Source organism: Lagopus muta, chromosome 21 (genome assembly GCF_023343835.1).
Source record: "Lagopus muta isolate bLagMut1 chromosome 21, bLagMut1 primary, whole genome shotgun sequence".
Taxonomy (NCBI): domain Eukaryota; kingdom Metazoa; phylum Chordata; class Aves; order Galliformes; family Phasianidae; genus Lagopus; species Lagopus muta.
Window position 1 is genome coordinate 3,777,594 of NC_064453.1, and position 250,202 is coordinate 4,027,795.

Consider the following 250,202-nt stretch of genomic DNA (forward strand, 5'->3'; position numbering starts at 1 on the left):
GCTGCTGGATGTGATGATTTCTCATTCCTTAAATGGACGAATATCTTCCCCAGGAGTGAGTGTGTGTGTGTGTGTGTGTGTGTGTGTCTCTGCTGTTTAACGTTCACAAAGAACGTCACATTTAGCTAAAACAGGGCAAATTTGAAAGTGTTTAAAAGGACAGATTTGTATTAAGAGATGGCACTTTTCATTTCTCCAAGCCAAGAATCCTTGTGAAAAGAAAACACGACTGAACACGAGGATGTAATGAAAAAGTATTGTCCTGCCTGTGTACATTTTATATACATAGAAGGTTTTGAAAATAGAAAGTGCCTGGACAACAGCAGTTGGTGAAATGTGGAAAATATGTTGCTGAGGTATGTGCCTTGCAAAGTGACTTACGAGGTTTACAATACAACCATCTCTGAGGGTTCATTTTTTCCCCCTTTTCCTTCATGTTACCCGTGTTCAATCCATTTACCATTAAATTTCTGCAGAATAAAAGGTAGATTTCCTCATCTACCCTTTTCACTCTCTTAGCTTTTGCTTCTTACAGCCTTTACCAGCTGGATAGGTCATGTTTTTTCCTTTCCCCAACCAGATACAAGTCCCAGCAAATTCCCTCGTAGTCCACAGCTGAAAAAAAACCATCTCTGAGCCTCCTGATGGGGTCCTATGTACTCTGTTGAAGTGACCTAACCCTCCAGCATAGAATTTGGAAGAAACCAGACCTTCTTAGCAGCTGGTATTTTTGGGAGTCATGAGTGTCACTCCTCAGTCTCTCCTTTCTTGTCTCTCAGCAGCACAGCAGGAGTTTCAGGGCAAGTATTTTGGTCTTGATGAACCGTACTGACTGCTAACTTGTGATTATTATTATTATTATTGCTAAAAACAAGCTTCTTGTATGAGCTGCTGTGTGAAATGTTTAGCCCACCAGACAGTAGACACTGAGAGTGCCATCACGTTACCTGAAAGGTGACCAGGTAGTCAGCCCTTTTTCTGCACACACAACAAGGCAGCACAAGCAGTCACCCACCCTCTGCCTTACTCAAGGACTGTGTAACCAGCCTTGGTTTTGGCACAGAAAGAAAAGTAACAACATGGGTAGGTGGGTGCAGTGGGTTTACTGCATGGTTTCTATAGGTTTTTGGAACTGAGAAGAGAGTGAAGAGAACTAGCTTCTTCTGAACAGTGTCATTTGAGCACATAGCAGTGAAGCCCTTTGAGCCTGTGTTCTCCCCTAGGGGGGATAATGTCAGGCTGGCACTTTCCAGTAATTTGAGGATATAAACCCCCCCCTTTCAATAGCTGCAAGAGAACATGGGGAGCTCAAAACATGTGACAAAGTGGGAAAGGATTAAGTGAGACACGGCTCCTGATCCTCTTTGTCCAACCCTCCTCACCCCCAGCTGTAACCAGTTGGCCCTATGTGCACCTTTGTCAGAATCAAGAGTTCCTTTATTGCATTTTGATGCCCAGGGTGAAACCTAGCAGTGTGTGAGATCAGAAGGGATGGACAGCAGGGTCCCCCATGATCTTGCTGTTTGCTGCCCAACGTTTTACAGAATATTTTACTTGCAGTGTGCCTCAGTTTTCCCAGATGATGGCAAAATTACTATCTGCTGTGTCCTGGGATGTGACAAATAAAAGCTGCAGAGAAAGCAACTTCAGGAAGCAGATTTCACTCTAGGTCCTGCAGGTGACACAAACTGCCCTTATTGGCTGTGCCCTGTGGTGCAGTGATTGCAGCCCCCTACCCAGCTGCAGCCACTCTCTTTGGTTGCCTGTCTCCTATGGCCTGGACTGCACAGCTGTGGGTGATGAGCTGAACCACCCTCTGGGTTTAGAGGCAGACATTTTAGATGTGGTCTTTGTGTGGTGGAGCTGAGCTACTTCTAGCAGGTAAGTGGTTTTTGAACATTTTCTTTCTTGCTTTTGGCCTTGGTGGAGTGGGTGAATGGGGGAGAATGGGCTGCTTTTCCAGGGGTACCTCACTCTAGTGTGAGGTTTACTGCAAGGTGGCAGCAGGGCAGGAGGGAAAGCTGTGATGCTGCCTGGAGTAGGGCTGAGGGAAAAAACAGTCTGCTTAGCTGCTTGTTTGCAATGCTTGCTACAGAAATAGAGGCTGCTTTTGCCTTGGCTTTGGTAGGGCTGTGTGATACCTGAAGAAACCTGGGCTGGATAGCAAGGCCAGGTAGCTTTTTGTTGCAGCCCTGCTGTACTGAAGTCAAGATTTGGAAGGTCCTTCTGTGTGGTGGAGCCTCGTGTACAGCACCAATTGTATGTGGTGGTGACCCAGCATGCCAAAACCTGATACCAAGCTTGAGCTAAGTGCCTTCCAGTCTGGGCTTTGAGCTCTGCCCCACTGCAAGTGCACACCTTGTAAGGAGCTTGGCCTCCAGGAGCTGAGAACATAAATAAAGCAATGCTGGGAGGTGAAAAGGAGGAAATTATTTACCTGAGGGCACAGGAGAGAATGTCCAGCTTTCTTAATTTTCTCTTTCATCCTCACATCTCCCAGATCATTACGCTTCCTCAGGAGTCAGGCTCTGAAGGCACCTTTTGAGCTGCGTCCATCTGTTGTATTGATGGAAGTCTGGATCTTACCACTGCCTGTGCTGTCAGAAAAAAAAATAGTAAATAAAATAGTGGAAGTGTACCTAATTGAATTCATGGGGAGCAGGAAGGATACAGGGAGAGTCCAGGTCCTCCTCTTGCTGAGCACTGGAGGCTCTGAGCTGCACACTTGTGGATCCAGGGGCTGGCATGGTCTCTCCCAGCTCAGGGAAAAAAACAATCCCATCCTCAAAAGGGAGCAAGCACTAACCTAATAAAGGCACCAGCTGGACGAAAGGAAAACCGGCTCTTTGGAAAAAAAAAAAAAAACCCTTTCATTAGAAAAATAATATATTTCATCCTAATAAGGTAAAAATATTTGAAATGGGGCAGAAGTGAGCACTAGGCAGCATCTGTCAGGCCCTTTCTGGAAAGGGGAAGATTATTAAACTCAATTATAATTTATTTTTGTAAAGTGTCTTTCAGACTAAAAATCTCCCCAGATGCTTTGCAAGGACTGCTCAGGGGTTACTTGCAGCATGGAGCATCTCAGTGTGCCCCTCTTTTCTGCATCTACTAAAGGATTTAACCCTTCAGGTTTTTCTCTTCTGTTTTTGTGCGAGTTATGAGAGATCTTTTATGATGTGAGCTGCAAGAACATGCCCAAGGAGTGGAGGGGCAGTTGAGGTTGCACTGTTTTTCTGTTTTAGATTAAACACTTGCATTTCTCTAGGACAGTTCCTCCTGAGTGAGGAGGTGACTGGTTGGTTAGGATTGATTCAGAGCATCCAGGACTACGACTGGCTTCTTTGTTGCCTATTTTTCCCTTTGCCAGCCTGCTTGTCCATCTCTCAGTCACTTTATCTGCCTGGTGTGTCTGGTTTGTCAGCCCTCCTGCTGCTGGTTCCAGCCTGCTGCCATGCCTGCCTGTCTCCTCTTGCCCCATGCTTTTCCCCTTTGCTCTCTACACTTCAGACACAGACTGCTTCCAACTTTATCCATTCACTTTGATAAGCTAGCTAAGTAACTGACTTAATTAAAGTTGTGTGGATGTTCCTCCATCCCTCTGAACAAGTTTGCTTCATTTAAAGCATTTCAAACTGATGCGTGCATGCACAGAAGGCTGTGTGTTAAACTGCTGCCGTCCTCCAATGCAGATGCATGGTTTGGTGCTTCCTGCCCTGGTACAGCATGAACAGCAGGTTTCATCTCTGTGTGCCTGCCTGTCTGCTGCTATGGCTTCGTTTGTTCCTTGCTGTACGGTGATAGCAGCCCTTCCCAGCAGCAGACACAGGTTCAGGGTGAGATGGAGGCAGGCAGTGGGCACAGGACTGTGGGCGACAGAGGGGCTCAGGGCTGTTGGTACCAGGAGCACGAGACAGAACCCTGCCCTGTGGGAAGGGAAGAGGGCAGGCCGGGCTCCTTAGTCTGCCTGTCAGATAAATCTTGGTCTGTTTACTTAAATCCTCAGTGTTTCTTCATTTGTTTGTTTAAAAGTTTCCCTGCCAAAAAAGAGCAAAAGGAAGGAGGGAAGCTGCCTCCATGGGCCACCCCCTCAGCCAGGATGGGGCTGGGGCACTTTGGGGACAGGAGGAGCAGAGGTGGCAGAGCACGCTGCAGCCTGGGGACACAGCCCTGCTCCCATCTGCAGAGCACCCAGGTGAGGAGCCCAGCGAGCTCCACCTTGCCACCTTGCCTTATCCTCCCTCCTGTTGTTTTCTCTCCCCACAATAAGTGAGACAAAAGAGAAAGTAAACAAAAATCTTGCAAGGTCATGGAAAAACTCTGGAAGTGCATTGCATACCCACAGCTTATGACTGTACCGGGCACAATAAACATCAGCTCTGCAGGTCCTTCACGTGTTGGTGTGTGCTGTCACCCAGACTAGGGGCTTCCCTTGTCCCCTCTTGAGTACTATGCAAACCTGCAGAAAATAGGCATGTACAAGAATGCATACACATAGTCATGAGTGCTCTCACTCTTTCCCAATTTGTTCAAATTAAACTTAAGTTTATCACTGATTTGTAGAGAGAGAGACAGGAGTCTTTTATTTGTGCGTATGTGAAACTCCAAAGTTCTTGGTGATCTGCATGCTTTTTTGTTTGCGATGGGTACGAGCTGCTCGTTGACTTTCAGAGAGGTCTTAAAAGTTCATGTTCCAATTGAAATGAAATGAGATTTTACTGTCAAGTTGCAGCAGCTTCAGTCTTCAATGGAATGCAAGTGGGAAAGAGGGGGATCTGCTTAGCTTCTCTCCTTCCCCTTTCCTCCAGAGCTCCCTCTGTGAAAGGCCTTGCAGTGATCTTGCAGGATGGCACTGTGTGTTTGTAAAGCAGTGTGCCTGACTGCACCAGCCCAGAAGTGTGTGTGGAACTCAGCTGGGCTGTGAGCGGTCTGTGTGCACTGTGCAGCAGGGCTGTTGGTGCCAATGCTTACTTTATGGAAGGGTTTGTGCTTTGTATTTATAGAATCATAGAATGGCCTGGGTTGAAAAAGACCGTAATGATCGTCCAGTTCCAACCCCCCTGCTATGTGCAGGGTTGCCAGCCACCAGACCAGGCTGCCCGGAGCCACATCCAGCCTGGCCTCGAATGTGTTATTATGTCCAATGCAGACTCATAGCCAGGGACCCTGACTGCTGCTCATCTACGCTGAAATCCCATTCCATTCCAAATTTCATTCTCTAGAGGTATGGAGATGGGCTTATTTAACAGACCTATTTCCCCAGCAAGTCTCCTGTCCTTTCTTGAAGTCGGCATGCTGTGTGAAGCCGGTGCTGAGCCTCAGTCCTTGCAAGCTCTGAGTTATGCCCAGTATGTGTTGTGCGTCATAACAGCTGCCTTTCCTCTACCAGTAAGCGTCAGAACTCAGAATTTCCTTCTGCCTGGGTGTAGGAGGCATTGTGCTACCAGAGTAACCATCCTCCCAGCCAGGCCTGCTTTTCCACACTTGGTGCTCATCTGAGCAAGCTGTGAGGAGTTTCTGTGGCACTCGTGGCTCTGCACACCTGCTGGTGACTGCTGGGCATCCTGTGCTCACAGCTCCTGTGGGATGGCTGCCTGCTAAAGAGGAGCGCAGTCTGGAGCTGATGAGTTTGTAAGAAAGATTGCTGCAAATGGAGTGAGTGCCTGCTGCAGTATGGAAACCATTCCTTGTTGGTCTGGACAGAAGGAGAGGTGTAACCCGAAGTGCTGTTTTCCTAGTAACCCACATAAATATCCATGCTAGGCTCTGTAAGAAGTACTTAGACAAATTGTGATGATCATCTTTCAGAGCCACCAGGATGGCCATTACCCCTACTGCAGGCCAGCACTGATAGTCTGTTGCCTTTATTTCTGTCTGCATTGGCCCATGTGGCTCAGCAAGGACAGGTCTCTGTGCTAAGGCTGGTTTGTTTAATGACATCTGAAAAACAGGATGATGGGAAGCAGCAGCAGAACCATCTGGTCTCCCATTCTGTGTCCTAGAATACTTGGAATGCTTCTTTGTTTGAGGTAGTTGAACTTTTGCTGCCTGTTTTGGTTTTAAGTCTTATGAATCATATGGAAAGGGAAAGCAGGGCTCTATTTGGGCTGGGCTGGTGCTGAGGGATATTCCTGCTGAGGGTGCCTGTGCTGGTGGATGCTGCTTATTGCTTGCCATGTGCTGAAAAGCCAATGTCCTGTGCCTCTGTAAAACAGGCAGCGTAGTTTTGTGAATACATGTTAACTGTGGGGTTCTGTGCTCAAAAAATGCTGTTACAGGGATTGGCTTGATGTAATCAGTGTACAATAGCAGCAACAGTGCCCAATTGTTGTCCAGACCTTAAAGCAAGATGCCTTGCTGGGTGTCTGCTGCCCTCCCTCCCGGAGGCTCTGAGTGCAGTGGATGCAGAGCTGCAGCATCACCCATCGCGAGGCCTTGGAAGGGATGCAGTAGTGAGGCTTGGATTTGTTCAACTCGCTGCCTCTCCCTCGATTTTAGCCATTCTTTTATGAAGTGCAGTGAGAGTTCTGCAGAGAGCAGGCAAGTTCCAGCAGGAGCTTCCAAGCTGTAAGTCGTGTCATGTCCCCTCAGATAGACTGTGATGTAAAAATCCCCTGCGCTGTGGGCAGAGCTCCAGAGAGAGCAAACCTCTGCTCTGAGGTCGGATTAGGAGCATGTTCAGATAATGACATCTGAAAACAGGATGGCTGGGAGCTGCAGCAGAGCAACCAGGGGGCTTTGAAAGAGAGAGCAGTCTAATCCTCTCTGCTAATAAGGAGGCAGCTCCTGGCAGTGCATGGGGCTCAGCAGGCTCTGCTGTGCTGCTCCTGGGTTCTCTGACCGGTGGCAGAGGGCAGCAGGCTCAGACACCCAGCTGCTTTCATTGTGGGGAAGAGCAAAGCAGGAGGAGTTTGCTTTGCTTTCTTTGGGTAAAACGAGAACTTTGCCACTGCTCCTTGCCTCCTCAAAACAGCTTGTTCAGCTCCTTGTCAATTGGCACCTGCTGCCCGTGCCTATCTGCCTCATAGAGCAGGTGGGGAAAGCCTGTTTCCAGAGCTGGTGAGGAAGCGCCCAGGCCTGGCGTTTGTTCAGGTAGAACGGTGGGAACAAACTGCACTGAGCACCCAGGGTTTATCTTACCTGTTGTTCCTTTGCAGCTGGCACTCACGACTGCTGGCTCGGCTGCTCCAAGGCAGTGCTGTGGCAGTGTGGATGGAAGGACAAAATCTGCCCTGAAAAGGACAAAATCTGCCCTGAAAAGGACTTTCTCATCCTCAACGGCAGTCGCTTCTCTCTGCCAACACGTGGCACGTGCAAGGGACAGCAGCAGGAGGAAGCTACAGAGGGGCCAGGTAAGGAATGCTTCCTTTTAGATCTTGGATGTGTAGTGTACAGTTTTGTGTAGCCTTGTGAAGTTCCATCACGATATCTGGCTTCAGCATTGCATTTTGGTTCTTGTCAGTGAGATGACTGGTCCCACGCCTTCCATGCAGACAGGATGGCCCTTGATTCTCTTTTGATAGGGTGATAATCACACAGCTCTAAATTTAGAGGGCTTTGGATGCCACTGTAAGGTTTCCTGTGTGTGCCACAAGCATGGTGCTACCTTGGGTCCCAGTTTGCAGACTGAGGTGGGAAGGGAAAAGTCAGAACGCAAGCGGCTGCATCTCTAATTCACATCCCCCATCAGCAAATCACAGAGGCATAAGCATCGCCTATTTCCTGCTATGGGGAGAGTTTGAGGGAACTGGGATTGTTTGGTGTGGAGAAGAGAAGCCTCCAGGGAGACCTCATTGTGGCCTTCCAGTTCTTGAAGGGAGCGTAAAAACAGGAGGGGGAGTGAGGGTGGATAGTGATGGAAGAGGGGGGAATGGTTTTAAACTGAGACGGGGGAGGTTTAGGTTGGATATTAGGAGGAAGTTTTTCCCCCAGAGGGTGGTGAGGCACTGGAACAGGTTGCCCAAGGAGGCTGTGGATGCCCCATCCCTGCAGGCATTCAAGGCCAGGCTGGATGTGGCTCTGGGCAGCCTGGGCTGCTGGTTGGTGACCTGCACACAGCAGGGGGTTGGAACTGGATGATCATTGTGCTCCTTTTCAACCCAGGCCATTCTGTGATGCTGTGACTGATTGCCTCCATCACTGCCCTGGTGAACGTTTCAAATGGAACTGCAGCAAGGCTGCTTAAAAAGTTCGAGGCCAGAGTCCATAAAAAGAGAACTCTGTTCTTTTTGCACTTATCACTGCAGTGCTGGTGCTAAAAGTGGCTGTTAAGGGGGTGTGGGGGCATCACCAGGGCTGCTGTGCTTTAGAAGACCCGAACTGCTCTGAGATGTGTCAGCTGTCCAAAAAATAAAACACCTCCTCAGTCAAGAAGACAACTCCATCACTTGAAACTTTGGTTGTTTTTTTTTTCCAGTTTTTATTGAGTGAAAATGTCAAACCTTGCATCAGTCATGCAAAAAAAAAAAAAAAAAAAAAAAAAAAATCAAATAAATAAAACACATATATTAAATTTCTAATAGCACTAAATTCAAGTGGAAAAATATTCAGTTCTTAATAACGCAGGTGCTGAAGAGACCAGATTCAAGTAAATCAGAGCACACCGTCCTGTTTAGGGTGGTTTTTTTTTTTTCACTTTCTGCATTTTTGTCTCAAAACCTATATATATATCTATATATCTATATATATGTATATACATATAGATATATACACACACACATATATATGTGCATACATATTATTTTTATATTTATATATATACACATACATATTTATAAAACATTAAAAAGAGCATTGGTGGTTCAAGCATTTATTTCCCCCCTCCCCCACAGAAAGAAAAAAATAAAACAACAACAAAACAAAAAAAAATTACACATTTAAAATTCAAAATGAGCTAGCAATGGCTTATAGTCCTAGTGTGCAATATGGATATTACAAAAGGCTAGAATTCTCCCTCTTTGTCTTTTTTTGTCTTTTTTCTTTATAGTTTTATGAATTTTTTTTTTCTTTTTTTTTTTTTGCTACATTGGAAAAAAAGTTTTTCTTTTTTTTTTTTTTTTTTTTCTTTACAAAATTCCTTCCACGCAGACTTTAATCCAGTTGAGTTTGTGGCTAGAAAGAACCGTCTAGTCAATAGTTTTGATTTCGTTTTTTGCTCCTCAGCAGTGAATGGTAGCAGAATCAGGAGGGTCCATCCCAAGGATTATTTTGTTTGTTTTTCGTTTTGTTTTGGACAGAACAGTTCCATTTCCTCTCTCTTTCCCCCTCCTCACACAGTTTGCTCTCTCTCTGGTCATTCTGTGAGCACTTACAGCATCGTGGCAATGGTTCTGCCGATGCGATCGCATGAAGCGAAGAACCACCCCTCTGCAAAGGGCACCTCTGTGCTGCTGGGGCCTTTGTTCAGAAAAGCACTTAAGCGTGGGCTTCAATCTGCTCCAGCTCACAATGCTTAAGAGTTTTGCTGAATTAAAGCCTGAGCACGGCAGAAAAAGACGGGCTTAACTTTCTAGACTTGTTGCTGATGGATGCAGTGAGAGCTTTGCAGGTACAGGGCTGGGGGAAGGCAGGGCAGCACGCACCAGGCAGGGCCATGGGGCACAGGTCAGCCTCTTGGGAAAGGACCTGCATTCCCTGTGCCAGCTCCTGGAGGATGGGGAGAAAGGCCGAGACACTGGGGAGAAGTCAGGTGCCTGGAGGGGGAAGGTGGTGTGCATAGATAAACATGGGCCCCTCGGGCACACTGAGCCGCATGGAAGGAGGTGTGGAACAGCTCTGCAGCAGCACAGGGCCCAGCAAAGAGCTGCTGAGTGCAGCTTCCCCTCTCCTCTGTGCCTCGGCCTTCTCCTACTGCCTTGTGGTGGTTCAGTAGTGCAGCTTGGTGGGATGGGCTGGGGTAGAGGCACAGACGCTGCGTGTAGCAGCAGGCAAGGCTCCTCTGTCCCCAGTGGTACTGAGGCGCCCCAGGGAGTGCCTGCCTTGCTGCTTGAGCAGCCCTGCTGGCTGTGCTCAGAGGATGGGGTGTGAGGGCAGGGGCTCCACGCTGACCCCGCAGAAGTCAGTTATGTCCATTGGGTGCCAAGTGAAAACGTCTGGTGTGCAAGATGGGGCCTGTGCTACAGCTGAGGGGCCTCCTGCAGCCCATCACCATACGATGTGAGTGGCTGAATAGGGGAAAAAGGGACAATTACAGAACCTGCAGCAAATGCCATTAAAGCAAAGGTCTTTGCCCCATCTCACTTCTAGAAATTCCAGGTCTCTGTTCCCACACTCAGCCCCAGAAACGGGAGCTTCGTTACGTGTGCTAGAAAATACACAGCAGAGGGCAGGGGATATACCAAACAAAACAAAAACAAACAAAAGAATGAAACCCTGTAAAAATAAAAGCCACACAAAATAACTGATAGAGGAAAAGAACTCCAAAGTATTAAATAAACTACAAACTAGTAATAACAATATTTCATTTGTTTTCATTTGTTTCATCTCTACAAAATTCAAGTTAAAAATTCGGAATCGTGCAGCTCCGGTCAGTGCTAGGAGTGTGAAGTCAGCCTCAAACCACAGAGTTCAGGCCCCCCTCCCCTGCCACCCCCTACAAACAAACACTACATTGAAAAAAAAAAAAAAAAAAAAAGAAAAAAAAAATTGCACACAATTAACCGTATCTAAGGGCTTTAAGAAGGCAGGTGACCCCCCTCGTCCCCCTGGCATTGGTTGTTTCTCTTTTGTTCTATATATAGTAATAACCTTTACAGAAAAAAAAAATACTGTACAACTTCTTAATTTTTTTTTTGCCTTTCCTTTTGAAGCATCATGCGAACATTCTGTCCCCACATGTACACAGCCGTGCTGCTTGTTTATAAATCAGACCTGATCGACACCAGTTCCTAAGGGATATAATTAAAAAAAAAAAGCAATCTCAACTCCTTGAGGCCTTTATCTGCTCAGGGTAGAAACAAATTGTGGGGATCCCTTGGAGCTGAAGTGCTTGAGGAGGGGCTGCATGTAAGGAAAAAAAAACCAACCAGGCTTGAAGAGAAAAAGGGGCTCAGCTCAGACATGAGGAACCTTTCGCTAGGCTGGTGTACTTACAGACTGGCACTGAAAGAGCTATGACCAGAACGAGTCTGTACGGCTGGTCCTTCTGGAGCTGTGTGGATGCAGAGAAGCCCTCTTTCTCATACTCTGGTGAGGATTTGGGGTCAGACAGCTACAACCTCACCTGCCCGAGTCCTGGGCAGTCTCCTGTAGTGTGTGTTCCCAGCCTGGGCTAGGAAAAGAGAGCAGGGAGAAGATGAACCTGTGACCAGGGAAAGCCCAAGCTTCTGCAGGCGGCAGGTCCCAGCTTATTAATCCCATTTACTCATGCAATGCCTGAACTATCAGCCCTACTCAGGAAAATGTATCAGTATGGGCACAGAAACGCATCATTTTTTAGCTGGACTGCATCCTGGCCTCTGCTGGCATCTCCCCCCATCTGTCTGTGCTGTGTAGCTTGCGACAGCCTCACGTTTTGTGGCTGCAAGAACCAAGGCTAGGCAAATAGCTTTGTGGGTGCTGCAGAATGGTCCCCACCCAGTGCTGAGCAAAGAAGTGGGACATCCCACATGGGATCCTGAATGCCTGTCTGCCTTCTCCCTCTTCAGTGGTGCCTTCACCCTCTTCTGGAAGTCACCAGAGCTACATTTTAGTCCGTGCAGAAAGCCTTGCCCCTCTCCAGTGAAAGGCAGGGGAGGAGGGCCTGGGGCGGGGACATCATACCTGTCATCGTGGGACTGCGTGGGGCAGAGAGCAAGCAGTATTTTCAAGGCTGCGTTAACGGCTGGGATGCTCTGCTGCGAGCACAGTGCTCCTTGTGCTGCACCGTGGCACAGTGTGTCAGCTCACAACCTCCTGACTCTACCGAGTCCTCCTGAGATGGGGAAACTGAAGCACCACAAAAAAGCCTCACCCTCAACAGAGGGAAAGCACCTGGGGTTGGGATGAGATGGAACTGGATGGGAGTTGAAGCCCAGCCCTCCAGTGTGACAAACCCTTTAACTGCCCGCTGCGCCCTTCCCGAGTTACTTCAGCTCAATCCCTACAGGCGGAACAGCAGGGATGGGGAGAGGTGCCTTACAGCTGTAGACAGAGAAAGTTTTACAATATAAATAGCATTCAAAATTATCATCATTAATAGTAAAAAGGATCTGGAAGAACAGAGGAGTGTCCCATTCCCACCCCTGCTCATTCATTAATGCATCCTCATTTGCGTGACAATAAATACCCACTCCCACCCTCTGCTGTCTGATGCCATCCATTTAATGCTGGAGAAAGAAGAGAGAGAGAGGGAGAAAGGTGGGGGAGAGAGAGCACCCCTCGCCCCCCTCCTTCCCACTGGCTAAAACTGAGCTAGTTGTCTTTGTGACACCAATTCCTTGCATATTATATATGTGTGTGTGTGTGTACATTATATATATAGAAGAGACACACACACAAATATATATTTCTACAATTCATTACCTGTTGTTCCCACCCACCCCCCTCCAAGAAGTGGAGATTATTATTAATATCGTACAACTGAAAACATGGAAAAAAAAACAAACCCAGAAAGAAAAATGGGGGGACAGAACCCCACCCATAACAAAGGGTCCCCAGATGGGCGCAGGCCCCATGCACCTTTCAGGAGACAAGGAAAAGCAGCTGGTACCCTCGAGGTTCACGTCCATATAAAAGGGTACTTTTCTGCTGCATCCTGCCCCTGTGTTCTGTGATCTGCAGAATGAAGCAATGCAGCACCAGTCCCGCTGCGAACCTGTCTCTCTTACGGGGCCTGTGGAGTATAGGTTTCCTTCCTTCCTCTCTCTCGTGTGTGTGGCACGGAGTTTGTATTTCATTTGCCGTCCCAATCTTTGTTCTTGCCTCATGTGGGGTCCCCTAAGTAATTCTGTAAGATCAAAACCAAACCACTGCTGCTGTTGTCTCTAGGATTAAGGAGAAGCTGCTGGAGCAACTGTAGAGGCTAGGGCAGCAGCGGGAGCCGGAGCAGGAGCTGAGGCTGGAGGAAGGGCAGGAGCTGCCTCGTCCTGCGGCCTGGAAGCATCACCATGGTCTGTGGAAGAAGAAGCACCCTCCTCTGGTTCCCCATCATCTTTAGTGGCCAGGCCCTCAGGGTCAGGCAGCGATTCTTCAGAATCCGTGTTCAGGTCTTCCTCTTCGTCATCCTCCTCATCGTCGTCATCGTCATCCTCCTCTTCATCATCCTCTTCTTCTTCGTTCATCTCCTCCTCGTCATCCTCTTCATCCTCTTGGGAAGAGTCATCTTCATCCTCCACCTCACCAGAGCCTGACGCCGCTGCCCCCGGCTCCTGAGGGCCGGTCCCGGCTCTGCTGGGGGAGGGCCCTTCAGCGACTTCTGACTGCTTCTTGCTGAGGTCCAGGGAGTCATTGAGGCCCACACCAGCCGCGTTCTGCAGGAAGAAGAGGGAGCTGCTGTTGTTGTCAGTGCTGAGGTTGAGGGAACTGTCCAGGTTGATGGAAGAGTTCTGGATGTCGTACTCAAGAGCGGAGTGGGCGAGGCCTTCGGGGCCAGGAGAGATGGCAGGCAGCTCCCCTCGCTCCTGCTTCTCGTGCTTGCGCTTGTGCGAGTCCATCTGCGACATGCCCACCACCGTGTGTTTGCAGCCAGGGTAGGTGCAGTGGAAGTGGGAGCACTTGAGTTTGTACTTGCAGTCGGGCACCTCGCAGTCCACGCTCGAGCTGAACTGGCAGAAGCCGGCAGCGCTGATGACATCCTGCTTGCCGTGGTGCTTACGGTGGGCTGTCACCTTAGTGCTGTCAGTGCAGCGGAAGCCGCAGCGCAGACAGTGGAAGTGTGTGCTATTGCCAGAGAACTGACAGTCTGGGAAGTTGCAACTCAGTGAAGACTTGAAGCGCTTGAAATCATCCAATACCAGGTTGTCAACGCGGTCGTGGTGCTGGGCGTGCTTATACATGTGGGTACGGCCACAGAACTTGTAGCCACAATTCTCCCGCGTGCAGTGGTAGTGGGTAACCTTGAGAGAGAATTGGCAGCTGGAGTCCTTGCAGTCCTCGTAGAGGTCGTAGCGCCGAAATCCCTCCAGCATCATCCCTTCATCCAGCATCTTGCGTGAGGATGCAGTCTTGCGGCGCTTGCCAAACGGGGACATGTCCTCAATAATCCAGAAACGCTTTTTGGCCCCCGAGGCAGTTGGCATAGTGATGGTATTCCCTGAGGAGAAAAAGTGAAGAGTGCTATTGCTGACAGGTCTCTCCTCATCCCCTAACTGTCCTGGCAAGTTCTCTATTTGCACAGGCAACACCACAACAGTCCCCCCCAGCAGCTCATCTCCCGGCTCTCAGTAAGCCTCAGCTCTGGGGCTGCTGGCTGACTGGTGCTGCACATCACTTCCTTTCATTTTCAGCACATCCCCCCTCGCCTCCAATTGCCACTCTTGTATAACTTAATATTATCCAAATACCGCTGCTCCTTTTCTGTTTTGCAACTCTGAGAGTTTCTCCTGCTGCTCAGTTATCTCTAGTCTTGCTTTCCTCTTAAACTAAACTTTAATGCAGAGGAGTTGGCTTCTTTCAGTCCAAGGGCTGATGTGCTTTACAGCAGTTCATTGTGGTTCAAGTAGTAAATGAGTTTAAGTGTTTTAAAACCAGCAGATGTACACTGCTTTCCCCTACCCAGGCTCCTTGTGAGCAGGACACCGTAACACACTACAACTGCCAAGGGCAGGCAGGAAGTGGAGGAAGATCCCATGCGTGATTGAAAGTGCAAGGGGGGGAATTTATAGAAATAGGATGGACTTTGGCCAGGAGACTGCAACATCCCTCACTGTAATGAGCCTACATATTACGATGAGTGCACTTAGAAAGACAGATGGACAGATGTTCAATGGGGCCAATTCTCATCACCACTAGCCAGCGGACTCCAAGAGAAAATACCAGTTCTACAGCTTTCCCATGGGTCTCAAAAATCACATGATGCCCCTAGTAAATAAAGAGCCCTCATCCATCTTCCAGTTTCATTCACAGGGCCAGCACAACTGGCTAGTGCTCGTGTCCCCTAGGATCCAGATGACATCAAGGACTCGACCTCATTATATCTATTAACTTTTTTTTCTTCTCTGCTTACTATTTCCAGAATCAAAATCTCTAGGACCAACATGCAGCAGACGAGGTTGGAGGCAAGAAGAATTTCACACCAGGTGCAAAACTGTGAGTGTAATTGGAAATTATAGCTTGCAATTAAAACACACGTTTTTCCTTCTTTGCCCTCCACCTTCATGCTGAAATTGCCATCCTTTTAAAGAGAGGCACAATTTGAGACATGCAGTGCATGGAACCTGAGAATCCAGAGCAGCCCGTATCCTCATCCAGGAGACTGAGGCAACAGTCATTTGTTCAAATGCTGTGGGATCGTTTTCTCCCTGCTGACAAGCAGGTATAAAAGCAATGGATGCTATCTTTGCTATACCTGCCTTGCTAGCTCACAACTCTTTAGATGAAAAGGATTTGGACAATTATCCAAGGAAGCCTCCAAATGTTAAACATACACCATACTGAAAGGAGCAGGTCTACAGGCAGGGTAGCAGCAACCTGACCTCCCCATACAGTGGCATCCTGTTGTACACGGGCTATACAGGTTGCTGTGTGAGCAGAGAGCAAAAGATCTTTCACATCCATTCGTTTCGTGCACTTGTGCTCAAACTGCAAATAAGAGCACCAGTTTGGGGCATGCATGCTGAGATCACTGTGGTGGAACTGCACACGAAGTCTAGTTTAACCAGCTGCCAGTGAAAGAGTAGCTTTCTATCACTGCTTATTTTCTATTAGCAGTAGAGTCCATGACCAGATCATTCTGCATCCCTCCCTTGCAAATGTACTGTAAAGTCTTCTCTGCTCCTAGGCACACCTGGACAAATCCCTGCTATCCACATCAACTCCTTCCTCCCCCACCTACAAGAAATTACAGCCAAACCACCAAGAATGGATGCTATTCTTGTTTGCCTTCACATAGTACTGCAGGATGAGGCATTGTAAAGAGAAGACAGAATACCTGGGAAATAAAGAGAATTTGCAATCTGACTTGTTTAAAACTCGACGCATTTGCTCAGCTTTTACAACAGCCCAAACAGATGTGCTTAAAACTTCAGCTGAACCAATTTTGTTTTCCTCATACAGCAAAGTTTCAGAACAAGGGTATGAAAAAGAAGATAACCTGCTACACTCATCAGCCATTGGACAGCATTCAGTCCCTAAAGCTCAGCTGGAGATTATAAACCTCAGCAGATTTAATCCTGACCAAATCTCAACAGTAAGTGTATGCCATAAGCTTGTCTTTTCAACTAATAACAATGTAAACACTTCAAAAAACTATATGAAGATCAATAGGTAAAAACAAAAGAAACTTAAAAATATGTGATTAGAGGAAAGAACAGCACAAAGTAAGATATTGTAGGTAGCGTGCAAATCAGTTAAAAATACAGTTTAGCATGTATTTTGGTCACTGGAAAACACTGTTCTGGATGGGGTGGATGCTTCTCCAGCCAAATCCCATGACAAAAACCTCTGAACTTCCAAGCAGAGCTGGTCCTCCAGCCCTACTCCCCACCATTTGCCCCAGATTTGCATGTTACTACACATGCACACACTAAAGCTGGCAGGAAGAATGACTGGGACATTTATAGGCTGCCAGAATCCTCTTTAGTGTGAAACAAATATGCTCTTGATTAACTAGAAAAGAGCTGGGAGTTGGGAAAAGAAGCCAAAGCTGAGACACACCCTAAAAACCATTCCAGCCAGAATGAGAATCCCCAGCCTGAGCCACCTCTGATCTTAGTCACACATGGGAAACATGGCAGCCTGAAACTAAAGCTCTAAATGTATTGTGTGCAGCTGTAAGAGCAGCTGCAAACCGTGAGTGTGAGAAACAGCCTGAGATGCCTGATGATGTCATCAAAGTGACACTGACTGTACTTCCCTCTGTTACTTGTGCTGAGGAAAGCAGCCCTGAATTTTATGGTTTTATATGTGAACAGGAAGCAGTGAGGCTGAAAGGAGCTATAAAACTACTGGAGCTGGGTACCCTGTCAGACACTGACCTACCAAGATGTACACAACACCAGTAGGCACTGGCCTAGGGGGCCTTGAAGTTCTAATGCAGAGGTCCAAGTTCATTAATGCTACAAGAGCAAAGGTCTGCTTTGTGGCCATCCTGCTGTTATCAAGAGCTGAAAAGTGAATTTTTACACTATGGGTTATTGCTCGATTTCTCTCATAGTTTGGAGTTGGCTTGAAAATTCTCTCAGGTATCTGAATTTTGCACAGTGATCTGCTCTGCTTTTTGGCTGCCCTTCATAGCTGTGGTTACCATGTCAGCAGACAAAGGGAGCAGGCATGAAGGGCCCTTGGATAATGTTAAGTGAGACACAGAGTGACAAAGGCTTTTTTTTAACTGACTCAAAAGGTGCAGAGAAAAATGTGGGCAAGGTGAGCGGGGAAGGAGATGGGCAAAGGACACTAAGAGAGAAAGCAAAGTGTTACCTGCTGCATCCTGAACTAAGGGAACGTCACTTTTTACTGGAGTTGGAGTGGCAATGATGGGCGAAAACCCAGTGGTGCTGGCGGCAGGCATGACAATGCCTCTGCTGGATCCAAGAGTGGCACTGAGCAGAGAGTATGAGAGACAAGATGGAGAGAAAAGATAGGGGAGGGTGGGAATGGGAGACCTAAGCAGGGCTTGTGAGAAAGATGGAGGCAGAGGTGGAGGTTGAGGTTGAGGTGCATTGTGGGTAGCATCATCGGCAGCAGCAGTGGCAGTAGAAGGAACCAGGCAGCCTGGAGAACGTGGAGAGAGAAAAAAACAAGCAGAAAAAAAGGAAAACAAAAACAAGAAACAAACAAACAAAAAGAAAAAAAAAAGAAAAAAATAAAATGAGAACCCAAGAGCGGAAGCAGTATGATGAAAATGGAAAATACATTAACAAATGTATGAAACAGAACTGTAACAGAGAAGAAACAGAAGGTGAGGAACTGACAGCATCAGGAAGAGGAAGGTTGTCTCTGCAGAAGGTGAGGTGGCTTTAATGGCATGGAGGAGCAGCCAGAGGCTTTCAAGCAGAAATTCCTGCTTGTCTGGTCCTTGCACATTTCTGCGGTGCCAGCTCGTGCCAACTAACAACCACGAGCCCTGTCTCAGCTCTACCTCACTACCTGCATAGCAGTGAGGGGCCTTTTCCTAGGAAATGTGACTTGCTGGGATGGTGCTGGAGAGAGTGCCAGAAATCACTGTCCCACCAAAGCTCTCTGGAGGAGCTTTAATGCCATGGTGCATCCACTGTCACAACGCAGCAGTGCTCATCTGATGGTAACATATGGTTAAATGTGCTATTTTATAACCTTCATATATGTGCTATGGGAATGCAAAGCAGGAGAATGTTGGTGAGATTAAAGCAAACTGAGGGAGGCAGACTATCTAGAACACACCTCACCCTGGGAAGGACAGCTGAGAGATCCCTGAATCCACACTAGATGATAACAGAATTCGTAAGAGAAACTAGACTTCTGAAGAGATAACTACGTAACAACTACATGATAACTATGGGGCAGGAGGAGATGGCTGCTTGTTATCCTTGCAAGCAGGAAATAAGGGCAGAAACTTATTTCTAAAAAGAGGAGAATGATGGCAGTCTCCTCTGTGTAACACTTTGCAAAGTGGCACAATGGTTTTTGCACGAGAAAGGGAGCCCAGTGAGCTGCTGTTATGTGGTGCTTTCTGAAGACAGGGTAGTCTTTTTTCCCCTTCTGTATCTAATATTTGCTATTGTACAGCCTTTCTGTACCTCAACACTATTAAAAAAAAAGTCTGACTTCACACACTGCACAAAAAAAACCCAAAAGATAACTGGGGAAATGCCAGGGACAGAAAGAGCCCCACAATTCTTAATTATTATTATTATTTTTAAAGCAACTATACAACTGGATCCAGTCCAAAACATGGGATAAAAACCTCTGTCCAGGGGAAAAGCAAGATGCACTGTTAGTTCACAGACCCTTGAGGTGCACTTTGTGATGCATCTCTTGTCTCAATGATGGAGGGAGCTAAGTTACAAGACACTACCATGAAACAAACACCGTTTATAAGGTGCAGTTGTCCTTTATCCTCTCTTCATGAGTTAGTCTCCCAAGAGAGTAGGTAGCTGACTATCCATTTCACCCCACCTTACCTGCTGATGTACTTTCATTGCCCACTGGAGTGCTGGAGCAGCTGCGGTCCATATTGGAAGATTCAGAAGAGATCCCCCCAGGGCTACAGCCAGTGTAATCCATGTACTCATCTGTTTCAGTGTCCATCATGCTCGGGGGTCCCTGAAAGGAAGCTGGGGTTCCTGATGAGGCTGGGCTGGGTGCCATGCTGCCAACCTGGGGGAGATTTTCATTTCTTGGAGTGTGGCCAATAACCTGCAGCAAGAAAGCAGGATGGGGACTTTCACACCAAAAGCAAGATGCCAAGACCAAAACCATCTGTCGGCACGTTTATTTCTCTCTGCCACTGCTCATGAGGAATAAATGGAACATGTTCATGAGTGAAACCCATGGCACTGTGGCTAGCAGCATGCATCTTCCTTCACTGGGAGCTCAGAGCATTAAACTTGGCACGTGTATCCTGGTATGTGAATTGTGATGCGCTCAGAGGCTGGGAGTGTTAATCTTGGCAATGATATCCTGGTGCACGGATTCTGATGCATTCAGAAACAGGAGGTGTTGATCTTGGCATTGCTGTCTTACGGTGGTAGGTCCTGCTGCATTTAGGGACTGGGAGTACGACTACTGGCCCTAGTGCCTGCCTGCTGAGACATGCAATGGGATCACAGGCAGAAACCAGTGACCTGAGTGTGTGCTGCTGTGCTCATACAGCTGCTGTGACCTGGTCACCACTGGATAGTTGCACCTGGACAGGTAACCAGAAGCAATGCATAACCAAATTTATCAGTAAGTGCCTACTAAGCCCTAAGGAATAGAGAAAACTGGAGTTAGGATATAAAAATACAGAATGGCAGTGGCAATACAGCATGTAGCTTTGCTATACACAATTTCAGCAGCAGCAGCTAGTGGAATTAACCAATTAACTTAGTGACAGGGAAGAACAACTAAAAGGGACCTCTCATCCCCATGTTGTGGAACGAAAGGGGGTTCCCATCTTGCTTTCACAGGTGGCACCTTTTGCTTTACACATACCAGACAATGTCCTAAGGGGTAGACCAGTCACAGGGGTTTAAATAAAGCTTGCTTGTTTCATCTCTTAAGTCTGGGGGCGTTAAAGCAGGGATAAGAGGAGCAAAGAGGAGGTTGCAGGACTGCTGCCATTCTGAGCAGGTGGTCAATGCTGCAATTTGAGTTTATTTGTGCAACAGACAAACCAGTTGCTGTCAGCTGTGTTAGGAAATAAAAGTGACTGCACTGCCCTGCGTAACTCCCAGTCAGCAGAGAAATGTTGAGACTGGTATTCCTCCCAGCTGAGGTAGAAGCAGCAAATAATTCTTTATGTGCAACAGGAAATGTTTGCTTTAACCAGTGTGTTCAATTCTTCCACATCCTAAGCACTTCAATTTTAATAAGCCAATTGGTGTATACTGAAGAGAGCAGGGAAGGAGTGCAAGTTGTAAATATGAATATTTCAGTGTTATCCTTTGAAATGTTTCTCTGTAGTACTCACAAGGAAAGGCTGTTTAGATTAAGTAATGCTTTGATGTCTACGCTTTATCATCTCTCCTTATATTACAGAAGTCAAAACAGCCAAAGCTAGCTTAGGTGAACTCATGCTTCCCAGGTGTGCTCCTCAGTACAGACACGTATCCTTAAGACTTTAGCTATGGGTGCCTTGGAATTAATGCAGTTCTGCAGCAGGTAATCAATAGTTCTATCACTACAGTCAGACCTACAATGTAAAAAAAAACAAAAAACAAGACCAGTGACTCACCTGAGTAGGAACACGATCAAAATTCTTCCCCAGCATCCTTCTCATGTGCTTTCTGGCATGGGATGTCATTTGGTGCTTCAGCAGGAAGGAGAACTGGCAGCCTTCTCGAATACAGTGGAAGTGGCTGTTCACCTGGTTGTATTTGCAACCTGCAGACACAGAGCCTACATATGTAGTACATGAAAGGTACCAAGAAAAAGACAGACCATAAGGAAGATGGTCTGGAGCCAGGACAAGACTGCTGTTACAGGGATTTCTGTTGGATTGAGATTATCAGTGGCCATGGGCTCTTCAGGAGCAGTCATGAATGAAAATAGCAGGTTTCTTGTTTTTTGTTTTCCTTTTTGCCTGCTCAGCAACTGAAAAAGAGGGTTACACTTAAGAAGGGGACCAGCAGCAGACCAGTCCCATCCCTCTTTGTTTTGTTATAAAGTAACCATTATGTTTAGTAGTGTCCAATACTCCCCAGTCTTAGCCAGTGCATTTTCTTTTCCAAAGGGAACAAAACCAAGACATTTGACTGTATTGTCACATTTACAGTTGAAAATATATGCTCACAAGTAGATTTGAAAGGAAAAGTTCTTTTTCTCCCTTTAACTATGCTCTCTGAACAGGGGAACAGTCTCTTAGAAGCACCAGCTCCTGGACAGGACAGCGTACACTGCCTGGTCAGACAGAAAAGCTAGGAAGTGTTTACTGCCACTCCAAATGAGCAGTGTAATAGGGGCGGCCACTAAACAATTTATAGAGCTGTGGTACACCACACTGCACAGAATCATAGAATACCCCAAGTTGGAAAGGACCCATAACACATTCTGCTCCTTGCAGAAACTGCCATGTATGCTGGGAGTTTGTGTATCTTGTTAACAGACTGTCCTGAATAGCTGCATTCTGCAGCAGACAAATAATGGCTTATTGCTCTGTTTTTACTGCAACATCAACAGTCGGGCTGTGCCTGCTCTCCATCATCCCCTGTACATCACCTTATGCACACACAGGCACAGAGCCCCAGCTGTATTCTTCTGTCTACACCCACTGCCTTTACTTACATCCCTATATACAGTTTTCACTCTCTCTGTACGTATACACAAATACACCTATACTTACATACACAAAAACATATAATATTAATCTATTGATCTAATATGCGTGTGTTCACCAACTTTCAGAGCCCCTCAAGCAGGCCAGTGCTTCTGCACCTGCTGTATGCATACTTAACCTACAACAGAGAGCTGCACAGCAAAACAGACATGCGTTTACATGCTGGTATGCTCATCTACACCCACACAAACACATCCACCTACCCCATCCAGCACGCTCCCTGTCTCTACGTAGGCCAAAGCAGAGAGCTGGCTAAACATACACTTCACACACGGCAAGCCCAAGCTATAGGCACTTGTACATCCCAGTGGATGCGTGTACCCCTCCGACCCCAAAATAAACACTGCTGACACAGGCACAGCCCATAGCCATCTCGCTGCCAAGCAGCTCCTGAATCACCCAGCCCATCTTTAGCTCACAGACAGCGTTTTATGTGCAAGCCAAGTTGGTGTTTGTTTAGGTATTCCACTCCCCCACAGCCCCACCTCGTTTGTCCTCCCCATCACGTCCCGTTCTTCAGGATGAAGAACAAACAGCGCTGGTGGGATTGAAACGGTATCAGCAAAGGGCAGGTGAAGGCTCGCCCGTTGCCAAGGCAGCCGTGTAGGCTGGGTGTCATGTATCACTGTCCTGCTTTGTCTAACCCCTTCTATCACCTGAAACGCCTAAAGTTGAGTAAATAACAGCAACTGCTGAATCCAGTGACATGTGTAAATGAGACCTAGGTGAGTACTGGCTCTGGAGAGTGTTGACACTCATTACCCCAGTTACCACAAACAAGTTGCCATTTGGGTACAAATTCCTGCTGTTTGGTTCTGCTTACTGTGGCTGTTACCCTGCAATGCTCAAGAACGAACAACATCGGGCAGGAGGAATGGACAAGAAGGTCAGACGTGTTATTCCAAACCCCACTATGATTCAGCCTTAAGCCAGGACCAATAGGAAGATTGGCTTTGTGATAACAGTAAGGCAAAAGGCAACGGAGCGAGTCCTGGGAGGTGAGGATGGAGCTGAGCTGCAGCTTTCCCTAGGGACTGCCTCCAGCACAGAGCGCTGCGCTTCAGCTCGAGGACACCTCCCTGGGAACATGTTCTGCTTTCTGTTGCTGCACGTTTGTTTTACCAGCTTTACACTAGAGGCTCTTAGATTTAATAACTGCTATAGTGCTGCTAATAGTGTTGGCAAATGGGCAAGCCATGGTGTGAGGCTGTGTGCACGGCAGGGTTTCCTTTGGCTGCGTGCTGGTGCAGGGCTGCCATGAAGGCACAGCGCTCGCTCTGCTGCTCACAGACAGCTGTGCAGAACAGGGTCAGGAGAAAGGAGCAGTTTACTGCATGCCCTTCTCTGTACTTCTGTCTCAGGTTATTTACCCTTTGGCTTTCAGGATGCAGCCCTGGCAACAGCAACAGAAAAACAAAAGTCATCTGAAGCTGCGTGGAGTCAGGCACAGCCACAGCCAGAGGTCGATACAGCAGGACTCTGCATGAGAGTCTCATCAGAACAGACATTTCCCATATGCTGCTTTTACTCCTAAGAGCATCCTTCAACTCTGCCCAAGACAAGCAGTAGGTCCAAAGACTGCAAAGTCTCCCCCCAAAGAACAAGAAAAATAAGTATTTTTAAATGGCCTTTAAAATCAAAAGGAAGAACAAAGGGGAACCTGTATCTCCAAACAAGTGTGTGTGTATGTACATAAAATCCTCTGTACTACAGCTCCTAGTCATATAAGATCTTTGATCTATTTGAGAAAATAGGAATCCTCATGCCTCAACACAGGGAGATCAGGAACTGATTTCTGGTTGATCTGTTTCTCGTTTAGTAATTTAATTAGTCTAACTCATATGCTTTAACTCATTCCATTCTTATCCTGGGCGTAGGAAAGACGTGCAAAGGGTGAGGGAGCAAGAAGACAACTCACCTAATCTGCCACATTCTTCTCGCTTGGTGAAATACTTGAAGCCATTGGCTGCCCTCCTCTCCGCCTTCTCATGTTTCTTCACGTGCCAGGGCAGCTTGGTGGTGATGTTAGTCACAAAGTAGCAGCCAGGACGCAGGCAGTGGTAATGCCCTCGCATCCTGAATTCACAGTGCTGGAAGAGAGCAAGTAGGTGGGTTACTTAAAGCACACATGAAACAAATGCACTCTCGTTTGCCTGCTGCTAATGCTGTCCCTCTGAGAGAAGAGAGGTGTGAGCTGATACTCTGGATTACGTCCACTTTATTTTCCATGAGCCACAAGGCAAACTTGTGCCCTGCCATGTATTCTGCACTGCACTGTTCTACCCTGAAATATCCCAAACCCCAGCCAAGATTCCATCACTTCTCTTAACTTGCGGGTTTCCCCAGTAGACAGAGAGTTTCACTTCATATCATCCTGCAGCTCTGAGCTCATCTGAGCTACCCTGCCCACCCAAGTCACACATAAAAAGCAGTGGGATTTCTTGTTCAATGGAAACCCGACAGTAGATCAGGTAATTAAGATCCTTCTTCCACGGATCTGTCATCAGACCAGGAATGAAACCCTTGGCCTCAGTTCCTGTTGCACTGCCTACTTGTTCCTGCACACATCCTCAGGATGGGACACTCTGAATCACTCTTACCTGGTTTGGACAGAGACACTGCAGAGAATAGTAAGCAAACTGGTCTCGCACATTCACCAAATTATTGTTGGGGTTGATGTGGTCCAGGCAGTGGGATTCTGCTTTGCCAGAGGTTTTGCACACATACTTGCAGTTCCCAAAGAGACAGTGGAAGTGGAATTTATTGGCATACTTGCAGTCCGTTGCCAGGCAGGGATCACTGGAATACAGCCAAAACCCAATCATCACCTTCACTCATTTCACACATTTGTTTCTTTGCCAACATTTAATTCAAGGGGAGCCCAGCTGAAGTCTCTGTTCCAAACATGGCCTACAGATTTCCCATAGCCTCCTTTCTCTTTAATAAAATTGATGCTGGCAATACTACTGCAACTCTAACAAGTCTGTGCACTTTCTTAATTAAGATTATTAAAATACAGCAATGCATGGTGGGATCTGTAGTTTCTGAGGGCCACGATTCTAATTCAAAGCTTTCTTTCAAGATCCAATCCTCAGTGGTAATTCAGACACCTTGTAATCACACTGGTAAATGCCAGGTCTTGCCCCAGTTAGACAAAATCTGCAGCAGTCTCGTTAAACACCGAAGTGATTTTGGCTCCTGACTCCCCCTGCTTTTGAGCTGTGCACACAGAGGTCAGATAGGAGGTAGCTGAACACTGATCTCTTGGATGCTGAGCACTGTATCCAATGTTACTTACTCAGGGACATGAAAAATAATTAATACACTTCCTTGGAAGCAGACAGATGGCTGTCAGTGCATGGCGTGACAGTCCATCAGCCTCAACAACTAAACTGCAATGCCCAGCCTGACTGTAGACTCTGAGGCCTTCTATAAACCACCTAACTTCCGCTCATCTGTATACCAGAAACAGAACCATCATCACAGCACTGTACTTTTAGTTACCTTACAGCTGTAAAGATGCTACGCTCCCCTCTGTTGCCTTTAGCATCAAAAATACTGCAAAGAACATTTATTTCTGTTTACCTCCCATGAAGTATAAAAAAAAAGGCTCCAGTGATATGTACATAAAGTTTATTTCTCCTCTGAACTCTTATCTAAAAGTGCTCCCAGATGTACTGGAAAATCCTGCTGTACATTTTTCCCCCTAGCATAGTTGAGGCTATGTTCTAGAGCTTATAGAAGCAAGTTTTCTTCAAGATAAAGCCTAGACTGTCTATTGGACAGAAGGCACCTCAGTGGGTGAATACAGATGTAGAATATAACTCCAAGGAGCAGTAAAGAGGGGACTGCAAAACTGGAGAGGACACAGGGGGGCAAGCAGCATCTCCAACAACTTACTTCTCCTGGAACTGGAGAAATCCGGGTTTGACCTGAGGCTTGGCGTTCTCCAGGGAAGTTGTAGCCAAGGGTGAGGTTGCCAGGTTAGGCACTGATGCTGGAATCTGAGGCATTTGGGGTATGGTTGAAGCCAGCTGCTTCCAAGCTAGCAGTGTGGGGGCAGAGGGCACAGTTGCTGGGCTCGGGGTGGGCACGTCCAGGGCTGGAGCACTCGCCATGGTGGCAGATGTAGCAGATGGTGACGAAGGGCCCAGTGAAGCCTTACTGTCAGTAGTAGTTGAGAAGGGAGACTCGGAGTTACTTTTCACAGCCCCACCCTCGGTTCGGAAGTGAAAACTGCAAAGAGACAGTGCGATTTGACATCAAACACTGCATATAACAAATATCAACAGAACGCCGCTGCAGTCTATAAGCAAACTAGCTGAGTGAAACCCTAAAAGGGACTCTGTGCATTTTGTGGACAGTTGTAGGGCCCTCTGAGAAGATCTGTGAGGAGAAGGGAATTCATTAGGTGGGGTGGAGTCAGAAAGGTGTAATAATGTGTTAAAATCAGAGCAGCGCAAGAATGGCTGCAGCCAGAAGATCGGTACAACTGAGGGTTGCTTCCCATGGCTGGTGAGAAGCCAGTCATTTGTAGTAGTGAACTACAGGGAAGCATCCAAATCCAGAGACCAACTGTGCTGACAGATCCTCCTACCCTAAACTTCATCACATCCCCTTCCCTCTAAACCTCATCGGACGCAGCCATGTGGCCAGCTGCCAAAGGCCACATTCACTCTTTGCTCAGGCTGATCTTCCTTTGCCTTTAAAAGGAACGTGCCATGGGACTAAACTACAGAATTAATTTGTACGGGACATAATCTACAGAAAATTTGCAGCATCCCAGCCTTCATCTGATAGTTCCTCACTGTGTCAATGGGAGCGTATCTCATCTTCATTCTTCACACAGGAGTCACCTGGAGCTGAGCATGCTGCACAGCTGCTGTTACAAGACAGGCCATGACACCTAGTTCTGGCTACCAACGCCTGGGCTGTCTGCTGCTTTCCAAAATGATGTAAGAGTTTACAATACAGAATACTGCAAGGTGAGCAGGAGGTTGCTGTTGAGCTGGACGCTTTGTTTCCTTTCAAGAGCCTTACCTATATGGTGCCAACATCTTAAAGCCACATGAACAAAGGGTTAGAGAAGGCTTGTTAAAAAAGATTTGTCATGACAGGAAAAATAAAATGCTTTCCATACTGCAGTGAAGGGAAGCTGTCTGCTCTACAACACGTCTGCATCCAGCCTCAACAGTTGGGGTTTACAGGCTCCTTTCCCCTCTCACATTCTGTACTTTCTTTGTAACTGGTGTACTTGTATGCTGAGAAATATGGATCTCCTTGAACACTCTATCAAGTAGGCTATGGAAAAACACAAACGTCCAATTCTCTACCTTGCCAGTGCTGCACAAGATGTCAGTCACAAGCTGTAATGCTACAGCGTGATGGAAAGTACATCCATGATAGTGAGGTGGCAAAGTCTGAGGCTTCAGCAAATGAGGACAAACCCACGTGCTGCAGCCGTGGATGCAGAAACAAAGGAAGAAAATTTGCTTACCTTCAAGAGGCCTCAGGCAGGCAGGGATCTCCAGTGAGATACCCTCACCTCCCCTGCCAGCCCTTAAAACGAGGGCTGGGAAGGGGTGGATCCTGGCTCCAGCCCTTCTGGTCACTCAGTGCATTTGCATGCACCTGAGCTCCCTTGGGTCAGCCCTGCCTTCCCACCAGGTGCTCAATCACTGGTGCAAGCCATGACTTGGCATTTCCGCTACACAAACAGAGCACATTTATTGTGAAACAAAATGGAAGAGGACACAGTGTTCTGCAGAAACTTTAGCTGAGCACATTTACACAGGGAACGAGGGGATGCCCAAATGGCTGCTGCAGGACTGCTCTGCGAGGCCTCCCCTCCTGCGCCGCGCGGTTCCCAAAGCTGGAGCTCCCCTACTCACTTGGCGTGCTTGATGGCTCCATCCAAAGTGCTGAAGAGGGCACCGCACTCCTCCACGACGCAGTGGAAGTGCACCTTGTGCAGGAAGTCGCACTGCGCATCGCAGAAATCCTTGGTTCCAAACCTGGCCAAAGCAAACAAACCGCATCTTACAAAGGGCCCCAGGAGAGAAGCGGTGTTGGAACAGACATGGAAGAAACGTTTCTTTTTGTTTCTCAACTCTAATAGCATCCTGTTTTCTCATGTCACCGTCCCTCCTGCACAGACTGGCATTGCTGTTGGATCACGGCTGGTTGCACAGATCTGAATACAGAGAACTTTTCCTCAATTGAGTCCTTTTGACTGAGGAACTCGCATTCACTTTTAGTAAGAGTAAAATACAGAACAAATCTGATAAAAAGATGAAAAACCATCAGAGTTGTTGAGCATCTGTGTACACAAGTCAGAGCAGAGGGGAAGATCAAAGGTTAGTGAACCTGCCTGAATTTACTGGGAGTAGCAAACAGAATTGAGCAAGGGAATCTAGGTCCAGAACACTCCCACCCAACATGCATACTGGCAACAATAGGCTATCACACAGACAGGAGAAACAGGAGAAACAAAGCATCACCTACACAGCAATTACAGCCTGATATGTAGAGAGAATCGTAGAGTCCCTAAGTACACATCTACAGTACATCATCTAAAGCCATCTCAGAGGAACTGGTCAAGAGGAGAAAAACAAGCGAGAATGGTTTCACTGCTCATCACTGCTGAGATTCTCCAAACTTAATGGCAGCAGCACAGTACATGTGATTTCAGGAAACTTCAGAATGGAGAAATCAAGTGAAAAATGCTGGCAGGAAGGATCTGAAACTTAACAGGGGAATCTTGCATAATTAAGGTACAACAGACTACAATTGCTCTGATGAGCAGGAAAGCAAGAAACAAACAGCAGCCTGCGTGGTCCCAGGGGGAACCTCCTAACAATCTGAAGGTAGAGAAAGAAGAAAGAAAAAATAAAAAATCATGTACTGGAGATGAAAAGGCCAGTGGATGTAGAACACATGCAGTCAGTTAAGGCTCGCAGGGAGAAGATGGCGGAAAGTAAAGGTATGATAAGAGAAGAGATAAGAAACCAAGTGACTGCAAGCTAAAGGGCTTCTTTTATCAAGGTCGAGAGGTTTTGTACTTAAAAAAAAAAGCCTGATAAATATGCCAGGGAGGTGATGAGTCGAAAACAGGAGCCTTATAAAATATGCTTTGGACAAGGAAACTAAAGACAAGACAGACAATTAGGGCTGAAATGAAGACCTCCTAGAAGAGCAGATAAAGAGACTGGTTGGAAAATATAAATATGTACAAATCAGCCAGCCTGGATGATGCATGTCCTGAAGCGCAATGGAAATTAACTCACAAACTGATTGCATTACTATTTGTTATTTTTTAAGCCATAGAGAAGAAGGAGATACTAGAAAACCGGAGGAAAAAAAACAACCAAAAACCAACCAAACAAATCTAGGCACTGATTCTTTGAAAAGAGGAAAAGACAAGTGATCTTTGGCAATTATCATACCTCTAGTCTTAACTTCTCCTTCCAGTAAAGTAATGGAACAAATATTAAGAGGGAGGAGAAAATCATTAAACATCTAGAGGATAAAGGAACCACGAGCAATAAACAGCATCGGGATTATAAAGAATAAATCTTACTAGACAAATTTAATTGCTTTTTTTGATAGAATTACAAAATTAGTGGATGAAGGGATGCAATATATTTGGATTTTAGTAAAGCGTTTTGATACAGTCTCGCATATGCTTAGAATTAATTCAAGTTGGCTTGGATGGGAAAACAACCACATGGATTGAGAACTGGCTGAAGGACCGTAAACAAAGGCTAATGACAAACAGCTCCGTACCGAGCTGGGAGGAGGCATCTTGTGAATGCTGCAAGGATGACTTTGGCTAGGTCTGAGCTTATTTAACATCTTCATTAGCAGTCTAGGAGAAGGAGTAAATAGCAGCTAATGAAATTCACAGAAGATACTAAACTGGGAGGAGTTGGCAACACCAGTGCTGGAGGAGAGAAATAACACAGAGAAGCCTTGCAAGACATGGAGGAAGGTTCCAATCTGACAGTCATATTTGGAGAAAACAGCTAATCCATCTGGGGGGTGAGGAGAGTGTTTTTATACATAGAGGACTCATAAGAACAACCTTACCAGTAATCATGTCTAGCAGTTGGTGGTAAGCATGATACATATACACAATGAAATATAGATGCAAACAAGGTAGCACAATTTTGAGCTGCACGTATGGGGCAGGAAGCTTGTTACACGTCTGTTGTGGTGACACAGGAGCGGCAGCCCAATTCTGCACCCACTGAGGGAACAGCAAGAACGATGACAACAGCAACAACATGATCAGCAGGCTGAAGGGACTGATTTACAAAGTCAGATTAAAGGAAGTAAAAGCTTCATTAAATGATATGCTAAAAGTCTGTGACTATCTGAAGGGGGTGAACTCCAATTCTGGCGAAGAATTATCCGCTGTAGTTCAAGGGGATATAACTAGAACTGCAATAAAATCATGGAAAGGGAAATTCAGGCAGCACACCATGAAGAAAGATCCTGACAGACAAATGCATTACATGGTAGAATTATGCTCCCAGAAACAAGAGAACAGCTTGGCATAATTAAAACTAGACTGGACAAAATGTCTGCAAGTGGACTGCGGGGAAAGATCTCATATTGGCCAGGGGCAGATGGACTACAGGACCTTCTAGTCTTTTCCATCAAAGTCTGTGATTTTCAAAGTGTCCACAGGCATTTGTAGGCAACTATCTGTGTCAGAGCACCAACAGATATGTGTCTGCCTGGGTGTATCTGTGTATGCTCAAAGCGTGTGTCTGTCTGGGCATGTATGTGCCTGTGTCCGTGTGTGGGTGAGTTTTGTATCTGTTCCATTTTCCTTTCAAGCCTTGTTGTCTGCAAGAAAAACAGCACAAACCATGCAGTTCCCATACCTCCTTGGACTCCCTGTTTTGCCCCACTCCTACGATGAGATGGAATTCCACAGCATTTTAAGGCTTATATACTCCATGCCTAACAACTAAATGGGGTCTAACAGCGATCCGGAGGTATAAGCAAACTACAGTTGGTGCCCAGCTCTTGCAGACTGGAAAGTGAAGAGGAGCTAAGGAGGTGCTGTGGCAAACAGTGCTAAGTGAAGGTCTGAGAACTCGGCATTCAAGTGTGGACTAATGAGCCAGACACCTTTCAAAGGAGATCATTTCCCTTTCCTCTGTTCCCAGTCCCATGCCCTCCTTACCGGCGCAGGTACATCTTCCACGGCTCAGAGAGCTTCTCCTGGACAAGCGCCTTCACTGCCTTGCCCAAGTACTGCGTCGGCTCCCCAGCCCCAGCCTGGCTGCCATCTCCTTCTGTCTTAATGTTCAGCAGGTTGCCAAGGCTGGCACTGGTCTTGGACATCTGGAACAAGAACACACACACTGCATCAAACCCAGCTCGCAGCTGTGGACACTGCTGGTCTGGACAGTTTTGGGACAGTCCCATGGAAAGCTGTGCCTTCAAAGAGAGAAGACAAGAAGTCTGCGCACGCTGCCCCAACTCATCAGCACAGCTCAGGAACACTTCACTCCTGGGCATCCTCCCCCCAGCTGTCACAAAGTACATGGCACCCATCTGGTATTCATGTCTCCTGTGTGAAGAAATGAAGCATCTGTGCCACACACTGCAGAACTGAGGTGAAGGGAGACAGGCCCTGTTTGAGTATGGAGAAGGTGCACAGATGCTGGTGCAGTCTGAATCAGTAATAACCCAACACAGCTCCTACAAAATGCTGGGCTCTGGGTGCAGAGGTAGAAGTGATAGGCTCTGATTCACCCAGAATCACCTCACCCTAGCTGCAAGGATGACTCTTTATTGAAAGGGACCATCAGGAATTTATGTGGAAGAAAATAAATGTTTTTTTTTTTTTAAATCTCAATTGTGAAAAAAATTCTGGGCCATAAAAGTCCTCAGCAAATTCTTACTGATTTCACTGAAAAACCTGTTTCACTCTCTGTGCTCAGTGTGCCTCGCTCACAGCACAGGAACAGACCCACAACACTGCGTGGAAGGCTTCAAACAGATTCTGCACTGAGAAGCCTTGGAGGTGTGGGATGAAAGGAGGACATTCACTCCAGAGTGCTGGAGAGAAAATGTTCTTTCCTAGCGAATGCACGGTTCCCCAGGCCAGGTCCTGCTTTGCTGCTCTCTCAATTACCTCCAGTAACAACACTGAAATTCACAGTGTGAATAAAATCCAGGATTAGACCTAATACTTGCACTATGAACTCCACCCACTTCAGGATCTCAAAGCCCTTTATAAATATCAGTTAATTAAGCCTGACAGCCCCCCTAAATAAACTGCAGCACGCTACAGGAACCCTGGCTGCTTGAGGCTCCTTAATGCCCCCTGAAGGTAAAGCCCCTGCTGCTCTGTGCAGACTGCAGCTCTTTATGGCTGAAGGCAGGTATTCAGCTTGTCTTTTTTTCCTTGGTGCTGGCCATTCAATTTCTGTAAAGGGTTTTTTTTGTTGTTGTTTTTTTCCTTGACAATTAAGCAAGGTTTCCTCTACCAAACTGTGCAGCAAGCACGGTGCGTTCCTGAGCACACAGAGCTTAGGTCTGCAACCCTCAGCTTGGAACGGGCTGCTTCTCACCAGTGGCTGCTTTATGTCATCTTTTAATCCCATTCCCACCTTAAAAAAAAAAGAACAAACCTCAAGAACTGTGTTGTGTACCTATGCTGCACTCATTCTGCACCACATAAATAATCCTCACGTTGTGCTGCAAACCTTTGTGCCGTACCTCTGTGCAGGGCTGGGACACAAACAAATGCTTATTTCTAAACACAGAATTTCAAGTGAAATATCTTCTGGAAGATATCTCCCTTTGCTCAGGATCCCCAGCAGCAGATGTACTAAATACATGTATTCACTAGAGAAAGAACTGCATATTTGGAATCACTGAAAGGAGGGCACGCAGAAAGGAAACTATGTTTAAAAGGGACCACCAGAAATCCAACAGAACAGAACCAGTGGCGAAGGAAAAGTGGTGTAAAGGTAAAGGTAGGAATGAAACAACATGGGAAAACGTGTGATGAAGTAAGAAGGAAAGGAGCTGAGGCTACCAAAGTCACTCTGCCCTCTCCTGAGGGTTATATGGCCTCGATGCACGCAGCGCCCAGAGCCAAGGGGATGGCAATTGCTATGCCTGTAAAACCTATCGCAGTGGAATATGAAGGCAAGGCTCAAAGGCGGCCCTGATCTCTAATGCAGTTGTACACAACAGGAAAATTCATCTTTGTACAGTAAAATTTATCATGTGAAAGGGAAATATATATTTGAGATGATGTATAATTTAAGGAAAAAGTAAGGAAAAAGAAACCGTGCATTACTTAAAATAAATATTCTACAACATGGTAAAGTGGGCTCTGCTGGACACCATTATTCACACCAGAAAGGCAGCAATTGATGATTCCAGCTCAAAACTTGTAATTTTTTTCTTCTTCTCTTCCATAAAAACAAACGATTCTCCCCTCCCCCATGGAAAGAAAATGTTTTCAAGTTAAAAAAAAAAGAAAAAAGAGTAACTATAAAAAGAGAGCGAGAGAAGTTGCCAGGTTCTGGGAATAAAAATGGGAAAAAAAAATCTTTCAGAGCCCTCCTCCATCTAGAAAGGATGAAAAAAAAGGTGTCAGAGGCTGCAATATATTTCTTCAGCCAGTTCATTAAATTAATTCGTAAGCAGTGGCTCTGAAATTATACCCGATGAAAAATGGTCTCAAAATTTAAATGGTACAAACTCATCTTATTAGAGGCAAAACATTAAAAAACAAACGCATCTCTTCCCCCCTCCCTCCCCGCCATCGCGGCTTTAATTTCTCTTGGTGGGGGGAATGAAAGGCGTTTGATGGATGGCTCTTACCTTATTCATAAGCGAGGATAAAAGAGATGAATTTGCCGAGACTGTGTGGCCATTTGATTCATTACTGGAACACACAAACCAACAGGGTTTAGTTAAGATGTGCACAGAGACCGTGAGCACTGAGATCAATCCTTCTCCCTTCAAGCTGCCTCACTCCTCACCTGCTGCATCCAGAGGAAGAGAATGATGCCCACCCTCCCTGGGGCAGGCCAAACTCTTCCTCATGATAGCCAAGATGGAGACCCAGAGGTTCCAAGTTTACTGAATTGCTCTTTCACCTATTAAACAACCCAGACCTCTTCCCCCAGTTCCCCACACCATCACCTTTTTTTATCAGCTAACTCACAGCCTTTGTCCTGATAGAACTAGGGGGGCTGCTGACCAAGGACTCACACTGCCAGAGGCACAGCCCCTCTGCAACAGCAGAACAAGGAAGGCCCCACATCTTACAGCCACAGCTGCACATGCAGAAAGGCAATCCTGGCATTTGATAAGAAACCAGGAGTAGTTGCAGCTGACTGCAATTGCTTGGGTCCTTATTTGAGGTTTGCTTAAATACAGTAACGGAAGAAACACATCAAGGATCCACATCAAGATCCACATCAAGATCCAAGATCCAAGATCCAAGATCCACATCAAGTGGAGCAGGCTTGGTTATCCATTAAGGTTGGAAAAGACCACTAGGATCACCGAGTCCAACAGTGAACCCATCCCTACCAAGCCCACTGACCCTGTCCTACAGTGCCACATCTGCAGTTCTTGAACACCTCCAGGGATGATGACTGCCACTTCCCTGCGGGCCCTGTGCCAACACAGGGCAATCCCCAAGCTCTCCTATTCTGAGGTTTTGGACAAGTAGGACTGAGTCTTTGAGAGGCAAAACACACAGCTGTGGGTTAGCACAGTTCACCGGTTTGTTCTGTGTACCCAATTGGGACAGTCCCAATTGCAGACCCAATTCACTGCCCTGCTGCACTGGTGCAGAAGTTCCTGCAACGTGTGGTGCAGGAGCAGCCTTCAGCCCACTGGCATGCAGATCTCAGTAAGTAAAAGAACGGCTTTGTCAGTGGTTTTTCTGAGAGGAACACACGAGGTGAAGCTCTTGTCATACAGAGCTCATGAGCCCCAAGAACCAGGTGGGGAACACACGCCTGAGGGGCAGCACAGCGAGCCTCCCTGCCTCCAGCTTGGGTGTCTAACTAAGCTGCTGTGCAGCCTGAACACTGCAAAGCGTTCCGTCCCCTTGGGCTACAGGTACAGCAAATTCTCAGAGCTTGGTGCTGCAGAGAAGTAAGTGCACTGCCTCTGCATGTCACTCACCCGTGGTCCTTGACACTCAGGTCCAAGCTGTGCTCCTGCAAGGACTCCTGCCCACTGGCAGAGGATGATCCCATGGCCTCTGCTGGCTCTTGCTTCACCTGGACTGGGTTGAACCGCCCGGGAGCTGCTGCTTGTCCATTTCCTGCTTGAGAGAGACATCGAGATTGAAGGGAAAAGTGGAAATGGAAGAAGCAGGCCTGAGATGGGCAGCAAATAAAAAAGTTGGATCGCTATCAGAACTGCACAAATGGAAAAAGCACAGAAAAAAAGAGTGGGGGGAGGGAAGTGCCGGGATTGCTGGTCAGCGTTTATTGCCGAGCTGACATGATAGGTTCTGACGTCCACTCCAGTGTGGAAATTCTTCAAGTGATAATTATTGCAAAATTATGTCAAAGTTGTCCAGGCTATGGGCCCTTTAAAGGAGAAGGGCGGAAGGAGCGTGGGGGAGACCTGATTCTCTGCACAAACTGTCATAACTAATTTGCGGGGCTGCCTCTTAAGCGTTTATTAAAGACTCCGTTAATGCTGAGGCAATGTGGCAGCTTTCGACTGCCGGCCAGGCCCCGGCCCCGGCCCCAGTCCCAGCGTTGCCGTAGCGACGGCCGGGCGCCATCGTGCCTCCCAGCAGGAGCATCTGCCCGCCGGGCGGCCACTGGGCACGGCCAGACCCACAGCTGGGGGACCGGGGGGCACGGTGCCATGCCTGTGGCACGGAAATGCAGATACAAAGAGGGGAGGAAGAACCGGAGAACAAATTCAAGGGACAAAAATTAAGGAGAGGAGCAAAGAAAAAAGGAGGGAAAAAAAGTTGCTGACAGGAACATGTCTGCGGAGCTTTCTTCCACAATCCCCAAGTGACTAAAATATTAATTTGCCCTCCGGCAGTACAGCTGACGGCAAGCCGCTTCTCAGCCAGCAAGTGGCATTTTATTAAAAAATAAAGGAAAATAGTTCCCTCCATGACCTTTCTCTGCTTTAGGAAACAATTTTTCAAATCATAATTTCAAAAGCGTGGCGCAGATCCCCTCCCCTTTCAGCAGAGCGCCTCGTCCCACGCTCAGGAGCGGTGCTGACAGAGCCCAGCTCAGGCCCAGGGGGCAGCGCCATGCTGGGTGCTGCCAGGCGGAGCCCCCCAAACCCACACTGCTGATCGTGGTCAGCAGGAGGCCATGGGGGGCACCTGGTGCTCTGCTGGGAGCCCCCAGGCCTCGGCCTAGGCGGCCGCACGCCCCATTCGCTCGGCCATGCAGACAGCCAGGCTCCACGGGAAGCCATGCCAAGACTGCCTCGGAGGGTTCCCTTCCTCCAAGGGTTAGCTGCCATTCAGGGGTCATCTGCACACGACAGAATTTCTTCTCCCAGAGCTGCTCCTTTATTACTCCCTTCCCACTCCCAGGGGGCCCCTCATTCTCTCCTCTCCGGATCATCAGGCACGCTTGTTCCTCCCACTGCTAGGACAACCGATGATGGCAACTCACCTGCTTCGAGTGCCACAGAGGGCTTAAGTGCAGCCGCTGCCAGCCTGGCCATCATCGGGGAGATTAACCCCTTGCTAGCAGAGATCCTTTCCATTATGGATGCCACTGGAGCTGGAGAAGAAGTAGCCGAAGGCTCACCGGATCCTGAGATGGCCTGGGATGAGGAATCTGTGGGAGCAGATGATGTTGGATTGGCGCCAGATGAACCAGCAGTCATCAGGTTAGCGGAGCTGGCGGGAAGCGGTGTGGAGACCCGGCTGGGGATGATGGGGAAGAAGGATCCAGCCGCTCCAGGAAGTGCTGAGTTGGAGAGCGCCAGAGCCAAGGGAATATTGCTGGGAAGAGCCTGGGAGAGCAGGCCGGAGATCTTGGTGGCTGGTGTCATGCTGTTGGCAGGCTTGCTGACCTGTGAGGAAGCAAGCTCAGCAGCAGAGGAGGGTGCAGCTGGGACTATGAGAGAAACGGAAGACTGCTGACTGGTGGGAGAGGCACTCAGGCTGGAGTTCTTTGAGCTCATTGCAGAGAAGTCAATAAGGTCGTCATTACTGGACTCCTCTTGCTCGTTATCCTTGGGTCCTAGGAGAGAGGCAGGCAAGCCCAGCACTCCTGAGCTGCGGATGTGCCGGCGCTCATGCTTGCGTTTGTGGGAGGTCATCTGGCTGGTGGAGGTAAAGGTGAAGCCACAGCCTGCCCTTATGCAGTGAAAGTGGTTGGTGGCCTTGCTGTAGACACAGCCCTCATACTTGCATTCCTCATACTTGTAGAACTTCTTGAAGCCATCCTTGGCATAGGCATCATCTTTGATGTGGTAGCTCTTGTGCTTCTCAATGTCACACTTGTTCTTGAAGGTGAAGGTGCACCCAGGTCGCCTGCAAGGGCATCGAGGAGGAGAGAGTGGTTGCCGTGTGGGCCAGGAGCACAGTGCAACTGCTGTCACATGCCACCCTCTGGGACAAGGACTGCAGGCAGTATGAGGCAGTGGCCCTGGCTACAAAGGGGCTGAAGAGTTTTATTTAAGTTAACCTGCAACACCAAGTCAAGCAAAAAGTGCTGCTGTGTGAGACAGCTTGGCAGCCATCCCCACTCTGAGGAACAGCCAGGATAACGTGGGGATGCGCCCAGCACTGCAAGTGCCAACTGAAACAGAGGCTAAAGAGAACTAAGGTACCAACTACGTTTTTCCACTCTTCCTGAGAACATGAGAAATCAATAGAAGAGCGTTTGTGTACAGAAGGTAGAGTCTGGCTCTGAAAGGGATGAGCTGGCTGGAGAGAACTCTAGCATGAAAGTGCCATTAGCAGTATATTAGTGTCCCCCTGAGTTGAACTCTGGCATGAACTGAGCACTGTGATCTCCTTTCCCAAATGATTCCTGGATGTCTTTTCTTTCTTTCCTCAGATCACCACAGACAAGCCACCTGTGTTCTGTGCTAAGATCCTGGCAATCACATCTGCCGCCCTGGAGCGTGAGCCCTCTCAAGAGCAGCACTGAGAAGGCCACACCAGGGAAGAGTCAGTCCCTGTGTACTCTCCTGAATTCCTGACTTGGCAGAAGGAGGCAAACATCCATCTGCCTCCATCTCAGAGGCAGGATCCCTGCCGTTCCCAGCTCTCACCTGCAGTGAAAATGAGTGGTTTTCTGCCCGTAGAACTGGCATTCCACAGTGCCACAGTCCTCCGTGGCGCGGAACCGCTGAAACCCGTCGTTGATGAGCTGCGTGTTCTTCTTGTGGAAATTCTCATGGGTCATCACGTCAGAGGTGCTCGTATAGACCTTGTTACAGCCCACCTAGCCCAGGCAAAACAGGCAGTCGTCAGCACAGTGTTCTAACGTCCCACCATGATCTTATTAACATCAGCAATAATAAACAGATGAGCAGCACACGTACATTTAACAGTTCCATTATGGCATTTCTCCTAGGAGCATTAAGTCATCACTTTAATTCCCCATCTAAAGACTGAAGCATTGTCATGAACAAAAACAGAACTCCCAGGGTACGAAACGGAAAAAAAAACAGAAGGATGCAAAGGGATAGAAGCCCAGCTACAGATAACTGTGCCTGCTTGGGGAGAATGCAAGCAGGGTTCCCACTCTTCAGAAGACTGACAGATACCATTACTTTTTGTCATCTTGGAGTGACACGGAATGGAGTAGGACTTGTATCTATTAGAAGAAACTGAAATTGCCTGGGAGTGAGTTATTTTCCTCCTTTCTTTCTCAGAAAAAGGCAGAGTGGTGCAACACGAGGCCAATCTTTTGAGCTTGCAACACAAGGGTTTTGTCTGAGCGAAGCACAAACCCTACGTTCAGCCGATCTTAGCAAACCGGTGGCTGCTTTTCCCTGCTGCCTGTTCAAGTCTACTGCATCTACAATTTTAAACTCGGGCAGCAAATGGGAATGGTGTGACGAGGACGGAATGCTGAAAACCTGCCTTCCGCTGGGTAAAGCGGGCAACTTTGCCATATTGAGTAAAAAAACACTGGAATCTGAAAACGTCCTCAGCCCTGCTGAGGGAGGATTTTTTTTTTCCCTTTTCTTCTCCAGCACAACGTGTGCCAATGCCTGCACCATCTCAGAAGTGAAGAGAACGAAAACACCACCTCTCAGTTCAGCCCAGGTTGATTCAAACAGGCAATAACAAAACCCATGACAAATACCCAGGAAAAAAAGGATCTCCAGCTATTTCCAATATAAAAGAGCCTCTCTCTCTCTGCACTGACACCTTGAAAAAAGACAGACCCTGCACGGCATTAAAAAAAAGAATTAAACAAAAACCTCCTTAGGAATAATTTGCAATGCAGCTCTTGGTGCTAAAGCCTAAAAAAATGTCAGTTTATATAAACAACTAACTGAATTTTATCCACACCAATTATGGACATAAAGAAAAAAAACCCCACGAGATGGATGGCACAAATCCTGCCATTTAAGCAATATTTTCTTTAATTGAGGGTTTATGTTCAGACACCTTTCCTGTAAGGCACTGCTTACATGGGCATTGTTTCACTGGAAGACAGTGGGCACGGCGTGGAATTACCCATATATAGTTGTGTAAAAGAGGGTCTCTATTCAAACTCAGAGTGACTTAAAGCTGTGAAACGTTCCTTGTACTCTAGAAAATTAAACAAGTCTCATCCTGGTCAATTGAAGAAAATGAGTGATGAATATTACGGAAGAATAACAGAAAATGTCCTCAAGAGAAAGTCACACCAAGTTCCCCATTTATCAAAAGCCTGTAAGCACGTGCTTCAAGCAGCCCCTATTCAGGACAGTACTTGAGTGCATGCCTAACGTTTAAGTATGTGCTTAAGCCCCATTGACTTCAGAAAGCTTACCTGACTTCAAGTCAAACATATGCTTAAGTCTATCCCAGCAAAGCATTTAAGCATGTGATTAGGGCCTTGTGACTTTAACTGTGGTCTTAAACTGTTGGGATTGAGCTGGAAGGGAGACATGGGTCACAAAAGCTTTCACCAAGGGCTGCTTGATTATTCTGTTTGGTAGGACAGCACATGATTCAGGCCACAATTTTAATGAAACAAGCAGGTATCAAACCCTCTAATCTGAGGCACAATCAGGAGAAGACCTGAATAATTTGGTGTGTCCGTGTCAGAAAAACAGCAGAGGGGTCACGGTCACACGTGGGCAGCAGCCCCAGGTCTGGGAACACTGCTGTTGGCTCCTGAGTCAAAGCTCCCAGCTGACAGTACAGACATTCATCTCCAGTTCCATTGGCAGAGGAGATGGGGAACCAGGAGTGTCAAGTCTAGATACGTGACATAAAAATCTAATTTCTTTAGAAATTGATTATGGAGGAAATGAAGCCAGTGTTAAAGGGCAGATGTTCCATGGAAAAGCCTGATTTCAGGGGAGCACCAGATCAGTTTGGTAGCAGCAGCACAGTGGTGTCAAAAGAGGTCCCTGAATCTCAGAGAAGGGACTGTCTTGAACCAGTGAAGTCCAAGACAACCTTGAGCCCTGCTTTGCCTCACTGCATGCACGGGGCTTCCACACCCAGAAAACCCTTCAGCCTGCCCAGCACTCGGCAGGGAGGTCAAGGAACAGCCTCTTTGGAGAAGAGCCTGGATCAGAAGCAAACAGGAGCTCAGAGCAGTGAAATTAGGGCTCCTCTGCTCTCTGGCAAAGACGGGCTGGGCTGTCAGATGTGAAGATGTCCCTCAGTCCACCCCAACAAGGACACAGCTCCACTCATCTCGTATGCTACCACTCCGTCCCCGGTCCGGCCGTTACCTGCATGCAGTGGTAGTGTGTGCTTTTCCCATTCAGGTGGCAGCCGTGATAGTACACACTGCAGTCATCCAAGGGGCTGAAGCGCATGAAGCCGTGCTGGAGGGAATTATCACGTTTCTTGTGCATGTTGTAATGCCGAATCACATCCTGTTTACTAGTGAATCTCTGGAGAGATACAGAGACAGACAGAGTGAGACACACGTGAAGGGAGTGGGTGAGTAATCCTGGGAGCAGGGTTTGTTGTTGTTGTTCATAAACTTTGGTACCAGCAGTCTAAAGCTCAGCAGCAGTCGTCCCAAGAGAGCCAAAGTAGAGACCAACTGTGTGTCCATGTTTTCTCAATAAAGGGAAAGCGTATGCACATGAAAACCTTTGAACATCATAAACATGACACTGGGGTGATGTTCAGAATATGCTCCCTGCAGCTTTAAGACCGCAATTCTTCTAACATAATTTTAGCTGCTACTATCTCGAGGACTGCTATAGTTAGAAAGCAAGCCAGCAAACTACACCGCCTGCAAGAGAGACATCCAAGCTCCCAGATCCCTCACTGCAGTGGTTAGTGAGACACTGGCTGCCACATTCATGTCAGACTAGAAACTGGGAAAAACAGTCTCTTACAGCATCTTCCTGGTGTCGGTTGTCTGCCATCCCTACAAGGTGGGATGGCTGTTTTAGGAAAATGAGAACACAGGATTTTCTTCTGGTGACAGATATGCTGGTAGCAGAGCTCAGAGCCAGATGAGGATGACCAGAAGATCCCTCCCATCCTCTACCTGCCTGAAGTAATGAGGGGATAGCCCGCTCTCAGAGCAGGATAAGTGCCTTTAAAATGAAGCTTTTCATTTCTATTTCCCACAGACATCAATATTTAACAGAGAAGGTGGGAAAGTAAATCTGATTTTTTAAAAGAAATCAATATCCATTTATTTTGAGGAGTAATTGAAAAGCCCTGCATTCTAATGTTTAACAACTTTTCTAGTCTCCCTCACAGGAAACAAATGATTATCGCTTCCACTCTCTCCTTCTATAATATCAATCCTGATCAATCTCGCTGGTATTGGCATGAGAAAAGATGGATACAGATTTCAACAGGAATCCCTTGGAGGCCGGAGGTATGATTTCCCTGGGTGTACATACAGGATTGCTATTGCCAATCATCGTTAATTTGTGCCCACTTATTACAGAGCGTTACTTATTATAAAATATATCTCAGCCATAAAATAATTTGCATTTTAAAAAGCAGCCTAAATCCTTATTCCCTGCGAGACCAGACAGCTCCTTTGCAAGCAGCTCCCAGACTCTTTAGGAAATAATCATGAGACCAATCACAATAATAGGTTTTTCTGTCTTTCCATTCTTTATGTTTCTCTTTCCTGGTGCACAGATATCTGTGTCACAGCTGGGACAGACTCATCTCAATTACTGAGTGCCAGGCTAGGAGGACCACTGTGTGCATCCCAGAAAAAACCCTCCTCTGATCAATAGAAACCCACAGGCAAACTCAGCAGAGCCAGATCAGCTCTCGTGCTGTGGTCAGGCTCGCACTCCCATGAGACCAGAAGGTCTCCCGGGTAGGGCAGAAGTTGTGTCTCATGCACAGCAGAGGTGAACTCTGGGATTCCCTCTTACACACTCTCAGCCTGACCACAGAAATGGCAGAGTCAAGCTCACAGACCTGGGAAGAGGGTAAACACTCAGCACGTGATGCAGCTTGCTTTGACGTTGCTGCCCTGGCAGATCTCCCAGCAATTACAGCATCGGACATGCTCCTGCCCCCAGCTCTCCCCACAGATGCCGGCCTGCTGCTGGTCTTATTGGGTGTTCTGTTGCAGCTACTGCCACTGCAGCCTCACTTGGGCAGCAGGAGGCTAACAGAACAGCACGCCCTGCTTTCAGCCACCATCTGTACCAAGGCAGAAGTTATCCTCCTGCTTTCACTGGTGTAAATCTGGAGTAGTTCCCACTGGCTTGAGCTGATCGATACTCTAGCAAATTCAAAATGTATCTTGCCCTCTTTTTAGAGCAGAAGAGTGATGACATGAGGGAGGACAGCACACAGGACATGCACCTCTCCTAGGCAGGACCCTTCCCACCTGGTGGCTGTGCCGTGATACCCCTTCCTTTACCTGGTAGTTGCACTCTGGGTCAAGGCAGTGGTAATGTTCTCGGTACTGGTATGCACAGTGTATGTGTCCACAGTGCTGGCTGCCAGAAAACCTGTGTGCACGAGAGGAGGACAGGAGAACAGAGAATGAAACGGTGTCCTGAGAGCAGTGTCTGTGAGCAAGGTATAAACAGAGCGAGTCCCACTCCTGCCTTCATCCCATGTGGCCAGGGCACCCAAACCCACCTGCTTTATCACCTCTGAGGACAGTGGCCCTTCCCACCTTTCTTTTCTTATTTGTCTCTATTTAAACAGGTGTTTCCTGAGAAAGATCCTTCCGGGCTTTTACCTCCTGAATCTGCATACGTTTTTTCTTTGAAATTCACCTCTATTACCTCAAAGTTGCTTACTTGTGGAAAAGTAAGAAAGGGATTAAATATCACACAATTCTGGAATTCTCATTAGTGAGTTTGGATAGCTCAGCAGTGAGTTTCAGAAACCTCCCACACCACAAGGAAACAAATGAACATCGGTCACACACGTCTACCAGGATCACAGAAAGCCCAGAAATTCATTAGTGCAAGTTATGTCTCCATTTGGTGTCACACTACAGAGGAGGCTGCAACCTGCAGAACGGAGGGAAGCCACGAAGGCAGTGCAACACCATGGCAAGATTATATGGCAACTGAGATGATGGAGAGAGCAAAGGAAGACGAGGAGAGATGAGAGAACAGTGAAGCACTGCAGGCAGTCACCTCTACCCTGTGTACAGATTCTTCCTATGCACTGCTGATGGTTATTTTCCATGTGGATGCATTTGCTCACAGCTAACCAGCACAAGGCAAAGGCGTAGGATTTTCAGCTTGCCCTTAAAGAGCAGTTAGGAGCAGGGCACCCAGTCCATGCTGCCTTCCATGCAGCAAATCTGTATAATTCCTGACATAAAGGGTGAGAAAAAAGGCAGCGACGCCACATGGTAGCTGCAGACAAATGGACAGTGCACTGAGTGTGCTGACAGACAGAGCAGGGATTGGCAAAGGAGGATGCTGTGGTGCCAGGCTGATCCGTGCGGAGATCTTCAGTGCGTATACCTGGGGAAACCGGAGGAGCTGAAGAGCTTGAAAGGGAAAAGCAGGGAGGGAAGGGGACTCAGAGGGGAAACATTCAGAGATAAAGTGCCATCTGCTCAAAGGTTCCTCCCGTCACTTCATGCTAAACGCACCGGGAGCACAGATGATAAAGGGCATCAGAAAGGAACAAGGAAGGGCAACAGGGAAAGGGGAAAAAAGGAGGAGTGAGGGTGTCCTGGGGCAGCAGAGGAAGGGGCAGCAGCAGGAGAGATGGTGGAGCACCAAAATGCAAGGTAACGTTAAGCTGCAGGACAGGAAAAGGAGCCAGGATGGAGAGCAGTACTAAATAAGGCATTTCTGGAGTGCAGTGAGGAAGAGGAGGTCAACTGCAGAGACAGCAGGGCCTCCTGGAGACGGAGGGGGGATTTAATTGACAGAAAAGGTAGACGTTGCTAAAAAATTAAATTACTTTTTTTCCTCGGCATTCACAAAGGGAGACAGGGACAGATGCCAGGAGCAGACATGCCCTTCCCTGGGGAAGGAGAAGAAATACCGCAGGAAATCGGGATCACGTCAGAACAGGTGATTGAGAAACTGGAACAAACCCTGGCAGTGGAGAAGAAACAACCCACAAAGCAAACAGCAACGCTGGCTGCACAAACAGAGGGCACGAAGCAGCGCTGAGGGAACTGGTCCTGCTGGTCTGGGGCTTGTGGAAAGGCCAAGGAGCTGTGGGATGGCACGGGGAGAGTAAAGAACCGTGCAGGGCTGGGGAGATGGGGCGTGCGGGCCAAAGGGACACTTGGCAAAGGCAGAGCTCGGGGAGAGCTGCCCCAAAGAGCACTGAGGGTAAGGATGATGCAGCAGAGATGCCAGCTGCAGCAGAAGGGCTGGACATCAAAGAACTCTGCAGGCAGCTGAGCATGCCGGGTGCTGGGGGAAGGATGGACGCAGCACACACGGCTCGGAGGGGACAGGCTGCTCCTTCAGCCTGCAGGGTGAGGTTCCTAAAGGGTTATCTTTATCCTGTGTTTCTTCTGACACTTGAAACAGTTCAAAGCTATTAATTTTTAAAGCACAGCAGCTGTTTAGCTTTTTTCATAACAGGAAAGCTCACCCAGCACACACTTACACGCATCCACACGCGCCCATTTCCATGCACATGCTCTGAGGTGCATCAACACCCCGATTAATTTACATGACCGTCCGCACAATTTCCATGCACACCAACAGGCGTGAGCACACACACACCTGATTGCAAACTCAGGCCATTTCATCACGCTGATATGCAAATCCAAACTCGTAAGCTGTGAGTACAGGCACAGATTCATTTCACAATTACACCTCCCTCCCCTTCCCTCACTTTAATCTCTGCGCTTTCTTTTTTTTTTTCTGGCCAAAGAACCAGTCTTGATCTGGCAAGAGTTAGAAAGAAAAACCAGGATAAATAAATACTAATAAAAATAATAAATAAAGGAGTCGGCATGCTTAGTGAGTGTTTACAGACTCATTACCCTGTAACGATGATGTGAAAGAAGGAAGAAAAAAACCCACCCCAATTACAAGGGGGGGAGGAAACCCACACAGAAATAAATATTTAAGCAAGTGCTGCCAGAAGCACCATCTGCTGAGGCACTAATAATAATAATAATAATTTTTTTTTCTGTGGTCTTTTTTTTTTTTTTTTTAAATTATAAATATAGAGAAAAACAAAAACTAAAAAAAAAAACCCAACCCACCCCAAACTAGCTAAGTAAGAGGTTTTGTTTTGTTGTGCGAGAGAATGGATTATCCCTGGGCAGCTTTTGGCAATGGCTTTGGCAAACTCATTAAGCTAATTATGCAGCGCAGACATACAGTGTCGTGTCTCTCTTCCCCCCCTACCCCCTCATTTTAAGGCTTAGAACTGTTTTTAAAATTGTGTGTAAATGGAAGGGATGTGGCTGGGCCGCCAGCGGGCGGCTTGCGGAGCTCTTTGAGCAGGATGTGGTGTCCCTGCGCTGTCTCAGCAGCCTGCTCGGTTACCTGCCCAGGGGAAGGGGCTCGCCGAGCACTCAGAGGAGTGGATGCGGTGTGGGGTTCGAGCAGGGCTGTGCCAGAGGGGAGCTGGGGACACCGAGAGCGGCGTCGCCTCCGAGCGAAACCCAGCAGGCTCAGCAATAAAAGGGCGCTGCTCCTTCTGCGCCACGCAGCCGTGGGCCCAAAGCCTGCTTTCCTTCCTGTGCCCTCCCAGGAGGTGGTGAGCTGCTGCGTGCACCAGAGGAGCTGCACGCGAGTGGCCTCCTGCCCCCCTTCTGCTCCAGAACGCACGTGGGCAAAAGGGCTCCATGGGCATCACTTGCTCCCACCCTCCTGCCCTGCCCATGTGCCCAATCCTCCCTGCAGCTCCCCAGCAGCTGGCTCCCCCAGGAAGCCCCCACAGTCTCGGGCAAGATGGGGAAGCACAGTGCACATTCCCCTCCCCTCCTGTTCCCCATGTGCTGGTGGGAACAAATCCTTCAGCTGCATTTGTGGAGAGAAGTGCTCGCTGGTGTGGCTCTGTACACAAGGGGCTCTCACAGTGAGCTCCTCGACAGCACCAAAGGAGGATTCAGGGGCTGGGAGCAGAGGCTGACGAGCTCCAAAGCAGGCAGGTGTTCTGCAATAATCTCCTCTCTCCCTCTGGCTCTGATGGCATTACTCTGTGCCACCGCTGCAGCTTGGGCTCCTTTTCAGCACTGCTCATTCCTGCTTGGCCAGAGCTCAGCCGAGGTGTCCCAGACTGCACACAGCCAGCGAGGGTTTTCAAGTAACAGAGCTGCAGAATATCCCCTACTGGTTCTGAGAGCTGCCCAAACTCGATTCACTTGTGGATTCCTCCCAGCCTGTGCTCTGAAGACGACATGTCCTTCTGCCTCCAGTGGGCACGGACACAGCAGGGGAAAAGGCTGGAACTGGCACAGCACCGGGCACAGAGTGACAGCTGAGACACGGCGCTCCCATTTACATCACAGGCTTCTGCAGTGAAACATTTTTCCACTATTTGTCACAAGTCTAGCAGCTCTGGGGAGCCGAGCACGCTCTTGGCATGCCTGTACACCTCTCACAGCTACTGCTATCCCGAGCAGGGGAACAGAGTGAGCGCAGATGCCAGAGGGAAATGGAAGTGCCAACAGCTGGTTTTAAACACTTGGGCCAGATGGACAAACCTCATCTCTCCAAGGTTCATTCTACCCTCTTTCTCCCAGCCCTCTCACCAAGAAAGAAGACAGTTTTGCCTACCTGGCAATATACTTCTGGTAAATATTTACATCTTCGCTGACGGTGGGTTTGTCAGTGGGTAATCCATTCCTAGGGAGAAACAGAGGACAGAGCTGGTCAGCAGCAGGGGCAGGCACAGCTCCTTGCTTCTGCACAGCACCACACACCAGGAGGGAGGTGACCACACGCCGTCTGCAAACCAGGGATGGCCACATGAAGACAGAGGCCTCCCCAAAGCACCTTGCAACACTGCCCGTGTTTACACAGATGGGGCAGCAGAGGCATTTATTTTAATCTCTAAAAACCAACCGAACACCCATGCCACGTGAGCTTAGGTTACTTGGCACCAATTGGAAACATAAAAATTACATCCTCGCTGAGTTCTGCAAGAGGAAAAAAAGCTCCGGGGCAGGCTAAGCCCACCTGAGACACACTGGCCCATCAGCACAATCCTGGCTTCAACAAGGACAGCTTTGCCCAGGTTTACTCAGAGCAGGTAGACGAGTTCCTAGCATTGAATGGTTGAGTTTCAACCTGTGGTATATGTGGATATGCACAATTCCTGCCAGGTTACTGGGTTTCAGTGGGGACTGAATAGGAAGCCAGGTCCCAGAGAGAAGTTAGCACAGCCAGCAGGTTGCCTTCTTTAACCACAAAAGCCTGTCTGTAGCAAGCAGCCCGGAGGAGAAGGACCAGAGCCACTTCCGAGTTCCATGTGAGCACAAGAAAGGAAATAAAGCTGGAATCCCCAGGCAGACGGAGGCTCACAGCCTCCACGCGGTGACCACTGAGCAGCTGAGCGCTCAGGATACTGCAGGCACAGAGGCTCTGGCCACGTCACCCATCACAACAAGGCACGGTGCCTACAGGAATATTTACAGCCGTGTTTTTTAGTAATAGCAGTCCCTGCCTGCCATCTGGAGCACGTACCAGGTTCTTCTCACGCGGGGGGTCAGATAATAATCTTTTACCCTTTCTTGACCCTAACCACAGAGCTCCCACATCTGTCTGCAGGCAGCTGGGGCATGGCTGCCTCACACAAAGGCAGGATCACCAGCTCTGCGCACCAGTCAGGGAAATGTGGCACTGATAAATCAGTGGCGTGTCAAATCAGAAGGTTTTTTAGGCAGTTTGACTCTTTTTCAAAAGATTCTGATGACAGAAAGACCCATATCAGCCCTGGCACTCTCACTGCACCATGGCATTTAAACACAGTCATCCCTGGTACATGCACTGTGCAGTTGTGTCTGTGCCCCTCGGGTATGCGTGCAGCTCTTCTACAGCTGCCACCTTGGGAAGCCAAACTACACAGTAATACAAAGTTTGGCAAGGCCGTTGACTATCTCTATTCAGTCAATGGCATCACTGCAGAGATTGCCAGCAATGTGTAAGAGGTCATTAGTGGTATTTGGGCTAATGAGTTTGCCCAGTCTGCAGGGTAACTGAATCACATCCATTTGTGTAAGGAACAAGCACATTGAGAAGACACAGGCCCAGTCCCATAAAAGTACATGTATGCCTAATTCCTGTAAAATCAATGGGAATTAGGCACAGAAATGTTCGGGATGTTCTAGGACACACAAAGACTCCCTCTCTATCACTCAGCAGTTTTGCCACTGAGTTAAATGGAAGCAAGAATCGGTTTCTCACAGCACGGCTGGCTGCCTGGGGCACTGGAGGAAGAGGGAAGGAAGCAGTTATGATCTTGACCTCAGAGCGCTGACAGCACCATGTCCCCTTATCTCTCCTTTCAGCATACGAGCCCAGGAGCTAGCAGGCTCTGGATTCATGGCTGTGACTGCTGAGGGCAGGCCACATCCTCAGCACAAGACAGAGATGGAGAGTGTGACAGGAGCAGACACAGAGAGCAAAGAGAAACATCTCATTAACAGTGCAGTACGTATCAGTACACGGACTATGATTTGCTACTGACCCATGCACTCGCTAACACAAAGCTAAGAACAGTGGGAGGACACTTACTTCACTGTAGAGACTGTTCCAGTTGTGATGGAGTCTGTCTTGGAGAAAGTCGACTTCAGGTACTCAGGAGTGTTGAATGGCAAGGAGACAGCCTGCTCCGGGCCGGCCATGGGAGTGCTGCTGGGGGTGCTGGCGAGAGGAGCAGGGGCCAGGCTGGGTGTTGGAGCTTTCACCTGAGTGAGTTTCTGAATGTTCCTCACATCGTACTTGGAAGGCCGGCCCACCTTGCCTGTCTTGAAGGCGATGGCTCCTCCCATGTCTGGGCTGCCTTCCCCAGGCTTGAAAAGGTGCAAGTACTTGACGTTTTCTAGGTCATACTTGGAGGCCTTCTTGTAAGTGTTGCCGTTCTGTGGCCTGATGCTCTCACCCGTCTTCAGCTTCTGAATGAAGAAGTCGTATTTGGAGGCCCGTGACATCAGGCCCTGCATCTGGGAACTGCTGGGAGAGGGCAGCGGCAGGATGGTGGCTTTGGTCTCCGTCAGCATGGAGGCATCTGGACCTGGCAGCCGAATGGGCTGCGCCAGCACCGAGGAAGCTTCTTTGCCCAGCTTGGAGCCCAGCTCCTCAGACTTAGCCAAGTGCATGGGCCAGGAGAGCTGCTCTCCAGCCTTGAGCTTGCGGATGTACTCCTCGTACTTGGAGAATCGAGCTCGCTTGCTCATGGCGTCCTCGCCAGGGAGAGAGGCTGCAGCTGCGGTGGCCTCTGAGGTAGCAGCGTTCAGCTTGTCGAAGCTGATCTTGCGGGCCAGCTCATCCCGCATGTTCTGGTCATCGTAGCCAAACATGCCCAGGAATTCATTCATGGTGGTGGCAGCGTAATCTCGCAGCGACGAAGCTTCCCCTGCAGAGAACCAGAGGGAGAGAGTCATGCAATGGGTTGATTTTTCTTCTCCTCCCATACCAGCACTGGTAGCGAGGAGGGGGGTTAGGAGGAGAGGGGAGCATGATCTACTGACGTTTGGCTCACTTGTTAGGTTTTACGACTCTTAAATTAATTTGTTTTAAAAAAAAAAGTAATTAATACTGGGGTAAAATAAAAAGAGTTCATCAATGCCAGGAAAATCAATTTCCTAAATGTTCTAGCCGATGGCTTTTCAGTACATTAAACAAAGTTTCATAAATGTCTCTGCACTCTCGCCTTGGCCTAATATGAAGAAAAAGTAATTTTACTGGAAGTGAGACCAATGCCAATATGCTGAGGTTTATGCGGTTCTGTCCTTGTGTGAGTGTGTGTGTGCACGGACAGACCCACGGCGACGGGCCGCAGTGCTGGTGACCATAGGGGTGCAGCAGGAGAGGGCAGAGTGGGGCGGTGCTGAGCAGGCAAGGGAGGCAGAAGAGGTGGGGATGAAGGAAGGTAGGGCTGCATGCCTGAGCAGCTCGTGGGAAGGAGAGAGGGAAAGGAGTGGAGAAGCCAAGACAAAGACAGGATGGTTCCAGTGGTCGCTGCAGTCCTTCTTGCAGTTCTTTTCAGCCAGCTTTCTCCCAGTGACTGGGGAGTTTCTCCTTGCCACAAGCCAAGGGACAGCAGTTCAGTGAGGACAGTGGAAACCTACTGGCTGCATCCTGAGCAGCCAAGAACAGCTCCCAGTACAAGAAAAGGGGAAAGCCTGCGCAGGTGCCAAATGGATGCAGCATTCTCTCCATCAGCATTTGGGCTGAGGACACACCATGTGGGCTTCAGAGAGAAGAGGTGCGCTCCCTCCAGTGAGTGGGAAAGGGGCAGGAGGGGCTGCTCTGCCTGGGGGCACCAGGAGACCAGGCAAAAGCTCTTCCCGGGTTCTCTCCCTCCCCTGTTCCCCTTCCTGGGCCACCAGGAGGGGAAGAACACACATCTGGAGGTCACCCAATATCAGTATAAAGAGGAAATACAGATTGTTCTGATGCGGCAGCTTGGACTCATTTGGGCTTCAGTCTGACACAGTGGTTCTCCTCCTCCTCCTCCTCCTCCTCCTCCTCCTCCTCCTCCTCCTCCTCTCTCTCTTGCTTTCTCCTGCAGAGTAAAGATTTACTGTATGCAGCAGTCCTTCAGACCTCCCCTATCATCCTTTCCATTCACTCACATGAGCTCTGGGGTAGGCAGGCTACCACAGGAGCACCAGCAGGGGCACAGGAGGCAGGTGGAGGGTCTGGGCACTGGGTGCAAAGCTCAGACCCAGACAGCACAGCCTTGGAAAAGAAGGCATCGAGCCACAGAAGTTGTTAACAGACCCAAAGCATGAAAACAAACCTATGAACTGGGGAGCTGATAGCCTGTAATGCCACATGCCTGGGCATGCATTTACACAAGCACTTCTGCACGCACAAGTGCCAGTCAATGAGCAATCTCACAATTTAGCAGCCATCAGCTTGCACAAATCTGCTTCCACAGGACTATGAGGAGGAAGAGACTGCCTCGAACAGGCATTAAAATGTGCGTGTCTGTGAGGGTCACATTCCTGTGTCAATACTGCTCGACACAGCTGAGTTCACAGAGCAGAACTGCTGCTGCACCAGTTCCCCGGGTACGTGAGAAAGGCCGCACGCAGAACATGGCTGCAGCCTGCAAGCAGCACGATGCAGGCACCCTGCCCAGTGCTGGGGGTTGCTTCAGCCCCAGATCACCCGCCAGTTAGAACTGGGCAGTTAGAACCATCGTCCTGCATTGGATTTTGGCATGCCCAATTTCAGAACAGGCATCCTGACAGGTACAGAATGGGCAGCAGTGTCCCTGCAGGTGGGGGCTCTGGATGTAGCTTTTGGTCCTTGCACACCCTGGGGGGTGTTAAACACAGAATCAGACCCACAGGGCCCAATAACAAGCCTTGTACCCTATTCACAATAACAAGCCTTGTGGCCAGACTGGTGCAGAACTCAGATGCACAACCCAAGACCATTGGGAAGGGTGAGCTTTCAGATCTTCTTCTGAGTTTTGCAAAGTCTGAGCGTGAGCTCAGGTTTCAGCACCCCAGATCTGATCCCCTCATCCCCCACAACACCCCGCATTGTCTGTCTCCCTTTGCTCAGGTTGGGTTCTGCGACACCTCCCCCGATGAACGGCTTTGTGAGCGCTGCTGTCATTTCTCATCCACGTTTAGATGGAACCTTGGCCAGCTCCCGCTGCCTACAGAGCACACCTTCCCTCATCCACCAACACAGCCCTACAGCCCTGACAACCTCCACGTTTCTGTAGCTAGGCAGAAGGCTGGGGGCTCTTGCGTTCCAACCCGAGACCCTTCCAACCCACTCTTGTTACCGAGCAGACAGACAGCTCTCCCATACCCGTGTGCAGACAGAAGCGAAGCAGAAGAAAAGCGGCTGAGAAACAAATCCCTGTGAAAAGTGAGCAGCCCTCCCCCTGCATCGCATTTTTCTCTCCCCTTCTGTGTGATAACAAAAGGGCTCCCTCTCCCCTCGCTGCGGCTCTCCATTTGTGGGCATTGCCAAAGAGCAGAGATCTGCGAGTCTCAGAGCAGCTATCGTATCACAAAGGATCCGGAGCTAGCAAAAAAGGGGCTAAAAATAGCCTGCAGCAGCACACTATATATGGAAGGAAAAGCAAAACAGCCCAAATGGAGCTCAAGGTCTGGATCCTGGGGGATGGGGCATCCCAACCAGGGCTCTGTCCTTTATCCTGCTCAGGAGGGGGACGTGGAAATCTGGGGGCAGTAGGATAACGCAAGAGAAACTGGCACTTGTCATGCACATTCTTCCAAGTGGGCTCTGCGCAGGAAATCTAGAAGAGGAATATTCCCTTTGAAAGGAGTATTTTGAAGGCTAGTATTCCCTTTCTGAGAGAGACAGCCCACAGGCTAAGAAAACTTTGAAAACCTGCACACGGGAAAGCTCCTGGTGACCACTTTAGAACAGTGTGTAAGTAATGGGCAGAGGGAAGAACAGGGGACTGTGCAGGAAAATTCCCCCAGTACACTGTGGGAAGGGATCCCGGTCAGAGCCTGTACCAGGAGTGTAAATGCTATATATAAATGTGTGTGGAGGACCGTGGGTCAGTCAGGGTGCAGGAGAGGGTGCGTGAATGAATGAGGAAACACTGTGTGTGGGCAGGTCGGAGGCTGACACACATCTCTTGCCGGCCGCTGGCTCTGCAGCTCCTGGAGGCACACAGTGAGGCTCAGCATCGACTCCTTGGTCCTTGCGTGTTCCCTATGGGCATCAGCTGTCTTGTTTCAAAACACGAGGACCAAAGAGCACGGAGCAAGCCTCTGCAAACTCCTGTGTGATGCCCAGCAAGCCCCACTGCATGACCCTGGAAGGGGACACTGGTGGCAGGAATACTTTGTCCTCTCCAGCACAACAGATCCTTCACACTGTGCTTTCCAGGGAATCACTGCCATCCACATTTACACCAGACTTCCTGAAGCAGACGACCAAGACCCAGCAGCACGTCCTCTTTATGTCAAACCCCGAGTGGCTCCGTATGTGAGCCCCACGTGCCATTACCTGCCCCCTGTCCAGCCCCCAGTGACAGCTTACAGATCTTTGTGCAATCCTCTGACAGCACAGCCCACGAAAGGCATATCACTGACAACTCCGACCTGACAAAAAACCTCAGTTCCTTCTCATTTTCCACAGGTTGGCAATGTATTTTGACATTCTAGGTTCCCCTCCTTCTAGTTTTCATGGCAAATAAAAGCTGCAAATGCGGGCTAAAGGGAATTAAAACAAACTGAAAACTGAGTCCAGGCACAATCACCTTGTGTCTGGGAACGACAAGGGCTTTCCTATCAAAGGAAACTGAAGGTCACACTTTTCCTCATTGATCTTGCAATGTTTGTTAATTACTCTGTCACTGATGTGGCGAAGGATAATTAAACAGCTCTGTTTATATCTTATATGCATAATTATGTGCGCTGCCACTGAACTCGTGAAGACTAGAGAATGTGCCTCTCCAGAAGGGGAACGGACAGACGGAGATGAGTTTAGGCTGCATTATTAACAGGAGGAGGAAAACACAGGCACACACAAAAGGAGGAAAGTTTGATGGATTCACAAAGTGCTGAGATCAGGGGAGGGTGCACACAGGTGGAGCAGATTAGGGGGGGATCTTTCAATTATAGATCCAACCCAGCCGAGTGACAAATCAGGGGGAGGGAGCTGCTGCCCTAATAGAGAGAATTCAATCTGTCCTAAGCTTCTTCTGAGGCTTAGCACTAATATGGCCCCAAAAAATCAATCTGGGGGCCCGCATATCAGAAAACGAGCAAGAAACTCAGCTGGGGTTTTCCCCAGTAGCTGTGGCTGAACACAGATTTTGAATGAGGTAAAGAAATAAGACGCGAGCTATATGAAAATAGGAAATGCACACGTAGGCTGGGGGAAGACACCCAAGTCAGTGCCCAGCTCAGAAATGGGGGCTGCGCAGTTTTCAGAAGAGCAGCTCTGCTGGGCAGGAGATGGAGCTGCTGTGTATTACTCCTAACAAGGCAGGAGTGCCAGGGCAGCCCTCGTGGAGGGGCCAATGCTGGGTGGTAGCAGCCACTGGGGAAGAGGGGAAGCAGTGATGGAGCATGGCTGGGTGAGGGGCTGGGCATCTGTTAGAGGTTTCTTTTTGTACAGCCCTTGGGACCCATGGTCAGCTTTCAGCTTAGAGGGTATCACTGCTGGGTAAAGTCAACTGGTGGGCACAAGCACGCTTACACGCTCTGTGTGAGAACAAACCTAGGGAAGATCTACTCTACCATTGGATCTGTGGTCTGGGAAGAGACCCAGACACATCCACCGCGCTAAGGGAGGGTACTCTGAAGCAGACACAAAATGGTCACATTCCCAAAAGCTAAATACCCAGCTGCCAGGCAGGCCTCTGCTAGGGGACTCGGGGTCTCTAGCCCTCTCCTGGGCAGACACACCCAGCAGAAGCTTGGCCTTTCCCTCGAAACGTGTGGCCAAGTCACTGCCCCATGCAGGGGTGGGTGGCAGGGCCTTACCTGAGGTGGTTCCCAGCTTGGAGGCCGCCTCGCTGGAGGCCCGGTAGGCGTCATCCTTGGAGGCCGCCCCGTCGGAATCCCTGTCGTCCAGGAATGTGCCATCCTGCGAGCCCCGCAGCGCGTCTGCCTCGTCCCCGTTGTCCTCCTCGTCGCTGCAGCCCTTGGGCTGCACCATGTAGACCCCTTCAGGCGGCACCTCCGCACCCTCGGCGCCCCGGCATTCCTTGCCCTCGGCCCGCCCCAGCAAAGGCTCCTCGTACTCCCCGTTCACCCACTTCTCGATCACCTCCCTCCTCTTGTCCTCCTCGATCTTCTGCACGTGGCTGAGTCCGTCTGAAAACTCAGTCCCTGACTCCTTGGTCCCGGGCTGAGGCAGATCCTTGTTGCTGCTCTCCCGCTGCGGCCCTTTGTCCGCACGCGCCTGCTCGGCTCCCCCGTGGTCGAAGACAACCTGGCGGCTCAGCTTGGCACAGATTGCATTTAGCTTCAGGCCGCCTTTGCGCTTGGCAGCCATTGTGGGTTTTCCTGAGGTTGCGTCAGTGCATATAGTTCTTTCAGCTGGAAGGAGAGAGGGGAAAGAAGCGAGGAAGGGCATTAGAGGGATCAGAAATGGCCGTTCCCAACCCACAGGCCTTCACACAGGCCTCTTGTCCCAGGAAGGATGGGATGGAGTCTTTCTAAGCTCAGAGCTGAGGCTTGGGCTTCAGAGTTGGTGCTCCCGACCTCTGTTCCCAACAGAGGGCCTCAATGGAGGCTGGAGCTGGTGCTGAGATTGGGCTGGGCTCAGAAAGCCCCAACACCTCAGGCAAGTGAATGCAGCACAGACTGGTCTGCTGGAAGCCTTGCTGCTGCATCCTTCATCCTGCAGCACTACCTGCCCCCAGCCCCATCCCCAAATTGACACAGCTCCAAGCACATGTAACAGTTCCCACTGTATGGGTGGTGAGTTCACTCTGTAGCCTTTATTTACAGGCTCAGTGGAGAACAACTATGGGGCACGGAGAACCAGTACAGAGAGCAGAGAACCAGTATGGAGTAGGGAGAACCCATATGGGTGATGGGAGCACTGTGCTGTGCTGGGCGTGAGGCAGCTCAATGGAAGCAAACCGCCTGGGGTGGCATCAGCTGATCAGCCCCTGTGACTGCTTGCTCTGCTCTCACACACACAGGAAATTCTGCTCTCACACTTCCCAGCACAATCAGCTAATTAGTGGAGGTTTGTTATTTTAATGTAGTTTATTCATATGTGACAGCTAGTAAAGGAGGGGTGAGGGAATGTGGGGGGAGAAAGGAAGAAGGTGAGGTCTTAACTTCAAGGTCATGGAGAAGCTTGAACTAAACGGTCCCTATCACAGAGTCACTCAGATAATTGCACCTCACCAACAATTAACAGGATTCAATCACAAAAAAAAAAAACTACAAAAAAAAACACAACGAAAACCTGATTCTAAACCAGCTGCGTTGTCTCATTTCTCTTTTTATTTACGGTCCCTGTGAGAGGCACTCAGAGTGAGCAGGGTGACGGGTCCCAAAGCAGAGGTGTCAGCAGGGGCTCCTGGGTCCCTGCATGCTGCGACAGGGAGGTGCTGCTCCACAGAAGCAAGCTGAGATTAATCAGACCCCCTACGACGCACCCAGAAGCCATCGTGACAGCCCCTAATCCCGTAACATGACAGCCCAATACAAACACACTGAAACTTTAGACCTGCTGTCCAAGAGCCAGAGAGTGGCTGCTTAGCGTAAACTCCTGACAGCTTCAGACACGCTTCCCCGTCACAGGCTGCAGGAATACCCCCCTGACAAATCTATCGGCCTCCCACACAAAGTGAGGCAAAACGCTTTCCTAATGTCCCGAATGCATCCCCCCCCTGCCCCAACTGCATCCCTGCAGGAGCAAGAGCAGCTCCCAGCCATGTGCCTGCAACAGCAGCAGGTGTGAGCCACGCACGTGTGGCTTACAGCATCCCATCTCCCCCAGGCATCCCCGCACACCTCCCCACGCGGCTCCCTTTCACACATCTCCCCCCGCACACAGCCTCGTGCCTACAGATGGGCGCCCGCAATGCTGCCGAAGTCTCTGTATGTTGGCACCTTCCTTTCCCATCACATTCCCGCTCTATTTAGGGCAGAAAGTGCCGGCCGCTCCCGTGCGCAGCAGTACCGCGCTGGGACTCTGGGGAGGCTGCTGTGAGCTCCAGCTGGAGCCTGGCCAGGACCCCGACAGCTCACTGTGTGCACTCGGCGGGGGGCCAGCAGTGCGGTGGGGCAGGTGGCCGGGGCCAGGGCAGCCAGTGACCCCGGTGCTTCCTTGTCCTGGCAATCAGGACAGCCGGTGTGATGGGTGCAGGGAGGGAGGCACGCAGCCACCCACTGCCCCCACCCCGCAGGCACGGCAGGTCCCATTATGCTGGGCTGGAGGTGAGCAGCCAAGTGAGCGCACCAGACGGCAAATGAATATATAAATATTTATCCAAAGGAAGAGGGGAGCAGACGTTCCCGAGGCTGCACTTGCTGCGTACGCAGCAGCTCCAGGGAGCCTGCAACTTGTCTTCTACCCTGGCCCCGTGGCACACACACCCCAATCCTGTCCCTCCGGCCCCCCAGCTCCTGCCCTTCCCTCTTGCACATCTCCTGTCCCCTCTCCTGTGCTTGACTGCTTATTTTTAGCACAGCGATGCTCTTCTTTAACAATCTGGGCATCTTTCTGTGAAGTCTGAGTTAAAAATAAAGCAAGTTTAGAAAACGTACCTTTCCCATGATCTACCAAGCCAACCCTCCCAAAGACCATCTCTCCATCCCACCTGTGCCTGTATGACTGCAGGGAATCAGAACTCCCCCCTCCTCCTGCAACTCTGCCGCCAGCTCTCAGCAAGCCAGTGCATCTCTATCTCCCCATCCCTGATCTCCTCGTCTCTGGGGCAACAGGGACATTGGCAGTATCTGCATTTCTCCTTTAGGCTGACAACTTCCAACAGGGAAGGGAAACCCGGCTGGCAGAGAACCACTGAGAACGGCACTGGGGCTGGAGGGGAACAGAGCATCCTCACACGTCCAGGTAGGGGTGCAGCAGGAGGGCCCTGGATCCAGGAGTCCCTGCCCCAGCCCCCTCCCCACTCCACAACCCGCCAGGTCACCCCACGTCCGCACTGTGCTGTTTAAAGATTCCCAGCTAAGTAAACATCCCCCTTCATTTTCTTCTTCCAAATAGAAATGTTTTGATTTTGCATCAATCCGAGGAAGCCATTTATAACCTGAGCCTGTCACGGGGACTTTTCATCTCTGCCCAGGACGAACTCTCCCACATGCTCTATTTACACTGAGTGCTTCCTCTGAAAACAATGCCACCGGCAGCATGCCTGCCACCCCCTCCCCACGCCCTGCCACCAGACACCGGCTGCCCTGCACCATCCTCAGGACATCGCTCCCTTCAAGGAGGAGCACAGCGCCCAGCAGTGCTTTGGGCTGGGGACACAAAGGACCCCGGTGTGGAAGAGAGGGGTGCTGAGCCCGGGGATGGGAACCCGCTGGGGTTGGGCAGGGCAGGGCAGGAGGGCTCAGGGCTATGCCATGGGATGGGGCACAGGATGGGGAGGGCCAGCGCGGCAGCACTTCAGAGGGCCGGGCACGTCGAACAGATGGAGCTTTCATATTCTTATTGAAGAGTTTTCAGCCCAGCTGAGCAGCTCCGTTCAGGAGGGAGGTCCCAGCGCCAGCTTTCCAGGAGCTGCAAGCTCTCATTCGATTAATTATTAACAGTATTATTTGGGGCGGGGAGGGGGAGGGAAGGAGGGCCCACAAGCTGCATGGCCTTTTCTTTATTTAACCACTATGGTTCGAGTCCAGCATGGCAGCAGAAAGCTGCAGCCGTGCCCCAGCCATGCCCAGAGCAGTGGATAGCAGCCGGGCACAGCCCCTGCAGGGACATCTCCCCTGGCACTGGAGCCCTGCACCAGCCCAGGCAGCCCCAGCCCAGCCACAGTGTGAGAGTGGATGCAGTGTGTGTGCTTTCCCCTCTCTGGTTTATCAATAAAACATTTTATTGCTTTTAGCCCAGGAAATGACCTTGGATTAGTGGATGCTGCCTCTTCTGCCTGGCCTTGGGGACTTCAGTGAGGCTCTTTAGCAGCCCTGCGTCCTGCCCGCACGTCGGCATGGAGCGAGGGGAAGCCCTGGGTGCACACAGAGGAGCAGCACAGCACAGTGAGCCATCCTCCTGCCTTCCCCACTGCACTGCGCTGTGCTGCCCACCCAGCAAGGGGCAAAGGGAAGTCCTCGAGCTGCAGCACAGTTCTGCAGGGTGCTGCAGCCACAAGCCAGCCTCACTGCCCATGTCCCCTGCCATCAACCCAAGCACACAGTTCTGCCCCAGGTCGCCTTGTGCCCCACGCAGAGCTGAACCCCCCTCGCAGCATGCAGCCTGCAGTTGGTGTGAGCCTGGCCTCTGCCACCCCCACGCCCGCTCCCTGCAGCCGCGTCCGCCTCAAGAGTGAGCCCTAAAGTGTTAACGGCGATTGGTGAAATGGCACAGCAGATTGCTACAATAAATAATTTACTGATATTTATAAATATTCAAATCAGCAGGCTTCAGAAATTGAAAGGGGGGGGCTGAGACGATGGGGAGGGGAGCGCACACGCGCGTGCGTGTGTGTGTTTGTGTGTGTATGTGGAGGGAGGGGGGGCCAACATTAATTCCCAGGCTCTCCAAATTCATTTGAGGACTGTTTCTCATTTCAAACAAATATTAAATCTTTTGGTGTCAGACCTCCAAATAAAGCACTGAGCGGAATGTTGGGCACCTGCAGCTCCGTCCCCTCGGGTGGCTGCGGGCAGGGTGAGGAGCCATGCCACCGCCCCAGCTCAATGCCAGCCCTCATCCAGGGCAGAAACTGCCATTGCTGCCCCCGAGAAGCCGCAGGGCTCCTGGCTCTCACTCCTTGCTCTGTAAGGAAGTTCAGTTTCAGGGGTCGAAGCAGGAGGTTCAAGGCCAGAAGCCCTGGCACAGTGTCTCTGCCAGCCCCCAGCTCTCTGTGCAGGGGAGGAGTGAGGATGAAGACCCACACAGCTGAATCCCACACCTTTCACTGAGGTATGTGGTTAGTGGGCACACAGGGGACGGGTTGGGGTCAAGCTTTGTGATCTTAGAGTTCTGTTCCAACCTTAATGATGCTATGATTCTACGAATATCGGGATCTCTGAGCTCACCCTGAGCCTCCTGCAACGCCCAGTGCCCTGCTGAGCCCTGGGACGGCTGCAGGAGGTGATCCTGTGTCCTGCCCCATAGCACCCCATTGGCAACGCCAGGCTCCAGCATGGGGCGAATTTCCCCAGATGAGTAATGGCTTTTCTAATGCACGGGCAGGCTGTCAGCTTCCCTACTCCCAGTGTTTTATGGGTTTAACTGAACGGCTCTGAACTCCCTAGTAAGAAATAAAGTTATCCCTCAGCGTCCCTTCTAAACATTTCACTCAGTGCAAACGGTGTTTAAGAAAAATGAGGACATATTTCTTCTTAAGGATGCAGTATCCCCCTTCAGAGGCCTAATTTATGCCATATATCACTGGCCAGGGAGAGGAAGGCAATGCAGACCTCACACTAGGAGTGAGCTGGTCCCGGCTGTCCCTCCTTGTCCCACAGCCCAGCACTGAGCTTGGGGGCTGCCATGAGCCCAGAAGCAGCAGCAGGAGGCACTTGCTGGAGAGCCTCTACTGGAGGCACTTTCAGTGCAGGGCCAGTGACGGAACGCTCCAGTTTGCTGCTCTGGGTGCTGTGCAGGCCTGCGTGCAGCCCCCAGGCTTCAGGGCTGTTCCTTCAGGTGGCACGGAGCTGAGAGAAGCACCTGCAGCTCCTCGTCCTCGCCTTTATTATTAATTTTTTAGCTCAGTGAAAAGGTTTACTATCCTAAGTAGCCTCACTCAGCCTAAGTAAGTCCATAAATCATGCGGGCCTGCTGACATCACGGCCCTGCCATCAATCTGCCCAAAGGTTGTGGGGAACACAGGGGAAGAAGCCAAGAGATGGGTGGGATGCAATGGGGCACACAGGGTCTGGGTGTGGGGCTGCCCCTATGGGTGAGCTCCAGGCTCCTCAGGTAGGGCCCTACGCTCACCGGGAGGCAGCAAAAGAGCCTCTTCAGCACCCTGAAGCTCAGCCCTAATTGCTGGGGAACAGAATGCTTGCTGCACCGCTGAGAAACAGACAGAAAAGTTGACTGCCGTGGCCTCACAGGGTGCTGCTCCCTGGGGCCATGCCCTGCCCTTCGCTGCTCTCCCCACCGGCCATCGCAGCTCATCTCCCCATTCCCCATCCCCAGCAGCGTGGCCACGCACTGGTGGGTCGCACACACACACCGACGCAGCCATGTGCGTGTCACACCGTGTGCGAACCGGCACAGCAGCACAGACCGACATCCCACACCTGCGAGCGCTCGGGTACAGCCCAGCACGGTGACACACGCGCTGCGCACCTCCCGCAGCACGCAGCGCTCCGCAGGCTCCGGTGAGCTCGGCACGCTCAGCAGCTGGCAATCCCTGCCGGCCGTGCTCTGCTCCGTGCTGGGAGCGCACAGCCTCTCGGTGCCCGCTGCTCCCCGGCCCCTCGCACCCCCCAGGCCGTGTCCCCGTTGGTGCCCCAGACGGCTCCGCACCTCTCCCTCGCTCGCTCCCTTCCGCTCGCATCTTTTCATGAACTCTATTTCTCTTTCCTTTCTGAAAACAACTGAGCTGTAAATACTGTTTAACCTTCTCCCCCCCTTCCCCCCTCCCCTCCGCACTATAAAAACACAAATATGCCATAACTCAGCTGGCTCAGCCGCCGCGCCTCCAACATGCCCTGCTCCAGGCCTCTCAGGAAGGTCATAACAAACGACTTTCCGATTCAGTGCTCCTGAAATAATTTTGTGTATTAAAACCTGAATCTGCACTTTCTGGACCGAAAGCCTCTCTTAATTATGGCGAGCGTCCTTGGGATGGACAGTGATCCTTCACCGCCGCACCAGCAGCCAACCGCAGAGGCAGCGCCTGCCGGCTCCCCGCCGCCCCCCCGCCCCGGCCCCCCTGCTCCCGCGCCCCCCCGCCTTCCCTTTGCCCAATCTGTTTTCAAAGTGTGTCTGTCCTTTATTAAATTGTTTTCTTTTCCACATTATCAGTTGCCATGGAGACCTCATCTCTCGGATTATTTGAATTTCATTATATCTATTGATTTGGGAGCATTTCATCTTTTTTATTGTTTTTCTGTCAATTTTCAAAACGAATAACCATCTAATTTGCGTCAGTGCTGATTATGTTTGTCCCTCAATAGAGGTCGGCAGCTGCGTCGGGGAAACAAATCAATGGGAAACCATCATAAACCTCCCCAGTACAATCTCCAGGATATGTGGGTGACATTCCACGCCTGCGAGGAACACTCATCATATCCAAACTTCTTCCTTGCCTTTTTGCCTTCCCCCCTCTTTCTGCCGGTTCCCCCACGCCGGGCTCTGCCGGCCCATGCTGTCACATCACACCCTGCTCACTGCACGCACGGACACGGCCGATTTCGGAGCTTCACACCGGGAGGGGAGCCAGGCGAGAAGAGGGGGAAGGAATTACATTATTATTATTTTTTTTTAGGTAAGAAAGACGGGAAGGAAAGAACAGAATGACGAGAGAAAGATAGAAGAGGAAAAGTGGATCGGGATTGCAAATTGCTTACTATGTTTTTTTTTTAAATAATTTATGCAATTTTAAGCATTTATGTATAAATTTTTTAATAAGCCACCCTGGAGCAAAATAGCCATTAACATCCCGATGTCCTTCTGTCCAATGGGCTCGTGTGCAGGATCAATTTCCGAGAGTACTTTCCTTTTTTTTTTATGACATGATAAAATGCTTTTAAAGCAACTTACACAAATATGGAAATTTTTTTTCCCCTCCTCTTTTTTTTTTTTTTTTTTTTTTTTTATAACAGCCTCCACTTATTCACTAGGGAGAGAGCGAGCGTGTGCGCCGGGGAGGGCAGTTGGCAGAAGGATAGACCCAGCCCTAACTGGAACGGACCTGCCTGTCCTTCTAACAAGGGCATAAACTTTCATTAGCGATGCACACAGTCAAAGGCAATTTAGGGAAACGCGCTGTACAGAAAAGGAAAACCTCAGCGGTTTTTATACAGCGGCTCCTTGGCTCCGTCCAGGGGGCTCTATCCTTGAGCTTGGCTCACGCTCACCATCAAAGTGACCCCACCAGGGGTGGCAGTGGGGACAGGGACGACGCCGGGGCTGAATGGGGACAGCGGCCTCTTGCCCCACGGCCACCTAGTGCCATCCTCTGGCCCAACACTTGGCCCAGGTGGAGACACCCAGCTCCAGTCATGGGGAGCACACAGTCCACTGCCTTGTTGGGGTGCAAGGACAGTGCAGACCCACGGATTTAACGGCACTGGCCACAGGCTGGGTCCCACTATGCCGGGACCTGCACCTGCCCCACAGGCAACACTTGGGGGCACATGAACGGGGAGAAAAAAAATAATTAAAAAAATCAAATCGGGGGCAGGCCACGCTCAGCTCAAAAAGCACAAAGTGCCGAGAACAGCAAAGCCAATCAATAACAATCACAGCGCAGCAGAGAGCGAGGGAAGCGTGAATGGTTTTGGCTGCTCCCTGTGCGCCCGGAACACACGGCCCAGCTCCAGCACGGCCGCAGTCACAGCTCACAGAGCAGCGGGCTCCTGGCACAGGGATGATGCTGGGGAAGGTTCCTGCTGTCCCCAGGGCTCAGAGCCCTAAACCACACATCCTGCTCCCCCTACTCTGCACTGGGGCCCCTTCCCCCATCTGGGGGACCCGTCGTGGTGGCCGGCGGACATGAAACCTGCCCACACGCACACAACCAGGGCTCTCCCTTCTCCTGCTCTTGGGTCACTCCTCACCCAGATTTGGGGATTTCACTGCAGCACCAAGAGGTCAGTAGGAGTTAAGAGGTTTTCCGATCATGTCTGTTACTCTCTTGTGTGTAGGCAGAGTGACATACAGCCCAGCCAAACCTGGAGCTGACTTTAACATGATGGCACAGAGATACCAGGCATGGCCCAGGCAGTGCACCAGGGAGAAGAAGGCAGCATTTGCCAGCCTGAACGTCCATTTGTCCACAGGACGCAGGCCCTCTTATCTACAGCACACCAGCATCTGTTTCAGCACAGCTACTTAGAAACTTAACCAGGGGAGGAAGCGCTGAAAAGGGGAAAGTCTCTGGTGTGGGTCAGAATAATTAGGCTGAGCTCAAATTGGCTTTAGGCATCTGCTGCTGCCTGAGCGACACCGAGCCACGCTGCCTCCCCCAGGCTGGGACAGAGGGACATGGGGGGAGGCACAGGGGGACACGGGGTGAGGGGACATGGGGCTAGGGAACGTGCTGTGCCCGGTGCAGGGTGTATCTGGGAACAGGGTGGCTTCTGCTGGAGCCATAGAGCCTCCTCGCCCCACTGCCATTAAAGCCCGGAGAAAAGAGGCCAGACAGAGAGATTGAGATGAGCCATTTCCCCAACAAACTTGCTTCCCTTTTTCATTCGCTCCTTTCTTTTTTTCTCCCTTTAACTGTCATTAAAATAACAAGTTTCTGTTACAGTCTAAACATTCCCACATTGTATAAAGGGTTATGTTACACCAGAGTCACTGCCGGGCCCAGTGTTTGCACAGAAACCTCACTGCAGGTCCCCCCTCCTGACGAAGTGACTTATTAAAGTTTAAACAGTAATTAACAGAACAATAAAAATAAAGGGATGTTTGGGGAGTCGTAGTGCACACAGGGTTTTTGGCAGTGCCAGCACTTTTCAGTGCCCTGCGCTGGCAGCAAAAAAACGGCTGCAAAACCAGGGGCAGAGTTTGGGAGTGCGCTGCTGGGAAGGGGCTGGGGCCGCAGGGCCATCCCAGCCCAGGGTGAGGTGCAGAGGGGGCAGGGAACAGGACGAGGGGATGAGGATGGGGATGGACATTGCAGAGTGCTCTGGCAGGAGGCCGGGTCAGAATCGGTGCTCACCACCAGCCCTGGGCTCCAGCTGCGCTCTGGATGAGCCCCCAAAGGCTGAGTTTTGGGAACTGTGCCTCTGAAAGCAAGTCTGGACTTTGAGGGAAGCAATTCTTCTACTTAAGTGAGAGCAGGGAGGAGGAAATGCAACTCCTGAGCAAAACCCTGAGAAGAGCAGGAGAGCCTGTGATGCTGTAGGACAGAGCTCAGGAGCCACTCCTGAGTGGGAGAAGGAAGGAGAAGACATGTGAGTAAGGCAGTCCCGTGCAGGAGGCTCTCAGCTGCAGATCTGATGGTGTGAGAGCAACCTAGGGTTGCTGTCAGCAGCATCACAGCCCCTCCCAGCACCACAGGCCTTGCAAGCCCACGGGAAATGGACTAGCAGGCTCCTGCAAGAGCAAGGCTGCTTCTCCTCCTGCTTTGTTCCCAACACAGTCACCTGCCTTGCCCAGGATGAGCTCGAGAGCAGGTGAGTAGGGTTGGAGTTTAGGTTGTCAGCCCTCCCTGCTACCCAACACGCAGCTATGCAGAAAGATCTCATTTGAAGATATTTTTGGTGCCTATTGTAACTATTCTCAAATGTTTGCCTTAGTAGCTCACAGTGCTCGTTGGCTCTCACCCTGACGGGTGACTCAGTACACACAGCATTGTGCAGCCCCATGTTTGCTAAATCTCTTCCAGTGCAACTGCTCAATTTGCAAACAAAAAGACAGCTCCTAATGGGTGGATCTTATGTGCAACGTGAACTTGGGGAGCGTGACTCCCACACAGCCCATGCCAAGCCCCTTCCTGGTGTGCTGGGGTGCAGGAGGGGGCCAAGTCTCCCCAGGTCCACGTGTTGCAACCCAAAAAATATCCTCCAAAAGCCACTGACTTGGCTCTAGAGCAGTTCATGAAGCTGATTCCTTCTCTTTGTTGCCTCTGCTAGTGACAAGGACTCTGTCACCTGCTGCCTCGATGCACTGTGCACTTGGTTCTGCAGCTGCAGAGTTGGTGCTGCAGGGCAAAGGGGCTGAAAAACAAGACACATTTCAAGCTCCTCAAAGTCAACAGGCCTCATTCTACTTCCAGCAGCTCAGTGATTTACAGCTCAACATTAATGCTCACAGATATCCACCAACAGTTACCCCTGGTCTGGGAAAGGCAGGAGCTCAATTCTCCAGAACTGAAGGCAGGTGTTAAAAATGTGACTTCCCAGGCAGTTATCACTGGTGATTTTTAATGAGCTGTTTTCTAGGCACTAGGGAAGTGAGGGACATGGGGCTTTCTGATCCTGCTCACACTGAAGTGATAGAAAAGGCACGGCACCAGAGTGGAACTTCTCATCCCCTCCACCCAGTGACAGGACATCCCCATCCCCAGCTCTGCAGTCCCAGCTGAAGGGTGATGTGCTGAGCCAGCCTAGATCAGTGTCAGCACAAGAGAAGGGGGCCCTCAGTCAGCACCCATGTGCATTTTCCTCAGCCATGTCTAAGGAGCCTTTGTGTCAGAACCGAGCACAGCTTTGTACAGGGACCTAAAGCATTTTTGCATTGCAGGAAGACAGTCCTGTGCACTTCCAACACTGCATTCAGGACATCTCTACAGCATGGCCAGTAACTTCCTGTAGGGAATGTTACGTGAGAAAATTATCTAATGCACTCTTAGTCATCTGGCCGTGCAACCTGCAGAGGGAAAAAGGAGCAGCCAGCCTTGCTTCAGTATGGCCCTGCTTCCAGACACCACTGGCTTCAGATACCATTATCAGTACTGGCCTGGTCCACATCCCAGAACTCAAGCTCTCTTTCAATTAACAGGCCCTGAGATTATTTAGACTATTCTTGCTGCTATGTTCAGTGTTATTTGCAATGAACACAGAAGATCAGCATCTCCATGTCCTGCAGAACCCACATGCAGCTGAACACAGAGCCAATGGCATGTTTCGAGTGCTGCATCTTCATCTAACTGCTTCTGCGAGGCTTATGGAGACCCATCCCACCAGTAAGGGCTTTGATATGTCATACATTTCTATCAGTATGTATTTGAAATGTCACGTGGGAACCAGCACTCTAAAATCTGAGTCTTACCTCCTTTTTGGAATGGACTTGAAACAAAAAAGAAGCAAGCCTGCTGGCACACTCAGCCTTCAGCACTATCTTCAATCAGAGAAGCCTAATTATACCCATTACACTGATGAGGACGCACTGGCACAAAGCTACGCATTCACAAGGCTACAGATACCAAGCAAATCAGTGGCAGAGCTGGAAAAAAACCTGGGGATGGCGGTGACAGACTCGTCACCCACCCGGGTTGGCCATGGGTCAGTGGGATACGGAGCTGGGGAGGAGCCCCCCACTTCCACCTGGCAGGGTGACAGCTTCACTGCAGGGCTGGGCCACCAGGAGCTCCTGCAGCCCCACAGACGGGCATGGATGAGTCGTCTGTTCCTCCTGAAGCTGCTTAATCAACTCCCGCTTGCGGGTCCTCGCAGCGAGGTCCAGCCTGATCTGTGTGAGCATTAACCAGCCCTGAGCATGTAAAGCCCAGAGATTGTCCTGGGCATCAAGGCCAGCGTTTGCCCTGACCTCTCCCTGCCAGGTGCTGGGTGCTCAGGTCTAAGAAAGGCTGCAGAATCCCTCGGGATTGAGAGTCATTACATAAACAATACAATAGGATCACGGCTGTAATTGCAGAAGTGCCTGAAGTCTTGGCACTGGAGCTTGCCGTGGCAAGGGCCTCTAAATGGAGACCCAAACAAAACAAACAAAAGCCCCAACTCTGTCAGCACTTAATGAACAATAATAAACAATAAATAATAACCCTACCAGCCAACCTAGCAAGATAGATGTGAGACACCGGAATGGCTCTGTGGAAACACTGACCCTACAGCAGCTGCCTTCCCTCCTCAACTCGTGGCACGCTGAGCCGAGGCCACTGGGTACCAGGTTGGAGTCAGAGGGGATACTGAGGTCTCAGAGGAGCAGGCACCCATGGTGAGGTGCACGACAGCCACAGTCTGGCCCTCCTGGCTCCGTACCCTCACCTGCTCAGCACGCACTGATCACTGCTTTATTGCAGGATCTCTCCATGGGCTCTGAAGGCAAAAAGCAGCAGATGGAGCTGAGCGAGGGAACGCAGCAAGGTGGGAGCCCAGAGCCGCATCCTGCAGCGCCTCGGTGCGAGGTCCCCAACGGGACAGTGGGAGCACTGTGGGCAGGGACCAGGCTGAAAGCAGGGCCTAATTTAAGTATTTTTATAACTCGGTGCTTGTGACAGTGGATTTAGCAGTTGCCAGCCATCTGGAATAAAGAATTACAGCCACCTCCCTAATCCTATATTGCCTAAACCCTAAAGCTGGTTATGGTGCAAGGATGAGGCAGCAGGCTGGGAGGAGGCAGAGAAGGCAAGGGGGGGGAAGAGAGAAGGGTGTGCAGGAAAATTCCCAAACTCATCATATTTCCCTGGGGTGCCAGCAGGTCCAAGAAGCACCACGAGTATTTTTGCTGGGAATCCACTGAAGATGGGATGAAGGAAAAGGGGGGAGAAAGGAGCTGAGGAGCCCTCCAGGACCACCCCGCTGCCTGCGCCGCACACACGCACGCAGAGGCTTACTGGTCCGCGCAGGGCTGTCAGGTAAATTAGATCTGAAAGCTGACAATTTCTGACCATATTTCCTTGATTATTTCAAACAAATGCACACCAGCCGCTGTAAGGAGATTAAAGTGACATAAACGTCCCGAGTGGGAGGAGGGAGGGCAGAGAATTCAGGTCACCCCCATCCGTCCCCCATTTGACAGCCGCTATATCGCTATCCAATCCAATAAAAAAATCCCCCTCTTTTGCTTTAATTAATTTTACAGCTAGCTTGCTTAATTACTTTCAATCAAAATCCTCCTGCCATCGCAAAATTAGAGATGGTTGAGCTCCATTAGCCTAAATTCTTCATTTCCATATAGAAAGAGGCTCCCTCGGCAAAGCCAAGAGGGCTCCCTCCCGCTCGCGCCGCCATCGGACAGACGCCCGTCCGTCCTTCCATCTGCCTCCAGCTCCCAGGCAGGGGCGGGGGAGCAGAGCCAGCCCTGTCTCCACCACCCACTCCCACAGAGGGCTGCCCTGCTCTGCCCTCCCACCTCTACCCACGCAGAGGAAAGGATGCCGTGGGCAGGCTGCCTTCCATCTGCCCGCTGCGGGGCCTGCTACCTTCCTTGGGAGCATCTGGCACCGGTGGCTGCCAGAAACACGACCCGCAGTCCACAGAGCCGCGACATTCCCGGCCTCCTGCGCGCCATTTGCACCTCTTTCCTGCAGACACAAATCATGAGCTGTCCTATTTCAGGCTGACGTAGAGCAGCCCCAACTGGTCTCATGGCCACGAAACCTCCTCAGGAGCTCAGGGAGGGGCTGTGATGAAGCCCGGAAGGGCAGCAGGAACCCAAAGGGAGCAGAGAGCTGGGCATGCAGGAGAACCAGCTCCATCCCAGGCATTGGCAGGCGTTGGGGAGAACCACCCAGCTGCAGGCTGGCACTCATCCCTCCCTTTTTCTCTGCTTCCCTATGGCCTCCTCCTATCCCATCACAAAGCACAACGCCCTGGGAAGCACCTGGAGCAGCAGCACAGTCCCAACTCCCAGCACCCAGCACCCACCCACCGCACAGGGCTGGGGGGACTCACAGGAGCAGGAATCCCCGCTCGCTGGGAAGACGGGTCAGACCTTGCTTCCTTCCAACAAAACCAAGGAGAGCCAAACACAGACCTGTTTTGTTTATAAGCTTAAAACTGAATCCAATGGCGCATCTACCTGGGGATTTTAGATTAAATGGTTTAAGAAACTCAAATAGGCTTTTTAATCTGGTCAAATAAAAAGAGCCCCAAAGAAGCAAAGAATTCACCCTGACGCTGGGAAGACTGCGGGGCAGGACGGCTTTCCAACGCTCCACAGCACCTCCCCACCCTGGCATGGGACACTGTGTATTTGCCAAAATGTGGAAGCCCAGGATCCACCCTGTTCTTCATGTTCCCATGGACGACCCACTCACACCACATCGTGTTTTTCTCATCCTGTCAAGGCCCTTCCCCCTAATACCTGGCAGCACGCAAACACGGTGCCAGCCCTGCAGCACCAGTGCCAGTCAAAAGCAGCCCAAGTACCCAAATCCCTAATCTCCACGCAGTGCATCTGTGCACCGAGCAACCTCTCTGCATGGTGGGCCAGCAGATGTGAAGCTGAGCAAAGATGTGGCTGAGGCAAAGGGACACCAGCACTGCAGGACCTGAGGAGCTTGAGTAGTGCCTGCAGGTGAATCCTGCCAAAGGGCAGGAAGCAAAGGGCTCCTTCCTGTGCCACATCTCATCACCCTTTGACCCCCAACATCTCCTGTCCCCCATAGCCATGCTTCAGCTCCAGAAAGGCTCAGGATCAGCCCTGCCCTGCACACGCTCTGCAATGAAATTCCCGACTTGTGTCTCGCCTGCTCCAATGTTCAGAACAGCTGGGACAATAGAACAGAAAGGCCCTAAATCCACCAGACTCACCCTAAATAGCAGTGGCCCATAATTTCCCCTGACATCCAGGAGCTTGTTATTCTTTCCCCTCGTCGCCTGGCTGGAGCTGTTCAGACCCATCAGTGTTATTCTATGCATTAAACGGGAAAAAAAACATAACCCAACAACAACCCAGAGAGTTTTCCAGCCTGCCCAGTATGGCAGAAGGGGCACATCCCCACTGAGCTGGGGGAGAGGGGAGAACCAAGGTCTAAGACCACACCGGGACCCCCAGACAGACCCCTTCCTCTGTCCCCATCTCTGCAGCCTGTCATTGCCATGGGGAGTTTTCACTGCAGCAGCTTGGGGTTGGGGTTTTTGGTGGCTTTTTTTTTTTTTTTTCAGGCCAGCTCCAGCTGATTAAGGACCTGCAACAGGATGTAGGGATTACTGTGAACCTGGCTCGGGATCAGCTGGGGCACAGAGCCAATGGAGAGAGCGAGGATTGCCCCCAGCCTGGCTGCCAAGCCGGCACTCGTCCTGTTGGGAGGCTGTGAGGGCTGAGCTCGTGCTGGAACAAGGCCCCTGTCCTTACTGGCTCTGCCGGGCAATGGCCTGAAGCCCACACTGAAAAACGTGCCCAAAGGAAGGGACGGGCAGTGGGGACCATGGAGACTTGGCTTAGAGGGCTCACTGGAGAGAAAAAATCCTATATGGACTAGCTCACCCTGGGTTAAAGGGTGGTATGAGAGGCAGGAGCATCCCCCACCTCCTGCACTGAGCTGGCCATGCCCTGGGATTCCCTGTGCCTCCTCCAGCGCTGTGCTGGATCTGAGGCTGTAACACACAGCAGAACACTGTGCTGAGCTCCCAGCCAGGAAGAAGTGCTCTGGGAAGGCAGTAACCTCAGCTGGCATGCACAGCACAGCAGGATCTGGCTTCTGGGGAGGCATCGAGAGCAGAATTAGCTTCAAGGAGGTTTGGGGGCTTCTTTTAATTCTGTGAATCTGATCCCTGCTTGGACCAGCACCAGCCTCCAGCATCCTTCTAAAGTGACTGTCATTACAGTACTGCTGTTCCCGGAGGAGCATGGCCCCGTGCTCAGCTCTCCCCCCACTCGCTGCTGCTCTCCTGCCGCTGCCCCCAGACCCCTTGCAGCACAGAAACTCCAGCGTCAGCTCCTGCCGGCCTGGGGCTGTGGGGGGAAGGCAGGGCTGCATATTGCAGGCGGAGGCCGCTGGGATACCATTGAAAGCCGCTAAATATGACCAGGTTAGCACTTTAGTCTTTAATGGCAGGTCACCATTAATAAACCTAGGGCCCCAGGGTGTAGTACAAGCCTCCCTCCCCCCTCGCCCCGAAATACTCATTTCATTAACTTCACTGCACGCGGCGCTCGGCACCTGTCAGAGCTACAGCAGCCAGGAGCTGGGCGAGGGGTAAGGACATCTTGGGGCAGAGCCCTCCTGCCCTGGGAAGCCAAAGGAGGTGGCTGTACCCCATCCCATCCCATTCTATCACTGCATCTCACTCCAGCACCCCATCCGAAAGGACTGCACTAACAAGGACAGCCCCAGACCCAGGCTCTCAGGAAGTTGCTTTGTGTCACCATGCCTGGCATTCCACATCTGCAGAAAGATGACAGCAGCACTGATGGCCACGAGGGGAAGAAGGGCAGAGGGGAATTACCTTGGATCTGGGCGCTTGTAAAATAAAAGGCATTGTGCAAACAGGAAAAGCCAGGTCCTGCCTGCAGGGCTGCTGGGTGACCAGAGGATCGCCCCAGGACATGAGGTGACCGGGGCCATCACTGCAAAGCAGGGCTGCCACCACCCCAGCCCCGCTCGCCCTGTGGCTGCCAATTGCCAGGGCTGCAGCAAGAGGACACGGAGGGACAAGATGAGGAACAGCATGAGGCCAGCAGCTTCCCGGTGAGAAGGTATGAGGGGAGAAGGGACAAACGCGATGCCCCAGCTGCCAAAAATCCCACAGCAAGCCTCTATCGATCTGCCCTACTTGGCAATTGAAGCTGCAGTCACCGTCTGTGGTGCCAGATCGATACAACCTGGGCGGACAGGGAGGGAGAGGCACTTTTAAGGGAAGACGGAGACTTGAAAGGGAAGTGTTTTGATTTTCAGAACGCCTGAAGAGTCAAGGAAGAGAAAACACCAGGACTGAGGCTGCAGTTTGGTTTGGACTCGCTTCAAATACATACTAAGCCCTGTGTGCTGGCCCCGGGACCTCCTGCACATGCCACGAGGGGCCGCGGCCGGGCTGGAAGCACCTCAGGCCCTGTGGGTGCCCCCAGACCCTCCCCAGGGCCAGCAGCTGGCCAGGAGTCCCTGTGCAGCCCAAAGGACCCCTGGGGACACTGCTGGGCCCTATGGGGCAGGGCCTGGCACTCGCAAGTCCAAGCCGAGGCCTCAGTACTGACACCAGGCATCACAGACACGGCGTCCAAACAGCCCGTAATGCACCCTCAGCTCACTCTGCGCCCCCAGCCCCGCGAGGGCAATGAGGGAAGGCCTAGGACAGGGCTGCTGCTGTGGCCCAGCGCTGGGCCAGAGCCTCGGGCCTCACCTCTAAACGCCCTTCAGACGGCCCCGGCGCGGGAGGGGAACTGCAGTTGTTCCAACGCTTCTCGCTCAGCACAACAACTGTTGCGGTCCTTTTAGCACAAACCCAGCAACTGTTCCCAAAAGTGTGGCCTCCCTCAGCTCCCGGCCTTTCAAAAAAAAATCCCCAACAAGCAATCTCCAAAATGCCAGCTTCTGAGTCAGGGCAAAAATGTTGTTAACAAAAACATCACTCAGGGGTGGGACACCTGCTCCCTGACAAGCAACTGGCCCGGCTGCCCGTGGTTGGCGTATTACATCAGGCCCCAAAAAGAGCCGGGGACGGGAGGGAGAAGGGGAGAGAGTGGAAAAGAACAGACAGAGGGAGGGTGACAGCAGCGGGAGGCACAGAGATAAAGGCGGGAGGAGAGGGGAGGCAGGCGGGTGAGAGAGCAAGCGAGACGAGAGGGGTGAGCGGGCGGCAGCGGGGCACATGGCAGCGGGAGCACAGATAGGAATGGTGTGCAGGGAGCGAGAAACTAGGGGGGGCAACAGGGCACGGGGAGAGGGCAGGAAGAGTGGGCACGGCAAAGGAAAAAGGGCGCGATGGGAGGGGAGAGATGTGAGGGGTCATGGAGGGGAAGGGAGAAAGGGACAGAAAAGGAAAAAGGAATAAAAGAAATAAACAGGGGGGAGGGAGGGAAAGATGTCTATTAAAAACCTCAGTGCATAACACAAAATGTCAGGGTTTATAGCTTCATTCTTGGCATTGCTGGTACTGAGAACCCCACACAGAAATGTCACTGCTTGTCATGTTTAATCACCTGCTATTTGTTAACACCTTCGCTGCAAGGAGTCTGCCCCTCACCCCTCGCAGGCGTTCCTTTTGGAGGAGAAACTGCAAAAACACAGCTCTGCCTCCCTGCTGCCCGCAGCCAGCCCAGCCAGCCCCCAGCCCCAGCCTGGCCCCGCTCTGCCGCCCCGGGGTGGGCACTGACACTGGAAGGAACACAGGGCAGTGCTGTGGCAGTGGGGCTGCTTTGTGGGCAGGGGGCTTCAGGGAGGGAAAGAGGATGGGAGCAGAGGGGAAGGCTGAGCCCAGTGAGCTGCCACGTGGGTGAGTGCACGGGGTGCCTGTCCTCCCTCAAGGATGCGCTGAAGGGCCCCGTAACACACACGTATCCCTTCAAGTCTGGGATTCTCCTATCTGTTTGCTTGAACAGCAACTGTCACACGAAAGCAAACATCCAAAGCTATTAAACACGCAGTTACAGTTCCTCGCTGTGGCACCTGTGCTGGTGACTTTGCTCTGCTTCCTTCCCGTGCCTTTGACCCCATCTCATATTCACACTGGTTTTCCCCAGGGCTGGCGCTTCCCACCTCGCTGCAGGACTCGGGGTCAGCACCAGGCAAGGCTTTTCCCTGATATTTCACGCATCCCAATTGGAAAGAAACCCAAAGAGCTCTGCCCTGCACAGCAGGGTTCTATCATGTGAGCAGTGAAAATCTGACTGTATATTTTACACACTCACCAAAATAAATAAATCATCCCCCCAACCCAAAATAACAATCTAAAGCTGGGTGTGCAAAGGTGACTAGTGCAGCAACTTCCTTTTAACCCAAGAACTGTCTCAACACAAATGCCAGCTCAGCTTCAGCACACTCCCAACTGCTCCTGAGTGACAGGGAAGCTGGACTTTCCTCTTGGAAACCAACAGCATTTGGGGAGCTGAAGAAATGACAACAGGATGAGCTGTGAGGGGACCCAAAGGCTTGTCCTGCCCAAAAACAGGCAGGCAGCAGCTGCTGGACTGGGGGCTTCCCACCAACACTAAGGACATGCTGGAGGAACATCCCGAGCAGGAAAAGAAGCAGAAGTGCAGGAGGGCAGCGCTTCCCTCTCTTACCCATACAGTATGATTTTGAATCCAGTTTAGATCACCCAGAACAAGCGAGATGAGAACCCCAGAGCCCAGCACAGGCGGCTCTGGAAGCCCAGCCGCAGGCCTTACAGCCCAGTACCCAGCAGGGGTGGGGGCAGATGCGACTCGCAGTGGTGGCAGGGACGTGTGCCCCTGCCCCGTGGAGCCACCTGATCCTATTCTGGGAACAAGAACAGCACACAAGGCCTCCCGCTGGCCCCTGGCCAGGGATAGAATTCACCCTTCTGAACGCGGGCCAAGATGATCTAAAGCGACTACTGACTTCGTTGCCCAACTCGAGGCACCTTACATGGGCTGATTTTTCAAGTGTCACTGCTCAGCACCGCAGGGACCCGGCCTCTCCGAGATGCCAAACACTCTGTGTCCAGCTGCCACGTGAAGCAGGGAGACGACCGCTCTTCTCCTTTGTGATCACTTCCAGCCTTTCATCTTTTATCCCCCTCCTCTCCTCTCCTTTCTCCTTGTTCTTTTCTTTTGCAGCTTTTTATGTATTTCTCCCAGTTTTCCTCCCTCTCCAGCCCTCAAGGTCATGCTGCACATTTCCACGCTGAATATTTACTCAGTGAGCCAGGTCCTTTCACAGGCGCTCACCACAAATATGCTTTCTGATAAAGTCTGCAGAAAAGAAACTATAAAACCTCAAACAATGCCAGAAATACATTCAAAAATCCAAACAGGGCAGTACGGGCTATAAAGGGGTAAGGTAACTCGGCAGAGAAAGCCAGCAAGTGAAATCCACTTGGCGAGAGGTTGTGCCACTTCCTTGCTTTTCCACCATCATTGGCAGCAGCGAGCCCTTCCCTCACACAGGGCAGTGCCTGTGACACCGCAGGCTGTGATGTCGGGGGTTGTTAGCTGTGAGTCCACGACAGCGGTGTGCTGAGCACAGCACTGCTCTACAGCGCAGGACCAAGATGCGCTGAGCCGCACTCACCAGGCACCAGCACCACTGGCATCAGTTAGAGCAGGAATAGCACACACAATGAAATGTGGGAGCAGATGTTTGTTTCTTCAGCACCACTAAAGTAAACTAAAGAGAATCTGCAGGTTACAAGTCTTTCCAGAAGGTCGCAGCTCTGAAATAACAGAGTTGCAAAAAACAGTCCGATTCCAAGTGCTTTTGGCCAACTCACTGCTAGCAGCACAGTGATGGTGAGCGAAGCACGGGGATGGCTGTAACACCATCCTACAAGGCACCAGGGCAGGATGCTGGCAGCCAGATCCCTGCTGGGGACCAGTGGGTGTCACCATGCTGCGCAGGCCCCTGCCACAACCCTGGCACGGCCAGTCTCGTCCTGCTGCGTGCAGCTCACCCTCCCTCTCTCCCAGTGCGCACATGGCTTTAATGTTTTTATTACCTGTTTGACTCGCTGCCTTATTGCTTCTCCTCTTAATGGGGCTGTAACCGTGGAAACGAGGAATAAACGGCCACCAGAAAATGAGATGATTAAACAGGTCACCCTGGCAAAACAAACTCAGTGCTCGCTCAGCCCAGGCTGCGGACGTGGCTCCTGCCCAGGGCCGGGCAGAGGGCACAGGGCCGTGTGGCAGTGGGAGCAGAGCACCATCCCACCCACTGTGTCCTGGGGAGCAGCGCCAAGGGACAGTGCTCCTCACCCCTGGGGCGGCCACGCGAGTCACGGCACGGCTTGCTTGGGAAGACGGAGGAGAACGAGGACAAGACGCATCCATGTAACAGGGAAAAAATAGCAGCTATTATGAATATAAATAGGCTGGACTAGAATCAAAACACAAGTCTGAGACAAGTTGCTGTCCTCTGTTGTCCCTGTGGCTGCCCATGCCCGCCTCATGGCAGCTCCCAACAAGGGGCAGACAGCCCTTGCTGTCCCCATGTCCCAACACAACAGCTGCAACACCCTGACGATGGCCTCGATGGCCAGGCTCTGCTCACTGGTGCTGGGAGGGCAGAGCTCTGTCCCATGCACAGCCACACGTCCCAGGCGGTGCAGGACATTGAGAGGCACAGACCTGGTAGGCAGCTGAGCGTCAGAAGACAGAGCATGGCCCCAGACCCCTGGTGTCGGCCAGGCAAGGTGCCCATGAAGCTCTGCACCCCTGGGGTGACACCTGAACGCGAGGTCCCTCCCTCAGCCAAGCCAAGAGGCAACGCAGCGCAGACCGAAATGGTGTTGAGAACAAAAATAAAACCCCAAAATAAACACACCGCAATCCAAAAAGCCCGATCATAAACCCTCATTCAAAGGAGCGAGGCTGCTGCCAGGAGCTCATCCTGCCCCGACCTGCCTGACGCCAGACGAGCTGGGTGCTGGCAGTCTGGGAAGCGCGGGCTGAGCTCGCCGCACCACGAGCAGCAAATTCAGGAGAGGTTGGAACTGCAAAGTCTGGCGAGGTGGGGATGAGAGACAACTGCTCGAAACACGCCGGCGAGTGGTTGTGCTTTCTTTCAAAAAAAACAGCAGGTGGTTTATGAAAAGGGCCTTATTCTTTACAGTAATTTGAGCCATATTTCATTGTTTGATAGAAAAATCATAATATTCATGACCTCCTTTAACTGGAAGAAGTTCGCTCATCTGAATATCAGCCCACAGACAAATGGGGAAATGAAAAATAAAGAGAGCGAGATAATGTAAGGCAGGCGGAGAGGGAAGAAAAGGAAAGGAAAGGCAGACCCTGAGGTAGAATGGGAAGTCCAGGAGGGTGACAAAGAGCAACAGGACTGTGTGAACGTGAACAGGGAGGAGGACATAAAGGAAAGCTATTTTGCAAGAAGACTTAAAAAGTCTGGCACAAAAAGGGGCTGAGAAAAGCAAGAATGAAAGGCTAAAGCCACAGCGAGAGAAGCAGGGGAGCTTCTCTGAAAGTTTCCTGGTGCATGGAAGAACTTTGCAGAACTAAGGTCTTGTCCTACTGAGCTTCAGCACGAAGAAGCACCAGGCCTTCTCCCAAGCCTCTGCTCCCCCACCCTCTTCTGACCCAGCCCTCCTCTGCCAACATCTGCTGCTTGTCTCAGGACATGCAGATGGTGATGGCTCCAGGAGCTGCTTCCTCTGCTCCCTCTGCTCTTAGGGCTGCATGCAGCAGAGCTGCCAGCCATGAATGGCACTGCGTGCTCCAGGGCTGAGTCTGACAGCACAAGAGGTGGGTGAAGATCCGAAGGATTCTCAAAACACACCAAGGAGAGCATGAGGAAGACCTAACACGTGCCCACAGTATTTGATCAATTTGATCAGTATTTGGCCCAAAGAAGGGAGGTCTGGGGACACGTTGGCTGAGATTTGGAGCTGCTTGGGCTTCTGGTCCTGGTCCTTGTCAGGGGCTACAGGAGAGGAGCGTGGGGCTGTAAGGAGGAGGAGGAAGAAGAGGAGGAGGAGGAGGAAGGTAGCCTGGGTGGGTCTGCTCCAGGAGTGGATTCATCCAGGCATCGTGCTGGCAAACACCATGTGGAGAGGTGGAGCTGCTTTAATGAGAAGATGCTTCTATGACTCAGGCCTCAAAGGGATTGGGACTTTATTATTTTATTTTTCCATAATAAATTATGCCCTGGGATGCCAGGTCTCACCGGGTTTTTCTGGAAATACCAGACAAAAGCTGGTGTTGCTACCTTTTGACAGTTTCCCATGTATGGAAGCTGAGTTCCTGGTTCATCCCCTGCCCGTCCCTGCCAGCCTCGCTGACGCAGAGCCTCCCTGCGGGTCCTCCTGCCCACCCCAGTGCCACAGCCACGAGGACACGGAGCTGCCACAGCCCAGCACTGCGCCCCGGCCTCTCCTCCCTGCACCCCACGTGGCTGGCAGCCAGCTCCTCGCTTATCTCCATTGCCGCAGCACCCAGCCCTGGCTCTGGGCTGCTCAGAGGAGGGTGATTATGCCCACTTTATAGATTAGAGTTACACATCCCACACTGAACCCTCTGCCACGGCTCCCAGACCTGTTCTGGAGCTTCCCTGGTTTGATTTAGGCTCAACCTGGCGCCTGTTCAGCTCAAATCCTTGCACTGCAAAAAACCCTGCATGGCCAGAGCAGCGCCAGGGGGAAGCAGGGGGGACCATGCCCATCCCCTCCTGCTGACCACTCATCACAATGATGACAGACACAGAAGGAGAACACGGAGCAAGGCGATACCTCAAGAAGGGACCTGGAGAACACAAAGCTCAGCCCAACCCACCCGGTGCACATGAGCACCCACGTGAGCATCCAGGAGAGTGGAAATGGCTGAGGTGCTCAAGTGGGACCAGATGATGGGATGTAGGTGTTGGGTGTGGGGAACACCAACAGAAGTGCTCCAGCAGAGCTTGGCGTTTCCACCCGTTTCACAAGAGGCCCTGCTAAAATGTCACCTCTCCAAGAGCAGAACATGTGCATGTGGGTGAATCATCCTTTCACACCCCAAAACCAAGAATGAGTGGCAAAATTCTCTAGTGAGGCTCCAAATCCCCAAGGGATGGCCATGAAGTGCAGCTAGTGACTTCAGTCTTACCACCCTTTTTCCTTGCATCTCCTCTCCACCCCTTGCTCTCCTTTGCCAACCTACACAGGTTATTCAGCTTTTCTCCTGAGCATGAAACTGCCATAGGACTGGAAGCCTGGAGCAGTTCCCCAGCCTCCAGCAGTTTTCTGGTTGTGCTTCCCCATGGCAAAGCAAACACACGCCTTCACTCCCAGCTCCCCAACACACTGAGCACTCCCTGAGATAGCCATAGAGGAGGACAGCAAATCTGCAAGTGAGGAATTCTTTGGGAAATCTGAGTGAGAACATATGGTACACGCGTGAAGCGCAGGATTTTGCCTTACTGTAACTATTTATCCCCCGAAAGTGGCTCTTCCACTTTCTATAGTGACTGCATGACCAAAGGGGAACTTGAGAAAGAAGGGACAGAGACAGGACCACAGCCACTCAAGCAGGACCAGGATGAGAAGCTGCAAGTTTTCCTTCTGCAACCGGAGTCTGCCTCCATCTCCCCTGCGAGAGGAAACAGAGCAACAAGGTCCTGGTCCAAAGGGCTCTCAATCCTCAGAATGGATTTTACCTGTCTCTGAAAGCTGCCTCCATCTCTCACCCCCCGTCTCTTTCTCCTCAGGGAAATCAGTCTAAAAGGGGCTAATGGAACAATGTCCCTCTCTCTCCCCCCTCTCATTTTCTCTCTCTTTTTTTTTTTTTTTATTAGCATTTGTGGAATTTATTCCCAAACTCTCCTAATCTTTCGTACACAACCATTTGATTTGCATAACCCAGCCCCCTCTCATAAAAACTGGCTGCTAGTTTAATTAAAAAATGTAAATTTGCTGTCATCTCGGGGCCTGGTGAATTAGGACGACATCGGCATTTTTTATTGCTGAAGACGTCCAAATTGATCCAGTCCGCGCTGAACCGGAGGGGAGGAGACGGGGCCGCGTGGGACTCGGGCTGCAGGTCCTGCCCCTCCCTGCTGCCAGCAGAGCCTCCCCAACCCCTCTTGGCTCTGCAAAGAGCAGCTGAGGACGAGGAGGTGAGCTGCAGCTGATGGGCAGTGCCACCCCGCAGTGCCAGCATCCCAGTTGTGCCCGGGTGGCACCGGGGCTCACTGAGCCCTGCGAGCCATGGTCAGCCCCGAGGGATGTGGGACGCACAGCACCCAGCTTTGCTTACCGCAGCTTCCTTGCTGCTTTCTGGAGACTTTCTGCCAACTTTTCATAGGGACAGCTTAGGGGACTGGCTGAGGGCTGGAAGCAAGTTGGGCAGTCTCAGAATACAGAGAAACTGATGGTGTGGAGACTGCTAATGAAGAACTTTCCCCTTCCCAGCACAGGATCTGTCCTGCTCACAGCTGCTTCCCGCACACGTTGTCCTCCCAGTGCTGTCGTGCAGCTCGAGGCCTCAGCAGACCCCTCTGTTTGCTTACAAGGAAGGTAGCTGGCAAGGAGCAGGTCACAGGCAGGACAGGGTGCAGGCAGGAAGCAGGAGCTTGTTAACCCAGGACTGATTTTCTAGTCTTCCTGCAAGTTAGTGCTGTCTAGCACCAAACCAGCAGGAAAACACCTACGGACTGCAGCTGGCTCTGCTCTTCAGGAACCAGCTGGGCCCTTCCAGTGCTGCAGTGGGCAGGTTAAGCCCTGCCCGGGTCAGTAATTCTGAATTGGAAGAGTCTTGGCGGGTGGGCGTAGACATTCGGATGCTCTGTGCCCAACAAGCATCCTATGATGAGCACAATTCCCAAACCAACTGCGGGACCTGGCTGCAGAGCAGCAATACCAACTTCAGCCCAGCCAACCAGCTCTCCAAAAATCTGCACAGCCAAAACAAAGCAAAAAAAAAAAATCCCTGGCACCAGCCCAGAGATGTTCCCATCCAGTGGGTGTTACAAAGAGCAGTAACAAAACAGAGTCGCAAACTGACCCTCTGGGTGGGAAATGAGATGTTTCTCAATCCGTTCACCCTAGGTTCCTCGGTGTCCATTTCGAGACCAGCTCCTGTAATCTCATACCAAGGTTAATTAGGCTGGGGAACAGTTTCCCAAAGGAAGTGACAGGTGCCCAGTCACAGATATTTACAACCTGGCTTACAGAACACCACATGCAGGGAACATCTCACCACGGTCCTGAGTGTATGGACTCCGTCCATGAATTCTTTCCAACTCCTGACCCTGCGAAAGCTGCTGGCCCTGGAACATCAACCCCAGCACCACCGGATCCTAGAAGCCCTGGGAGAAGCAGGCTGTTGGAGCCCACAGACCTGGTCCCACTGGGACTGAGCCCCAGCTTTGCCTGTGCCAGGCAGCAGCTGGCGCACGCAGCCTCAAGCACTGCCTCCGGGGAGCTGCAGCCGCGGGGCTTGGAGAGAATTCAGGAGGTGGCGAGGAGGGAAATCAGCTGCCCAAGCAGATAAGGGTTAGAGGTGGTGATTATGGGGCAGGTCTTTGCCCTGAGATCATGACAAGACGGGTTCACCCACACGCAGACCATAATGCTGACTTAAACAGATCTCCGGATCCTCATTTCCATGGCTTGCTGCGGCCCCGCGTTCCCACAGCAGAGCACCGAAACCCACTCTCCCCACGCGGCAGTGGGCAGGCTGGCGAGCATTGCTCCCGAGACCACGGAAGTCCCCTGGGGCACACACTGGTTCTGCTGTCCCTTTTAGGGCACAGAGAGCAGCCAGCAAGCGCCACTCTACCAGCCATGCCGAGCCCATGGCACCCAGCTCCTCCCATTGCCATCCCAGGACGTGCAGAGCATGGGTCTGGGGGCAGAGAGCTGTCTGCGACTCTTCAAAGCTGTCACCCTGCCGCACACCCCAGCTCTCACACTGCCCACACTCCGGGATGCAGCAGGGAGCAGCCACACACCCACAGTGGGGCCCAGCACCGAGTCCATAGAGGGCAGCTGGGTCCTGGGGGCCAGGGACACCAAACAGGCAGGTACATAAATAGACAAATAAATGCACAGACAGATAAAATGAACGATGACAAAATTATCCTCTCCATCGAAGTATCTGAGTACATAGTTCAGGCCCAGTCAATCATCAACCCGTTTATTACCACCTTACTCCTCATTAAAAAAAAAAAAAAAACAACAACAACCACGCACACACAGACGGGAGCCCGGCACCCACTGCCCTCACCAAGGTGCTCACAGGCACGGCCTGCCCAGCCCACGGCTGCCATTTGGTCACAGCTGGAGTCATGCCACAGCCACCAACAAGCAGGTGACAGCAGGTCCTCACCTGGTGAAGCCTGGTGAAGCCCCTGTGGAGCCCTGCCCTGGGTGCCCAGTGCCCGCAGGCCCTGCAGACATCCATCCCATCCTGCTGGCTGTGCCCAGCAGCACGCTGTCCATCTGCCCTGGCCGAGCGGCAGAGCAGGGGCTGCAGAAAGCCATACATCGGCCCCAGTGGGACCCAAACCCCCACCTACCCCAATGCGGGCACAGGGAGGGTGGGGAGCTCCCGCACGGCCCACGGGACAGGACGAAAACAAACCCATCCCAGATATGCCCAGGTTGGAAAAAAATACTCATTAAATGTAATAAGCAGCCTCCTCATCCGCCACAGCCTCGTCCCAAATAAATTAAATTCCTTTTCATTTAGACAGCACGGGAACCTGACAGGCAACCTTCACCGACCAGACGCCCAAGCTGAGCAGGGGAAAGAAATGAAAGAGAAAACAGCCCACACAACTCACAGCAAAGAGCGCGGAATCGTCGCAAAAGCCCCGCGAACTTCCCCTCCGCGTCCCGCCGGGCTGCCGGGAAGCACGGAGCCGGCCGGGGTCCCGGAGCGCGAGGGAGGCACGGAGCGACTTCCGCGGGGCGAGCGAAAGAAAAGTGAAAGAGCGAGGTGCGAGCGGCGGCACCTGGCGGGCCCGGCCAAGTTCGGGGCGCGGCGGCGGAGCCCGGCACCGGCACCCGGGGACAGCGCCCGGCCGGAGCGCGGCGCGGCGGGTCCCGCTCCGTACGGCGGTGCCGGTGCCGGTCCGCGTCCCGCAGCGCCGCGCCGGGCCCGCACCGAGCGGCGGGGGGCCGGGAGGGGGCAGGAAAAGGACAATTGCGCCGTACTTACCATAGTCGGAGAGACGAAAGCCGAATTCACTTAAATAATCAACTTTCATAATACTTAATTAACGCCTAATTGCAGCTGATTGCCGCCGAATAACAAGTTGGTCACAGCCCTGATGTCATCGCCGTGCCGGTCCTGCCCGAGTCACTTGGGCAGCGGGGCCGGGGGCGGGCGCCGGGCGCGGGGGGGGGGCGGGGCTCGGTGCGGGAGGCCACGCCCAGCGGAGGAGCGGGGGCAGGTGCGGGGCTGTGCGGGGCTGCGCGGGGCGGGGCCGGAGAGCGGGGCCGGGTGCGGGGCTGCAGCGCGGCGGAGCGCAGTGCCGGGCGGTGCGGGGCGGCAGAGTCCGGCCCGGGCACTTTTTCTTCTATTTCCTTTCTTCTTTTCCTCCCCCCACTTCCCCCCTTTACCTACTTATTTATTTTTGCATCGAATTTCCTCATCTTTCCCCTTGTTTTATTTTTCTAAGTAGCAAAAAGAACAACAAAACAAAACAAAAACAAAAACATGCCAGGGAGGTTCTGAGAGGTGCGTTGGGTAAACATGGTGAGGAGCCTCCTTCTCTCAAAGAGCAGCTCGTTTAGCCGATTAAGCCGGCACTGCGAGCAGCTGCTTTGGGGCACGCTGCCGAACCTTCCCACAGTGTGCTCAGCACGGCCCACTGCGCTGGGGAAACTGAGGCACAGTGCTGGCATCACTGGGACCACAGCTGTGCCGGCTTCTCCCAGAACACCTGAGCACAGCCTGGCAAAATGGAGCCACCGGGACGCCTGGGGAGAGAGGGAGCCAGGGCAGGTGTCACCAGGTCCCGTGTCACCAGGCCCCCAGCAGCCTCCCCCCTCCCTACCAGCCCCTGGCAGCTGCATTTGGGCTTGACGCCCGCCAGGTTCGAGGCCCCGGATGCCCCATGGCTTCATTGCCCATCACACTTCTCCATTTCCACCTCTACGGACTCACGGCACTGGCAGTGGTGCTGCTGCCAAGGACGGGACGCCCACACCACCCATGCCACCCCTGGCTGTCTCCCTGCCGCCCCTCCCTGCTGCCACGGTGCTTTTTCAGGTGAAGTCCACGCCCTGCAGCTGACGCAACGGCAAGGCCCGATTTCCTATCTCCCCATCTCCAGTCACAGGATCGGGCTTTATTTCCCCATCTTCCCTTCTTTGCCTCTTACCCAAGAACAGCCGGGCTCTGTGCCCATCGGGGACCCCACATCAGGGCGCCCATGTTCCTCTGCCCCATCCCCGTGCACCCACACCCAGCCTCGGCCGCCCTTTGGTGGCAGGTGAACGCCGCTCGTCCCTTCCCACCCTCCCAGGGGTGTCGGGAGCTCTCGGTAATTAATGTTTGCCAGGTGCTCAGAGATCCTCAGATGAAAAGTGCGATGGGAGGGGGAAGGATGATTAATTTATTATTATTATTACAGTTTAATGCTTTCCCCGCAGACGGTGCGCTGGGGCTGAGCGGGGGGTGAGTCACACCCGTACGTGGGGTATCCCCCTCCACGCATCTCCCCTTTGTTTCTTTATGCCGAGCCCTTTTTGTTGGCAGCTCCTGGCTGGTGCTGACCCCGGGGCCACGCTGGGGCTCCGCGTGGGCTCCTGGCGCTGCCATGCAGATTGCAGGTTGGAGATCTGGCAGCGCCGCGTGCCTCCTGCTCCTGCTCGGGGAGTTTATTAGGCAAATGCTCTTTCCCTGTTTCTGTAATTTTGTTTGATTTCTGTTTTGTCAAGGGAGGTGCCCGGAGGCCTTGGGGCCTGGGCAGCAGGAGGAGACAATCCAAGCTTTCTTTCCCTTTCCTCCTCCTTCCCTCTCTGTTCAGTTTCAGTCCCATTACTGGCACACGGTGCCTGAGAGCTCCCAACATGCCCGTGCCCAGCCTCCATGTGCCAGGTGCTGTGCCTCGGTCTTAATTCCCGATGTGAGGCTGCCAGCCCCCAGCACCTGGGAGCCAAACGCTGCATCTCCTGACCAATTAGTTGCAATTTACTGCAGGGATTAAAAGCGCAGCCCGAGGAGCCCAGGGAGCGGACGGCACAGCCTGGGCACCACAGAGCAGAACCAGCCCCGAGCTGCAGGGCAGAGCCCCACATGGCACAAGGGACAGCGGGACGGCCCGAGGGCAGAGCTGAGCTGGGCAGAGCTGAGCTGGGCAGAGCCCTTCCCACAGGGCAGGGGGCTCAGAAGGGCGATCTGCACCCACAGCACCAAGAGCAGAGAACGGAGGCGCAGCGCTGCGAGCGGTGGGACCTCTCCCCCGGGATGAAGCGGCGCAGGGAGGGGACACGGAGTCCCCTCAGCGTGGCACGGTGATGGGCGCCAGCAGGGCGCTACCTGTGCTGGATCTGCACGAGCTGACCCCGCTGTGCCACGAGGCCGCGGAGCAGCACGCTGCTGAACACGTGGGTGACACCACACAGAGCCGGGGCACGAGGACACGTGCGGGGCCGAGCGACAGGCAGAGCGCGGCGCGATGCGGCCCCGCGGGAGCTCCATTGAGGCCGTCGGGGTGCAGGAGCAGCGGCGGGCGGGAAGTGTGAGGCAGACGCAGCGATTGCATTACTGCAGGAGCCCGGGCTGGCAGTGCCGAGCTATCGTCCCCGTAATCCTGTTAGCCAGCAATCTCCATTCCGAAAGAGCTTCATTTCTTTGTGAATATTTGTAAACTAGATATCTAATGGAAAATTATAGGAAAATTATAGTGAAATTCATGACGAAGAAATCCGATTAGCCCTAATTCAATTATACCATCTTAGCCCACACAGCACATTTCCCATTTTTTTCCCATAAATACCAATGCCAGGGGTCCGGGTAATCAAATAAAATTGAAAATCATCTTCCCATTAAATTCAATTAGCTGCAATTTCTAAAGCCTATCAGAGATTTTAATTACTAAATTATAAAATTCTCCAATGCTAAATTGAAACTAAAAAAATTGCACATCCTTGTGTTTCATAAGAAAAAAACCTCGCAGAAACCTTGAAAAATACCCTTCTCCTCCCAGCAGCGCCCACGTGAGCGCAGGGCTGGGGCGGCCTCAGCGTGAGCTGCGCACGAGGGCACGAGCCAGGCCTTGGGAAGCAGGCAGCACCCAAGGAGGGATGGAGCAGGAGCCCAAAGCAACGTCCAAACCCAGCGCCGGGTGCAGCAGTGGGGAGGCCGGCAGCCCAGCAGCGCCTTTGCTTCCTTTCCCCACCTGAGCTCAGCTGTGCCAGGGCCAGGCGATGCGCTGCCATGGAGGAGCTGCACGAGTTCTGCCCACAGCTGCACTCCGTGGGGCAGTTCCTCGCTGTGCCAAAGCCAGGGCGGATTGCTGCTGGTGCCCAGAGGGGAGCACAGGGCAGATGCTAGCTTCGTGCTTTTGATAAACCTCCTTGAATAACAGCCATGCAAGCCTGGTCCTGACATCGAATTCAGGGAAGCTGGAGCCTTCAGCAAACTGATTTAGCTCAAAGCACTGCTTCAGTGAACACGTGGGATGTTTGGGAGCAGGGGGATGCGATCACGCTCAGAGGCCCTCAGCTCTGAACGCTCACCAAGAAGGCAGAGGCCAACTCACAGAGCCGTGCCCCTCGGGGACCCACAGAGCCCTGCGGTGCCAAAGGGGCCGTGTGCTGCGTGAGCGATGGGAGGAGAGCGGCTCTCCAGCTACAGCCTGACCCTCCCCAGGGCAGCTGGGATTTTCTGCCAGCACTTCCATGGGGGGACCCTCACGGGTTCATCTGCGCTACCACAAATGAGCACAGCTCCCAGCAGCCGTCAGCAGGCACTGCGGCAGCCCCGAACCAGGCCGATACTCGGGTTAATTTACTGGGCGCCCGAAAGTTGCCAGCAGGGAGTTGCCCGCAAACAGAACAACAACAAAAAAAAAGTTAATGATCTGGGCTTTTTCTTTAATAAATAGGCAAACTGGCTGAGCCGGATTGTTGGCTGGGATTTGTCTCCCCTTTATCACCCTGGAGCTTCTGTGACACATTCTCCAAATCATCAGCATTTTGCAATTTGAGGTCGTTACCAAATACTATTTTTTTGCCAAGGAAGGGAGAAAAATAAATTAATAATGAAGGAGCCCAAGCAGGGAGAGGCTGCGGCTGGATGGCTCTGCCACCTCCGCGGGGATTGCTCAGGACCTGGCGCCCGCCCAGCGCGCACCTCGGCCGCCGGCTCACCCAGGAATGTGGGGCCGGCACCCCGGCGCTGCTGGGTTTTACTACGAATTAATCCAAGTCTCCTCTGCAAACGTCTAACTCGAAATCACCGCCGGCTCAGCTGCCGGCACAGTGCCCTCCGTGGCAGGGTTGGGCGCAGGGAGATCACCGGGTGAAGAGCTGAAGGGCTTCCCTCTGCGCACAGCTCCGGCACTGCGAGCGTCGGCCTCTCCCAGCTGGAGGGGAATGGATTTCCCGCAGCCCTCTCCTGCACGCGGCAGGTAACCGCACAGACGCTCAAGATGCGTGGGGATAAATCTGCTGCGCTGCCCGACTGGCGCGCACTTACACCGGAGAGCGATCTGCCTTGACAGCCAGCCTGCTGCGGACGGCTCAGCACCGCGTTTGCTGTGCGCGTGGCTGCGGGTCCACCTCCACGCACGCATGCTTGTGCACACGAGTGTGCGCGGCCCGGGGCACCCCGTGTGCACCCGTGCCGTTGGGTGCTGTGCGGCTGTCCGTGCTGCGGTGCGATGGCTGTGTCGGTGTGCGCCCATCTCTGCAGTACCGAGCACCCGCCTCATCCCCAGCACGGCCCCGCAGCGCTGCCCTGAGCCGAGGGTGAGCTCCCTTCCCCTCTCTGCGCTCCGCCTGTCTCGCAGCCCTCGTATTTTCAGTGCTCACCAGACCGTGAATTCACCTTCATACCAGTTACAGGGTTATTCAGCCGCTCCCGCCGCTGCTAGCCAGCCGGCAGCACAGCCGGCCAGGGCTCCTCTCCCCCCCACGCACCCACCGGCAGCACCGGGCAGGGCACCGTGCCCAGGGACACCGCTGCCCTCCAGCACGTCCTGCCCTGACCCACAGCTACACTGGGAAATGGCAGCGGGGCAGCGGGGCAGGAGTTACAGCCGGGATGGAGGGGAGGAAAACCCCCCCGGCCAGCAGAGGAAGGCGCGTGGTTCGGCCCCGCTCAGCCCAGCGAGCAGCAGCCGGCACCGCAGCCCTCCCCTGAACTCAGCCGGGATCCCCGTGCGGCCGCAAAAGCCGGGCTGCGATGCCGCGAGGCGGGCTGGGGACGGTGGGAAACGTTCCACGGCGGCACGTGGGTGCGGGGCCCCGCAGCGCATCTCGCTCCGCTCCTCGCTGTGCCCGACGGGGGGGGTTGCGGGGGGCGGTGCGGGACGCAGCCGGGAGGCGCTGGGCGCTCCCCGTGCTACCTGCCCTGCCCGGCCCTGCCAAGGAGAGCTCCCTGCGAACAATAGATCAATAGAGCCCCCGCCTCTCTGGAAGGAAAACAAACACCCGGATCACCGCAAATTAGAGAATGTTTCGCTTCACTTCATCCAAACAGGCTGACAATTTTTTTGGGTTGTTGCCACGGCGACAGAATAACACAGCGTTCAGCCTGTTGCAGAACAATCAATTAAGTTAATGCCTCGGAGTGCCTGTTTACTCTTCCATTTAGGAGGTGCTGCTCTCGCTCGCTTTCTCTCTCGCTCGTTTTAGATTTCTCATTCTTTTCTTCCTGCTCCTATTCTTTCTCTATTTAACCTAAAACAAAGCCCCTCCCCTCAGCCACCTCCTAGCTTGTACAGAGCCACCCACTTTCCGCGGTCATCACCTGGAATAAAGTTTTTTCCTCTCTCTGACTCTTGTCCTTCCTCCTCTCCCCCCAGAACACCACGCAGTGGGGATGTGTCCCCGTGCCCGGTGTGCCGAGGGCCCGCAGGCTCCGTCACTGCCAGCTCTGAGCATCTGGGCTCCCCGCAGCCCTCCCAGGATGCTGCAGCTCCTCTGAAGTTATCCCAAACCATCCCGCCACGGCTGTTCTTACACTGTGAACTGTAACCACGTACCTTTTTGTCTTTAAATCCCCAGGAAAAGCGTCTCTCCTCCCTCCCCCCCAACTCCTGATAAAATTGAAGGAAAAAGCAAAGGCAAACGTGACGTGAAAATACGTGGATTCCACCACGCCGCCATCTCACCCTGCAGTCAGCAACAAGTGCCCGTGGTAATTCAGCACAGTGCAGGCAGAGGGGCAGCCAGCTGGGACTTGTGGCTGTGGGGCCGAGCCCGACCCCTCTGTGCCTGCCTAATAGAGATCGTGTGGGACCACAGGCACGCTCCCTCTCCCCTCCCCAAGACGAAGTTGTCAGCAGAAGCTGCTGGAGCAAGGGCTCGTTGACTGCTCCCTGTCCATTACAGCCCAGATTATAAGCATATTGCACAGTGCTCTCTGCACGGTGCTGGGGAAATCCAATACGCTGAAAGGTTAATGCAATCAATTAGGGTGACAAGGAAGTAGAGTAAAGCCTTCCGAGTAGATGAAAGGGAGAGAGATGGAGACAGAGAAAAGCAAAGAGAAGTGGGGGGTGAAAGGAGCAGAGGAAGATGGGTGGGAGGAGGAGGAAAGTGGCATGCAGGGCTTGTGCTGCAGATGGCAGGGTGCTGCAGATGGCGACAAGGTCGGGGTGCTGCGGTCCCCAGGAACCAGAGCCCCGCATCCCGGTTCCTCCCGCCCTCTGCCTCAGCCCTGATCTGACTGCCACCAGCCCGGCCCAGGGCACGCAGCCCAGGGCAGCCCCATCCCTCCCCGCTGCCCTGGGGCTGCCTCAGCTCCTGCTCTCTGACCCCAAACTGCGCCCAACTTCATTAACCCGGGCGGCCAGGGCAGCCAGCATGGCCCCCTCCCACCGCTGCTCCGCTCGCGTTGCAGCCCGGCCAGGGAGAACGTGACACCAGCTCATTAGGACAAATTATTACTCTATAACCCCTGCCGCAATGTCCCTTAATATGCCTATTTAGCAAGAGACAAGTCCTGGTGGGCTCCTCGCCACTAAAACAACCTCACAAATCACCAGAGGCGCAAGCACTGCGATCGGTGCTGCTGGGGCAGCTGTACCCCAGGGGGGCTGGAGGGGCACAACCTTTCTCAGAGGGCTAAAGGAAGCCATTGGGCTGCTCTGGGGGTAGGGAGTCCCTGTACAACTCAGTGTCAGCGCAACCAGGTGAGTAATCCGCTGGGAAAGTGTTCTGGGATGGCCACAGAAGGTGCTGGAGCTGCTTCACTTCTCTGAACCCCTGCCTCCCTCTGCCCCCAGCACCGGTGCCAGTGTGATGCTCCATCTGGGGACCTACAGAAGCCAAACATCTCCTGTGGTTCCCTGTAATCCCCCTCAATCAGTGGCTGCCTGCACAGATGGGGGTGCAGTGCCACTTGAACCTCGTGCAGGACTGGGGGCTGATCCAGAGACTGCGGAACCTCTGTAAATAGAGGACACAGCGAGTGAGATGTCACAGGGAAGACAGAAACACAGGCAGACATTGAGGGAAGGCAGCTGCTGAGCAGGGATGGGGGCGTGAGGCAGCTGGGCTGGTCTGCAGGAGAAGAAAAAGGTGGAAAGAAAACAGTGAACTACGAGAAAAGAGCAACAGCAAGAAGAGAGAGGGAGAAGGGGGAAGGAAACAACCAGTGCCATTGCTGGAAAGAGGGAGTGAGGAAGAAATGTAATGGAAGGAAAAAAGAAAAAGTGCAGTAAGTGTGCGATGCTGGGCGCAGAGGAGAGCAGAATGAGTGCGAATGCAGAGACAAGGGACCTGGGGCAGAAAGGAGGAGGCTGGAAGAGAAAAGAGCAAGAAGAGCCATGCGGCGAGGAGCGCGCGGGCGAGGCCGGGCGCTGTCACCAGGGTTGTGAAGCATGAAAAGGGAAGAATCCGCCCGCTCCTTTCAGCGCTCAGAGCATGGCGCTCGCTGCTGACCTACACTGTGCCCGGCTGTGATCACGTTTTCAGGGCCACTGCCTGCCGATCCCAAACAATGATGGGGAGCCTTTGAAGTCAGAGAAAGAAGCCGCAATGTGAACAGGGGGCTTTTTTTTTTTTTTTTTGCTTTTTTTTTTTTTTTTTTTTAAGGGCAGGAGTAAGGAGGGAGGAAAAGGAGAGGCTGGCAGGGCGGGGGAAGGCTGGGGGAGAGGTTGCGAGGACAAAACCGAGAGTTGCTCTCAGTGGGGTGTCCCAAAACGAGAGAGACAAAAAGAAAACAAACAGTTTATGAGTAGGGCACATGCTGCCTATGTCTGCGTGCCCCGCGCTGCCGGCCCCCCCGGCTCCCAGGGAGGCTTCTGTTCCTCAGCAATGATGGATGGACGCACAGGGCCATTCAGGCCCGCTGTCTTACGGCGGCGGTATTTACATAACATTAGCCTTCCACCGGTCACCTCTGACACTGCCCAGCCTGGTTCGGGGCCCCCCCGCCCCCCCAGGCACCCCTCTGGTCCCGTTCAGACGCCAGCTCCCTGCCTGGGGTCCCCGTGCCGCAGGGCTGCACTGGGAGCAGACGGCACGGGGAGCGCGGCCACGTCTGCCCCAGCAGCATCCCAGGCTGCGTCGGTGCCTGGCAATGCTCTGCAGCGCCAGCACAGAGGGACAGTGGCCTGGAGTGGCACCTCTTTGCTCAGTGGTTCAGAGAGGTGATCTCCTTTCACATCCCCTGACTTTAACAAGCATAAACTGAGCGACTACCCAGCCCTGGTAACTGCATTGCTTTCTGTACAGCGAGGGTGTGTGTAAGAGAAAACACAGAGAAGTCAGCTTTCGGCTGAAGACACAGAGTGCTTCCATCCTACCAGCACGGTGCTGCAGTCTGAGCGGATACAAGAGGGGAGGGCGCACATGGCCATGTGAAACTGTGTGAACTGAGCTCAGCAAAACCTCGCTGTGGACAGATTGCGTCCGATGCACTGAACGGCCCTTATCCATCTCCCACCAGCCCACATGGCTGAACATAAAGCGGCGCGCTCCTCACCAAAGCCCTTACACACTTTTATCTGTAAAGACTGAGGCAGCAGAGAAGATATTGAGGAAAACCCAAAGTGACAAAATCAGGTGCTCAGAACAACTGCTACACAAAGACAAAGACAGGATTAGGAGACACATGGGCCATGTCTGCATTAGACCTTCTTCTCTTCGCATCTGTCTTTACAGTTAATGATGGTCCAGTCCCAGAAGTTCTAGTGCAGACACAGCCACAAAGAGCAGGCCATGACGGAGAGACAAGCAGAGGAAAAGAGAACCCAGGAGGGCGTAGTGACATACCCATTGCAGTCTGAAGTCTCTCCTACCTTTCGGAGATTTCAAGGTCTGGTTTCTTGCCTGGTTTTTAGCTCTAAATTCACTTCATCCTGGAGAGGGAAGAAAAAGGATGCAGTTAATACATGAAGCACGCCTCGCACGGCACGCCGATGAAACCTCACAGCACCCAGCTATGAGCAGGACCAGCATGGGGCACTGAGGCTTCACAAAGTGCTCTCCTGCTCCTGGCTGCACCACACAGTGCTGCGCGTGCCATCAGATATCTGGTGTGCTGCATTCAGCACAAAGAGCAGCTCCTGCTGGTGTGGCTCCTGCACCCAGGCACAGGGCAGACCTTGTGCCCACAGACTGCCTGCATACACACACACTCTCCGCTCCGTGACAAATATTCCCTTTGCAGTCCTCTCACTTCCCCTGCTGACCCCCAGAGATCCCCTATGGGGCACAGGGTGAAGGATTGTGGGGTGGGGTCCTGCAGCAGTGAGCCCCCAGCCCTCATCTGTGCTTCTTCCTTCCTGGATAAAGCAGAGAGCCAAGGAAGAAAGAGAAAAGGGACAGGAGAAAAAAAGTCACAGCAAAACACATGAAAAGTAAATTGAATTATTTAAAACCATATGTTCCAAAAATGTGACAGAGCATAAAAGCCGTGCCGTGAGACTTCCGGAGGGGGTTATCCTGCACAGCAGGGTGGGAGGAGAGCTCGCCTGGGGAAGGATGGTGGCATAGCAGCAGCTGGGGACTTCCCTCTCCCAAGGCTGTGAGGTGGCACAGAGCAGAGAGTGGCTTCAGCTCAGCAGCGGCGTCTGGCCCACCCTGCAGTCTCTGTAGTGCAGGGTTGCCAAAGCTGCTGTCACAACTGCCTGTGATGTGGTAGCAAAATTAAAACCGGCCTGAGGTCAGGCACGGGGAGCCTGCGGCTGCACTGGGAGCACCAGCTGGCAGCACGTCCCTCCCCAGGATGCAGCGCCGTGCGACCTGCTCAGCCCTGGTGCATCCCCCCTTTGCCCCATGGAGGGCACGGTAATAAGGATGTAGCTCTAGGAAGAGCATGCTGTGACTGCTGCTTGCCCCTGCCCCTGGGGGCCCTGGTGCTCTGTGCTACTGCTGCCACTCGTGCTGCACCAGTGCCAGGATGCTGCTCTAAAGACAGGTGGGGGGGTGCTGGCTGGGACCCAGAGCTGGAAGGAGCTGGTGAGATATCCCAGACAGCGTGATGGACATGGAGCTGGGGATCCCTTGGGGAATGGAAGATGCACAACCAGCCCAGCTCCTTCCTTCCCCACTCACACCTCAGGGCTGACCCAGCTGAAGACAGCAGTACCAGCTCCCCAGCCTGGGGTCCCTCTGCCTTTGGGCTCTCTCGTCCCTTCTCCCACCTTTTTCTTCCTTTTGTTCTTTCTTGCTTGCTCTTCCCATTCTGTCATGCTCCTTTTTTCTCTCTCCCTTTGTTCCCCCCCTCCTTCCGAGCTCTCTGTACAACTCTCCTTGCCTCCCCGGCTTTACACCCTCACCCTGTGCACGGTCAATTCTTCAGATGGAGTTTTTAATTGTTTTTTTTTTACTCCCCTTCTTTCGGTCGCAGCTTATCAATGATGCAAGAGGAATAACGCCAATTTACTTAGAATGTGTAATCCCCAAATCAGATTGGGGGATTGTATGAGGCAATATGACCTTGCATATGTCTCCATTAAAGCCAGCCAGGCCTCCTCTTGTATTCTGTGTTCCCAGTACATATTTAGACAGATAACGCTAATTGTACTTGACATGTCCTCTTAAGGATGGACTCTTCCCTCCCCCAGCTCTGCCTGCTTCCCAGCCTGACAATGCGCCAGAGCAGAGCCCTCTTGCTCACAGCAAGGCACGGCACAGCATGGCACCCACTGGGCTGGCAGGCTGGGCACCAGTTTGGGTGCAAAGCACCTGCCTCCCCAGGAGCTTTCCTCACCACCACGCAGCCATGGCGAGGAGCAGGGGAGGGGGGAGCACTGTAGGACACGGCTAATCTGAGATTACACACTGCTCCTGGGACAATCTTAAATTCTACAGAAAAACCAGCAGCGTGCTGCCATCTCTGAAGCCGCAGGTGCCACCTTGCCCTGCCCCAGCCTCCATGTGCTGCAGCTGTGCTCCCGCTTCCTCCCCTGCCCTGAGCCAAGGGCTGGCTCCATCCCGGGCTGGAGGGATGCAAACCTTCCTAGGACACCCGCAGCCATCACCACAGCCCCTCCACAACGGCCCAGACCCCAGAGATTTCAGACCAAGACAGCCCTCCCCCTGCCAAGGAAAACTGCCCATACCTCCCAGCTCCCGTGCCAAGCCCTGCAGGTAAATATTTCTATGTGGATCCCAGCTCCAACTCCTCCAAAGCACCGAGCAGAAACCCAGGTGCCTCACACCCACCCATGCAGGGCTGCTCTGGACCGGTGAGCAGGATGCAGGAGGAGGAGGCAGCTCCTCCCAGGGAAGCCAACCGAGCCAAACTTCGCCAAAGTGGACTCAGATTTTTTTTTCCCCTTGACACAACATCCTAATTCGACTTTTTCAGTATCTTTCCTTCAACAACCTTTTTTCCTTCCTCCCCTTCCTACCCGGCAACTGCGCATTTATTAATTCATGAGGCACTAATTAGTTCTTTGTTTAATTTTGTGTTAAACAGACTGACCGGAATGATAACGACTTGCAGCGTTGCATTACGGTCCCCAACCGCCCCTGTTTTCTGACAACAAGGGAGCGCAGTGAGACTGGCGTGATGAACCCCAATTCCCACTCCAGTTGCACTTCATTAAGTCAAAATGTGACAAGAAGCTTAGAGAGCAACTTTCAGATCGGATCGCACATAACAATTGGGCAGGAAACTTTCCGAGGGGGAAGCGGGAGCGGCACTCGCAGCGAAGGCTGGCACTGAGCGATTCCCCCGCGCCTGCCTTAAAGGAGCCGGCCGACGCAGGGCTGCAGGCACGCCGGTGAGGAAGAGGAGGGGAAGGCAGCAGCCAAGGCAGGAGCTCAGAGGCAGGAGGCAGCTCTGCATTCTGCTTCCCCCAGCTGGGCTTGTCACAATGGCTGCACCACGGAGGGCTACGATCCCACACCTGTGCCTCTTGGAGCTACGGCTCCTTGCCTCAGTTTCCCTCCCTGGCTGACCCCCAGCCACTGTTCATAAACTACACGGCTGCAATGAGTAGGGAGAGGCTGAATGCTGGCTAACATGTGGGTGGCATACGGATGTTACGGGGTCTGGGTCATCATCAGGCTCAGCTGGACCGGCCCCAGTCCTGCTGGCACACAACCTGCACATGCTAACGCCTCCTTGAGTGCAGTGCCTTAACACTGCCCCACATGAGGCAAAGTGAGCAGGAAAAGAAAACCTCTCGAGCACTCGGGACATGGAGGCTTTGTAGCAGTTCAAAATGCATCCTCTGCTCCTTCAGGGACAGCAGCAGTGGGAATGAGCTGAGATCACACGAAAGTGACATGAGATGGGAGGTCCCAGTGCCTCTCCTAGCAGGTGTTTCTCCACCCTTCTCCCTCGTCTCTCTTCCTGCAGCAGCAGACTTGTCCCCAGTCTTGCTTTGGAGGGACTCAAAGCTCTGCTGAGTGCAAACCTTCGGCAAAGCCACGTGTGGGACCTGAGGGTCACACTGCGGCTGGGAGTGACACAAGTGTGGTGAGCAGAACCACGTCTGAGCAGCACAAGAGCTAAGACTAGCTCCCTGAGCCTCAGGGACATCAGTGTACCTACAAGCAGCATCAGCACACCCACCTGGGTGAGCCTTACACATATAGGTGCTTGGGGAAGGAGCCAGCCTGCAGCAGGCTATCACAGCATGGCATTTGCCAGCACGTCCACAGCTGAGCAACACACGGAGCTGTGCAAGCAGACGTGTTTGCACTGCCTTCCATCTCTCATGAATCTGGAATGCAGCAGGGACCTCTGTGGCTGACAAAAAGGCTGTTCCTGCATGACACAATTCCCAGGAAGACATCAGATCTCTCTGATTTCAATCCTACACGTGCTCTGGATACCATTAAAAGGCATATGTAGATATTAACACTACGCTGGAGGTTCAGAGCAGCGTCCAGAAAGGGCAAACACACCCATTAACACCTTGGCTGCTTGGGGGAAAATGCACGGACTGACAGAGAGAGAAACTCATGTTTTCCTTGCTTTCCTGTCTTGGCTGCCATTATGACAAGGCAGCACCAGCAGTGTAATTCAGACCAACTCCATCCACTGGCTGTGAGGGCTACGCAGTAACCAACGGTGTCAGGAAAGTTTTGTGCTGAAAATGAGAATAGCAAGTGTTTGTCCCTTCCTCCTTCAGCGAGACGCTGAACTGCCCTAGACTCCAACCCAATCCTCTTTAACCACAACTCTTCCCCCAGGATTACGGGCCCGCTGCCCCCCTCCTCTTCCCCTCCATCTGTCTGGGAGCAGCCTGGGACCGAGTGCTCTTCCCAGCTCCTGGAGAACCCTGCCGTTTCTCTCTCATAAAAAAGAAAAATGGGAGCTATAAAAAAGGCGAAGAAAAGAAAAGCAAAGCAAAGGGAAATCACGGCCAAGGAAGAAAAGAGCAAAGCCCTCCCTTTCCTCTCCACTCCAGCCCATTACCTGGCTTTGGCACCAGGTAGAGCCACCTGTTCCATGGCTGCTGAGGCTCCCTGGGCACTGGGGGACCCTGTGCCCACATCTGGAGAACAGAGCCCAGCTCAGCTCAAAGAAGACAATGCAAAAAGAAGGAGAATGGGTGTGAGGTGGTAGAATGTGAGGGGTCTGGAGCACAAGTCTTATAAGGAGCAGCTGAGGGAGCTGGGATTGTTCAGTCTGGAGAAGAGGAGGCTTAGGGGAGACCTCACTGCACTGTGCAACTTCCTGAAGGGAGGTTGTGGTGCAAAAGGGTCTGGCCTCTTCTCCCAGGCAAATAGTAGGACCCGAAGAAATGGCCAGAAGTTATACCAGAGGAGGTTTAGGTTGGATATTAGGAGAATTTTTTTCTCTCAAAGGGTGGTCAGGCACTGCAATGGCTGCCCAGGGAGGTGGTGGAGTCACCATCCCTGGTAGTGTTCAAGAGGCGCCTGGATGAGGAGCTACGAGAGATGGTTTAGTAGCTTGTGGCACTGATAGCAATGGGAGGGTGGTTGGACTGGATGATCTTGCAGGTCATTTCCAACCTTGTGATTCTATGATTCTATGATTCTATGAATGGCATGGCGGCCATCCTGCTGGCAACCAACCCCATCTGGAGGCACCTTTACTGCTGTTGGAGCCAGACATGGGACAACAGGACAGGAGATGGCAGCCCTGAGGGTCACATCCATGGCCCATGGATGTCCTGAGGAGCCCACCTCACCTCCTGCCCAGCATCCGCCAGCCATCCTCAAACTGGCACACGCAGCCTTGGGCTGGCTCCCGCTAATTTGCTGTCAGGCTGCCTAAGCAAACCAATTAAAACTAATCATTAATTATGACGAAAAAAAAAAAAAAGAGAGAGAGAGAGAGAGAATGGAAAAAAAGACCAGGCACAAATGGAGAACCAGAAGAGGGCAGGGGGAAAAGTGGCCCAGAGATGCAGACGGGCGCAGGGCTGGGGAGCACTGCAGGCCTGGGCTGTGTTGAACCCTCCCAGAGCAACGGCCTCAGCTGGGGATGGGGAAGGGGCCGTGATGAAAAGCCCCTGATTATGCGGGTTTGGCGGGGCACGGCGCACAGCCGCCTGTCCTGCTGGCTCCCCACGAGCTGCAGTGGCGGGGAACCCCGGCAGCTGTCAGCACGGCCCAGCACGCGGCGCTTCCCAAGGCTGCGGGCGCTGGGGGCTCGAGGCCGAGCAGGGCTGGCGGGGAGGTGGGGGCAGCGCCATGGAAACGGGGCCTTTCCTGGGGAAACGCGCTGCCGGCCCCCCGGCCCCTTTTGAGGAGCTGTCAGGACCCTGAGTGAGTGTCACACGACCCAAGGACCAGGCGTGACCAAGCCTATTTTCTGCCTCAAATTTGATTGATTAAAAAACTTTTTAGGAAAACCATGTTAAAAGACAAAAAAAAAAAGGGGGGGGGGGGGAGGAGGGGGGGAAATAAAAAAAGAAAAAGGAGGAAAGAAAAAAAATGAAACAGAAAAGGGACAAGAGGGTGGGGGAAGAGGGAAAAGCCTCTGCACTGGGTTTCCCTGGCAATAGCACCAGGGGACAAGTGTCAGAGGCGGATAAACAGCATAACCAGGCCGAAAATAAAGGTCAAAGGAAGCATGAAACTTAACACAACGGTGATTAAGATAATGATGAAGCAGGGGACCCCAGGAAAGAAAAAAATCAGCCTGACAAACAGAAACACACAGATAGGCTCCAAGGGCCAGCCCAGGAGAACGGCCCGTGGGAAGAGGAGCAGGGGCTGGCGGGGCTTGGGGGGACCCAGACGGGCAAAAATGGCAAAAAATGGAGAGGAGAAGGAGGGGGGCTGTGGTCTGCCCCAGGATGGACGTGGCAGGTGGAAGCCAGCTCTCTCTGCAGCCCTGACATGTTGTCCTGGCCGAGCAGCGCTTGAATTTGCAACCAAATTCCTCAGAAGAGTTTCCCTGATGCTGGAAGCGCAGCCCAGGCAGGAGCAGGCCGTGGCAGCACTGGCCTGGTGCTGGGCTCCTTGCATCCCATGGACACTGAGCAGCACACTGCCAACAGGTAGCGGAGCAACTGCAGCATTCACCATCTCCCTCCTCTGCAATGAGAGCTTGTGCCCTGAAAGGCCCTGGGCATGAAGGAGTTCTGCACCACATTCCCAGCAGTGGCAGGAGCTCTCCGACTCCGTTTGCTTCTCTAAGTCTGCTCAGCTTGCCCACATCCCTCACAAACACCGTGTCTCTCCCGCTGAGGACCTACAGAAAGTCATTCTGAGTTGGGAATGTTTCTCCACGCAGCACTTGTCATGAGGGAGAGCAAAGAGGGGCTGAAAAAGCGATGCATGTATCCCTCTAAAAACACGCGCATGCACTCCTCATTTTGTCAGAAAGCTGTTTTCCTTCAAACGCGTTTCACAAAATTTCTGGCGTGAATTCACATGCTCCCCCCCCCTTCCCCATCATTCGTATTCACAACCTTTTGCAGGGAACCATGCAATGAAAGCACCAAGGTTCTGCTGGGGGGCTCCGGGCAGCACAGACCCCCAGGAGCACAGCAGCACTTGGGCAGCTCAGCATCCTCACACCTCAGGCACAGCCACACAGTGCTGAGTGTCATCAGAACCACCATGCCGATCTCTGGCATGAGTGCCTAAAAAATGTGATTTGAAAAATAATAATAGAAAGCAGGGCCTTTTTTAATTTCATTTTTGAGCCATTACGGTTCATGTTTTCATTCTTTTTTTTTTCCTCCTTGGCAATCAGAAGAGCTAGAAATGCGATTAAAAAGAAAAAAGCCCAAACAAATAATGAAAGCTGAGATTCTCATTTGGTCTCCTGCATCCAGAAACAGAGACTTTGAGGGAAAACACCAAATGTCCTTAGGCCCGGGGTAAAATGAAAGGCTGGCGATGCTACGTTTTGTTTTATGCCGTTATGAAATGTACAGTAAGTCGACGATACTGAAGATATTTGTAAATATTTCCCCAGGTTCTCCTCCCTGCACACCCATAACAAAGACTGGGAGCACGCAGCCCTGTGCCAGGGCAGGCAAGATGCAAGCCCTGAGATGACAGAGCTGGCATTCTGTGCACAGGATCCCAGGACAGATGGGGAACCCGAAGATTCCATGCACAGATGTAAGGTTACCACTACTCAGCAATAAGAAAACTGCTTTTACCTAAACCTCTTTTGCAATTGTCAGTGGAAACAATACTCTGTGTTTCTAAAAGCTTTATGAGCGCACACCAGTTTCACTTTCATGGTGATTCCTCATTTGGAAGGAAAGTACAGCCACTCTGGAAACCAACAGAGAGCAGAAAAGGAGCAGGGCAGCCAGGGGAAGAGCAGGAGTGAGTGCTGGACTCACCCGTTCATGCTGCCCTCTGGACTGACTCTGCAGTGCCTCGCAGGTCGGGCACGTGCCACGGCCTCAGGCTCTGTGCAATGGGCTCACAGGGAACACGTGTGCACATGTGGGACCAGAGAACCGCCCACACCTTGCCAACATGTGCAGAGCACACACAACTCCCTCACCATGGCCGAGGAACTGTCAGGAGAACACAAGCAAAAGCTGCTTCTTGACAGCGAGTCATTTATATTTTAGCTTCGTTCCATTATCCTAACGAATCCTTCATCAGCAGATGCAATATTAACAGCAGAAAATCAGCTCATTACATCCGGGGGGATTTCATCAAGTTGACAATCATATATGCAGCTACCCGAGCCTGGAGAGGACAGTGCTTTCCTTATTTAGTTATCTCAGCTTCGTCTTGGAGGCTTTCTCTTTCTTTCTTTTGGGGGCGAGCATGGATGGTTGGAGGACATTTCCCAACCGACCGCCAGATGCTGCAGCTCACAGGATGCTGGCCCACGGACAGATGCCCTCAGCTGGGAAAGGCTCCAACCCTTCCACATCAGTTGCAACTGCGAAAGGCAAAAGAACCCAACTCAGACTGCAACCTCTAGACTATGAGGGCATTTCTCTGTGGAGTTCAGGCTCTGGGAGGGGTCTGCATTCTGTCCAACTCCTGACTGTGCCTGTAGACATCTGGATCCTCACCCAACCATGATGCCCCCAAAGGAGTAAGATGCATTGAAACAGAGTGCCTTTTTTTGCTGGACCAGGCAAGCAATAGAGGAGGCAGTCCAGATGAATCAAAAGGGAGGAGAAGGGAGCAACAGGGAGAGCTGAGGGATGAGTACAGAAGATGGTGTGCCTTTGCCACCAGGTCAAGCAGAGGCTGGGGACTTCAGCCAGAGAGCAAATTGAGTTCCCAGAGCTCCTCTCCACCAGGGGATGAAGCTGGCACAGGACACAGAGCTTGCACTGCAGGTAGCCACGTGAAGACGTGTCTCTGCTGCCCAGCTTCAGCCTCCCAGCTGAAGGCAGAAGGTGGCTGCCGGTACCAGTGCTCCCATTTCCTCCTCCAGCTCGGAGGGGGCTGGGATGGGCATTTTACATTCTCCCAGCCAGGCCTGGATTTCTGCACAGCAAGGAATATTTTCCCGGGACGTCAACTCCAATCTCTGCTGCGCTCTGACAGATTTAAGCTCCGGTTTGTCCGACAACATCCCAAAGTGTAAGGAACTGGGGGCAGTCTCTCTAATCAGGCTGTAGGACAAAGGCCTGCTCTGACCCTGTCACTTCCACTTACTCCTGCTGCCTGTCGGGCTCCCCACCCTCTCGCAGCCTCCTGCCCACCCGGCTGCCCTCCCCTCCCCGCACAGCTGGGCTAATCCTGCTCCTCCCGCGTCCAGCGCAAATCCTCCCCAGAGTAAACCAATCCTGGGAATTTTTATTAGATTATCAGCCTGCCGGCTCAGTGCTGGCTGGACTAATCCTAATCAGGACTGATTTCTATTAGCCAGCTTCGGGGAGGAGCTGTGCCGTGCCAGCACCCCAGCCCCACGCTTGGGGAGCCCGAGGCCATTTTCCCTGTTCTGCTCCAATTTTCCTTTCAGAAAGGACAAGATTCAGTCTGGGAACACAAAGGCTGCCCAGGGGCTGTGTGTGCAGAGTGGCACCAGGCAGCCACAGGGCAAACCGCAACCAGCTCACTGTTCCATGGGACCCGGGTGTCCCAGCCCCTCCAGCCCCGCTCCTAGCTGGCATAAGCCAGCCAAGGCTGCTCAGCACCGTGCTGGAAGATGCTTTGTGGCAGGGGGACACAAGCCTGCTGGGGGGCAGCTGGAGATGATGGGCTCATTTCAGACAAGACAAGCGCAGCAGCTTGAGTGACCAGGACAGAGTTTGCAGGGCTGGCTGAGTCAGCAAGGTCTCCATGCCCAATTACCCATGCCCAAAGCAATCTATTCTCACTTCCCTCCCCATTTTATCACAGCAAACTGGCTCCTGGGTGTTTCTTTCCAAACCCCATCCCTGGCTCTGGAAGTGACCTCAATGAAAATGTTTGCTCTGGACTGAGACTGGTGAAAGTTTTGCTGCTGACTTAACAGGATTTGAGTCAAGCCACAGCAGCAGCCGGAGCAGCAGGTGACAAGGAGGGTGCTGAGCAGTGTCCCTGCCTCCGTCCTGCTGTCCCATCCGTTGCTCTGCGCTGACAGCACAGCTTTAACCAGCAGCCCCCAGGGGACTCCAACGCACTTCGGAGTGCAGCCAGCTGCACCACAGCCGCTCCAGTGCCGTGCAGAGATCAGCCAGGGAGCACTCGGGAATGCCTCTTCCCAAAGTGACCTGGGGTCTTCAAAACCTTCCAGAGAAGAGGGGTCATTGAGGCCTAATTGCTGTTAAGCCTCTGCTAAATTTGTCTGCCCACCCTCAGTCAGGCACAGACGCAGCATCTCTGTGCTGTCTTCTAAAGGAGAGTGAGTTGCCTGCAGGACTGAATGCCTTGGTGCTTGAGTGAGCAGGCTGCTCACACACAGCAGCTCGAGGGGCAGAAATGCAGTGGACAGGGCTTCGAGCAAGCCTAAAGATGCCCTGGGCTGAGACCAAGCCTCAGCTCAGGGACATCAGTGTAATTCACGAGCACCAGGATGGAACTTGGAGCAGCTCAAGCCCTCTCTGCTCTCCAGCCATGCTTACAGTGCAGCCCCACTCTAGTAGGTGGCAAAGTTTCCTAAGAGAGAGCTAACTAGATCCGGCTGGAAGCAGAGGCTGCAGCAGGCTTCCTGATGACAGAGAGAGAAATAGGGGACTTGGTCCAAACCCTGCAGAAACCACATCAAAAAGGGATGTGGGTGAGAGCCAAGAGCAGATGATCCAACTGTGCACGGGCTGTGTGTGTGTGCTGGTGTGCGCGCGTGCATGCAAGCAGAGGAGAAGAGGAATCAAAAGAAAGAGAGAAAGGAAAGAGGAGGAGTAAGAATGAACAGAAGGATGGAAAGAAAAGGTGTGGAGGCACGAGAGCAGGAAGAGACCAGAATTGTTCCAATGTGTGTGGCCTGCTTGCAGGCACGCAATTAACAACAAAACATGGTAACAATATATAATTGATGGCATGTGTTAACGATAAACACAAATCAGGAGGAACCCTGAGCCTGGCTCTCACTCCTTTCCGCTCAGGTCCCAAAGTGCTGCGGAAGCGCAGGGCAGCCCTGGCTCACCACAGCAGGGCACTGCCATGGGGCTGGGGGCAGATCTGTGGCCGGAGACCCAGTGCTGCTGAGCGATCTCCAAAGAAAGGTTGAGCCCAATTAAAAGCAAAGCAGCACAAGCATCACATGATGCAATCCAGCCCAGCTCCCTGCTCAGCACTGCCCTCAGAAAGCCACTGCCAGCATACCCAACGGAAGAGTTTTCTGACTTGGTCTCGCTGCAGGGCATCCCCTCAGCACAGTCCGCAGTGGTGCCCAACCTGCCTGTCCTCCTGCCTGTGGGATGTGACCTCAGGTACAGGAGATGGGACCCCAAACCCATCCCTTTCTGGGATCCAGAGCTGGAGGGATGGAAAGGGAACATGAGTGCCTTTGCGTGTGGAAGAACAGGTCATGTGCTAACTGCTGGCTGAGAATGCTCGAGTACCCAGTGGTGAAAGAGCTGGAGAACGATGATGTGCAACCAAGTGGGAGAAACAGCAGAACCTGAGAGAACTGAGTTGAACAGTGGGGACACAGAGACGACTGGGATGAGTGCTGGGAGCAAGAGTGCTCCAGTCCTGTAGCAGAGCGAGGACACTGCGACTCAACCTCACAGCACCATGAGCCAGGCCATCCCACGTGCAACCAGGGAATGTTCAGACATTCCTCCCCCCCATTCCCTCTTTTTTTTTTTTCCCTCCAATTTATCAGCAGATTGTGTGGAGCCGAGTGGCGCTCGCCTCACCCTGCTAAATAAAGCTTTGGTATTTCTGATAAAGCCATCAAATTCCTTATCATGCTGACACAAAGAGCATTTAAAGAGACACACACACTCCAGCACCTTCTACTTTCTCACTCCAGGCGCCTTGGGGAACCTTTCCATGCAGGGGGGTCTGCCCCCAGCGCAGTGCCACCTCTGGGGAGCCGGGCAGATCCCATCGTGGCCCCCAGGACAGCACAGCCTGAGATGGGGCATCCACAAAAAAGCTCTACAGTAAAAGTATCGATAGCTAGAAAATCCTGTGGCAAAGCCAAGCATCTGCAGGTGCTGTTAGACCAGGACAAGGAGAAGAGAACTAGAGACCTTGGGCTGTCGAAGACACAGCTGAACGCCTCTCGGGTGAGCTCTTCCTCGTGCTGACCCTGCCTGGCTGTGCCATGCCGCAGTCGGACTTTGGCACTGCCTTCCCCTGCTGCACCGAAACCCGCCCAGCTCCACACGCTGAGCAGCTCTGGCAGCCCCCGCTCCCTCCCCGCAAACACAGCCCGCAGTCATGCTCTCTCCTCTTTGCCACGGTGCAGGCTGTTGTTTAACCTTCAAATTTATTATTTTTAATTATTTTGATTTATAAAAGCGTGCGGCAGTTAAAACCACATTAAATAAACTCGGTGTTACGGCGCTTAACAAACACACATAACTTTGGACTTCTGAGGACTCCATAAAATAATCAGCTGCCTGGAAGTCGCTGCTGCCGCCCGCCTGCACCCGCTCAGACGCGCTCTTGCCTGGCCAGGCTTCCCCAGCACCACGCACCGCCTGCCCAATGCAGACCCCAACGACCCCTCTCCATCTGCAGCCCCCAGCCACTCTCTGTCCTCCCTTGGCTTTCTGCCCTGCTCTATGTGAGTAATCCAGTTTCAACCTTCTCTATCCCAGGTCCCACCCTGTGTAGGAACCGCTGTGATTTCAGTAGGAGAGCTCAGAAGGATTTGGTACCATAACCAGAAGTGTTTGGGCTCTGCTTCCTGGGCTGTATCCCAGCAAACAAGGGGAGGCGAAGGAGGAATGAAAAAAGAGGGATGAGGGACAGAAGGGATAAAAAAAGTGAGAGCACCGCTCTGACCAACCGCATCCTGCAGGAAAGGGATGCTGAATCCCATTGCTTCAGGACTGGCCCCAATGCCTGGCACAGGAGCTGTGCCCCAGTCACTGCTGAGGACAGGAGCATACGCAGCCACCGCCACCTCCTCCTCTGTGTTCCCAGCTTTGAGGAGCAATAAAACCTTCTGACGCTTTACATCCCCATCACCTGCTGCTTCCCAGGCCGGCAGGGCCATCCCTGAACTCAGTGGGTGGGCCTGACACACACAGAAAGTTGAGGGAAGAGCCGTGCGCTCTCCTGTTTCATTGGCATCTGCAGTAAAACATCAGTGATTTACACAGGAAGTAGGTGAAGAGCAATTATAATTGATTGGGAATCATTTCCTGATGGTGTCTGGGTGTGATTGATGGTGCCGGCCGACTGCTAAAGGACAGCAGGCGCTGAGGGGAGACAATCTGCAGCTCTTGGCCACGCTACTAACCACGGAACCCTGTGCTCCCCACACCTCTTTTGACCCGCTCTGCCCATGGCTCCAGCCCTGGGGCCACCAGTCCCCCTGTGCTGGCATAGCTCTGGAGCTCCACGGTCTGGAGCTGCTGCTCCCTGCGGCAGGAATGGCCCCGGAAGCTCTGTGCTTCACCCGGGAACCAGGGAACCCTCTGCATGCATGCACACAGCCTGCAAGCTGCTGCTGTGAAATGCAAGGCAGCACTTCACACCTGCTGCAATGCACCGTGCCATCCCACAGGCACCATGCATCTCTCATATGTAAAAGCAAAAATTCACAAACAAAACCCTTTAGCCTGAAGTCACAACCAAGCAACCATACACGTGCCCCATGCCAACTTCTGCACCCAAGCAGAAGCGCTGTGAACCCCTCTAGGAACCACCACCCAATGTGAAAGGTGCTGGGAGGCTGCAGCCATGGGTGAGATCAACAAACAGGGAAATGCAGTCACTGCAGATTACTGTGATGGGCTGAGAGAGCCCCGTCCTCAGCAGGGACAAGGAGCTGGGAGCTGCCACCCCCTGCACCAGGCACAGCGTGCTGTGTAGGACAGGGGGTGATATTCTGCCTTCAGCTGAGCTCAGCTGAAGAATTTTTAGGCTGATAGTCATGTTGCGGTTGTGTGACTCTTTTTGTTCCCATTAAGCATTTGCACATCTCTTACTGGGGCATACACAGTGCACAGCCCCCCATCTGCAGTTTGGTTTTGCTCTCCCCAAAGGCTCCTGCATGTCCTGCACATGCCAGGGCTGGGAGGGGACACACAGGTGATAAATATAAAGGCTGCAGGACAGGGGGGTGTTTGCAAGGAGGGGGAAGGATAGGGAGGGGGCTGGGTCGCAAACTGCCCACGGTCACCGCTGCTGTCAATAAATTCTGCATTCACTTTACTTTCCGACAGGGATTCATTCCCTAATATGGAGCTGGCAGCTTTCTGGGTTATTTCGAGTGTGTGTGATAAAGTTCCCTGGATACTGATGGCTTCCTAGGATCAGGATTCTGATAATAATAATAAAAAAAAAACAGCAACATGCCTCGATGTGTGCGGTGAAGAGAGGAGCCCTGCCTAATGCAGCTCTTATTGCAGCCCGGGGCAGGGCAGGAGCTGAGGCATCCTTGGGCAGATCTATTGTGTGCCAAAGCCTTTGGTGCCTGGACCCAGCACCCTGTGCCCCTTCCAGGCTGCTCCAAGGGGTCTGACTGCTCTTGCACCCTGAGGACACGCAGTGGGCTGGGCCAAAACCCACCCACTGACAGGAAAGCACTGCTCAAAGCGAAGGTTTCACCTCCTGATGGTGTGTCTGGGTTGAGGAAGAGACAGGGCAGAACTCAGGTCCTTAGAGCAGCCCTAAAACTGGGGGGTGTCCTGGGTTCCCCACCTCGTGGCACAGCCCTGTGATGAGGCACCAACTCCCACCTCTCCAGCTGATGTCCTCAAGCCTGCACACAGCTCACCAGGACCTGTTTAGCCTGAGCCTCTGCTTCACCCACGCAACCCCAAGCAGAGCCATGTTGCCATGCAGGAAACTGCCCTGAGCCAAGGGATGGAGAAGTCACAAAGCTGAAGCCATGGCCACAGCTGTGGAGCAGCTCATCCTCGGGGACGCTGCAGTAACTGGGCTTGGAAGGGATCGGTCCCGAGCAGAAGGTGAGGACAGGAGGCGGCCTGGGGGCAGCGGTGCCACCCCAAAGGCACTCACCCACCCTGCAGTGACGTGAGATGGAAACCCACGCTCACACCGTGCTCACAGTGGTTTCAGGATAACACGTTTTACCTGGAATTCGCAGCAGGCACGGAGCTGCTTGCGGTCCCGCAGCGCAGCGCAGCTAACAAGCGGGAACTTGCTAATCTGCCATAACGTGATCATTTACATTCATGCGAACGTACCCTTGGATCCCATTGCAGCGTTAACCTCAGTGTCCTGGCCAAAATCCATCTCAAGCCACTGCATGCTGCCTACAGAAATTCCCCAGACGGTTTCTAAAGCAGAGGGTCAGGTTCCCTCTCCTGCCCTGGGCTGCTGGGCAGCGCTGCTGCCAAAACAAAGGGAAAAATGACTCCAGGTCTGGAGTAGGGGTAGAAACACAGAAGTTGGGGAGTGAGCCCTTCATCCCGCACCTACATCACTGCCCACCTCTGCTGGGGGCACCAGGGAAAGTTTTTCCCTGCTCCAAATGACAGCTGGAGAGCTGGAGAGGAAGGGCGCTGTGGAAGCACGACTGTGGCTGCCCACCCCAACCATGGCCCTGAGAACAAAGCTGTGTGGGGCCGAAGCTGCACTCTGTGCACCGCTCCATGCCCATCACTTATTTATTTATATCAGTGCCAACCAGCTCCGGGCCGTAAGGGGTTAACCACAGCACTGCTTTCCCTGCCTTCGCTCTACCTCAATTTCCACTGCTCCCATCACCTTCCTCCCCCACCCCCTGATCTTATGAAAAAAACCCATCAAAATAACTATTTTATGTCTCCAAATATGCAGATCATTTTCTTTAATGAAAGATGCTTGACGTCTCCGATCCAATTAATATGCAAATGCAGGCGAGGATTTATTTGTGACATTCTGTCTGGGTGAGAGAAAACAAAAAAGGCCTGTTAACCAAAACACTAATTGCTGTGACTGATTGTCACATATCATCATTTTCATAGGATCTCCTCCATCCCTGGCTTGCAGGGAGCTGTGAACCAGGACTCGGAGCTGAGCAGAAACCAAGGAGAAACAGGACAATGCTACCTGCCCAGCACGCGTGGCACGGCTCTGCAGCTCCTCAGCCCCAGGAGCCACGGGCATTGGGCTGCTTTGTTCCCTCTGCACTGCCACAACTTGTGGGACCGCATTTAGGGCTTGCAGCGGGGTTAGGAAGCAGTGTGAATCTGGGAGAGGTGCCCCAGGAGATGCGCCCTGCTGGGACCTTGCCCAGCTCAGCACTTCTGGGCCGCATTCTCAACTCCAAGAATTCCCCGTAAGTCAGCAGCAGCTCAACAGGGAAGTGGGTTTGATGCAAAGACACCGAACCAAATGCCGCCGACCTGGGGAAGAGCACACCCAAACTTTCTCAGGTGCCCTGACACATTCAGCAGACCTTGCCATACAGGCTGCCCAGGGACGTGGTGGGGTCGGCATCCCTGCAGATGTTTACGAAATGTGGAAATGTGGCTCTGAAGGACACGGCTCACGGGGCACGGCAGGGACGCGATGCCAATTGGACTGGATGGTCTGAGAGGTCTTGTTCAACCTTAATGATTCCATGATTCTATGACTCTGTGAGTGGGCACAGTGGTGATGGGCAGATGGTTGGACTAGATGAGCTTAGAAGTCTTCTCCAACCCTAATAATTCCACAGTTCTATGCACTAAGCGCTGCTTGCCACCACGCCTTCTCTTCACCTACCATAAAACACCAAGGTTCCAGCAGGCGTTTGACACCCATCCCAGGGAACCCAAGGGGAGCTGAGCACCCATACAGCACCCCATGCACTCACAGCCATCACAGTGACAGCGATGCACCAAACACCAGCGCTGGGTCCGTTCTGCCAGCACGAAGCGGCGAGTCACGCTGCTGGGACTTCAGGGAGATCAGGTTTAGGCAAACACAAAGCACATACAAATCTGACTGTGAGTATTTTCCTGCCATTACCTCCCACGTAAGGAATTGCTGGAATTGCCACGGGGAGATTCTGTGATTATGAGCAGAAAGGGCATCAATCAGGCCAAGTCTCTATTCAGCTGACTCCCATCCATTGAAAGAAGTCTGGGAACGTTTGATCTAGGAGTCGGAGCGCAGCACTGCGAGGCGGTGCAGCACCACTCCCTGCCCTGCCAAAGCCTCCTGAACACCTGTAAATTATTCATTTAACTTTTCCTGTGACTCGATTTCCCCTTTGCTTGAAGAAAGCAATAAAGTTTGCTCGCCTTGCATGAGGTCTGAACTTTCACTGATCCTCACAAGAGGATCAGGGGAATGTGAACTGGATTGCACCTTGACTGCCAAAGAGAGCTTGTCTTTCTCATGCCTTCCTCCACCTCAACAGCTTTGAATTTCACAGAACTGTAGAACTGTACAATGGTTTGGGTTGGAAGGGATCTCCAAGATCATCTAGTTCAACCCCCTGCTGCAGCTGGGATGCCACCCACCACATCAAGCTGCCCATGGCCCCATCCAACCTGGTCTTGAGCACCTCCAGGATGGGGCATCCTGCAACATGAACTCTGCACACTACTGAAAGCAGAACCCCAACATCTTTAAAGCTCTGAGGAAAAATCTGGGTCTTAATGAAGCCAGGAGGAGTGCTGCCATCCATTCCAACAGAGACATACTCCGTGCTGATAGGGCAGGTTGGAGCTCTAACACATTTCAGCTTATTAGTGCAGAACGGAGGTGCTCTCCTGGGTTTGGCCTGACCAGCTAATACATATCAAAATTAATTTTTACCTTTTCTACACAAGACTTTTCATAAAGGTTAGCAAACAACCGCTCTATACAAATCCTTTTCTTCTTCACTGCAAAGAGAAGACCCAGGAGATGAACTCTGCAGAGAGCAGGAAAACAATTTCTGCTTTCAACCACAATGCTTTGACATCTGGTTTAAAACCAAGCCAGGCCAAAAGGGACCAAAAGTTCCAAGTGGTGGCTGCACAGAGCACGGAGCTGCGCTCAGCGCCTGCCTCCACACCTACCCCTCCAACAGGTCAGAGCAGCTGCGCGGGGCGTGCGAAGGAATCTCAGAGAAAATACAAATCTACGATGGTACTGATAAAAAATTCCCAGCGCAGGCAAGAATAGGAGATGGACAGTGCCAGGTATTCAGGCCTGAAGCAGGAAAACCTACAGATGCAGATGAAGCGCAACGTGCTCCAAGACTTCCTGCACCTCCAGATTCCTTGATGGAGCAGAACTGGGGACATCGCCCTCCGAAGTGCTCGTATCCCTCAGTGCAATTCAGTGACACATTTCCTGATAAAGTCAACTTCCAGGGGATCTGGCGCACAGACAGGCAAGGGAGTCGGCGCTGGGCTGAGCACCCTTGCAAGGCAGGGACGCACAAAACCGAGCAGTCAGCACGCTCGTCCTTCCAGCAGCCCTGGATTGCTCCCAGATGGGATGTCTGCTGCACCCCGTCACCCAGCTCTGGGGTAAGGCGGCTCTACGCTGGAAGAGGAAAGGGCCCTGAGGAGATGCCTGAGGGATTTGGTGGGCTGGGAACCCGGAAACCGTCTGGGATGTGGGTGGAGAGATCAGTGCTAAATAGCAGAGCTGTGACACATACACTTTCCATTCATCAAAGTCCAGGGAGAAGAAAAAAGCCATGGTTTTCCCTGCACACATGGGGAACCAAAGCACAGAGAGCACCCAAGGAACCCACCCTGGAGCACCGGCCCCAGCCCGCTCCAGGCACGTTATCTCAGCTGCACACATGGGGCACGAACAGGGCGAGCGATTTGCTTCAGATCAACAAAAACTTGGCACAGGAGAGAGCTACTGAGACAAATCTCAGATCTCCTGAGCCCCAAGATAACGCCGTAACAGCCTCCATTTGTCAGGAAAGGCTCCCAGTTCTGTGATTCAGCTCGTTCATTAGCCCTCCCCAAGAGCTTGATCCATTCTGGCTTTCCTGACTGCAGAACAAGTGGCAGAGCAGTTCTGAAAGCCATCAATGCTGAGCAGGGGTATGCTCAGCACGCTGATGTCAGGACTGGGCATACTCCATGGAGATCCCTCCAACCACAATGTGCCCAGTGCTCCTGCAATCCTACATGAACTCCTGCAACCCTACAGGAACACCTGCAATCCTACATGCAAGTGGGAAGAGAAGAAGGGGATGGCGTTTGATGCCTTCCAGCAAGAGGAGCTCTCCCAGGAGGGATGGAGCAGCCCAAACACTCTGGCAAGAGGCTCTGCCAGCAGTTGTCCTTGGGTCCCCACTCCTGTTGTAGTGGTTTGGGTTGACACTGAAAGCCTTACAGCACACCCACGATGCAAGGGGAAGGAAGTGAGGAACAGAGAGTGCAGCATCACAATAAGTCCCAGTGCCCCCACCTCATGACATGGAGGTGGCTGCCCAGGGGACCCCTCAGCCTGAGGACCTCTGGGGGCACGGCCCTGAGCCCAGCCCCACGGAGCAGGGGGCAGAGCCCTGTGTGCTGCTGCGTCCCACCGCCCGCAGAGGGGCAGGAGTGCAGCGACGCAGGAGGGGCACAGAGAGGATCAGAGTGGGGGCTGGTAAACAGCTCCCCCCATCCCCAGTCCCAGCACTTTGAAGATCCGTGTGTTTTGAATTTAATTTTGATTTTCTCGACTTCAGCAGATTAAAGTTGAAATAACCTACAAATTACTTAATGTGTTGTAAATCTTCTGAAATTAAGGCCTAATGGGTAACACATGTCGGCAGGCAGGAGACGCAGAGGGGAAGCAGGGGTTCTCACCAGCGCAAGGAACGCTGCAGGGCCGCGAGCCAACGGGGAGGGGCTGAGTGACCCCCACCACCGCTGGGGGTGCAGAGCAGCCACCCCTGTGCTGGGGGGGGACACGACTGGGTGACAGCAGGAGCTGAGCAGGACACGGCTGCTCCCAGGTCCTCAGCGCACCGTCTCCAACCCAGGGCCACCCTCACGCACCTGCCCAGGGCCGCACGCTCCCCCCGCAGCCACACTCCTGCTGCCGGCCCCCCCTCCTCGCCAGCAGATTTCTCTCAAGTGTGCTGCCATATGGTTCCAGTTAAGCCCCATATTTTTTCTTGTCGATGGAAAAGACACACTTTCCTCTGTGCCAGACAGTTTACAGATTGCTCCGTTGGCTCAATTTCTTATTGGATTTCTCAAAAAAACTGACATTTTAAATTAATTTACAGCCACAACAAAAAGAGTTCAGAATTTTAATGGTGTTGTAAGTAATTTTTAGGTAATCCATTCCAGATTTTGATATTAACCTTTGAATGGGAGTTCACGCAGCTACTATGTTACAGCACTTTGGTGGGACTGGGGAGGGGGCGGAGGTGGGCTGGGGGCGGAGGTAATTTACTGCATGGGAAAGCGCATGGCATCGCGGGGCCGCCACTGCGCCCATCCCAGCACCGGGCTGCCACCACCGCCCCACGGCCACCAGTCCTCTATGGGCACCTGAGGGACAGCTGGAAGGCTGAGAGAGAGACAGCCACCAACCGTGAGAGGGACGAAGGAAGGAAACCAAGCAGCAAACAACAGAAGGAAAAGGAAGAAAGAGCAAACGAGAGAGCTAACAACGGAGAGAACAAATTGAGGAAGAAAGGAAGGAAATTAACAAATAATTAAGAACAAATGAATGCGAGAACTGAGACTGAGAGTGACAGAGATGCAAAGATGAGACAGCCCTGCTCCTGCTGTGCCAGGCCAGCAGCCACATGCCATGGATGGGCAATGCCCGCAGCAGCACGGCTGCCCTCACACTGCCGTCCCGCTCCCTCGCTCTGCCTGGAAATCCCTCTCCAGCTGTGGACGGTGCCGCCCGGCGCTGCGCTGACACCGCGACTGCCAAACCAACCGAGACTAAGGGGGGGCTGAGCAGCCTTTGCCAGCGCTTTGCTAAGCTCTGGCACCAAGCAGACGGTGGCTGGACTCGGTGCCAACTTACTACAAGAGCAGATTTTTAGCATTCCTCCCCTCCAGGAGTTACCCAAGGAAGAACCTCGCGCAGAAACGTGAAGCCCGAGGCCTGCCCAGCCCGGGCACTGCCGCAGGACAGAGGGCCGTCCCACAGAGGCAGCAGGCACAGGGCTGGGAGGAGGCACGGGACGCTTCTTCTGCTCCCTCCCTCACCCCCAGCACCCCGAGGGCACCGGGCGCTGCACCCGCTGGGTGCCGTGTGGCTGAGCAGGGCTGGCCCGGCGCCACGTGCCACGTTCTGATCCACTGGGCGCAGCGCCATGGGCAGAGGGACGCAGACGCCCCTCGGCTCAGCGCCAGGCCGGGGCCGGATGCCCCCTGGCACCGTGCCGGCTGTGAAGGGATTCTCCCTGTGGCGCTCTGCCAGGAGGGTCCGAGCTCCTGGGCCTGGGGAACACCGACCCGACGGCACCCAACGCAGCCGGGGCGCAGCGCACCCTCGGCCCGGTGACTGACTGGGGCCAGTTGCTATGCCGACCCCAATGTGAACAAACCCAACTATCTGCGTGGCTGTTTTACAACTGTGGCCAGTGTCACATGAGCGGGAGCCGGCTGGGGGCCCAGGGACACAAAGGCGAATGGCTTTTTAATGGAGTGTCCTGCCAGCACTTGAAGACTCAATAAAGAGGAGCTGGCGAGACCCCTCCGTGAGGAAGGCCCCGCGCTCGGGGTCAGGGCCCCTTTGTAGAGCCGCGCCGCGCTGGGAAAGTTTGGAGCAGCAGCACAGCCACCCACTGCCCGGCCATGGGCTGCCTGTCGGGCACCGATCTGTCCCTGCTGTGCTCCAGTGGCACCAGCTCCAGGCACTGTCCTGGAAACCTTCCCACACGGAAGCAATGGGGGCATCACCCTGGGCCCCTTTCAGATGGAAGTGATGGGGGCTCTCCCCAGCCCTGCACCGTGCTCACACTGCTCCAGCGCCAGGGCTGATTCTTACAGAAGCTATAATTATGTTATAGAGTTCCTGTGTAGGCTGCTGAGGTTTATTAATTAATCCTGCTTGGTCTCACCCCAGCCAGGGCCCTGGCCTCGTGTGGAGATGTGGAATTTTCCAGGAAAACTTGAAAATTGCCATGGAGGAGAGGAAAATGTTTGGCCTCCGCCCATACGGCGTTGGGTGGAGCAGGGCTCAAGCCCAGGATCCTGCTGAGGGGTGAGGACACCCCAGGCAGTGCTGTCCCACCAGCACAACTCGTCCTGAAGGAAGCCCCCAAACGCAGCATGGGGATCCACTGCCCCTCTGCTCTGCACTGTGAGACCTCACCAGGAGCACTGCATCCAGATGTGGAGTCCTCAGTACAGGAGAGACACGGAGCTATCGAAGTGCATCCAGAGGAGGGCCACAAAAATGGTCCCAGGGATGGAAGACCTCTCTGTGAGGGCAGGCTGAGAGCTGGGGCTGTGCAGCTGGAGAAGGAAAGGCTATGGGGAGAGCTGAGAGTGGCCTGCCAGTATCTTAGGGGCTGTAAGAAGGAAGGGACAGCACCTTCAGCAGGGTCTGTTGTGACAGGACACAGGGAAATTGTTCTGAACTAAAAGAGTGGTGAGGCACCGGCACAGGCTGCCCAGAGAGGTGGTGGTGCCCCATCCCTGCAGACACCCAAGGTCAGGCTGGGGGGCTCTGAACACTGACGGAGCCATGGTGCCCCTGTGCACTGCGGGGCAGTGGGACCAGATGGCCTTTAGAGGATCCTCCCAACCCAAATGGCTCTATGATTCTCTGATCCAAAGCAAGGAGCCACCAGCGCTTGGTCTCCTCCCAATGGATGCTCCACATTGACCAACCCAACCACTTGAGAAACAGCAGCGAGGCGGCAGAGCAGAAACAAATCGCCCTGGAGGAGCCGTCCCTCCTCGGCGCACCACCCACAGTGGGATCCGAGCGTGTCTGGCTCTGCCCTGGCTTTGCCTCTTGCCTTAAATTACATGAACTCAGTGCATCCAGGAGCAGAGCTTCCACCCCGAGAAAGTAAAGGTGAGTCAGTGATCAACAAAATAAAGAGAAAAAGGCACTAATTGGCGAGCACCTGCCTGCAAGGAGTGGGAAAAATACCAAAAAAAAACAAACCAAACCAACCAACCAACCTTTAGGAAAACAAAATGCACCGACATCTTTTTATTTTGTTTTTTTTCGGTAATTATACTAAAGATGAAAAACTCATAATAAACATCTCCCAGTCCCCACCTGCTAACAGTAATTATAATAGACTCAACAATAAATGGTAAAGCAGAGCAGTGCTGCATCTCGGGAATTCTCTAGGGTATGTGGATTAGCTCGGAAAGCCTGAATGATTAAAATACACTAATTAAAATTTTGTGTTCCTTGGTAACTCGTCTGCCTGGGCCCCTGGTGTTGGCAAAATGGGAATTAACGTGACAAAAGCAACACAGAGGGTTTTTGTTTTAAATAAAGAAGGGGGGGGAAGATCTATATAAACAAGTTCTCTCTGCGCGCACACCAATTCAGAGGGACACAAACTCTTTGGGAAGGAGCGCAGCGGAGAGCTGGACATTGGGATGGAGCCGTCCCGCACCGCCCCGCTCGCCCCAAAACGGCACGGAGGAGAGCTTGGCACAGAGGAGGAGGAAGGCAGAGCCGGAGCCGAGCGTGGTCAGCACCACTCGGAGCTCTTCCAGCACAACTCCAGCCCTGAGCCGTGCAGGGAAGCCCCGGTGTAGGACGCCTTCCGCGCCGTCTCCCTCGCGCATTCCTCCACGGACCCGTCTGCCCCACTCCCTACCAAAGCAAACAGGACTTTGGGATAGCGCACCACAGCTTCTACCCCACTGCAGATACACAAAAGAAATTGAACACTTTTGGGTTGCCCTTAGCAACCTAATTGCATCAGTACATTGCACACAGGAGCCAAAGTAACTGAATTTTGATGAAAAGACGGCGGTAATTTACGGCATCACGAAATTAGTTGTCATAGCGACGGGTTAATTACATCTCAAATTAACAATGCAAGTGTGGTGAAATTAAATATAAATCATATTTTCTGCATAAATTATAGGGGTTGATTAGACCGGGGCTCGGGGAGAGGGAAAGGTTGAGCCGCCATGGGCCTACGCAGCTTTCTGAGCCGACGAGAGAGTCTCCTGGAAACACCGGGAGAAGACGGAGCAGGGGGGAAATGGAGAAGTGTCAGAGCAGCACTGCGCTGCCTCTCAGCTCCGTACTGCAGAGGGGACGGAGCAGCGCCCGCACACTGGGAGCTGCCGGCGCGCATCCTGCACTGCTGCTGGCTGTGGGTCAGTGCGGGCACTGTGCAGGGCGATGCTGGAAGGAGAAGCCTCTGCTTCCTTCAGTGCATGAAGCAAGGGCTGATAAAGGGAGGAAATCCCTTCTGGGCTGCGGGAATGTGGGCAGGGAGGGGGCTCTGGTGGGTGCCCCCAGCAGTACCTGGAAGCGGTCGGTTAGGACAGAGGGGGAACAGCCAGGTGTTTCGGAGCAGCTCCTTGCCTGAGACGTGTTTGGCACCGTGCCCCTGTGGTGTGGGGACCACGCTGGAGCCTGCAGCAGTCACACCATCTACAGCCCCAAGGAGCCATGGGGCTGCTCCATTAAACTCCTGGTGACCCGCAGCGAGCGCGTGGCATTGCCGCTCACAATGAGAGGCAGCTAACAGCAAGCAGTGAGGCCATCCACACACAGCCCTTCCCTCCACGCCGCCCTCGCGGAGCTCAGTGACAAACCTCCATAGGCCGCGTGCAGTCCCCAGCTTTCTGCTGCAGGTCTCTCTTCCAGCCCAGCCCTGCGACTCATGTCTGGAACAGCCCAGCTGGAGCTGCACGGCTCTTTGGGGTCTTCAGAAAAATCCCCATTCTCTCCCACTTCCAATTTTTTACTTATTCCACACCTTCCCAGACCCGAAGCCCCACTGTGCCCATGCACTGTCCCATCTCACTGTGCTCTCACCCTGATAGCACCCAGCTGAGAGCTCCTACCACACTTCACCTGGGCCCAGGCTGAGGAATTTCTCAACTGGGAATTTTTCTGTTATTTTTTCAGAGGGAAAGAAGGAGAGCATATGAAAGAAAGGAAGGAAAAAGCCTAAAAGTAAAAAGCCCTCTGGTCCTGGCAGCCGGCATGATCGATGGCAGTGGATTTGCATGTACATTTCATTAATTTTTCAGCATGCATTTTATTTATCTATGCGCCATACATCTGCTGAAGTTTATATACTTGATAATATATAAATATAGACACACAGCAATCAATACGACATCCGCTTCGCAGAAGCTTCCATTAGCCCCCCGCCCCCTCCCCTTTCCCTTCCTCATTTCCACAACCTGCTGCCTGGGCACCTTGTGCTCTGCCATCGGTTTCCGATTTTCATTAGCGGTGCAGCCCTCCCCATTCACGCAGGCCGGGGAAGTCTCTCCCCAGCCGTGTCAATGGGCTTCCCACTGCAGTGCCAGCACGGGGCCACAACAGCGGGGAGGACAGAGCCCACCTGGGCCACCACCCCGCTGCATCCCTGCCAGCGGGCAGCAGGAGGGAGCTGAAGACCTCACACTCTTGGTTGTTTGCTTCCCTACCCCATCCCATCTGATCCAAACTCCCTCATCCCGTTGTATCCTCGCTTTTTGGGGTGTGTGTGGGGAGAGGAGGGCTGGCACCACTCTGTGCTCCACTCTCAACCTACACCACCCTGCCCGCCCCCTTCCCAGCCCACTCTCCAGCTCTACAGGAAGGGGTGCTGCTGGTTCTTGGTTCATCCTCATCACAGTCTTGATCTGAAACGAGCAGCTCTGTGTGCAGGTAACATCCCCAGCCCAGAGCACACATAGCACACAGGACAAGAGCTGGAGTAGGAAAACACACAGCTTGCACGGCACCTCACAGCACAGGGAAATACAACCGGGCAATTTATTAAAGCAGAATAACTCTTCCATTATTATTATAACTGACCACAAACAAATCAGTGCAAAGCCCGGGGAAAAGTACAAACAGCTTCCCCCCTGTTTTATGATGTAAAAAAGATGTTTTTGCAGGCAAGATGACAAAGGAAGGCAGGGGAGCAGAGCGCAGGAACTAAAGCCCAAGAGCATCTTCTCCATCCACCAGCCACCTCCTCTCCTTCCCACCCACTCCTCTCTCTGCACCCCGCTCTCCTGCAGCAGCTCTGTGCCACACGATGAGAACTGAGGCTGCAGCAGCCACGGGGATCCTCCAGGCAGGGCCTGCAGTGCTTGCAGTGAACGCCGTCCAGCAGGCGGAGGGGGGCCAAGGGGACGGAGGCTGAAAGTAAATAAATGATGCCTGCGCCTTTAAAAGAATTTTCATTTATAGGCTCTTCTCTTCTTCCACCATTTCAGTGATCTATATGCAAATATGCTAATGAATGCAAATTAAGACACCACTTTTAGTCCCAATTTAATAGAAAGCATTAAAATACCTCTTTTTTTTTTTTTTTTTTTTTCCAAAAAAACTCCATATGCATGAAGGAAGGGCTTTTTAAAATTTATTTTTTAATATATTTTTTTTTCTTTTTAACTTTTTGTTAAAGTCACATCCAGCAGCAAACACACCATCAAAATGCTGGTGACGAGGAAGGGAAATCTGAGTGACATTTCCAGGTGCCAATTACCGGGATCTCGTTCCCTCCTGGGAGGACTTCATTCGTTCTGCCTGGGTTTAAAGGTGCTCTCAGGGCTGGTGGAGCAGCTCTCACCCATCTTCAATGGGATGAACCCAATGTGGCATCCACTGCAGTGCTGGATGACACCGTGCAGAGGGACATGCGATGGGGGTGTCCTTTACAAGGGACCAACAGCCCAGGGCTGGGGGACTCTGACCCCAGAAGGCTCCTGACATCTCCTATCCCTGCACTTGGCTTTGCTCAGCCCGGTGAAACAAACCCAAACCTCCCCAAACCAACAGCTGCAGCGTTACGTTGTGTTAGCTCCGCTGTCAGAGCCCACAGAACACAAACTCTGACTCATCCTTTTTGAAATGCCCCAAACACAAATCTTTCCACTCAAGCAGAATCATGTTTTTACTAAAACTTGTTGAGATCAAAAACCTAAATGAAGCAACAGCCCAACCTTCCACAAATCCAAAGTTCCTCTGTTTACAAACAGAAAGCCCGTTTTCCTCCAAGCGCTTCACTTGGGCGTTTGCTAAATGAGGTTCCTGCACGCACCAACTTCTCACTTACAGCTGCCATTTCATTTCACTTGAAAATCAAAGCTTGGAAACCGTGCAGAATTGGAGTGGCTGCCTTTGCTGAAGCCAATGTGACGTTCAGAGCATCTGTGCGCACCGTCACCACAGTCCCCGTGTTCCACAGCCAGGCTGGAGCACGCAGGCAAATCCTGCCCCTTGCTGCATGTCCTTGCAGCTGCCCCGAGCGCAGCATTTTCAAGTGAAAACTGTGTTAACAGCAATCGATAGACAAAGCGAGCAAGCGGCTGCGTGACACAGTTCTTCCTGGATGAGACAGGGGAAAAAACATCGGGCGCTATGCTGGGATGAGCAGCAAACCGCTGCTGTCCTGCAGCTGCCACCATGGGGACCTGGACAGTCCATGTGACCGCAGCGAGGTTCAACAAGGCCAAGGGCAACGCGTGGGACGGGGGGCACCCAGCTGAGTGCAGGGGTCACAACGGGGCGGGCGCTGAGGTCCCTTCCAACCATCCCGCGTGGGTCCCAAACCAAACAGCAGCCTCTCCTTGCTGCTGATCCCGGCGCCGGCTCACCGCACTGCGTGCTGCAGGGAACATGAAAGCACGGCGCTCGCAGGCTGCGCCGACATGACGGGGCACATCTCCGAGTGTTTGTGGCACGGAGCAGCTATTTAGTTATTTACAGGGAATATGTTTGGCTGCTGCCAAACCCTACGTTTTATTGTCAGAAAAAACAAACCCGAGCACCGAAACTTGTCTTCAAATGGAAGCTTGCACAGAAGAGAGTGATTTCCCCATCAGACCAGTTTTATTAGATATAAATATCTCATTATTTGCACCGAGTCCTGGGTTACCAAATGTTTTAAATTCAACTTTTATATCATGTGTAGGAGTCTTTATATAAAAGAGCAGCATATCTGCATATATTGAAATGACCGATTTGAATTCCACTTGAAATACTGTTCCTTTTTGTTTCTCCTGCATTTATACAATAAAGATTCAACAAACAAACAAAAAGAAGGAATGAGGCACGCTTTGCCTGCTGCTAAGAGTTCTGCCTTCGAGCGTCTCTCTCTCCAGCAATGGCATCAATGAGGTGCTCACAACTCTGCATTCTCCAGCACACTGTCTTCCTCGACAGCTTTTCCTACACCTCAGTGCTGCCTCTGCACCTTTGGAGATGTAACATCCACAGAAACGCTTTCCAAATCTGCTCAGGATTGACCGAATCCCTCCAACCAGAGTTCACTAAGCCTTTAAACATCCTCAACCCTGCACCCCGCACTGACAGATAGAGCACGGCACACAGACCCCAAAGTGCACACAAAGGCATGATAACTCAAAGCCCCAGCCGCCCCACGCAACAAAAAACACACACTCATCTACATCCACACACTCCATAGGCATATGCCCACACAACAAACACCAAGGCAGAGTTAAAACGCACACAAACAGCCTGATAAATGCACATCTCAGCCATCCATCCATACATCACCTACCCAAACCACAAGAAACAGAGCCTAAATATAAACTCCTCCCCAACAATACACAAACATCCCCCAAAAACACACCACGCAGCGGACGCCTGCCAAGTATCATCACAAATGCACACAGCAAATACGTTCTTCAAAACACACAACTCGTCAGAGGCAGCCCGCAACTGCACAGAAAGGAGCTCGATGGAAGGGCTCAGCCTCAGCTCTTCCCTTCCAGAGTGGAGAAAATGGGACAGAGGGGGAAGGAGAGCAGGCAGGAGGAGGTGGGGAGGGATGCGGTCCAGGCTGTCATCTGGAGATCCAACTTCATCCAGAATTAATGCACCAAAGTTCTGTATTATACTCTGAACAGTTTCCAGCAAACAGGGAGCACTGTGCTGGGTGCAGGCAGGTCAGGAACCCAGGCGCACACTGGAGATGCTGCACCAAAGTGCTGGAGGGAAGAACGGACAGAAGGAGCTCTTTTAGGCTGCTAGGGAGTTGCACCCCATACCAATACTCAGGGAGCGAGGCCTTGGGATGGGGCTGAGCACAGAGGCCCCACACAGCCCTGTGGGGAACGCACTGCAGGGCAGATGGGCACAGCAGCACCTGCACCAGTACCTCTGGCTCACAGCCCACAGCTCCTGCAGCCACCAACCTCAGAGCACAGCTCTGCAGAGCAGCCATGAGCTCCATGCTGGCCCTGTGCTCCTCCCGTGCAGATCGATGCGCCCTTACCTCGGCTCCCATACCCTGGAGGGGATGCTATGGCTGGGGCGGGGGAGGAAGAACTGAGAGCAAACAACAGCAACAGGAACAGAGTTGAGCCATTTCAATTATTCATATGCCAGATGGATTCTTTTCCTGCCCTTTTTTTTTTTTTTTTTGCTATAAAAATAAAAAGCTGGGGGAGAGCAGTGATGTTTGGGGAGAGAAGGGAGGAAAACATATTTTCCCCAAAACAAAGCGCAGAAAAGAGAGGGGAAAGCCCCAGCATACCCATCTCTGTGCTGGGAGACCACAGGGAGTGTGAGAGTTTCCACTCACTGGGAAATTGGCAGAAGACTCATCTTTTATTTTACAGCCATAGAGCAAAACACAAGGAGAAAGTGCATGAAAAAAGAGGAACGAAGGATGGTGACAGAGAGAGAAAGGGACATGGAATGAAAGAGAAAGGGAGAGCGAGAGACAGCAGAGAGAGGGAGGGGGCAGGCAGAAGAGGGCTTTGACCTTCTGTGAAGGATATAAAAAATCCAGTAGCCTCAGGGGACACCCAACTATCTAGCATATTGCTGTTAAAATGTCTGCAAAATTTAATACACTTGGCATGCCATCTAATCAGTCCTTGGAAACCACGGTTTTTCTCCCTCCTGCACTTCAACCGTCTCAGTCCTCCAGCATTTGGGAACAAGGCTGGCTACCTGCAGGTGATGAAGTTTGGTGTGTGGTGGGGGTTTCATTCATATTTTGGTGGGGTTTCTTTTAGAAGCAAATGGCTGCCATTTTCCCCTTTAAAAAAAAAATAAAGTTTGCAGCAATTCCTGCATGTTGAAGAGCTGCTGGATGGATGGTAACATTGCAGCACATGGGCATGTGTGCATGCAGAGTGATGGGCAGCAGAGGATGGATGGACACAGCATCCATCCTCCATCCATGTCTGTGCACCTGGCAGCTCCTGGCTGCGTTGTCCCCTTCTGTGCAGATGGAGCCTGGGGAGAAGGAAGGCAAAGGAGAAAGCACAAAGGTGGATGGAGCTGAGAGCTGTCCCTGCAGGAAGAGGAGGTGCCGAGGGGACACTGAAGGGACAGGAAAGGCCATAGATTCACAAGACTACAGAGAGAAGAGATGAAAGCTTAAATCCAGAGGTGGGCCCCCAGATCCGAGCAGCTCTGTCAAAATTCTGCTCAGTAAAAAAGTTAATTGCTGAGGAGCCAAATAAAAGAAACCCCACAGGCTGAAAACTGTTCCGAGTCTTTAATTAGCCAAAAACACAAAGAGGTTACAGGAAAATGAGAGTTTAAGAGGGGATCCCAGGAGAGTGCCTGCGATACCCTGCCTCCCCTCCTCACCAAACAGCAGGGTAAGGCCAAGGCAGCTGCTCTGACAGCAGATCTGGGAGCAGCATTTGGGGCTGCTTGCTTTGTGCTGCCCAACCATGAGAGCTCAGCCTAGGAACCTGGGGCTGCAGCCCCAGCTCTGACACAGAAACAGCTTTCCCCTGCCTGCACACGGCCACTGACTCTCTGACCCCACAAAGCCATAAAAAACAAGCTGCCCCTAGAGCCCAACCCTCAGAATAGGGAAAAGAAAAGCAGAAGGAAGTGACAGAAGGAGTTTGTTCTTCAGTATGCTGAATGGTCATCCAAAGCAACCGACGTACCCATTTTTTGCTAACTTCCACCTGCAGGTTGAGAGCCCTTCCCAATCCCCATGCACGCAGGTAACCATCTAAAGCCACGCTCTTGGTTCCCCAGAAGCTTGCCAGCTGTTTCTTCTTAAAGCAGCAGAAGAAACAAGATAGAGATGACATATGGAGCAATGCTAGAGAGCTGAGCCCCTCTGCCCTCACCCACAGCTCACATCTTGCCCCTCAATTTCTGCCCACGGCAACCAGATGGAGTTTGGAGGCACCCACACAGCTCCCCTCACTCCCTTCTGTAGAGGGCTCAGCAGAAGAAGCCCATGCACTCACTGAAGGCCCCCATGGCACAGACAGAGGACACACAAACTGGATGCAAGGAGTAGGAGCCCAGTGCGACGGGTCTGTGACCTGCGTTGGGAGATGGTTGTGAGCCCACTGAGCTCACAGTCCTCCAGATTAAAGGCTTCATGCGTGAGAACCCCAAAGTGCCTGAACCAGAAAGCAGCCCCATATGGAGGAAGCATCCGGCCCATCCTCGCTTCCAGGCTGATTCCACCCCGCTCCTGCCTACCCCTTCCCCTGGGGCCTATCTAGCTGGGAAATCGCAGACAATCGGGGCGGCTGTTCCAGCCAATTTCCTTCAGGGAACCTGCAACTTCCTCCTGGGACTGTCCTGTGGCTCCGTGCTGCCTCGCAGGGGAGGGTGATGGCTGCAGAGCCGCCCACGCTGCTCTCCGAGGGTCACAAATCTGACGGCCGCGGTTCGGACAGGACAGAGGTGGAGGAGGGTTGAAGAATGCACAGCTAACAGTAGGAAACGCGGGCAAACAGAGGCACAACGCAAACAGAAAGAGAGGGAGGTGCTCCAGCAGGCTGTAAATTCATATTTCTAATTACTTCCTCGTGTTTTTCAGCACTCCTCAGTCAAGTTTGATTAAAATTCCTTTCAAGGGAAGACGCTCCATGGAGAGCTACGACAGAGCAGCAGCTCATGGTGCTGGCACAGTGCTGGAGATGGGCACAGTGCTGGGAAAGCCAGCCCCACCTGCAGCACAGCCACAGGGGTCACAGGACGCCCCTGGCACAGCTGTGGTGGTGGCACTGCCTGTCCCAAGAAGCCCTGTCACCAAGAGAACCCTATGCTACTCCCATCCAAGCCCTAGAAGCGAGGCGGAATGCAGGACACACGCTGACACACAAACAACTGATAAAAAAAACCCAAAACACAGAGCACTTCCACAATTAAGTTGCTCTCCATCTTGTGGGAGCGCATGCAATACACAGGTCATGGCGATGAGTCCCAGCTGCTCTTCAGTCTTCTGCTCCCTCCCCACCCCACCTGCACCCAGCAGGGGACACTGGGACAAGACCAGGAGGAGGCAGGTGAGTTCCAGCTGCACCTCCAACCCTATGCTCCAGCTTAGAGCCCAGCACAGTGCTGCCTAATGCTACACTGGTTGCAAGACAACGTTCTCACACAGCCAAGCAAGGACAGAGGTCTTGCTCTCCATTTAAAGCACTTGCACAATGCAAACAGAAAGGTGAGCAAAGCAACAGGCAGAGGGAAACCATGCAGTTACCACGTTACACCTGTGATACTGCAACCTGAGCCAGCAAGGTGCACGCAGCACAGCAGTGCAGATGAACACGACCACCTGAACTTGGGAGCAGGGAGCACGTGCCATGGGAGCAGGGCAGTGCCAGGTGCAAGAAAGCAGCAGCTGTGCTGCATGGCTGCAGGGAGCACAGCAAAGCCCTACACCGCATCCTCCCCAATGGGAAAGTGCAGGCGTTGTGCCTGGGGAGGGAACCTCTCCTCCAAGAAACCCAGGGCGGTGCGAGAGAGCCTCCGACTCTAAAGTCATCCAAGTTTCTGAGGCAATTAATTTATTGCTGAAAGAAGGAGCAGGAAGAACAATAAAAGAGCTTTTGTACTTAGGGTGGGGCAGGAGCATGGGAAGTCGTTTCAGAGAGTGAGGAGTTGGGGGCAAACAAAAACAAAAAAATATAAATAAACTGACTGACAAGCTTACAAGAACAGCCACATTTTTAACATTCTTAATCCCCAGGACAAACACACAGGGAACAGCGAGGACAGGGCTGTCGGTCCCCGAAGATCACCAGGAGACACCGTGGCAGTGCCAAGGCAGGAGCGGGGTGTGCCTGCAGGGACACAGGGCACAGCACAGCCACATCACAGCAGACGCTCACTTGGACCTTCCATCTCTCTGCTCCGACGTTTCCTGCCTTCTGTATCACACAACAAACGCACCATCAGCCGCACGTGCCCAGCAGTGCAAAGCATTGAGGAGATTGGCTCCTTTCTCCCTCAGCCAGCTGCCCTACCAAGAGTCCAGCCACACAGTGCTCTGCCCCCAGACCCACATTCAGCTGCTCCCCCCCTCCTCTCCAAGCACCCTTCAATTTCCTCCAGAAGAGCAGGAGTTAAGTGCCTGGTTTTAGTGGTAGGAGCCACGTTCAGAAAGGGATTGAATTTGCGCGTGGTGCAGCCGGTTCCCTGTTTATTAATAAGCTATTTATCATTGGTGTTGCTTTTAATACCATTTTGGCTTAATGTTGTTAATGAAATATAAATACCCGCACTAATGATGTTGGTCAGGAGGCAGCATGGGCCACCGGCGGCTCTGCAGGAGGGAGGCCAAACCGCGGCTGTGTGCACGAGCAGCTGTGACTACATGATGGCAGCCCGGCTTCCGCACGGCCCCACAGCACGGCTGGGACGGAGGAGGCTGGGATAGGACATGCAACATTGATGGGAGGGCAGGGAGAGGTTTCCAGCGGCTGTGACCCACTGCAGCAGCCCCAGTGGGACGGGGATCAATCCTTCCAAGATCACAGCAAGCAGCTGGGGACCCTGTGAGATAACTCGCTAGATGGAGATATGTAAAAGAAGAAGTCGGATGGGTTGTGTTTGCTTAATGCAGTCACCCCACCGGCTCAGCTCCCCCCAGAGCAGCTCCCACAGGAGCCTGGGTCCCTTTGGCAATAGGGTGTTCCCAGCACCCGCACTGGGCTGCCTGCAGGGCTGGGATGAGGCAGGAGGAGCTCACCCGGCTTCCAGGGCTGCCCTGTAGCCCCAGTGCACTCCTGTCCCCACAGCTGCTTGGAGCACAACTCTAGGCAAGGGTTTGGGGCTTGCTCCAGGGATGCAGAGACCTCACCCAGGTTGCTCTCCATTAGCTCGTGTCTGGCACCATCGTGGGGCAGGGATTATGGATCTCCCTAAGGCGGCTTTTGGAAATCCCACCATGCATTGCAATTTGCATTAAAGCAGTCCGTAGAGAGAGTGGAGGACTGAGTATATGCACTCAGCAGCAGCCCCAGCCCAGGAGGCTGCAAGGCAGCGTTAGAGACCTAAACAGGCAACGGCTCTGGGACTGGTCAGTGGCAGAGGCATAGAAAAGCCATGCCCAAGGCTGCTGCTCTACCCAGCAAGCACATCCCAAGTGAACCTTCACCACCAGCTCATCCCAGGCATCTGCAAGCTTGCAGAGCAAAACCATATTCATGCATCAGGAGCCAACTCCAAGCCTGGACAGGGCCTGAAGAACCACCAAGGAGGCAAATCTGGAGAAGAAAACCCACTGCTTGTCTTCAGACTGCTCTCCTAACAGCAGCTCATCCTGCTCCAAACAGACTCACTCAGCAGCAGGGAAGCAGGCAGTGGAGGAGACCACCGAAGGGCACAGCAGGACCACAGCAGCAGAAGTCCTGAGTGATGACGGGTCAGTGTGCAGCGATGGTGCGCCCTCACCACGAATGATGCCGGGCTCCTCTGACAACAGAGTTGGCCACCACCTCCTCCTGAGGAGCACCAGCACTTCACACTGCTCCTTTAAGGCGCCGTCTTTCAATTTGGTGCTCCCCCTCTCCCCTCCTCAACCAACTGATTTATTAGTTTACATCTCATAAATTGTCACCCCTCGCCTCCCCCTTCGCCCTCCCGGCTGCCATAAATCCCCTGCAGGGCCTCGTCACCCCACCGTGCGCAGCGCAGCCCCCTGCCCCCCAAAGTCACCTCTGCGTCCCCAGGGAGCACGGGGCTCATTTGCTGGGGGTTTGGCCTGGCTCGTCTCAGCAGCTAATCCCTTGGGTGGCTCCTGTCAGATTATTAATTAGCTAAAGCGGATCGGCCCTGGAACAACATGCGGTTGGACTTCAGATAAAACAGGACGGCAGAGGCTTGGCGTGTCGTCGTTAAAGGGATATCATCCCTTTTTCTTCCTGCCTTCTAGGCTGGGAGGAGGATGAGGAAGAGCAGAGGTCCACCACGCTGCTCACCTCTCTGCTCGCAGGGCTGGAAGCTCCATCCCTCCTTTGCCCTGTGGCAGCTGAACTTCTCTAGATGCCAGGGGAGCTCCAGGAAGCTGCTCGGAGGCATGGGGCTGGATAGAAGTCCCCTTCTCCTGGGGGACAGGGGAGAGGGGACCCCCCCGCATTGCATGGGAAAGGCTGCGAGGAGCAGAAGCAATACTGGAGCTCACCTCCTCACTCCCTTCCCACTTTGGATTGTTTTGACTCAAACCGGTGAAGCTGAAATATCGAGTCACAACGGCACTAAACTTCATTACAAGCTCTTAACACAGATTACTTAATAAAAAACAGGCTGCTTTAATTGCTTTTCCCCCATTAGCATTTCTGGAGGAGAAAACTCTGATTAATTTGAAGAGGCACGTTGCCCCCAGCCCTGCAAATCAGACCTCTTTCCCACACAGCCCTGTCCAGAAGAGCATCCCAGAGAGCCCAAATCCACAGGACTCCAAAAAACAAAGGGACTGATGGCCTGGAGGAACAGATGGGAGTAATGGAGTGAAGCAAACAAGGGAAAGAAAAACCTCCTCCTCTTTCTGGTGAACCCATAAAAAGCAGCACAGGGGAATGCAGAAGGAGGAGGAAGAAGAGGAGAGGACATAGGAACTGCTTCCATGGGCCACCTCCTGCCGACCTCGCAGCGTTCGCTGGCTTTCTTAAACCCTGAGATGCTGCAGGTTTCCTAAGACTTTTGTTTCATACATTATATGCACACTGCTCACCCCCGCCGCCCCGCTTAGCAGGGCACAGCAACCTGAAACGTGATCTCAGCACATCCCAAACACACAGAAATCCTGGTATTACTCAGTCTTACAACTGGGGGAGGAGGAGAGAAGCTTTTGACTTCTGGAAGGACAAGGCTAGCAATATTGTTTGCTCATTTTACTTTCAAACTCACCTTAGTTTGTCCTCTCCTCTTTACTCGCGTATCTCCTATTAATGTACAGCTAAGACAAACTCAGCAAGAATACCAAGAAAGACACTGGGACACATCATAAACCGCCCTGGCAGAAATCAGGATCCTCCTGCTGGCTGGAAATGCAGCTCTGCTGCTTTACATCAGCAGATGGCTTACCTGTGGCTCTTAATGGTTAATATATAACTGCAGCAACAACAACAACAAAAAAAGCCCCAGCATTAATACATAATTTGTCAGAGGCAATATGCTAAAACAGCCTTTCCATATTCAACTCAAGCAGTGAGATAAGCCTCACCTGCAGCCCTGCCCCATGGGCTGAGCAGCAGCTCTGGAATGAACACCGGTGGAAGACATCAGAGAACAGATCCCATTCATATCACACTATTTGTTCATTTCTCACTTTTTCCCCCCTACTTTATCAACAGATTTCCAAGAAGGACATTCTGAACACACATTTCCCTCATGCACTTATGGCATACTTTGTGCTGATTGCTCCAAGTGCTTTCCAACCTTGAGGATTCCCAGCAGACCAGCATCCCCTTGGCTCACACTGGACAGATGAGGCCCCAAATCCCTACAGAGCCAAACGGGACCCTAAACGCAGAGCCCTGCGACCCAGCAATCCCTGATCTGGCTGTCTCATTGAGGTACCCAAAAATATCTGCCTGCAGCCCAGCTGAGAACTGCTCTGGGATCTGGCAAGGATAGGAAGAAATGCTGTCAGATGGTTAAAAGGAATCAGGAGATCTGGCTTCTCCTCCCAGCTCTGCTTCTGAGTCATTATTAGCATAAAATCAGGTTTGTTATATCACTGACGCTTGAGTAAATAAACCAAGACTCATCACTGTGTTTTTGTTTTGCAATACCTCAGTGGGCTCCTCTCTACAAATAAACACTATTAACGCTCATTGCGACGGCAGGCAGATGAGGAAGGAGAGCGATAAAAGCACCTAAGACATCTGAAACCTCCATGAAGAGCAGCAGGGTGAAGTCACAGCTGTTTGAAGATACCAACTTCCACAGAACAGGCATTTGAAAAGGCAACTCCTTCCTGGGGGACAAAGCAACAAGTCGCACCCACAGGTACGACTGAGCCGATGGGTAAGAGACTGAGAACATAATGATCCTCTTCTGAGGAACCAAAGGTGAAACCTTGACTCCGACAAATCAAAACTCATGCTTGCTTTCACAACACCATTATTTAATCTCCCTAAAGTTGGGGTGTGAAGGCAAGAAGCCTTGAGAAGGAGATGGCCGTCTTCATCAGCAACAGCTCCAGAACACCAGAACAGCACAGAGCTGAATGACCAAAGGTAGCAATGAAAGCAAAGCCTGAATGTAGGAAGACCTGGCTCAGTCCCACCTCCTCTGGCACGGAGCACCTTTCTTCCATCTGCATTTTTGGGGCAGCATGGCTTGCTGTGTGACAGGCTGCCAGCCCTCACTCAAGCACCAGCCTTCTTTAGGGCTAAGCTTCTGCATGCACCCACACACGTGAGCTCCTCCGGCCAAGGGACGAGCCCTGCCCAGCTGGCTCCTTGCTGCAGGACCTCTTCACCTGCTGCACAGCCATCATGTGCACTACTGGAAGTGCAAACCCAGGCCCTGCCCTCAACCTCTGGGCCTTCTCAACTCACACAGATGCACGTGCCAGACCCACCCTCTGTCTGCAGGCTGCACCGGGCTCAGCATCACCTTAGAGAGAAGTGAGCTAAGGAGCACCAGGATCAGGCCTCCGTCCCGCAGCCAGGACAGCCCCATGGGCACACTGCCCTCCTTCCACTTCCCCCCTTCCGCTTCCCACAGCCGCCAACCAAACATCTGATCGAAGGCCCGGGGGAGAGAGTCAGAACTGTCCAGTCTGGTTACAAGTGAAGGTCATTGATCTAGTGCAGACCAGGGATGCGGAAAACAGGGAGGGAGGAGAAAACCCTCAGAGGGAGCAGAGAGAGAGAGGCAGAGCAGAGCGTGCGCAGGGAGGGGCGGCGGAAGTGGCTGAAGCGCGGTTTCACACTCCCAGACCCAAGGGCTGTTGTCAACCCGTCCTTCACGCTCACATCTTGTCACACTAGAGGTCAGGTCTCCCAAGCGTTCCTGGAGAGCTGAGCTAGCCCATATGGCAGGCAATATGTTAACAATATGGATCAGCTGCTCGTCAGGGCCCGAGCAGATGGATGTGACAACCCCGCTCCGAGCCCAGGCAGGCTTTGAGCATCCTCCCTCTCCACCTCACTGCAGAGCTCTGCCCAGGAACTGCTGCCTGCAGCCCCACAGCCCTGCAGGACGGGCACAGCGCTGGTCACGCTGCCATGGACAGGGCCCGGCTCGGGCTCCTCAGAACCGAAGGGCTTCACCACAGCAGACCTGGGCGACCAGCTCCCATGCAGAGCGCTGCGGCAGATACTGCGCTCAGATACGGGGATGTGGCATGTTACCACCAGATGCCACACGTTGCAGTCTAGACTGAGTTTTGTAACTGCCTGGGAAAATTCTCTCTCACAGAACGAGTAATACATAAATAGATGTATATTTTAATGGGCAAGCTAAACTCCTCCTGGCAAAGGCAGGCGAGCTGATTTCATACACAGGCAGGTAAATTTCCACAATGATTTTGCAAGGCTGTTTCGTATTCCCCAGCCCGGCTCCGAGGAAGGCAGCGCTCCCACCTCCCAGATCCCAGCACAGCAACCCCTACATTTACATCTGCTACTGAAATGAAGCACGGGGAAGCACCTTGCCAATTCAAACTGGTATTTCTAATCATTTTTTCCACGGATTTTTCTATGTTTTTATTCTGCAGATAAGACTACGCTATCAAGTGAACATGAAAAAAATCCCTCCCAACCCTTCTAGCTGTAGGACTGAGCAGCCATGTGCGCTTATAAACAGAAAGTGAAACAGCAAGCACAGCCTAGGGATGGGCTCTGGAGAACGTGCACACAGCCTCCATAGCCCAAAGAGCTTGTTTTGAAAGTAGAAGCCATAAAACTTGCTCCAGGGCTGCAGAGAGGAACACAGGGATTTCTGGTCCAGAGCATGAGCGAACACAAAGCCACACGCCTGAGAGGCTCAGAGTATCTCTCTTCACTGAAGTGATGCCTGTAGAACTAGGGGAACCTCGTGAAACAGCTGGAGATCAGGGAAATGTTTCTGTTGTCTTTAATGAACTGCTGTCTCCCAGAAAGCAGCCCCTGAAGGACATGACTGCATACAGACACAGCATCCTGCAGCTTTAGGAATTCCTGATACTGTGTCCTGCACTTGCCTTGTCTCAGAGGCACTGCTCATCCCAGGGCTCTCAATACCACAAAGCTATGCCAGCAGAAAGCAGCAAGGAAGGCCATAGGACAAGCTCCCTCCAACAGGAAAATAAACCCTAGCCCATACAGCAGCTTCCTCATCAGCTTTTCCCCTTTTCCTCCTGGATACAAGGTCCCTCGGAAGGGTTACATAGGGATGTATAACAGAAAGCTCACCTGATGTACTCAAATTTGGGAGTTCATATCTTATTTCTCAAAACGTCAAGGATCCTGACAGGCCAGCACCCTACTCCCTTGGGCAGAGCTCCAATTTGGGAAGCTCCTGTCACACCAGAGGCCTGGCAGGACGCATGCCAGTGCTCTAAAAGGGGACAAGCACTAGAGTGGCTCACAGGGATAAAAGCCAGAGTTCTCTACATTAATAGTTCAAAATCAAGCTGTCCAAATAAAGCATGCCAGACCCTGGAGGAGTTTCAGCACAAGGAAGGTGTGGAAAGGCACAACTCGCCCATCTCCCATCCAGTGGCACACTTTATTTTCTGGCAGATTTGCTGAAAGCACTCAGTTCTGTAGGCTCTGAGCACGTGGCAGGCACTAAGCCCTGCTGAGCCTTAGAGGATCATGGCTGTTGCTCTTTATGATAGGACACTCAGAAGATGAGTAAATACCCCCATGTCGCATACAGGATGGACAGGGATAGTGAAGGCCCAGGTCAGCACCTCAGCCCCGTGACTTTTCTCCTCTTCCTTTGTACTAAGCCAATACAGCTCCTCCATCCTGATCCTTCCAGCTCAGGTCTCAGCCTTATCTGTGACTCACAGCAGCTCTGGCCACACTGCATTGCTCAGTTATCATGTACGGCACAGCAGAAAAATCAGAGCAACACAATGATACACATTCTCCACAGGCACTTTGGGTTGAAGATCTTCACTGAAACATCACCATCCGTAATGGACACAATACAGAAACAGCCCCTAACATGACTGCAAACAGATCACAGAATGCTTTGGGTTGAAAGCAATCTTAAAGAGCCTTAGATCAGACACAACATCACACGCGGCCCAGGCACTGCCAGGATTCTCAGCCCCTTCCATCTGCAGCAGCGTGGCAGCGCCACCAGGCAACTCCCAGATCCTCAAAGCATTGGGAAAAGTTACATTACTCTCTACTATTATCTTGTAACTGCTTTCTTCCAAGCCATGCTTTGCCATACCTTTCTTTGTAGAGAAGCTGCAACAGGAGCCAAGCAGTAAAGAAGGTAAAAAAAGCTTTTAGAAACAAAGTTCCACCCCCACAAAACTCTTCTGAATTTCCCACCGTGACCACAGAAGTCCTCAAACTCCTCTTCTTCTGTGTGACAAGTCAATCGGAAACCGCCCCACACGATACTTACCCAGGGGACTCCTGTGGCAGCCCAGCAACACCACTCTGCTAATTGCCAGCACTGCCAGCAGCTTGCGTGGAAGAAGCTGGCTATGGGAGGCAGTTACTGGGACCAATGTGTTGCTGTGTCAGGTGGGCTCCTACGTCCATGCAGAAACAAGCAGCGAGGCCGAGGGCTACTTGTAAGCCAGCTCAAGCCAAACCAACCCCACCCATGATACATCTCTGACCCAAATAATGACTTCTGGCATTTCGTCCAAACTTCATAGGCCAGAGGTTTCTCGGTACTCGAGTGGAGGCTCTGGAGAGCAAAAACCACTCCAGCCCTACTTCAGAGAAGTGAGATCGATCAGAATTCAGTACCTTGCATTGAGAAGTCACAGGCTTCAAGGTCCATTCCAGTGTACAAAGCGGGGCGAGAAGTCAGGATCTTTGTTTCGGAGGCAATCTCGGGTGAAGACAAGGAATTTGATGGCTTCTCTTCACTCGGTGAAGTCTCTTTGCCCTGAGGAGAGATTCAAAAAGGAAATGAATATTCCCTACCGAGCAGTACCAGAGCTCAGGTGAATCACAAGCACAAGCAATGACGCTGCCCTCAAATGCCACAGCCACCCACAGATCTCAGCCCTCGGCTGCTCGCAGCGCCCAGCAAGGCAAGGTGCTGCACAACATCGCATCCCACCGCCCGTCCCAAGCGCGCCGCCGGCAGCTCAGAGACCAAAGCACCGACCCCTGGGTGACCATCTGAGGACCACCCGGTGGGCCAGGCGCTCCAACTTTCCCCAGAGAAAAATCCAGGTCAAGCAGTGGCGGCAGCAGCCTGCAGTGCTAAGCCACTTACGGAAAGCTTCCCCCAGCCAGCCCAGCATCGCGGCACACGTGAGACCACGGCGCATCGCTCCTCGTGGGAGATCGGCGCTCACATCACAGCCGTGGGCAGCACAGAGCTCGGCTCCCCAGCCCCTGCCACCTTACAGACAGAACCGCACCAGACAAAGGAAGAATTATTATTTCCAGTTTAGCAAGGTACACGCTAATTAAGTGACTTGTCAAAGGTCACTTGGCGAATCCGAGGCAGAGCTGGGATCCAAACAAAACCTCACAGATTTCGGTCCAACAGCCGGCCACCACAAGTCCCTCTTCATACTCTCCTCAGATGCGTGCTTCCACCTCTGCAGCAAGTTTCACCCCTCTCCCCACTCTCCCCACACTGTTAAGACACTTCCCTTTCATTTCCTGCATCGGAGGAAATGGATAAATACACAGATTGAAAGAACAAGAACCTTTACCTCACTTCCAAACTCAAACCGTGCCGTAGCTCCGACACGAGACAGGAGCTTCAGACTCTTCTGGGAGGTGGGATTGCTGGACAGGAGGATTTGGGTGATGTTTGTGTTGTGTTGGTTGTTTTTTGTTTTGTTTTGTTTTGTTTTAAAAAGTTTCCATCAGACAAAAATAAAAGAGGCAAAACAAAAGAGGGTTGTGAGATCAATCCATGATAGGTGCCGGGCCAAAGAAAATGGAGCCAAAGGAGTCAGCACCCTGTAACCAGCAACCTTTGTGTCAATTTAAGCAAATATTGTGGCGTTTCCATGGCAATCCCTGTTTTGAATATCCACTACACTCACTTTTTAAAGGGCTTTTCCTGTTTGCGTTTCAACTTCAAAACCTGTAAATATTTTCAGCCTTAACAGATCCCTACCTCCCCCAGCGTCTGAAAGCAGATACAGTCGGAGCCAACACGAAGCCCTCTGCCTGCAGCCCCCAGAGCTGTGGAAGCTCCCAGCAGAAGCAGGCTGGCAGCATCAGGGCCAGAGCCCCGTCCTGCTCACCACAGCAGCTCCAGGAAACCACCTCCTGCTTTTCCAAACCAGCAATGGAAACACAGCCCTGCACACGCACAGCACTGACGGCACGGGTCCGAAGCACGCTGCAGGTGTGCACGAGCCTCTGCTGTCTCGCCAGCTACAGCCACCTCTGCTCCAACTCCTCCCCATGATCCAGGGCCTGGGCTGCCCTGCATCCAAGCAACTCAACGTCAGCAGTCACGGTGATTTATGCCACACCGCGCCATATGCAAGCAGGAATGGAGAAGTCAACTTTGTCCTCACTTGCAGCTTGGGGTTGGGTGTGAGTCCTCCAGCAGCAGCTCGCAGGATGCCTGCCCTATCACCCTGTGCTTGCTCCACTGCTGCACAGCCCACAGCAAAAGCCCTGCTGGGATGAGCCTGCCTGGCTATCACCTGCCAGAGCTGCACCAGCTGCTGACCCTGTGCAGGAGCCCAGCACACAGAGCTCCGGCCCCTCCTGCTGCCGTGGGAGCGCACTGGTTAATTTGGAGTTTCCTGGCTGAGATGGATGGGTGCCAGGCCTCAAATGTTGGCTTAGTGTAATTTTTGGGAAATCAATTTCCTTTGTTGTTTTTTTTTTTTTTGCTTTTTTTTTTTTTAAAAAAAAGTTTCTTTTTGTTTTTTTTCTCTCCCTCTTAATTTAAATGGAAAAGTCAGAGTATTTGAATGAGTGCCAGCGCAGGACCATCCATCCCAGCACCGTGAGCACTCCGCAGGTACTGCAGTGTGCATACAGAACCACACAAACACAGCGACCCAGAGCCACTACGTCAAGTGCCACCAGAGCAGCACCAACCACATCACTGCTCCTCCTGCACAGCCGGCTGACACCACAGGCAGCTGATGCACGATACCTGCTGCCCTGGCCCAACTCCAGCTCAGGTAATTACATCCCACAGCAGTTTCAGCTGGATATTTTATCCCTTCTTCACTTCCGGCCCCAAACGGCTGCACCGGGCGTTGCTAAAGCACCGTCCAGATCCACCCCGGATGTGAGTGCGTGGAGGGAATCCAGCACATCCCAACGCAGAGCCCGCTGCGCAGCAAACAACCTCCTCTGCTCACACACGGGGACAAACCTTCTCACATATCCCATAATATTCCCAAGAACGACATGCAGAGCTGGGAAAACAGCCCTGGCACGGCACGCCGGGGAGCTGCTGCTTCAGGCTGAACGTCACCTGGCGCACGAGCATCAGGCTGGAACAGATATTCACCGTGCAGCCACCAGCAAGCTGGGAGAAATTAAACCTCTGGGGTGAGGCTGACAGCACAGCCCATTCTACAGACAGCACGGTGCCACCAGCCCCACAGGTGAGGACATGGGTCCTTCCTTGCCATGCTGCATCTTGGCTTTGCCCACGGCCACCCAACACATAAGGAAACAGCCCCCTGCCAGGACAGCACTGAGGGCCCCACGCTCGTCATCAAGTTCCATCAGAGTTCTGTGTCCTCCGCTGTCTCCTTTCAGAATGTTACGGAGCAGATCCTCACCCAATGTAAAATCAGTGCAGTTTCATTGGCTTCAGTGAAGTCATGCCAACTTACACAAGTTGAGGATCCGTCCCTCTGAGTTACCGGAGCTGCCAGTTCTTCCTTTGGATAATCCCCAGGGTGATTTCATGGCAAGCAGCAGCACAGGCCCAGCCAGCCGGGCAGGCTCAGCTGCACTCCCCTACCAGGAGCAGGGCTGGTGGGCAGATCATCCACTGCTCCTACCAGAACCCAGAGTGAGTTCCTCCAGCCTTCAGATGTTGGTTTTCTCCCACCTCTACTCCAAGGAATCACACAATTACAGAATCAAAGTTCAAAATGGCCACTAAGATCATCTAGTCCAACGTCAACCCATTCCCACCATGCCCACTACCTGTGTCCCTCAGTGCCACACCTTCAGGGATGGGGACTCCACCTGTCCCAAGGAACAGTGCCCATGGTGGTGCACACACAACCCCACGGACCCCAACCCCACTCCCTGCACCACAGCTGCTGTGTGCACAGGAGCACAGCACAGCTTCAGCACAAGAACTTTCTGTGCTCCACCCTCACAAGTCCTTCACGATCCCCCCTGAGCAATTTTCTAGGCAACAGCGCGGTTGCATTCCCTTCCCTATCTCCTAATAAATATCATGCTAAGCAAGATGAGTATCTTCTTCCCAGACCAAGCGGCATGACCCACTTTCTGAATCAGGGCAGATGCAATTGGGCCCTGGAGTCCTGGACCCCTCCCAAAGCAGGAGATTTTGTAACAATTACAGCAAGAAACAGAAGGAATAGAAAAGTAATAAGTGATCAAAGAGCGTGGGGTAATTATTGCTCCTCGCCATCCTACACGCTGGCATTTTCCTGGGACACTGAAGCAACAGCCCCATGCACATCCACACACCTCTCCTCCACTGCCCTACATTCCTCAAAAGTAACAGGCCCCACACCACGGGTCGTGGCTCAAGCTGGGACAGACACTGTACCCTGACCCCGCACATCAATCCCAACCTCTCTCCTCCCCTTTTCCCCTCCCCAGTGCCAAGGAGGAGCACAGGTCCAAACCCACCAGCACAAGCCCACCTCAAATGGCATTCTCCTGGTCCCAGCAGCTCCATCTGGCCGAGGAGCAGCTCCACATCTTCCCAGAGGTGGCTGCATGTGCTCAGACTCTGACCCAGTGGGCATGGAGACAATTACCGAGAGGTGGAGAAAACGTCAGCAGCGCTTTCACTGCTGGAACCCACAAATAAAACATCCCTCCCACAGGAGCACAGGGCTCTAGGGCCAAAAGCACATAGAAAACTCTATGGCAAAGAGGTCCCATATGTCCAAACCGGCCCTGCTCTGAGCTCAGCCACGGGGCACAGCCTCACATCTCTGGGCACGGCCACCTGCCCAGAGCAAAGGGCCCACAGCCCAAAAGGATGAGCCCCTGAGCTATGGATGTACGTGCTCCATTCACTGCCACAGCAGTGCCCACTGCAGCCACCTTCCTTGGCCAACACAGTGACACGTTGAAGGCATTCACAGCCGTTCTGCTTCAGTTAAATAAAAGAACTTCAGACGAAAACAGAAAAAGCCTTTCACCCAAAATTCAGAGATAAAAAAAAAAAAGGGGGGGGGGGGGGGGGGGGGGGAAGAAATCTTCATCTTAATTCAAAAATCCTATTCGATGTGTCGTGGCACGAAAATGTTTTTCACTGCATTTTTTCAGTGTGATCTCATGCACCCTGCAACCAGGGTACGCCCAAAACACCAGGTATTTTATGGGACACAAACAGAGCGCAAACATACACAATTAAAAAAAAAAAAAAAAAAGGGATTGGTAAATATTTAAATTAATCAGAGCTGGCATCTGTGCAGCCTCCCCTCCCTGAGAGAGGGATGTTTGCAGCTCTGAAAACAGAAAAGTGAATGGTGTGACCTTTCCCTCGGTGCTCGCTGGGCAGCGCGGGCACCTCCTGGCTGCCACGCAGCAGCGGGGCTGGGGGTCAGGGCAGCCCCCAATGGGACAGGGCTGCTCTGAGCTGTGTGCTGCCTGCTCTGAAACGTGAAGGGTTTCGTTGGTTTCTTTTACTTCTTTTCAGTTTAATTGTTGGAGGAGTTGATGAAGCTGTTTGCCAAAACACAATCGACTCCAGGGAGCCAGCTTACACAAAAAGGGTGTGCCGGCAGCCGGGCCGGGCAGCCATGGAAACCACCAGCACCTTTTTGCATTTGCCCAGGTGAAGGCAGAGCTCTGCGGATGGCTTTGTGCAATCGGCAGAGCTGCAAGGAAGCGTGCAAGCGAAAGGCCTGGAGCAGCACAGTCACATTGCCCAATGGCGGGGTCACAGCGTGAGCCCCCAGTCACACCTGCCCCCCCAGGTGGTTGGGGCAGCTTGCCCCACACAGGCCCTGCCGGCATTCCTCTCAGCCCTCAAAAAGAAAACAGAGAATTCCTCAGAAGCAGTGGCTGCAGAGAGCAATACGGGGCAGCCGGTGCCATCCAGCTGCTCCCAGTGCCAGCCCCTCCTGCTGCAGGGAGAGTTGCTCCGAGCTCTGCGGATGGGAGATCAGCCCACCGGCTGCTGAGGACAGCGTGGTGTTAAAGGCAGTCAGGGTGATGGGGTTTCACCCTCCCTGCCGGGATGCACAGAAGTGAGCAGAGAGCACAGGACCCTCCAGCAGAGGAGCACAGGGCTCTGTACAACCTGGAAAGGATCATCCAGCACAGACAGCCCCAGGAACAGCTCAGGCTCACCCTGAAAATCGGCGGGTCAGGGCAGGCAGGGAGACACAACTCTCCTCCTGTGGTTCGACTTCATGAAAATCTGATCTCAGCCCTCGGTCCCTGCCCAAGCCCTCAACAGGCTCCGAGGCCATCCCAAAGGCAACTGTGCCTAAAGGCACGCGATGCCCAATTCGACACACGATGGTTTCCCAGCACGGCCCTGTTTCCCAGCTGGCACATCAGCCCCTGCCCGCACAGCAGGTACCAGCAGTGCTGTAGGTAGGCTTTGCCAGCTCTGCACAGGGCTCACGTGGGCACTGACGCGTCTCTTGGTGCAAGGAAAGAGGGCAGCCGACCACTGCTTTATGATGTGCAGCACAGGGCAGGCTCCAGCCCGACCCAAGCATCGCCCACAGCCCAGCAAAGCTCTGGGGGCACCTGGCAGGGCCGTGCTGCGGGCAAATGCCAGTAAGGCTCAGTGGTGCGTCAGCCCTTCTGGCATCAACCTCCCCAACTCATTCAAATATTTCCCTTTTTTTTTTTTTTTTTTTCTTCTAATTTAATGTTCCCTATAATTCATCTGTCCCAAAAGATAATCAATAGAGGCCGTAATGAAAATTTGAGCCATATTTTATGATCCGCTGCAGGAGAAAGGGCCACATCAGCAGGACGAGCCTTGGCTCCCAGCAGTGTTCCATGCCTGCCCGCCAGCCACGGCCCCTCTGCCCGGCACCCGCACCAACCCTGAGCAGGCAGTGGGGAGGAGGGAGCACATCTCAGTGCTGTGCAGATCCCACCGGGCAAATCCCAAATCCCACGGCATTCCCAGCACCCCCAGCTACCATCATCCCGGTGCTCACACACGGCCAAAGCCCCCATCCTGTTCCCGGCAGCCCCGCAGCACCGATTCCCAGCAACGGTCCCCGTCCTCCCTGTGAAGGCTGTGGCATATTTCATTGCCTGAAGCTGCCGCGTCCGCAGGGAGCCGGAGGTAACAAAACTGACCAAAGGAGAAATATCTGAAGCGAAAGGCCAGGGAGAGGAATTTATAACAGCAGCTAAGGCAGCAAAAATACAAGCGCCTGACCAGAGGCTGCCCTCCCACGTGCAGAGGGCAGGAGGCTGCGGAGTGCAGCCAGGAGCCACGCTCCTGAAGGCAGAGCGCTGACACCAGGTGCCCAGCAGCACTCCAGGCACGGGGTATAAAGGCCTGCAGCTTCTGCTCCCCGGTGCAGGCGGTGGTCTCTGGGTCAGGCCTTTCTCACACCGACTCAGCCCAGGGGCACTGTGTGGGTACTGCTGCGATACCGCCTGCCAGCAATGCTCTCAGTCCTGCTTGAAGGTACAGATCAGCAGCCTCAATCCCCATTGCCTCTGCTCAGCAGCAGCCATTTATTTCCACCTTTCCTTTCTCTTAGAAACTTAGAAATAAACCAGCTTAAAAAAAAATAACTAAGTACAACGAGATCCCAATTAAATCTTGCTTCTAACATATAAGCAAGGTGACCGATTTGCAGGATGTGCAGCTGTAATTCCAAGGCATGCAGCTCACTACGTAACACAGGAGAGGGGAGCTGAACCCCACACTGCTGGGAGCAGCGCTGCAGTGCCAGCACGTGCCTGTCCTGGTGCACCCCAGGAAGGGTCCCTGCACAGCCCAGCACACAGGGATGCACGGCGGCTGTCGCAGTCTCTGCCTTGCCCCAGCTCTGAACTGGTGACCCTTACTAATATCATCCAGTCCCTTGATATCCTCGGGGAGCAATCAGCACATTTTATTAACCCGGCCAATTTTAGAAGTGCACACGCAGTATTCTGGTTACTCTCTCCTGCTCTGCATTACGGGGCCATTTCACTGCACGCCGCTCACCGCGCTCCGGCTCTCCCAGGGCACGGCGCGTACCGCTGCCTGCAGACACTGCTCACAGCAGGAATATTCTGACCCAACAGAAAGCCTCTGAGATCCCCACCACCAAATCCATTTTTTAAAATGACACGTTTCCACCTATTGGTCCCCAGAGTGAACTAATTGCTTTTGCTAGTTTTAAAAGCCAGAGTTATTCCACTGAAAAGAAATGAGTAACTGCATGGGAACTCGGAGACAGCCTCAGCTTTCTGAGCTGAAATCACCACAGATGCAGACATCTCTGCTGCCCAACGGAGGACATCTCTGTTTCACAGGGGAATTCTTCCCTTCGCAGGGGTGTGGGGACAACAAGGGGTTAAGGTAACTTGACCAAACACGGAGCAATTCAGCCAGAGCCAGCAGAAGATAAGATTTCTGTCTGTGCTCTAACCACTAGGCTATCCCCTTCTTTGCTAAATGAAATCCTCTGTCTAAGGGCACACTGCTACTTACACTCACAGACTATTCCTTTGGTTTGGCTGCTGTTTTGTTGCTATTCTTCCCAGTGTCAGCCCACAGCCAGCCTTACACACACACACACACACCTGCCCAGCACACAGACTGGAGAACAACCTGCCGTCCCAACAAACCTCACACAGTACAGATCACACACACACAAAGAAAGGGCAAATGTGTTCAGAAACCTGAACTTACCTGCACCAAGGAGCAAAGAGACACCGAGGGCACAGAAGCACACCCCAGGCCATACCCATCCCATCATGGCTGTGACCACACTACTGAGCACTGAGATCCCTCTCAGGTAGGAGCAGCTCAGCCCCACTGATTGCTGGGACCTCGTTAGCTCCAACTGCTTCCCCAGCTGAGTGAACTGCCTTTCCATCAGGCTCAGCTGTCTTGCAAACAAACCACAGCTGAAGGTGACCACTGCTAATTTTTTACTACCCTTTCCCCAACGCAGTAACTCCCAAGTGCTCCACAGAGCAAATTCCCCTCTCTTTTTTCCCTTCCCTAACAGTATTTCACAGGTGTGGATTCTGAAAGGTGTGGATGAGAAGCTGCCTCACGCCGACTTACAGCTCAGCGACCTCCAAAGTACTCGTATTTATTTGGATTTTGCAGAAATTTGTTATTAATTAAGTGAAACTGCACCAAAATAATTGCGGATCCCACAGGCTATCAGTTTAACAGCCACATCTCAAGTTAAACTGTATGAATGTTTTATATGCAAAAGGCAGTAGATTATATAATACAAACACAGCCACCTTCTCCCCTCGTTCAGCACACGTGCCCCAGGTCCCCTTGGACAGCAGGGAGAGAAGTCGGGGCCACTGTGTGCTGGGAGGTCTGTGCTGTCTGTTTACACCATAAACCAAGTTGGGAAAACTTGTTTAAAGCCAGCACTTTCTCTGCCAGCTTGCGGTTTAATGGATGTTTTCCTCTCAAGATTTTTATTTATAAAGATCCTCTTTTGTTTTCCAAACCTAGGGTTTATGGAGGAAACATTCTGCCCTCAAATCGTCGTCTCCAGGCAGAGGAAAGCAGCTTAGGACATTGCCCGCTTATTGCGCACACACCTCTATGTGGAGATTCTTAATCTTCACCCACCCAAGATTAAGACAACACAAATTATGAAATCGATACCAATACAAACAGCAACATCTATTACAGCTTCAATGTTTTCGTTATATTTTCTCTGAACTATGAAAGCGGGGTGATTTTAATGGGATTGTTGTTGTTTGTGCCGAGCAAATCTGCTGTTTGGTGCTGGCAGTACTTATGCAAATGCCCCGCTTTCCCCATACAAACCTGTCCTCTGACTCCTCATGTGAGTAAAGACAATATTGAGTGTTTGCGAGATGAGGATCCATTTATATTTAGGGCTCCATTACTGATCAGGAGGCAGAGTGTCCTTACGGCGGATATAAATTACAGTTACACTAATTTCAGGGCCCTCAGTCTCTGTCCTGGTGATGCAGCAGAAGAGCTTTCGAATAAAGGAGATTCTTCTCTCGCAGCAGTTTCACTTCTTTTCTTTCATTAACCACGACCCATCCTATATATATTTATCTATGTTTCCCCTCCATATGCGTGTCTGAATGCCTCTCTGAGGTGTAACGCTCCTGCACTAAGATTCAAACATAACAAATCAAAAATCATTTTGCAAGCAATGACAACAACCCTTCCAGAAGTTACATCACGTAACAAGTCACGCAATTAAACTTTAATGAAAAAAACTAAAAACAAAAACCCTGAGAAGCCCCTGGTGCTTGCTTTGTCTCCCAAACAATCCATCATGGAAATGCAGGACGTTAAAATGGAAGAACCTCTGACTAAAGCTACGTCGTAAACCATTTTTTTCCTAATGAATTCCACCTCTTTACTCCACTGAATCAGCAGAGCCGGATGGAATTTCTCTCCTCTCAGTACAAAGGGATGTGCTGCTGATAGAACTGGTAAGCCATGCACAGCACCTCCTGCCTGCCCCACGCCTGATGTTTCTCAAGGCCAAGCAGCGTCCCCTGCAGCACCTGCAAACCTGTGGGGCTGTGCTGCTGCCATGGATGAGCAGAGCAGGTCCTGTGGCAGCCAGGAATGTCCGTGCACATGCACACTTCTCCTGGAAATGGAAGTAAGGACGTAGCTCCACCACATTTCTCATCACCTGCAGCTTCAGAAGGACTCAGCTGGAGCTGGAAGGGTCAAACACAGCTGCTTCTCTTTTTCAGCCCCACCTTCCACTTTTATTTTTCCAGACCTACAAATGACATCCCTTTAAAAGCAAACCTTTTATCCCATGTATGCTGAGATTGCATCATTTGGTGAAAGGTAACTGCAGTCAACATAAGGACAGGAGGATGGAAAGCGGGACCCAGGAGCAGAAGTGCCAGAGCAGTGGCACAGCTCATCTTAGGAGCAGGGCAGCCCTTCCAGCAGTGGGACAACCCCAGCCCTCCTGAGCTGCTCACACAGTTTGTCCCCTTGTCTGGATTTCTGTATTTTCTACAGTATGTGATAAAACCAAACCTTAAATTAAAATGAATTTATCATATCTGATGTAGTTCATTTCTTGACATCTCCTTTTCCTACTTCTGGGTTCCCTGAACCCCTAAGCTGTTCTATCTGCACTGCAGAGGAAATAGGAAATAATTTTAAAATGAGGGCCAGAAAAATGCACAAGAAAAAAAAGGGAAAATTTTCTTAGTTCTGTTTTTCTCTTTAAGGAATTTTCTCCGTTTATGTAATAAAGGAGAGTAATAAAGGCCCAATCGGTACCACTATTCCTTCCTCTAATGGCCAAAAAGGATTTCACTACTAAGACAGTGTTTCTGTACTATATGAAGTTATTTTCAATGAAACCTACATTTGAACAGCGTTTTTTTACACTCCACCATGTTGTGTTATGAAAGCCAACATCTGCCTCTCAGAGCAGAGCATCACCCCGCAGCCACAGAGCATTCCTCCCAGGGTCAGGTCTCTGCCACCAGGAGCCTGGGACACTCAGAAACTACAGCACCACAGCAAGAAGGCCAACAAGCCCACGTCACAACCCACAGAGAGCAGATGGTGCCAGGTAACTGCTTCACTGCCTGGGGAAAAGGCAGGGCCTCCCCTATGGGCCAGAAACACAAGCACCACTCAACAGGCACTACAGGCAACGGCGGTTTATGTGAGAATGCAGTCAGGTCTTTTGCCCTGCAAAGTGTCCCAAGGATGAGCTACGTGAGAAGACCACATTGCTTTCCCATCTGAATTTGCCAAAGAGGAACAGATTTGGTCAGGGTGCAGTGTATTTCTGCTGTTGGAAGGAAGGCCTTGCTCCAGCACACCATCCCACCCATGTAGCAGCAAGGGGGAAGAAGAGATCCCATCAAACAGGGGCCGGGCTGGGCTGTGAAACCTGGGATTAGGAAAGCAGAGGGTGAATGCACAGCTCCTCCTGCCTGCCAAACAGCCACTGCTGAGCCCATGCTCGGCCATGTCTCATGGAGGCACAAGGGCCAAGGATGGGAAAGGAGGGACAGGAGAGTGGGACAGAGGGAACTGGACAATTCTCATACCTCAAGAAGGTTTTAAGCGCTAACCTAACTCTAATGCACCTTCATTCCCACTCCGGGGCTGTCTGGTCTCCTGAGGATGGCCAGCCACGAGCCCAAGCCCATCACCTGATGCCCAAACAGGAGGAGGAGAACACTGACGGGTCGGGGGATTCCCACGCTGCCTCCACCGTGCTCAGCCCGGAGCCAGGAAGAGCCGCACGGGGAGACCAAACCTGCCCTGCAAAGTCCCAACTCCAAGTCATGCAAATCCCAGCCTCCCTCCGAGCGCTGATACCAGCACAGGGACTGACTTCATCGAATGATGGAGGAAATGGGGAGAGGAGGGGGGGCCCTGCTGCCTACACACAAACACACACCCCACCTCAGGCAATGGAGGGGGTGTGAATAATGGAGCAGGTTCAGCAGCCAACAGCGTTCAGGGTCGGGTTAGTAATCCTCTCTTTCCATTTCCGCTTGCTATTTGATGTAATTATCGTTTTTGATTGAAATCCACCCGGACTGTAACCCCTCTGCTTAATGTACTGCTTAAATCCTTGGGTACACAACCACGCTGCTCCCCAGACTCGCTTGGAATAGGAAACCATTTCAATGCCAAAAATAAGTCTCTGCTTTCTTTGGTAACACCCTCAGTCTTGGCTCAGTTTCTGCCCCATCCAGCGAAGGAGATGGGCAGGGAGTGACACCAACGGGCCAGCAGCTCTGTGCTGTGTGCCAAGCCTGCACAAGGCTCCACCAGCTCCCTGTGCTTTGTTAAAGCTCTCGGACAGGTTGCACGGTGGCAACGGGACACGGAGCCTGGCCCAAACCCCCAGAGAGTTTGCTGCCCTCCAGCCGAAGCTTCGTTCCGTTTTCACACACAGTGGTTTCCATCCTGAAAGGCCTCTTGAGGCTACAACGAACAGATGATATTCATAATCCACGGGAAAGCTGGGAGATCTACCCATCTGCAAGATCAGATAGACAGAGCTGGTTTTTCCTCTCCAGCTCCCTCTGTACCACTTGGCCAGACCAGCAGCCCAGCCACAAACGAGCGCCTGGCAATTAGAGCTCATAGCAGGAGCAGCCCACAGCAGTTTGCCTGCTGGCAGCAGGATCACCAGTACCTGAGGACAGAACCTGCCCAGGAATAAGCAGTGCTCCAGGTACCCACTGGTCCGCTACAAGAAAGCGAATGGTTCTTGGATGACTTCCACCTCTTCTGTAATTCAGCTACGTACAAACCTGATGTACACACACACCTTGCCCCAACTGCAAGGCAGAGCCATACAGGACAGCGAGAGAAGGTACAACTTCACTCAGAAGATCCAGAAAAAAACTTAGTTTCACCTGTATCAGAAAGGGACAGTTCTCTTTGTGTTAGTGTTGCTTGAAGACTGAGCTATGTGCTTGGGTGAATGTGGTTAAATAACTCAGAGCCTTCCCCAAGACCAGAATGGGACCGCTGGTATCTGAAAAGTGATGTTACAGCAGCATCCCCATCTGCACCAAGAGAAGGAAGTTTTCAGAATTACCTCGTGAGATTTTGAGATCCACTGCAGAAACTTGGACGAGTCCAAGAAAGCTGCTGAGCTTTGGATGTCTCTGCACCCGGCGACGCCTGGCTGCGAGCAGCAGGCAGCCAAGCCAGCACAGGACCTTTGGAACCAAACACAGCTCTCCAGATCCTCTCTCTGTGTCTCAGTTTTGCCCTTTACATCAACACATACAACAAGGCCAAGCAGTGGCAAAGCAGTGCCATCACAACAGTGCTGCAATAAACAACTTCCCGGTGGGGAAAGGCAGCAGACAACATGCCACTCCTGCCCACGTCAGCCCTTGGAGCCTTGGCTGAAGGCAGAGGTCATGGAGACAGCCTCAGTGCTGGAGGCACCTCTGCTGGCAGCGCTGTGACTCAGCGGTGAATGAGAGCCGGATGGGCTGGGCTATGGCAGGAAGATGGAGACAGCAAAGCAGGAGGAAGAGAGGAGTGCAGGCAATGGGAGCAGTGGGGTTCCCCTGGGCTGGGAAGTAAAACCTGCCCAGAGCTCCGTGCTTCTAGGAACACTGCAGCACCAGCTGGGCTCCGGTTACTGTCACCCGTCCATGGGCAGGACACACAGAGCAGGAAAGGGACGCTCCACTGCGCCCACCGTCCACCCTCAGCCCCTTTGGGACACAAAATGAAAGCAGCTCATCAGCAGAAAGCTCTTGATGGCAGCTCTCCCACCTGCCCAACCTGCACTCCCGGTGGTCCCAGGCAGCAGCTCCCTCTCTCTCCTATCAGACATCTCTGTCTCTCTGAAATATTCAGATGATTTGGTTTTGTCCTCTTCTCCCCCACATCAAATCCTCCCCCTGCTCATGGAAGCGGTGGATTTCACCCAGGCAAAGGAGGCTAATTTACACCCTTCAGGGTTTAAAATAGCAGTGGCGTAAATGAAAAGTCCAATTTCTTCAAATTTGCATTGTAAAACCATCCTTCAACTTCCTTGAAATAAATTTTACTATTTTATTAGTGCAAACAAAATGGTAATAAAACACTAATACAGCGCCTTGTATCCAGGGGAAGAGCTAAAATTAACATAGACCGAGCAGTGTTTGCTATTACATTCAATTACCTTTTTACTTGAGATTTACATTCTCATCCCCTTAATCTCCATAGTGGTGGCTTTGAAATCGTTCCCCACAGTCGTTCCTGCGCGTGGAGCAGCAGCAGAACACTGCTCACCCACCACCCCCACTCCCACTGCCAGCACGCACTGCCAATCCCCCCTTAAGACCCCTGGCCCCGCTCCCCAGAGCAGCACTCACTGCCCTCCATGAGGCTCCAGCCCTCATTTCTCAACTCAAGGCAAACAGACCAACAGCTCGTGTTCCACCGTTGCCTTTCATCCGGCACTGGGAAACGTCCCTTCATTCTCAGCTCCGAGCTGCGGTGCAGACAAGTTTTATTACCTATCGTACAGATGCAAAAAGTAAGGTAAAGACTGAGGACCACAGCCTGAATGCAGCAGCTCTCAGTGTAAATCTGAAGAGCGTATGTTGTATGGCAGTGCTGTAGCTCTCAGCTGGGACCCGCAGATGTGGCTCTGCTCCGTGGTCACTGAACTGGGATCCCAGTTACCTGACTGGGATTGCATCCTGCAGCCTGAGGCCCCGCAGCAGCAGCTCCACGCTGCTCAGCACCGCCTTCCAGAAGAGTCACAGCATCACAGAATCAGTGAGGTTAGACAAGCCCACTAAGAACATCGAGTCCAACCATCAACCACCAGCCCAGGGCTGGCTGAGCAAACTCAGCACGAAGAAAGGCTGCTAAGGATGCGAATGCAATACGGGGAATGCACTCTCCAAGCACCAAGGAAAAGCATTTTCGGATTTTTTTCACCTAACACAGTAGCCCTTACCAAAAGAAAGGCAAGACTTGGGGAAGACAAAGCTGGGAAGCACAGCATCACCAGCACAGGGAGAGGTGCATGCAGTAACAACAGCTGAGCTTTTCCTTCTTATGTGCTGAAGGCTGCCCACCTCCCCCCACACACTGCAGACAGTGCCAGCCCCACGGGTGACACCCCAACAGTGCAAAGCAGTGCCCAAGCAAGCTGCACCAAGCACCGTGTGCCATCTTTCTAGCCTGGCCAAGGGAAAACTCAGCAGCCCTTCATCCCAGATGTTCCAGTGCTATGCGACCACTGCAACACTGCACACAGCCAAGGAGGGGGAAAAGGCAATCTGAGAAGGCACCAGGCAGCACCTCGAGAAGAGCCCCAGGGGTACCCAGAGCAACCACCTATGGGCCAGCTGCAACCTCCCTGCTGGACACAGCTCTGCCTGAACCCATCTTATGCCACGCAGCACAAGGCCATGTTAATTTCTAGTGCCTCTTAGGCAGCTGTCCCACGATTCCCAATTCTCCCTTTGAAAGAACACCATTGCAGGAGATACAACAGAGATTTCAGACCAACAAGAAGCTGCTCAGAATCTTCCCGTGACTGAGAGGTCCATTTCCTAGCACTTCGTGGTGTTCTGGAGTCTTCTTGGCAGCATCCCTGACAGCTGCCTTCAAAGTCATCTTCCTTTTCTCATCAACAAAACCTTCTGTTTCCGCTTTTCAATCCACAACTTGCATGTCTGTGCTCTAAACGGCTCATCTGGCCCTCTGGACCACATCCTCCTATCCATCCTTCAGGATGGCAGGAGGGAAAGGACCATGCAGAGCATCAGCCAACAGCACAACCCTACACCAAGGAGTAAGTGCCCCCCTGCAAAGGACAGACGTGTCCCCAGGAAACCTTTCTTCCATCCACCTTGCAGAAGGCAGCCCACAAAGGCCCCAGTGCAAACAAAATTATCACCAGACACCTGATCAAAACAAAAACCTCAAACAATAACGAGTAGGAAGAAGAAAGCTGCCCAGGAGCGCAGGACTGAGGTCGGTTTCAGCTGCTCTTCTGCTCCTTTTTTCTGTTCTCTTCCCCTTGCTCCCCTGAACAAAAGGAAGTTTGTTGTCAGGCTCAAATATTTCCTGGGCCTTGTCTGAGTTCCACCTTGTTTTCTTTTTTTCTCCCCACCTTGTACAAATAAAGCAAAAACCAACTGGCACCACCTGTGATGAAAGGACAACTAAATGCAGAATTTTATCTTTTCATTCTTTTCTCCCCCCTCCTTTTTTTTTTTTTACCCTTTTTCTTGGCCAGGAGTTTTGGGCAAAGGACAAAAGGTATTGTTGGGTAAGCATAATTCCAGCAGCTGAGTCACGCTAAGATACTGAAGCGCTGGCGGCCGAAGGGGGTAAAGGAAGCCAAGCTGCTGCTTCGCTAAATGCAATGAAAATGCCAGTACTGCTGCCAGCCCCGCCAGCCCAGAGCATGAGGGGCAACAGCAGAAAATCAAATAAAACCCTGGTACAAATCTCATCACCTAAGAAATCTCCTGATGGAAGACCGTAACACAGAGGAGGGCGGACACGCTCCTCCCTGCAGACTGCAGAAAAAGGTCACCATAAAGACAGTTACGATCCTTACTTCTGACAAGAGAAGGTCCTGATGCCCCCAGGCAGCCCTGGAGTGCCCCACACACCCGGACCTGCCAACCCCAGGGCACAAGCTGGCACGGCTGCTGGCACTGCTGGCACTGCCCATCCGCACACTGCTCAGGGCCCCAAGCAGGCACTTGCTCAGAGCCCGTTCAAAAGCACGCTGCAGACCCTGCAACTCAATGGTACATTTGGGGGAGCTGGAGAGCTGCTGTTTGTTTATTTTATGATGCACTTTGGTCTCTCTCAGTTGCGCTGTTATCCTACACCTGTTCGCTCTCCTTTCTCTGGGCTGATAACAGACACACGTTGTGCAGAATGGGAGCCTGGCCGGCTCCTTTTGTTTTTAATGAGACACGTGCATTTGGTTCCAGACTATCAATGCTCAGGGTCAGGGAAGAGGCAGAAAGCTTCCCTGAGCTCAGCTCCACATGGAGCAAGGTCCTCAGGTGAGTCCCAAGAGGACAAGTGTCCACGTGTGGGCCAACCCTCTCCCCCGTCTCCCTTTGGGACCGTGTTTGCTGCACTGCTGTTTCACTTCTGAAGCAGCCCTGGCTTCTTTCAACAGCTCTGGCATCATTTCATGGCAGACCCCATGACACACGGAGGCGGCTGAGAACAAGGAACCATGCTTTTCCAGGAACAGAGAATCCAGAATTTCTGGTTTATACATTTTCCCATCTGGATTTGTTTTGCTGTTCATAGGGTAGATCACCAGAGATAAGAAAAGAAACGTAAAGAAATATCAGCGCAGTGGCAGCCCCAGCGGGCACAGATGAATTTCTTGCGTGTCACAATCTCCTGTTTGGGCAGAAATTTGAATGAGTTTTCCAGCAGCAACACTGATAACCTGGCATCACCCCCAGGGCTGTTTCAGCACGGCTCTGCCCACGGGTTCTGCAGAGCAGGAGCGGAGCAGCTCGGACATGCCCGCTCTCAGGACGGTCTCCACAAAGACGTGGTAACTTCTCTGCTACTCCTGTGGCAAAAGTCAAAACTGGCCGAGACGTTGTAGGACAAAACTCATTAGAAGAGCCTAGAGATTAGCAGTCTGTTACTTGACACTGCTGGAATAAAAGAGTGTGATGGGAAGATCCCGTGTGGCACAGGAAGCAATGAGCAGGTCAGCCCACGGAACAGAGAGCAGCGCTTCATCTCTCCTTCGTGGCCCAGAGCCCAGGGAGGAAACCCCAGGGATGGCAGCCACTGGTCCAGCACTGCCCCTGGCCTCACCCCGCTGCCCACTGCTCACTGCAGATCAAGGTTTGGGCAGCGAAAGCAGAGAAGCACAGCCAAGGAGCAGCAACACCGCGTGCGCTGGTCCTCCCTGCCAGCCCGAAGCAGGCAGCTGAATTTACACAGCAAGGACAACGCGGTGCAGGCAGCGCAGCGGCTGTCAGCTGGGAGCCTCCGCACGCTGAGCTCCCGGTTAAATGTTTTCATCAAAACCAGAGCGAGAAAGTGCAGAGCAAACACAGCCAATTAGAGGCTGGGATGAAGCTTCTGCCAGCAGAGCTTCCAGAGGGGCATGAGTCACCTTAACCCTTTGGGAGCCAGAGCAGCGCAGCTCCGTGGGGGAGAGGAGGAAGATGGAGAGGAACCCTTCATGCACCTTCTATTCGCATCTCCTTGAGCTCATCTGGGTGTAGGAAGTGTCGTTCCGAGACAAAAGGATTTGTCCTGGACAAAATGCTTCCCCACCAAAACCACGGTGATACGCATCCTTGGTAGGTACAGTGCACTTCCCCAGGCTGCCTCTGCCCAGCTGCTGTGAATTGCCCGATTCCTTAACATTTAAGAGGTTATCAAAATTTAATTGTGTTATTGGGCTAAATTCCCTTTCAAGTTATGAAGCAAATAACATGCTTCTGTTTGCAGAGGGATTCCGTGCCGACAAGCCAAAAGTTCAGCTCTCTAGGAGCATCCAACATTGCGACACCAGAGGTGCTCAGAGCTCAGCGCCTTCTGCAGCAACAACCCCAACCCAGAGCCACCTCTCCTCCAGGTCGCACATGTACCAAATTCTGCACAGCTCTGCACAGCTGCTGCTGCCGCAAAGGGCTTCTGCACGGGCTGCAGGGCTCTCCCCAGCCATGCTCCTCGTCTTGCGCTGAGGCATCCGCCCAACGCACGGGAGCTAAACCAGAGAGGACAAATTAACACTGCAGCTTATGGCAGCAAGAGCCCTTCCACACAGGGGATGGTTGGAGCACGCCTGGTGCGCCCTGCGCCATGCAGTTCCATGTCCATAGCTGGGCCCCCTGAAGTTGGGCATTTCAGGCATACCATGGCCACTGGAGCAGACGGCTTCAGATCCTGCTGAGCCAGCTTGTGGCTGCATTCAAAACTGAGTAAATTCACAGCTGTAAGCTGGGAGTTTATACAACCCGTAACTTGTTAGGGATGGCTGACCAAGCCAGAACGATCGCTCCCCAGCCGACAGAGCTCTTATTGGTTAGACCTCTGAGCGCCTGGCAGGTTTTATTATTTTTCTTTCCCTTTTGTTTTTGCATTACGAGGCGGGGGGGGGGGGGGGGAAGGCAGGACAGGAAACATCTATTTTTGTTCCTTTCCTCATCAAAGACAAATTGCAATGGAACCTCAGGCTCAGCCCACTACGGACTCCCCAGCACACCAGTGACCAGCTCTGGGGACAGGGCTGTCGCATTTTCCTCTCTCTGTACAGTGCTGTGTTGTGAACGGCTCCAAAGCACTCACTGAAATATCACCAGGCTGCTGTCACCCCTGGCACCTCGTGCACGGCCGCTCGCCTCAATTCTTACTTGCGCTCGCACCCCATAACGCTGCTGTGCTCCCAGCACACGTGGGCTGCATTGCCTTCAGTGCATGAAGCACAGCGCCCTGCACAGACCTCCCTGGGTTCCCAGCAGCTGGAGCACTCTGCACAGGACCTACCAGCAGCGGTGCTTGCAGCACGACTCTGCTGGGAACGACACAGCACCACGCACTGTGCTGCAGCGTGAGCTGTCTGCTCAGGGGAAAGCATGGCATCTGACAGCCTCAGCCTAAAATCCTTTTTATCACAACGTGGTCCCAGTTCTCACCCAAATGGACTTTTTAGCAGGAATCCCAAATCACAGCTGGGCTGGATGAAGGGCCGGGGGCTCTCCTGGCACTGTGTGAGCACATCCCAGGCAAGGACGGTCCCGCAGTGCCAGAGATGTGTTTGGCCACCATGCAGGAAAACTAGATGAATGAGGACCTGCAGTGAAGTCTTAAATGGGGAACTGAAAAAGGAGAAATTTCTCTTCTCCCCGCTCTGCAACAGGGCTCACAGTGCCTGCTGCCGCTCCCACAGGTTAAAATACTTAAGTCCTCCAAGGTGCAGCTTAATTTTCTTTTTTAAAAAAGAAAAGTGTCAGTCTAATTAGATAAATCCTCCTAGCACGTGGCCTGGAGTTCGTCATGGAAATTAACCTCCTTGAAAGATCACAGTGACTGAAATAAGAAACTGTGTGTTTTGGCATAGTGCAGTGAAATGGGAGATGCAGGCTGCATTTCATACACCTTCCTTTCATACACCGTCCGCGTTTCATATCTGCCCTACTGGCCCTTCGCTCGGCACCAACACTTTATCTCCAAACGCCTGTTTGCAAATCGCTGCTGAGAGGTTGCAGTAACCCCTGGGAGAGATTTTGCTGGCTCACCAGTGTGAAAGGACACTGCTCCCGGTGTGAGGCTGGGCTGCCAGAGGAGGGCTCGGCATCGGCAGCCCTCCAGGAGGACGCTTTGCAAACAGTGGCACCGGGAGCAGCGCTGCCAACCCCGTGCCTGGTGCACACAGTGCGATGCTGCACAGTTTGGGGCTGGGCTGGAGATAGCTGGGAACAGAACTGGGCTGCTCTGTGCTATTGGGAAATGCTGCTCTCTCCCATCCCAGCAGCACTCAGCTTTTGTTCCACATCCATTTCCACCCTGTGTGGCACCGCACAACGCGTTTAGTACACATCCCAAGACCCAAATACTCCTTCCACGCCAAGGGGCTCAGCACGCTGCCCTTCGAGGACAGTGCCCAAAACCAAAAACCTCTTTAAAAGCCACAGTGCCCAACCACCCCCCCTCCCTCTGTGCCTGGGTGCTGGCACATTCCATGCCCCACTGCTCCCAGCCCTGGGCTCAGCCCCACACAGGCGGAAGGATCCGGAGCAGCCTCAGAGACCCACTCCGAGGTGACTTCTTGCATTGTCATCGAGATGACAGGCCCTATGGCTCCCAATCTGGAAGCAACCTATTTTATTTCCAAACAGCGTCACCGGTGGCGGAACGAAAATAGGAGAGAAAACCCTTTGCACTCCCAGCACAGGGCTGAGGAACCAGGATGAACTCAGCCCTAATGCAGTTTCTCAGTGGTTCACTGCCAAGCCCCGCAGTTCTATTAGTAATAACTTAATACCTAATAATATTACCAATGTAACACTTAACCTTGAAGCCAAGCACCTGGACCCAAAAAATCGGCATTTAGCAAGGCTTCCATTCATCGTATTCGGCTTCTCCTTCATGCCAGCTGATCACAGCTCCGAGGGACGCGGAGCCTCGTAAGAAAGGTAACGCTTAATGCCGGCCAGGAGCCGAGCACGCTGCGGGAGGAGAACGCCCCACGTGCCGGAGGACCCGGGAGGGCAGAGAGGAGCAGCCGGGCGTGCGGCTCGACGGCTGAATCCACCGCACGGCCCGAAGGCATCTCCGCGTTTTGCCGGCAGCCCGAGTCGGAAGCAGGAGCCCACCGGCAGCCGGAGCGAGCAGAGCCTCGAACGCAGCCACCTAGTGTCCGCCTGAGCCCGCGGGACGCGGGGCACGGCGCCGCACGGCAGGCGGTGCGGAGCAGCGCTCAGCGCTCACGGCCCCGCGGCCTCGCAGGAGCGCGGTGCGAGCAGCGCCTCGTGCCCCCCGTCCAACGCGAGCGCTTCGCGGCCCCGCGGCTCACGGAGGTCTCCTCCAAACTTGCGGCCAACTTTCCCATCCCAGGCCCTGCAGCCCGACCCGCGGCCCCTTCCCCTCCAGCCGCCTTCATCCCCGCTCCCGCGGAGCCCCCTCCTCCACGCTCTCTTTCTCTGTGTCCTCGAGACTCCTCTCACCTTGAGGAGTGTTAGGATTACCCAGCATTTACACTCAATGCTCCTCTTTATTCCTTAAGACTTATTAAGAATGATAATGAGCTCCAAAGCAGTGACACGTCTCTCTCTCTCCCCCTCTGCCGCTCGCTCTCTCTCTACGTGCCTTTTCCGTCAAAGGCACACAGGACAAATCCGACCAAAAAAAAAAAAAACTTGACAATATGGATCAAGGACAGATGAGGATTTATATCCCACAAATCCAGTCTTTTTTGTTTTTATTATTTCCACTCAAATTCCACCCCCTCCTCTCCTCGCTCACGTTCTCCCCCCTCTACTCCAAGCCTTTTGGACGTCAAACGAGAACGACGAAGAGGAGCAGCAAAGCTGCTTGCCTGGAAAACCTCGTTAACGTGGAGCTCTTAAATGGTTGATTAATTTTAGCAAAATTTACGACGCTCTCCTGCTTTCCTTTGAAGCCGCAGTCCTACACACCACAAGTAACTTTCAGACCCTCCCGTGAGCCCCCGGATCCCAATTTAGGCACAGGCAGAGCGGTCCTGCAGCGGTGAGAGCCGCATTCCTCCAGCACGGCCCAACCTGGGGCTCCCGAACTGCAGCCATCCCACATCCCACCACGATCTAAAAATCTCTGCTCTTCCGAAGCAGACAGAACGGGAGCCTTGGCAGAAGCCCCCAGCTCTGGGCTCTCGGCACACCAGGGCTCTCCTAAAGCCACCTTCAAACCTGCTGCGCTTCGCCAGAGGGAAAAACCCAGCTGAAGGAAATGCAGCATAGAGATTTATCCGTATCCTCAACTACTCTTCAGCATCTCTGCCATCTCCCCGGCTTCCCCCAGCCGGTATTTGCTTTTATGCTTTGTCTCCCTCTGCTAGGCTCTGCTTTTCTGATATAGACATCAGGAGGTTAAGGGCTCAATTACCAACTCGGTGAAGCCTCAGCTTCGTGTCACTTCGGGTTTCTCTGCTGCTCTCTGGAAACACACCACAAAAGCTGCTCTCCTCCTCGGCCTTCCCTGCCCTCACCTCTCAGCACCCGCTCCCCATGTGTGACCCACAGCTCTGCGTGGGGTGGATGGGTGAGCAGGTCTGGGAGATGGGAGCGTTAGCACCGATAGCCCTGGGAGCGCCCAGCCGGGCTGCACGCGAGGCTTTCGCCTTCCGAAACCTAAAGCAACATCCACATGGAACTGACAAAATGGGATTCGCGTGGTTCTAATTAGCCCCAGCCTGTGGAAAAATGGGAAGGAAGCGGCTCTTTGATTAACATTACAAACCAGAGAGGAAACAGATTTTAGAAGTTAAAGTAGCAGCGCTGTGGAATATAGAATCATTACAGCACTCGTTTATGGTACCTGCTTCACTCAGACGGGCTGGGGTTTTCTTTGGGGTTTTTTTCCACAAGATGCAAGTAAAAGCTTTTGTTTATGGAACTGCACTGCTCCCTTATCTCCCCAGGAATGTATATAGCCGGACCACGTAGGAATCCTTCTGAAAATGAAATGAGCAAAACCAAAGAGGGCTGATGGGCTGCGGGAGAACCCCCAGCACAGCGATGGCAGCGGGGCAGTGCCAGCAGGGCAGGGAGCAGAGCCGTGGGCTGCGGGGCTGCTGCAGGCTCCTGGCAGGACAGGGCAATTTGCAAGGAGCTCTGCAAAGTCACCGTGCAAGTTTGCTTGGGCTTGAAAAGAAAAAGGAAATAAGTTTTTTTTTTTTCTTTTTTTTTTTTTTTTTTTCCAGCTAGCTTGATTGTTTTGGGTGGAGCTCGAGCGTGTGTGTATATACGCCGTATATAAAAATGAATTACTAATTCTTTCCTGGAAACTGTTTGAATTGCAATCTGTAAGATACAAAAACACACCTTTATTTTAACACTGATTTTCACGCAGATAGAAGAAGGGGGGGGGGGGGGGGGGAAGGGGAAGAGTGAGGGCAGGGCGCTTTTCCCAGGGGCTGCTGGACCCCCCCAGCAGCAGCACTGCTCTGCACAGCCCCACACAGCCCTGCATCGCCCCACACAGCCCCAAACAGCCCCACACAGCCTCAAACAGCCCCACACAGCCCTGCACAGCCCCACACAGCCCTGCACAGCCCCACATTGCCCTGCACAGCCCCACATTGCCCTGCATTGCCCCGCACAGCCCCCGGCTGCGGCTCTGCACTCTGCTCTGCTCGGGGCTCTGCTCTGAAACTGTGAGAATGACAACGTCATGTGTGCAGAAAGCTGACACTTGGAGCTTTTAAAAAGAAATGAGGAAAAATAAGCTGTTGACTTCTCGGTTAAAGTATTTTCTTGTTCTAACTCATGTTCTTATGTCACTGGGCTAAAAAAAAAAAAAGAAGAGGGAGAGGGAGAGAGAGATATGACTTTCCTTGAATGATCTGTTTAACCTAAGCCAGAGGAAAAAAAAAAGAAGTCATTAATTACTTATGTGAGCTATTGCTTCTGAAAGACAATAAACCTGCCTGGTCGCCATGGATATGACATATTTGCTCTGAAAACAACACAATAATTAGCAAAGGGGAAAGATACAAGGAGAATATGCAAACTCCTGAGTTTAAAGCCATAGTGTTTCCTTTTTTTTTTTCCCCCCCCCTCCTCTTTTTACTTTTCGGAGTCAATCCTGTTTGCAATTCAAATGAAACAAATAAATAGAAGATTGGGGGGAAAAAAAATAAATAAATTTAAATGATCCGCCACATTCAGAATGAGGAGGGGAAAAAAAAAGCAGGAAAAAAAAGAGAAAGTCCAGAAGGGACACAGCTCATCCCCACCGAGGTGCAATACGTCCGTGTGGGCGCATGTGAAATATATGCATAGAGACACACGCAAACATCTGCGAGTTGGGAGGGCTGTGGGCACCGGCTCCCGTGGGATTATTCCTTTATTTCTAAGAGGGGCACAGGGAGGAAAAGCAGCCCTGGCCGAGGCGGTGGCAGCGCTCTGGAGCTGTGTGGGTGATGAGGAGCTGTGCTCACAGCCCATCACACCGCCCGTTTCCATCCCAGCCCTCCAACTTTGCTCCAGCACCCACAGCGCTGCGCCCACCTGCACCGTCACACAAACCCCTCTTCTCTCCCAGCTCCGGCACTTTTAGAAGTGCCATTCCAGCCAAGCAATGCGAGGTAAGTTAACAAACCGCCCCAGCTGAGCTGTGTGTGCAGAGCCCCTCGGAAATAACATCGTGGGGAAAATGTTTTTTAGGTCTCTCTCTCATTAAGATGAGACAAAGACTATTAAAACCTCCCCTAATGCGATAGCTTTCTGGATTCTGACCTTCCACATTTAGCAACCAAGTAATAAAAACACCCCAACCGGTGCTTTATCTGCAGAGATATTTGACTTTGAACTTATTTTAACATTACAAAGACTTGGGAGGTATAAAAATAACAGGATAGTCGCCACAAGTTTCTCTTGCTGTTGTTGTTGTTGTTGTTTTCACCGCTAAAAAAGCCCTTAGAACAAAATAAGCAGATTAAGGAAACATCCCCCTAATTTACCAGGCTCTTTTTCTGTTGGTTTTTTTTTTTGTTGGTTTTTTTTTTGTTTTGTTTTGTTTTTTAAACAATAGTTTTTAGCCGGACGCTTTGATCTTGAAAGGGTTCTGCTATCTCGTGTGATGAGGGAGGAAAAATGATCTGTTTTAAATGATGATGCAAAAAAAAAAAGGATCAAAGCCTCGACTTTCTGTTGGCCATAATAAGCTCCGTCTCGCACAAAGCTTCAACTTCAGACTTTAATATATAAAATATACGGGAGCCCAATAAAAGCTCTCCAAAGGTACAAAGTCTGCAAACAAAAGGGGACGCTGCTCCTTTAAACGTTTTAGTGCATATGGAGTTTGATTTCTGAAAGAGATCAGTTTAACATCTCCATAGAAACCAGCAACAGATTATCATCAACAGAATAAATAACTAGTCTAATAAATTAAACAGGAGCCATAAGATCTGGAAACTTGATTACCGAACTTGGACAATATTCCCCCATAAACTCTTCCCCACCACCTTTCGGGCGGCGGCGGCGCATCAATAAAGGGGCGGTGGGCGCCGAGCGGCCGCTCCGCAACTGCGAGGGAACTCCGGCTCCTCCGGCAGCGAGCGCGGCGATCGAGGACCGAACCGCACCGCTCAACTTCGGGCTCGGAGGGGCCGAGCGGCCGCGGGAAGTTTGCGGGGCCGCAGGTGCGGGACGGCGCTCCGACGGAGTTCGCCCCGCGCGGTGCGCGCCGGCCCCGGGGCAGCGGAGCGGCGCCCGCCCGATGTCCGCCCGCCCGGGACGGTCCCGGCACCGCCGCTCTCCTTTTTCGGCCGCCCCCCCGCCCCCCGCCCCGACCCCGCGGCCGCCGCTGAGTGACGGCTCGGCCACCTGTTCCCGGCCCGGCGCCTCCAAACATGGGCAGCGGCTCCCCCGGGAGCCCCGGCCCCGCAGCCCCCCGGCTCCGCAGCCCCGCAGCCCCCCGCCGCGCAACGGGGGAAAGGGGACGCGGAGGGGAGAGAGGGAGGGAGGGAGGGAGAGAGGGAGGGAGACAGAGAGAGAGAGAGAAAGGGAAGGCGCTGGAGGGGGGGAAAACTTCCTGGCTCCGGATGGCAAATCAGCTGCGCATTCTGCAAATGCCACCGGGTAAAAATAACCTGCCGCTGCCGCCGCCGCCGCGCGCCCAGGGGGCCGGGCACCCCCCGCCCCGAGCAACGCGGCCCCCGCCCGCCCCGCCGGGGTGCCGAGGGTCCCGCTGCGGGTCCCGCTGCGGGCGCCGCTCGCCGCAAACTTCCCCGCGCCGTCCCCGCCGCCGCCCGCTGCCGGCCGCTCCGCCGCCGCTCTCCCAACTCCGCCGCCCCCCGCGCCGCGACCGCCGGGGCAACGCGGGGCTCCGTTACCTGCGGCGCGAGGACACGTGTTGCCCGGTGCCCGCGAATAAAATACAGTCATTAAAAAAAAAAAAAAGAACAAAAACCAACAACAGCCAAAAAAAAAAAAACCCCCCAAAAAAAACTCGTGCCGGTGCCGTGCGCTCCCCCGGGCTGCGCTGCCCGGTGCCCACCTGCCGAGCCCGCGGGCCGAGCCGGGGCTGCTGGAGGCGGCGGGCCGGCCGCGGCCGGGCTTACCTGCACTTGGGGCTGCTTTGGGTGACTTTCCAAGTCGGGGGAAATGTGTGTGTGTTTGGGATGGAGGCTGCAGCGCGCATGCGCCATCAAACTTGCCCTGATCCCGGATTTTTCCTCCTCGCGCTCCCCTTTGCTTTGATTATTGAATTTTCCTATTTCTAACAGGAGGGCGGGCGGCGCGCAAAACCCGGCCTGGAGCCGCCGCCGCCCGCCCCGGCCCGGCCGGGGAGGGACGGGGGCGGCCAGGCGGCGCGGAGCGGACTCGCTCCCCGGGCGGAGGGCGGCCGGGCACGGCGGAGCGCCCGCAAAACCCGGAGCGGATCGCCCTGCCCGGCGGGGACAGCGCGGCTCCGCGGCTCCGCGCCCGCACCGAGCCCGGCGTCCCGCGCGGTGCTGCCGGCACCGGGAGCTCCGCTCACCGCGGTTCCCTACGGCTGAACCCCACCGAGAGCGCCGGGGCTCATCCATTTTTGTGTTCCCGGCAGATGTCAGCAAGCGCAACGCTCAGTTTCTATCTTACAAACTTCCAAACTTTGTTTTGTTTTGTTTTCTTTTGCTGACACTCGGTTTGGGTGTTACCTCAAATCCAGAACAAACCACGCTGTGCTGCATCTGTATGCAAGGCTGGGGGTGTCCAGCCGGGCTGCAGCCAAGTGGCCAGCGCTGCAGGTTGGAACCAGAGGGGTTTCCTCTCCCCACCGGCATTCACCTGGATCCCAGCACTGTGCTGAAAAACCATGGCTTTTCAGCTCTACCCACTTTCTCAGCCCTGTCTTTCAACCACTTAGGCTGTAGTTACTTCGGCACAATCTGCAGCCTCAGCTCTGCCAAAGCACCCACCCGTGGGTCCCTCTGCAGGGTGCAGTGCCCCACTTGGGGCTGTTGGAGGGTGAGTGCTGCCCACAGCCCCTGCACCCACCTCCTGGGAGCCCTGTGGTGGCACACACACACACACACTGACCCACACTCACACACACAGCCCCTAACAGGGGCTCTCCACCTGTTGTTTCCAGCCTGCTGCTCACACTCTGGGGCAGAAACTGGGCTTTTGTGCCGGATTTACTGGCACCTTGCACAACTGGGGCCCAGCTCTGCAATGGCGGCTCCTACGTGCTATTGCCACACACGTAAATAATAACAATAATTAATAATAATAGGCTAATTCCTCTGATTTCGCTGTGACTACTCATGTGAGTAAAAGTGACTCATCGACGTGAGTGTTTGCAGGACCGCTGCCAGCTCCTGAGCTTTTATTGTGAGTCCTCCAATATTTGGAGCTCTGCTTTGATCCACAGCTCTGGAATGACATGTTTCCAGCAGCCATGTTTATGCAAGGAGCTCGGCCACGCGGCCCTGTGCTCCCCGAAGCCGAGCAGGAACCTTCCAAAGGAATGGGTTCTCAACAGCTCAACAGCTTTGGAGAAAATCCCGCAGCCAAGCAGCTGGGGTGGGGCAGACTCATGGATTTTAAGCAGGGATGTTCAGCAACACGCATCCATTCAGCTCAGTACTGAGGTCCTGTAAGGATGGGGAGCCTCACCTGGCTGCGCTGACAGGACAGACACAGGGCTGTGCAAACACTCGGAGCGTTTCACCTGTCTGCATCTGCAGAATCCAGGCTCTTGTTTATCTGCATATTGTTTGGTATTCGTCATTCTGCACTTAGTTGTATCTGCTCACAGTAAGAAAGCAGGAAAATGGGGATAGAAAGGGGATAATTGAAGTAAATGGGACTGCGTGAGATAGTTACAGGAACTGCGGCGAGTATTTATAAAATCCTGACATTACAAAGCCCAAACCTGTTGAATCTGTATGCTGGAGAGACACTGCTGGGGTACAGCCCATGTGCTGCCGAATGTCAGTGACCCGGCTCCTGGTGCAAAAGTATGAAAGAGCAGGTCCCAAGCTATGGATTCTTCTCCTTATGAGGCATCCCTGAAGAATGAAGGGTTGGGAGAAGAGGGCCCTTTAATTAAGTCTGAATCGTTATTTTTAATTGCATTTACTTGTTATTATTTTCTCTTCTTTGCTTTTTTGCATTTCTCTCATCTGAGGTGCTGAGCACGGCAGCCATCCCCCTGCTGGGACGCTGCAGAGCCCCACGGCGCTGCCCTCCTTGGGGCACAGCATGGTGATGTGTGCTTAGCAGAGCTCTTTGCACCGCCTGCTGCCCCCCAGGCAGCCCCCAGCCCTGCCTGCCCCACAGCTCCCTGTGCTGCTTGCAGAGCCCTGTCGCAGCGCTCGCTGCTGCCTTCTGACCTTTCTGTCCCTGCTTGCTGAAGTTCGCCCACACAGAGCCTCGCTCAGCCCAAGGCTGGTGCCTGCCATGCTACTCCTTCCCAGTAAAGGCTCCTCCATCAGATAGAGCATGAGGTAATGACACCTTGCACAGCCTGGTCTAGATAGAAATAAAATAATTTAGCAAATTGCAAATGATGCATACTTAACTATTTATGCAGCATCTTCCTGTCATCAACCCAAAGCAATTTTACTTCCGCGTTGAACAGAGGATGAAAATGTTGTATAGATTTAACCATTGCAGGAGTTCCTTTTAAGTGGTGCAGTAATCTCTCTCCAGCTAATTTAGTGTTGTAATAAGGCACCACCCTGAGAAGTCTTTTGTGTTCTTGTGTCAATACTGCCCCCAAACCATAAGCGCTGGCATCTGCATCTATCATAAAAGTGGGTCTGAAATACAGAAAGACTAAGGAAGGAGCCAGATGGCCATTGGTGACGCAATCTCAAGAGCCTTTTCCCACTTCTGAACGCACTGATTTCATTCTGATGCCCACTAAAATGCAACTTTCTTTCTGACCAAACCCACGCTATGGTTTAGAAGCACCGTCAAACCCAACAGGGAGCGTAAGCAGAGCGAGGTGTGCCTGGCAGCGGGCAGCTCAGCACTGCTCTGCTCCTGTCCAGGGGAGGATCCTTGCACATTGCCCAGCGTCTGACCTGCCCCAGACCTCTTCAGTCCCATTGGGATTGAAGACCCGTTCAGTTCCAACCACATCTCTCATTTTTGCTCCATTCTTTTTTCAGTATACAACTCAACAGTGGGAAAATTCCCAAAGGAATCATGGACATCACCATCATTCCATTTCCCTTCTGGTTTTCTTTACCAGACTTCCTATAACCATCGAGACCTCACACAGCTATGGGTCCTACCTTCACCACTTTCTGTTTGCCTGGACATTTACCAGACATGTTGGCTGCATGAGACCATTGGCAGTCCCCACTCCTCATGCCTCTCCATCTCCCAGCAGGTTCCATGTACTCCCAGTTAGTTCCCATGGCATGCAGCTCCACCATCAGCTGCTCCCCTTGTGGAGAGGACATCCTGCTCACTGCAGACTTACTGCCCATAGCATATTGGTGGTATTGGTATTATAACACATCATTCAAATAAATTTCCATAGACTGAAACTGTAGGACACCTTTCCTGCTATTTATCATTCAGTAATTAGAAATAGTAACATACAAACTCATTATTGGATTGTCCTCTATGTGAGCTGTCCAAAACTCACAGCTAAATCCAGAAACTTCCCTCTCAACCCCAGCTTTGGGAATGGTTCCCTCACTGGGGACCGCTGGGGGGCTGGGGGGTTTTCTGCCCACGCTGGGTGGGTGCCTGCAGGCTGTGTAGGGTCACATAGCAAGGACCTACCATGCACCTCCCTGCTGGGGAGCAGTGACAGCAGGACAGGGCCCAGGACACACACCCATCTGGTTCAGCTGTGCATGCACAGCCTGAGAAAATCGTCCTTAGCCTTAAAAAATTACTCACCCAAGAAAAACAGTGCTAAAACAACACAAGAAGACCGGGATTAAAGTTATAAAAGCCCAGAAATTCATGCTGAAGGCTTTGATTCCGTCCTCGTCTCACCCTGCTGTGATGGGGCATTTGGAGGGGGGATGGAGGGCTGCTCATTAACTCCCCAAAGGAGCACAAGTCTCTGGGAGGTGAGGCAGAGGTGAGGTCTCACCTACCAAAGTGCTCCAGGCCAGTCTGTGCTGCATACAGACACCTCCACAGCCACCAAGTGCCACAAGGGACCCTCACCAACCCCAGGTGTCTCCCAGAACCTCTCCTCCTGCTTTACGACTTGCTGCAAGAATGAAGAAATCACCCTGACACGTACTAGAAAACTCTTGTGGATTCAGTTTGTTTCGTAATGGAAAATGAAAAGTAATTGCAAAGGAGGAGGAGGCATTTTTTCAACTGCAAACATAATATTATCTGCTTTCATTTTTTTATCGTCAGAGTGGCACAAGCAGTTACAGAATGTCATGTGGCCACTGTTTGTCAAGTGCTGTTTTCTCACAGCAGCTGATGGAAGGAGCGGGGCAGCCCGCACCACGTCCCGCATTGCTTCACGGGCAGCAGTGGGGCAACACGTGTTTGTACCGGTGGGGATCAGGCCCTGCTTTTGAAACGCCTCACTTTTGTTTAGAAATATATACATAAAGACTATCAGTATGCAAGCATACAATAAACGTGCGTGAGGCACATTGCAGGTGCACAGACTGATACTGATTTTTGGCTGGCATAAATTAGGGGAGATAAGAATTTGCTCAGAATCCATTCTTATCTGGTTTATTTGCCTTCAATCTGTGCAGAGGTTCAGGCAGGACTCCTGGCACTTAGCAGGCTGAATCTGGCAGTTAAAGCCAGTTCTGCCCCCAAATTTCCCACTGTTCTGTGTGCCTGGGTAACGTGCACTGCTCTGGGGCTCGGTCCTAAGAGAGGCCACTAAAGGCAATAAATAAAGGTAGAAGAAAACAATAATAAATAAGCGCCAACAATAATAAAACTGAAATTCAAGTGTGAAGTTGTATGTTTGTAATAGCCTGCCTGTGTTCGAAAATAATCAACTAAATAGCAGTAAATAATAAAAATTTATATTAACAATTCATTTGTGCTGATACAGACCTTCAAGTTAGAGTTCATTATATTAATTTACTAATTAATTAAGCCCTACATCACCTGGCATCTACACAGGTTTTATTACACTTTATAGATGGGAAAACTTAAGAGGTTTGCCTAGGGACACGGTGAATCAGTGGCAGAGCTGGACACAGAACTGGAATATCCTCTGCAGCTCGACGTCTGTTTACAGCACCACGCTGTCCTGATTTTCCAACTAATTTAGTCCAACAGATGCAATTCTCAGTGTGGAGACTTGAATCGGGGTGCAAGAGGGAGTTATTTTGTTTGAGCTGAAATCAGCCCTTAATTATATCAAGCTAGTTATATAAACGCAGTTTTAAAAATACCCTTGTAGGCATCTTACATCTCAGGACACGGACTTGAAAGCACACCTTTGGTTTAAGTGCTGCTGTTTCCAGGCAGGCCCCACATCCCAGCCGCTCTCTGCGTCCCTCCCACCCCCTCTGCACCAGCAAACTCCACCTAGCAAGGCGTGCAATTTGGAATGCCTTCCACTGAACACAGATGTGTCCTGATTTTGCTTCAAGACAGAGTTCCCACCATTTATTTGGGCCTTTTAATAACCAGTTTGTGCTTCAACGCCAGGCTTTGTGACCAACTTCCATTTATCTATGGGCTTGCCTGAAATCCGATCCCTTCCAATACATGTCCTGGGCTGAACCTCGCTGCCATGTGGTCACCCCACACTTCCTGGGCAAGAACAGGTCACTATGTTAGCTCCCATTGGCACTGGAGCACAGGCACCACAGGACCCGCTTGGCCCTCTCCTTTTCCCCATGGCAGCCCAACGTGATGTCATGCAGGGTTCACCGGGAGGAACGGAGGCGAGGAATGCATGGGAACTGCAGAGGATAATGGGAAACGTTATTTATGGCCTGAGTGCAGAAAACCTCCCTGCCTCCCCCCGTGCCAACAGACAAACCCATGTCCAGTAATGACAAAGTCATTACCTTTTTATGATTTTTCAATAGGGTTCAGATGTAGCGTGTCGATCCCTTACAGCCTGCCCCGACGGGGCTCCCGTCTCTCTGGGAACATGCAGGTGAGTGGGTGTGGAGCCGCCAGCCCTGCTTCCCGAATTTGGGCCTTACCTCCCAGCAGCCTGTTATCTCCCTTATTAAGGGAGAATTGTAATGTTTCCCTCCTTCCCAAGAGGCTGCCATAAAGGCATTGTGAGAACTGCCGCAAGATCAAGGTGGGGATCCCATTGGAGAAGGTCAGCACAGTGCTGCTCCTGGTAAGATACAGGTTTGGGGGCTTCTAATAGAAACTGTAGTCTTTTGAGTGTTTTTTTCTAGCATGAACACTGTCCTTGAAAAAAGCATTTTCTCACGTGGAAATCCTAGAATGACCTGATCCTCACATACTGAAAAGGCTGAAATCCTTTTGGATGAGTTGGCTTCTCGAGCCTTCCGTCCCGATGTCCCATGAGAAGTCTGTGTCCCTACAAGCTCTATGCTCACTATTTCCCCGTTGCTCCTTCTCCTCCTCCTCCATTCAGCCCTGTACCTCCACTCCTTTTTTCCTGCCTTTAATGCTCCATCCAGGCTTGTCTCTGCCTCCTGCCTCTCTGTGGCCACCCCCCACTTGGTCCTCCCAAGAAGACCCCCATGCAGTGTGCTAACCCACGTTGCTCTCTGGGATTTATTTGGAGATCTGCTGCTGGTTTATTTATTTCCCTGTCAGCACACCCGGCGAGGCCCGTGTGGCAGGAGATGTGAGCGGAGGTGATTATGGGAGACTATTTCCCCTCTCCACTCATTCACAACAAACAAAGAGCAATGATTGATGATTAAAAATGCATTCTCTGGGCTTGTTTTCTTTTGTTTTACCATTATGGAGATATTATAAATACTGAATACTAATCAATCCAGACCTGGCGGGACCTCGTAGACCTGCAATCCAAGGGCTTTGCTCTGCCTCACAACCTCTGCAGCTCCCCCTTCCCTCCTTTGTCTCTAAACCAAACACCTGCAGTCTTCCATCCCAACCGAAGGGATCTGCTCAGCTCTGGATGAGCCCACGGGGCCTTTTGGGACTGTGCTCCCCCCACCAGGGCATCCATGCGTCAGGTGCTGTGCTCCAGCACCCCGGCCTTCCCCTGAGATGGGGTGAAAGCAGAAACCCAACTCCTGATCTAAGGCAAATTCCTCTGATTTAGGAAGCGCAGAGTGCCACAGATTTGCTCTCCAAGGGGATGCCCTGTGAGAGCCGAGCAGATGAGGAAGTTTCCTCCCAATCCACTCAGTGCTGCTCGCAGCAGGGCTGCAGCCCTCCCTGGGCATTACTGTGCAAAAGCCAGCGTGCCACATCTGATTCCACAGCATTACACAATGTCCACATAAACAGCAAACTCGGTGGCGCTTGCATTCTTTTCTCTTTATTCAGTCAAATTAACTGCCTTCTCTTTCTCTTTTTTTCCCTCTCTTTCTCTCCTGCTCGTTCAAAACAAAGCCGCATTGCACCAGGCACTGCAAAAACTGCTCAAAATCCATTCTGAATGGGAAAATTCCTCTCCACTTTGGCCTAAGCTACTCATTTCCACATCAGTGTCCCAGCTCCCACTCACAGGCGGGGAGCAGTCAGGCTGTGGCAGGGCTTCACCAGGTCAGGTCCCTGCACTGCTCTGCGCTGTACAGGAGCACCCCAGGCACGGCCACAGAGCCCAAAGCTGGCAGGGCCACTCTGCTGGGGCAGCTCGCATTACAGAGAACAAACTGCAGTGGGCACTGACACACATTTTTCATAATGTGCTTAGAACCAGCCCTGGAATAGCTGAGCTCAGCTGGAGCATATCAGGAAGGAGAAGGAAGAGAATTTGAGCTGGGCTAGCAAGAAATTTTAGTCTGAACCATATGGCAAGAAACTGCAGTGTGTTCTTATCTTGAAGCCCGAGGATTTATTTTATGCACATAATTCCCTGATCATCTTGATGTGGCATCTATCTCGGAGGAGGATGGTGTTACACTATCTCACCAGCACTGCTGGAAGTTGACAATCTCTCTATCATCTTAACTTTCTTAAATAATTTTAAATATATATCTGTCTTTATAAAATATCAAGGACCTGATCCCATTGAAGTCTGGGAAAGAAGTCTAATCAGTCTCAATGGGCGCTTGGATCAAGCACACGGTCGTTCATTACTCTTTTTACATATTGTATCTCTGCGTTCCATCTCTGCATGCCACTCTCCTCCAGCACGCACAGGATCTTCCTCTCCCTTTGAAATCAGTGAAATTTTTCCACCAGAACAGCATTTCTTTGTAATCCGTGGGCAAAGATGGAAGCCACCGCTCCCAAGTAACAAGGAAGCCTAAAACGCTGATTCTTAGCCAATACTTTATCCCTCTGCATCTGCACATTTACCTCCTTCCCCCTGCCCAGGGCACTGTGAAACCAACTTGCAGTGAAAGGGGCTTTGCAGCAGGCAGTGATAATTAATACGTTTCAGATTTTTTAGGTTAGCCTTGAGCCTGCAAACAACCTTCACTTGCAGTGTAATTACAGCAGTTCACCAACACATGCCGCCTCGCAGGCTTGTTGCACCAGGTTCAGCACGCAGGCTGGTTCAGGCCACTCTTTGCTGAGCCTCTGCAGTGGAATTCTACCCTTACACAGTGGTCTGTTCAAAGGAAATATTGTTATTGCTGTATTTTCAAACATGTACACTTTCACCCAAAAGATCCTAACTCTTCTGGCAGTTTGTTTCAATGATACCACTTAGCGTAAGCTTGGCAGAAACAGCCCTGCATGTATATGCATGCCTGTATGTATATGTATGCACAAGCTCTACACCCACACGCACCAGTTACTAATCCATTGGCTGATGTATTTATGGCTATTTTTCCTATAAACCACTGCCCTCTAAGAGGCTTACAGCCTTCTGCAACCACAGGAGGTGCCTGTTTGCTTCAGCAGTGAAAGGCTGCACTTCAGAAAGAGAAAGGCTCCATCTGTAACCTCACTCGAGGACGGTGACCTTCGTGTAATTAAAGAGTCGATTTAAGAGCCCGGTTTTGGAGATGTCACCTTTCAGTTCTGCTTTGCTGGCAGCCTGGTTGATACCCTGGGCACCCACGTCCCCGCAGCCACAGTGACCCCCAGAGCCAATCCCAGGGAACCACAGGAACCCCTCCTGCTCCACCTCCCCATGCCCGCTCCCTTCTCTCTCCTTTAGGTGTCCAAATTCTTAACTCTTAGGAAACAAGAGACCGTGATTGTTTTTATCGCGGTGAAGTCAAAAGGCAGCAGTCAGAAGCTGGGTCACAGGATGAGCCCAGAAAGTTTGCTCCAGAAAAATGAACCTAGGGCCACGAATCAAGAGGTGTGAGACACTGCATGGTCCCACGTCAACTCATTGCAGAGCCTGCTTTCTGCCACACGGAGCAGAGCCCAGGGCAGTTCCCCAGCCCGCGGTATGGAAGAGGTCGTGAGACAGAAAATCGCAATGGTCCGAGGAGTCTGAATCAGATGAAACGGTGTGTGACAGCACTGCGCTGTACGGTGCTGGTTAAGGATACCCCAGCCACTGCCAAATAAGTATGGTAAGTGGTGGAAAATTATAGCGGGCAGATCTCTGCACTCATACAGCCGTGCTCTTCTGACATCCAGCTACCTCAGGTATCTCTGCAGGCACTGCACTGAGCAGGATACACACACAGCAAATCCTGCAGCTGGTGCCTGCATTGGTTTCCACTCCGTGCCTCCACATCCTCATCTGTAAAATGGGGGGAAAGATCACCACGGCATTCAGAAGGAGCCGTGCGACCGATGTGTGTCCTGAAACCTCACAGAAGGGCAATTTGTTGTTTTCCTTATTTTCCTGTGATCACACCATTCCCACAGGGATTGTTTATTTCTCAGCTCCGGGTTTCAATTCATTTATTTCTCATTGTGTACCGGGTTTCCATACAGAGCAATTTCCACTAGCAAAGACTGAAGGGACTATTTTCCCTTTCCAGCTTCAACTTAACAAACGTATAGGCTGATAAATCCTCTTGTGAAAATCCTACAGGGTGAAACAGGCGACAGATCAAAGGGAAGGAACATTTGTCCTCTGGTGCGATACCAAAACCAGCAGAGCTTCCTCCCCTTCAGAAAATCATCCTTCAGAAGTGCTCCCGTCCCACCCTCCCACTCCCAGTTCCCAGACCCGGTCTCCTGACTTTGCCACACGTCTCTGCCAGCCCCATTAGCATGAAGGGTTCGACTTCCTTGAGAGAAACACCTCTGAACAAAGCAGGAAATGAGCCAGAGGAGGGACAGCGCTGGATCCTGGTTCTGAGTTGTTCTGGGTTCCTACCCTCTGTTACGAAGCTGTTTCCCTACGAGACCACTCCAAAGCAACCTGAGAAAGTAGATTCTATAGTGAAGCCTTGAAAAGGGACAGGAAAAGTCTAGGGATCGCCTGTTTGCTAAAGGGACACAGAGATTCTCCCAAGCTCTGAATGAGTGCAGTTCCATCAGCTGTGCCCTCCAGAGGACGCAGTGCCCAACCACCAACTGCCCAGCACAGCACTGAAGTAAAACACGACTGTTTGAGCCGACGTAAATGCCAACATGGCCCAAGCAGCCCATTTTCCTCAGGAACTATGCTGCCAATTAGCGTAGCGCCTTTACAGGTAACTTATTAAGCTGAGGTTTGACTTGAATCATTCCCTAGAATTAATAAATTTGGCTCGCTGCTTCTGCAGACGTGCTGCCTTCCCATGGATTTAAACAGTTGATCAGTTTCAGCGGCTCACAGTGACAAATGGGCTGTCATGGCACACACCAACCTGCCCCAGCACAGCCCTGCAAAGCAGAGCACGCTGGTGTAACTTCCATGCAGGTGAATGGCAAAGCAGCACAAATTCAAATAGCCTTTGCCTCCTGCTAATAAAATTAAGCCCTGCGATAATCAACACTTAGGGCACGCATCTCCAACCCCACTGTGTAATTCCAGGGGCTCAGTGGGAGCAGCCATCGGAAATCCCTGTAGGCGCTTTTCTAAAAACACCTCCTGTGAGCACAGCTAAAATGGGGAAAACAATTCAGGTGAAAAATTAAAAGGAAAACTCCAGAAAGCGCAGGTGAGACGCAGCTGCTTATCAGCCCAAAAGGGTGGGGAAGATAATTTATTGCTATAAAGTGGACTTCTGTTCTCTTACCTGTGAATGTTATCATTTTTGATAAGCGATATACACGCATATTTTGTATTTCTATATTTAAAAAAGAAACAACAACCGAAGTAAAATTATATCATAATAAAGGCTGGTAATGGCAAGGCCGGGTCGCCCATGGAGGCAGGTGTGTGTGTTCATGAAACACTCCTTCCTCCCTGTCCCACAGAGCTGCCATGCAGCCTGGTCACGAGCTGAAGTTACTGTAAACATGGCCTTCTAAAGTCACCAAAAAAGTTCAGCACCCCTTGCAGGAACGATCAGCTTACACCATCTAATTTTTCTGTCTGACTAATGCATTCAGTCAGATATCATTTCCTGCTCACAGACCGTTTCTCAACTCAACCCAGCTTTCTCCCTCTTCTCTTCTGGGCTCATTCTTCAATCCTTCTGACCCATCTCTGCTCCGTTTCTCCGTTGTGACCATTATCAAACCGCTTCCCCTGAGCTTTTCCCCTACACAAAGCTGCACACCTTCACGGATATCTCCAGTTCCCTTTGACCCAAACCATGAGAGCCCCATTCACTTTATATGCCAGAAAACCCCTTTCACAGCTACCAGGAGCACCGAGCTTCCAGCCCACCTCAGGACCTGCCAACAGGAGCTCAGTTACCCATCTGTGGGCAGGATGGTAAATCAGTGGCAGCCTCCAGAGATGGGGATGAGCAGAGTGCTCATCAGGGACAAACACACACCGTCGCTGTGTGATGGTGAGGAGCTGTGCTGTGCACCCACTGTCCATCCTGCTGCACTCTGGGCTGGGGAAAGGCAAGGAAGGGGCTAGCTTTAAGAGTATCACCGAGTGCTTGCAGCATTGCACTCATCTGCTGCTGCCCACACATCTGTACTGTCCCCAGAGGGCGAGAGCGCCCGAAATATTTAAAGATGGGCAAAATGCAAACAACCCCAGCCCCCAACAAGGGGTGGCTCTGATCCAGACACCTGTCCCTTCTGCAAGTCTCAATTTGGCTTATTCTCAACGGGCCGGCTCAGGGAGGCTCACTGCAGGAAATCTGCCCTGATCTCAGAGGGCTTTTACAGCTCCGTGGTCCCAGCAGCTCTCAGGGCAGTGGGGTGGGTGAGCACGCTTTGCTCCCCGTGTCACGCGGCCTGAAGGAGAGGCTGTCCTACCAGCCCGTGTGCTGTGAGCCTGCAGCCCCTTGGATGATCCTGGCTGGAATGTCACTAGTCCCAGTAAAGCTCCCTGCAGACAGAAAGGGGAAATAGCTCTGCACTCTGTTCCACTCCTGCACCCAAACATGGTATCTGCGTCCAGGGAACAATGACTTAAAAAGGACTTCAAAAACAGGCATTATTTGTCATCTGGAAGGGCTATAAAAAGAAACACTTCTCAAGTAGTGAGTGTGAATACCATTACTTTACAGATTCAAGGGAAAAAAAGTTGATAACCTTGGGGAGACCCGACCTTCAAACAGGTTCAAATAACTTTGCCATGCTTTCCCTTCCTCTCTCCCACACAAGCACAAAATTACATACGTGCACGTGCTCCCACACATACATACTCCCACACGAATGCACATTTGTAGGCATGCACGTGCCCCCCTCATACACAAAAAGCCTCCTACATGTTCTCATACACTGATATTTCCATGCATTCACATTTCCACACGTATTTCTGCACCCACAGTAGCACTCTCGTGCACATCTACATGTGTGCACAGACATACATGCACTGCACATACATATACACACGTGTGCACACATCCAGATGACACACAAAGCATTACACATGCAAGCACAGTACCATAACTGCAAATGAAAAATCAGAGCTCTCAGCACTGAGTGTATTGGAATTTGTTTTGGAAAGGAATTCCAGTGTTTGTTTCATATGCAGAGTGTTTGAATCATCAAAATACAATCCCGTGAATTTACATAGTTAAAAATCAGACTACCTAAAAAGTAAAAGCCCTTACTTTTGCAGTTTCCTGTCCCTTCAAATTCAGCTTTCTAGGCAGCCTGGGTCAGCAGAAGATCCTAACAATACCTTCCAAGAGGTGCACGCCTGCCCGAGGGCATTCACACCCAGAGCAGGGCTCTGCAGGACCTCATGCTGCAGGTGAGCCCTCGAGCTGACAGCAGGGCAGACCTATGGGGCTGGTGTCCCATCATGGCACATTTGTGGTTGGCCACCTCGATCTCCTCTGCCATGTGTGGGGCACACCTATGATCCTCCACCAGCCAGACCATGCGGTGAGCTTATCGCCATGCACAACACCAAAAGCAAGGAGCCCACATTTGCTACAGCAGTGCAGGGAAGGAGGCAGGAGATTCACAACACAGGTAGGTTTCCAAGGCTGGACTGTACGGCCGCCGCTCTGTGTGGATATCACTCTGTATGGACACCACTCTGTCACCTTTGGCCAGAAACAACTGGATCCACAACAGGTGGATGTTCTGCTTGGGTAGAAGACACAACATGTATGTTTCGAAAATGAAATCTTCTATCAAGCACAGTATTATTTCACAGGTATGGGAACTGGGAAAAAGAATGTGGCAATGTTTTCCCTTGGACCATGTAGTAAAGAACGTGCTACTGCACAGCAGGGTGAGGAACTAAGAAATCCTGTTTCCTAGATCCTGCTATAACAATTAGATAATACACAGTGTCCCTCCTTCCAAGGGAAAACAATGATTTCAGCCTTTCCGTAAAAGGTGAGTTTGGAGCAAGGTGGGCCTATGGTGGCTTTGCACTTGTTCCTACTGCTGCGTGGCACCCAGAGCTCGCTTAGCTCCATGGAAAAGGGGAAGGGTGCAAGGCAGAGAGAACACAGCCCAGGACCGCGTGCTCAACTGCTGCTGCTGCTCTCTCTGCGAGAAGAGAGGCCTTTGCTGGGTCAGACAGCAACTGCACAACTTGGGCTAACAACCCAAAGCCCAGTCCCACCCCCTCCATCCGCACCCAGAGGCCTCAGCTGCTGGCTCCCTGCAGCTGCTGCCCAGGCTCTGAGGAGCAACACAAAGCACAAATCTGCCTATGGAGGGCTCCCAGCACGGGCTGCCGTGGGGTTGGGGCCGGTGCCATTGAAGTGCCCTGCTCTGTCACACAGGGCTCTGCAAACTCACTGCAGCTCTACAAAGCACGCTTGCTGTCCTGCAGAGCTGACATGATGGTGTTCCGGCACCATGCTCTCTCTAGCAGTCACAGTGCAATGTCTTCTCTACGCAACTGAAACCAGACAAGCCATCCAAAACCCGGTAAAGACTTTTCTGACCTCTGCTTTCTGTGGCAGCCATACATCCATCCTTAAAGAACTGAATTGATTGCTCTTCAGTGGGTTTTGCAAAGGGAAGCAGGACAATCAGCAAGTTGAATGGAGAGCGAAGCCACCAGAGCTGCTGCTGCTGGTCTGAAAGCTCTTCTCCTACTTTGACCAGAGGTAACTGAGCTGCTGAACAAGAAACAGTGACAACTGCCATGTGAAAATTGTCTATGTGAAGAGCTGTCAGACTCTGAGAAGCTCTGTGTGTTGGGAAGCAACATGATGTGAAAATGTTCCTACTGGCCCCAACTGTAAGAGGAATGTTTGCTGACTTTTAGAAAGAGCAAGAACACCCCATGGTCTGGATGACTGCTAGAAATACCTGTCTTGGTGAACTACTGCAAAGGCTGCTTCCACTTGTCAAACAATGGGATGATCCCTTGGAGCTGGTCTGGCCGTACAACTGGGAGCTCCTTTTAGCTGGGGAGCCGTCAGGAAAGGACTGTGCCTCACTCAGCCTCAGAGTATTTTCAGCTTTAGAGCAGAAATGATATTAAGACCTTCACAGTTTGCTCCAAAGGATGTGACAAAAGGTCTCCAGAAATCTTGTGAATGGCCAGCAGTGTCATTGAGCACAGCCTGCCTCTGCTGGCATCAAGGATGTGATAAAAATCCTGCAGTGGAATGGTAGTGAAGCAGAAATTAAAAGAAGAAAAAAAAAACACTCTAGTGCCTGACATTCTTTTTAGGATGCCAATAAAAGATAATGTTACCTGTAAAATGTGCAAGCTGCTTCTAGCACTGTGCCTCCCTCCTCTCCTACGCCCTTCTTCTGAATTTGTGCTGCCCCTGCAGTGGGCAGAAATACTGGAGAAAAGAGCACGAGGGCAAGAATCCCACAGATCTGTATCTGCTGTTTTTCTACCAGCCCATCAAACATGGGCAGGTACAGGAAAAGATGGGGAGATCAGGCTGGGAGAAGAAACCACGGCCAGCACAGCAGACTGGATCCACTGTGTCAGATTCAGCTCAGGGAGCTCTGGTGGGTTACTTCCCTGTGCAAACCACTTCAGCTCTCATGTAGTGCGAGGCAAGTTCAAGGACATGTGCTTTGATTTGGATAAATTCCTGTTTGTCAGAGACAGAAAGAAACTTCAGCGAGGTGCTTGGAAAGTTTGGCTGCACCTATTTGTGCTTCCATTTCCCAGAGCTTTTGGGATGCTCCCACTACGGTATTACCATATGTAACATAGATTACATACAACTCTGTGCTGATTCGATGAGTTTCATCAGAGGATCTCACAGAGTTTGCAAATTAATTAATTAAACTCTCATGGCACCCTACTGCTTGTATCACCATCTTATTTAGATGGCAGTGGTGGCACTAGGAGCGAGCTGCCTTGCTCTGGACCAGCCAGGAGGTCTGCAGAAAAGCTGGAAAAGCTCCCTGCGGGGCTGATGCATCGCCCCTTCCTCCTGGTGAGCCCAATTCCCCCCCTGCCCGTCATCACACAGGCTGAAGATCTTTGTTGCAGCCCAAAACAACATGAAATAGTTCAGCAGAGGAGAAATTTTGTGGGAGGGTGCAGAATTGCTGTTGGGCAGCAGCCTCATCGTTAGGAGGGGCACAGTGGGCAAACAGCAGGGGTTTACTCCTTGGTCTGAACTGCACATCTCATGCCTACAAGACTTTTCTAATTGACAGAGGACACCTTGGACTTGAGCTCTGCTGCTTTCATCTGCTTTGCAGCGCCTCCAGTGAACAGGATTTATCTCAAAGAGGCATTTCCCTATGGGAGACTGCTGTGGTGCCTTTAAGATTTGGAGTGATGCCCTCTGAAAGGGAAGCAAGAATATTTCAGAAGGACTCTATCCTTCAGGAAAAAAGCCCAAACTGTGTCTTTCCAAGATGGGGTCAGCTCCTCAGCCCTTTATCTGGAAGCACTTACTACACAATTAATGGAAGGAACTCTCATCAAATGAGGGACAAATCATAAAATTAGGGAGATGGAAATTAGGCATGGACAAATGATCCAGGTGCAGGGGAGATTTATGGGGGAGGTTGTATTATAGCTAATGATTTCTGCTAATGATCCTCCAAAGTATAAAGTGGCACGGAGCCCACTCTCAATGGGACGAGAGAAAATCCTGTGTGCAGAGTGAAGGGCATTCCTCTCTGGAGGGGAAGCTGAACCCACAGCACTGCAGCCATGGCCGACTGCTCTCTGCTCTCTGCTGGCCCAGGGCCGCTGCCTGCGATGCCAGCTGGCCAAGGGGCTGGAGAACTGTGAGGACCTTTCTGCTGTCGTGGAAGTCATCAAAAGCAGCACTTTTCCCTACATCTCTCCCTCAGATGCTCCAAGAACATCCAATCCCAGCTCACATCCTTTCCTCCAAGTAGCCCCAGCAGCACTGAACAGACGGAGGTTCCCTGCCATCCCCATCAAACTCAGCCAGACTCTGACAGCTAACAACGTGGAGGGGCCCTGTTCCTTCCCAGCTCTCCACTCCCCCGAAAGCAGCCTGTCCTAGACAGTAAATGATGGCAATGAAACAGGGCAGGTCAGGTGAAGAGCTGGCATTCACCAGGAAGGGTCTGCCTCGTGGCTAAGACATTTCATTAGCTCCTTCATTTTCTCTTTGAGAATCCCTCCTACTGGCAGTTTTTCACCTTCCATCTGCAGAGCTCGGTCCAAGCCTGCAAGTCACTGCTCTGGCTCTAGCAGAGCTCAGGTGAGTGTATGCTCTTCACCCAGACACAGCTGGCACACGGTGAGCTCCTTGCTTCCTACTCCAGCATTACATCCCTCCTTATTGCTCCTCTCACCTGCAGAGGCTGAGCTCAGCCTGCAGCAGCTTTCCACATCACCAGAGCTCCTTGTGGCATTTATACCAGTGTGGGCTTGCCTAAACCAGCATTCCTCTCTTGTTCCTTGTACCAAACCCTTGCTGATGTCCTCTGCTGTGTCATTCTCCAGCTCCCAGCAAAGTCTGGGTCCAGAAGAGCCATGAAGACCCTTCGCCATCTTTTGGGATGAGGAATGTAATCCCAAGAACTAAGGCTCTAGAACTGGGCTGTACACTTGGCTCTGCCCCCAGGCACGGCATCCCACCTCTTAGTGCCTCTGAGAAAAGCACGATCATTGTGAAATGACCTCTTCCATGCAAAGCTTTGATATCTGGGGATAGCAACGAGGCTACTATCAGCTAATCTGTGTGGAGGATGTTATTAATGATTTGTAACAATTGGACTCTTAGCAAGCAATTCAGCAACTATTTTCAGCCTCCAAGGTGGCATTATTCCAAACCTTAAGGATGTTTTTCACAGGAAACAAAAATTATAGGATCTGAGTTTCTGGAAGAAAATATGAGATGAGAGAGTTGCAGGGGCTTGGAGCTCCTCGCCTACTGTAAGGAAAGGGAAAAAAAAGGACAATTAGAGCCGTGCTGCCCTGCGCTCCCCTGGGAGCCCATCCTGCCAGCTCCAGTGATTGGTGGCTCACACTATTACTTCACTGTTCTTGGAGTAATAAAAATTCCTGGTGAATTTCATTTGGAGCTCTGATCACGAATGGCACAATGATTCACAGAAACACGGGCAGGATCAGATGCCAAACGGCACCAAGTGAAATCTGCTGAGCTGGTGGGTTTGTGCATTGCATGTTGGTTGTTTTTTTTGTTTTGTTTTGTTTTTTGTTGGCTTTTTTTTCCCTAAAGGAATTGGATTTATATTCTACAGGGAGGAGCTGAAAAAGAAAAATGAAGGAACGGGGGGAAACATGCAAGAGAAAAGAAAAAAGATTCAAGACTGTACAAGACAGAGGACATGGAGGTGATGTTTCAGCTTCACTGAACACTGCAGACAGGAGGCAATGCTGAAGCCAGTACATCAGTAGAACTTGTCAGTGATAGAGGCTGGCAAGCAGGAGAGGCACAAAGGAGATACGCTGGGTCTTAGGGCACATGGCAGCACAGGAGGGCTGGAGATGGAAGGAGAGAGTTGTTCAATCCTTTCTGTCCCATCTCCCAATGGACCGCTCCAATCTCTGGCAGCGGAGGAGACTCTTCTCTGAAGGCCTCCCTGAGGCTTCTTTCTATTGAGGCTCTATCCTACATTGTCATTAATGACAGTCAGGGTCCTAGCCTAGCCTGTAATTCGGTACATAAGAGTGTGCTTCAAAAGCCCTCCTGTACCCACAGCCTTTGAAGGAACAGTGCTTTCTGAAAGACCAAGTAGAGCTTTAAGCTTTCCCCTCCTCCTGCTGGGAAGGATTTGATCAACACTGACTGCAATCATGAGCCACACACCTTAGAAAGAAAGTGTCCAAGGAAAGGAAAAGACTGGAGATTAACAGACAATAAAAATGAAGAATATGATAAAGAAAATGCTCCCCAGTATTATATTGGTGTCCAGTCTTCTCTCTCCTGTGTAATGTCACCCTTCTCCTTAAACCTGCCAGGACGAGGACTAATTGTTTTCCTGTAGGAATTCTTGTTTCCTCTTTCCTTTTTTCCTTTCTCCCCATTAAGGAGGTGATGCTGAGCAGTTCTCCCATAGCAGACACCTCCATCACAACCACCACAACAATCGAGTGCTCTGTTTCCAACAGAAATATCATTTATGAAGACAAAAGGGACTACTGAGATCACCTAAAGGAGATTATCTGTGTAAAGACCATCATGCTACATGCTGAGAACTAGCTCAAACTTCAGTTCAATTCAGTCCTAGAGGCCAGTTATTGCTGACCCATTCTCTCCTGGGCCAGCTCCTTTAACATGCTCAAGCAAAGTTCACATCTCAGTCAACACCTGATTTTGCCTTAGGGTAGAAGATGGATTACAAACCTTCTTTCCTCCCAGGAGATTTTCCTGTTCATTTCTATGAATATCATGCTGGAAAGCATTCCTTTGGGTCAAGCTCACATCCACCTTGAGCTTCTTTTAGAGAAGAACAGTGTATGTACCAGCCCACCCATCCAGCATTTTTCCTGCTGCATTTCTGTATTTCACTCCCTTTAGGGTAGTACAAGCTTTGACCATAGGAGCCTCCTCCTGCATCCCCTACCAACACATTAGAGACCCTCTGAAATAAATGGCAGCATAGCAGCCTGCTGGAAGCTGAGACCTCTCAGCTGTGGGTTACAAGACTGTATACGTTGTGCAATTTGTACGTCCGTAGTGGTATTGATCACAGCATTTGTAATGTTTCTCCGTATACAAAGAGCAAACGGATGCTGTCAGTCAGAATAACATTCATTTCAGATTACATGAATGAACTAACCATAAGCCAAACCTCCATGAGACAGCTGTGTGTGTGAGGATGGCTCTCCCTGTCTTTCTCTTTCCTCTGGCATGCTACAACGAAATTAACACGAAATAGTCCTTAAGAGCTAACAAAGTGCAAATAATGCTTAGCTCTTGTGTAGCGCTTTTCATTTGCCAATCTCCTGCTAAACTTCACTGCCCATGGTGCAGAGGCGGCCGGGGGCCGTGGAGGGGCACAGCCGTGTGCCTGAGGCTGCAAAGCAAGCATGGGAGCTGGTGGGAGTCTGCAGCATCCCCACAGCCAGGTGGGGACCTCTGAGCCCAGCAGTCACACAGCCGTGTGGGTGAGACCTGCTGGTGGCTCCCACCGAAGGCCTTTCTCTTTGCACGCCTGCTCTTTAACTTCTTTGTCCTCCTGTCTGATTTTATTCCCAGGCCCAGATGGACATGATTACCACGATTACTCACACATCACCGTAAGGTGAAATACACAGCTTCACCCCACTGACTAAGAAAATAAATAGGACTCTCTCCCCACCACCCACACCCACTCCCACATCTCCTCCAAACTCGAAATAAAAAACCTGCAAAAAGATTCCCGATGGCTTTGTCAAGGAGGGGGGATGGTGAGGATTGGTACAGTATATAACATCTCAGCTCTCCCGGATCAGTCACGCTTCCTAATTCAATAAGGTGAGAAGGAGCATAATTTGATCATATTTGTTTTGCATCACTGCAAAAACAGAAAATGAGGGGCTGCAGAGCCGCACCAATTTACTTCATCCGACCTTGATTAAAAGAAAATTAATTGCCGCATCTCTCAGGATATCTCAGGCAGCAGCCAATGGCTCTCCAGAATGGCACAAAAAAAAAGAAAAAAGAAAAAAACAGGGAGCGAGGCACAGAGAATCTTTGCCCTTTCATCTCGTAGCACAACTGTCTTATTGGAAGCGTTGGCAGGAGGAGGGAGAAAACCAAGTGCTCAGGAAAGCATGGAGAAGAGAAGGCAATGCGAGTTTGCCGAGGTTTTCAGCCTCAATGTCCCTTCTGCGCTCAGCACACCGCATACCTGATGCTGGGACTGCAGCAGTCTCCCAGGGTCTGGCTTGGGAGGCCACAGAAGCAAAGCTGGGAGGTTTTGAAGGCAAGACATGGCTCAGGGCAGCTGGCAGTAGGGCGTGGAGGCTTTTCTTGCTGTACTTCCCCATTCACTCAGAGCCAGGTCTGTGCTAGGAATTATTTATGGTAAAGTCAATTAGGGCCGTGATTTTTTAACTGCATTTCTACGCTACCAAGAGCTGTAGTGAAGTAGCAGTGATACAGGAATCAAAATGCTTTTACCAAGATAGCTGATTTCCCTCAAGAAACTAATTTAAGTCATGCCAAGCCAACAAAAGCACTCTTTGGCGGATCCAAGCTGTGTCTCTCTAGTACAATGCACTGACAGCAACACCAGCCAACACGTCCTACTGTCAATTAGGAGAGCCAGTAAGATGGTGTAATGAGCCTGGGTAGTCTTAAAGGAGGAAAGGGAGAAAGAGCCAACTTGGGGAGGTACCCAAAAAGGCTACAGATCCCCCATCAGCTTTGGCCTTACCCCCTCCAAGTGAAGGAGGGAAACAAGCTGCCCAGGGTGCCACTGTGGTTGCTGGGCCAAGCGTGCCTCACTGCATGTCTGCACAGTAAACAGAGACTGACCTCAACAGGCAGCAGACGGCCTTGTGAGAAGATTCAATCCAGCTGGAGATTCCACCTGGAGAGAGGAGTCTGCTGAAGAGCCATGGTCATGAAGTCAGTGACTCCCTGAACCACAGCTCCTTAAGGTACTTAGAAAAGCGAGGCCCAAAGAAGAAGTGTCTGTGTTCAAAACAACATACATCTCTTCCTTGTTTGGTCCTTTGGGTTCAGCCATCTGAGTCACTTCAGGGGAGAGGGGTCTGTCACCATTCTCAGACCTCGCATGAAACTCACACAAAATTTCTGATGAGAAAAACGATGACAACTCTGGCTGTTCCAGTGCAATTATCAGATCAGAAGCGCCTGCTGCAATCCCACTCAAATCTGTATTAAAAATTCATTCCAAGTGTTCCTTTTTTTTTTTTTCTTTAGCTGCAAGTAGAAGAATTTACCCATCGGTTTTATTAGGAAATAAAAGGGTACATTTTTCTAAGCAATGCACTGTCATTTAGATGGACCGTAAGTACGACTAGTGCTGGTGTCAGAAAGGATATGTCTGTCCTCAGCACCCAAATACCCATCCATCCCACTGCACACGTTGCTGTATTAGCTATAGCCCAAGCAAGGCTACATCTTAGATTCTGAATACCTTAGAAATACAGAATTAGAAGGGAGCTCCAGAGGTCACATAGTGCAGGACCGACTGTACCAACACCATCCTTGTTTGCCAGCCTGCTCTTATACCTTCCTTGGATGGAGATTGCACGACCTGCCCAGACAACCTATTCTGATGTGAAGCTGTTCTTATCATAGGAGAGTTTTTTTTTTTATAATGGCTAATTTGAGTCTTGCTGCAATTTAATCCCATTATTTCTTACAATTGAATTCCCACTTCCTGGACTTCATCCCTTTCTCATGAACATTTCTGCAAAAGTGTCAAAGTTTTCATAACTGAACACTTCCAAATTTCATCCTGATAAATGTCAGCCCACAGCATGTAGAAACAGGAGAGATGAGGTAAAAAGGAAACCAAACAGATCACTCCACAGACAGAAGACTTCTGTGTCACAGAAGAATCCCAATTAAGAAACAAAGTTTTTAAGTTATGTTTTTACAAAAAAAATTAAATGAAAGGTTTGTTCTTTCCATGCCAACCCTACTGGAACGGTGTAGCTCACTGAACTTCACAATCTGTTCTTTTGGGATGGATAATAAACTCTTAAAAAAATTGGTTGGGAGTCCTGATTTTAGCATAGCCTTTGGGCAGTCAGCAAGCCCATTCTGTGCCCTGAAATCAGAGGAGTGATCCTGCGGGGATCTGCTCCATGAATGAAGTCTGATTTCACCCAGATTCACAGATGCGGAGTGGAACGTGGCCCACAATTAGGACAAATGAGTACAAAGAGCAAAACTGCAAGCAGATCTGAGTTTCTGAACGCTTTGAGATGCACAGATATAAGTGTTCTATTGGGATGTCACAGGGCTATCGACAGCAAACACGAGACATGATGAGGGTCTGCATGATGTCCTGCTCCATCCCCACTTACGCAAGCAGCAGCGTGCCAACAAGGACAGTTTCCCAGCTGGGCTCCTACAGTCCCACTCATGTTCCCCTGCCTAGCAGAGAATTGGATTTCACTCACAAAACGGTGGGAATTTAAATGAACTGATCCTTTGGGTGCACGTATTGTGCGGGGTTTTGCAGAGAAAAGGACAGTTTTAAGCACAGGTTCTGCAACACCTGAGTGGGCACTCAGCAGTACGCAGTGCTGTGCAAACTCGAGTCAGGCTGAGGCCAAAGGAGCTCTGCACCTCAACTGCAGTGTGTACACACGTGTTTGAAGACTCAGGGACCCAGGGAGCAGTGCAGGGAAACAAACACACTTCATATATGAAATCAAATTAACACTCTTTCAGTCACGCAGACAGTGGAGCCAACCAACCATGAGAGTTACAGTGGAATCAACTTAATTAGCACTCCTGTTTTTAACTGAGCAGTCCTTCTCCTCCAGAAAAACTCCGTAGGCTTTAATGGAAATGGAGTTCCACAGAAATTTCCCTTTGTTCAAATGCGGTACAGCTCAGCTTTTGAATCGTTCCACAGATTGCAACAGGAAAGACAGAACTCTGCAGTGAGCAGACAGAGTCCAACAACAGAACACACACAAACATGCAGAGGGTATGCAAGTATTTGGAGAGACAAAGGCAACGTTTGTAAGCTATGGATCTGCAAGTTACCAGAGATCTCAGCATGGGGGAAACCAGGAACTGAGACAAGGCTTCTACTCACTATCATAATTTGCAGAAGTCTGTGTATAAAAGTGAATGAATTTATCATTACAATTTAGGGATGCACATACAACTCAAGATTATTTTAATAAAATATTTGTGCACTTGCAGAACTATTTGGAGCAATGTAGGCAAGGTGGGCACAGCCTCTATTTATCATGTGTTGTTCTGTGTGCAACATTGAAATGTACAGCTCTAACTCTTCAGGTGATACCAGGTCTAACTGCTTTTATTCTGAGTGTGCACAGAGCTTTGAATTTAAAAGATAACAAGCGTGCATAAGCATTTATGCTTTGTGCATATGTTGCACAAATACTTGTGGGCTCTAGTGCATGCATGCACATGTGTGCACATAAATGTGTTTGTGGTGTAAGAATTGCAGTGGGGGGCTACCAGCATTGCGACCATATGTGCTCTTATATGGAACACGTGTCCCAGAAGAAACCATCCTGGTGTTCTTTCTCTGCTCTCCAAGGTTAAGTTAAATAAAACAAAGAAAGCAGTTTCCCTTCTCAATAATTCATGGCTCTCTTTAATAGCCCATCTTAAAAAGATACATAATTCCCCCCAATTTTCTGATACACTAATTACCCAGCTCTAAAACCAACAGTGTTCTGCATCTGACCTAAGTGATACATTATCTGGAAACCCCTTCTAGCCCAGACTCAGAACCATTTGCTTTCGCCATACTTTGCTTTTGCGTTTGCTTTTCACGCTGTTTATCCCCATCGATCACTTGAGCTCCAGACCCCGATCCCGTTAGCTGGAAGTCAACAGTACAATTCCAGGGGAGCACCAGAACTTGAGGAGCACCCAGATCTCCTTTTGTCAGCTCTATTCCTTTCAATAGGAAAAGTCTTTGCTAAAGCAGCCAGTAACAGCAACATATTGCACCGATACACTCATGAGCCCGCATTCCCAAAGATCTTAAAGCACTCCAACAAACTACCCAGACAAGTATTTGCTAGCTCAGTAAATCTCAAATCGCTTTCCAAAAGAAGTTCATATTACTAGCCTCATTTTACAGATGATGAGACTGAGGCAACTGGCATAAAACAACCTGACTTCTGCCAATGGGCAGAGGGGCAGAAGGGAGGAAGCCCGTCACCACCCAGGCCTCCAGGCTCCACCAGCTTGGCCCTGCTGCCCACCACTGCCCTTTGAGCCATGCAGCTGTCCCTGTGGTGGAGCACAACTGCTGCTGCCCAGCCCACAGAACAGCCAGGCCAGAGCAGCCTGGAATAGGAAGCGAGGGAGCAGCCTCTTTGTAGCTGAGAGGGCCAGGAAAGTTCAAAGAGGTTGAATGCAGCTCCTCACGCTGAAATTTGCCCACCACCCCTTGACTGTTACTACTGTGAAAAGTGCTGCCAGATCCTCATCATCAGACAGTAAGAAAATCTTTGGGAGAGCAGAGAGAATCCCCATTGCAGCGACACAAGTTGGGTATTAGGAAGAATTTCTCCTTGTTAAGAAGCGGTCAGCTGCTGGAGAAGCAGTGCAGTCACTGTCCCTGGAGGTGTCCAAGAAACGTGGAGATGTGGCACTGAGGGACGTGGGTTGTGGGCACAGTGGGGATGGGCTGATGGTTGGATTAGATCTTGGAGGTCTTTTCTAAACTTAATGAGTCTATCAGTCTCTGATTCTACGATCCTGATACCGACTGAATGAGCAGCACCATTTCCACAGCTTCTTGTGGGATCAGAAGGAAGCTGCTGAAATTCTGCTCTCAGTTGTGGCTGCTAAGTACCCGAATATCCAACCCCATCAGGACAAAAGTGTAAGAGGGTACCTTTGTACACACGTGGTATTGGAGCAACCTGTGTGAGCAGGAGCCACGAATGCAGTCAGTCACGTTGATGTAAGCATGTCTGCACTGCTGCAGGGTGGGCATGGCATGGTGCTGCATCACTGCATTCTGCCCCAGCTGAGGAGAGGCAGGACTGAGTGCAGGGCATTCAGCACAACAACAACAACAAGCCCAAAACTAACATTTGCTGGCTGGCAGCTTATTCTTATTCTTTCATGGCCTTGCCACCAGAAGGGGACAAAACCCATTTCTGTCTTCCCTGCATTTCTGTATGTGGGTGTGTGGGGTAGAGGAGGGATACGTGCTGTAGCTGCAGGGCACACATGTACCTTCAGTGCCCAATGGCCCAAACTCTGTAATGTGAATCCTCTATTTCCAAAGCACAATCTGTGTGCATTTGTGCATTCGGTAAGTGTGTGTCACAGTGTAGTAGGTGTAACTCTGCGTCTGCAGCAGTATTATATGTGCTTGTGAGTACAGTAGGTGTGGTGTATATGTACAGTACAGCATGTGTTTGGATTCTGGGAGTAGGGGATGTTTAGTAATTAAATCCCTTTTCATCCTTCTGCACCTGTCTCCTTCTGAAAACTGAGAGAACAGACGTCAACCGGGACAAGGGCTGGATTGAATACAGCCAATTCTGAAACATTTATTAGCTTGTGACACCACTCAATGGAGGAGAAGGAATGCTGGCTAATCCACCCAGCAAGTGCTCACTTGGTGGAGGGGCATTTTTCTACAGTGCCTCATTATATTTCAACTATTGTCCTCTTTGTCAAAAATGGAATGATTTTAATTTGTGTCTATATTTGTTTTCAAATGCTTTTGCTAGTAACCAGAGATTTCAGAGCACTGGGTTCTAGGCTTACCTCCTGGACACGCACAGCTTTCTGGACAGAGCTGCAGAAGAGCTTCTGCTTTATGCATTTCCCTCACACTGCACTCTTCTACTTCCACACACACTTGTGACAGCCAGGCAAAGTACTGAACAGAGAGCAGACACCTTAAATTCCCTACTTTTGTATGCATACGCCTGCACATCTCTCTTAATTTGTAATGCAACACAATGCTCCCCGCAGCACCCCAGACAAGTCCCCCAATGTAACCAATTCCCACTGAAAATGGAAGTTACCTGCTCTTTCTTCGGGCAACAGCAGGGCACTGGTCAATGCCTGACTGTACAGGAGTCAGCAAATTTGCTTGGATTAGTGACTTCAAATTGACTTTAGTGTCAAGAACAATTGTATATGGTGTAAGCCATGGAGATCCAGATGTTAAGTCTCCTTACATTTGGGAGTTCTTGCACTTGGGCTCCAGCCTGCTGTGCCCAGAGAACCACAGCAGTTACAGAGCATCTTAACCCAGCAGACTGCTCCCAGTGAGCGCCAGAACAATTGCCACAGCCTGAGTTACCTTACGTATGTACAGATAGCATATGGCTGTGCAGTCCTGCATCTATCTGTGTATACAGCAGGCATCCATCTGTGCACTTACAGTCATATGCCTACATGCAAGCTTGACATTATTCTGGTTTGCTGCAGATGTCCACACCTTAGTCTCTGAGAAATGATGATAATTTTTGAATGTAAACTATTCTGAGGGCATGACTTTACAGCAACAGAGGAACAGTTCAAATAGAGCAAAGATAAAGCTTGGCCCATTCAGCAGCATATAGAAGCATTCGTTTTCTTTAACATGGCAGCTCATTAGGTGTGCAGCTTATACCCATCCCTCCCAATGACACCACTGCTGGGCACAGCTTGTCCCTTCTGAGACAGGGCTTAGGGCCCTGTGAGAGAAGTTCAGTCCAGAGGCTGCGCTTAGCTGAAGGGGAGGACTGGGCTTTGAATTCTAGCAGAGAGCACAACCTGCCCACACCACAGGCAGTGCGTGGGGACGTCCTGGGGAGCAGCTTCACCAAGGCAGAAAATATCCAGCGATCCTCAAGGAGCTCAGAATTAACCTTCTCTTTAGATCTCTTGAGGATGCCAGCTAGATGCACATGCTGCAAGTCCCTGAGCAGAGATGGGGCTTAAAAAGTTTTCTTACCAGCACCGCACAAAAAGAATAAAAAAAGGCAAGACTGACAACAAATCCCACTGTGTGAGGCTTATTCTGGATGGTTTTGGCATGATGCATCGTTGCAACTGTTGTATTTGAGTAGTAATTAGATGTGGCCCTGGGGGATGGCAAGTGCATTAGAAGGGACTGGGCTCACCATGAGCCAAATGGCTGCTCTTATTGTTCTCTGCAGGGTACTTAGGATATTCCTAGAACCCAGTCCTTCCATAATGCTGCAGAAAAGGCACTGCAGCATGAGACCTGCAGTGGCACCGACTCCCTGCGTCTGATAAAACCTGTCCATGTTAGCACTTCCATGTGCTCCACTCACTCATTTACCTGACCACATGGACACACGCAATTCACCACAGTGGAGCAGCCTGGCACTGCTCCTCCTTCCCAGCAACACGCTCACTCTTCTGCAAACTGTTTGTTATATACACAACAACAGGTATACCTGAAAGCAATTTTCGGTGTCAAGGATGGACAGCACGAGGCTTGAAAGCCAGAACACCTCATGACCACTGATTCTGTCATTATCTTTGCCTCCACACCCACTGACAATATTCAGTCATTTTTCCAATTGATCACATCGGGTTCTTCGTATCTATTGACTCCTAGTTGTGGAGTTATTCTCTTTGTCCCACAGTACACCGTCACACGAGCTTCCAAACAACACAGCATGTATTGACTGTATCAGATATTCCCTGTCCCACCAATTGCACTGATTCGCTGCACTGAGCATATTGGGCCTTCCTGTCTCATTTGCTATATTGGTTTCCTCAGCTGTACCAATTACATCGGTGTTTTCCTGTCTCGGTGGTTATAGCCAATCACTTGTACAAGGATACTGAGATCCAGTTATCAATGATTATATTGGAACCAACGTGCCTGCTATGTCCTGCTGTCTCACTGACCTCACAGCATCTTTTCACTGCACATCATACTGGCACATGGCATTCTGTATGATACAACAGCCTATACCAAAACTCACTTAGGCACTTCAAGTCATTTGGTTTCCTTTCAAACTTTCACATTTAATAAACAAACAATGCCATGCAGTCGCAAGAACAAATAGAGAAAGAAATATTATTCCCCATAGGTGAATGCCTCTTGACCCTAATTCAGAATTTCTGTTCAGATCATATTGCAGCTAAATGGAGAGAACAGTGCCATTAGGACTCTCTTACAAAGATGGAAGACCCATCTGTGTCTTGACCTCAGCTCTTGAGGTGCTCGCTCACAGAAAGAAATTAATATCTCAGATGAGTTTACCCTCCACAGGACCCTAACATTTTGAAGACAGATGAAAAGCAGTCAGTGTAATACATGCAGTACACCAAAAATTAAGAGAACAGGCTAATTTTAAGCAATTCCAGGCAAGTATGAGACTGTTCACCGTTCACAGCAGTACCTGCCCCTGCTCTGCTCAGTGCTGCCAACCCGCCATTGACATACTGGCAAGACCTCCATTAGAAGTGAAGAGATTCTGGCTGGGCATCTCCCACTTGTGACAAAAGCCTCCTAAAAATCTGCCAGCCAGGCAGACCCAGCACCCAGAACCTACCAGAATCAATTCCAGGGTCAGTGCGTGGGACGGCCCAGGAATGCCACGCTGATGGAGGTCACGGTGAGAACCGTTCCACTCTGTGCCTCTCTCTCAAGCTTACATGGGCCACCTAAAAGGGACAGGAGTCCCCAGACTATGGCCACACCATCCCTCCTTGCAGATGAGCCAGGCTCTGTTGAGTGTATCATGGCCTATATACTACTTTCCAGAGTGCTTCCCCTTTAAGACACGACTGTGCAGCCTTTATTTGCTTGTTGAAACTGTTCAGTTTTAGGACAGGGGGGGAGGTCACACCTGTTGTGGAACTTGATAGAAGGCTTATTTATAAACTTTCAGAGCTTGGGATTCTTGCAGAGCTGAATGCGCTGATGTCCGGAGGGGAAGGTCACCGAAATGCTTGTTTATAAAAGCAGCAGCAACTGGAAAAACCATAAAAGTCTGAAATGATGAAATTAACAAGCTATTTGATCAGGCGCATCGGCTATGTGCTCTGTAGTCAGCCAGAAAAGCCTCGCACGTAAGAGCCTGTCCTGCTGGCTGCTGCCCCGAAATTCTCCTTCAGAGAGGTGAATGCATTGCACCCGAAGAGGGCAAAAAATAATCAGCTGCTTACTACAGTCTACTTTTGGGTCCCTGGCTGGTCCAGTCTTAATTTGACCTTGCATGGGAAGGAGAAAGCCTACTCCGCACTTGGTATCACAGCTAATCCACCCTTCAGTTTCGCAGCTTCAAAGAGCTGCACCGCTTGTTAACACGCAGTGTTCTTTTAGGCAGGAGTCAGTCACACCCCAAAAATGTGCCACTGTTTGGGGGTGGTGGTGACTGCTGCCTTCAGAAACACTTCTGGATTTCTGCAAAAAAACGTTGCATGAAGGGTGTTGGATTTGTGTGTTTGCTTACGCTGCTGTTTGAAAAAGCATTTAAAATATTACAATTGGGAGAGAAGAGGAATTAAAAACTTCTCTGGGGTTCCAGCTTTATTTCTATTCTCGTTAGAATGTTAAAGATCTCCTTTTCTCCTCTTTCTCCTTAGTTATCTGTATATGTCAGAATCCTGGTTTAACGAAAGCTTCATTTTCACTTGGTGACTGATGGCTGAACAGGTGGCTTCTGAGTTCACAAGTGTCAGATGAACAAGCAGTTTAGAAATGGACAATTTGCAGCTCACTTTCTCTTGCTGACGGCCCTTTTTCTGTTGACAGATCCTCGCCCCTTCCAGCCAAACCATGCACACAGAATCTGCCCTCCACCCCCAGTGAAAAAAGCTTCAAGGGAAAAAAAAAGCACTGTGAGAGGAAAGGAGATGGGCTCCTGGGAACTCCTTACCATAAAATGAAAGAACTTCACACTTGAAGGCATGCTTGCCAGCTCGGCCTACTTGGGTGTAATTTATAAGAAGGTCAGGATTTCGTGCTTGGTTTTCTTTCCTGGAAAGCTTGTTTGCTTGATTGGATTTTTCTGTGTCAAGGTGATGGGATGCCAGAACCAGCCCCACTGACTGACCGCAGCACATGGGAAGTTTGTTCATATTTCAGGGCCAGCAAACCCTCCCCACAAGCCTTCTACCTGGCTGCAGCTGACCAGCATCCTATGAGAAATGGCCAAGCAGGGGATTCCGACAGGTGAACCCATAGCTGCTCCCCTGCCTCTTTGTGATGAAGTCCCTCAGTTATTCTCACAGGCTGGTACACAGCTTTCTGTGGAAGCTCATGCAAAGCACAGCATCCCATTCCCACCGCACTCCCAGCACTGTGACCCAGGGACCCAGAGCTGGTGGGAGCGAGCAGAGCTGGCCTTGCCACCAGCCTGCCACCAAGAGTCCTGTTGAGGCCAAGGCAGAGCCCTGGGAACATGGGTAGGGTTGTGAAGGTCCCTCAGGGCTGCCCAAGCTGACTAGAGGCCCTCCTGCCATACCTTGACATCAGCAGGGCTTCACCAAACGTTGTATTTCATTAATTAATTCACATACCAAAATCAAGACAGCCTTGTTTTGTAACTTGCATCTTAAAAGTATGCATTTACCGAAGGTAGCAGTCACTTTCCTAACGTTTGGCTATGGGCAAGTAACTTAAGAGCTGTTTCTGACAGGATCTTAGAGGCTCTTGGTGCCAATTTTTCAAAAGGATTTAGATGCCTTTGAAAGATAAGTGCCCAGAGGGGTCTTAAAATTTTCAAGGCAGGCTACATTAAAATCAGTTGGATTTACGTGCCTATCTTAAACAGTTTTGATAATCTACGAGGTGCCTATCAGAACGTTCAGATAAAGAGAGCACTTTGAAAGTCTGACACTTACGGACTCGAGGAATTGTAATCTAGAGAACACATCTCTCTGACTTTCAGGCACATTTAAACTCCTAAGGCTCTCTCAGAAATGAAACTTAGGATCCTAAGTCACTTAAGTGCTTAAAAAATGTTGCTCTGTGTCTGTACGAGCTGGATGAGGACAGATGAGTGGGGAAGGATTAGATGCATGCATCTGTCTTTCCGTGGAGCTCTCATAACACTTGAGCGTCTGTGCATATGGATAAAGGTGGATTGATGAGTGCATGACCATATGCATGAGTGTGTAATACGGCCGATTGGATGGGACAGGGAGGAACAAAAATTGGGTGGAAGTGACAGGTGATTACATGGATAAATAACATCATCTTGCTGAACATTTATTTAGTGCTTTTCATCCAAAGGTACCCTTAAGTGCTTTACAAACTGTTATGGATATAAGAATGACTTCACCAGCCACAGCAGCTCTTTAAGAGTACACAGCCAAATTATATGATCAAGTTATGACCAGAAATGAAGAGTATCAAGTCCTGCTGAAATTGCCTAGAATTTTTGGCCATCAGCCATTTAGGACTCAGTCAATATTCCCAGGTCTGTGTTGTTGCGCTGGGAGAAAGTGGTATGGAAAGCTAAGCAAGACAAATGGGAAGGACTTGGTTTTTGAGGCCATTTGAAAAGAAGCACTGACAACAGCAGGAGCTGGGGAAACTGGTTCAGCATTAATGCAGGGAGGAGAGGGAACTACCACTGCCTCCATGGGTGGCAAAAGGGAAGCTGGGGTGGGAGATGGCTGTACGGTATGTTAAATGGGAACAAAGAGAGAGGAGTTTGTTTGAAATGAAGCGTCACAAAAAGAAAAGGAGCAGATTGGAAATGGATGAGAGACCCGAGGGAGAGGGATAGTTCACACCTGGGAGGTTTCCACCACTGTCTGAAGCTCCAGCCCACGTTCTCCCTGGGTGGAGATCCCATCTCTCCCCACATTAGCTAACGTAGGTTCTTTCTCTGGGCAGCACACGCACTCCAAACAAGGCAATTGGTGCCAGCTGCTTTCTTGCCAAACAGTGGAGTTAAAAGCTGTACAAAGTCATAGGCAGTAAACAATGAAACAGAAACGACAACAGCAGCTTCTCCTGCTGCCTCCACCTCTGCTTCTTCCCTGACTCTTTCACACCCTTTCCTCCCTCTGTCTGCCAAAGGGATGAAAAGATGATTGAATCCATACTCTGTGGCACAGCCTGGGGAGAAGCAGCTGCCCAGTATATAAATTTATTTCAGTACAGTAGATGAATGAAGACTACTATTAGAATACAACCTCAAACTGCTGGGCACTGAGCAAACAGGGAACATGTGTTCATCTTCTCTTCTGCTCTTCTAGCTGCATTTCCTCTGTCCACAGCACCAGTATCTCATTCAAGTTTAATGCTAGTGAGGTAGTGTCAGGAAGGAGTAGTATTTTTGTACACTAACCTGTACAGAAGCCTTCTCCACCAGGAGGAGGATTTTTGGAAACGCTGTCATTACAATGTATATTTTCCTCATCATCTTGAGAAGACAGAGACCTGCTGAGCAGATCATGCGAGGAGCCAGCTCTATCTTACAGGCATAATGAAGAAGATCCTACAGTCATGGTAAATGAGTGCTGGTTCTTCAATGCAGGGAGATCTGTCCTTGGGAAAGGACTTGACTTTGGGGATTGAGGCAGTGGAAGATGAGTGCCTTACAGAACTGTTGGCAGCAATGCACATTGCCAGTATCAGATGAAATCCACTCATCTCTGCACTGTTCTCTTCCCTTTACCACTCCTGCAGCACTGATGCTGCTTGCTGCAATCTCTGCCCGCACCAAGATGCTGCTTTGGGAAGTAGTGCCTACTGAGCTTTATTGAGACAAAGATTCATCCAGTGCAACTGTACAGCAAGAGCCCAGGCATACAGATGGTTACTCTGACAAAACGATACTCCTGGTGGTAGAGTTTATTTCCTTGGAGGATGGGGTATAAGCTGCCCTGGCTCATGTGCTCACAGGCCTGATAAGTGCGGTCAGAGAGGGGAGGCTCCCAGGGCACAGCTGCACAGATATACTCCAATCAGCCCTTGCTAGCCACAAGCTTAGCTCCAAACCTATTCACATTTAGTACAGCTCTCATTAGGTCTCATAACTGGACATAACCAACATAAACAACTAGGAGTCCATGCTAAGATGTATTTTAAAAAGGGAAGGAGGACGATCTCATTTTTAAAGCAGGGAGCTGTGATCAGGAGCTGCAGCTTCATTTCCTAGCCCAGCCAAGCCTTCGTGCTTAGCCTGGACAAGCCACTTCCTCGGCCTTCAGCGGTAGGTCAGAGGAGCAGAGAATTGGCTACTAATGGCTATCAGCTGCCATAGAACACAGGGTATGCAATGGCCTTGGAAAGACTGCTAGGCAATCATGTTCTGCCATGCTCATCCATTTGGGTATCTGCTGGGTCTCTGGAGAGCACCAAGGTTCTTCTGCTTGAGCTTCTGAGGGTGCTGATGAGCATCCCATGGCGCCCAACTGAGTTTCTGTGGTTTTGTCTGCAAGTCACAAATGCTTTTCTCTGCCTCTGGGATGACTACATAGGCAGGAATGGGCCCTTCCCCTGCCTGAGTTTGCTTTCATTTCTCAGTAGGTATTCCCTTTGTGCACAAACACTCTTTGATATGGTGCTTCTGCCTTAGCTTGGATTGTTGATGTTTGCAAGCAGAATTCACTCTCCTTGTGAGGAAACCAATCTTTGCGCGTCTGTCAGGAAGTGAAACTGCCTCAGTGTTCTTCCAAGCGTCCTGCCCCAAGTTTCTGAACAGCCAGGAGTCAGTGGGAACCTTCCCAAGCCCCTTCTGTGGTACCTGAGCGTTGGTGCTTCTCTCTGCTGTTTCACTAACCTTGTGCCACACTCACTGAGAACAACGCAGGTCCACAGCGCCTTACACAAGAAGTGTCTGCATTTGTGTATGTGTCATCACATTTTTACAACTGCGTATCACTATGTTGGGCAGCATATATCAGTATGTGCACCTGTTTAACTGTATTTGTGCTTGCCTTTTTTTTGGCTTTGCGTGAGATTCTGTGAACATATCCTTTTCCATGCCTTTCCACGACAGATGTGCATCTTTTTTCTGGGTAAGTACATCAATATAAGAAGTGTCCTTTCGATGTTCATCTTGCTCTTCATATGCTCCCTTGCACTCGTGCTGGAGTGCTCACGCAGGCGTCTTTCAGCATAGTTGTGCCTCGATATTTGTTCTGAGCTGTGTGTCTTTTCCTGCCCATTTAATTCACTGGCTCTGACTGCGTGCTTCTCTCTGTATTTTCTTGCTGCTTCCCCCGTGCCATTACCTGCGTTTGTGCATGCATGCACCTCCCAGTGCCTATTGTCCAAGGGTTGTTTTTCTGATGGGGTGGGTAGTGGTGAAACTGTTTGTTGTTTTGCTGTGTATTTCTCTATGTTTTCCCTATGTTTGCATAAAGTAGATGCAGACTACAATTTGGCGATGAATTCTATGAATACTAATCTTAGGCTACCCTTGACCCCGAGGTCAGCTAAAGATCAAAAACAAACCATTTAATATTTTCCTTTTGCAGATCAATAGAAGCATAAATTCACTCTCAATGACAACCATAATTTCAAACAGATCTATAGGAGGCATGCATGCATTTCCAGGAGGAGCCACTCACGCGCCTGTTGGGGAGCGCAAGAAAAAGAGTTTCTGTGTCGTTGTGCGGTTGGTTTGTTGGTTTTGTGTGTGTGTGTTGGTTGGTGGGTTTTTTTTTTACCATTGAATCTCTTTTGCCCTTTTTTTTTATTGCTCTGAAATGCTATTTTCAGCAGCTGCTGTCATATAAATATCTCTTGTTTTTCTTCTCCTCTTTCCCTCCTGGTGAAAAGGGCAGGGGACCTATTGAAAATTCTGCTTTATCTCTTTCAGGAGAGTTCAAGTGCGGGTCGAACAATCGATTCCTCCTCCTTTTCTTTTTTAAGTTTCCTGTCGTTCTTTTGCCCAGATCAGCACTGAAGGAAAATAGGAAGGGCAGCCTGGAGTGTGCACGTCTCTACAGCCAGAGCCAGAAGCACACAAGTGTGTCTGCGTGAGGATGCTGTAGCACACAAACACACACACGTGCACACACACACACCAACGTCTGGTCCAAACACTGCAGCGTTCTTACAGGACAAGTATTTCAGACACGGGAACAAAGCTGGGAAGTGGGAAAAGTTTGGAAGCGGTGCTCGGTTCGAAGGTGGAATATTAACCCTTCTCCTCCAGGAACTGCAAAAGCTTTTAAGGAAATGCTGTAAGATCCCAGACAGTTCCTACAATTTTCCACGTGGGGGAAAAGAGGGTTATTCTGCGAGCGGCATTGTTCCAGCACCATAAATTCAGCTGATTATCCACAAACCTTAAGGCTGCCTTTAGTCTCATAAAGGTACTTTTCCAACATTTTCACCAAAGCAGAGTGGTGGGAGGGGACCAGGGATGGGGGGGGGGAGGGGGGAAGAGACAGAAATATAGAAAAAAAAGCAAAACAAATGACACCATTAATCTGCCTGGATTTTCCACCTCATAGAACAATCTGTTTAGGAATGACTGAAATAAAGTGGAATGTGGTTTAGATATTTTTTTTCCCCCTCTTTACAATCTCTCTCTCTCTGCAAATTCCTTGTTTATGGAGAAACACTGAAAACAGGAGTTAGTCCCACCAACCCCTTAGCAAATAAAAGGGGGGGGGGGGAAGCACCATAAGCACAAGGGAAGAAGGAGGGGGGGTTTGCTTTGTGTAGGAAATAAAGACCGTAAAGTGAGGACTTTTATTGCTGGCAATCAGAGTATTGCTGCTGGCAGTGGCTAAAGGTGGAAAGCAAAGATGATTTAATTTATAGAAAGGACAAAGATGTCATGTAGCAGATTTAATCACTGAAAAGAAGGAAAGGAAAAAAAAACCCCAACTAACGTCATAATTTACATTTTGGGATAATAAAGAAGAACGAAAGAAAGAAACAACTGAAAAACCCTGAATGGGTGCAAAAAAATAAACCAAGGAAGATGAATAGATTTGCCTGTAAAACTAATAAATTTCAAAACAAAACCAGAAAGCAAAACACAGCCCCTTGAAAGTGCTGGTAAAATGGACCATCGATTTTGGAATTCATCTGCATTTTGTATTTTAATAATGCTTACTCTCTCTCTCTCCCTCTCTCTCTTTTGCAAAATATAAAAGCTGATCTGATAAATATTAATTTGAACCATCATAATGTATTTGAAAATTCCAGCTAAAATGTCACCACATGGAACATTAATGTAATATTTCAAGGCCCTGAGAGCAATACTCATATTGATTGCATTTATTTCACTCTAGGGAGGAGAAATAATTCTTCAATGTGGGACACATCTGGTAGCCAAAGATGCAAAAGGCTGAGGGTGGAAATGCAAAATTATATTGAAAAAAAAACCCCAACAATAACGTAACCCCCCAAAACAAAACAGAAGTGCAAGAGAAGCTGACAAGCACAACCCATTGCCTCTTGTCTTTCAGTTGCAGCAATTGTTTGGTTGCTCGTTTTTTGTTTTTTTTTTCCATAATTCTTCTCTTTGAATTTTTAGTTTGGGGAAAATAAGTACCAAAAAAATCAGAAAACGAGAGAAATTCCCACCATGAATTTTCTGGCAGGAAATCCGACAGGATCGTCACAACTCAGAAGAAAGAATGCGTGTAAGCAGCTGCTTATTGGAAACACAGCAGACAGGCAGAGAAGGCAGCGCAGCAGTTAATTCTGTGCAACTTTGACAGAGGTTTCCAAGAAAGATGCTCTTATCTGAAGAGCATCCTCTGGGGCTGGGAGTTCGAACTTTGTGATGGTGGGAGCCCAAATGTGCGCGAGATCGGCGCTATTTTCCTGTGTTTCTGCAGAAGGAGCACGGAGACACTGCCTGTCTGGAGTCCCATAAAACAGATCTTTTCCCTGTCATTAAGAATATTGATGTTCATTAAGCCCGGGCGTCAATGAGTCTTTGTGCAAATGAAACGAAATCTGAGTCAAATTGTGACCCTGAGTCCAACACGTAACGGCGCATCGGCTGCACTCGGGGCTGGGGGACGAGAGGCTCCCCAGCAGCAAAAATGCACAGCCCCAGCTATGAGGCAAAAACCACCCCCATGGAGGACTGGGGTTGCCCCAGCTCCTGGCAGAGCATTAGCACTTCTGCAGGTAAAGCTCTTCCAATTTGCTGCGAGGGCCCTTCTCCCGCCGCCGTGAGTCTCAGCCTGATGTTTCTGCTGTACAAACTCGGGGCTAATAAAGCAAGCTCGAGCCTCGTAATTCATGGCAAGGCGCTTTGACGGAGCACTTTCAGTGTTAACAGTGTGACGGGCGCTTTTTGGAGCTAATGTCTCACTGATATTAACGGCCGTGCCCACAGAGCAAAATCTGCAATGTAAAAGCGAGTGGCTTGCTAAATATTTACAAGCTTGCACATCTCGCTGTCCCATTCATTTCCTTGACCTTTCATGCAGGGGGATGGGGATGGCGAAGGAGATGCCAGGGAATGGGCCCTCCAGAGGTACAAATGTGCTGCAGCCAAATTGGCTCCCCGGCCTCAGATAGCAAGACCTTGAGCCGTGGCTCTGCTCCGTTCTGCCAGCAGTTCATAAAATTAAATCAAGAAAAGCTACCGTGGGCAGCGGGCAGGTTGGGGTCAGAACTTTCAGACCAGGGATGGAGGAATGCCTCCTGAAAGGAGAATGGAGCTCTACCTGTGCTGGGGCTGCTCAGATCTCAGAGCGTGCTGATTTGAGGCACAGCTGCTCCCGGAGGAAGGCAGCGTTCCCCAGGAATCGCAGCCAGGAACGTATCAAGGAGACTTCTCAGTTCTGCATCCAGCTCTGCCACTGACCTGCTGGCTGATCTCAGACAAGTCGTTTCCCATCTCTGCACCTCCGTTTCTCTGACAGTGTTTAAAATAAATTAAAAAAAAAAAAAAAAAAAAGGGTGTAGCAAACCCTCCCACATGAAGACGAGAGAGGGCATTGTGAGGCTTGTTTAATGCTTAGAAAGCACTTTGAGATCTTCAGATAGAAAGCATTACACGAGAGCCAAGTATTATAATTAAACTTTATATAACCGGGCTTTGTAGAAACCTCGTGGGCAGGAGCAGAGCTGCGGTACCTGCAGCCCCGTGCAGCCTGCCTGCGGGCCGCGGGGCAGCGACGGGTGCGTGGTGCCACTGCTGTGCCAAAATATCGGGGTGCGCGGACTGCCAGGCTGCGGGGCAGCGGCGCCGAGCCGAGCCGAGCCGAGCCGAGCCGAGCCGAGCCGAGCCTCCGAGCCGCCGCTCCGGCGTGCCCCGGGCGCCCCCTGCTGCCCGCCCCCGGGGCCTGGCAGTGCGGGAGCCGCCGCTCGGCCGCGAAACGCAGCTGGACGCGATGCCCCTGGGCTATGAGCTCGGCTATGGGCTCGCAGCGCTGCCCCGCTGCACGGCCCCGGCTGAGCGGCGGATGGAGAGCAGCTTTCAAGGAGCGGTTGGCAAGAGATGATTTAATGAAGCCCACCAGCAGCTCAAGACCTCGAACAGAGCAGAGCGTGCTGTGAGTTTTCGGTGGGGAGTAGCGCCCAGAGCAGTTCCAGGCATGAAGGGCCACAAAGACTTCAGTGTAGCATTAACCACTCCACTAAGGGTCAAATCTACACAAGTCAGCCTTTCCTGCAGATAAATGCAGAGTCCCCAGCCGGACACATCAACCCATCTCTCCCCAGAGATGCACTGTCCCCACACTGACTTTTATTGGCAGATTTGGTTTTTGGACTGTGCCTGAGTGGGAGAAATTAATTCCCTGCAGCTGGCCTGCCCCTGCTCCCTGCAAATCCCCACGCTCAGAGCAGGCAACTGTGCTGCTTCCTCCAGGCAGAAAAAGACCAGGATTAACACTTTCCCTGCTGCCCTACACAAGACTACAGCAAACTACAGGGACTGCACCCAACAAAGGCCATCATCACACTGCACAGAACCATCAACTGAGCACAGCTGAGCGCTCAGGGTGCTCCAAACAACTCAAAGGACACCGGGTGACCCTCAGGAATCACAGATGCAGCAAACGATCTCCCAGTCCTTCAGTTACCGCATGAGAAAAGTCTCTCCTCACCATCTCTTGCCTGCCTGCCATTTCTTCCCTTGTCGTTTACACACGTGCCAGGGCAGGATGGAGCTCCTCTAACAAATGAGCTCCTTTGGGTTTCCACTGAGCACGTCCCTAGAAGCAGGGCATTAAACAGGGCTGTGACAGAAAGGCTTCGGCCAGTCTTTACATGAGTGACCTCAGGCCCAGGTCACAGCAAGCACGGTTTCGGAGCACTCTGTACTCCCCTGAAAGGCAGCACCTGTCTGGCAGCCTGAGCAACAGGAAGAGCCAGGACAGGATGAGCAGGTCAGGAGGGAGACGCAGCGCAGAGCAGCGTGTCTGTGGGAGCCTGCACCCTGCATGCCAGCTCCTGGGGTGCGTCAGGCCCACACAGAGGGCGATAAGCAGCAGAGCCTGGGGCAGTGCGCAGGGCTCAGGATTTCTTTCTCAGGATTCTCGATAGGCCCAGAAATGGGCTCTGAGCGTGAAGACCCAGTCCAGGTAGATCAAATTAGCTGTGGGGTTTTCCTAGTGCTTCTGGGAAGGAGGGCAGAAAGACCGTCGCAGGCTGAGAGCAAAATCCCTGGATCTCCAAAGCTCAAGACCCAACCTGCAATCCCAGAACTCCGAGACGTTCATATTAACAAAAACAGTTGGTCTCGGAGCTCTTCTGAGCACTTTCCCCCTGCTGACCCTCCCCAGGCCCCCAGAGGCCCAGCAGCACTCCCCACACAGGCAGCGTCGGGCGCTTCCCGGGCGGCTGCACCTCTGCTCCAGGCACGGCCCCAGAGCCTGTGGATGTGCCTGCTGCCATCAAAGGCAGCCCCACCTTGAGGCTAAGCTTCAGAGTGCCTCATCGTGGCCCACATCTCCCAGATTAATGACTGCCTACACTGGGACTTCTCCTTTATCCCAAGATGATCCCAATGCATATTTCACATCTGCATGCTGCTCAGCTCCATTCCTCATGCCTTCCTCACCCAGTTCTACTCCCTGCACCCCACCCAAGCCAACTTTTCTTCTTTTTCTATTTCTGCCACACCCACTTTATGCTTCTTGCTGTACCAAGAGTGGCATTGCAAGCCAAAGTCCCCAAGTACCTCTGCCATTTCCTAATTGCTCCCAGGACTCCACCTCCCCCAGGAGGCCTGTGTACAACTTTCCCACAATTAGTGGAAGTGTCAGCAGCAGGAGCGTAAGACAAACCACATAGTGGTTTGGACCCTGGGCTCCTACATTTGAAGCACTGAGCAGGCTTGTTTGGAGTCTAGGACTGATGCATGAGAGGCATGCAGAAAACATCACCAAAAACTCAGTATCATGCCATGCAATTCATATATCTGCCTTCTTTAGCACTGCTGCCCATCCGCGGGGTCCCTTCCCAGAGAAATCTGAGCTATCTCCCACTGATGTGCAAAGCAGCACAGGTCTGTGGTGCTCCGTGCTTCACTGCTGCGGCTGCAGCACAGCAAGACAGAGTGATGCATGGGGATGGTGCTCAGTACATTAATAAATAATCACCTCTCCCATGCTCTGCAGGAGAGCGTGACTTCACAGTGATGTGTGTGAATGTCACACCGGCCCTAGGAGAGCTGTGCTTTGACTGCTAGCTGTGCTCCCGAGGGGCCAGCTTCTCCTTTGCTCTCCCATCTGAGCCAGGGATTGAGGTAAGAGGCTGCACCAGTTACTGCATGCAGACGAAGGAATATTTCACCAGCTCCATGCACTTTTTTGCTGCTATCATGCTGCAAAGGTTTTTTGATGCACAGGCTACAGAGTCACATTCTCCCCTTTCTGTCCGAGACTAAATGACTGATGGAAGCATGAAGTCACCTGGCACTGCAGCCTCCTGCCCAACTGGATCCCTGCTGCCTCAGTCTCCTCTGAGGCACTGCCTGCACCAGCAGAGCAGGATGGGGAAGGAAAGAAGGTCTGTATCACACTCTTTCGCATTCTGCACTGCTGAATCCAGGGAAGAGAGGCAGTCTTTCCAGGACAGATGAGAAACGCTGGCAGATCAGATCAATAGTTAGGGTACTCTGAAATTTAAGCTTCTGCTGGAAAGCCTTGCAGACTGGTGGCTCGGCAAGCAGCAAAGGACCAGCTTGGGTTAGCATCTAAGATACAAAGCAGTGACAGATACACGCTAAGACGGGTACACCTAGCTGAGCTTGACCCCCGTGAACCTTGCAGCAGTTTATCTCATGCTGTGTCAGACCTTTGCTTAATGCAGCCATCCTTCTCTGAACTGAGCCCACGCTGACATTACTGTGCTGCTTCCTTTCTTCACTCTACACTGAGGTGTCACCTCCTGCAGGGATCTGCTGCACCCCTCCAGGGCAGAACTCCTAAGCACCCTGGAAAGACTAAGCTGCACAACCTGAGCTAAGTGAGAGCTGTGCTCCACATCAGGCATGGGATCCGATCAGAAAACATTAGATGTCTCCTTTATTGCTCTCTAATGGATCTGACCAAACATTTCCAAGCATTTACCCCATCCCTGTCCATTCTGTTACCTTACACCCACAGTCTGGTTCTCCTTCACTCCCCATCACAAACTCATTCAGCTTCCTGGCAGGGCAAGGAGGAATGGGGGCAAAAAAGCAGTACTTAATTTCACATAGAGGTATTGTGGCGGGACAGGGAAGGGGGCAGTGTGTAAATGTTACACACCCTCCTAGAAGGCAGCAATTGTTTTGTCCCAACCTGCTGCTGCCCTCCATCCTTCTTGAAGGGAGGGAGATTTCCCCTGTATCCTCTGCAGGCATCACATCTCTGGCTCACCTCATTTACTCAGCTAGTGCATGTTTTATTAATCTGGAGTCTCGACAAGGTTCTTTACTTCTATTAATTTATTAATATTGCTAATTAAATATCATATTCGCAAATGTAAATTTCCTAATAGTGTCCCTTCCATTTTCAAATTTAAAAAAAAAGAAAAAGCAGCAGCAGCTTGTTAGTCAATTGAAAGCAGTTCAGTCTAATCAGAAGAGTGGGGGGGGCCTCGTGTCTGCAGTGAGGGATGGCCACAGTTACCTTGCTTTTGGGCAAACATCCTCCCTTCCTCCATCATTTTTAGCTACCGGATTTCAAAGCAGCAACAAATCGAGGTGCATGGAGTAAAAAAGGGAAGGAAGAAAAGGAAAGCAGGGAGTCGGTGCATACAGGAACAGGTGCCAGGAAAATACTCTAGAAATTGGCACAGCAGCGCCGATAGGAACAGGGGCAGCATGCAGCCAGACCCCCAAAACTGCGCTGGTTATAAAGGATGGAATAATGTAAGAGGCAGCCTGCAAGCCTGGGGCATGGCTGCTCCTGTATGGAAGGGTGATGGGAGCAGATCAGCCCCACTGGAGGAGCGTGCCCCCCCTGGGGAAGGAAGGCTGACAGAGGGACATCCAACACCAGGGCTACATTCTGCATATTCCCTTCCTGAAGCTTGCATCTATGTATTTATATACATATTTTTAGGCAGTTGTGATAATTCGAGTGTTGGGATGACTGGGCTGGTGTTGCATTAAGGAAAGTTTTAAAAATACATTATATCGTTTTTATTATTAATGGTAATGATATGGGCCTCCTCGTTATCTTTCTTTTGTTATGAGCTCTGTAATCTGAGGATGCTGTGGCGTGAAATGGATAATGCAGGGGCTCTGCTAGATTTGGTTCTGGTTTAAAATTCTGTCCATATTTACGAGCAGGAGCCAGGACAACAATTACATTTTGCTGCCTCTTGAAAGGGAGTTAACAAAAGCTAAGAAACCTTCCCCCCCCCTTCTGCCTTCATTCTGCACCCAAAGCAGACTTGGGTAAAAAGAACATGATGCTCAAATTATACAGGGGAAGAAACAGAAGGTAAAATCCAAATCCTAAGGGTATTGCTGAATGTGTCTTCTCATCTCCTCCCTATGTTGAACTCTAAACCATTTACATGAAGGCACAAAGCAGTAGCAGAAATTTGGGCATCAAACTCGGGCTTCAATCTCTTGTTTTAGATGCTAAAAGCTGCCCTAACACAGACCATGAAAGCATTAGAAGGGTATGCTGAACCAAGGAAAATACAAATCACAGCCTTTCAGCAGGTGACTTCTTTCTTTGCACAGGAAAGAATTCTAAACTGTACATCCTTGGATGGCTTCAGGATCCCTCATAAAGGGCAGAGAACTGACCAGGTCGTGAGCAGGTTCCAGTCAATGGCTCAGTGGTGACAGCCATTCTGTCAGATGGAAGTCAGGCCTACAGCTTCTGGGGCACAGCTGGAGATGAGGTCCCAGCCTGAACATCTGTGCTGACTCACAGCAGCTGCCCAGCTTTCCCTGGTGCTTTGCCTGTCCACATGCACAGGCTGCTAAGGACAAATGCTTTGCAGGCCAGGCAGAGGGGGCTGTTGTTTTCACAGGTGGAGGAGCTGGACTCAAGGAAGGAGAAGGGGGGCAGGAGCCACAACAAAACCCTTCTTGGTCTCACATGCAAAACAGAGAACAGACAAATCCCTGGCTGAATTGGAAGGAACTGGTTCTTGTCACCCACCGGTTTCAAGCCGTTCATGATCTCTGTTGACACGACCACCATTTTCTCTGTGTCCCAGCATGTGTAATTGAGTGGGGCTGCGATGGGGAGACAGCACTGCCCCCAGTCAGCACTCACTGACAGCCTCATCTCAGCTCCAGGAGCGTTGCCTTGGTGTTGGCTTCTGATGCCTTGTTATCTCCCCAGCTTGAGAAAGTATAGAGCTCACCTCTCTGTGTAGATGTAATAGGGGAGGACATCACCTTAATTCCACCTCCATTAGACCTCAGAGAGTCGACTGTGACCCCACTAACCTCATCAATATTCAAAAGCTTAACAAAAAAAGGCTATAACTGGGGAAGTCAGAAATAATGTAATGCAGTATTGATTATTTTATGGTACGATTAGGTGTAATTACATCTCTCAAATTTTATTTTAATGTTACTTTCTACTACTTTTAGCCTTTTAAAATTATCCAAAACATCTCCATTTAATGGAACGAACATGCCTTCAATTTAAATGTGAAACACTCTTTTTCTGCTAAAGTGTGACCTCAATATATTTGAAAACATAAATTACTGCTATGTATAAACCATAAAAAATGAATGATGAATTTAATTCTGGTGAAGCGTGAGGGACTGGGAATGCAATGGGGAAATACTGTTTATCCAGAGGGTACAGCCCAGGTGGAGAGGAGGCGAAACATGACCTTCTCTAAGGCTGGATGGGACACTACATCTGAAGGACTTGACTTTGGACTTAGACTAAGGGCAACAATAATTTATTCCCTCAATCAAGTCTTTAACAGGCTTTGATCAGCATAGTTTTGTTGCAATCAAAGGAGTTATGCTTATTTACACCAATGGAGATTTCAGTCCGCTGTGTTTGCTAGGTATTTGGTTCCCTCCAGCTGTGTCAGACACGGAGGTGATGCTATGGTCAGACCCCCGTGGGTTGACCTCCAGCTTCTCAGGCCTCTTTGCACTGGTGTAAACTGACCTTTGCATAAACAAGAGCAGTGCCCAAAAAGCTCAGCTGAACCCTCCCACCTCTCACTCGACGGTACCACCTCACCCATGATTAGAACTAATTACATTCATTACTTCGGACCTCGGAGCCTCCGCCACGAGCTGGGGCTCCATTACTGCAGAGATGAGACAGCTGAGTGTCCCTGCTCCACCTCCACTACTGAGCCTTGTCTAACGCACCCACATTTGGGTCCCTGCATGTTATCACAAGAGATACTGCAATAAATAATGATAGCCCAGAACAGCTTCTCTCAGTGACCACAAACAGGGATGATGTGTTCTCCTGGGTCCCCTGTTTTAAATGGAATCTAAACCTGGACTTCACCAATGCTCTACAGGCCTCTGAGCACCTACTGTGCAAAGGTAAGTTCTGACTTTGTGTTCATAACATCCTCAACCTCCACCAACAAATATTTCCCTATTTTATCTCTAACAGGCAGGGAAGGAAGAAAGCATGCTCTCACCAGAAGTGTGGGGAAAAGTTCAAGTTTATGCTTGAGGAAAGAGTAGCCAGTAGGGTCACTGGTAACAGCCTTGGAGCTCCTTTGGGCCAGTGTGAGTGACAGACTGGTAGATTAAAGTAATTTTCATATGAGTTCCCTCCCCACCTCCTGCCTTTCACTCCCTGGAATCATTTAAGTTTTTTATATCACTTTGGGGGGATATGGAAAGTGTGTAGGATGAAAAATTAGAAAGACAATTGAAACAAAACTGCTGGAGAATCTTGGCTTCTGTGCCTCAGGACTCTGCAAAATCATACATATCACTACATCCTGCTTACCAATTTTCCCTCTGAAGTCCATCCATGAGACCTGAGCTTTTTCTCCTGATTCTATCTGCGGACCTGGAAATCCTAAAGGATGTTCAAGGAGAGATACCAGCCCTGCTTACCAGTACATGACAGCAGAGAGGTGATATCACACTGACTGTCCCTATGCTCTGAGAATGGATGTTGCCCTTCTAGATCATCTTGACAGTCTAGAACATGCTGTGACCTCTGCAGCCTCCTGTACTCTCAAAGGAGCAACTTTAGCAACAGGTACAAAAGACAAACCTCAGCCTCTGTCACAAGAGCAACACAGGGTTTGATGAAAACCGAGCAATTCATCCGAGGAAGAATAAAAGCAGCATGAAGTCTTACAGCAGAAAGCTCACAGAGATCCGGTGAGAGGGATCCTTGAAGGAGCAGTCAAACATTAAGCTAAACTGAAGTCCATAAAGCATTAGCTAAGTTTATTGAGTGGGTTTCCACTGGCACAGCTGGATCAGCTCTGGTCAAATTGTGCAAATTCACTGAGAAGACAAAATTTAAGTTCTGTGATTTAAATTATGTGAAGCAAAATAAATTTTTGATTTGTAGTTTGATTATCAAGTCTGGCTAATTTCTGAACTTAAACTTCTTGAAACTCACACATCCTCCTCATAACACTTGTTCAAACTGAAAACACAATGAGCTGCGTTAACTGCTAATTGCTGGGATCACTGCTGATAGCTTTGTAAGGCTGGTCTTTGTTCCAGAACCACTAATATGGCCTTACCATGAAGGACCTGCCTGTTTAATCCACAACTTTTCAAAAACACCTGCCAGCACTTCAGTGAAATCAGCAGCCAATTCCCTAAACATCCCAGGATGCTCATCAGCTGGACTTGCTGATTGGTTGCTATCCATTCTTTCAAGTGTTCCCTTATCTGCTTTACATCAACAGCCAGGGTGCCAAGATGCTCATTACTTCCTAATGGTCCATATTCCATTTCTATATTTTTCTTCTTAAAGACCAATTAAAAAAAAAAAAAAAAAGTTAAGTAGCCCAGCCATTTTAGAGTCACCATTGATTCCAGCTCTCTCCTAATTTATTAATGGGCTTACCTTCTCTCTCATATTTCTTTCCCCCAATATACTTGGAAGAGCTCTCATTATTTATTGTGGCCCTTTGGGCCAACATTAACTCGTTCCTCTTCCTACCTACACTGAAAGCTGGAAAGGTTTCTCCATTTGCCTGCTGGCTTCTTCCCCATTGCTGGATGAGTTCAGACACTTAAAGGTTTTCCAATCTGAAAACCCAGGGAGTTCTGTCATTCCTAGTTGAACCACACCAACCTTGGAGATAAAATAAAGAATTCAAACCATGAGCATGTTCTCGCATCTCAGGAACACAGAAATGGCACAGAATTGCATCAGCAGTCTATTACTTGAGAAATGAGTGCTTTAGAGAAAAGCACAAGGAACCCCACAAAACTGGAGTCAAATAATTTGACTCCAAAGAAGATTTCATAAGATGCAAGCAAAACAAATGAAATACAGCATCACAAAGTGTCCCAGGGGTGCCAGGCACATAATTTCCATTTTTTTCCCTCAGTATTTTGGGAGAATCTCAGTCTGTGAGAATGGTTGCGTTGGCTGCCAGGATTTACAGGATTTTCTCTCTTTTCAGATGAGCAAATTATTCATAAGACTGAAGTAGGGAAATCCATTCCTCCCTGGCCACAATCAAGTTTCACATCAATTAGGCAAATTGGCATGAGGTTTAACATTTTCCCACTTACTCAAGTACTATGAAAACAAACCCCTAAATTGATATCCAAATGAGCCCTGCCCTGTAAAACAACTTCAGGAAAAGCTTTAGAAGGTAAAAAAGTAAACCAGAAAGACGTCAGTACATCAGGTCAGCCAAAGATGACAAGAACACGGACAGACCATCTTCAAGCATTGCATTTCACACAGACAGGCAGCACTGAGAGAAATCACAGACATAAGAACTCACAAGAATTCACAAGGGGCATTCACTAGCCTGTTCTGGAGCAAAATTCTTTCTACAAGCATTTCTGATGCCTGTTCTGTAAAGGCAATAAGAAAGGATGCTTGTGGAAGCATGACTGAAAGGTGCTCATGTGTTTCTGTATCCACACACACATACATACACTAACATACAGCAGAATGCCTCTCCCTTCCATGATACAGATCTTCATCTTTCACCACTGCTCGTGACAACCCCACAGGTTTGCACTGACGGCACAGAAAGGCTCACAGCTGCATTTCACAGCTACTACTCTGGGCCACGTACAGCCTCTGCTCTTGTACTGACCCTCTGACTTAGATTTAGAGCAGGAAGACTAAAGAACAGCTTGCAACTGTGCTTACTCCAGATTTACCCGTCATTTTACAAGTCTCATCCTCAGAGTAGAAGTGTAATCCAGCAAGCAGTGCTAATCTCAAGGCAATACCAATCCCTGGGGATAGTCAAGACCTGCTTCCCATTTAAAGAACACGCAGTGGCTGGTTAGGCAAATCGTGTGCCTGCATTTCCTATGAATATCCCTGACAGTCTATTCCCAGCTCTGTTTTCTATTTAAAGTCGGCATGATGGATGCTTGGAGAGATGCTGTACGCTCATTCCTAACAGTACCGGTATCAATTCTCCTGAGATAATTCAATTTACCCATTACCATTATCTGCAGGAGAGTAGCACCTACATGCCATACAGGGCTGAATGGGCACATGCTATGATGCAGCTCCTATCCAGAAGGAAAGAAAAACATCCAAACACACAGGCCTGCAGAGAAGGCAAACAGAAGCTTTCCTCCTCTTAACCAGTCCCACACAGCAAGCCCATGGCAGAGTTACACAGCCAGGAGTGCTGAGCCTTAGTCCAAACCATTAACAAGTACAACAGGAACAACTAAAGGCTCAAGTCGTGCTCTTTGAGCATACACTCACAACTCATTACCAAACAAGATGGGTCACCATCTTCCCTGCCCTGATGCTTCTTTACTGCATCAGCACTGAATGGCAAAGAAACTCCAAATATAGCAGCTCAGAAATCTCTTGCCTATTCCCTACTTGCTGGCAAAAAGCTTGTTTTGATATTTGCAGGAGTTAATTTGGTCTTCCCGATATGATCTCAGACACACCCCAGTGACACTTACACCCACAGCCACAGAGGCTGATAAAATCATCAGCTGACTTCTCAGCTCAGCAGCAGCCTTTTTCACCCGTTTCTAGGATTATGAAATACATATTTTGTGTGGCTGGCTAATGCCAAAGTTACAAAATCCATGTAATTAAGATTAATTTAAGAGCTGGATTGGATCAGCTTGTGGCATCCACCCATTAATTAAAAGAAACACTTTGAATTTCAAGCGGCTGCCTTAATATTTCACTCCGTGCTGGCATTGTTAACCTCAAGTTGGCAAGCAAAATGAAAGTGCCCAGGTGTGAGAGGCTGGGGGCCATCGGTTAAGCAAGGTTGCCTGCACTGGGAGACAGATGCCCTCTTCTGGAAGGTGTGTACGTTCCATCTCACAGCTCGGTGTTTGCATGAGTACATGTATGTGCACTCCACCCAATGCACAGCAAAACATAAAATCTACATTCATTTACAGAGAATTATGACACACATCTTGCCACTGCTACACATGCTGCACTCAGATGCTTACCTGCAAGGATGACGCGTTTGACTACTGTGAATGTTTCTGATTTCTTTCCAAAAAGCTCGGTCTTTGTTTAACCACATGCATGCACTAGCTCTACATACAAGTAAATCATGTCCACGTGTGCAACATTTCATCAGCCATGCAAAGAGAACACTGAGATGGGGATGCATTCAAAGTTGTACCTATTTCAACCAGAGTAGAGAAAAAACCAGTGGCAACTATTTCATGTAAGTTTACACGGATGGCTTTGAAGGCTCTCTGGGGGAGCCTTCTTGCCCAACTCATCCCATATTTCCATAAAAGCTGACCATTGTTATTACCCATTTGCATTGTCCTGGCACCTGAAGTCTTAAACAATCTGTCATTGCTTTTGTTGTATAAACAAAGAAGGGAATCTACTTACTGCCCTGAAGAGCTTACAGTCTAAGCTACAGAGCATTAAAACCACGCTATATGCTGAAATGTAAAACTTCAGGTCCCAAGATTACCTTTCATTTGGAATGGTTCCACTTATCCCTCGGGAATGAAATGAGAAATAACACAGATTTGGAATAACTTAGTTTTTCAATTTGACTACGTTGATCACCTCATGCATATATGGGAATATGAACAAAGATACACATATGCACCTTGGGACATGCTGATGTATATGCATAAAAGCACATTAATTCAAAGAGGAAGTTAATTTCTGTGAGATGATGCACACACACAAAGCACGTCGGATGTACGAGGCTGAGGAACGATGCGCACACACACCAGGAGACTGCATTTCTACCAACAGAAGAACATGGCCATAAAGGTCCTTGAACAAACTAGCTGGAGAAGATGCAGACTACGTGTAAACAGCTGCAACAATGCATGAGAGCAAATGGTTTTACTTACTGTCACAATGTATGAAAAACTTAAGAATCTCTTCCAAACCCAGATTTTCTCTTAGATTCTACAGCTGCTCAGTCTATTTGTTTTATGTATATTTTATAATCTGAACTGCTGTCATGCAAAGACATTATTTTAACTCATTTAGAATAAAATTTCTCCCTTCTCTTTATGACAGTATCCCATCTTCTCTGTGGCTGGAAAACACTCCGGCCCAACCAAGCATGCTGCTCTCTTCAGCACCTCCTGTTGGGTGCAGTTAGACTGGTCTTTCTCAGATATATTCTATCATTTAACCTATGGCCCGTGGCTGAATCAGAGATAAGTCCCTCATAACATCTTCTACTAGATGACATGTAAACCAGCCACTGCCTTATGCCTTATTCTCTCCGTATCATTCCATCAGCATCAGAGCTGAGTACTTGGCTTTGATCAAACTACTAGTTTCCCTTCCAGACATCATCATGATCCATATCCAACTCTCCTTCAGCAGGGCAGGCTTCAACCCCCTGATTAGCTGCTTTGTATTTGCAGAACTGTGGCAAGTACAGGCTAGATGAGAACTTGCATATGTTTAATATAATCTAAGTAACTGAACAAGTACTGGATTTAATTCATTTAACAGATTGGTTATTCCCAATTATATCATTCTTCTCTCCTGAGATCTTGATCAACAGAAGCAATTGAGCTCCTTACATTATTTCAAATACTAAATCAATTATAGGACTAGAAAAAAAAATCATATAGAAATACAGGTATAACTTTACCTGCCTTGTGAAATGCAGCCGTATCTGGAGTGCAACACAGCAGAAGTTCAGAGCACAACAAAACTGCAGTCCAGTGAATCTGCAAGGGAAAAGAGTTTGATTACCATAACGTCCTGTACCAGCTACATTGGTTAGCAACAGATTGTTTTTAATTAGTCTCTTCTGCATTTTTGCAGCTAATGTCTGAAAGCCAGGTAGGGGCAAGACGACGTATTCAGGTTTATCAGCAGGTGATCCAACAGCAGTCAAGCAGAAGCTAGAACTGAGGAGCTGTAAAGCACTGTCTGTTTTTCCAGCACCTCTGCTCAGTTATGCTTAAGAGCACCATGAAATCTTCAGCAACCAGCAGTGACCAGAAGGTCGCCCAAATGACACTGCAGAAGCTGCTGTAACTAATAACCAAAACAAGTTTCCATGGTGAGGGTTATAAGGCAGTCGCCTCTTCTCACAGTCACAGATCTCTTTGCTGCTAATGGTCACCAATTTACCCGCACCTGAGGCCAGCACATGGAAGCAGATTTTAAGGTGTCAGTGTACTCTACATGTGTTCTTATTCTTGGGGAAAATGTTCATGATTATTTCATTTTGTGGCAGTAATGGAAAATACATTTTAGTGCTTGTGTTCTGCATTTGCAATTCATGTTCCCATACATGATTACATTAAGTCTGTGTTCTGTCATTTTTGATGAATGTAGCTTGTTTTCTGTAAAAAACAGACTCTGGGATGAAAAGTGACAGAAGTGAAGCTGTAACAAAGGATGATCAATTTTTTATGGCCAGCCCCAAATGCAGAGGAAGTCCCTGAACGTCTCTCCAAAGCTGGGGACCCTTCAGTCATGGGCTGCAGTATGACCCATTCCTGTCACCACACTGCAGTCACAGGGCAACAGTGGCTAACATTGCTGCCTTTTCTTTTTGTCTAAGTCGATGAACTAGCTTTTCATTAATAGGTCAGTGGCAGAGAGCACTTTAGTCTCTGCAAGCAAGTTTCAGCAGGTAGAGAGCAAGCAGCATGGCAAAGGGCAGCAGGTGGGTTTGATTCACCTAATGGCACAGCAGCATCTATGATCCTTGCACAGAATAACAGTCACAGACCCTGGAGCTGGGGCTGTCTCCCCCACAGTCAAAAAGCAATGAAACTTGAGGAGAAAAAAAGGCATGAAGAAGAGAACTGGTTTACTCAGAAATAAGTGTTGGAGGCTCCACTAGAGTTTATCAGGATAGCTGCACTAAAGATGACATCCTAAAGGACTTAATTTCCCAGTGCGTGCAGACTGGAAAATCAGAGTAATGCAAGTCAAGAGGCTTTGGTTGATCTTATTTAGACTTAGAACTCGAAATAAAGAAACATTGGCCCCACATACTTGTAGGGACAAAGGGTTCTGCCGATAGCAGCTCCAAAACCTGCCTGTGTGTCAGTTCTGTTCAGACAGCCGTGAGCCGGATTCTGATCTCCGGGATTCAACAGTGCCCACCCTGCAGAAGCAGAGCTGACACTGATATCTTCCTCCCTACAAAAGCTGGGCATAAGGCCTCCTGGCACACAACCCAAGCTTACTGTGCCATTCACATTTCTTACTCAGGCTACGGTGGAAGAAGCTGAGGGACTGCTGGGTTTGCTCGCGCTCCCCCTCCTCGGGGACATGTGCTCACCATAAGCAGATGGTTTCAGAGATTAAGTTCTAAGGAGGCATTAGCAGGAATATCTGCACACTGCACCCCTGCAGCTGCCTGAGCTCACACCTGTTCTAAGTTTCACAGCTTTCAAAGAATCAGTGTTCAAGGCTTTTTTGCCCTTTCCTTTTTTGGAAAATAGAAGCTTTTAGGGCTACTGAAGAGCAGGCTTTTACACAGACCAAGAGGTTTCTCCCCTTCACAGATTCCCCATAGCTGCACCTCGGTCTGGATTTTTGGTTATCATCATCAGGCTCTGAAAGAAAGTCAGATTGCTGCCCTCCTCCAGAAATTCCAACTGCAAGGAGAGCTGCAGCTCTCAGACAGATCTAACAAGAAAAGGGCAGAAGGCAGCACCGCAGGCCGTCACAGTGGTCTCTGGCTGCTGGGCACTCAGTTGAAGCATGTCTCTGCAGGTTCTGCACTGCTGAGCACATGCTGCAATGCTCTGTGTTTTCCCTAAATGAAGGCGGAGGTACCGAGCTTGAGTCACTCTTTGCAGGGAAGGAATCTCCCTTCCTAAGAGGAATTCAGCTGCACTGTAATCTATTACCTGGAAATTCATAAACAAAGAAATATCAGCAAAGCAACCACGCCAGAATGTCTCTTCGGGTTAGCCATGCATCCCAGGTGATCCACAGCCCTTTTAGCTTAGTGTCACCTCCATTCTCCTATAGAAGTGGCCTTGGTTCTCATTCCCTCTCCTGAGCACAATCCAGTAAGGTACACTCATGAAGGGGATGCCATCGAAAACTGGCAGCCTACAGCCAAAAATATTCCAGGCAAAAGCCTGAGCATCAAATAAAAACAAAAGGGGGAGAAGCAGCAGACAGAAATGAGATAGAAGAGAGAGGGGCTGGCACAAGAAGCAGGAAAGAGACTGAAGATTCAGGGGGGAGATGAAGAAATTTAGACCACGCAGCAAGAGAAGGAGGAACGAATGTGTAGAGGACAAGGATGGCCAAACATGGGCGATCCTGCTGTCCCACCAAACACCCCTGGGTGCCCTGTGCCAGCAGTGCTCATTGCTCATTAGCAACGTGCCATCTGCCTCTGTCCCTGCCAAAACACCAACCCCAGCAATCAGTGGAGATTTGTTGGTGACATCTGTTGGGACAGTCCACAGATACCAGTGGCTTCTCACTGCACACACTTGTTTTAAGCAATGTTCAGCTGGTATTCAGGAGTACTCAGCTGACCCCTGCACCCACACACACCCCTAGCAGCAGGACAACAGGCAGCTTCTCCACCCCTTCTGCCCTAGCTTGGCCATCACACAACACAGGACCACAATGCCACGTCTCGCCTGCAAGGCACAGCCGCCCTGCTTGCCATGCCCTGCACTGCTCTCAGGTGAGGGGTTCTCCCAACCCGTTTCCAAAAGCCAAGCTGTCCAGAAGCCTGCCCTCCAGCTCCCGCAGCACGGCCCTCCAGGCAAACATGCCAGCAGGGATGGTGGCCCAGCTGCCTGCTGGTTTGGAAGAACAAAGATGTGAGCACTAAACTCCTCCCCCTCCATCTACCATAGTAAGAGGATGGTCCTGAAAATAGAACCACGGGCTTAAAAATGTGAGCTGCAGAAAGTATTTAGCTGACACAGAAAAATAAAAAATAAAAAGGGAAGAACCACATTAGGCAGGGCAGGAAATTCCTGCTGCTGTGTCACATGTGGCTAAGCAGGCTCTATGTGCAGGCAGGACACGCAAAAGCTTCAGTGCTATTTTGCTGCTGGTTATTTCCCTGGCTCCCTCCCTGCCTGCACCTCTTGGATCCCTCTTCTGGGATGCACACCTCCACCTGCACTTTGCCTCTGCCTCCCATCGAGGTGTGCGTTCAGCAGCAGCTTCCACTAAGCCAAAGAGCCCGTGCCAGTCGTGTCCCAGCAGAATCAAAGCACCACTCCCAAAGGCTCAGGTCTAAGGATTGCCTACACTGTTTCCATGTTTGAGAAAGAAAAAAAGAAAAAAAAAAAAAAAACACAAGAAAAAAAACAAAAACACAGTGAAATCCATGAGATGAACAGCATTTACCATGACAGGAACACAGCAGATTCCACATCTACTCTTTGACGCTTTGGAGAAGCTCAGTCATTATTTACAGAGAAAAAATACTTAGCAAAACACAACGTTAAGTTTCCAGAAATCACCTCATAGTTGCTGCAAGAGTTGTTCTGTGCCTCCCTGTTTCTTAGAGAGGTCTGCTACCCTTTCCTTTCTTCACTACCAGATACAAGATGGGCAGTATCCAGTAACAGGATTATAAAGCTGCTCTCTGCAGACCAATGGAAGAGCCAGAACAGGGGGCTCCAGCACTGCTGGAGAAGAGGTGAAAGTGGCTCCTGCCTGGCAAGGGAAGGAATGTCTTTCTTCCTTCCTTCAAATGAACAAGCAAACTTTTCAAATCACAGTGGCCTGACACGCAGAATGGTTGCATGTCATCCCAGTTATCCTTTTCTACCATTCATTACTTCCATTTTATCCACTTACAGGACTTCACAGCTTTGCTTGGGACCCCGATGCAGCGGGAGCTGACCTTTCCCCCATGAGGACAAAATCAGTTTGGATGCAACACCAGAAACTTCTGTAGAAAACAATTCCAATTAATGCAGGTGAAATACGTAATATAAATTCAAGGAGTCACGTTAATATGGCACGAAGGGGTCCTGGGCAGTAGCCTGGAGACCAAAGGTAGGCAGTTTCTACCCACCTCAGCAAACCTCTGCCCTCCCTCCACCACCAGGAACACGGCATTACTCACACCACACTCAATCAATTGCCAGCTGCTGCTTCCCGTCCCCTGCAGCGCCCTGCTTTACACAGCATCACAAGGATGCTCTTCACAGCCAGCACCACCCAGTGACACGACTGCGTCCTCTTTAGACAACAGACTGCCCAACCTCTGCTGGTCTACTGGCCATCTCCTCGCATCTGATCGAAACGTGCTGTGCAAAACTGGTGGCTCACCACAGTGACAACAGTCAATAGCACAGCGACGGCACCAAGTCCTATGGCTCTGGTAACACATCAGTGCTATCGCTTTAGATTCTGACGCCTGGCGGTTTTTACCTCCTCGCCCATCAGAGGTTCTCAGGATGCCAGTGGGAGGAAGAAAACAGCCACAAGTTTGGGCAGAGGCTCCGGCATTAGAAACCCCCAAACCAGCTCCCAGCTCTGCCACTGCGGCTCTGCCGTAATTATCTCGCCCACCAGTGCCTCAGTTTCCCCATCTGCAAAATGAGGACAATGATAACGACCTACCTCAGCAGGCTGGGGTTCAGATGGGTTAGCGACCAGCGCTACAGAAAGACCCCCCACCTACAACCAACCCAGCCTGGCACTGGAGGAACCGAGGGCACCGCATCCTCCCCTCCTCTCACTCCCTCACCGATCCTGCTAAGGAGAAAACTGCTTGCCAGAGCTCTGCCTGCGACTGCGCAAGTGTCCACTCAGCTCCATCCTCATCGAACCATCCTGCGTCTATTTGATAAAGACGAATATTGCTTTTTAAATAAATATAAAAACTCTGCTTCCTCCTTGGCGAGTTCATTTTGAGTCATTTTATCTCTTTCCTCCCCCTAGATTTTTCCCCAAATAATGTGATTAAGTGAGTCAGCGTTCTGCTTTCCCTGACAGCCTCTGGATTTAATTCAGTTTGAGGACTGTGACCTTTGACTCCTTTTTACTATACTAACCCAGCTAAGAGAACACTTAGCGATTTCTCTGCTTCCTACTGGGAGAGAATCTGGTGGGGGCGAGGAGGGGGAGGAGGGGTGGAGGGAGGAGGAAGAGAAACAAACTTTCACATAAAATTATGGTATATGGATAATTGAGAAGTTTAAAAACATGAATCTAATTGTGCTGTCCCTTGAGAAGCAGATATTGAGCCATCCTATAAAAGGCTTGGAGTATCCCAATGGTGATTTATTGCTAAATCCTAGTATTTTTCAATACATTATAGTTTTTAAATTGTGTTTAAATTGAGTGTAGAAGAGCAGAGGCCATTAGGAGATGCAGAAATGATGATTATATTTAAATATTCATGCACGCAGTACCTTATTATTGAATCTGAACACTAACAAAATCAATATTAAGTGCGGTTTGACATGAATTTATTTATGAATTTCGACTTTCTAAGTACTGTATTTTTTCACTCAAAAATTGTGAGTATAATGTAGTAATGATATCAAAACAGAGTGTCAGGGAGCATTAGCTAAGGAGGTTATAAACCTCCGTATTATAGGGCCCCATATCGCCCTCAAAAGTGCTTAGTGCACAAAACCAAAATGTTTTTTTTGAAACACGTAAATACACACACACACACACACACACTCAGAAATAGGAAGGAAATTCTCCATCGGAAATTGCACTGCAGTGGCTTTGATTGCTCTCAGAGCCTGCATCAGGGACCGGGCAAACTGGGATTTGAAGACAGGCAACTGTGAATGGAGCACTCCGGGTGTGTGGTTTGTGGGTGCACTTTGGTGCTCCGAGGGGAAGCTGGCAGAGAGAGAACAGCCCGCAGGCACGGCGCAGGGGCCCCGCCAGAGAGGAACCCCATCTATCAGCCTCCACCGAGAACCACAGCTCCCTCCCACTCAGCAGCGCTGGGTCACTCACGCTGCCATCCCAGGTGGCAAGCAGTCAGAATTACTCGAGTATTCTCATTCAGAGCCTGGTGGTGAGCGGCGTTCAGAGCGGCTGGTCAGCCTGGTAGACAAGGATGCCCCGGCTCCGTTCATTAATGGAGCGTCAGCAAAGCAAAGGCAACAAGCTGAGGGTTCCATCCGTAAGCAATATGCAGTATGGCAGGCATCCTGAGCAGCTCTCAAAGCAGCACAAAGGTGGGGAAACTGGAAACCATCAGCCTTCCTCCTCTCTCAACAAAGCTCCTGAAGCTAGGCACTTGGTGCCATTCATTTCCTTCAGATCAGTTCGTGCCATGGTAGGCAGGGTTTTAAATGGAGCTCTCTCCCTTAGACAGCCAGACGCTGGGGAAGACAGAAGCCTTTACTGTACTGGGGAGGGGATGAGGAAAATTTCAGGCTAAAGCCTTGACAGAAGGAACACAGGAGGGCTGTGTTCATCTATCTACAGATAAGTGATATATATTAGAAGCTGCTTCCCTTTCTCCTCCACCAATTCATTTCGAATGTGAGAGGAATTTATTTGCTATTGACAGGAACCTGGACCGAGCCCTCCGCACCGCGCTGTGCGATCCACCCCTGCTTCCAGCACTCGGTTCCAAATGCCACGCAGCCCACAGGAGGAGACACTCATCCCACTTCCCTCTTCAGCACAACACACACTCCTGCCCTGGCAGCACTCCCAGTGGAAAGGGCTGTCCTTTCCTCTTCAGAGCCATAGCCCTTACGAGTGTCAGACTACTTACACTACATGACAAACAGTTCTGGTAGCTCTCAGTCCGATTCTTGGTCAGAAGCCCACAGGGGGCAGCAATAGATGCTGTGGCAGAAGGCTTTTCTGACTCATTGCTTTCCACACACTGACCACAAGAACCATCTTTTGCCTTTCGTTTCCAACCAAGAAGAGGAACCAAAACTTACTGAATCCAATACAAAGTCATCTCGCCTTCAGTAATACTAAAGCCCAGCTACTGAAAGAGTTAATACTTAAGAATGCTTGAGCATTTCATTTGAAGCACGCTGTCAAATGACCACAGCCCCAACATATACATAATTTGCTCAGATCTCTGAAATATCAAGTGCTGGCAAGCAAGAATCAGGAACGCAGAGCAAACTGCGCAGCACAGAACAGTACTGCAGTCCTGAGGAAAATCTCTTCAACTAGAGAAGCCCTCTGCAAAGGTGAACAGTGAAGTGCAAGCCCCAAAATTCTTTTTCCGATGTAGAATTTCTGCTCAGATTAATCTTTTCTTCCTCTTTCCTGCCTCCTTATTGTCAGCCTTGCCTCTCTTTGCTCATGCTAGCATTTCCCAGTACAGCCTGCCAGGCTCTTAATGGATTGGCAACGTTCTTCAGGGACTGGAATTGACACAGAAATCCATGTAAAGTATCCCCTCTCGGAAGGGGTTTGATCATGGAGCACTGACATGATGGCAGATCACACTGCGCACACAGGGGCCGCACACAACAGGGCAAGCAGCAGCAAAAACATCACTCATTAAAATTAATTCCTTTCTCATTTTCATCTTAAAAGGAATGCTCAGATTTAGTGGTCTCAGCTGAGTCTCCGATGGATAGAGATCTGCATTAGCAGAGCCCAGCACAGCCAGTTTGACTTGGTTTGTGCTCTGCAGAATGGATTCATCGGGTGAATTTTCCAGGAGTTAGAACCAGTGCAGGAGCCCAATAGTAAGAACACACCATTGGAAAAGACTCCATGAACGGCCAGTGAAGTTCTTATCACTGCATGCATCCACATTATATCATCTCTTAGGTAAACCAAAGGCAGAGGCATAGAATTCCAGTGCCCACCTGCCTCTGAGGAAAAGTCATCATCTGTAGGGTCTGAGAGCTCTCTGCTCCATAAGGGACCCAGCAGCAACGGCAGCTGGCTGTCAGAAGCCAAAGTCTTCAGCTAGGCTGGGAAATCACAATACCCAACACAATACAAGCATATGAGGAAGACTTTTTTCTATTTTCTATTCTGTTGTGCTCTATCTTCAGAATCTAAGTGCTTCACATGTAGAAAAAAGGAAAAAAAGCCAACATTTTGTAAATGTAATGCACAGAACAAGTGATGTGCCCAAGGTACACAAAGCTTGCAGCAGAGTTGGGAATCAAGACTGGCTAAGTGCATGTGCCAGCATACTGCCTTAACCACAAGATCTTGATTCTGAACTCAAAATATAACCTTGGTAAGAGATGCAGCATAAAGGGCACGGAGGAACATTTATCACCTAACCTCACTGTTAAGCTTTTGGTAAAAATAGTCAGGTCTTAACCATAGTGTGGCTTCCATCAGTGCCACCCTTCTGTGCTTAAGAGCAGGACGTGCCCTGGAAGAGGACACTGGGCTGAAGTGTCACTGCTCTGACCCAGGGACAGCAAACCCACTTTTCCCATGAGATCTTCTTCCCAGAAATGCTGAACACCATCTTGGAAGCTCCGCACACAAGAGATGTCTAATGCTGGCATTATTTCTAACACTAACAACTCGTTAAGTTTTTCCACTGTGCATCTGTATCAATATTTTAACACAACTGTTACAAGGAAAATTGCTTTTTTTGTGTGTCTGTCTCCTCCCTCTCCTACTCTCTCATTAAATCAGCATGACAGATTTCAGCCTATTCCATAACTAAGTGAATATCTCGGAAATTTAAAATCCCCAAAGCACAGGGACGGGTTCTGAAAGCTTTCCAGTTGTGCAGAGGATGAACGAACTGGATGGGCTTCGATCATCACCTCCCCTTATTGTAACTACGTGCAGGCTGCCACCAGAGAGCTCCAAAAAAAATGGGATCAGCCTGAACCTCAACAGGAGATACAGAACACAGCACACAACAGCCACGAGACTCAGCTGCATGACCACAAAAGGACTAATCTCTCAGCTGGCTCACCTTGACGCAAGAGATGACAAAGAAGTGGGGCAAGGGGGGATCCATAACACTGTGACAGAAGTCAGACATCAGGATATGGACGGCAAGATCCACAGATGGAATGAAAAGGTGCCATCCAGATCACTTCCCAGTATCAGCAGACCAGCCATTTACTGGTGTTTGGAGATATGACTAAAATGCATTGATGAAAGATAATTACCTCAGATCAGCACAGACAAAACAGGCTGCAGTGGGGGGCAATGAGCAAACTGTTCTCAAGAAGAGCCAGGGAAAAAAATAATACTCATTAGGAACTGATTAAAAAGCCCCAAGAAGAAATTGGAGGTCTTTGATATGGAACATCCACCAGCATTTTTAAGGTGGGGGTGAAGAAAATGCTATGACCAAGGGGGGGAAGAAAAAAAAAACCATACCTGCTTTTCCAGTAAATCGATGTATTTCGCTCTAATTTTATTAGGAATATAAAAGGAGCCTTTAGAAAAGTGCTTAGAGAGCAGAAAGAAAAAAAGAAGAGATAGGGAAGGCTAGCAGTGGAAACATTAGTCTGTCTGTATTAGGAATCCCATACTCACATTTTATTGTTACTGTCAGGATGCAAAAGGCAGCGCTTAAAACAAAATAATACATAATGTATTACAGGGGCATAAACATCAGCAGTCATTTTTATTTTAAAAAGAAAATGCAAAAAAAATATGGAGATAGCTTGCAGGGGAAGGATCCGAGGCACAGCATTTATATCTGTGTCCACTGAGATAATCAAAAAGGTATTAGAGCAGCTGATGGAAGGGTACCACAAAGGACTCCTCAGCAGTTTACCACTGTTCTCATTACAAGGTGCCTGTGGAAGCTCATTCAAAGAAATCGTGGGGGTCCATTTTTAGATTGGTTTGGTATTTATTCCGCCTCCAAAAATGAGATATTTAGGGAAATAACCCCATGTTTTTTGAATAATTAGTAAAGAAAATGGGTTTTGTACTTCTAGCAAAACATTGGCCCATATTCTAGGAGTGAAAGGGTGTGGAAAGAGAGAAGACAGATGCAGAAATAAAGTCACTGATGCTTTTCAGCCAGCTCTTCTCAACCATTAATTTTCTGTCGTTCTTGCCTTACGTATTTTAACTTCTGTTCTTCCAGTGCCAGCTCCCTTACTCTGCCTCTGCACAGCACACCTAACATGTCTGACTCCACTTCCAGTATCTTTTGTCAGTCATAGTATAAATAAAGCAGCTTTATGACAACTGCCTCACACAGAAGTGATGCACGTGTCATCTACCTTGCTTGGTGGAAGGGGGAAGGCCAGGTCCCACTGCAGCAAGGACCTTCCTCTGCACAGACTTCAGTTGCCAAATCCCTCTTCCTGCATAATGGTGCTTGAATCACTCCTGCTGTTTTCTTCAGGATTGCTTACTTACAGGGCTTGAACTGCACAAGTGGCTCCAACAGCCTTGTTCAGCCTGCTGGTTCCAACACCGTGTGTTCACCACAGAGAAGAGACTCCTGCCCTTCATTAGGCTCCAGAGCCACACCTGCTTTGAGAGCAGTTGCTAAACTCAGGAATGCAAAGATCACCAGGTGAGTGTAACAGTGGCAAGTGCAAACGAGATGCAACGAAGAAGCAATATTTATTGCAAGCACGGAAAATATCCCTTTTAAATACTTCAGTTGACAGCTGGATCCAACATCACCCAGAACAGCTGGATCCAGGCACATCCTCACTAAAAAAAAAAACAAAAAACAAACAGCTTCTCCCTCTCATTCCCTGCGACTCTCTGAAGGTCTCAAGGGCACCAGATCCCTCCATTTCCCTACCTAGTTGTAGTTTGTCACCACATATCATGCAGACGTGGCACAGCCACAGCTTGCTGATGGGATGATGCCAAGAGGATGCGACTTCGGGCTGGTGGCCCGAATGGGCAATGACCTGGGGGACAAGGAAAGAGGACAGGAGATGCAGATTGGCTGGGAGGCTGAGGAGAAGGGAGTTAGAAAAGAAACATGAGAAGCAGAAAATAAAAGTAATAATAAAGAAGTAAGCACAGCAAGAAAACAAGGCTAGGGAAAATATTCACCTCAACTAGGAATGCAATGACCTTACTTTTAAAAAAACCCCCACAGCAGACCATGATGTGTACATCTGCCAGTGCTGTGCACGTTTACTCTACAAAGCAGGGTAATTGAGATCTGTCACAGAGCAAATACGGGGGTAAAAATCAAACTTGCTGTACTTACTGATTTCAAATGACCTGGAAAAAGAGTCTGCTTCAGCAGCCAGGAATTATTGACAAGCAGTTTGGAAGTCCCATATGGAGAACCACATGCACCAGAAATTGATGAATTACAGAGTTCTGGAGGAGTTGCTCTGGAGAACTGGAGAGGGGTTGACACACAGCTAAGTGTCAGCCCTAAATGCACTGCTTGCTTCAACTCTTAGCACCTTAAATTAGCTGCAATGCTTAATGGTTTAACAGAAATAACTAAGGATACCTCTCTCAAAACGAGAGGTCTGGAATTGATCAGCATTAATGGGACTCTGCACTGTGTTCAGTTTTTCTATGAAGATAGGTACACTGACTTTGCTGATTTCAGGTTGTCTTGGAGGATAATGGCTCCTACAATGAAAATAGTTGTATGCACATAGGAATCCTGTCTGGGAGAGAGCTGTAGGTGGAAAACTAGAGCCAAGGCACACCAAGGAAGAAGGCATGCAGCCATGCTGCTGAACAGAACTACTTCACGAGCAGCTGCCTTAAGTCAGGCCTGAAGGGCAGTGAGCTGTACAGGGATGAGCTCATTGGGTACCTGTGCATCTGCAGTCTCCCTCCTCTTACTAAAAATTGTATTCTTTAAAACCAGAAAGAGAACAAATTCCAGAGAAGATATGGATTGCACGGTCTGAAAATTCTGCCCACAACCCAGACAACCGTCTTCTCCTCCCTCCTCTCCTACCAGCTCATCTCTGTGACATTTTTCCACTTCATAGATCTCTTCCTCTATTGCTGGAAACACCAGGGCCTGCAAGCACAGTCACTGAGAGGCAGAGCTGGGAAACAGCCCCTGGGGGACTGGGCGAAAAACAGTTCCTGAAAAGCCTGCATACCAAGCCAGAGGCATCTTCTCATTGAGGTACAAAGCAAGCAAAGGCCTTATACTGATCGCAACTGCACGAGGGTTCTTGGCACCATCTAGTGCCAAGAAAAGACACTACGGAAATAATGCTAGAGAGGAGAGATGTGCAGTGTGCTAGGACAGTCTGCTTGGGTGGTGGGGACTGGCAGCACAGGCAGGCCACAGCTCATCATCTCCAGATTTTGGGTACAGTGGATTCTTCCTTGTAGCACACTAACATGAGGAGATGCCATGTTAGGGAAGGGATGATGGTATTTGCCTGGAGTGCATTACCTGCTGCTATTAGAGGCAGCTCTGCTAGTATAGGTGGGGCTGTGTGCACCAAGGTGCATACAGAGCCCCCCGCCATCCTGCCAGCATGGAGATGGCTAACGACAGCTTTCAGAGTGCATAGCGAAGTCTGGAACCCTCTGAGGAATCCTGAAACCCTGAGCTGCAAGTGAAGTTGCATCAGCCATAAGGTGATAAAGGTTCTCCTCAGGCACATGTAGCTGTGACAGGAAAATAGTGCTGCGTGCGTCAGGAAACCCATGAGAGTGGACTGAATTGGATTAAACCAGAGCGAGAAATGTGCAGGGATTGAGTTAGGTGAAAGAGAGGGGTGAGCAGAGCAAGAGACAGCTCAGAAAGTGACTTGACTTGGATACACTGTCCAAGCAGCAAAAGACAAGGAGGATCTCAGACCTTTTTTGTGGTCAGCCACTCCTGCACACAAACACAAATGGCAGAGATGCAGATTCTAGGAACGTCACAGGTGGAAACCAGACCATAACTGCACAAACTGCAGTGATTTTCAGACCCAGCAATGAATTAGAAGATGCAACATGGTGCTAAGAAAATCAGGTAAGTTCAGCTCACCCACCCATCCCTTACTCCTGACATGAGCAGCTGCCATAAGGGTGCAGAGTCCAAAGCCCAGTCAGAAGGAGTGCCATTGGTTGTGCTGAAAAACGGATTGGTCTTTCTGGAGTCTTCTTCCTGCCTCACTAAGCAGTAGAAGAATAGAGAAGACGACAAGTTAATATCAAGGCCACAGACTGTACAAAAACGGATCTGACATAGAGTGTAACTATCACTTATGAGCAAAGGAAAGTCATCAGGGTGCATTACTCATCCACTTCCCTTCTCTCCTGTACAGCAAGAAGAATAAACAGTTGCCAAAGTTATACAAAACAATCAGCATTTAAAACTAAACAAGGCTTCTTGTTTTTCAAGCTTTCCTGGAGCCACCCTGCTTCCTGTCCAGGCACATCATCTTTCATCCTTTCTGAACACAGTCATCACCACTAAGCACATGGAACTGCAATGATACTGAGCCTAGTGTGGAACTTCAAAGACAGCTATCACCTGGAAAAGGCTAGTGGCTTGTGATGCTGACAAATTGGGGCATGTTTTGGAAGACTTCAAGCATCACTCCTGCCTGCAGACCTCAGAAAGCAAGTGAAGAAATCAATGAACTACCCAGGAGTAATGTTCTCCAATCAACTCAGCTCTTCACATTTCTTAGGGAAGCAAGCCAAAGACCATGCTGAGGTCTTAACCACAGGGCCCAGCTACTCTGTGGACGTGAAAGGTGCCAGGGCAGTCTCCCAAAATGCAGGGGCTAGCTTTGGCTTCCTTGACCAATATTTACCTTCTTCTCTGCTGTTACAAAGCAGCCTTCCCATGAAGGTAAGGGATAGATTCCCAGGGGAATGTAGGTACCTAACTCCAGTTTCACTGGGATTAAGAGCTGAGTATCTAGATCTGGTCTATAGTGCTTCAGGATCCCTGTCAGGCAAGCGAGTGTGGAGGGGTATGAGGCCCATCCTACCCTGTCTTGAAACCCATGTTATCATTCACTCCACATAAAGCAGTTCTGAAAAGCTCCCATGCCAAAACTCCCCGCTTACCCAACAAGATCACGATCTACATTCACTTTGCTAGGGTGCAAATGACAGCCTGTGGTGCAAGGAAGCAGCAGGGATCCTGATCTTGTGACAGTTAAGTGAGAAATCACTGCAATGGCAATAGATCAGCAAATGTGGGTACAATCCTGACACACACAATGCTCAGCACTGGCAGCGTGCAGAACAGTGCAAGAGCATCCATTCTGCAGTCCTGTCTCCTTTAAGGACACGGACACATGCAGCTTTAAGTGCTTTAAGCAGCTAATTAGGGTGTCTTCCCCTCCTTTATCCCACAAGATGATAATTGCATTATAAAAATGAATATGTAACTAAGCAGAAACCACAGGAACGGTGATGGCAGAAAAGGAGATGGAACCGGCAGCAGTCTCACTCCAGTCACAGGTGGAAGCCCTCACATTAGAGGGACCAGCGCTCCAGTGCGGTTTCTGTAGCCGTGGGGAGGAAAACCTCGAAAAAGCCCCACATCATTTAGAGTCACAAGAGTCAGCGAATGGTTTAGTGCTTAAACAATCGATGTCAGGAAGAGAGAAGATCCGTGAGAGTGTCCGCCTCTTGCTCTCCGTGCATACATCTCCCCAGAACATCTCCAGTCATCAGGGTAATTTAGAGAGGGGGGAAAAAAAACAAGAGAAAAAAACCAGACAGACTTGGCATGGCCTAACGGGGACTATCACTGTAATTGTGGAAGGAAGTGAGAACATATCAGCAGGGCCCTGGGGAGCAAGGAGCAAAGTAAAGGGGAATGGAGACTGCATTTGTGGGACCCTGCGAAGCTGAAGACGTGTCAGAGTGCAGCACAGCGATGCCTGAGGGTGGAGCAGAGCTGAGGCACTTCCATCCTCCTGAAACAGCAAGCAGCAGAGATCTCAGCTGCAAGCACAGCCTCACTGCTCCCGCTCTCCGTTCCCCTCAGTACTCACAGCACAGATGACCAGGTATCTGGGCACGCTCCCTGTACAGCCCAGCCCCCTTTCAAACCTGAACAGCCGCAGGGATGAACACCTTCATGCTTTCAAAGAGGGAAGGGGCTCCTCCTCCTTTCTGCTGCCAGTTCCTCGCTGCCCCCTGTGCACAGGCAGCTTCTCTTCTGCCGGTCCATTCTTCCAGATGCAGTGCATTATTATGAACCCTCCAGCACACACAGTTAATTAGGGAAAATATCCTTTCTAGCAATTTAAATGATTTTGGCATTTTCAGGAGGGCACATGTAATATTCAAATTACTTCCACTCTGCGCTGCCTTGTCTTGCCTGGCTCATCTTCCCAGGTGAATTTGTAGTCTCTGAAATGCTCTAATTTCCCACACAAGCCATGTCAAATATAATTTTGGTGCAAAGTTAGTAATTATACGTAACATCAGTCTGATGTTAAAAACACTGAAAAATTTAGCAAGAAGAGACGAATAGAGAGACACAAGTCTGAGACCAACGAACGAAAGGCGTGCGGCCCCCTTAGTATTTGTGCTCTTTAATTAATAATAGCATGTTTTCAGGAACTGAAAGGACGTGTTTCCCGAACTGACTGGAATTCACTTATGTCCCAATTACATTGTCTCAGCAAAGAACTTTGGTCAGGTCTCGCTGAAGAGCTACAGCTAAACCAGAAGTAAAATCCAGGCTCCCCACTGACATCCATCACAGCTGCAAGAGGAGCAGAAATCTCAGCCTTGGGTTCAAACGCAGAGATTAGATTGTCTCCTCCTCCGCCACCTCTGCTGCAAAACCTCTCTGGAAGGAGTCAGATTTGCATCAGTGAGTCATCAAGGGTATGGATATGTATTAGAATATATGTAATTATAACTGCTGGCCCCAAAGTATTGGGCAAACAGTTTAACAGACTTGTTCCTTGGCTCCAAAGAGAAGAATTAACATGAAGACTGAATTATCTGACCCTATAATCAGCTCTTCCCCAAGGATGCCTGGTCTGCCTATTTAAAGGAGCGTCTCAACTCCGCTTGCTTTTTGACACCATTATCCCAGTACTCTGGCTATCAGTCCAATCCAGTTGAGAAACTCGGCGTTAACCCATTCCACTCTAAAATTCATGGCTGCTGGAACTCCTGGGAACTGCTCAGCAATTTATTCTGAACTTCTGGTTCCCAGTAAAATCCATTTGTGGTGTTAATGCATTGTGGAAGGGAAAACTCAGGTATTTAATCACTGCTGCAACAGTAATTGCTGGCTCACAGGAGCCAAGCAGGTAAGAAAACTTAATTCTGATCCCAAATTTATGACAACAGTCAGGAACCATAATATGTATGGAACCATGTATGTAAATTCAGTGCATTCAAGTAAGAGTTTGACTCCAAAGGATCAAGTGAGAGCCACTGCTGTTGCTTTAGATGAACAAGCTCTTACAAAAACAGATGAAGTCTCAAACCTGAAGCTCCTGCATTTATACACAAATTCTGCTTTTACCATACACTACCTTGCACATGCTTGTATGCAGGAGTTCAAGAGCAAGACTTGAATTTCAGTCTCATTAGTGTTTAGTATTTCACACCCCTCTCCTACTTCAATCCCACATTACAGAAAAGGATGAGATCCCTTGTTTTGGAGAATGAACATTCCCTGGCTTTGTAGCTCACTCCACCTACTGCCTTCAAAGCAGTTCCAATTTCTTACACCCTTTCTCATTCTCTCAGGTTTGTGCTGCTCATTTCACAGTGGCTGGCTGGGTGTAAACACACCACGCTCAGACCATATGGGCCAAAGAAAGCCAGAAACTTTCACGACAGCTTTGTAAAGAGATGAAAGAAGATCTGTGCATCTCCAAGCAAGAAATGAGAGGGACTGGCTTATGGATCCAGAAAGCAGAACCACAGTCCTGTTAAGGGCAGTGTATCTATTGCAGGGAGAGGAGACAAAAGAAGGGGCAGGCCAGAAAGGGGAAAGGTCTACAGAGGATTAAAATATATCATCTGAACCAACATACACTGACATTACCTAGACACTGATATGTTCATTATGAGGTAAAGCAGAATCATAATCACAGAATGGCCTGGGTTGCAAAGGACCACAGTGATCATGTAGTTCCAACCCCCTGCTGTGTGCAGGTCACCAACCAGCAGCCCAGGCTGCCCAGAGCCACATCCAGCCTGGCCTTGAATGCCTGCAGGAATGGAGCATCCACAGCCTCCTTGGGCAACCTGTTCCAGTGCCTCACCACCCTCTGGGTGAAAAACTTCCTCCTAATATCCAACCTAAAGCTCCCCTGTCACAGTTTAAGACCAAACTAAAGTAAACATGACTATAACAGCCTATTGGAGCTTACTGCATTTATAGATGTAGAGGCAAAACGAGACCGAACCAACTCAGAAGGGCAAATGTGGGTTGTTAGCTGGTGTGCTTGGTCTGTTTTTAAGACTTGCTGGGATCACTGTTAAGTCATTAGGGATCCTTTAAGTTCTGCCAGCCTTTAAGAAAGCAGTTGTACGCTACGCTGAGCCATCACTTTACACCCATATACTGCTTGCAAACTCTTCGCAGGCATCTTTCTAACCTCTAAGAACAGCAGGATCTCATTGTATCCACTGAGATTCATTACTCAACCCATTACAGCACAACACCAGACAGAGTCACTGGCCTTGCCCATCGGCTAGAACACAAGAAGGCGCCTTCATATACTAAATAAAGAACCATGCAAGTAAATGCAATCAACGTGGAGAATCTATTTAGCTGCTGCTCTTGAACATCTGGCCTTGGCACTGCTGGTTCTGGTACAAAATTCCTACCTTGCCATTTTGCTGCTCACCAGGTGCACTCAGCACCCACATCTCACTGAGCTGCAGAAGGCAGTTTTACTGAATACATTTCACAGCAGAATGCTCACATAGAACCCTTCATCAGATGCTTTCTGCTGCTGCCTCAGCAGTATCAAAATACTACAGCATCAACAGGCACATCAGAAACAACCCTTCTCTCCAAAATGCTTTTACTTCCGCTTATGTGACCCTACCCAGGAGTCACACAAGCATCCTAGTGGCACGGATACAAGGATAGAATAAAGGCATGAAAAAGCTTGGAAAAAAAACCTTTACAGATACAGAACACAACTTCAGGAAAGTCATCACAAACATCTCAAATCCAGGTTGAGCACAGTGGGTTCAATTCAGCACGACCATGGTCCAAAGCAGGAACGGCAGCACACCATGCCAATTTAGTAAGAATCTCATACTAGCATTTGGACTTTGCTCTCAGTTCATCAGTGATGATTTGTACCTCATATTAACAGATCCTAAAACTTGTTTTTTAAACCATAAAGTCTTCAGAGCATGCCCATGACTTTGTACTTTTGCACATTATCTGCTGACAAACAGCGCAAGGCTGAGTTTTACAATGCCCTGAAGACCGTTGGCTAAAAGCAGCTTTACAAATGTAAACTGTGATTCTGCAGGGCTTCTCCTTGGTTTTAACTGACAATATGCAAGACACAGAAGAATAGGAAAAAAGATGACGTGACTTCCAAGTTCCTGAGTGCTGAGCAGCTCTCCTTGCCGTTTTGAGTCAGATCTGCCTTTGCATCCAACGGCAGGCCAGGATGTGCAGAGTTAGTTGATGAACAAACAGTCCCCTCACTGCCATGGCAATGGTGCAAACACACTGGCAGACGACGTGCCAAAGGAAATCGTCATAAATCACCAATCAGTCAATTCTGTTCAGTTTCCAAGCAAAGGTTACACAAGCTGGTAGGAAAGTGACTCACCAAGGAACCGATTTTCATTTTCTGCAGGAAAATAAAACGTTTTCTCTGTAGCTAAAGCTGTGTTTTGCAGATTTAGTCTTCTCAGCTTCAGACCTTTCTCCTTCACAGGCATGAAAGACTCTTACTTCCACAGAATTCCACTATTCCCAGTGTGGTTTAAACTCTGCCAGGATGCTGGGAACAAAGGGTGAGCAACATCCCAGTGCTTGGGTTATTTTCATCTGTTTCTTAGGAAGCCGTCAGCCCCAGCCTGGAGGAACTTCCCCACTTTCACAGGTGTTCCTTACCAAGTATTCTGCAGGTGACTGCAAGGTGAGCTAAGAACACAGGATATGTTCCCACACTCTGCTGTCCAGCTACAAGCTGGAAACAATCTCTACAAACATGCAGTGTTTCTTGCTGTTCCACTGATGCACCAGGAGAGCTTTCCCTCTTGCAAACAGAAATGCCTGCGATGCTCAGGCCCGTGAACTCATTCAGCTTGTGGCCGAGACACCAAGTTGGGAACTTTCTCACCTCTCCTTCGTACCAAGCAAAGAACATCCTATGCTAAACACCATGCAGCCACCACCAGCACCAAAATGAAATCCAGCTTCTTCTTTCACAGCTATTTTGGTTTTGTGGGCTACAATCATTGAAGAGTCTGGGAAAGGGGGAGGGGGAAATTCTGCTCTGTCAGATGAGAAGCTGCTCCCTCGGCCTGCTTTGTAAGGTACCCATTTGACTACGCTCTCCCATGCGTGGTCTGTTACTGCTTGGGGTGGCCAGCTAACAAAACTCTTCTGCAAACCTTTCTGAGTCCTGTCAACACTGCATCTCATCTGGTTTAATGTAAACCAGGAACTCATTCTCCATCCCCAGAAGGGGTCAGATACAGTTGTAAACCATGAGAGTGCTGACAGGGGCTTCAGCAGTATGCTCCTGTTGTATCATTAGGTCCATATTCACTGCATCCAGGAGGAGCACGAGATGCAATCTAGGTTCATTCTGATGCCAGAGACATTCTGCAGACAGTCAGGGACTTCTCCCTAACTCACACAATTACAGTATGCCCCATTCCTTCCCTGTAAACTTCACATTTGCACCATGCTAAGACAGCATAAAACCATCCAGTCAAAAAATTGGAGCACGTCCTTCACCTGTCCCGTGCTCAGAGGGCACAATTGAGAATGAAACTCTTCCTGGTAAGCCCTTATCGATTTGCCAGCTGATGGGGACCTGAAGCAGAGACCTCTGGTCTGCACCAAAGACAACAAAAATCAGCAGAAAAACAGCGATGGAGTTCAGTGGATACTGACCACAGCAGCAGGCTCTGCAGGAGCAGCAGAAGAGCAACAGTTTCACCCACAAATGTTCACAATTAACAGATGAAAGCTGGCAGTAGTACTTGCATGATAAGGGGAGCCAGTCCTTTAAAATTAAGCCTGTGCTAGTGTCAGACCATGAGAAAGTTCCATGGCTTCCTTATACAACATCCTGTTCTCCTTTATGTTCTTTCCCACCCAGGATAATTTGCCAAATAACTGTTCCACCTAAGCCAGTGGTAGGGAAGCAAACAGTTGGGAAGGGGATTTTGCCCGTTACAAATGTCCTGTGGTCTGGCACAAAATAAAGAGACACTGATCATTGTCTTCAAAGCCTCAAGGAACGTAATGGTAGCAGAAGTTAATTCTGGACTCCTTGCTTAGAGAGTATGAAGGAAGAGAGCAAGTGCCAGGGGAGAAACTGATTTCCTGTCATTTCATTATTACCAGAATCAAATAAGCAAAAAAACCTCACACACCAGGCTTTCATAGCCATGAGATCTGGAAATGAATACATTGGATGGCTTTGTACTGACTTGACTTCAGAGCCTTACAGTGACATCATTCCAAACTTCTCTTGCACACCATTGCTGTCAGAATTTGCCTTTGATTCACATAAGTTTAGAGAAAAGGAAAACATTTCATTTCATCACCAGACTCCACCGCTAGGACTTTAAGGAAAATGCCCACCAGATCAACTGCACACTCATCGCTGTCTCCTGAGGCCTGAAGACAAGATACCATTTAGTATGGGGTCAGAATTAGGCACAGAAGAGCTGAGATGCAGCCACGGTGAGCTGCATTTCAGTCCTAAAATGGACTTCACAGCACACGTTACCATCATTCTATGTTTTAATTGTCACAGACAACCAAACTAAGACTCAGAATGAAAATCAAGTGCGCCTTTAGCCAGCAGTGCTTGCTCACAAGTTAGGCTACAGCCTACACACGGCTAACTCAAGGAGCGTGGCTGTACAACAAAGGACCCAGCTCAAAGTCTTCCTGCTTCAGCAGGTGATGAGACAGCTAAATTTGGGCCACGTTGGTGGCTGTGACTATGAAACAGCAGAACGGTCTCCTACCCTGCTGCTGAAACCCAGCTCTGACACCCAGCCAGCCTGTTACCAGCATGATGTAATCCAGCAGCATCTCATCAACTGCTGCCACCCTGTGCCTTCCCCCACCCTCAACACTGGAGGATATGTCAGAGCAAAAACATCTCTGCATTTCTGATCTCCCTGGGGTCACATCTGTTTTGAGTCAGACCTCCCATTTGGTTCCAATCCACTGATTTCCTGCTACTGTCCATGAAAAAGAGTGCGACTCTGTGGCTTCCCCTGGGTGTAATGGTCTAATCTGTACCTTGTTGTGCACTGTAGAAGGGAGGGGGAAATCAGAGCTACTTGGGAGCAGATTTCTCTTCTCTTATGATTGCATCCTGTTCTTATGCAAAGCACCTTTATTCTCGCTTGCAATGGCAGCCCCAGATGTCCTGGTGCCCTCCCCATCTCATCCATATTTCTCCGGCCTCCTAATTGAATCCATCCCTGGCTGGGACAGGCTTTCCTCATTACGATGAGCTGGATCCAATCTACTTCCTCCCCTCCATCTCCCAGTCTTTCCTTGTGAACACAGCACAGAGCTTCTGTGAGCAGCTGACTGCACCAGTGAACTGTTCTTGCAGCTACTGTAATGCTGCTCAGGAGGTTAACAGAGCAGGAAAGCCCCAGACAGGTACAAGGTGCTGAAGGCATCTTCTTTGCCAAGGTTCTGGCTCAAGTCAAGGCCCACTTTAGTCCTTAGAAATAATACCTAGTTATTAGAACGTATGGCTTCTAAAGCTATTTATCTACAACATCAGGGTTTTGCAGTTAGTGAAGTAGCCCAGGAGTTCTCACAAGACCAGAATCCAGGAGTTTAACAGGTCTCTTCCATCTTCATCTGATGCACTACCCACGAAGTGATGCTTTCTTCCTGCAGTAGACCAGTGCCTCTGTGCAAAGCTTCTCCTGTGCCCTGAACAAGGTAGGGCAGCACGAACAAATTCTTGTTTTTCACCCTTATGCACTCCCTGAAGATCACAGGAGAATTCAGTCCCCTTACCTTCTTTATCCTTTGGCACATCACCTAAGACAGTGCAGCACATTACTCTGTACAATACATACAGACACCCAAGATTTCTTTGAATGCTCTAATTAGGGAAGAAGGAGCAATGCTGTAGTATTAAGACACTGAAGATGACTCTACTGTGAAGTTACATCAGTCTGGGCTTTGGTAACTGAACTGGCTTGTCTACAGCTAGCTAGCTTATCATTACATGGCACTGTATTAGCGTGTGCAGGCACAGCCATGACTTACATCAGGGTAAGTAAACGCAGAGAAAGCTGAGGCACGAAGACTTAGCTGTACTGACTTCCAGGCAAGTCCTCAAGAATGCTGCAAGGAGAACTAGTACTGCAAACTCCCCGAGTGACACTGCTTCAACTACCAATCCACACTCTCCTACTGCAATAAGCATATCTGGATTTCATCAGAGCCTTGATATTATTAAAAACAAAAAAACCTGAATCTTTGGAAAAAAATATCCAGGGCAAGGCCTCTGATTTAGAGGGTTTTCCACACCTTTGGTTGTGAAAGATGCTGCCATCATTGTCGCTGGAAAAGATCTTAAGGCAGTAGTGCAAGCAATGATCTATAGGGCAAATGCACGTTTGTTATGCAACAATTTGGATCCACAGAGGAATTCCATATGTGACCTCCCCTCTGGTGACTGGAAGCTCCCACCTTGGCAGTGATCCTGGAGCCCTGTGCCTACAGGCTCAGCAGCATGCAAAGGGAGTGTGGACGCTGGAGGAGTAATGGGATCGTCAGCCGCCGAGGCTGCTGCTTGGCACGCCGACAATGTTTGTTTGCACCTCTTTGAAGATGAGAGATGAAAGTGGCGCCCACATGGGCTGCCTTTGATTAGCTTCTTATTTTTAACATTGCAGCTGCGATTATTTTTCTTTTTCTTGAAGCATTTCTTCCCCAGCACTAGAAACTCTGAGGTTCCCTTCTCTAGGGAGGTTCAACTTCAAGGAAACATAACAAAGAGAAGTGTGAACGTAAAGGAGACTGGACAACTCGGGGCCAAGGGGGATTTATGTCATTTTATTTTTAATTTTACTTCCATTTTTTTCCCCAATCCCCCATCCTCCACGGGTCTCAAAAAGAAAATACTTGTTTACTTCTTTTTTAATAGGGAAAATAAATGAGTCCTGGGATTGTACAGAGCTGTCACGAAGAGGAAAATGTCTAATGGTTCAATTCCCAGCTCTGTCACTGAACCACTCTGGGACTCGGGGAAAAGTCAGTTTGCCCATCTGTAAAATGGGATTTATAATGCATTGCCTCTCGTGGGTATCGAAGGAGTACAAGCACCACTGATGGAATGCTTCATGCACCTTGGATAGAAGGGGCAATAGCCCTGTGAAGTGCTGTCCTTAATAGATGCTTAGAGGAGTTTCCTTCACTGTGGTACTTATCTGACCACAGCAGCTGAGTGCCTCACAGCTACTGATGGATTTTATTCTATTACCTCCCTGCATTGTAGGCTTGTTGCATAGGAGAATAAGGCAAATTGAATGAAACAGGCTGTCGCAAAGAGAATCTGTGGCAAAGCCAGGGACTAATCCTGTATTTCCTAGATTTCTGCCACATCCATTAGATCTTCCTCATAGCTGAGCAAATCTCACAGTCTGGAGGCATAGAGAAAAGCCTCCTTCCCTTCTTCCTACGTTTGCTAGTCATGCTATGGCTCTCTTCCTACTGCCTAAGGAGCAGGTGGTCCAAAAAGGGAGTTAACGTTTGTTGCACGTTTCTTTATTTCCTATGACAGCATTTGTTTGTTTTTCTCACATTTGATTGAACATTATTTTACCCAGCACCTTGGTCAGATGTTAATCCAGCTACCTGCAGTGGATGCTCCAGCTTTAATGATGCAACACCCATGGGACAGCAAGATAAACATCTTCCTTATTTTCAGGATCAATTTACAAAGACACTCAAGAGCTATACATACAAACAACATCTGAAGAAACTGCTAGTAGTCAGTACAGAACACAGCTTCACAAAGCCTGACCACTCATAGTAGTTCAAGTTTGACTTCTGTCAGATGGCATTATAAAAAGTGCCAAGCAGAACTTGATAGCAGCAACGTTAATAAGAGAAAAATCCAGAATAGGGATAAGAGGAACAGCCGAAAAGGATAAATAACATCAGGTTCTTGATCCTCGTGCTCTTCAAAAGGAAAAGAAAGAAGAAGGAAAAAAAAAAGAAAAAGAAAAAGATACACAACCACGCATTTGCATTTATTTCTCTATTTTATCTATCAAGACATTTTCAGCTAAGGAAGGACAGGAGCACACAGCTTGAATAAGAAACTGCTGCATTCCTGCACAAATCCAACCAAGTCTGAGAGCAAAACGCTTCCACCAAGCAAAGTACCTGCTGGATTCTCTAAAATACGTTTCAGTCCACCGTGACTCAGTGCAGCCCTGGCACAGCCCCAAAAAGCCTGCCTGCTCCAGTCAGTGCACACAGCTCACCCCGCTCTGAGATTCCACCTGCTTGCAGGGAGGCGCGCGCTGCCCCAGCCCAGCACACTGCCTACACAACTCCAAGCACCCCAACACCCTGTTCTTCAACACAGCCTCCCACCAAGCCATAAGCCAGCACTATGGGCGACCTGCAAGATATCATGAAAAGATTACTTGTACAAGATAGCTTGTAAAATAGCTCAACTTTATGTTCACCCCCAGAGAGGGAACATATTCCAGCCCAACTCCCTCCAGCCTCTCTGACTCCAGAATGTTAAATTAACCCCCTGCCAAATTTACTACAAGCCATCTGACCACACCATTTAGCCACTGTAAAGACAAAATCTATATCCAGCTGAAGCCAGGAAAGCAGGCAACTCTGTTGAAAACCTATTTATATCACTCAAGGAGATCAATGGAGAGCCCAGGCCTGGAGGCCAGCGACCTTGGATTGACACAAAACTTAAAGGAAAAAATTAATGGAATCGGCTCACGAGCCCATGGCTGCTACGTCCTGAGGATTCAGAGCCCGTCCAGCAGCTTGCTGATTAAATAAGCGTGCTTAAGTACAGATAGATTTTTGGAAATGGAGTAAATACTCACCGGCTGCTGGTGCAGGAGCACAGCACAGAGCTGCTTCTGCATGGAGCCCAATGGCCGCCCAGCTGGCTCCTCGCACTGACCGTGGCTCTCTGTCTGTCCCAGATGCCAGCAGGACTGCTGGGACACCAGGAATGGCATTTGCAGAAATCTCTCTTCGGGATGCTCTGAAGTGAGGCTCCAGCAATTCTCCACAGCTGCCTCCAGAACATGCTTCCTCATGGACCTGGCTCCGAGGAGACAACAGGAGAAAACCAGGAGGAAAAAGAAAAAAAGAAAAAGTTGCCTATAGTGGGCTGCAGGCTACATGTGCTGAGAAAGAGGCTTTTCAGATGTAGAATTTCTCAGTTTTACTCTAGTCCTTCCACAGCTGCCCCAACATGGAGCTGCAACCAGCCCCAAGATGGCCTCCAGCAGCCCCAAAATGGCGGCCGGAGGAGGGCAGTTCCCTCTCCTTTGTTAGTGGTCAGCTGTGCAGGTGATGAGCCCAGGTGGTGCTGCACAGGCAATTAGGGTCCTACACAAATAACGAGGCCCCTGAGCAGCACAGCAACCCTGCTGGGCTGGCTAAAAAAGGCTGGAAGTCCCCTCACATGGTGCTGTTGTGAGGCAGCTCCCGCAGAGCCACGGCTGTTAGAAGCCATCAGTCAGGTGCAAATTGCAGCCCAGTGCTACCATGAAGGGTGTTTGGAGGTTGGAGTAAAGCCTGTGCCCTGTCACAGTTGGCCCTGATGCCAAGGAAAGCTCCCAGGTGGATCTGCCCTACCTGGCTGGGTGGGGGCTGTGTGATCAGCTCTGTGGAGAGGTTATGTGCTGTTTCTGCTTATTTTTCAAGTCAAAAGATAAAAAAAAATGGGATTCTAGAAGCAGCAGGTGGCAGGGGTAGTGATATTCAGAGGGAGGAAAACACAGAGATGACTTTTGCTCTGGAACAGCCACTGCCTGCTAGCACAGTGCTGGCCATAAGATGCCTCTGCTGCCTTCTGCGCCTCTCACTTCCCTTTAGCTTAAGGTTTGGGGTTCCTTTCTTCTTTAACTGAAGCTCCTCAACATAAGGGACTTCATTTAATGGTTTCTTCTGGGTGAGAAAAGCGGGAGGCTGATCCCAGGCTGGGACCAGTAGCTCCCACTTGAGGTCCAGCATCAGCCCAGCTGGCTGCCGGAGCAGAGCTGGCTGCCACATTGTGGCCCGCTTCTCCATATGTCACATCTGGCTGATGTAAAACACACATGTTTTGACTGAAGCTTTTTCTTTAAAATGCCAACATTAAAGGAAGGTTTGCTTTGTAAAACTGAAACTGTAAAACTCTTCTGAAACCCAATCTGGGGGATTAAAAGAACCACATGAAAAGGGATAAATATGACCTGGACATTCACTTCCTGTGCAGAAGTTCGCTGAACATGTGCCTCCCAGCCTGTCAGGGTGAGATGCGACCTTCTCTTCTTTGCAGAAGGAGATGGAGGAAAAAGAGGGGGGGAAAAAAGAAGACGGGAAGCTCTGTGAAATGACAGCTCTTCATGTTCCATGGCTAACTGCAGGGATGCTTTTCTTTACAGTGGTGTCTCATACACCCCAGAAGTAGAAAAAAACAACTAATAGCAAAAGTACTTAATATACAACCTGCTCTTCTTCATTGTCTGCAGTTATACAGAGCTCGATCCCCATTTTAGCTGGGAGTCAGTGGCAGAACTCCTTTGGATTTCAGTGGGAATAAGATCAGACCTAAAGATATTATGGATTGAGTCCAAAGATTCTCTGATGTGCAGAAGAAACACATGGATAGACAAGCAGATCTTCAGTTAGTCAAAAAATGGCTCACTTTCAAACAAATGCAAGATGTTTGCATTGCCCATTTCAAGTACACAGCCAGGTTTGACAAAACAACATAAACATCATGGAAATTAACAAAGGTAATTAAAGATTCTCTGTATTTGTTGCTCAGGTTTTGGATCTTTAAGAGGATTTTTACGGATTTTCTGTCCATGAGGGAACTGTTAGAAACTTTATATTCTTCAAAAACAAAGGCGACGTTCTGATTTATTACGGTATGATTTCACAGGATAAGATTTAAAGAAAACAAACACAATACATTAATCACTTGTTCTCAAAATAGTTTTCTACTCTGAGCTCTCAATGAACTGTTACTGCAGAGGACAAAAGGCAATGCAAAACTAAGCATTTCCATTTTGTTTTGGCAAAGCAATGTCCCTTTTTCTTGGTGTAGATGTAGAAGCCAGCTATGCATTAATTTGGGATTATGTTTTTCCCCACATGGACGATGCTGTTAAGTGACCCTGAAAGTAACATTAATTGTCCGACGGTCGTAACTGAGAGAAACACGGCTGTCAAATACAGGGAGCACAGCACTGAATCTAAGGCAGAATTATAACAGGAAAGAAAAAAGTTGGGAATCTGCATGAGGTGCTGGGGAGCACCTTCCTGCACCACTGGCTCGTAACTGATGCAGCAGCTGATCCTGCGGATGCACATGCAGGGTCCAGTTTGAGTCTCGGTTCGAAACCCACTGTAGCACAGGGTGCCTGAGTCAAGACTTTGTCAGTTCCAGCCAACTAAAGTGATTGTTTTTCTTAAATTGGGAAGCGATGAAGCCCGGATTGTCACCTCTGTTCTTTGGCGCTGTTGTTCCTGTGTGCAGCATAGATTCCCATTGACTTTTGTCCCTCCAGGCTCATCTGCTGAGGGCTGGAGGTGGAAAAACAGACATGGGGGTGGGACACAGCTCCTATCCAGCAGCACAGGGGGGAACAATTTTCATAATGCTCTCTAAACTGGGTTTGATCTTTGAGATGGAAAATAATCTTTTCTGCTTAAAAGCAGTGGTTTCCTAATTCCTATAGAAGTCTTCTACAACCTCTGCTATTGGATAGAGTTATTTTTTTGTTGTCGTTGTTTTGTGTTTTTCTTAGGAAAAAAAAATCCACCAACTTTTCTGAGTAGCCTTCGTCAAATTTGGAAGGGGAAAAAAAAAAAGAAGTAAAAAGAAGAAAAAAACCTCTCTCATAGTTCCAAGCCATAATCCGAAGCAGAACAGATGAGTTTTGAAGTTGTTGATGGAGAAAGACCATCTCTGGAGTGCTTTCCAAATCCAGCGGACAGTTCCTCAGTCATTTCCAAGCTGGAAAGAGGCCATTTTATGAACCAGAAAGCATCCATTTTCTGTGTTAGTCCTGAGCCAGAGAGGCTAGTGTCTGAGTCAGTTCCAGGGGGAATGTCTGGCATTTTTCCAGGCTTGGGAGTGTTGCTATCACAGCAATTGTTTGGTGATGCCATCCCAATAAAGCTTCATTATGGCGTTCCTCTTTCTATAAACTTCAGTGCCCTCCAGTGTCCCCAGCAATCACTTATCTAATATTAGGATATTAAAAAATATGGAAAGATTTTAAAGAGACTTATTAAAATGCAATTAGCAGCGTGTACGACTTAAGCAGTGAGATTATTTTAAAAAACGACTTGATTGTGTGGAATGCCGTGCACCTTACAGAGATAATAAAGCTGCCAATCAAGTCCATTTTCAAATTAGGAAATTTTCATTCTTTTTTTACAGCCCCCTAAGTGAATATTAAAACTGATTATTAACCTCAGAGTGTAGTAGCGGCCCCTAAGCCTGTAAGCTCAAAAAGAGAGGTTTCATAACTGTAGGTAGCCTGGGCTTCATTCCCCATTTGGGCTGAGATGTCTGAGCTTATTAAAGGGACAGCGTTCACCCTCTGAATCAAGAGCTGCGAAAAACCTGCACGGAACCCTTCTGTGGAAAGGGGCAAAGCTCCACATCTTGGCACTGCGACTCAGGCTGAAGCAAGCTGCCCGCAGTGACCCTGCCTGATATTACACAGCACTTTTGCCACGAGCAAACCGAAGATAAGAGTGCCCCCTCATGTCCGCTCCGTGAATCCCACCAAATCTCACAGCTCCTCAGCATTTCACTTTCGCTTTGTCCAAGGTTTGCTGCTGACATGGGGGCGCATGTGGGAGCGCACACCTCTGTCGTACTCAGGTTGCTGTGCACAGCTGCTCAGTTATTCTCATGTTCTCGAGTTATTACTGCTGTATGTACATGATCCTTGAGGTCCCTTCCAACCCAGGTGATTCTGTGATTCTGTATGTAAAAAATACACAGCTGGCGTTGCCTTTTTACTTTTCATCCTCCTGAGAGTCAAACAAGTGCAACATTTCCTGCTATTTGACTTTGCTATTTGATTTGTATTTTACTTGTAAGAAATGAATCTTGCCCTGGGAGGTTGTCACCTCACCCTGATGTGTAACTCCTTCTGCAGCCCTTTACTCTGCTGTCAGTGATTTAATGACACTGCCTGGATTTCCCTCCCCAGGCTTGCAAACTGGAAGTGGTGAACTCTTGAGGCAGCAAGCTGTTTCTTGACTTGAACACTTCATTTTGGGGCTCAGGAGGGGCCATTCACTGCTTCTGACTGCAATAGTATCTTTTGGCACGTGCTTCCCTGGAAGTGTTTGCTTACATTTACCTTTGCTGATCTCTAGGACCACACGCGGGCCTGAAGATAGGCATTTAGTATTGTATCAGACTGCTGCCAGCCCACCTGCTGCTTTGTAGGAGTGACAGTCCAGGCGGTCTGAACAGGGAGAACGTTACTGAGTTTGTAAGTATCTAGGATACAAGCGATTGTATCTTGTGACCATAGCTCCCTGTGGAATCCAGCTGTGGCTCCTGGACCTACTGAACAGTTTGCATGAAAGCTATCTACGGATCTTTCCAAAGTAAGTCATCTGCTTGGGTTGGATAATGGGGGTTAGGAGGATGATAGATTGGGTCAATAGAACATCAGCAAGAGGCAGGTTTGAGTCTAGAATAAGTCTCAAGTGAGACAAGTTTAGTGGCCAGGGTTCTGCCTTGATCTTGAACTGGCATTTGTCTACACTGCTGCATAACCACAAGTGATCCAGTATAACAGAGTAACTGACAATCCAGTGCAGGCAACATTACTGAGGAGGAGGAAAGATGCTATTGCCTCTTCAGAACCTTACTGGTTAATAAATGCTGGAGGAACAGGAGCCTCAGAGATGGTGGTATTCTTCTCAGGTCTCTGGGCTGAAAAGAAGCACCTCCAGCACACCGAACGTCTTGTGCTCCTGCTCGAGTTGGCAGCGTGCCTCTCTTCTGCTCCCCAGTGCCTGGAGGAAGTATTTTTATGGCTCACCCATGGAGCTGGTGTGGGTGGGAATGTATGGAGTAGTTTGGTATCCACAGCAGGAGAACATAATATTGGTGATTTCTTGGAAGTCTGATGGCTAGGAGAGAAAGAAATGCAGTCAACTAGGACAGAGGTAAAGACACATGGAGGATAAGGAAGGTGTGCTGCAGTTGAATTAGAACTGAGTTCTGAAAAATAACTTCTTTTTTTTCGTCCATTTCCATTTAAAGAAAATATTTACTGCTATGCAAATTTTATGCTGATTGGAACCACGGTGGAATTAAGGAGTGGTAATGGACATAGAATATTTGGGTTTCTGAGATATGCAGTGTATAGTCATGACAGCACAGTAAACAACTCATTTATTAACATATTCTAAAATTAGATCAAGCAAAAACGACTTTCAGAAATACGAAGATAATTCCTGGCAGAGAAGAAAGATTACTGGAAAGGTTTGAGTAAGCACTGCGAATGGGTGATTGCCAGGCTGGGAAGCAAACCTCCAAAAGCATCAAGACTTTGTCCCAGAAGCTGCCTTGCATTCCTTGATTAGGATCAGCTTCAAGAAGAGCCTTACCACAGGCGCTGACAGCCAGGCATGAGAAGACCAAGCTCTATGTGATGCCAGCTTGCCAGCTGCAGCTTTGGCATAGGAACTGCCCTGCAAGTCTCTGCTCCAGAAACTCCCAGCACCATTACACAAAGGACAAAGCAGCAGCAGGAAGCCGGCATGCAGCAATCAAATAAGGTATGCTAAACAACCAGAGAACGGACTCACTGCCTGCAGTGGCTCACTGAGCCAGAAAGTTTTGATCAAAGTATTCCTGAATGTGGAAGAAGTGAAAACCTAGATAATGCAGAGTTTACTCCTTTGCTCTTATCCACTCCTAACAAAATAGATATGGAAAAGCTGAGATCAAAATTTGGATTTTTTTTTCTTTTGTTAGATGAGAGGGAAGCATATCGAAAGTCCTTCACTAGAGAAGAGCAGATCCAAAACCACCTCCTCTGAGCTTTTCTAACCCACGCTGTGCTGCAGCATCCCCAGCTCCCCCAGGCTTGCCTGCCTGCAGCTCAGCAGTGCCCTCCAGGTGTCAGCCTTGCACTTCGCATTCATTTCCATCCCTCATCCACATCTCCAGTGAAGCCCTGTGTTCAGCCGAGATCGTCGACAAGAGATCATCAGAGTTCTTAAAAGATTTGATGCGTTCCCTAATTTCATTTCAGGACAAAAAGCTGAAAGGACCCGGCCCTGCGAGGCCTCCTCACAACAGCACAGCCCTCTGAACGCTGTTGTAAGGGCCGGTATCGAAATGGGCCCATTAGCTTTCCACTGTATCTGCCAAGGGAGCTGTGAACATCTGCCAGCCCAGGAACAGTTCAGCAGCCAGGACTTTCACTGAAGATTTGTTGGGTTTTTTTAAGGATGTAATGGACACAAGTGTCCTTTCTTTGGCCTTAATTTCTAACCACTTCCCAAGATACTAAAAGCTTCTGCTCTCCTCTGCACTTTGCTACATAAATCAGAAGTAGGCTAACATTTTTCTCAATTGGATCTTGCAGTAGTAAAGCCACTGGAGGCTAGAATGAAGACCAGCACATGCAGGCCCACCACATGATCTAACCCTGCTCTGACTGCAGGATGAATATTGTTGGCAGTGCTGTTGCTTTAGGAGTAGCATTGTGGGAAAGGCATGAAATATTTCAGTGGTGACTGTCATAGGACTGGGCAGATAGTCTGGATATCAGAATTAAGATTCCCTTCAGGGTGGTGCTGAAGTTTCTAACGTTGCTCAGAATTGCTACAAATCGTTAGGAAATTCACATTTGAGAACTATCTGTGCGGGCAGTAATAGTGCAATTGTTGGGCAGCAATTAGGGAGGGAGTGATGTCGAAGTGCTGTGGGTGGGGGGAAGCTTGCACAGATACAACATCTGGTTCAAACGGAACTGTCTTTCAATGTAATTAGTAGAAATAAGGATCTCAGTGGAGTCTGCTGACCTCGTAGGTCTTGAGATGACATGCATGGATGAGAAACAGGGCTGAGCTGAGGTGGTTAAGCCTTGTAGCACAGGCCGCTGAAGGACTAACAGGTAGCAGCAGCTTTCAGTAAATACGGAGCCAGGAAGGCTTCACATACAGGCTGATGGTGGGTCCAAAGGTCTGTGTGCATTAACTGTCATGACACAACCAGAAAATACAATAATGAATGCTGTTCCCCACATGGTCTTCCAAAAAATCTGTGTCTCAAGATTTTTGCATGTTTTAGGAGAAGGTTTGCAATGAGGGCATCATTCTGGGCGTCAGCTGTCACCCGTTTCTCACTACGAACATCAAGAATGACCTTGGGCAAAATGGCTTACCTCAGTTTTCCAAACAGCTGTGTGGAACGTTAACAGGTCAGTGTTCAATTAACTGCATTATAAATGGAAAGACGCTAAAAAGACATGAAAACATTCAGGAAGCAGAAGATAGATGTCTGTCACCTCTGGCAGCTTCAGTAGCACTGAAGTCCATTTGATCACATCCAGTAGCTCTCATCAGGAACGACTTGCTCTCCTACATGCATTAGTTCCCCCCTTTCCACAGCTGTCAACAATTTCTCACATAAAGGTCTCGCTTTTCTTTCACTATTACCTGTATTAAGGCCAATTATGTGTTCCCTTCCTTTCCTTCTTGAAAGTCATTTACATGAAGAATCGCAGAGCTGAGGTTAGAGATACTGGGGGAGGGAACGCAGAAATATAAAAGTGGGAATTTGGGTGGGCTTCAATTTATGGTGGACAGCCAAAGAACGAACGTCTGATGTCACAGTAAATCATTTATATTGCAGATGATTTAAAATAATGAAAACCCATATGCATTAAATTTTGCCCTGTGCATCCATTTGACATATTTTAAGTAGACAAAAGATAGATTTTACATAAATCTTTCGTAAATGTTCTTTAAAAGAATACCACCGAGTAGGCAGTACAACCAAACCATTTTAAAACAGTCTCTGTCTCATACTTGAGCTACTGCTTCCATGCACGTTTGCAAAAAATTATGCCCACTGTTTGAGAGGAAAGAAGGGGAAAAAAAGAAAACAAAATAAGGAAAACCCAACAAAACAGCTCTTAAATTGACCCTGGCAAATTTATCCTTTATGCTATTCCCACTTACAGGAACTGTTGCTCAAGTTTACCCAAGCCACCAGTGGTTCTAGCATTGAAGAGTCTATTTCCAACTGCAGCTGTAAGTACCAATGTTTGTATTCACTGCAAACCAGGTGCAGGTATAAGGACCCGAAGCTCCCAGCACAGCTGGGATTTGTCCTTTGGTTTGTGGATCCTGTGCTGATGGAGATTCACGCTCTCCTGCACTGGGAGTTACTGCATAATCTAAAAAGCCTGAATCCTAGCTGCAGTCCGCTGTACAAGGCAAATTCCTTTGGAAGATGCCTGCCACATCTTCACCAGGAACCGAGCTCCGAGAACCTCCTGGGTGCTTCTGAGAACCACAGGCAGACATTCTTCCCAGGCTCTGCTGTGGATGGGCCAGAAAAACTAGGGAGGTGACTTGCAGATGGTTTGCTGGTTCTGCCAAGCAAAACAGAACGAAGTTAATTTCTGCATTCTCCATGTACAAGATGCAAACGTTGGGCAGTTCCCACAGGTACCAATCAAACAAGATGGTGAAGATGTCAGACGCTACGTGCCGTTGTGCTTTGAACCCTGATTTTCAGCTTCTAAAAGCAAGACTCCTGTGTATGATCACAAACTCCGCTAACTTAAATCCTCCAACCACGTTGTCTAAACTAAAACAAAAAGGTGATATTTGATGCCAGCCTCACAATGCCTGCCACTTGTCTGCCAACCTAGAGCACAAAGCCAGAGAAAACATTCCCTCTGTCTCAGCAGACAAGTAAGAATTAGCAACTGTGTCAGCAGGAGCTGGAACGCTGCAGCACTGCTGCTTGCTCAGTGTAACAAGACAGTCGTTTGTGCTCGGGGGAGCCAACAGAAGCATGGGCCTCCTGCTTCCATGGCTTCCACCCACTGTCTGTAGCTCACAGCTCAGAAACAAAGGTAGCAGTCAGCACCAAACTGCCAGCAGATGCTGCGGAGCTGAGAGCGGCCTTTTGTCACCACTGCTGCCTTTCCAATCACTGCGCATTTTCTCCTTGCCAAGTGCATCTTTCTGTAGATGAGGGCTCTGGGAAACCACACCTGGATGGCTGACCCCAGCAGTCTGAAAAGAACACAAGCAAATCAGCCTCACTCCCACAAACATTCATTGCCAATTCTGATAGTTTCTTCTTTCTCTAACACTCAGCATCTGTCTGGCAGTAAAACAAGCAGCAGTAGTTTCACTTCGTAGTGTGGCAGAGGAAGAAAGCCAGAGGTTTTTTTTCCAAACAGCTACTAGTGCTGGAAGGTCCCAGGCTAACAGGCACTGCATCCTTCTGGCTCCCTGCAAGTCAAGCACACAAATCATTTGGTTTCAGTTGTGCTTGCTGTGAGCTTGAAAAACACATCAGCAGTTCCAATCAGTTTTGGAAGAGTTAAGTAAATAAGGACAGGAAATAAGGAATGAGAAAACCATCTCAGGTGGATTTAAAATGAAATAATTGAAATGGTGGCCTTTTAGGATCATGGGAAAGTTGCTTGCAGTCAGGCGCCGTAATGAAGCCTTAGAACTGCATCCACAAAGGGGGTTAGGAAGAGTGCTGCTGTGAGAACAACGGACTGAGAGCTCTTTCCAGGTACTTTACATGGGTGGAAGCTGCTCATTATGCTTAAAAGAAGCTCTTCTGTAGGAAGTTGTTTCTAGGCTGCTAGGTATTAGGAATTTTTTTAACATAAATATTTCATTTGCAGTTTATCAGTTTAATACAACATTTGTGATGCTGTGTAAGACTACTGCAGAGCTGATGCGAGACTGGCCTCAGCACCAAGGCTTAAAGAACACTGAAGCTATAGATTTTCATGTTTTCATTCCCTGTCCCTGAGGGTCTGTTACTGCACTGCAGTGGGTTTGCTGGCAGGACTGTTACTGCCCACCTGGAACTGAAGGCAGAACATCACCAGCCTCACACCCAGCCTGGGTGGGATAGTTTGTGACTGCAAGGTATGGCTCCAAGTGTTCTCCCCAAAAACAGGGTCTGGTCAGGTGTTTAATCTTTATATTGGGAAGCTCACAGTAGAAGTTTTATATGTGTATGTAAAGCAAAGTTTTCCTCTGCTTGTGTGCAGAAAGTTCTGCTTATGGTAGACGTTTCTGGGGAAAGGAGGAAGTAATTATTGCAAATGTCCTTGTGATGAAAGCTTCTTCAAAGAGGAAGGGAGAAAGATAAGTATTGTAAAGCACTGCTCTTCTGTGTGTGAATGGATTTTCAGCTGTAGCTAGGAAAATGAAATATTACTGATCTTGCTCTCTTGGGAGGGAACAGTATCTGATATACAACCTGCTTAATTGAAGGCTCAAATGGCCTCAAATGACAAAGAGAAATAAATAACTGCAGTGTCCTCTTCCTTTGGGTAAATACGTGCAAGGTGGGCTTTACTTGGTGCTCGTGGTAGGGAGGACTGTGCTTATAAAGGAGCAGAGTAAGACTGACTGAAAGGATGCAGGCTCTTTTTTTTCTCGCTATGTAGTTAGAATGAGAACCAACATAGAGAATGTGATCTTTAAGTTGCTCAGATTTCTCTGCAGAGAACCTTTCTCCCATATGAAGAGAGGGGAAATTGTGATTGTCACTCCCACTAAGTAAGGGTGAGAGATGCACCTTCCTCACTATTGGCAAAGCCAGGCCAGAATCCAATTACACTGAAATGCCATCATTATTTAAATCCTTTTTACTGATCTAACTGAAGTTAGAAATAGGCCTCAGTACTCCCTGTTTATCTGTTTTGCTTGTTTGTTTAATCATGAGGTTATATTTGGATGCCCAATGATGTTGGTTTTTCACCCCAAGTGCTTTTGGGAGACAAACAGCTGATGGTTTCGGAGTTTGTTTGTACCCCTGAGCACACTTAACCTAGAGCAGCAAATAGTTATTGTATTGCATTTTCTTTTTTTCCTGTGGGCACACTTAACTCAATATACACGATGGCTAGTACCATGGTACTGCATTTGGCTGCACCCATGGGCACTGTGAATTGCCAGTGTGAGAGAACTGGTGAATTAGCTAGCTGCCTGCCTGCTGGTGTAGTTACTTCAAGAGCAATACTGCTGTTATTTGCTTAAATCTAATAAATGTGCAAACTAACAGTAGGAAAACGCTGCAAGAATCCCTGTTTTTACAGAAAACATCACATCTGTTTAATTCTAAGGTTGGTTGTTGCAAAATCTGAGGAATGAGCTGTAGAGGCCAGAGTTTCTCTTGTGAACAATCACCTTTCTTCCCTTTCCCTGTACAGGCAGCAAGCTCACTGCCCTCCCCTAGCTCTTACCTGCACAAATCTAGCACAGGGTTGATGTTTACTCTGCTCATTAATAAAATTACCAGCAGATGCTCTGTCAGATAGAGGTCACTTTGGCTGAATGCCACGACAACCTCTTCAAACAGCATGATTGCTAAACTATAGCTTTGACTTGAAATGGTGCAGTAGGTAATGTTGACATGCTGCAATTACCACTCAGTCCTCACAGCGTGTTCAGACAACACTGACTACCTCCGTGCTGACTTGGCAACACCAGAACTGGGTTTGGGATGCGTCTTGTGGATGGCTGGAAAATGTAGGAATTTCAAGAGAACGCCTACGTGAAGCATTAGCTTATCTCGTCAGCCTGAGCCTTGTGAGTCGCTCTCAGAACTCTGTTGGAAAACGGTAATTAAATGATAAGGCTGAGTCTAAAGCTACAAGGGCATAGATGGGCCAGGTTTCGATGGTGCCAGAGCCAATTTTTACAATTGCAAATTCAAAGTGGGAGCCTTAAATACTCAGCAAATCTCTGCATTGATACAAGGAACTGGATTGGCCCTTCCTAGCAGTAGTCATCTACCTCTACTAATATTGCTTTTTTTTTTTTTTTTTTTTTTTTTGAGAGAGAGAGAGAGAGGGAAGTGCAAGGGAAGTCAAGTTAGGTGGGAGCACAGCCCATGTGTGGATGGGAGGAGAGGCACCAAGAACAGGTGGAGACAGAAGCTGCAAGGAGCTGCTTTCCTTACCACAGCACGGCACAGCCCGCGGCTTCAGCCCCCTCAGCCCTGCTGCCCGCACACACAGGGCTGCCGGGCTGTGAGCACAGCACGCACACAGTCCTGCACGGCGACTTTACCTCAGGGAGCCAAAACAGCAGCAGGACAGGAGCGTCCTTCAGCTGTCGTGGCTTTCGATTCAGGAGATCGCTGTGCAGTACGGGAAGGTTTAACTTCCCTTTAAGTAA

General features: G+C 50.3%; 1 protein-coding gene across 7 annotated transcripts; it reads right to left on the bottom strand.

The window, feature by feature from the left end:
* Positions 1 to 9,023: 9,023 nt before the first annotated feature.
* Positions 9,024 to 161,395, bottom strand: CASZ1 (castor zinc finger 1). 7 transcript variants are annotated; one of them, XM_048967503.1, is made up of 21 exons: positions 161,177 to 161,395; positions 134,364 to 134,505; positions 93,025 to 93,110; positions 55,318 to 55,875; positions 49,394 to 50,234; positions 47,435 to 47,503; positions 43,126 to 43,216; positions 40,997 to 41,161; positions 38,363 to 38,535; positions 36,748 to 37,616; positions 35,270 to 35,411; positions 33,950 to 34,013; positions 31,287 to 31,447; positions 27,982 to 28,104; positions 25,991 to 26,326; positions 24,691 to 24,889; positions 24,009 to 24,180; positions 20,990 to 21,138; positions 19,236 to 19,470; positions 17,554 to 17,847; positions 9,024 to 14,230 (listed from the first exon to the last, which is right to left on the bottom strand). In XM_048967503.1, the coding sequence occupies exons 3-21, from the start codon at positions 93,026 to 93,028 to the stop codon at positions 12,969 to 12,971; spliced, it is 5,907 nt and encodes a 1,968-aa protein (XP_048823460.1). In that variant the 5' UTR covers positions 93,029 to 93,110; positions 134,364 to 134,505; positions 161,177 to 161,395; the 3' UTR covers positions 9,024 to 12,968. The 7 variants fall into 7 exon arrangements, with proteins under 7 accessions (XP_048823460.1, XP_048823461.1, XP_048823462.1 ...); XM_048967504.1 differs by lacking the exon at positions 161,177 to 161,395 and adding an exon at positions 135,290 to 135,506; XM_048967505.1 differs by lacking the exon at positions 161,177 to 161,395 and adding an exon at positions 134,842 to 134,865.
* Between the last annotated feature and the right edge of the window lie 88,807 nt (positions 161,396 to 250,202).

Bases quoted from the DNA above. Each gene is read 5' to 3' on its own strand.
- CASZ1 (XM_048967501.1), bottom strand. From the start codon at position 83,834: ATGAAAGTTGATTATTTAAGTGAATTCGGCTTTCGTCTCTCCGACTAT. The intron at 35,412-36,747 runs GTGAGTTGCCAT...TCTCTCAAGCAG, and splicing joins CTCTGTGGCACTCGAAGCAG to GAAATGGACAAGCAGCAGCT. The intron at 26,327-27,981 runs GTGAGTAGGGGA...GTCTCTTTGCAG, and splicing joins GGAGCCATCAAGCACGCCAA to TTTTCACTTCCGAACCGAGG.